Source organism: Apiospora hydei (assembly GCF_038363865.1).
Source record: "Apiospora hydei strain CBS 114990 chromosome Unknown utg000005l_segment0_segment0, whole genome shotgun sequence".
Lineage (NCBI taxonomy): Eukaryota > Fungi > Ascomycota > Sordariomycetes > Amphisphaeriales > Apiosporaceae > Apiospora > Apiospora hydei.
The window spans coordinates 1,779,936-2,051,710 of NW_027117364.1; the positions used below are offsets into that span (position 1 = coordinate 1,779,936).

General features: G+C 52.3%; 76 protein-coding genes across 76 annotated transcripts; 38 read left to right on the forward strand and 38 right to left on the reverse strand.

Moving 5' to 3' along the window:
* Window positions 1–214: 214 nt before the first annotated feature.
* Window positions 215–1,132, reverse strand: PG997_006039 (uncharacterized protein; the record flags this gene model as incomplete). The annotated part of the gene is made up of 1 exon (XM_066810354.1): window positions 215–1,132. The coding sequence occupies one exon, from the start codon at window positions 1,130–1,132 to the stop codon at window positions 215–217; it is 918 nt and encodes a 305-aa protein (XP_066669277.1).
* Window positions 1,133–2,090: 958 nt separating this feature from the next.
* PG997_006040 (uncharacterized protein) lies at window positions 2,091–5,226 on the forward strand (the record flags this gene model as incomplete). The annotated part of the gene is made up of 3 exons (XM_066810355.1): window positions 2,091–3,144; window positions 3,270–3,748; window positions 3,952–5,226. 3 exons carry the CDS (start codon window positions 2,091–2,093, stop codon window positions 5,224–5,226), a joined length of 2,808 nt encoding a protein of 935 aa, XP_066669278.1.
* A 4,188-nt stretch (window positions 5,227–9,414) lies between these two features.
* On the forward strand, window positions 9,415–11,430 carry PG997_006041 (ferric reductase transmembrane component 5; the record flags this gene model as incomplete). The annotated part of the gene is made up of 4 exons (XM_066810356.1): window positions 9,415–9,650; window positions 9,714–9,866; window positions 9,932–10,809; window positions 10,895–11,430. 4 exons carry the CDS (start codon window positions 9,415–9,417, stop codon window positions 11,428–11,430), a joined length of 1,803 nt encoding a protein of 600 aa, XP_066669279.1.
* A 1,939-nt stretch (window positions 11,431–13,369) lies between these two features.
* Window positions 13,370–16,482, reverse strand: PG997_006042 (uncharacterized protein; the record flags this gene model as incomplete). The annotated part of the gene is made up of 6 exons (XM_066810357.1): window positions 13,370–14,013; window positions 14,064–15,251; window positions 15,311–15,489; window positions 15,547–16,000; window positions 16,239–16,270; window positions 16,313–16,482. The coding sequence occupies 6 exons, from the start codon at window positions 16,480–16,482 to the stop codon at window positions 13,370–13,372; spliced, it is 2,667 nt and encodes an 888-aa protein (XP_066669280.1).
* Window positions 16,483–26,213: 9,731 nt separating this feature from the next.
* PG997_006043 (uncharacterized protein) lies at window positions 26,214–26,604 on the reverse strand (the record flags this gene model as incomplete). Its single annotated transcript, XM_066810358.1, has 2 exons — window positions 26,214–26,240; window positions 26,425–26,604. The coding sequence occupies 2 exons, from the start codon at window positions 26,602–26,604 to the stop codon at window positions 26,214–26,216; spliced, it is 207 nt and encodes a 68-aa protein (XP_066669281.1).
* A 676-nt stretch (window positions 26,605–27,280) lies between these two features.
* PG997_006044 (uncharacterized protein) lies at window positions 27,281–29,479 on the reverse strand (the record flags this gene model as incomplete). The annotated part of the gene is made up of 1 exon (XM_066810359.1): window positions 27,281–29,479. The coding sequence occupies one exon, from the start codon at window positions 29,477–29,479 to the stop codon at window positions 27,281–27,283; it is 2,199 nt and encodes a 732-aa protein (XP_066669282.1).
* Window positions 29,480–32,636: 3,157 nt separating this feature from the next.
* PG997_006045 (uncharacterized protein) lies at window positions 32,637–33,650 on the reverse strand (the record flags this gene model as incomplete). The annotated part of the gene is made up of 1 exon (XM_066810360.1): window positions 32,637–33,650. One exon carries the CDS (start codon window positions 33,648–33,650, stop codon window positions 32,637–32,639), a length of 1,014 nt encoding a protein of 337 aa, XP_066669283.1.
* Window positions 33,651–34,633: 983 nt separating this feature from the next.
* PG997_006046 (3-hydroxyacyl-CoA dehydrogenase- NAD binding domain) lies at window positions 34,634–35,569 on the forward strand (the record flags this gene model as incomplete). Its single annotated transcript, XM_066810361.1, has 1 exon — window positions 34,634–35,569. One exon carries the CDS (start codon window positions 34,634–34,636, stop codon window positions 35,567–35,569), a length of 936 nt encoding a protein of 311 aa, XP_066669284.1.
* Window positions 35,570–36,904: 1,335 nt separating this feature from the next.
* PG997_006047 (phospholipid-translocating ATPase) lies at window positions 36,905–38,048 on the reverse strand (the record flags this gene model as incomplete). Its single annotated transcript, XM_066810362.1, has 3 exons — window positions 36,905–37,311; window positions 37,356–37,530; window positions 37,581–38,048. 3 exons carry the CDS (start codon window positions 38,046–38,048, stop codon window positions 36,905–36,907), a joined length of 1,050 nt encoding a protein of 349 aa, XP_066669285.1.
* Window positions 38,049–40,278: 2,230 nt separating this feature from the next.
* PG997_006048 (lipase) lies at window positions 40,279–41,435 on the forward strand (the record flags this gene model as incomplete). Its single annotated transcript, XM_066810363.1, has 3 exons — window positions 40,279–40,507; window positions 40,569–41,313; window positions 41,375–41,435. 3 exons carry the CDS (start codon window positions 40,279–40,281, stop codon window positions 41,433–41,435), a joined length of 1,035 nt encoding a protein of 344 aa, XP_066669286.1.
* Window positions 41,436–42,136: 701 nt separating this feature from the next.
* On the reverse strand, window positions 42,137–43,570 carry PG997_006049 (uncharacterized protein; the record flags this gene model as incomplete). The annotated part of the gene is made up of 1 exon (XM_066810364.1): window positions 42,137–43,570. The coding sequence occupies one exon, from the start codon at window positions 43,568–43,570 to the stop codon at window positions 42,137–42,139; it is 1,434 nt and encodes a 477-aa protein (XP_066669287.1).
* A 738-nt stretch (window positions 43,571–44,308) lies between these two features.
* On the reverse strand, window positions 44,309–46,320 carry PG997_006050 (serine carboxypeptidase; the record flags this gene model as incomplete). The annotated part of the gene is made up of 4 exons (XM_066810365.1): window positions 44,309–45,285; window positions 45,356–45,683; window positions 45,736–46,096; window positions 46,163–46,320. The coding sequence occupies 4 exons, from the start codon at window positions 46,318–46,320 to the stop codon at window positions 44,309–44,311; spliced, it is 1,824 nt and encodes a 607-aa protein (XP_066669288.1).
* Window positions 46,321–48,377: 2,057 nt separating this feature from the next.
* PG997_006051 (uncharacterized protein) lies at window positions 48,378–48,905 on the reverse strand (the record flags this gene model as incomplete). Its single annotated transcript, XM_066810366.1, has 1 exon — window positions 48,378–48,905. One exon carries the CDS (start codon window positions 48,903–48,905, stop codon window positions 48,378–48,380), a length of 528 nt encoding a protein of 175 aa, XP_066669289.1.
* A 4,963-nt stretch (window positions 48,906–53,868) lies between these two features.
* On the reverse strand, window positions 53,869–55,722 carry PG997_006052 (Protein BOI2; the record flags this gene model as incomplete). Its single annotated transcript, XM_066810367.1, has 1 exon — window positions 53,869–55,722. One exon carries the CDS (start codon window positions 55,720–55,722, stop codon window positions 53,869–53,871), a length of 1,854 nt encoding a protein of 617 aa, XP_066669290.1.
* Window positions 55,723–55,736: 14 nt separating this feature from the next.
* On the reverse strand, window positions 55,737–56,987 carry PG997_006053 (uncharacterized protein; the record flags this gene model as incomplete). Its single annotated transcript, XM_066810368.1, has 4 exons — window positions 55,737–56,162; window positions 56,210–56,568; window positions 56,648–56,791; window positions 56,927–56,987. 4 exons carry the CDS (start codon window positions 56,985–56,987, stop codon window positions 55,737–55,739), a joined length of 990 nt encoding a protein of 329 aa, XP_066669291.1.
* A 4,019-nt stretch (window positions 56,988–61,006) lies between these two features.
* Window positions 61,007–64,807, forward strand: PG997_006054 (miz zinc finger protein; the record flags this gene model as incomplete). Its single annotated transcript, XM_066810369.1, has 4 exons — window positions 61,007–61,224; window positions 61,328–61,741; window positions 61,802–63,895; window positions 64,012–64,807. The coding sequence occupies 4 exons, from the start codon at window positions 61,007–61,009 to the stop codon at window positions 64,805–64,807; spliced, it is 3,522 nt and encodes a 1,173-aa protein (XP_066669292.1).
* A 958-nt stretch (window positions 64,808–65,765) lies between these two features.
* PG997_006055 (uncharacterized protein) lies at window positions 65,766–66,340 on the forward strand (the record flags this gene model as incomplete). Its single annotated transcript, XM_066810370.1, has 2 exons — window positions 65,766–65,866; window positions 65,914–66,340. 2 exons carry the CDS (start codon window positions 65,766–65,768, stop codon window positions 66,338–66,340), a joined length of 528 nt encoding a protein of 175 aa, XP_066669293.1.
* Window positions 66,341–67,316: 976 nt separating this feature from the next.
* On the reverse strand, window positions 67,317–68,765 carry PG997_006056 (uncharacterized protein; the record flags this gene model as incomplete). The annotated part of the gene is made up of 1 exon (XM_066810371.1): window positions 67,317–68,765. One exon carries the CDS (start codon window positions 68,763–68,765, stop codon window positions 67,317–67,319), a length of 1,449 nt encoding a protein of 482 aa, XP_066669294.1.
* A 3,611-nt stretch (window positions 68,766–72,376) lies between these two features.
* On the reverse strand, window positions 72,377–73,904 carry PG997_006057 (uncharacterized protein; the record flags this gene model as incomplete). The annotated part of the gene is made up of 4 exons (XM_066810372.1): window positions 72,377–72,526; window positions 72,564–72,895; window positions 72,948–73,529; window positions 73,595–73,904. The coding sequence occupies 4 exons, from the start codon at window positions 73,902–73,904 to the stop codon at window positions 72,377–72,379; spliced, it is 1,374 nt and encodes a 457-aa protein (XP_066669295.1).
* Window positions 73,905–75,467: 1,563 nt separating this feature from the next.
* On the forward strand, window positions 75,468–76,986 carry PG997_006058 (tryptophan dimethylallyltransferase domain-containing protein; the record flags this gene model as incomplete). Its single annotated transcript, XM_066810373.1, has 2 exons — window positions 75,468–76,723; window positions 76,830–76,986. 2 exons carry the CDS (start codon window positions 75,468–75,470, stop codon window positions 76,984–76,986), a joined length of 1,413 nt encoding a protein of 470 aa, XP_066669296.1.
* Window positions 76,987–77,222: 236 nt separating this feature from the next.
* PG997_006059 (uncharacterized protein) lies at window positions 77,223–78,512 on the reverse strand (the record flags this gene model as incomplete). Its single annotated transcript, XM_066810374.1, has 1 exon — window positions 77,223–78,512. The coding sequence occupies one exon, from the start codon at window positions 78,510–78,512 to the stop codon at window positions 77,223–77,225; it is 1,290 nt and encodes a 429-aa protein (XP_066669297.1).
* A 636-nt stretch (window positions 78,513–79,148) lies between these two features.
* On the forward strand, window positions 79,149–80,131 carry PG997_006060 (P-loop containing nucleoside triphosphate hydrolase protein; the record flags this gene model as incomplete). The annotated part of the gene is made up of 4 exons (XM_066810375.1): window positions 79,149–79,195; window positions 79,259–79,439; window positions 79,495–79,796; window positions 79,864–80,131. Coding segments are annotated over 4 exons (798 nt in total), but the record flags the coding sequence as incomplete, so codon positions are not given.
* A 712-nt stretch (window positions 80,132–80,843) lies between these two features.
* Window positions 80,844–81,859, forward strand: PG997_006061 (uncharacterized protein; the record flags this gene model as incomplete). The annotated part of the gene is made up of 3 exons (XM_066810376.1): window positions 80,844–80,941; window positions 81,000–81,218; window positions 81,292–81,859. 3 exons carry the CDS (start codon window positions 80,844–80,846, stop codon window positions 81,857–81,859), a joined length of 885 nt encoding a protein of 294 aa, XP_066669299.1.
* A 1,952-nt stretch (window positions 81,860–83,811) lies between these two features.
* On the forward strand, window positions 83,812–85,097 carry PG997_006062 (subtilase; the record flags this gene model as incomplete). The annotated part of the gene is made up of 2 exons (XM_066810377.1): window positions 83,812–83,933; window positions 83,987–85,097. 2 exons carry the CDS (start codon window positions 83,812–83,814, stop codon window positions 85,095–85,097), a joined length of 1,233 nt encoding a protein of 410 aa, XP_066669300.1.
* Window positions 85,098–85,324: 227 nt separating this feature from the next.
* On the reverse strand, window positions 85,325–85,861 carry PG997_006063 (uncharacterized protein; the record flags this gene model as incomplete). The annotated part of the gene is made up of 1 exon (XM_066810378.1): window positions 85,325–85,861. The coding sequence occupies one exon, from the start codon at window positions 85,859–85,861 to the stop codon at window positions 85,325–85,327; it is 537 nt and encodes a 178-aa protein (XP_066669301.1).
* A 921-nt stretch (window positions 85,862–86,782) lies between these two features.
* PG997_006064 (Glucan 1-3-beta-glucosidase) lies at window positions 86,783–94,828 on the forward strand (the record flags this gene model as incomplete). The annotated part of the gene is made up of 16 exons (XM_066810379.1): window positions 86,783–87,038; window positions 87,104–87,282; window positions 87,422–87,598; window positions 87,656–87,831; window positions 87,894–90,633; window positions 90,748–90,818; window positions 90,877–90,988; window positions 91,112–91,726; window positions 91,812–92,087; window positions 92,237–92,395; window positions 92,445–92,578; window positions 92,665–92,774; window positions 92,855–93,151; window positions 93,230–93,897; window positions 93,939–94,463; window positions 94,565–94,828. Coding segments are annotated over 16 exons (6,759 nt in total), but the record flags the coding sequence as incomplete, so codon positions are not given.
* An 815-nt stretch (window positions 94,829–95,643) lies between these two features.
* On the reverse strand, window positions 95,644–96,720 carry PG997_006065 (Fe-S cluster assembly protein dre2; the record flags this gene model as incomplete). The annotated part of the gene is made up of 1 exon (XM_066810380.1): window positions 95,644–96,720. The coding sequence occupies one exon, from the start codon at window positions 96,718–96,720 to the stop codon at window positions 95,644–95,646; it is 1,077 nt and encodes a 358-aa protein (XP_066669303.1).
* Window positions 96,721–99,870: 3,150 nt separating this feature from the next.
* PG997_006066 (uncharacterized protein) lies at window positions 99,871–100,340 on the forward strand (the record flags this gene model as incomplete). Its single annotated transcript, XM_066810381.1, has 2 exons — window positions 99,871–100,025; window positions 100,097–100,340. Coding segments are annotated over 2 exons (399 nt in total), but the record flags the coding sequence as incomplete, so codon positions are not given.
* A 376-nt stretch (window positions 100,341–100,716) lies between these two features.
* PG997_006067 (methionyl-tRNA formyltransferase) lies at window positions 100,717–102,391 on the reverse strand (the record flags this gene model as incomplete). Its single annotated transcript, XM_066810382.1, has 3 exons — window positions 100,717–101,715; window positions 101,839–101,909; window positions 102,049–102,391. 3 exons carry the CDS (start codon window positions 102,389–102,391, stop codon window positions 100,717–100,719), a joined length of 1,413 nt encoding a protein of 470 aa, XP_066669305.1.
* An 882-nt stretch (window positions 102,392–103,273) lies between these two features.
* On the reverse strand, window positions 103,274–104,044 carry PG997_006068 (uncharacterized protein; the record flags this gene model as incomplete). The annotated part of the gene is made up of 2 exons (XM_066810383.1): window positions 103,274–103,833; window positions 103,984–104,044. 2 exons carry the CDS (start codon window positions 104,042–104,044, stop codon window positions 103,274–103,276), a joined length of 621 nt encoding a protein of 206 aa, XP_066669306.1.
* Window positions 104,045–105,231: 1,187 nt separating this feature from the next.
* On the reverse strand, window positions 105,232–106,586 carry PG997_006069 (uncharacterized protein; the record flags this gene model as incomplete). Its single annotated transcript, XM_066810384.1, has 3 exons — window positions 105,232–105,846; window positions 105,939–106,260; window positions 106,348–106,586. 3 exons carry the CDS (start codon window positions 106,584–106,586, stop codon window positions 105,232–105,234), a joined length of 1,176 nt encoding a protein of 391 aa, XP_066669307.1.
* Window positions 106,587–108,116: 1,530 nt separating this feature from the next.
* Window positions 108,117–109,688, reverse strand: PG997_006070 (uncharacterized protein; the record flags this gene model as incomplete). The annotated part of the gene is made up of 1 exon (XM_066810385.1): window positions 108,117–109,688. One exon carries the CDS (start codon window positions 109,686–109,688, stop codon window positions 108,117–108,119), a length of 1,572 nt encoding a protein of 523 aa, XP_066669308.1.
* A 913-nt stretch (window positions 109,689–110,601) lies between these two features.
* Window positions 110,602–113,017, reverse strand: PG997_006071 (General negative regulator of transcription subunit 3; the record flags this gene model as incomplete). The annotated part of the gene is made up of 4 exons (XM_066810386.1): window positions 110,602–110,662; window positions 111,076–111,586; window positions 111,641–112,703; window positions 112,763–113,017. 4 exons carry the CDS (start codon window positions 113,015–113,017, stop codon window positions 110,602–110,604), a joined length of 1,890 nt encoding a protein of 629 aa, XP_066669309.1.
* A 2,070-nt stretch (window positions 113,018–115,087) lies between these two features.
* On the forward strand, window positions 115,088–115,894 carry PG997_006072 (uncharacterized protein; the record flags this gene model as incomplete). Its single annotated transcript, XM_066810387.1, has 5 exons — window positions 115,088–115,094; window positions 115,184–115,362; window positions 115,498–115,540; window positions 115,598–115,791; window positions 115,850–115,894. The coding sequence occupies 5 exons, from the start codon at window positions 115,088–115,090 to the stop codon at window positions 115,892–115,894; spliced, it is 468 nt and encodes a 155-aa protein (XP_066669310.1).
* A 435-nt stretch (window positions 115,895–116,329) lies between these two features.
* Window positions 116,330–117,181, reverse strand: PG997_006073 (uncharacterized protein; the record flags this gene model as incomplete). Its single annotated transcript, XM_066810388.1, has 1 exon — window positions 116,330–117,181. One exon carries the CDS (start codon window positions 117,179–117,181, stop codon window positions 116,330–116,332), a length of 852 nt encoding a protein of 283 aa, XP_066669311.1.
* A 2,049-nt stretch (window positions 117,182–119,230) lies between these two features.
* Window positions 119,231–120,161, forward strand: PG997_006074 (uncharacterized protein; the record flags this gene model as incomplete). The annotated part of the gene is made up of 4 exons (XM_066810389.1): window positions 119,231–119,391; window positions 119,416–119,572; window positions 119,614–119,885; window positions 119,957–120,161. 4 exons carry the CDS (start codon window positions 119,231–119,233, stop codon window positions 120,159–120,161), a joined length of 795 nt encoding a protein of 264 aa, XP_066669312.1.
* Window positions 120,162–120,901: 740 nt separating this feature from the next.
* On the reverse strand, window positions 120,902–122,529 carry PG997_006075 (uncharacterized protein; the record flags this gene model as incomplete). The annotated part of the gene is made up of 5 exons (XM_066810390.1): window positions 120,902–120,983; window positions 121,037–121,242; window positions 121,278–121,535; window positions 121,592–122,404; window positions 122,449–122,529. 5 exons carry the CDS (start codon window positions 122,527–122,529, stop codon window positions 120,902–120,904), a joined length of 1,440 nt encoding a protein of 479 aa, XP_066669313.1.
* A 663-nt stretch (window positions 122,530–123,192) lies between these two features.
* PG997_006076 (uncharacterized protein) lies at window positions 123,193–124,396 on the forward strand (the record flags this gene model as incomplete). The annotated part of the gene is made up of 2 exons (XM_066810391.1): window positions 123,193–123,333; window positions 123,392–124,396. 2 exons carry the CDS (start codon window positions 123,193–123,195, stop codon window positions 124,394–124,396), a joined length of 1,146 nt encoding a protein of 381 aa, XP_066669314.1.
* A 1,523-nt stretch (window positions 124,397–125,919) lies between these two features.
* PG997_006077 (MAC1 interacting protein 1) lies at window positions 125,920–126,273 on the forward strand (the record flags this gene model as incomplete). Its single annotated transcript, XM_066810392.1, has 1 exon — window positions 125,920–126,273. One exon carries the CDS (start codon window positions 125,920–125,922, stop codon window positions 126,271–126,273), a length of 354 nt encoding a protein of 117 aa, XP_066669315.1.
* A 256-nt stretch (window positions 126,274–126,529) lies between these two features.
* PG997_006078 (uncharacterized protein) lies at window positions 126,530–126,946 on the forward strand (the record flags this gene model as incomplete). The annotated part of the gene is made up of 1 exon (XM_066810393.1): window positions 126,530–126,946. The coding sequence occupies one exon, from the start codon at window positions 126,530–126,532 to the stop codon at window positions 126,944–126,946; it is 417 nt and encodes a 138-aa protein (XP_066669316.1).
* A 5,483-nt stretch (window positions 126,947–132,429) lies between these two features.
* PG997_006079 (uncharacterized protein) lies at window positions 132,430–132,915 on the forward strand (the record flags this gene model as incomplete). Its single annotated transcript, XM_066810394.1, has 2 exons — window positions 132,430–132,434; window positions 132,498–132,915. 2 exons carry the CDS (start codon window positions 132,430–132,432, stop codon window positions 132,913–132,915), a joined length of 423 nt encoding a protein of 140 aa, XP_066669317.1.
* A 2,471-nt stretch (window positions 132,916–135,386) lies between these two features.
* Window positions 135,387–137,087, forward strand: PG997_006080 (isocitrate dehydrogenase- mitochondrial precursor; the record flags this gene model as incomplete). Its single annotated transcript, XM_066810395.1, has 4 exons — window positions 135,387–135,816; window positions 136,000–136,536; window positions 136,600–136,925; window positions 136,989–137,087. 4 exons carry the CDS (start codon window positions 135,387–135,389, stop codon window positions 137,085–137,087), a joined length of 1,392 nt encoding a protein of 463 aa, XP_066669318.1.
* Window positions 137,088–138,172: 1,085 nt separating this feature from the next.
* On the forward strand, window positions 138,173–140,618 carry PG997_006081 (uncharacterized protein; the record flags this gene model as incomplete). The annotated part of the gene is made up of 5 exons (XM_066810396.1): window positions 138,173–138,432; window positions 138,527–138,542; window positions 138,724–138,991; window positions 139,045–140,041; window positions 140,363–140,618. The coding sequence occupies 5 exons, from the start codon at window positions 138,173–138,175 to the stop codon at window positions 140,616–140,618; spliced, it is 1,797 nt and encodes a 598-aa protein (XP_066669319.1).
* A 1,867-nt stretch (window positions 140,619–142,485) lies between these two features.
* On the forward strand, window positions 142,486–143,453 carry PG997_006082 (uncharacterized protein; the record flags this gene model as incomplete). The annotated part of the gene is made up of 2 exons (XM_066810397.1): window positions 142,486–142,559; window positions 142,661–143,453. 2 exons carry the CDS (start codon window positions 142,486–142,488, stop codon window positions 143,451–143,453), a joined length of 867 nt encoding a protein of 288 aa, XP_066669320.1.
* A 397-nt stretch (window positions 143,454–143,850) lies between these two features.
* PG997_006083 (uncharacterized protein) lies at window positions 143,851–144,814 on the reverse strand (the record flags this gene model as incomplete). The annotated part of the gene is made up of 5 exons (XM_066810398.1): window positions 143,851–143,907; window positions 143,966–144,084; window positions 144,199–144,309; window positions 144,401–144,418; window positions 144,493–144,814. The coding sequence occupies 5 exons, from the start codon at window positions 144,812–144,814 to the stop codon at window positions 143,851–143,853; spliced, it is 627 nt and encodes a 208-aa protein (XP_066669321.1).
* Window positions 144,815–145,642: 828 nt separating this feature from the next.
* On the reverse strand, window positions 145,643–146,703 carry PG997_006084 (uncharacterized protein; the record flags this gene model as incomplete). Its single annotated transcript, XM_066810399.1, has 4 exons — window positions 145,643–145,845; window positions 145,892–146,302; window positions 146,351–146,424; window positions 146,483–146,703. 4 exons carry the CDS (start codon window positions 146,701–146,703, stop codon window positions 145,643–145,645), a joined length of 909 nt encoding a protein of 302 aa, XP_066669322.1.
* An 831-nt stretch (window positions 146,704–147,534) lies between these two features.
* On the forward strand, window positions 147,535–148,605 carry PG997_006085 (uncharacterized protein; the record flags this gene model as incomplete). The annotated part of the gene is made up of 1 exon (XM_066810400.1): window positions 147,535–148,605. The coding sequence occupies one exon, from the start codon at window positions 147,535–147,537 to the stop codon at window positions 148,603–148,605; it is 1,071 nt and encodes a 356-aa protein (XP_066669323.1).
* Window positions 148,606–149,596: 991 nt separating this feature from the next.
* On the reverse strand, window positions 149,597–150,372 carry PG997_006086 (uncharacterized protein; the record flags this gene model as incomplete). The annotated part of the gene is made up of 2 exons (XM_066810401.1): window positions 150,327–150,372; window positions 149,597–150,049 (listed from the first exon to the last, which is right to left on the reverse strand). The coding sequence occupies exons 1-2, from the start codon at window positions 150,360–150,362 to the stop codon at window positions 149,597–149,599; spliced, it is 489 nt and encodes a 162-aa protein (XP_066669324.1). The 5' UTR covers window positions 150,363–150,372.
* Window positions 150,373–153,219: 2,847 nt separating this feature from the next.
* PG997_006087 (RmlC-like cupin) lies at window positions 153,220–153,752 on the forward strand (the record flags this gene model as incomplete). The annotated part of the gene is made up of 2 exons (XM_066810402.1): window positions 153,220–153,357; window positions 153,480–153,752. The coding sequence occupies 2 exons, from the start codon at window positions 153,220–153,222 to the stop codon at window positions 153,750–153,752; spliced, it is 411 nt and encodes a 136-aa protein (XP_066669325.1).
* A 447-nt stretch (window positions 153,753–154,199) lies between these two features.
* On the reverse strand, window positions 154,200–155,690 carry PG997_006088 (hydroxyindole O-methyltransferase; the record flags this gene model as incomplete). The annotated part of the gene is made up of 4 exons (XM_066810403.1): window positions 154,200–154,391; window positions 154,521–155,106; window positions 155,174–155,427; window positions 155,520–155,690. 4 exons carry the CDS (start codon window positions 155,688–155,690, stop codon window positions 154,200–154,202), a joined length of 1,203 nt encoding a protein of 400 aa, XP_066669326.1.
* Window positions 155,691–156,499: 809 nt separating this feature from the next.
* PG997_006089 (uncharacterized protein) lies at window positions 156,500–156,847 on the reverse strand (the record flags this gene model as incomplete). The annotated part of the gene is made up of 1 exon (XM_066810404.1): window positions 156,500–156,847. One exon carries the CDS (start codon window positions 156,845–156,847, stop codon window positions 156,500–156,502), a length of 348 nt encoding a protein of 115 aa, XP_066669327.1.
* A 223-nt stretch (window positions 156,848–157,070) lies between these two features.
* Window positions 157,071–158,224, forward strand: PG997_006090 (uncharacterized protein; the record flags this gene model as incomplete). Its single annotated transcript, XM_066810405.1, has 2 exons — window positions 157,071–157,229; window positions 157,268–158,224. 2 exons carry the CDS (start codon window positions 157,071–157,073, stop codon window positions 158,222–158,224), a joined length of 1,116 nt encoding a protein of 371 aa, XP_066669328.1.
* A 905-nt stretch (window positions 158,225–159,129) lies between these two features.
* On the forward strand, window positions 159,130–161,442 carry PG997_006091 (protein kinase; the record flags this gene model as incomplete). Its single annotated transcript, XM_066810406.1, has 3 exons — window positions 159,130–159,150; window positions 159,186–160,892; window positions 161,035–161,442. 3 exons carry the CDS (start codon window positions 159,130–159,132, stop codon window positions 161,440–161,442), a joined length of 2,136 nt encoding a protein of 711 aa, XP_066669329.1.
* A 280-nt stretch (window positions 161,443–161,722) lies between these two features.
* PG997_006092 (uncharacterized protein) lies at window positions 161,723–163,298 on the reverse strand (the record flags this gene model as incomplete). The annotated part of the gene is made up of 2 exons (XM_066810407.1): window positions 161,723–162,463; window positions 162,570–163,298. 2 exons carry the CDS (start codon window positions 163,296–163,298, stop codon window positions 161,723–161,725), a joined length of 1,470 nt encoding a protein of 489 aa, XP_066669330.1.
* Window positions 163,299–166,354: 3,056 nt separating this feature from the next.
* On the forward strand, window positions 166,355–168,354 carry PG997_006093 (general substrate transporter; the record flags this gene model as incomplete). Its single annotated transcript, XM_066810408.1, has 8 exons — window positions 166,355–166,381; window positions 166,450–166,597; window positions 166,674–167,082; window positions 167,143–167,272; window positions 167,334–167,670; window positions 167,724–167,784; window positions 167,845–167,895; window positions 167,985–168,354. The coding sequence occupies 8 exons, from the start codon at window positions 166,355–166,357 to the stop codon at window positions 168,352–168,354; spliced, it is 1,533 nt and encodes a 510-aa protein (XP_066669331.1).
* A 490-nt stretch (window positions 168,355–168,844) lies between these two features.
* Window positions 168,845–170,688, reverse strand: PG997_006094 (isocitrate lyase; the record flags this gene model as incomplete). The annotated part of the gene is made up of 4 exons (XM_066810409.1): window positions 168,845–169,201; window positions 169,282–170,163; window positions 170,242–170,397; window positions 170,455–170,688. 4 exons carry the CDS (start codon window positions 170,686–170,688, stop codon window positions 168,845–168,847), a joined length of 1,629 nt encoding a protein of 542 aa, XP_066669332.1.
* A 1,784-nt stretch (window positions 170,689–172,472) lies between these two features.
* PG997_006095 (neutral trehalase) lies at window positions 172,473–174,919 on the reverse strand (the record flags this gene model as incomplete). The annotated part of the gene is made up of 4 exons (XM_066810410.1): window positions 172,473–172,620; window positions 172,677–174,543; window positions 174,607–174,670; window positions 174,734–174,919. 4 exons carry the CDS (start codon window positions 174,917–174,919, stop codon window positions 172,473–172,475), a joined length of 2,265 nt encoding a protein of 754 aa, XP_066669333.1.
* A 6,534-nt stretch (window positions 174,920–181,453) lies between these two features.
* PG997_006096 (uncharacterized protein) lies at window positions 181,454–184,302 on the forward strand (the record flags this gene model as incomplete). Its single annotated transcript, XM_066810411.1, has 3 exons — window positions 181,454–181,897; window positions 181,953–183,870; window positions 183,944–184,302. The coding sequence occupies 3 exons, from the start codon at window positions 181,454–181,456 to the stop codon at window positions 184,300–184,302; spliced, it is 2,721 nt and encodes a 906-aa protein (XP_066669334.1).
* Window positions 184,303–202,738: 18,436 nt separating this feature from the next.
* PG997_006097 (uncharacterized protein) lies at window positions 202,739–204,776 on the forward strand (the record flags this gene model as incomplete). The annotated part of the gene is made up of 4 exons (XM_066810412.1): window positions 202,739–203,022; window positions 203,243–203,540; window positions 203,719–203,951; window positions 204,104–204,776. 4 exons carry the CDS (start codon window positions 202,739–202,741, stop codon window positions 204,774–204,776), a joined length of 1,488 nt encoding a protein of 495 aa, XP_066669335.1.
* Window positions 204,777–205,674: 898 nt separating this feature from the next.
* Window positions 205,675–206,306, reverse strand: PG997_006098 (mitochondrial 54S ribosomal protein mL58; the record flags this gene model as incomplete). The annotated part of the gene is made up of 2 exons (XM_066810413.1): window positions 205,675–206,228; window positions 206,285–206,306. The coding sequence occupies 2 exons, from the start codon at window positions 206,304–206,306 to the stop codon at window positions 205,675–205,677; spliced, it is 576 nt and encodes a 191-aa protein (XP_066669336.1).
* A 4,813-nt stretch (window positions 206,307–211,119) lies between these two features.
* Window positions 211,120–212,187, forward strand: PG997_006099 (uncharacterized protein; the record flags this gene model as incomplete). Its single annotated transcript, XM_066810414.1, has 1 exon — window positions 211,120–212,187. The coding sequence occupies one exon, from the start codon at window positions 211,120–211,122 to the stop codon at window positions 212,185–212,187; it is 1,068 nt and encodes a 355-aa protein (XP_066669337.1).
* Window positions 212,188–218,841: 6,654 nt separating this feature from the next.
* Window positions 218,842–222,870, forward strand: PG997_006100 (BUD2-GTPase-activating for Bud1p Rsr1p; the record flags this gene model as incomplete). Its single annotated transcript, XM_066810415.1, has 3 exons — window positions 218,842–219,035; window positions 219,079–220,302; window positions 220,353–222,870. 3 exons carry the CDS (start codon window positions 218,842–218,844, stop codon window positions 222,868–222,870), a joined length of 3,936 nt encoding a protein of 1,311 aa, XP_066669338.1.
* Window positions 222,871–224,002: 1,132 nt separating this feature from the next.
* On the forward strand, window positions 224,003–225,200 carry PG997_006101 (Peptidyl-prolyl cis-trans isomerase D; the record flags this gene model as incomplete). The annotated part of the gene is made up of 3 exons (XM_066810416.1): window positions 224,003–224,354; window positions 224,433–224,751; window positions 224,834–225,200. The coding sequence occupies 3 exons, from the start codon at window positions 224,003–224,005 to the stop codon at window positions 225,198–225,200; spliced, it is 1,038 nt and encodes a 345-aa protein (XP_066669339.1).
* A 1,212-nt stretch (window positions 225,201–226,412) lies between these two features.
* Window positions 226,413–228,440, reverse strand: PG997_006102 (uncharacterized protein; the record flags this gene model as incomplete). Its single annotated transcript, XM_066810417.1, has 1 exon — window positions 226,413–228,440. One exon carries the CDS (start codon window positions 228,438–228,440, stop codon window positions 226,413–226,415), a length of 2,028 nt encoding a protein of 675 aa, XP_066669340.1.
* A 1,235-nt stretch (window positions 228,441–229,675) lies between these two features.
* On the reverse strand, window positions 229,676–231,709 carry PG997_006103 (uncharacterized protein; the record flags this gene model as incomplete). Its single annotated transcript, XM_066810418.1, has 7 exons — window positions 229,676–230,076; window positions 230,147–230,407; window positions 230,466–230,672; window positions 230,742–230,826; window positions 230,879–230,952; window positions 231,028–231,337; window positions 231,674–231,709. 7 exons carry the CDS (start codon window positions 231,707–231,709, stop codon window positions 229,676–229,678), a joined length of 1,374 nt encoding a protein of 457 aa, XP_066669341.1.
* Window positions 231,710–235,141: 3,432 nt separating this feature from the next.
* PG997_006104 (uncharacterized protein) lies at window positions 235,142–236,857 on the reverse strand (the record flags this gene model as incomplete). The annotated part of the gene is made up of 1 exon (XM_066810419.1): window positions 235,142–236,857. One exon carries the CDS (start codon window positions 236,855–236,857, stop codon window positions 235,142–235,144), a length of 1,716 nt encoding a protein of 571 aa, XP_066669342.1.
* A 19-nt stretch (window positions 236,858–236,876) lies between these two features.
* Window positions 236,877–237,431, reverse strand: PG997_006105 (uncharacterized protein; the record flags this gene model as incomplete). The annotated part of the gene is made up of 1 exon (XM_066810420.1): window positions 236,877–237,431. One exon carries the CDS (start codon window positions 237,429–237,431, stop codon window positions 236,877–236,879), a length of 555 nt encoding a protein of 184 aa, XP_066669343.1.
* Window positions 237,432–239,238: 1,807 nt separating this feature from the next.
* PG997_006106 (methyltransferase-domain-containing protein) lies at window positions 239,239–240,613 on the forward strand (the record flags this gene model as incomplete). Its single annotated transcript, XM_066810421.1, has 6 exons — window positions 239,239–239,489; window positions 239,528–239,620; window positions 239,681–239,848; window positions 239,979–240,259; window positions 240,302–240,494; window positions 240,556–240,613. 6 exons carry the CDS (start codon window positions 239,239–239,241, stop codon window positions 240,611–240,613), a joined length of 1,044 nt encoding a protein of 347 aa, XP_066669344.1.
* A 1,712-nt stretch (window positions 240,614–242,325) lies between these two features.
* On the forward strand, window positions 242,326–243,219 carry PG997_006107 (riboflavin aldehyde-forming enzyme; the record flags this gene model as incomplete). Its single annotated transcript, XM_066810422.1, has 1 exon — window positions 242,326–243,219. The coding sequence occupies one exon, from the start codon at window positions 242,326–242,328 to the stop codon at window positions 243,217–243,219; it is 894 nt and encodes a 297-aa protein (XP_066669345.1).
* Window positions 243,220–247,102: 3,883 nt separating this feature from the next.
* On the forward strand, window positions 247,103–249,630 carry PG997_006108 (uncharacterized protein; the record flags this gene model as incomplete). The annotated part of the gene is made up of 2 exons (XM_066810423.1): window positions 247,103–248,866; window positions 248,989–249,630. 2 exons carry the CDS (start codon window positions 247,103–247,105, stop codon window positions 249,628–249,630), a joined length of 2,406 nt encoding a protein of 801 aa, XP_066669346.1.
* Window positions 249,631–254,401: 4,771 nt separating this feature from the next.
* On the forward strand, window positions 254,402–256,709 carry PG997_006109 (transient receptor potential (TRP) ion channel domain-containing protein; the record flags this gene model as incomplete). Its single annotated transcript, XM_066810424.1, has 3 exons — window positions 254,402–255,188; window positions 255,241–256,621; window positions 256,676–256,709. The coding sequence occupies 3 exons, from the start codon at window positions 254,402–254,404 to the stop codon at window positions 256,707–256,709; spliced, it is 2,202 nt and encodes a 733-aa protein (XP_066669347.1).
* A 1,969-nt stretch (window positions 256,710–258,678) lies between these two features.
* On the forward strand, window positions 258,679–261,304 carry PG997_006110 (uncharacterized protein; the record flags this gene model as incomplete). Its single annotated transcript, XM_066810425.1, has 3 exons — window positions 258,679–259,053; window positions 259,158–260,835; window positions 260,889–261,304. The coding sequence occupies 3 exons, from the start codon at window positions 258,679–258,681 to the stop codon at window positions 261,302–261,304; spliced, it is 2,469 nt and encodes an 822-aa protein (XP_066669348.1).
* Window positions 261,305–262,497: 1,193 nt separating this feature from the next.
* PG997_006111 (uncharacterized protein) lies at window positions 262,498–263,929 on the forward strand (the record flags this gene model as incomplete). Its single annotated transcript, XM_066810426.1, has 2 exons — window positions 262,498–262,575; window positions 262,604–263,929. 2 exons carry the CDS (start codon window positions 262,498–262,500, stop codon window positions 263,927–263,929), a joined length of 1,404 nt encoding a protein of 467 aa, XP_066669349.1.
* A 439-nt stretch (window positions 263,930–264,368) lies between these two features.
* Window positions 264,369–264,926, reverse strand: PG997_006112 (uncharacterized protein; the record flags this gene model as incomplete). Its single annotated transcript, XM_066810427.1, has 3 exons — window positions 264,369–264,539; window positions 264,621–264,736; window positions 264,815–264,926. 3 exons carry the CDS (start codon window positions 264,924–264,926, stop codon window positions 264,369–264,371), a joined length of 399 nt encoding a protein of 132 aa, XP_066669350.1.
* A 1,571-nt stretch (window positions 264,927–266,497) lies between these two features.
* PG997_006113 (Meiotically up-regulated protein) lies at window positions 266,498–267,982 on the forward strand (the record flags this gene model as incomplete). The annotated part of the gene is made up of 1 exon (XM_066810428.1): window positions 266,498–267,982. One exon carries the CDS (start codon window positions 266,498–266,500, stop codon window positions 267,980–267,982), a length of 1,485 nt encoding a protein of 494 aa, XP_066669351.1.
* Window positions 267,983–269,173: 1,191 nt separating this feature from the next.
* PG997_006114 (S-adenosyl-L-methionine-dependent methyltransferase) lies at window positions 269,174–271,225 on the reverse strand (the record flags this gene model as incomplete). Its single annotated transcript, XM_066810429.1, has 12 exons — window positions 269,174–269,650; window positions 269,746–269,853; window positions 269,950–269,971; window positions 270,032–270,130; window positions 270,188–270,229; window positions 270,328–270,412; window positions 270,464–270,501; window positions 270,653–270,681; window positions 270,746–270,850; window positions 270,924–270,952; window positions 271,004–271,041; window positions 271,104–271,225. 12 exons carry the CDS (start codon window positions 271,223–271,225, stop codon window positions 269,174–269,176), a joined length of 1,194 nt encoding a protein of 397 aa, XP_066669352.1.
* Window positions 271,226–271,775: the final 550 nt, after the last annotated feature.

The following is a 271,775-nucleotide window of genomic DNA, read 5'->3' on the forward strand; positions in this document are numbered from 1 at the left end:
ATATCGGCTCATCGAAGTCCATTCCGCCCAAGACAACGCACGCCTGCTTTTTGACCGCTTGCGAGCAACTATTCGATACCACTAGCTGTCTGTTTGAGGGCTGGCGCGAATGTCGTCCTTATAATGACGCGGACCACGGCGGGCTCCTTAATCTGCCTTTCTTCCAAGTCCAGAAAGAGGGATTTTCGCTCATGCTGATCCCAGCCATACCGCTTTAATACACGCCCTGCATTAAATCCCCTCGCCGCCCAACGGCATTCATGAAAGAAGCGTCCCGATGCGCGGGTACAAGCAACCTCAGACCGGCGTACGCAGCCCCGAAAGCCATTCCGCCCAAGTGGCCCGGGTGGCCTGCTTGCAGGCCATCTTCCATCACGCCGCTGAGCTCGTAACCGTCGTACAAGAACCAGCCGAGGCTGCACACCCACAGTGGCACGGACACGGAGGGGAGTAGTGGGCTCCGGACGAGAATACACGGCCGTAGTACCGTCACGGCCATGGCCAGTCCCTTCGTGATGGCGCTCGCCCCCTGTGCATGATGGAGCACGAGAATTTGCATAGCACCCCGCCGCTGCACCACGCCGTCCTGCCGCCGATGGCGCCAGTCGGAGAGCTGCGCCAGGGCGCCTGCTGCAGCTGATCCCAGGCACAGCACGGCGGCAACACTAAGCGGGTCGTAGAGACGCACCGCGACATCCGCAAAAACGTGGAAGGTCGCCATGTCGCTCGCCAGGTGCGAGAGACTCCGGTGGCTGACGGCGTAGGTCAAGAGCGTCCACCAGCGGCCCGCGCGCAGGTTACGGGTCCCAAGCAGGAAATTGTCTTGCATGAACTCCGTGGTGAGCCAACCTGTCAGTCGTTGGAGCGCCCTCGAGGCCCAGGGCGACGACGACGAGGACCCCTGGCGACGGCCGCCAGGACCACCACGGCCACGTACTGGCTGGTAACTGGGGTTGAACTTGGTATACAGCCAGCCTCCGTAAACAAGCGTGTTGATGCCGATAAATCCAGAGATGAAGATTCTTGAGAAACGCTCATTGGAAGTGTTTATAGAAGCCAGCGCATGACGTTGCGCAAGCCCTCTGCGGAGGATTTCTGGGGTGTTGAAATCCATGGTAGACTTGGAGAACATGAACGAGTGAGGAATGCAGGTTTGAATTCGAAAAAGCATTTTCGAACGCAACTTGTGTTCACTCACGCGAATGGTGGCGTTGCCCTGCGCCCTGTAAGGCGCCCGAGGGCTCACCTTGAATCGTGCGCGGACCAAGCAGTCACTTGCTGGGCTTCAGGCCAGTATTCTATTGAATCACACACATCGATCGAGGCGAGGACAACAATGGGCATAATGGCCGAACAAAGAAAGCAAAAGGAGGCTATAATCTAATTGTTACTTCTGGTTCTGTACTGCCGTCTAGCAAGCCGCCCCAGGAACCGAATTAGCAGATATGCCCACTTCGGATGCTATGTCGAGTACATATAGGTAGGTGAGTATATTCGAAGAATTACCAGCAGTGGCCTGCTTCCTAATACACAGCGTTTCTAACAATGCACAGCGAGAAACATCATACCCAGGGTTGGTATCTTTGCGGGCTAAGAGTATACAGTCTTGGGACGGCAAGAATGTTTTTCTCCCTATCGAGTCTGCATGCTGGCGGCATGCGATGCCCTCAAAATCTCATATGCGTTGGTTCATGCATACCTGATGAACGGGTTGCTGTATGCCATCGACTGGGTCTTCCATAGACCACGTACCTAAGAGCATGGCGACAGTAGCTCTTCGAAGATGTACTTTGAACTCCCCAAAGACACCAAAATAATCGCTCCAGTGAGACAAAGGGATTGTTTGAAAAGCCACGAATTGTGCCATTGAACAAGATACTTGAATAAAGTGACCTGAAAAAGGAAATATGTTCAACTACAACAAGACCCTTTGAGGCCCGGGCAGTCGATTCGAATACAAAAGCCATGGTCCCAACCGTTTGTTAAACCAGAGCCGAAGAGGTACATCGTCTACAGAGACATTTGCCATTGGTGACTTTCCACTCACCCACATCAGCCAGAATACTCTTACCAGTAAACAGCGAAGCAATATGGCTGGCTCGTCGAGTCAAGCAGGTGGCAGCGGTGGTGCTCCGGGCCCCAGCCCAGGGCATCCCGCAGCTTCCCACGTGGAGGCTTACGCTGAGTTGGGTGGAGCGGAGAATCCCCTCACGGCGGCAGACGGCACGAAGCTGCCTTTCAACTTCAGCAGGCCCGATCCCGGGTTCGACCCAAACGACAACTCCGCCGTCACGAACTTCTACAACTTCCAGCAGGGCAACCGGCACGTCCTGGACATGCGAGGCCAGCAGGGCCCCTCGATCGAGGAGCAGGTAGCATACCAGGCCCAAGAGCTCGCCAAGCTGCGGGGCGGCCAGGAGGTGAGCGAAAGCGAGAGGGAGTCCATGGAGCGGATCCTTCGGAGAAACGCCGGCTGGCTCGAGTCCTACAAGACCGAGGTCGCCGGGACCGAGACCGTGCCCATCGCCGCCTTCAACCGCCTGGCCTACGACTACGAGCAGACGCAGCTCGAGATGGCCCGGGACCGGGCCAACTACGAGGCGGACTGCGTGAAGGAGATCAAGCTGCTCGAGGACGAGGTGAAGCAGCTCCGCGATGGTCACGTGGCCGAAGGCCAGCAGGGCGAGTACGATCCGGATAGCAATGAGTTTCGCAACAAGGTCTACGAGCTTCGCGCGAGAGTGGCCGAACGGGACCGTGAGATTGCGAGACTCGTGCAGGAAGCCAAGAAACTTCAAGAGGAAATTGAAGTAAGCAGCGAAGAGGAGACTGACGAGGAGGAGGACGACGACAAAAAGGAGCTAGAACAGCTGAGGAAGAAAGTCGCGGACCAGGCCAAAGAGATAGATGGGCTCAAGGGAGACGTCGATGAATGTAATGAAGCGAGAGCGGCGCTCAAGAGAGCCGCCGAAAAAGCGGCAGAAACGGAAGAATCGACGGCAGATCCCGATGCGGATAAGAAAAAGGTTGCCGAGCTGGAGGGAACCGTCGAAGAACTGCAAAACACGAACGAGGTGCTCCAGCAGCAGCTCCAGCAGGCCAACGATACGAAGGAAGAGCTTGCTGCATCCCAGACTGACAATAGTGCCACCCTTGCCGAGCTGGAGGAGACTAAAAAGAGCTCGAAGCAGAGCGCGCTTCGGTGCGCCAACACGATAAAGATGTCACGGATCTCAAGCAGAAACTGACCGATTCTAAGGATGAGTTAGAAGCCGAGCGTGAAAAATGCCAGGGCGAGAAACGCAAGCTGGCACAAGAGCTCGAAGAGACCAATAAATCTTCCGAGAAGAGTCTTGCGGATCGCGACCAGCAGATCTCGCGCTTGGAGGCCAAGGTGGCTGAGCTGGAGGCTCAGCTGAAAGCCGAGCGCGAGAAGTGCCAGGGCGAGAGACGCAAGCTGGAGCAGGAACTCGCCGAGATCAACAAGTCAGACAAGGAGCGACAGAAGAAGATCGACGAGCTGCAGCGCCAACTGTCGGAGGCGCAACGCTCTCAGCAGGCCGCCACCGAGAAGGCAAACGGGCTGGAGCGCGAGACCAAGACTCTTCACGAATCCAACGAGAAATTGCACTCGGACAACCAAGCTCTGAAGAAGTCGGTCGACTCCGCAGACGAGCGTGACGTGGCAAACAAGGCCGAAATCAAGCGCTTGGAGGGGAGCTGGCTGTTGCTCAGAAGATCACCAAAGGTCACGAAGAACACATCGATGAACTGAAGAAAAGTGTGGCCGACGGCAATTTCCTTGATCAAGCAACATCAAGAAGCGGTTGAGGCCGCTAACAACCGTCAAGGCGCACAGCGACAAACGATTAGGGCCCTGCAAAATCAACTGACTGATGTTCGGCGCCTGTCCGAGGAAAGCGAGAAAAGCGTCCAGGGCCTGCAAAAAAGCCTGACCGAGACTCGGCGTTCGGTCGAGGGAAGGACGCAACGATCAACGACCTGCTGGGACAATTGGCCGCAGCTAGAGGTAGTCTCACTGAAGCGCAAGCAGAACGGGACGCGGTCAAGCAGTCGTCTGAAGACCAGGACCAAGTGGTCCATATCCTGCAAGGCCAAGTGATAGATGCTGCTGATTTGGTATCGCAGCGGGATGCGACGATCAAAGAGCTGGAAGACCAAGCGGCTAAAGCTGATGAGTCGCTCACAGGGGTGCGAGACGAATTGGCCGTGGCTCAGAGTTCGCACGCAGACAACGGTGCGACGATCACTGCCCTGGAAGCGGAAGTTCGTACTGCTGGTGCTTCGCTCAAGGAACGAGATACGACGATCACGGGGCTGCAAAGCGATTTGGCCGCGGCTCAGAGTTCGATCACTGCGCTGGAGGCAAGAGCCCGTACTGCTAATGAGTCGCTCAAGGAACGAGATGCCACGCTCGCAGGAAGCAATGAGAGGATCACTGCCCTGGAAAGCGAAGTCGCGACACGGGGAACGACGATCCAAGGGCTGGAAGGAAGACTGGCCGAGGCGGGGACTTCGCTCGAAGAAAGCAGGGCGAGGGTCGCTGCTCTGGAAGGCGAAGCAAGTAATGCTACTGCGTCGCACACGGAAGCACTCGAGGCGAACGAGGCAAGGATCCGAGACCTGCAGGCCCAACTGGCTACAGCGAACGACAACCACAGAGAGCAGTCGGACGCGACCCGCACGCTGGAGGCCGCGTTGAACGCTGTCACGGAGTCAGACAACCGAGGCCAAGACGAGATCCGTAGGCTGAACGAGGGAACCAACCGCCTCAACGAGACGGTCACGGCCCGCGACGCGCAAATCACCGACTTGACGACAAGGCTGGCCGCCGCCGAACAGCAGGCCCAATCGAGCACGACCACGGGCACTACGGACCCCTCCAATTCGGAGAAGACGGGCACTGCCGAAGCCTCCACCTCCAGGACAGGCACTACCGCAAACGGCGAGACCTCCACGACAACGACAACGACAACCACGCCTCCCGGCCGGCGCCGCCCTCCCCTCTTCCAACCCGGCACCTTCTTGGGAGGCGAAGCGACGGCCGAGGAGATGCCCCAGGGCACCCCCGCGCTGCAGGCCGAAGTCCTCCGGCTCCGAACGGAGTTCACGCGGGTGGAGCGGCAGCTCGCCGAGGAGGTGCACCAGCGCCGGCTGGAGCGCCTGCGGCGCCCCGACATAGGGGTGGGAGCGCGAGTTGTATGAGGATGTCTCTCGAAACCGACGGGACAGATCGGACCTGGAGGCGACCGTGCAGAGGCTGCAAGGAGAGCAGCCTGGACAGCGTCAAGGACCGCAGTAGGTAGGTAAGGCCCGCTCAGCAGTGGAGCGGCAACTGACTGCGCTGGCTCCGACTGACGACGAAGCCAAGGTAAGGGGTCTCTTGACCACACGGTAAGAGGTTTGGCTCCGTCCCCATTTACCTGACCGCCCCCGACCATAGGGGGCGGTACCCCCACCCCATTTTTTGAGCTGTTTCCTTGTTTTTAGTTATTTGTTTTGTTTCATTGTGTTGATGTTCATTGTCTCCTGTCCCTTTATAGAGAGATAGATTTCTAAACAACAACCGATATCCAGTCAATCAAGATGCCCCGTTCCCCATGTGACTAAGCTACGTAGCAGGACCTTTTTACACCTCCTAGTGTCGAAGTCCAAGTAATGAGCCTGGTATTGCTCATGTTGTGTCTCCTAGCAGGTAAGGAGGGTGATCCAGGCTTACCAACCTTCACCCCCTATGCCCCGAAAGACTAACAGGCCGCGTGGCACTGCAGAAACCTCCTGGTCATCCATCCCATGCCTTGTCATTAACAGGCGGTTCCTACGCAACCCACTCCCTGAAGCAGCTTCATGGAAGGGCAGGTATACATGTTCGTTGTATTTCTTATGAAAGTATGGTCTGGGGCGCTTCATCTGGGTTATGGGTGGTTTCCGTTGAATAACAACAATTCAGAGCGCGAGCTGTGCAGTCAGACTTATCTGCACTTGTCGCTCTTCACATCATGAGTTTGTTTGATGAAGTCACCAGACAGCTGTGAGATCATGCTTCGAAGTGGTATTTCTCCGCCCCGAACTCCGCCCGCTGAGATCGGAGCGGGTTTCGATCGATGGTACCGCAGATCTGTGGAGAAGAATAGGCCCGACAGACACATATACTGGGGCAGAGGATGATTTGCATCATGGGGTATGCCCACTCCGCAATATGATGATGGATGAGTGAATTTTGTCGCCCTGACAGGACTCGGTCTCGCCGACGTTCTGTCCGGTATGACACCAAGATGGCAGTGAGCTGGACGATAAACATACGAGGGGGTCACAAGGACACGACATCCCATTTTTGCCAGAGATCTCGGGGCTGATTCTTGCCCAAGATCTTCACCGCTGAATATGCTCCTGCTGTGGCTTGCAGTCGGAGTCGATTGAAGATCGCTGATTGCATCATAATCCCGATCAAGGAGAAACGTCTGAAGTCGGTCCTACTGGAAGTCAGACCATCCAAGACGTCTTCCAGACCAATGGTGCTCCCGTCTTGGGCTGCGAATACGTGATTGAGGTGGTTTTAGACCATGTCGTGGCAGGGCGCTTTAGGGGCTTGACGACTACTTGGCCGTCACGAATCGGAAGAGAGAAAGATATTGCCGGCGGCGTTGAGACTAAGGTCAGGGCGGGCCACCGACGCCGCCTTGCTACGGACCCGAGTAGCACAGAAAGGGGAAGGGAGCTGAATGTTCCTGGATATGTGCCACCACCCCGAAACGCCCGGGGCGCTATTCGATTCTCTGTTGATTGGTGGCCCTGGCGGATGACCAATGCTATACTAAGCAGGAGGCGCGGGCGGACTTCCCAAAAGGGGTCTCTGATTATCTCGATGGGATCGAGTATGCCTATATCCATAAGGCATATCTGATAAGAAGCCGCGCGCCGGTATGTGGCTGGATCCTTGCAGTGGCCTCTTCGCCGATGTCTGCATAGACGACGGCAAGGAGATTGTAAGGTGGTATGGCAGATCCCGGTTGAGGCAGGCGACGACGCATGTTGCGGCACGGTAAAAGTATAGCGTCGCATTGAAACCGATTCCTTGCTGTGCCGCCAGCCAGCCAGCCAAAGGCTCGCTTAATGCTGTTCTGGCGCATGACGAAAGAGGCACATGTATAGATGGTATCGGGGTACTTGATTGAGTAGGGAAACACGACAGTTACTGCAATTGAAGAATGTGGTGTCTTCTGGAGCGTGATGTATGTAGATCTGGAGTCGGACGGACCGACTGCGCTGGACCCAAGGCGCCGGGAGCGCTGACACGCAAAAGGAAAGCCTAGCGACGACCTAAGCCGGCACCTATCATGCGCTAAAGAGCCACTGGGGCTGGGGAGCTGGGGAGCAGAGCAATCCCCATTCCTCCACATTAAGCATCTTTTGAATCATCTCCCCAGCTTGGCGACCAAATGCAGCTGACAGCACCACACTCGAGAATACAACCGAGGACGAAAAAAGAAAGGCCCGACCGCCTGCAGGATCACGCTTTCGTCATGATCCGTTTCAACTGCCACCTACCTATCGTGTGTTTGGCTCTACGTCGTGATGTTCTGCCTTGACCTCTTCGCTTCGGGCAACTTCCTTTGGCCAGGGACGAGAGAAAGAGAGAGTCACATTCCCTCCCATCTCCGTCCCGTCCCAATGGCAATGCAGACTGCCAAGATATCGGATCAAGGCAAGCGCACGCCATAAGATACGAAAAGAAAAGAATGACAAGAAAGGTAAAAGTCCGTTCTGATTCGCCCATCAGACAGCTAGGTACCTGTTGGGCTCTCGCGGAGGCACATGGTACGTCTTCCAGCACCAAGCATGTAGCACGGCAGCCAGAAAGGAAGGTGAATATGCCATCCGTCGCACATGTTAGACCCCACTGCCCGCGTCCCGGTCTGGACTCAGAGCCACTGACTCTCTGGGAACCAAGTTCGGGCAACGAACGACCTGGAAGCAGCAGCCTTCGGCACACGCTCTCGTCTATCGACACGGCGCGTCGCACTTCGACTGTCCCGTCCCAGTCAGTATCGATAAGGTTGGTAGGAATAGCCTCAGGAGGTCGCAAGACTTGGCTGCATTGCGTTGAGCAGAGCCGAGAAGGCCACGCGCAGGCAATCTATCCTGCCTGTCACTTGACATAATGCCATGCTTCTTCAGGTTTTTCTGCGTCTCTCCCCGCAATCTCTCCATGCACAGGACCGGGCAGGGGAGGGCTGCTAATCGTGCGTCTAGACATTACCCAGGTTTTATCCAGATTGATGGCAACGCTGTCAAGGCCGTTTTGGGTCCGCCCTCCCACGTAACCGCCACGGATCAATCTTTAATGCAGGCTGCTCTTGTATCATCGACCGCAGCGTTTGGCCATCGTGTCGTACCACAGCTTGCCCTTGTCTGGGTCACAATCTACTTGAGTCGCAGTGCTCCTTTGTCAACAATGACAAAGTAACTCCGACACTGGAAACTCCGGGGAACCCCTGGCCCAACATGCACAGGCAATATATCCTCCATGGGCACCTATGTACATGCATGTGCTGTCCGCCCACCCGGCTGACCATCCCATTTCGAGAATATCGTATGGAGAACGGGAGTTGCTATCTGTCACCCTCGACCTCGTCAGCCTTGACCTGGCTTCGCCCATGTGCCGGGGGTGATCTGCGCAGGTCTCCAGACAAGTTCTGGATCCCTCCGAAGAACCGACGTGGCTGATAGCACTCTTCATGATACTGGCATACAAGCAAATGAATGCGAGAGGTACGTTCGACCTCGCATACCGACCCCATACCCAGGCTTCGATTGGAGACTGGGCAGGGGTTTGCGCTTTGTGATTTGATATGCCGACCTACGCGGCGGAAGTTCATATAGATACGCCAAGGAAGCGCCACCAGAATATAGAAGTGCGTCTCGGGAGTGAGCATCTTGTAGACCTGCCGCCGATGGCTTGCAGTGTTGACGAAAGCCGTGGCACTTTATGTAGAAGCCAACGCCCCCGGTTTCGAGCCTTCTTCTTCGGAAACCGCAGCCAAAGGGAGTGCTCAGTCGACTTACACCAACGTCATCTCGTCAGACTGAATACTAATCTGGAGGCTCGAAGCACGCCGTGAGGAATGAGTGACGGTTGGACCACGCCTTCCGTCAAATCCCAGTCAGCAACGATAAAAAGTCAGTCACGGTGAAACGTGACTTATGCTCAAATATTGCAGAACGGAGCTCGGAGTTATCCCGACCTTGGCCATCACGGGCAAGAGGCCTTGAAATACCGGACCTAGATATAAGCCAGTCGTGCCTTCCTTCTGCGAGCACTCGCTGGATCAGGCCCACCACACCTACCTTCTTTTTCCCCCTTCGACTAGACCAACCACACCAACAGCAATCATGAAGTCCCACGCGGTCACGGATTCTCTACGCTGGGGCTTGATGGCTCGATACAGCCCCGACAAAGAGGCCATGTTTGCCGAGAGACAGCACGATAACGAACAGACAACGAAATATTACGCGGCAGCACTCTCGGGGCTCATTGGCGTCTTCATCATCAGCCACTGGACACGATGGCTGATCACTAGGCACCGTCTTTCATCGTCCCTCCTATCGCCCCTTGTGGCCTTGTCAAGGTGAGAGCTTCTCTCACACACCTCATCTCCTGTTGTTCTCATGTAACTCACACAGATGACCAGGTTATCCAGGCGGGTGCTGCTTCGAAAGATTCCGGGTTTCTCATCGGTTGGCCATGCGATTCTATTAACCGTCTTTTTCACCATCAACATCATACTCTCGTTTGCTGGGTTGGATCGGAGCATGCCCACGAACTTTGCAGCCAGGTTCGGCTGGTAAGTCTCTCCTTCGTCAAAAGATATGCTTCGTCAGGCCTTGCTAACGTCAAGTCCCCTCAAAGGATGGCATCTGCAAACTTCGCCTTGGTCGTCTTCCTCGCTCTCAAGAACACGCCTCTGGCCATCCTGACATCCTACTCATATGAGAGATTGAACCCGCTCCACCAAGTTGCTGGATATTGCACCTGCGTCTACATGATCCTTCACGCAGCCATCTTCAGCGGATATTTCATCCAAAAGTCCAGATGGGAGATCCTGCATGAGGAACTCGTCACGGCAGGGATAATTCTGGGGTTTGTCATGCTCACTGCAGTCGTTGAAGCGTTCGTACTACGCCGCTTCAACTACGAGCTCTTCTATGTCGTCCATGTTGTTCTCTTCACAGTGATGCTCATCACCCTAGGACTTCACCGGCCTGAAGTCAACAAGGAGAAGATAGCAATCATCACCTGCATCGCTGCTGGTCTGTGGGGTGCTGACCGACTCATCCGCATGAGCCGGCTAATGTACAACAGCGTCAACAACGAGGCGACGATCCACCCTCTCCCCCAAGGAGGCACCCAGATCTTGCTCAAGAAACCGCTGGCTCGTTCCGTGCCTGGAACCCACTGCTTTGTCTGGTTGCCCCGCGTACGTCTGTTCGAAACCCATCCCTTTACCATCGTGGCGACCTCGCCCACCGAGTTGATCGTGAACTCGTACAATGGCTTTACCAGAAGCCTCCATAAGTACGCCAACAAGAACCCTGGCGCCACCCTCAGGGTCTCCCTCGAGGGGCCATATGGTACTTTCCCCGACCCAATACTTTTCGACAAGGTCATCTGTGTGGCCGGCGGGTCGGGAGCTACCTTCACATTCGGGATGGCTTCCAATATGCTCCAGAAAATGACCGAAAACACCAAGTCGTCGATTGAATTCATATGGGCTGTCAGGAGCAGAGGTGCGTTATCCGTAACATCTTCACAAGTTCCAAAGTAGTGTTGTATGGAAGAAGCGTGCTGACCTTGGAGTCGATCCTATCGCAGATAACCTATCCTGGTTCGCAGAACACCTGAACTCCATCCGCAGTCACGCCCATGCCCCCAGAGTGGCTCTCAAGATCCACGCCACCAGAGAGGTGTCGAGTAGTACCGATACCTCGGCCGTGGCGGTGGAGGAGCTTTCTCTCCGGAAAACCGAGACGGTAACGTCTGATGGGTCGGGCGAGAAGAACTCAGCCGAGCTGGGCTTGAACCGCAACCGCACCAACAGCAGCAGACCCCCAGCTCTCAACTCCTCGGATCCCGAAAAGGGAAGAACAAGCGAGGTCGGTAGAGTCCGTTCGGTGGTCTGCCGCACCGGCACCAACGTGTCCGTCCACGACGTCCCCGTCGAGCAGGGCCGCCCGGACATTGCCGCCCTCCTGCGAGCCGCCATCGCCTCGGTCGGCCGCGACCAGCGTGTACTCGTCGCTGCGTGCGGGCCCGACAAGCTCATGAAGGTCGTGCGCAACACCACGGCCGAGTGCATCTCGGTGGACGGACCCGCGGTCGAACTACACTGCGAGCAGTTCGGATGGTGATAGATGCTCGTGGCAAGACGATCACGAGAGTTGACTAGAGATAATCTTCAAAACATTGAGTCCATGATGATGGACAAGCCATGAGAAACAAGCATGGCAGGAAGGACCTTTCTCTTTTGGGTGGGATTTCATATGAGGATTAGAAACGGAAACAAGATATGGCATGAACCTGCCTAAGGGGCAGGACCTTGGAGGGATCGGCCAGTTGCCATTCTCTACACTTACAATTAGATGACTAGCTACTCATCCCATTACGAATGCGCAATCCCATTGCCAACCGACTATCCCCATCGTTGGTCAACCCACCTCCAACCTGCGATCGAAGACCGAGGTCCCGTAAATGCACTTGTGGGTGTTGCTTCTTCGCTGATGTGACGGACGACGGTGGCTTCACGCTCGTAGCGGTGCGTACATTCAGCAGCTGCAGGCATGTCTGGGGCAATGACAGCCACAGTTGCCCAGCTATAGGAGATTTCAATTAACACTACCCGATGAGGCGGAAGTGACAGCTCATTGATGGATGGATGGTGTTCTTTGTGCTACCCAAGCCACCGCTGCCCGACGTCCGTGTATGCATGCTTAGTACAGGCCAAAAAAGCAGGAACGCAATAAACAGGAAACACAAGGCGTCCTGTGCCTCTGCTATTTACAGGTAGGTACGTGGGCTGAGAAAAGCCACAATAATGCAAAGAGATAAAGATGCTTCCCCCTGTTTGGCTCCCTCCATCATCATCATCGTCATCCTCATCCTCCTCTTCTTCCATCCGCCCCTCCATCTCAGATACAAACCAGCAACAGACCGAGACATACTATATAGCCCTAGGCAGCCCTAGGCACGCAGGAAGAAGGGGACGCCTTCCGGTGCGCTCAGGCGTGCGAGTATCCATGCAGACGCATCCGAGCTTACTTGGTTCGACCCCACCCCGGATTCCCCCCCATTCCTCGCTTGTGCTGTGCCCGTCCGAGCGACAGGAGAAAGAGGTACTCGCATCAATAGTCAAGAATTAACCGAGTCATGTTCCAGTTTGCCGGGCCGTCCTGCCGAACGCCCCCCTTTCAGGGTACCGGGTTCCTACCTACCTTTCCCCAAGTTTTTTCTTTTTCGTTTTTGAACTCGAGTTGGAGTAAAGTACTACTACCCTAATGGGTATCATTTTGCCCCTCGAGGTAACCAAAAACAAGCTTACCCTGGACTTTCTCCAGGTTATCCCCTGTAGTGTCCCCCAACGACGCGCGAACCCAGCCAAGCGGATTCTGGGGAAAGCCGTTGCTCGTGCCATCACGGTGTCGCCCCGTGCGTGTGCGTGCTCGTTGCAGCTGCCATACAGGACTGACTCTGATAAACGTTGAGTCTAATATCCTACTCACAAGTCCACGAAGCGTCTCTCGGTCATCGCGGGGTTTGTAAATATAGGTGCGGTCGATGATTTTTTATTTTTGATATACACGTGCTTTTGACGACTCGCCGCCTGGTCCACGTTCCCCAACCCCAAGTGGCCATCAACCCGCCCTTATATGCTGCAACTCAATCAACGAAGCGCGTGATAAAACCACACTGCCTCCAGTAAAAACACGCTCGCGTCCATTCCCATGTAGTAGCCGTACCATTGTCTTGTTCGCACCTGTGCTTCCCAAACCCTGTAAGCACCCACCATCAAATATATTCGAACACTGGTGCTTCCCTTCCGCTTGTTTTCCGAAGCCCCTCCCAAAATGTAAACCCCCTAAAAGTAATGGGTGTCACATCTCCAGGCGTGGAGATGTGACACGTCGAAGAAGAAGGTCTATGATCGTAACTCCCGCAATTCGCGTAAGATAAAAACAGTGTAAAAAGGTATGTGAAGAAGAAGAATATATAAGTCGAGGCTCGAGAAGAATAAAAGAAAAAGAAGACGAAGCCGTCAACGGATCTGGCCTGGCGTGGTTGGGTGGGTTTCTTCTAGCCTTGCGTGCCCGAAAGGAAGATATCCAAATCGTTTCCCTGGCCTTGTGCATGTTCGCTTTCGGCCAGCTGCTCCAGAAGACTTAAGAACGGATCCTTCTCTTCCCCCGGTCCCGTGCCCACGCTGCCGTCATTGTGGCTCCTGGCGCCTGGGCTCGGCGCCATGTGCGATGCAGCGACCGCCGCCTTGCGCTCCTCCTCGCCGCCACTGTGCCAAGCCGCCGGCGACGGAAACGCATTCGTTGAGACGGTCCCAAACATGGGATCGTACCCGCCCACGTGTACATTTCCATCCGTGTTGGAAGAACCATGGTGGCCCGGTCCTCCGTTGCTCGGGAGGCTGGTAAAGTGGTAATGGGGCGAGTAGGACGAGTTTGCATATCCTGGAGCCTGCTGGGGGTGTGGGCCAGGTGACATGGGGAAACCTGCCGCTGCCGCCGCCGCCGCCGCCGCCTTGGCTGATGCGTCCTCGATGGAATCATGATGTGTGCGCGGCATGGCATGTCCTGGTATGGACTCTATACGGCCTGACAGGGAAACGGGACTCTGAAGAGCGCCGGGAGAAGGTTGGGGTGGGACATGTAACGACTGATGCCTGCCGCGACCCCCGGGGTAGGAAGACCCGGTGTATGCAGCGGCGCCTCACTCGTGTGTATGATTGGTCCCAGGTTCCTCGGGCCCGGTCGCTTACGGATCGAGTCGCTCGTGCTCTTCCTCTTCAAGTTCGGCCTCTCCATACCGGGCTCGACATTGCCGGCGTGATGCCGGGGCGCATAGAGATCGTGGCCCGTATACGTGTCCGTCGCGAAGTCCACCACAACATCGGACAAACTCAGGTTCGCCGTGTCGAATGTAAAGCTCTGCCCACCGGGTCCACCAATATTCGAGTACCTGTCAAAGAAGTCTCCCAGCTGGAAGACGGGTGAATAGCGCATTGGGTTATTGGCGAGGCTTTTTACCAGCTCGGCGTGTGCGTTGTAGATCCCTTGCAGTGTCTCCCGTTGGTGTTGTACACTCGCCCATGCATAACGCAGCTCGCTCAACTGCTGCATTTCCCGTGACAGGAAATCGGTCGAAGACGTGAAGGCACCCATCTCGTTCATCCCAATCTTGTTGTAGTGTGCGCCGTGGATATGTACTGTGCCCGCTGTGCATATACAGTATCCCACAAAGGAAGGCCATTCGATCGTGGCAGTCTGCTTGCCCAATTCAACCAGTTCGGCTATCGCGTTCGCGTGGAGAAAGCACATGTTGGTTGCTTCGATCTGCCACGAATGGTGTTGGCCTGTCCCAGCCAGCTCGGCTAAGTCGATTGGAATGAAGGGGCGGTAGATGAGGCAGTGGATCAGGTGATACACCAGTTTGCTGAGGACCAGGACGGTCGAGTCGGACTGGCCAAAGAGACTGTCGACACTACAGAACACATCTTCCGTACCAGATGCCCAGATGTCCAGGTCATGACGTATCTTGGATAGGTTGGATAACGAATGCCACGGAAAATGAGAATCCCCTTTGACACCGCCGGCCGCCAGATACTGGTTCGTAATGCCGAGAATGCGAGTTATGTCGATAAGCATTCCACTGCTACCCTGGCACTTCTTCCCACTGCCTTGTAAGTATTGGTGATTTGAACCCCGTTGGAAGAATTCGCCTTCGATCGGTAAGCCGTTCGGATTCAGTGACCAATAGGGTAGCCTAAGAAGGATGGACTTGTCCCCGATCATGCCCGGCCGCTTCGAGCCGCAGGCCATGAATCTGTCGAGCAGGTAACAAGTCCAGAAAAGGCGGCGCCTCGTCTCTCTTTCCACAGGTGTAATCCGAGCTGTCAAGTCCACCTCGCGATGCAATTCGAGCGCCATGGCCATTCCTACGGCGGTAGCTACAAGCCATGTTAGTGTCCAATGCAATGTCTCTGTAGCTCTCAAGACGGATAATTACTCATTAACATATAAGCCTTCTTGCCCTTGCCAGCCGCTGTAAAAGCGATAACTAGCAAGAGCAAGGCCTGCAGCGCGTCGACCGAAGGCTCATCGGCGCCGATTTCGCCCCTGGCACGCAACGCGTATTCCTCTCCCAGCCTCACAGCCGATTGATAGCCTCTCGGGTGTGGTGTATAACTATTGATGTGTCAGTACTGGCTCCTCAAACAGCTTCGTATGGCTATCATCTCTGACCGTGCTGCGACTGCGTATATCGCATGGATGAGGTATACTGGTAACTGGTTCAGCTGTAGCCTTTGTCGAACGCTCGATTCGTCAAGTATATAGAATGGTTTGGCGTGAAAGCAGGTGAAATATGTATCGAGAAGCACATCCGTTTGCACTCCGGGTGAAGGTTCACTCTCGGCCGGGGGTGAATATACGGCCGACTCTCCGGTTGCCTCTTTAGCCTGTGAGGTCTCAAGTTCCTGACGTTTCGGACTCCGTTCTGCTCCCGATGCCGATGCCGCGGACTCCGTTGATTCGGCATTCGAAACTGTTTCCGCCGCTGCTAGTGCTGATGCCTCTTCGGTTGTAGGTGAAGACCCCGAGTTCTTTTGGTCTTTAAGCTTTTGCTCCAGCCCATCTACCCTTTTCAGGAGGGCTTCTAACACATCGGTCTTGGGTCCTCTCTTCTTAGGAACAGCATCTGCAAGTTCAAGTACGATGAATCAGTCTGCGACCTCCTACCGCAATGCCAAAGGCCTTCTCCAGCGTTCCATCCATTTTACGTACCATATATGCAAGGACACTGAAAGACCTGACAAGCCTCACAGGCGGGCCGCAGCCTATTGCATTTGATCTGAGAGCATTTCAGTTAGCACGGGCGACACCAACGGAGCAATGGCTCTACAGAGGCAGAGTGTATGTAGGATGGGTATACGAACCTTTCGTTTCCGACATGATTTGCAGTTCATTACTACCCGCCGGTGATTGAAGTCAGCAAACAGACCTTCAGAACCTCTCGGTGCTTCCTGCCTTGACGGGTAAAATACCTTCTCGTGGCTCGTTGCTCATGCGGCGCGTGGGAAGTCTTTCGATGCCCACCTGAGGCCGTGACATGGCCACTGGATGGACACCAGGGAGAGGCGCTACACTCATGCTCATCTGGTCGACTTTCGGATTGTTCATGCCCCAAGGGAATAATCTATGTGCAATGTCCTCCACGAATGGGTTCTCTGGTGGCCTGATGTACGATCGAGAATGGGATTGTTGGATGGTTAAGTTTGAACTCGAGGAGCGGTTCTCTTCAGAAGTAGAACAAGTAGAGGTTGATGGTCTAGAAGCTGTGCATCGTTGATCCGGCGGCGTATACTACTAATACCACGGTCCGAGCCGGCCCACAAGTCCAGGATTGTGTAAGCGGCCAGTTGACACAGCGGGACAAGTAGGTAGGGGCTTATAAAACAAGATTCGTGGTACCGCAGAAAAAGGGAATCACGCTCGAACGAAGGATCCCCTAGGGAGATGTAGACCCAGATGAGACGATGAACGATGTTGGCCCAGGTAGCCTCTATTTGTGGTACACCAAGGTCCAAAGTAGTGGAGGTCGAAATGATTGGAACCGCGCTTTGTGGAGGTGGCTAGTAAAGGTCGAGGATCACTAGGATCGAGGCAGTAGGCCCGCTGCTCTCCTCCTATAACATGACTGTCCCGTTCGGCTTATGATGACCGGGGTAGGCAGCTTTCTAGTCTCGCGGGAGTAGGGAATGGGGTACATAAGCATTCATAATGGAGAGCAGCCCGGATGGACGCGCCCTCAGACAGACTGATGTACGGGATCGGTTGATCCTCCGAAGGTACCAAGCGCACAGTATTTGTTCTGCTGGTCTGCCCTGGTCTGGGGCAAGCTCGCACTGAAAGAAATGCAAGTGCACCAAGGCAAGGCAAGTGTGCTCTCTCTAGCAACCATGCAGGACCAGTGCTTGACCGGGGCCAACGCGAAAGGGGGCCGAATGCCGTTGAGACTCGTCAAGAGCTCTGGAGACGTCAACCAGGGTGGCATCCCTCCAAAAGCTGCGAGATGCTTGCTTCCTTGGGGGCTTGCTTGCAGGGGGGTTGTCGAGGTTATCATTAGCGCCCACCCTAAACAGGCATATCCCCATATATGCAGTACATACTGTACCGTACCTACCGTGATCCTTGCATGTACATCTCTAAATTGTCTGTGTATCGACTCCTCGTCGCTCGGGAATGAAGGACAGACCCCAACTGGGATTTGTCTACGATCATGGTTCCTCGACAGAAGCCTCCCAGCTTCCGCTCCCTCGGTTTGATCGAGAATAGTGTGTGTTTGTCTTGCGATCAGGCAAAAACCCGAGGCCTTGGAAGGGGGAGATTGCCCTAGGTGCACGTACCTCCCTTCTATTCCACCTCTTCTTCTTCCAGAAGGCGTAACGGACCAAGAGCAGATGGGATTCTAGATATCCGACGGGCTAGCAGCGCAGCATAGGATGCAGCTTGTTGGCAATCCTCACGCATAGCCGTTGGTCTTCCTCCCAATGTGAAAATGAGCATTGCAAACCAGAATTGACTTGTCTCATTCTCGAGATGACTTCTTCGTTGCATTGGCAACAAATCGCCGTCGCAGGCACCAGAAGAAAAACGAAGAAAAATCGCAGGGAAGTAAGTTGGAACCGCCACATCCCAGGCCGGCCTGAGACCGCGGAAAAAAGAACACCCCCATACACTGAAATGACTGACTTCCAGATTTCTGCGCCCAAAGCTGATATTGTGGACTGTTGGTATCCGCTTGGCCATGAACCCTGACTTGAACGCAATCAAAACGGTGCAGAGAACGTGTCAAAAGGCAAGAGCTGTCGTAATGCAAGACGATGCTCCTCGCCTTGCTAGATTCCTTCCCTCGGCATTGACTTGAAGCCAGCAGCGAGCCGGCAAAGAGTATGTATAGTCATACTATAGCCTGTTTGGAGTGCTCACTTGAACCTGGTGTCGCTGCTGAGATGTAGACTCGTTGCGTAATGCACTGAATTATTGATCAGGTCCATTTCAGGGTCCAGGTTGCTTGGGGTAGTCACAGCGTGCACACCATCTCATTTGATGATGGCGAACTGCTATTCGTGCGGCTGTGGTTGCGACTGGCGACTCCAAAGATCAGTCTTGAACGGGGATGAATCCTGGTCGACGTGGATGGGGGGAAACGAGGTAGCGCGACAGTCTAGGTTACTGCACGGCGCAATGGTAACGGAACATGCCTGCTGACTACTGGCTGACCCAGGATCTGCAATGACGGATGGGCTCTGGGCGCATATTCTGTTCGCATTCGTAGAGGAGCGTAGCCAAACTTCTACAACGACTTACACAGTAAGCGTTCGACTATGCTTGCTTAGTGTGCATGCGTGCGTGCCGTCTGCATACTCGTAGCCACATGATGGTGATGCCTGTCTCTCTCTCTGCATTGCCGCGAGAGGACCCGGCTGTGTAACACCGGATCAAGCATCGCATGCGCACTTGCACGTACCTGAGGGTGATTGTACGACTTCAACCCATGTCAATCTGCCCACGGAAGGTTCAGCAGGCAGCTGGGGTGCATCTGCTGTCAGCTATTATTAAAAGTAGGTTTGTGGTATTTTTTGGTATGATGCGCAGTGACACGAGCAAGGCGTGTTTCGTTCCTGGTTTCGACACAAGTTGCTGCCAGGGAACGATGGGAACCCGCCAGAACCTTCAGCGACGGACGAGACGTTCGACTAGAGCGCGTGAAACTGACGGGAGCCGGTGGACGCTAGAGCGAGTGAAACTGGCGGGAGCCGGTGGACGCCAGCCAATCGGTGAAGCAACCTTGGGTCAGTGTGTCAGTGCTCTTCGTGGATCATGGCCACGGGCGTTGTGGTCCACTGGAGAACATCGTGGCCACAGCACGCCCGGGCAGCTTCTACCGGATTAAACGGATTAGTTTGTGTGCCTATCGACAGCGCGCGAGTAATGACATCAGCCGGGAGTCGGTAATGAGCTGCTGGGCAGGACCTTGCAAGTTGCAACTCGGAAAATCTGCGATCAAGGTTCATCGCTGTTCATGCTATTCCAGAAATCCGAGAGTTCGTAAGAATTTCCACTTTGGACCTCGATCCCATCCTGCCTGCCCGCCTGCCCGCCGACTTTCCAAGGCTAAACTGAGCTGTTCGCATCTAGCGGCGGGTGACCTGGTTTCATCTGGACCTGACCACGGCTCGACTTGCAGCATGGCGTCCGTTTTTTGGCCCAATCGGGCAAGTTGAAGCAACTACTACCCACGACGCCGTCTCTCGCCCGCCCTGTGTAAATGTACTGCGCCTATAACATCGAGAACATGGATCCTTGTGCCGACGTCTCTTTTTCATGTTGCTTATTTTACCCGCTTCTTTTTGCCCAGCGCACACATCCCTTTTGAACGTTGGGATGGGGTTCGAATGCTCACCGTGGGCCTTATCACGAGCCGCTTTAAGGCTCGCGATGCTCCAGAATGGCGTGTGGCCGCGGAATAGATGCTGCAGTGATGTGACGCTGGCCTTGGAATTCACTCAGCCGTGAACCATGGTTCGCCCGCTCCTCAGCACGGGCGAGACATTCGGAGGACGAGGTCCAATGGCGCCTCACCGAACGGGGAAGAAGAGCCGAGGATGGCTGCGACTGTATGTGTATGATCACGATTCTACCGGAGGAGACCTTGTTGCGGGGGCTGCAGCTTCAATATTGTTTCCTTCTTCGCCTGCTTCCCATGGCCGGTCGTTTTGCACCGGACAAGAAAGAAAACGGGGGCTGCGAAGTCCAAGTCGACCTTCTGCAAATAGGTTAAATCGCATGCCGTGAAAGCGGGCCATGTCAAGATGAGAGCAGCAGGCACGTCCGGCGGTCCATGTAGTTTCTTCCTCGAAGCCATCAATTTGATGTGAGGTGTGTCTGGCATGTTTGCATGTGCCCACCTAACCTTCCAAGGTACATCCTCTTAGCGCGCGGGGTTTGCCGCGTAGGTACCTAGGTACTTGATAAGATAGAGCATTGAACCTTGCTACAGGTCTCGGTCCAAGGGTTCCTTCCATCTAGATGCCGTGATTTTACGAGTCTTGATAGATCCTCACTCTCAACATTCTATTCGGGAGGTTGGCGAATGAATGCATTGACGTAGTAATTGATGGCTATAATTGAGCATTCACTGATGCTAGCTGCTAAAACGGACAGTCTTACTGCAGGCGTGTACGTATATAATTAATTGGCTATTAATATATCGGCCCTATGCATGATATAATGCTCAAACACTCGATCGCTCAGTTCGACGCCAGCCAGATCATTTCTCTATTGGAGTTGGGCATGTTGCTGCCCTCTCTGCTTCCCCGCATGCTACTGTATCCTTTCCTACTTTACCCACGAGGTTAATATGGAAGCGAGAGACGGGTGAATGAATATACATAGCCAACTGGCCTGTAGAATAGAATTGAAAAGAAGAAGGAAGGGTAAATAATGATCGCATTCTACTAGGTGTGGTGATGCATCAGTATGCATGCATTCTTACCTGATAATAGCAATAATAATTTAGACCGTGAGAAGGCGATGATGTTGTAGATGCAGAGGGCCCATTGATCACCAAGGCGAATTAGATTACCTGCATCGGCTTTTCATCAATATCTAGGAACCGGCTTTCTACAGATCTCAGCACCCGCCGCTTGGCCCTATGTATGTATGTGCGATTCCCAACCAGCCCGCGCAGCTTAGCGGATGGGGCATGTGACGAGCTGCAATACTGGGACGGCCCTGCTCCTGCTTTCTTTTGGCTTCGCCCAAGCCCGCGACAAGTTTGGAGCCGGGCAGTCGCTTAAGCAGGCGAAAACAATTCTGTCTCAACCACCATATTATATTATAGGGTATTATACATAACGTACGTTCTATAGCCGTGCTGGATGCGGGCTCTCCTCTCGCATGCCAACTAGCCTACCAAGCACAGGACTCCACGCGGCAGTTGTCCATCGTCTGTGGCATGATCGGCAAACGTGTTTCGATTGGCTAGGTAGGATTCATCTGGTCTTTCTCGCTTCTCGCTTATGCTTATCTGTGGCTGCTGCTCGAGATGAAGGCACGACCCAAGGGGTTGCTTTCAATCTGGCGACGACTCGGCCGCCTTGCAGCTGGAGTTGAGATGGAACGGGCAGCTAGTACTAAGACCAGACAGATGCGCATACATTTGACACGCCTTGCTCCAACTACTACTACTGCTACTACTACTACGTGAAGGTAGCAGAGATGCAGCAAATGCCCAAGGCAGCACACGCCCACCCCCGGTTCCTGTGGATGTGGATTGCTGCAACGTGCTCGGTACCAGAGCAGAAGAACATTCGATGAACTTTAAGCTAGGATGTAACCAATGGCCATCGTGGCTGTGAAGTAACCGTACTAATTGAAAACTAGCAGGCCTCTTGACCGACAACCGAAAAAACCGCCAAAGCTCCCAGCTCCTACCTACCTGAATCAGTGGGATGCAGTAGGGAGATTTCAGGAGTGCAGACAGCATGGATGGTAGCTCAGCTGCTTGTGACGTGAAAGGGGGCCCGCCAAACCGTGCCCAAGCTTGTAGGGCCCCCGGTGTAAATCGTGTCAGGGCGGGCGTGCTCCTCCAACAGTACCACGGTCCATTCTCGGCTGGGTCCCGTCGGTACCAGCGTACGTACGCCATACATAGGGGAAGAGGAACAGAACAACCCTAAAGTCGCGTTTATCGCAGGATTGTGCCACTGCCGGGCTTTCTCTGGTCCCGAATCGTACAATCTTGCGATTTTACATGGACCTGCCGACTTGGGCCAGGTGCGGTACCGGCCGAGAAATAGTCTGGATGGAATGGATGGATGCTAAGGCTAAGCCACATATCTAGCAACCGAACCCAGATCTGCTCTATCTATGTATGAACGCATTGAACATGAGCATGAGCATGAGCATGAAGATGGATGCCAGCATGTTTGGCGTCAAGAAGCGAAGGCCGGGAAAGCTTGGACGTGACGGGCGAGATGGAGCTACGTCTGCCTCGTCTATCTCAGCTTCGCTCATCCCGGCGCATGATGGCGCTACTATAGCTGCCGTCTGCTATACAAAGCCCAGATGTTCGGGACTGAGACAGACATGAGGCCAGAAAAAAACGTGGAGAACGGGTATAAGAGCGGTGTTATAGTCGTTGCTGGCAGGCGGGCAGGGGACCGGCGGGGAAGCCGGCGCGGCCGTTGGCTGCCAACTGGCACCAGCGCCCACCGAGCAGGCAGGGTTGCAGGGTTGCAGGGTCGAGAGGTGTTGAGAGGGCAGGCAGACGAAGGCAGGGCCACCCCTACAGGGCCCCTACAGGGCACCCCACCCGCTGGAAAGACGGGACGGTTGCGACCGTTAGCCCCGAAAAGACCAGACGAACAGGGCACTTGGAGCTAAACGGCTAGCAGGTTCCAAGGTTCCAAGGTTCCAGGCCCCCAACCAGGTAAAGTAAAAGCTACGGTGCTCTGGCACTGGCACTTACTGGCACCGACTGGCACTACTACCACCCAACCAACGTATGTGGCAAGCAGCCCAATCGCCTTATGAAGTAGGAGACTCGGCACCCTCATACGACGTTGAACCAGCCAACACGACGACTTGGGAGAGAGACACGACGACAACGCCTCGGGCAATGACGACGACGGCAACGTCAACGACGAAAACAGCGTCAACGGCAAGCTGCCATGCCATGCCAAACCAACTACCTAGGTAGCAAGAGGGGTCTTTTCGGTAAGTACGTTTGGGGCGCAATCAGTGTCCCGAAATTTCCAGAGCACCACCAGGGCGCAACTAGCTCAACTCCCACAAGTTGGCAGGGCTAGCACACATGGAGCAATTGTCCCGCACCACGCTTCACCGGGTTTCCGCGGTCGTGACAAGGACAACGCCTGCACACAACGCCGGCTTTGGCAATGACTTACATTGCCTGGGTACTTACCCTGCAGTGGATCAATGCTACCTATCCACGTTGTCGCGAACGATGGCATTCCTTGACTGCTACTTCGAAACCAGATCGTCGCAACTCGCGCCTGTCAGTCACTGATCGGTCCAATCCTGATGGAGCAGAAACAGGCATTGTCGTCTGAACTTTTTTCAGCCCTCTTCTGGCGGCCGGGATCCTTCGCTCTTTGCAGTAGTATTCGGCTGCATGTGTGTGTGTGTGCGTCTACGAAGTCCGTGTTTTATGGGATGGCCCCGTCGTCAGCTTCCACTCGGCTCACCACCGAGCAAGGACTTTGTTGATCTGCCCCAGCATCGTGATGGCGAAATCCATATGCCCCGGTAGCGGCTATTCAGACCTCGGTTCTTGAAGAAAATTGATGAAATCGACGACAAGACCTTCCCTTTGCCCCTCTCTCCCCCCTATCTTCAGGTGATCGAAGGCGCCGAGGACCTGGCTGCATAATGGGTCAGGCCCGGAATGCTCCACAGCGTTCTGTTTCACTCGTCGTCTGTAGGATTTCTAGAGCCAGCAAACCCGGGTTGGGCCAATGGATGATGCACCTGAATCAATGCTGCGCGCGCCTATCGATTGGGGGAGCCTTTCTCACTCACGCTGGAGCTTCCTTCCACGGTGCCGTTGGGCACCAGCACCTTGCAAAGTCCCTACAAATCTCCCCAAAGGCAAGGCATGGTGTACGCCGAGCCTGCAGATGCCTGACCTGGCAAAGGCTTTTCTCTAGGCTCGGCATGATACGCACTCGTCCATCGACGGAGGTTGACCACTTTGATGGCTTACCACACCTCTGGAGCATAATGACTTCATACAGTCTACACACGCGGACAGGATGTCGGCGTTGCGGCAAGACGTTCGATAGGCACGCTTCGATGCCCCGAACAAGGGAAGTGCTGATGATCAAACGTATTGCAGGAATCCATCAGCTACCGGCTTTACACGACACGCAAGGTACTTTCCAAGGGCCCAACTGTACCCCATGTTTTTCTGCGAGGACTCTTTCTCTCTCTCTCTCCCTTTAATACGCAATACGAGTCTCCACGGTAAGCACCTTCGCCTCGTCTAGGTAAGTCCGAGTCGTGCGAGAAGCACAGGAGAGGCGTGGGCGTTGTCTGTCATGCGAGAAGTTTACATATCCGTATCTAGCAGCGCCTACATGCCTAACAACCTACATACTTGCTTACACACATGCGTACTATCGGAGGCTCTGGCTCTTCTTTTCTCCACAGATGCGCCTTTGGATCTCCTGTATGGATGTCTGTATGTAAGTTAGTCGCCCAGACCAGGTATTGTTTGTGCGCATGATGCTCGACACATACATACATATGTAAGTATGTGTGTGCCAACCCGGTCCAACCTCGGACAGACGTAACGACTATGCATGACATGGCCGCCTAAGCACAGGAAAACCTCAATACCGAAGCCTCCGTGAACTGACTTGCGTCTGGTCCACGCTCCTGCATGCATCTTGACGAGCTGGTTTCCCGAGACGTACAAGGCCGACGCCACCGGTTTCATGTCTAATCTTATTCCTCTCTTTCTGTTTACAAGCAGCTATACCAAGGGGAAGGAAGCGAGAGAGAAACAGAGAGAGAAAGAGATAAGGCGAGAGCCGGACGCGGCTGTTCGTCTGCCTCGCTGTCATGCCAACATACCCCACGGGGGAGAGCCCCGAATCATACACATACACAGGCTTCTTTCGGCTTCATTCCCTTCAGGTCTGCTTCTTTTGAAAAAAAACAATTATTTTGAAAGCATTCACGTCATCCGCATGCTGCCAACCATTTACTTTTCAAGGCTCTTGCCGCACCATTTCGGATTCAGACATACGCTGACTACCCTCCTGGGAATTCTAAATATAGGGAAAGCCGGTGCGACTTCCGTAGCCCCTTCCGTGGCATCACCCTTTCCGTCGACTATTCTCTCGGGGCCATGGAGCTCAGCGGACCGAAACCATACCTTGTGACACCCTCAAGAAAGTAGGTGGCATGCCCCCATCCAGTCTAGCGAACGCAACGTCCTGGTGCCCAATCAAACTCGCCTCCCTCAGCAGTGACTGGATGGAAGCAACAGGCAGAGGGGCAATGGCAAGCCCAAAATGACGACCTTGAACGCTTACGGAGAACTGTATCATGGTATTCGACACGAATTGGACCAAATGTGCTCTCAACATCGAGGTTTGGGAGGCACGTACGTCACAAAAAAGTTGGCTTCTTTCTTCCACTTGTCTGGAGCACCCTTGGGGAATGCGTAAGCGTTTCAATCTCGCCACTGAACATACACCACCATCCAGGAATGCTAGAATAGAAACATGTACGATCGCCATGTAGATCGGCCAAAGAAAACGGTGCCCCTCTTAACGACGACACCCACTCCGTTTGCTGAGGCGCAGCCGCGGGAATACTGGTTAGTTAGATCGCGAACCCACCACGGAGTAAACCTTCACAAGTGCACCATCGTGTATCCATACCTTGAATCTCCCGATCTCCATCCAAACGGCCATGTCAAGAGTCAAGAGCACAAGCAACCCCTAAGCCCCCCACGATAACAAACGGTCTGGGTGAGAATGTTGCCACAATGGCGAGCGAACCCGCCGCCCCTTAATCTCTATTGATTACGGTGGTTGACGTTTGTATGGGTCTACTTTTTTTCTCCGTCTTGTGGAGTCTGGCGGACATTTAGCATTCGTGAGGGCAGTGCTGTGCGAAAAGGGGGTAAAAGCAGATAGAGAGAAGGGGGTAAGGGAGAAAGGGAAAATAGGACTTGCTCGACGTCCTATGTTATCCTGCTTCTATCTATCGATGCGTAGAACGAGGATACTTGTTCAATCTTGAGAGTTTATCCGTCGTCAGATAAAGGCATTATGTACGTGTAAGGATTGGTGATAAGATATAGTAGACGGTCAAGACGCTGACTTGACAACGTCGTCCTTTTGCCCGGTTGGGGACGGGCTGGCTTAGTTGGTTAGAGCATTGGTTAGACGCCGAGATATTGTGCACCTATATCACCCCAGCAGTACTCGGCCATTGGGAATGAAGGACGCACTCGCGAGACGGTGAAAACTCAGCCAGTTGATAAGAGAGGCCATGTTGGGATAGAATGGCAGTACATACAGCTGTCAACCCCCTCGTTCCTCCCCTAGCCTCCTCAGCCTGCTGCTCCCGGATGTCCTGCAAGATGCCCGGGTACCACCGCTCGCCCACGTCGGGGTGGCTCTTGACGATGCTTCGCAGGGTCGCCGAGCCGAGCGTTTTCGAGACGCCGCCAAGGTGAATAGATGATGGCCACGTCATCATCAGAGACTCCGCCGTGGATAAATATATTGCACACACCATGATCGAACATTGATGCGACATAATCGATGAACTGTTTTACGACGGATCAAATCAGACAGGTGATATTATAGATCTATGGTATCCAACTCACCATCCTCTTACCGATACAGCATTGAGATATAGCGAAGAACATGGTATCTATCCATTTCCCAGTCGTGTAGGCTAGCCAAAAGTCACCCCCCTCCCCCTTGTGTTGATATATTCAAAGTGTCGAATCAATGCTCACGCCCCCTATTCCCACTTCATACAGCAAACTCCCAAAGCTATAACGCCGCGAACATGCTACGCCAGTCATCTTTCCCTCCAGCGCCCGGCATCAAGACTGGTGCAACTTCAGACTTGCAGCATGCTATATTGCATGGTAGAAACCGTGTCGCTCATCCGTTGCGACCAGACAGGAATATAATAATGCCCCTCCCCTTTGGGAGGCCGTGGTTTGATATACCTCAGGGCATGGCTCGCTTTTGAGGATCCGTGTGAAGACTCTCGTAAACCAAACGACCTCTGGCAATCGGGAGGACATGCTGTCAATCGCCAGGCACGGCTGTAGCGCTCTAGTATATCGATCACACTGCGGCTACTTCAAGGAAGAACCAATGCGATACGACAACCAGCGCGAGGTCGTGCGGAGAACTTAAAACATTCCCCGTCCGCTGGCTAGTCGGACGAAACTATACGGCACGTTCTGTCCTACCAGAAGCCTCAGAGTCTCGACTGTCGTAAATGCCGAAGAGTCCGCGACACCATAAGCCGCAAAGCCGCTCTGCTCTGCCACGATTCCCGGGTCCCCCTTTCGCGGTCCATCGGCCAGGTCCAGGAACACCTTATGTGTATTTGGGGGTGGTGATCCCCTGGATCCACCGAATACGCGGAGCAGCATACCTACAATGTTGCTCTTGTCGGGACTTAGAGCAGAAACTATGACGAAAGGGCTGGCCTCATCGCCTACCATACGCGCACGTTGCAGGCTCTCGAGGCTGTTGAATGGTTCGATGTCCATGCCGCGAGCAAGCGAAAATGGTGTCTTGAATCCCACAGTATAGACTTTGCCTATCTTCAGGGCTTTGAGTGCGTATATCGTAGATGCGGCATCATCGGAACTCGAGCCCAGCACCAAGGCGGTACGGCCAAAATAGGCCGAAGGGGCCAGATCCCGTGTAAGTGTACTCAGTATGCCACGCCAGCTTGCATTATCCAAGATGATAGTGGAGCTAGGGGGTAAGCCGGAATTCGCAATCTGGTGCCCAGAGAAATTCGATTCGCCACGCCGACTTGGACTCGAGGGAATAGACGCCGGTGCCGAGACAGGGGTCGAGCTGGCTCCCGAGAGTACGACAATGGTATCAATCATGCCGATAACCCGAGCAGCCTCAGTAAGTACTGGACCCGAACCATCGCGTAACCGAGCAAAGAAGGGATTATTCCGCAGTAAACTAGGATAAGGAACAGCTGGACTCAAATAGGCACCGCCAAAGGATCTCTGATCGCACCATGTTTCGATACCACCCGCTTTAGGATGTCTTTCCACAACGGAGAATGCATGAGGCAACCCCAACTCATTGAAACACTTTTCATAGAATGGCGCTTGGGGGGTGGCGACGCGTGCGGCGGGAGTACAAATGCCGTAAACACTCCTTTTCGGTAGTTGGCCAAGCAGTGAGAGCGCCGCGTTGATTTCCGATGCACTCATTTGACCCGGGGCAGCGATGATCGGAAGCAAAGGATGGGTTATGGGAGTGAACACCTTGTTGAGCGTACGCGATAGCTGCCCTGTTTCCCCCATGTTTACCATGGAAAGGGGTGGCGCATCTGGATATTCTGCTCGTATCCTGGAGCGGAAGTATTCGAGCTCAAAGTTTTCGTTGTGTTCGCTGATGAAAGCAATCATCTTGACAATGTCTGCGTATTTCCTTGATTCGAGAAATACCGATTGAGCCTGAGCCGAAGGCCACTTGAAAGTGCTCGAGAAGTCATGAAATGCGGACATGATATGACTGTTGCCCTTTTGCTCGTGAAGCTTCTGTCGGATAGATTCGGGAAGCCAGACTTCCACGTCGATATATTCCACGCCCCACTGAATCGCCCGGTACAAGTAGTCATAGTACAAGCCCGGATTTTCCATGGGAAAGCGACCGTTTTCCCTAGTACAGCGAGTTGTAAAGATGAGAGGTAACTCTGTCCTCTGCCGCAGCAGCATGACCTGCTCACCCACATAGCTCAGACTAGGCACCGCCGAGAAGCTGCCGCCATCAAGTGGCTCCTTGAGCAGGTCAACGCGTATCTCTACAGCATCAGCCCCGACCGTTAGTATGTCCAGGTTCGGAAGGGCTGCGCGCACATCTGGAAAGGTGGTCGAGATGAAATAGGTCCGAGGCTTTGCCATAAGCTCTTCATGGTGGTTGATCTGGCCGAGGACGAAAGAAGTGAAGCGTGCCAAGTCCCGACGGAAGAAAGGAGTTTCCGTGTATAGAAACTCATAGTCGCATTGTGATGACAACACTGTATCTGGCGGCATACCAAGAGCCACACAATGTGCATTGATGACGACCATTAGAGCCCTGTCGCGAGTGGCTATGTCCTCTTTGGCTTTCTCCGCAGGAATACCGACAACATATTCTACATCTGCAGACGTGACGTTCCGAAAATCCTGTGTCAATCGGGAAGGTTTTCCCAAAACGTCCGCAAATACCGAGACGATTTGCTCCTGGCCCGATCCATAAACAACGACGGGAATCCTCGCGTCGCCTTGTTGCGGTCCACTCCCGAACCTGACCCCGTTCGTCGCTGGCGATTCGGAACGATGGTCAATCTCCATTCCAGGCGTCGGTGCCATATTTGCCTCAACCATGCTCCGGGGACGATGCGTAGACGGTGACGGCGTTGCCTGTAACTGATGGACCGCGGCCATCCTGCGTACGGAGGGCGTAGGCGTTTCTGTTAGTAACACCGCAAGCTAGCCCGGAAAATCCGACCGAAATCCGCAAGCACGATTCCAGGAACAGTAAGCGTACAACCCGAAAATGAATCATCCACGGATTGTTGCCCACCGACGAGTCCTAGCTTCAAGGGGTTCGGGGCTCTATCACGTATCCCAGAAAGTATGTTTTATCGCCTCAGAGACGAACCTCGCATGACAAAAATGACTGAGTAGTCAATGCGGAGTCGCGACTTAGGCCAAACACACGGCCACGCTTGCTACGGGAGATGTTGGGGAAGAGTGCCGACACTTGTGACGTGCAGATGTCTAGTATCTAGATAAGTAAGGATCTGGGGTTCAAGGAAGATCGCCAGGTGGGAACATACCAGCGAGGGTTATTGGTGGTAATAAATTGCAGACACGACGCCGTCACCTGTCACAAAAAGGTGGGGTGTGAAATCGGGCGTGATGACCTTCAGTGGATGGTGATCTTCCTCGACGCTGAGCACCTCTTGGGTTGTCAAATTGAGGTAGTGTTGACGTGAAGTATAGCGTCGCAAGCCGTGGAGGGGACACAACAGTATCGCAGGTAATTGACCAAGCGATACTACCTATAGAAGGAGAGATAAGATAGATGGCCGGAATAATATACCTGAGAGGCCACGGCTTACCGTGTCTTGTCCCAAGGAAGCTGTGGCTATAATTCTTCCAGCTACCAAATCGCAGGATTCTCCAGGACTTGTCGGTCCCGGCGCAATCGGGTTGATCGACTGGGGATGAACCTCTCAGCCCACCTCAGTCAGGCCAGGCTGCCGGGGTCCAAGATGCTCGTCTGAGAGGGGGTGCCGGGGTAGTAAACCTTGAAACAAAGACGGTTCTCTTGTTGATCTTCGATGTTGTTTCTTGTTTCCCTTCGAGGCCGGATAGTCGGAGATATGGATCTGAGCTTACATTAGAGGTTTTCCTTCGGTTTCGAGACCAGATCTCTTGGTCGCGTACTGGATGGATAAAGTCGGGTAATACCGAGACCAGCTTAATTGCCTTGAGGCAGGCTGAATAGGCCAGGTAAGAATGGGCGAGGGCGACCTCAGCGAGCGCATATAAGCAACCGAACGGTGCCTACTGCTTTCGCCTCAACGTGTGAAGGACCCCGATGCGGTTTCTAGGCCCCCCTGCGATCGCGCGACACTTGTTAAAGCAAATCTGAAAGAGTTCGTGGAGATCCATGGATGGATGCTGGGGGATTTCTGACTAGCCCGTGGGGAACGTGGTCCACTATCAGCATGCCAAGCTCGAGTCGGGATAATTCACACCACGCTTTGAGACTTAAGGACGGGTGTCCGATATATCTACAGTACATACATACTTTATATATACATGTAGGTATGCAGAATTTTAGGGAAGAGAGTTATGGTTCCCATTTAGTAATGGCTGTGATGCGATTCAATCAATATTCTGGTGGATAGTGCCGAAAAAATCGAGCCCATCCCATAAAAGCAAGCGTGGAAATCCAAGGACGCAGATAACCCCTACCCAGGAAATGGTGGGGTTGGCAAAACCCGCTCGCTCGTATGTGCATCAAATGTATCAACCTGTCCTATCATGCCGCTTCTACAGTGCCCTGGAGTTCGCTCTTGCTTGATACATGATGTACACGTTTCCCGGCCGCCTAGGTGTCTCTTAAAGTCCCGTGCTACGTGCTGAACCATGGTCCGGCTCTGGGTTGAAATGTTTCATTTGGATGGTGCCCTTATGTCTGCGCTTGATTAGACGTTACATAACCGCAACCTGTCTGGTGGCCGGATAAATTGTTGGCAGGTTGTCAACATACGTTACCAAGGTTTCAGCTTGAGAAACACAGGTTGGAGTCACACTTCCAACGCCCCTGATAAGTCTTTTCCTCCAGTCACGATGCTTCCATACCAATGTCTCTTACCAGCTTCAAATACGCATCGATGCCTACATCCCAGCTAGGTATGTGCCCCATTAAACATTATCCCAGAATGGAGGTACGCACGACCTGTGGGCCTTTCGATTATAGAAATTTGGGGGCGCCGAGGCTTTGGAGTGAACGTGTCATGCATCAAGTGTGATTGTTCGTTTATATCGGGCAGTGCACTGCATGTACGCATCCAAACATTCGATCCCTATGGATTTCTATATTAAGAATAGAATATATTTTCCTTGTCGCTGTCCATGTATCTGCGGCATTGAATCGATAAAACGATACCAAAGTGTTGATGGGCTGTCTCTCTATATTTGTGTCTGTTGTATGTATCAAACACATCTCTTACAATAGCTTGAGGTTGCGTCCTGTGCCGCTGCTGCATCGGACATTTCCTGAGCCCAATGACAGAGGATGGTCGGGACTGAGGGGTCTCTTTTGGTCTCTCCTTCAGTGGGGTTGCCTAGTTTGCTTGCTAGCCTACATGACCTAAGTACAGTAGCGTGAGCTGTCATGGTTCCAAAACTTGGGGTCTGCCATGCCAGTGCTGATGGCCAAGATTCACCGTCCGCGCATATTTTCTCCGCCAATCAATGGCCTCGGAGTCGACCGGGTTTGACGAAGAAAGCAACGGTTCGCGATCCCGATATCCCAAATCTGTATACCTTGGCAGCCTGGATGTTCCCATCTTCTCTACAGATGAGTTTCAACATTGTCCGCGGAGAATTTCTTGGGCTCCCTGAATAATTCGATTGGTGGACAGGCTCGTCGCCCGGAACTCGCCTGCATCATTCGAGGTGCGTTTGGAACTATCGATCCATAAACTGGTATGTGTGTAGCATCCCGCAAGCAAGCGAAAGATATCTCGATTGTATCCCTACGGAAGATTGGCATTGAATATGGCGGCGGTATGGCATGAGCCAACCTAGCTTCGGCATAACAATGTCCTATTGCTAACCTCAGGTTTAGTATTGGCTTCATATAGAGCAGAACAGTATGGTCGCCGGTGCTTCATGAGGTGCCCGCGAGCTACGCGAGCTGGAATCAGTATGGTGCGGTATCGAACAGCAGTTTGGTATAGAGGTACGGAATAACTTGAGGAATGGTCCCAGCCCTTGCCTCCGACTGTCAATGGGGATGGTTCGTGTTCGGCCCGATCTCTTCAAAAACCTTCAAACCTTTCCTACCCAGGGCAGTCGCAAGGCCAACCGCAGCGGCACCAGCACCTCTCATTCTTCCATACCCAGACCCATCTTCTACGCCCCCTACGCCAATGATATCCACATGGTTGGTCGCCTCGCTTGCATCCAGCATCCTCCTAAGCGTCAACACGTTGCCCAAAGCTAGCGGATGCAAAGGTGCTCCGGCCATCCCCCCTACTCCCAATCCAGGGAGCCGAGGCTTCCCTGAAGCGCCGTCCTCGTTGGCCAATACGAGGCACGAGCCCAGAGTGTTCGTTGCCGTCAGAAAGCTGACAGGACAAGGCGAGCCTCCGGACGTAAGAGCAGATACCAACGTCTTGAACTGGTCCGCGTAGGTGTAAGGGGGCGTCTTCAGCCCGAAGGGGATGCGTGGGAGTTCAGGCGTTGTGCTGATGGCAGCTCTCAGAACGTTCAAATACCGCGAAAGAGCTTCGCCTGAGTATGCTGGCGGCGGCGCATTGGGTATGTTCGGACAACTTAGGTTGACCTCCATAGCCAATGGCATGTTCACCTGGAGGCTATGCTTCGCAATGAAGCAATAGCATTTGGCAACATCGTCAGGTGTGCCGGTTACTGAAACGATGACCAATTTGTTCGTCAGCTTGGAAATACCTCCGGATATATCACTTATGTAGGAGAGGTAAGTCTCGAGCGGGACTGGGCTGTACCCCAGTGTATTGAGGCTTGCTGTCTCGGGAATAGTAGCAGTCGACGACTCGGTCTCGCCATTGGTGGCATGCGTCACTGGGTCGAAGAATGTGTACTGGTGGGTATCAGGATCATGGCGAAACCCCTCCCCGAGTAGGGATGTCCTGGTGGTGATTGCCCCTGTGAACGAACACCGGAAAAGTGCCTCGAGGTCTTCCCGGGTTGTGGCCCACGGGCATGCGGAGTTGAGCAGCGGCGGGGATATGTCGATACGAGGCACCCTGTCTGCCATGATGACCCAGACTAAACACAAAATCCAAACAAGACGAAATCTTCAACACTGACAACTATTGTATACGGTGCAAGTATCAATTGACGTCCACATGATACGTTGCATTACCGGAGGAAATGTCGCCAACATCCCATCTGGATGGCACTCCTACTTGTCAAGATAAGATAAGCTTCCAGCCTTCGTCAGTATTCGGAAAGCTCCGCTCCGATGCCGAGTCTCGGACGCTCACAAGACAACAGCGCGGCGACAGCGTTTGAACTCCAACCAGCGTCTTGCCTGCCTAGTCCGCATCGGATCGATCATTCTCATCGCGAAGACATGCACCGAATCGTGCCCCATGGTGTCGCAGGCCTAGCCAACTGCTGCAACCGGAGCTTGCAGCTGCAGGGCTTCAAGTCAACCTTTCCGCTCTGCGTTACAAGATTCGGACTCTCGCGTTATGGCACCCTCGAAGGTGTGAGCAGGACCCGACGGTCAATTTGCGAATCCTTCCTGGCGTCGTACATCCCGCGCGTCATGCCCCGAGAACCTCGGGAAGTGCCACTTCAGCCCACATCTACGGCGGCGCCGACTACGGCGCTAGGCTAGCTAGCTCTTCAAGGGCCACGCCAGCGACCATCATGCCCCGAAGATGCTATGACAAGCTTTACTGCAGCTGCCGGCACATGGAGGCCGGCATTCGGCATTCGAGCTCATAGGAAAGGGCCGATTGCTTAAGTAGTTGCAAAATGCAGCAATGCCGAGCGGGCAGTTCTGGTTCACGCTGTCGCACTCCATAAACCATATCCACCCAACCTGTCAATGCCCCAGGATACGTGGATGTTTATGTAGGGGCGGTAAACCCCCCAGAGTGGGCCAGCGTATCATACGAGAATCTTCAAAGTATAAAATGGCCCGGGCTGATTTAATACCTCAGGAAACCCGGCAGAGTTTTTGCGTATACTGTTTGTAGTAACCGCCCTTTTTCTTTGCAAGCAGTCATCATGTCGTGGACCAACCCGCCCACCGAGAACAGAAGCATCGCCATCCTGGGCGCCGGCGTCCTCGGGCGCCGCATCGGTGCCGCCTGGGCCGCGGGCGGCTACACGGTGCACTTGCGGGACCCGGACGCGAAGCAGCTAGCGGCAGCCCACGAGTACATTCAGGAGCACGCGCGCGACTACAAGGAGGACGTGAAGAGCAGCGACCTCCGCGTGGAGCTCTTTGAGGAGCTCGAGCCCGCCGTCAAGAACGCCTTCATCGTCGCCGAGTGCGTGCCCGAACAGCTGCCCATCAAGCAGGAGACCTTCTCGGAGCTCGAGCGGCTGGCGCCCCAGGACGCCGTCCTGACGACCAACTCGTCGTCCTACAAGTCGCGCGAGATGTCGCGGCACCTGCGGCCCGAGACGCGCGCGCGCGTCCTCAACATGCACTACATGATCCCGCCGCGCAACCGCGTCGTCGAGCTCATGACGTGCGGCGACACGCACGAGGCCATCTTCCCCTGGCTCCTCGACATCCTCAAGACGCTCACCATGGTGCCCGTGCAGGCCCGCAAGGAGTCGACGGGCTTCGTCATCAACCGCATCTGGGCCGCCGTCAAGCGCGAGTCCCTCATGGTGCTGTCCGAGGGCGTCGCCACGCCCGAGGACCTCGACGCCGTCTGGCACGAGATGTTCGTCAAGAGCGAGATCCCGCCCGCCGGGGGCATGGACCTCGTCGGGCTCGACACCGTCTCCTACATCGAGCAGCACTACATCAAGGAGCGCGGACTTCAGGATCCCGGGGTCATCGACTACCTGCAGAAGTACATTGACGGGGGAAGCTCGGCAACAAGACCCCGGATAAGGGCGGTCTGTACCCACCGAAGGCACAGTAAACTCAATGGTTTCTCCAAGCAGGACAGAACGTCTCTGTTTACTAGAGGCCAGCTACATTAAGTACATATAAGATAAATATTAAGATGAAAGAGAAACTTCTCTTTGGAGACTCAATGCTCTGTCTCGATCCGCTTTGCACGTGTTGTCGTCGTGACGACTGATGCTGCTTTGTATTGCGGTTGTAGCTACCTAGGTTTGTCAGAAGACTAAAGATACGTCGGGATGGCGGCTAATCCACCAATAAAAAAACGAATTTGTTTCTCCCCAAGGTGTTTCTCTGCAGTTGACTGCGTTAAAGCAAGTTCTACTTCATCCCTTCCCAATCCCTATCGCCCGCCGAGCCCGGCACAAAGTGAATTCCCTACACCCCCTTTTCCCAACACACTCACCATCCGGGTGCGGCGTCTACCACCCACGTGTCGCCAGGAGTCTCGCCTGTGCTGAAAAAACTAACCTTGAAACATATAAAGATCGTCCACGTTTGGTGCAGGGCCCTCGGCCAAATATCAACATGTGATTGAACGATGGGGGAAACCCGTTGTGACTTGGCCTGCTTCTGGCTTCTACGCCTACCGCGCAGCGCATCCCTTGCTTCCCCACCACACGCATACAGAACCGCGCGATTAGCCTTCGATATTTGCGAGGAGTGGCAGGGTATCTGTGGTCGAGAGCCAATTGTTCCTTCCGACCCACGATGTTTGCTTCATGACTGTCGTCAGTGTTTTCTTTACTCGCTGTTCCACAGCGCGCTTACGCGTAAGGCGAATGCTTGTTGGTGAGTGCCTGTTTGGGCTCCCGAAATTGAAGAGGGAGACAGGAAGAATGATGATGGTCCGGACAAGGCGGTGTGGACTGTACGTTTTGCCCCTAAACAAGTCACGTCTAAACGAGCTATTCCAATGGTGACGACTACACGTATCCTAATGCTAAGGAGTTATGCCATTTTCAGTTATCCGGGAACTTGAGCCAACACTGAGACTTCAGATACGTAAACGCACCCTTAAAATGAGGTTATCTTGATATTCAAGATGACTCTTGAATTAGGCCAGAGTAGCTGAGCAGTAGTTCAATTTGAGTATATATGACTATCCGAAACTCCATACTTTGGTATCAATGAGCGACAGGCCGAAAGTGACCATATAGACAGCAATTCATCCCAACAAGTACAATAACCATTCCAAGGAAATCAAAATTCCCGACCAATGCCAAACCTATCTGATGAAGAGAACCAGTACCTGGGCCTGCCCCAGCTCTGGCAGCACGACGCCGGAGAGCGCCATTGCCAGGAGCTGATATCCGTCGGAGAAGTGTGAGAAGAAACAAGTGGGTATCTTTCTTGTATGTGCGCGATAATGTGAATTCCAAGCGAAGCGAGAGCTGCAATGGTTGTTGAAATCACCAAAGAGCCTCGCTGTCCACCATGTTTTGTTGCGGGGAGTTGTATTTTCGAGGAGAAGTATTATGACGAGGCGAGTAGCTCTTGCTGGACTTTATACTCTGGCGGTAGTATGTAGGGGCGTACGAAGGCTGTAGTTGAACAGGCGCAGTAGGGTACGGTCGCTCGGGCCTGCTCGCAAATCGGCGTTCCTGTATCGTAGCCGAAGGCAGTGTCGTACCGAGGAGTCGCCCGGGGAAGGAGGCAAGAGCCGCGATCACGGCCAGGAGGACCATCACACCGTCCAGCACCAGGAAGAGCACTTCGTCGCGGGCTACGGGGCTACCAAAGCCCTGCGAGATTGGGACGAGTCGATAGATCGCTCTGATTGTGAGCAACAGTACCGCAAGAGATAGACCTTCGGTGGCTTGATTAGTGGGTGAACATACTGCATTTGATGGAGTGACTTACCGATCAAGAATGTTTTGAACCTTTGGGTATTGTGCACCGTCAACTTGTTCGCATAGAGTATATCTTGTCGTTGGTGTACAGCAAGAGCGAAGCGCAAACCGAGGAGCGCAAACAAAAGGATACTCGACAAGTGTATCGCAAGCCCGGCCACGAGAAGTCGTATTCCAATATGAATCTATGACTGATCAGTTTTCGCTCTTCAGTTTTGTCCTATTTTGGACATACCGCATTCGCATCTCTCGGCACGGTGGCCATAACGGCACCGACTACCTGCAAAACAACACAGACGGCTGTGAATGCATAGAAGACTGAGTTGTGCCACTGAGGCCTCCATGCTTGGAATCCGTCTCCGTACGTTGCTACGATTGGTGGTAAGAGTCGGAATAAGGCCAGGGCTATGATGGTCGGACCCAGAATCGTCCCAACCAGGGACAAGATGAAGTCCGTCTTGGTTGAAGCATCGTCAACCGCTAGAAGTAGTCGGCCGATATACCCGAGCACTTCCAGTGCCAACCCCGTGATGATGATCGTGGCGAAGACGGAGGCCTGGTAACGAACGCCCAGCGCAAAGGCGATGGGGATCAGGATCGCGAATATGGCCAGGAGAACGACAGAGCCAGTCAGCGAGGGCTTGTGAAGAAAGGTCTCGGAGCAGCCGACGGCCGTGCTGCAGTTTCCTGTAGTCACCACCATTTTGTCTACTGTCTCTTCATGTCTTGGCTGAAGCGTGGCCAACAACAGAAAGGAGACCCTTGGGTAGGACGAAGGGAAAGTCTGCATGTGGCGCCGAGACTCGGTAGATAGATATATAAGGCTCAAGGCTGGGGAAGATGCCTATGATCCGAGATAAGGGAAAGGCAAGCAGGTCCCCATGCATGTCGCTTCCTCACAAGTGAAAGGGGATGCCGAGGGGGTGCTGTGCAAGCACCGGACCGAGTGGAGTTCATCCAAGCATGACCCGATGTCCCCAACCCTGTCTCTCCTCATCGAAGGCGAATTGTCGTTCAATGATGGAGCTCCCTGCCATGCCTGCATATGTGGTGTCACCGGTGTTGGGAGTTGCAAACCATTTTTGGCCCCCCCTGGATAGGGCAGTGGTCCACCCCTACCTTACGGCATCCTGGCAGCCTGGGCAGAAAATGGGTGTGCTCTTCGGATCACACTGCCGGAACCACCATTCGTAGGTCCATGTACCTTTCAGATGATCCCAATGCTCGTAGCAAGAGTCATTCCTCACCAGACCAGTAATAGCACACGAATATTTGGTGTTGTCCCGCCGTGGGATGGATGGGCGATCTTTTCGTCGCAACTCCAATAGCACTGAGCATAAGGACAGAGGACGAATTCCGGCAGTTTGGGTCTGCTATAGAATCCCTGGCCAGCAACAGCCAATGAGAGTCCTGGCTATAAATTAACGCGGCTATCGAAAGCGGTCGTGTGGATTCGCTTAGCGGAATCCGCTCAAGTGCAGAGAGAATCGCGACATTGTGTTGGTCTGTTGGTTCTGTTGGTAGACATGTAGAGGGGCTTGGGGGCCTTAAGCTGGACAGACACCAATCACACTCGTACCATGGCTGCAGCCGGGTGTCGCGATCAACGGTGCCCTCTGCCCGTTCCGGATGTCAACAGGGCTGGGGTCGTTGCGAATCCCACCGTGACTATGAAGCCGTCCGGCAGCGAACACGATAGGTAGAAGGCCATGATGGGTGGTCCGGCTCCACTAGGTCAAGGGTCAAGTATACGTGTTTGTATTCGAAAAAGCGGCGGGCGGTCCACGACGACAAGCGTATCTTCACGTGTGGCAATGACAGAGAGCGATGAACTAGGTTGATTCCAATGTCGACGTGGATTAGACGTCCCTCGAGCGTTGACTTGGTATTTGATGTGAGTATTGCCAGATATCGAAACTGCAGTTCATCGGTTAATTTTATCTAGCCTAGCCTGCTTAGGTGCGGCATGACTGTGCCTGTGTGTACGTACGTTGCGAGATAGATTAATTTACTCACGGCCAGGATCTCCAAATCTCTACAAAATATCGGGTAATATTGAGAGAAAGCAATGAAACAAGACGCGGGAACGCTTCTTCATCTAGATACCCTAGATGCTGTGGCATCGAATGGGGCCAAGCCAAGTCGTACGAGCTGGGCACAGATATTGATGGGCATGGACGAACCCCAACCGTGACCTTGAACCTCAATTCTGGGGCACCGGGAAAGGGAGCTCGAGCCACGAAACGACCCAAACCCCTGAGTATCATCAATCTGGCATCGGGCTCCTCTGCCTCAGGATTGGTTGCGCCCGTTGCTCACTTGCGCCTTCGTGTCTGCACCCTTATGCCCGAGAGCAAACAGTCGGTAGTAAAGTAGATAACATGGTAGGTTGTTCTGTCCATCTTTACATTTACATCCATCGTCGCATGCTGCATAAGTACGCGTGTACGGAGTACCGAGGTGAGGAACATATTAGAAACGGCGACATTTCAATGTTGTGATGATTGCTGGTTGGGGGTCGATGATGATCACCCCCACAATGATCGATGGATGGATGCTACACCTGCGGGCCGTAGGGAAGGAGCCGGGCCTAGGACCAGAACAGATGATCTAGGCCGAAAATTGGAAGGGACTCAAGGGGAGGGGAGTCTCAAGGGACAAGACAAGACGTCCGCCCTTGCGCTAGTGAGGTGACATCATCTGCCTCTTTTGTAACGGTGCGCGCCAAATCCTCCAATTGATGCCGCCATGCCAAAAACTGCATACGTCTGTCACGGTTCCCTTTTCGCACACCTCGGCCCAAACGAACACGCGGCTGGCTGTGCATTCTCTGCTTTCGGCCTGCTTGCTCTATTCCTGTTTCTGGCGGTGAGCACACCTCGCTTCCCACTAGCGAAACCAACTGCGTATATCCCGTGGTGCTAAGGGTCGCAATGACCCAGAGCGCGAGCAGATGCTTATCGGCTTGCTCTGTTAACCACATCTGCCGCCCGCTTCGAATCGCTGCTACCACGACCCGGTCTCTTCGGCCCTCTGCTGGTCAATGGTGCCCCACGCCTGCGCCGCACCGCGGTTACTCTACCTCTGATGATGGCGATCCTCGAATGAAAGAGTTAGGCAGGCGCATACAGGACGACTATGCCAATATCAGAGAAAACTATGGTGAGCCCCCAGCCCAGGATGCATGCTCATCATTGCCATTGCTGATCCAACCACGACGTAGCCACCCCAAAGCACCCCATTGTTCTGGCTCATGGACTGTTGGGCTTTGCCGAGCTAAAAGTAGCTGGGCCTTGGCTCCCGGCCGTCCAGTACTGGCGTGGCATATCGGAAGCTCTCAAGGCAAATGGCATCGAGGTCTTCGCCTCCGCTGTGCCACCTTCTGGCAGCATCGAGCGGAGGGCCGAGAAGCTAGCCCAGGGCATTGCCGAGGTGACCAAGGGCAAGAGCGTCAACATCATTGCCCACTCCATGGGTGGCTTAGACGCGCGCTACATGATCTCGAACCTACAACCCAAGGGCGTCGACGTCAAGTCGCTCGTCACCATTGCTTCCCCACACCACGGCAGTGCCTTTGCGGACTACCTGTTTGATGAAATCGGCCAGGAGCGTTTACCTAGTGTCTACAAACTCGTAGAGGGCGCAGGGTTCGAGACAGGTGCCTTCTCACAGTTGACGCAGAAGTACATGAGAGACAAGTTCAACCCAAAGACACCCGACGACCCAAGCGTGCGCTACTTCTCCTACGGCGCGATGGTGGAGCGGCTGCCATTCCTGAGCCCCTTCCGCCTATCTCATGATATTCTGGATAGGCTCGAAGGCCCAAATGATGGACTGGTCAGTGTCACCTCCAGTCAATGGGGGCAATACGAAGGCACTTTGGTCGGCGTCAGCCATTTGGATCTTATCAACTGGACGAATCGTCTCCGATGGATGATGCGCAAGCTTTGGGCAGGCAGGGATCCCAAGTGAGTTAACACGAACCCAAGGTGATTGAGCGAAATCAATTAATTGACACTACGTCTACAGCTTCAATGCCATTGCGTTCTATCTCGACATCGCAGATATGCTCGCGAAAGAAGGGCTTTGAATGGGCAGTAGTGGTTCCATCCAAAGTCGTCTAATACCTATGCATGCCGTCGTTTTTCGACAAACTGGATGGAGGAGGTGGCAATGGCGCCGCATTCGCATGGCCTGGCATCGACTATTCCCTGTCTACTCTCCCGAGGGTTACAAATTGCAGGGGGCCAAAAGTGCAACGAGCGTATTTCCGAAGCAGCTCTTAATCCAGCGGCCTGGGTAGTAGGAATTCGCCCTGCTGTGGTCTGGAACAATTGGATACTTAGCGATGCCGCTCCTTCAATAGGTAAGTTGTCAACTCCGCATACTCAAAAGGGTAATATTCGATTCGACTTCCTCTGTTCTTGTAGGAAGCGGTCTGTTGCCGAAGAAATTTTGGTCTCGATTCTACATATGGATGTATACTTGGAGATTGAAGATCGGCATCGACACCCTACCACGGTAGTACAGTGCACAGGCTTGCATTGTATCTCCTTCGAGGTTAGCAGGTGCAAATTGCTGGTGTTACCGAAGGAAACGAGGGGGAGTCGAAAGAACTGTATGCTCTACTCGCATGTACTTTATCACCCATCAAGCTGTAAAACAAATTTGAAAATAACATTCTGAATACAGCAAAGCTCGGCAGTGTTACCTGACCAAAAGCAAAGCATGTGCAAGTAGGTACATAATACAGCCCCATTGTGAATGGCAGACCCCAAAGTTCCGCGTCTCTCAGTTGGGCAGCTCAATTCTCCCTTCGCCATCGTCGCGGACGCATTTTCTCCCCATCATGAGGCCCTGGAAGACGCGGACCGCCTCCTCGTTCTGCCCGCGCACGTCGAACTGATTCGTAAACGCCGCCATCTCGGCGAAGAAGGCCTTCATCCGCACTGGGTCCTCGTGCATGCCGTCCTCGGCGTACGCGTAGACGCGGCCGAAGCGGCGCGCCAGGTCCACGACGGCTTGGGACCGCGGGCGGCGCACGGTGTCGTAGGCCTCGAACATCTTCTCGATCGCGGCCGCACCGCGGTCATGAAGGTCGGTAGTGGTGGTGATAGTGGCAGGGACGGAGGAGGTGGATGAAGAGCATGTGGTGGTGAACAAGGCATGCAGCACCGCCGCGTCCTCGAGCGCCTGCGCGGCCCCGTTACCCGCGAAGGGCAGCGAGGCGTGCGCGGCGTCGCCTAGCAGGCACACGCGGCTGCGGAAGTAGGTCGGGGCGTGGTCGTGGTCGGCCGCGGTCCAGGACGCGCTGGTGTCGGCGGCGACGAGGCGGACGATTTGCTGGGCTTCCTCGGTGTAGTCCGAGTACAGGCTCGGGTCCAGCTTCGGCTTCTCGGACTGCTGCGGGTCGTTTTCGTCTGGTGCTGCGGACGAGGTGAGGGCGCGGAGGACGTTGCCACGGACGGCGACGCCGGCGCTGAGCCGGGTGTTCTTGCTCAGCGGGATGCAGTTGATGTGGCCGCGCGGGCCCATCATGATGGGCACGTTGGTCGTCCACCTCGGGTTGATCTTCTGCCGCGCCTCTTCCGTCGAGACGAGCGTGCGATACACGACCCAGCCGTCGTGGTTCTTGGGCTCTGTAGCTGGGTGCTCGGCGCCTAGGAGATAGCGGCGCGTGACGCTGTGTATTCCGTCGGCGCCGATCAGGGCGTCCGCCTCGGCGGCCGTGCCGTCCTTGAACGACAGTTTGACCACCACGGCGCTATTGTCGGTCTCTTCTTCCGAGACCTCCACGAGCCGCTTCCCGAACTGGACCGTCCCCTCGGGCACGAGCTCCAAGAACCCCTGGACCAAATCCGCGCGCGCGATGGACTTGCGGCCCTTGGCGCGGCCCAGCTCGGCGACGGTGGTGCCGGCGTGGGGCCCCTGGGCCAGGATCACCGTCGTGGCCATCTCGGTGTCCTCCTCGGCGGCCATGGTGAGGGCCCGCTCGAAGTAGGCGCGCTGGAGCTCCGGGCCCAGCAGGGCCATGGCCTTGATGGCGTTGAGGTGCAGCGCGAGGCCCGCCCCGACGTCCTTGTACTCGGGCACCGCCTCGTAGACGGCGACGGCCAGCCGCTCGCCGCAGGACTTGGCCAGCGCCGCGGCGAGGGCGAGGCCCGCGATGCCGCCTCCCGCGATGGCCAGGCGGAACTTGGGCTGCTGCTGTTGTGTGGACGTCATCTTGCTGCTACTGTTGTTGTTGATGTTGTTGTCCGGTGGTGTTGCAGTACCGCAAGAAGTCATTATCTGTAAGAAAACCTAACACTACGATATGCGCTTCCAGCACATGATCTCGGTAGGATTTTTCTTCTTCTTTCCATCTTCTTTTCTTTTCAGTGTGGAATTCAAGGACAATGACGCAGTGGAAAACGGCAGACGGGGGACAACAGCACCGACGAGAAAAGGAGTGCACCAAGACATCGTCTTCGCCTCCCGACTCCTTCAAACTCAATACATTGCGCCTTGATACCGTGGGGGCGTCCGGGTTCCTGAGACAGACCGCATGGCTACTTCAGACCAAAGCGGTGTCCGACAAAGGCCCAAGGTTTCCCGTGGCGCGCTTCAGGTTACGAAAAGACAAACTCAAAGGAAATCCCTCCCAAGACTTCGGGTTCCATGCGCAGTCATCCACGGGCTGATGATTACTTGGCCCCTTGAAGGCTGTAATGCTGCCTTCCGTAAGTACATATATACACTCAACGCCGGGCACTCCTACAGGTGATGCTATACGAGCCTCGACAAAGATATCTGCATAACGAGCATAACGAGACGTAGAGGGCACTAATCCGTGTTACTGTCATTTTGCTTGACAGGAATGGACGACATAATGATTTGTGTTATTCCGCATTTGCGACCAATATGTATTGTGCTGCTATGCCAATCCTACAACTGCTTGGTTCAGCTTTTGACTACAAAATCCTAAATGCGGCTAGATGACCCGCCTGTTTTCGGCTTCTCGTGGGGGACATCGTCTTCTTCGTCGCTGTCATCACCAATGTCATAATGTCCCTTCTTTGCCCCCGCCTCTGTTGGTGTCTGAATATGGAGATCATCCAGCTCGCTTTCATCGAAATCGGCAGCTTCCACATCGCGATGTGATCTTTGGTTGCCGTTACTACGGAAGCTCTCTATGCCCGTACTACGAGCAAGACCGGACAGTCCCTCGTACCCTTGGGTTCGTCGGCGGCCCCGCCAGACGAAGAAGCCCCAAGCACCGGCAGCGACGATAACGATAACCAAGACGAGTTCACCGGACTTGTAGTAGGCAGTCCACTTGGCGTCTTCAACCTCCTTGTCTTTGGCGGCTTGGTCGGCCGTGTTGTTGCTTGCGCCACCGACAGTAGTGTCTGGCAATTTCGCCCCATCCAACGCGCTTTGCGAAGGAATTCCCCCGATGCTGCTAATGTTCACATCCATAAAACGGTCTAGCATGTCGCGCGAGCGACGAGCGTAGTCGAAAGGAACCATGTGTGAGGAGTTGTAGAACAAAACATATGTAAGGTTTCGCGCCTCCTGCCAGAAGCCGGCCTTTTCGCCCTCGAAAGTCCAGTCGCGTCGTGGGGCCCAGTTTCCGGGGGAGATTTCAAACCCCTTTCCTCCGTTCCATTCCATGTTGCTAATGAAAGCCTCAGTGCCAAGATGGTTGCAGATGAGATCTTCGGCCCCAGAGAATAGAAGGATTTCGATTTCCTTCAGCAAATCCGGAAAGAATGTAACTGATGGTTTCGAGTTCTTCACCCCGAACGCCGCGCCGACAGCGCCGTTGCACTCCTGCCATCCAGTGTTCAGTTTCTTATCGATATGCAGTGCAGCAGTCACGTCGTCCCTTCGGAGGTAAGGCGTGACGTTTTCCAAATCCGGAGGCCAGTTCATGCCGCAGCTTGGGTATGTGTCATCTAGGCGGACGTCGTACATGTTGACGCATCTTCCGTTCTTCTGCGTGAGGCGGAGGATGTCCTGCAAAACGCCCTCGCAATTCGGGTTGTCCACCTCTTTGCAAGTACTTCGACGACATCTCCCTCGAGCAGATACGGTAAGAATTCTCGAGCTGTTGGGAAATATCGGAGCCCTTCTTAACGAGGCCCTTTTCGTAGGCGTAAGTGAGATAAGCTTCGTACTGCTCAGGCGGCGACACCCATCCGTTTCCGATCAAGATACCCTTGAGGTTCCACGAATGCATATCGGTAGGGTTGTTGGGGCTGCCGACAATCTGGGGGCTTTTGTTTCGCTTCAGGATAGCGCGAGCAATGTAGGGGATGTGCTGACCAGCAAATGATTCTCCGGCAATATACAACTGCATTACTCCGTTAGCTATCGTTGGAAATGGGTATACCTGGGTCTCTTACATCGTCGTGTTCATATTGTGGAAATAGCTTGAACCATTTTTCTAGGAACGTGACAAATTGGTCGGCCATTTCGTCCAGCTCATGAAGGTAATTGTTGGTATCGACGAAACTGTATCCGGTGCCGACGGGATTGTCAACGAAAAGGAGGTTTGCGAATTCATGCCAGGAGCCGTTGTTGGGCACCAGAGTCTCCTTGTCCTTCGTCCTGAAGGGACCAATCTCCATCATTGCGCCATCTTCGGAGCTACAGCCAGGCCCGCCGTTTAGCCAGATGACGGTCCGTTGCCGGTCGGCGATATGCTGGTTCTCGAAATGCCAAAAGAAGAGGTTTCCGTTGTGTTCTGGGTTGACTTCGATGTGACTAGAGTCGCAAGAGTCAATATACGCGTTGCGACGGTGATGGAGGTGCCAAATGGGAAGATCTTACCCAGCATGCATCTTCACCAACGTGTCCTTGGGAGCGCCCGGCAACGAGTGGACAAAGTAATCGGCAGCCGTCTTCTCTGCGGTGGCCGTCAGGGCGCGCGATGTCAGGGCAAGCAGCCCGTAGGCGGCCAGCCGTATGGGGGAGGCAATTGAAGCCATGTCTGCTTAAGTGTCGCGTAAGAGCGACGGCGGAGTAGGGCGACTTCAATCCTCGAAAAGGGCAAAAGAGATGGCTGAACAAAGCAGTGGTTGAAAGATGGCCGCCAGATGAAAGGAAGCTGCAAGACGAAACTAAGCAACGAGCTGAAACTGGAAGGCAGGAAGGATGAAGTGGCCTTTCGAACTCGTGTCGGCCCCGATACGTCCGATGGATGGCGATGAATGGCCAAGTCCAGGGTAAGGGACGGTTGGCTCTCAAACACGGCCCCAATGCACTGTGGCTGACGAACGCGTATGGGGGAACAGGGGTCCGGTTTTAGGGGCCACCATCCGCTGTACCGGCTCGCGCTCCTTTCGATCATTGGAATATTCCAAGGTTCAATCAAACACCTGATCCAATGCTACTGCGATTATTGAGCTGCAAAAGGACTTTTTAAGTTCGCAAGAGCAATATTCGGATGCCGAAATTGAGACTGCGAATATCACCTATGAATTATACCGCGTACAGTTGAATTACATATGGCTCTCTTCATAGAAAAGGATAGGGAGAGTGAGGTAAGCGTACTGTTCACGCCGCCTGGGCAGCCTGCAGATACATGCACACTCTACCAAGGCCATCCATGGATCTCAGTGCACTGGGTAGGGAGGAGTCTGGGAGGAGCACTCTAAGTGGGACTCGAGCGGCGGGCAGTCAACCGTGAAGTCTAGGTCTATTTGCGTACATCATTCGGACTATTGATAGCTTTCAGCTGTCTTCGTCCGCTGCAGATCATTCATTGTAAGAGTGCTAGTGTTGGATAAACAGGCTGCTTGCTGCCTGTTTCAATGTCAGCAAGCATATGCCAACATGTGTATTCACATTTCTCTTCATAAAACATCTCAAATTGAGGCAGACCGTAGCCTAGCAGAAGATTGTGTGAGTCGAGAATTTTCCTGATGCAAGACATAATGTAATACAATTCAATTCTAGGAGGAAGGTACGAGGTCGGAGGACAAAGATGTCATAGTAAACCAGACCCACATCCGATTCCATTGCGCCTGCCTTTTGCTGCTTGCCTGTCTCCTGGTCTTTGATTGATGCCAGCCAACGTGGTCGGTCAAATGTCCATCTGCTTTTTCTTCTTCTTTTCTTCTGGTGCAGCCCGGGCCTTGAGCCTGAACGTTTCGGACGACGATGTTTGTAGTTCCGGGACGTTTCAAGGTGCTGTAAGCTGTTCATCAAACATCCAAACTCCACCAGGCAATGACACTTATCAACCAACATCTTCCCACGGACGGGGAAGAGAGATCCCACAGCACTTTGCGATGCAAAAAACAACAACAACATTGAATGAATGGTAGGTAGAATGCGCCACGGTTGGTCTTGATGGTGGCCTTGAACAAAAGCTGAGCACGCGAATCATGATCCTGGCCGTCAGCCGAGGCCGAATAATTGCTCTCTCAGTACAGCTCAAAGATTGGCTCTCCTGCGCAAAACCCGGTGCCACCGCGCATCCAGAGTCGCAATATTTTCGAGCAAACCGATGATGCCCAATTCCAGAAACGTACTAATTTGGAGCCACAGGCCTGCCCCCGGGAAGAGAATTCGCCTGTGTCGAAGTGCCAAGTCGGGACCGCTTGAAGGGCTAGCATGGCAGACTATTCACACATCAACTGCTGGCGGGTCAGTTGTATCAACTCCGCATCTTCACTTGAATCTCCCAAGGCCGTGGCAATCCATTGTGCTGTATCTTGTTTGTAGTTTCCTTGCAAAGGAGGTCTGCCGAGCAAGTGCCTAGTCTCACAACTGGTAATCCAGTGGCTTCGCGGCACTTCCAGGCAGGCGACACCACTTGACTTCCTAGCAGATACATCTGTCACCAACCAAGCAGAAGACAAACACAAGTTTCTGGCTTGCTTGTACGCTCCCAATTCGCCTATTGGACTTTGCGAGCCTTTGCGAGCGACAAAAAGCTGAAGGCAAACACCAAATCCTCGGACAAGGACGCCATGCAGCGACCGTATTAGACATTACCGGCATAACTCGTCATACCGCCAGCATCCATCGTCCACCCCTATCACCGAGGCGCTGATAATATTATGTTCATCATCGCATCGATTGCTCGATCCCCCTCATCCTCGGAGATCATGCCTAATTCCTGCAGGGTCGTCACAACATCACCAACCCAGTGTTGGCAGCCCCAGCTTGGATCCTCGTTGTTAACCACGACACCCTTGATTGTGTCGTGCAAAGTGGTTTCCACGGCTGAGCTGGTGGGCAAGGTCGCGACATGAATTTGGGAGCGGTAGTCAGGCCTCAATCGGGGAGCTGCCAGGTTCCACAACTCGCTTGCGCGGTATCTCCCTGCTTGGCCATCAAGTCGAAATGTGCTGTTCGTGTTGTTTTCATCATTCGCCACCACATAGAGATCTGTGACTCGTGCCGCAGGGGTGTCTTCAGGTTTTCCCTTGAAAATCAAGATCGAAAGCGTTTGTGAATGTTGTCGGGTTGACTTGGTCGCTACGTTGGCGCCATCATTCCCAGCCAGCGTTTCTTCCTTCCCTTGCTCGGCGCCAGAGTCCCTTGCTAATGCTGGGCTGCTCATTGGAGTCTAGCCGTGCAAAAGAAAGAGCCGCCTCCTGCGCGTGACCATAGGCCGGTTGTTTAGGCTTTCTGGGGCGTGGTGGTCCTGCTCAAGAGCCACAAGATGCCGCGCGCAACTTCGATGGTCCGGATGTGGGTGGGTGTACTTGTCTCAGAGGAAGTCAACTGCAGCCGCTGTGATGTTGATTTATTACGAAGATGCGCGGGTTTTCCCCCGATTCTCAGGCTCGGATTCGATGTTCTTGCGGCAGATTCGGAGGTCAAGGGGGCAAGAAAGTTGTGGTGTGCGTGGTTAGACGTGCGTGGACGACACCTTAACACACCCACTCGCACAGCTTGGCCCGGCGGCAGCGGGCTTGATATTGCTACACACTAAAGAGCCCGAAACCACCAAATGCAGCTCGCTCAAGTAATCATACCACCTATTCCTTTCCGATGCAAAACTAGGCGATCGCTTCTATAAATCAGGGGACCATGCATAAGATCGACAATCGTCTTAGCCTGCAATCGCTCCACCCCCTCGGTTCGGTTCCTTGTTCTCAGCACGGCTGTGGATTTGAGAATGATGCTACCCGCTTCTGGAAGCCCGTTAACAAGGCAGGCAGCCCAGCGAAAGAACAAGCAGGAAGGCACAGCTCCACGGTCGAGTTGGGGGAACGGCCACAGGTCGGCTGGTCTCTCCGGGAGGACCCTAGGCTGCTACATTGGTATGTAGGCTTCACACGGGTGATAGGGCGTGCCGTAGTGGAGGTTGACTTTTCTAGACGTCCGCATTTCATGCATGCATGGCCCACCCCACCGAACGGTCTAGACCCCTACATCACCTCAGATTGACGAGACAAACAACGGGCGAGAGACATCCAATCTGCCCAAATAGGATTACGGGCTCTCTTGCAATCTTCGTGTTCAACCCTTCCCCAAAGCAAGCCCACCACCGAGCCGCGGCGCGGACGTCTCGGTGCTATCGACACGTTTACTAGGACGGCTATCAGCCGGGGCTAGCTGGTTTCGAGCAGACCTGCTTTACTGTTGCAGTGCAGTGCAGTAGGCTGGAAATAGTAAGAGAAGCCTCCCCCTGTCTCCTCCCCTACTAGTACTCGAAATGTGCACCCATCCCCACGATGTGGAAACTCGGATGACTACAAGCTTATTTCATGAGTTGCAATCATGAACACCCATTGGCCATCGGACGTACGGCCATCCCTACACAGAATCTGTATTTGAAACAAAGCCCTACACGATCAACAATGCACCGTTGCTGTGGTGTGTGTGCTACAACGGGATTGCGACCATGCGGTTGATATAAGAGGTGTCAGCTCGACCTCCTGGCTGCAGCACTTAGTGCGGGCAGGCAACCACTACCACTGGGTGGAAGCAGTGCCCAAGTACAAGGCACTGTCGCTGCTGGCAGCTGGGGACCATCCTCAAGCAACCATCAGAACCCCATCGTTTGCGGCTCAAGGAACGACTGTCCTACGCCCGGCATCAAGGGCTACAATGGTGGCCTGCTAGTCTCTTCTCACCTTGGCGTCGTCCCGATTTCGCAGGCTAGAATCCCACTGGAAGAGCCAGGGCCAATCAGTGCCTGTCTGTGATTGACCAATATAGAAAATCCCGTATACATACAGTCCTGCCTTGCGGTATAGCACTGAATGTTCGGAGCAGAAGTATCTTCGAGACATATACTGGGGCGGTCGGCCCAGCTCTTGTCAGATGCATTGAAAAAGAGCGTGAGATAGATGCCCAATAGGACTCGCTCCATGCGTGATGCGAGCAAGCATCTCTGTGCCGACAGATCACCAACCCGCAGGTACACGGGTTGACTATGTATGCAGGGCTTCAAGGTAGGCTCAAAGGCATCGGGTCATACACACACATTGTTTCGCCCTTTGACTCACTCGCTCACAGGTAGTTGATTTATGATACACCAATGAGAAAACCCCGGGTGATCTCGCCAAGGCGAGAGCGGCTGAGCGGATCCGGAAGCCAACGCCACAGTATAAGCATGCGCTTCTTGGACAGCAAACAGACGACACGGGCATGTCAGCAAGCTCCCCCTGTTGAGTGAGTTGCATCCCTGATGTGTCGGTCAAGCCTCGTAAGCCGTGAAGATAAAACAACATCACCAACCTTGCAAAACTCACGGCATCCTCGGCAGATCTTCTTCCCTCTTCGTACACGCGAGATATGACTGACCGCCTCCGTGTCTCCAAGAGATATTTCTTATTGTGTCGTCCATCGGGTTCAGGCCTATCAGATTTCATGAGGCCTCTGTCGACACATCCAGCCTGCCTCCCTTCATACCTGAAGGTGCTTCGCGCCGCTCGCCCAAAGGCGCCACGGCCCCGACGATCACTTCTTGATGATCGGAGCAAGTCGTGCTGGGACATACGATTTAGGAAGCCGGCGTAAAAGGCATTTGCGTTGACAAACCATATGATACTACTTCTTACCAAGACAATGCCAACTCATCCCCGACTGCTTCAGACGCGTCTAGAACTCGGGGAGTGTTGCGACTTCGGCATGACCGCATTTTACTCCAACTCAGAAAACCCCGTAATTGCTGATCCCCGTCTCTCTCATCATGATCTGTTTATTTATTCCCAAAATACCGTAGATTCGCCGTTCAGCGTCGCGGCCTGTTGCCATTCGAACATATCCAGTAGACCAGAAGAAAGATCGCACATTCGAGATGATATCGTCTTCTTGGCCTCGGGCCGATGGCGAGATGGGAATTGCGCCTACCAGGGCCCGTACCCGATCCCTCGGCTCCTTGCTGACTCATTTAAGGGGGCTTGGGGAGGCTATAAAGCTATTATCAGCCAGTACAGGAATCCCGTCCTCCACTTTACCATAGCTGGGGCCTCGGAATGTCTACAAAGGCGGTCTTGGCTGCAGCTGAGGCATTAGTATTTCGGTGTGTTCGCATGGGTGCTGCCATCTAGTTGCGTGATTCCCAACGGTTGAGGATCCCTTCCCGAAGCCATCATCCCCGGCCCGTCTTCCTACAGTAGTCTTCAATATACAAACACATCGAACACACCGCGATTTCCAACTCGACTTCTGATGTGTACGACTCGGGCGATCAACCACCGACACCCAGCTGCGGATCTCGAGGTTCGGCTCGGGAGCCTATCAGATTCTCTCCGTCCTCGGCAGGTGCATGTCTCAATGGAGAATTAATAATCCACGAAAGTATCTTGCATATGATCACCGATCTTGCCTGGCCAGTCATATCCTCCTGAACGGCCAAGTCCCGTCCTATCTAACGGAAGAGGTTTCATGGCAAGGTGAATTCCTCCTCGCACCCGAACTTCCCTCCCTCCCGTTCGGAGCCGCACAAAGGTCCAGCAGTGTCACTCGACCCCCTTTCTTTGCTTACTAGCCCGCTATCCCGTCGACAGCTAGCCTCTCTTCTCTCCTTGTTATTTTGCTCCAATCCCCGAACAAACCGCCACCCGAGACCGAGGCCGCCCGAACGGGCTTACTCCGCTAGTCCTGTCATGCAAGGAAGGGCCACTACTGCCTGCAGAAAAAAAAGAAAGAAAGAACAAACAAGCCGCAACCAGCTAAGAGGCGGGAACGAAAGCGATCGTCTTATCTATTCACTTGTCTCAGATCTCAAGACGAAGAGGAAGAAGAAAAAGAAGGGCACCCAACTGACTACCAGCGATAACGAAACGTGTATACACCAAACCCTGAAACTTCCACGGGAGCCCCCTATGGTGACATATGAACGATGCCACTACCTGCCGCCCATGAGACATTCCCATCTGGTGACTTGGGCTCAACCCGCACTTGTGACAACTCTGCTAATGATCGCCGCCCAAGCCCAAGGGGCCCAACGAACTAGGTCAAGCCGAATACCGAGGTCGTAGTTAATGTGATGTCTACTGCCCTTGACAAGGATAATGCCACTCCAAGGGGGTGGCGCGGGCAGCAGCAGCAGCTATGGGTAGAACTATCTTCTATTATGCTATTTCAGTTTTTTCTTTTCATTTTTTGTTTTGTTTTTTGAATGCTGTATCCTGCCGGAAAATATCATTTAACGTTAAGAAACACGGGCCACGGTCTGTCGACGACCGCTCAAACACATATTAACGAGGAAGAATGGGCAACTAGGATCATTGTTCAGACTTATGTTCAGGGTTTATCTATTTGTCAACTGTAGGTAGGTCTGGGGCAGCCGCCGACACACATAGTGTGATGATGGTGCTTGCCATCGATTCGCGGTCTCTTCTCCTTGTCCAAAGTTCACCCAAGCTGGAGGGGCCCGAAAAGACACGCATGTACAACGTCCCCGCCCCCTCTTGGGACATGGAGGCACGTTCAGAAGTGATGTATGTCTCTTGTGCCTTCGTATGGCCGACTCCACCAGTTGTTGAAGAGACCAGGAACATGCACAAGTCAGCTGCTGGTCCCCTCATTTCCTCTGTCCCCCTCTCCCCTTTCATAGACCTCATGGTCGTTTCGAGTTCTCGGCGAAGCTCTTCTTGCGACTCTTCGCCAATTCATAAGACATTCCAGAAACCAGGTAACGACTCTAAGAGCAATCTTCTCAACATCTCAAGTGAGCTCTGGTTGCGATGCGATCTGCGTCGTGCGTACGCCTCGAGTACTGGTTTGTCGATTGTTGCCGCAGAATTAGAGGCCGGGGAATACTGACAAGAAGAAAAAAACACCAAAGGAAAAGGGATATTGCTGCGACTGCAGTGTGTCATGTCGATATATGAGCGTAGTATGAAAGGAAAAAAAGCACTCCATAAAGGAGCTCTCTCAGAGGCTTCCGCAAGAAGGAATGGGTACTATTGCCGAAATATGCGTGGATGCCCGCTCGTTTTGCTGTCATATGACACAAGAAGATTACGTTTATAAGAACAATCAAGAAGTTTACCAACAGTGCCCCGTCCGGGTCGCTTAGAGGAGTGCTGATAAGGTCAAGGGCCATATGCTCCGAATGACTATCAAGCGCTTTGCGGGGACGAAACTGGAAGAGACACATTTCCGCCTTTCTCCTCGAATGCAGGCTTGCGGGCGCTTGCACTTTCCATACGCTGCAGACCAAGCTTTTCTAACCCGGAGACAGCACTGTCAACTTCACCAAAGGAAATGCCAAGGCCGTTCTGCTTCTCATCGTCGCCCTCCAGAGATGCAGGGTCCTCAGCCCTTTCGTCAAGGTTCATCAGCGCGGGTGGCCGATGACGCATCTGTCGGGCTTTGGTGAGTGATATTGTCTTCTGCTGGTAGGTCGATGTCATGGGCTTTGTGTCGTCGCGATCAATAGTCGCCTTCATTAACGCAGCCATCCATAGGCGACCTTGCTTCAAGTTGGAACAGGCAAAGTAATGCACTGTTGGTTTCGTGAAGTTGACCGCTCGTGATAAACCGGCTCGAGGTGGCATTAATTTGAAGATGAACATGGCATCATCGCCCTTTTCCAATGTTTCCGATGCGAGATCACTGTCAGCCGGCGCAACAGGGGTGTTGCCAGCACCCGTGATGGTGGCGTGAAGTCCCGTCAAGCGATCAGTATCAGCAGGAAGTACACGATGGAAGGATATGTCGATAAGACCCTTCTCTTCTGTGTCGTCCTCGGAATAGAAGTAAGACAGACGCCGGCCTTTGAGGACAAAGAGTCTCGGTTTCCAGGTCGTCATGAGATTGCTGTTTTTCTTTTTCATCCAGCCGCTGTAGTCGGCACCCTTAACAGCTTCGCGTGGCGAGATCTTGAGCAGTCCTCTTTGGTAAGCGCTCGTTTCTTGTTTTGTCTTCTGCTTGGCAGCCTTGCGATTTTGATTGGCAGCGGCGGAGAGTGGGCTCTTGGCGAGGCCAGGTGACTCCAAGTCAAGGCTCGGCCCTCCGGATGGCGTGCTCGACCCGGTCGTCTTTGCGGAGTCGCGTAGAGAGCCATCGCTCGGCGACGCAAGCTTGGCCCTCTCGGTGCCAGTCACGGCGTCTGATATAGCACGCAGGCCACTAAATCCGGACATTTTGGCTGGCTTGGCAAGCCAGTCGCTGTGCAGGGCTTGCCGGTTGGCAGAAGAATTAGGTGGTGGGCTTCCCTCGACTTCTCCGTTGTTTAGCTTGGTAACGGTAGGAGCAGGGCCGTCCTTCATCGGCGGTACCGGTCGGAACGAATCAGTGGTCGCTGTTGACATCCTTCGTTGCGATTGCGACCCAGATCTGCCATAGTACATTTGAGCCGCGGTCGGCGGGTCCCTGGACGAGTCGACACTTCCGAAACGGGAATGCCGAGAAAGAGCTGTCGCGCTTCTAACGCGCTGTTCTTCCGTATAGCTTCCCTTCTGGGAATGCCCTGCAAGACTGTCGCCCCGTTTTTTGAGCGTATTGCGTTTATTGCGCCCATCCACCTCAGTCCCTGAGAAATAACCCCGGTCAAGGTCCAAACCACCCGGGGCATCTGTCACGCTGTCCGCCGAGATGTTCAAATCTTGCAGCCCAGTCGACGAGAGAGGGCGTGCCGAGGCAGCAGTTGTCGATGCCCCACCCATGGTCCAATTGCGATCGAATGAAGGCTGCTTTCTATGAGTCGATAGCTCTTTCTGGGCCAAAGAGCCGGCTGACGAGAGCTTGGCGTGACTGCCCGTCACCGTAGTCCCCGTAAGACGGTAGTCTGTAGATGAATGACGGCGCGAGTGGTGCAGGTCTCGTACAGAGGCGGCCGAAGGCCTCCTTAGATGTGATGTTTGTGTCGGACTGCCCTGCGAAAGATGTGGAGAGATCGGTGTCATGGGACTGAGGGGATCGCCCATGGGCGTAGATTGAGACAAGCGTCTGCCTTGGTCCATAGATCCCATCTTGCTCGCATTAGTTAAAGTATTGGTCCGACTGCGCATTCTGAACCCTCGCTTCCAGCGTCACTTGCATGCGATGCAGTGTTCCTCCGGGCCAACAGAATACCATTGACCTCATCTTGCAAGTTCTTAACTTTCTGCCACGTCTTCAGTCTCCGGCCTACAGAACCAAGGTCAAAGGCTTTGAGAAACAGCGACGACTGATCCATGCTGAGCAGAACCTCGCCGGTTATTTCCTGGTCGCGGAAGACTTCACAGTGCTTCTTGTCGACACCAATGGTGAACAAGTACTCGGCCACATCGTCAGCGTTCCAGGACTCGACCTGTGCTCGAGTGTGTGCATCGTCTTCCTCCTCGTCCGTTTCTTCGCCTTGTATGTAGGAAAGCCGGTCATGCAAGGGAGCACTATACTCGCTACTCGAATCGTTGGCAGCGTGGGGGCTCTGTTATTTGGTTTCCCATGCAAATCGTTCATATGCTCATCGATGACGGTGAGAGTCTCGTGTAGGACAGGACTATCCTGGCTTTGCCCGTGGCCGGCTAACCGAGCTGCTGCTGCTGCCACTCCAAGCCCCGAACTTCCTGATGCGCTCCGGCTGCTGCTTAACGGATTTGAATTAGCATGCGCGAGAGGCTTGCTTTCTGACTTTGCCGAGTTCAAGGGTAGGGTAACAGGGTCGGGTTTGGTCGTGGATCCGTGGGATGTAGCTGGGCGCACATCGCTTGCTGTGGCGGCAGCTTTGGCCGACAAACTCGTCTCCCCATTTGTGGTCGCAGGTTGGACTCCTGGAGCAGTCCTAGGTGCTGCTGCTGTAGAAGTTATACCTCTGGGTGCAGGCCGCGTATAAACTGCAACAGATGGCCAAGTTAACATATGAAACCAAGGGCTGCCATATTGGCTGCAATCGCTTTCGGGCAAAGAACGAACCTTCTGGAAAGAGCCCACTGTTGTCGTTGTTTAGATGCTTGCCCAAGAACCAGCCATCACCAAACTCATCGTCGCGCTCGATTAATTTAATGCGGTCTCCCTTAGCCAAACTCAACTCGTCAGAGCTCCTAGCCAGGAAGTCGTCTTCGTAAAGGATGGTCAGCAAAGTCATGCATACAGTCTGTGGGGGTATAATCTTGTGAGAACCCGGATTTCCCGGGCATTCAAGAATATCGGATTGGTGAAATAGCAGGAGAACGGGCTAGGGCGGCCACTTACGAATGACCACAAGAATATCGCCGACCTCAGGTTTGGTCTGGAATTCCGACCGCGACGCCATCTTTCCCTTCCTTCAAATATGGCGAGTTTCTGAGACTTCCAGGTTCGCCTTAGAGAAAAGGCGAAAAGGGGCGCAGGGCGACGATGGTGTACTAAACGGATGCGACACCCCAAAGTGGCATCCAAGTTGTAAAGGTGATTTGGGGTTTGTCGGCGGGATGCCCTTGAACACCAGATTAGGCTGGCTTGACGGAGCCCGAAGGAGCGAGTGACCCAAGGTGACGTCGAATGTGCTGTGCTTGTCCGTCGCAAAGCCGGTGCAGTTCAGCTTGCAGGGCAGATGACAAGCAATAAGAATGGTGTCGGTCGGGGATGGTCTTGGTGCTCGGCGTCTGATTCGCTCAATGTTTCATCGACGGGTTGAATGCATTGAAAAGGGCATTGGGGATCGCAGCCACAGCCGTCCGTGGGTGCCGACAGTGAGGGAGAGAGCTGTGAGGACGTGGGAGTCGTGCAGGTTTGTGTCTTGTCCAGCCAGTCGATGTCGAGCCACGTTTTTTTGGCGGTTGGGCTCGATCGAGTCTTTTCCTTTTCTCTCCTCGCGGCGCTTGCCAGGATTGGGTTTCAGTCCCCGTTGTTGTGTGTTGGGACCCGATATATGTCGCTGTGAGGAATTATGGCAATGAGAGCGGGATCCTCGATTGCGAAAAAAGGACAGCAGAGGAATCAATTGAGAGATGAGAGGTGACGGGGGGCAGAGGCGGAACTGCTTCGACCGTCAAGTGTCAATGTCACGTCACACTGGGCGCTACAAATATCCGTTTGGCCCACCAGCTGTATTCACATTGTTTGGCCCAAGGGGGGACGGGGGGGCTCTGCGACGGGTGCAACTTACGCGCAAATGTGCAGCAGTGTGAGGTTGAGGGATCTCCAGGTCAAAGGCCAGGGCAGATGGGCCTTGGTGGGATGAAGAACGGGATTGCTGACGAGAGCGACGGCCAGCCAGGCCAGGCCAGACAGACAGAGACAGACAGACACACATGCGTTGCGGGCGGCGGCAACGACAGAAAGGGCAAGCTGATGGATGCCCATGCTTAGTTACTTCTACCTACCTACTTTAGGTACTATCAATCTAATGCCGCCAACTGCTAACCTAACCAGAAAACAGCACACAAGACTGCACTTGAGTTGTCGAGAGGGGCCGGGCTGGACCTGGGCTGCTAAGGTTGGTTGCTTGTACTGGTGGGGTGATTCAGGCAGGGTACCTGGGCCCGTACGTGTGCCTGTACCTGGGCCTGTACCTATCTCTACCTGTCTCTACCTGTGCCTCTGCCCAGGAAGGCCCCGAATGCGAAGTAGCAAGCGTGCTGGCAAGTATTCAATGTAGGACAATAGCGCTCGGCTGCCCATGCTTTAATCAAATGTTTCTCTCCACTTATTACTTTCTTCGACGGACTACCCTCCCCTTATGGGGTCCTCTCCGTTTGATGGCACCCAGGCACTGTTGAGTCCGGAATCTAGAGTATGCCGCCAAGACTTCTCATTGGACGTCGCAGACTTTGATATCGGTTATTAGGTTTTCGAAAGGTAGCACTTGATATGTAGGTAGGTATAAGGCGCACACCTCGAGACCCAAAGATTCAGAACGAGGACAGGACTGCACCCGCCATTTCTCTCAGGGCAGAGAGAGGCCAGGACGGATAACGCAGGACAATGCAGCAGGCCCAGAGCCCGCAGCCCGCCATGATGGTATGGTCGAAGAAATGGCTTGGGTGCTATGTCTGTTAGTCGCAATCTAAGAGGGATTGCCGGCCTTTTGTGGCGGGGTTCATTCATAAGCTCGCCGGCAGATCAGGTACACAAGGGCTCTCTTCATCTACCAAGAAGTGTGTGTGTGTCGGATCCAACGCTGGCCATGCAAGACTGCATTTCCTACATCCTGCGTCTACCCGTTTCTACCTATTGCTCAGACACTCCAGTTACCCTATATCCGAGTGATTTGCAGGTCAGAACGCGGGCCCCCAACTATGATAATGCGAGATGTGGGTGCCCAGCAAGAATGAGGTGTCCTCTTTGAGGGACAATGACTACCAATCAGCCTGGCTTGACAAGACTTTTGCTGGTTCCATTGGCTAAAGCATGATGATCCTGGCCATGGTCTCGGTGCTGGAAAGAAAGACCATCAACTACATGCTACCAAGCAGGATGGTCAATATTTAGGGTCGGACTCGTTCTTGTCTCTAAAAAAAATAAAAAAAAAAAATGCACAGAAAAGGGAACATATGCAGCTCACGAGCAGTGCGCACTTCGCTTGGACGGCGGCCGCAGACAACACAACTCAGTGTCCCGGAGCAACCATTGCCATGACCTACCTAGGTAGGTGTGATGTCCCTCTGAGGTCTGATGTTGATATTGGCACTGCCATTGCCATGTGGTCGTATACGAGACATAACAAGATCCCCGTGTTGCTAAAATCAAACGCCCCCAGCACCTAAGGCGGCAATGCCGTCATGGAACTGTGATTCTAGCCAAAACATCAACGTCTCGGTAGGTTATGTTGTGTAACATAGTAACCCGAAGGCAAACAACATACTCATCTTGATTCTGGCCAGGCAGCCGTGAAATCCCTATCTTGCTTGCAGGCATGTCTCAGCTGTCAAGACACGGGTGTGTTTTGGGATATTGAGTGAACCAGAGATTATGTGGCTTCCATGGCGGATCCAACAACCGGCGGACATACATGATACATGCCAGCAATCCAGCGGACACCAACCATCCTTATTCACTCGCTGCTCACGTGACCCTGCCACTTGCAGTATCGCCGAAAGCTATGTGCTAAATAAGAGCAGGTTGCTATATTTACATGTGCCTGAAGCCAGGCACTACATACATGCTTATATATACATATAGCGGCACTTCTGCGACCACACGTTAGAAAGGCCCGCCGAATCGCCCAATGGACAATGTTCCCTTTTTTTCACGGAGTCAGGGCAAAAGAACGACGTCGAACTAGACGGGGTCCCATCCCCTGTCCAGATGTATGCACCTAAACAAGCCCATAAGTAGGCATGCATACCTACCTGTATGTAAATCTCATGGGTGCATCTGATAGATCCCAGATGTATCCGTACTTGGCGACCGGTCAAACAGGGACCCTGTATCCCAACTACCCGAACGCGGCTATGAGTGAAAGAGGCAAAGCGCGCATGCAAGGTGAGGAACCTGGGCGCAAAGGCCCGCCAGCCCGCCAGCCCGCCAGCCCGCCAGCCCGCCAGCCCGCCCCAGCCGAGCCACCAGCACCACACCAACCTGTTACAGGGAGGTCGCAGCAGCGCCGGAGGAGTTGGGAGATGGATAGATGTTGAGACTGCCCGCCCGAAGAGTCTGGTGAGAGAGGGCGAGAGAGCCAGAGAGTTAGGGAGCCTCAACCTAACCGGACCACAGCAGGCGCAAACAACTAAAAAGTAAACCACGCGTGCCTGCCTTCAATCCGATGTAGGAACTACCTGCTCTGTCCTATGTAAAGCTACACGCACCGTTCGGATTGGGCTGGCATGCGTCACACTCTCTCTCTGTGAAAATCCAACGTTGAATGATGCCCTTCTTCGACCATCCCACGGCGTTGAGTCACTGAAACTTGCTGGCCGCAAACCTTCGCGAAGAAAAATAAAAAGCCCTGGCCATATATGCCCATCGACACGCGAAATACCCTAAGTTGCCCTTGGGCCGCCCATGCGAATATCTTTCCCTTCTTTTCCACAACAAATACCCTAGTTACCTCGCTGGCGGCGCCGGCCACGAGACCCGCAACTTGGACGGTAACAGTACGTAAGATCGTACGCGCGACATCCCGATCGATAACCCTATCGCATGTGGCAGGCGGCGAATTGGCCACTTGACACGGTTGGAATCGGAAGACAGGCCCCGACTGCGATGAATGCGTGAATCCATGGCGCCTGCTGGGGGCAACAATCGTCTGCGCCGCGCAGGGCCTCGGGCTCTGCTCCAAATCATCACCAGCAGATTGCCGCATCGAACTCGACGGTCGAGAGGTTCTTGGGTGGCCGTAAGCCTTCATGGATGCACAACGCCGCCGCCTCTAAGCCCACACCTCGCCCTTCTCACTACCAGGCTCCAAAACCATTCACTCAACCACCGCACGCTGCCAATCCCGTCACAAAGCAAGCACCACCGACAGTACGCGACAAGCAAACTGTTTCTTCGTCATCCAAACAGTCGCCGTCGACGCAAGTTCTACCTTCACTTCCCCCGTCTGCTCCGACCCGAAGCTCCGCATCGTAAGACTACCCGCCTCATCATCCCAAGCCTCTGCGGCTTTCCATCTTCCGCCTTTTCTACCACCCCTTTGGATATAAATTAACCTAGGATGTTTCTTTCTAGGATTCCGACTGCCCCTGCCGTGCTTCCCTCTCCGGCCCCAAGTGACGAGCCCAGCCCGGCTGTGTCAGCAACGCCGTATGAAGCGCCCAGCCCTTCGAATAGCACGACTGCGAACCCTTTCCCGACCACCACCGAAGCGCGCTTCGAGGTAGTTCCTGCCGGTGCGGGAGTGGTGAACGCTATACAGCCGCCGAGTGGTAACGCACCGCCGAATGGGTCGATCCCACCGCCCAGCGGCGAAGTCAGACCTATGTCGGCCTCGACGACTTCGCCGGCACTTCCTCCAGCATCGGCAGGGAGCTCGCTCCAAACCCCGCCGACACCAAGTATAACTACGTTCAACCGTGCGACTGCCCCTTCCGAGCCAGGTCGGGATCAAGAGCAGCCAGCAAAGCGGCGTCGAATGGTTTCCGGGTGAGTATATCCACTGCCTCTTCTCCACAAGGGCCCAAGTTTGCTGACATGTGTGTACAGGTTGACTCTGCTCCAAGCCCTTAAGGCTCTTCCGGTTCTCGATGCGCAAATACGACAGAGTGGCGGAGTTGAAGCTCTGGAGCCGGGTGTTGAGAGGCCACGATACCAACTCCTGAGGGACGCGTGTGAAGATGGGGACATTTTCTTCGTCGTTCTTCATCAGATATTCTGTCTTTGGTCATCCAGCCCACGCGAAACCCACAAGCTCTACATTCAGGGCATACACGATCCTGCCCTGATCGACAGTGCATTTGGACAGATGAGCACGATTCTTAAGAGCAATTCCCTAATCCGTTCCGAACAGTTGAGCTGGCTTGTGCAGTTTCCGGGCCCTCTCGACGTATTGCGTAATGCCTTTCCAGAGTACAGCCGCGTTGTCCGAGCCGTGTTGGACTTCTTGGTCCGCCTCACGCAGTTCTGGATGGTTGTCAACAACGAACACAGGAAACTAGGATACCCGCTACTTGTTGATGAGATGCTTAGCACATTCCAACTGTATTCAACAGTTCTTCAAACTATCGTTTTCAGAGCTTCCAGGCGGACATGTGGTATCACTGACGGGCCGGTTGGCGCGCAAATGGACAAGTTGTTCAAAGAGGACCAAATTCAACACCGCCAGCCCAACGGCTCTTTCATGGTCAGGACGGACCGGGATTTCCACAAAGAGCCTATCAATCAGATTATTATTCAGAAATACCAAGCACTTGCTGCCAGAATGCAGATGTCCAATAATGCCGCATACATGCCGTACAATAACTCTCCCGACCTGCGGCAACAGGCATTCCAACAGCAGCAGCGGCTGAACAATTCGTCGCCGTTGCAGTTAGGACCTCAAACAACTCACGGGTCATTCAGCCGGCCACCAACGGTTCCCAGTTCTACGTCGGCTGGCCCATCGCCCGTAATAGCAACAGCACACCTTGGCTCACCGGGTACGCCTGGTGGCGCTGCTTCGCCCACAGAGCAACAAAACCAGCCCTCTTTCACAACGATCCCAGCACATTACCAGTTACCCTCGCAGATGGAATCCCTGCAGAGTGTACCAAGTAACGGTCAACATATTCCTGCCAATCACTCTCCCAGCATAGCTCAAGGCCACTTCAACCAACCACAGCAGCTGCCAGGCTTCCAGCAACAACCTATGCCTATGCCAATGTACCAGCAGCAAAACCTAGGGATGAGACGTTCGTCTTATAATCATGGGCAAATTTCAAACGGGAGGTCTCCCCATCTTCAAAACGTCGCCTGTTTGCCATCCCAGGCACAGAACAGCCATTTCTCTGCCATGAATGGCCAAGTCATGGCGAGCCAGGATCGTCAAAATCACTCGAATCAATCTGGCGGCCAAACATCACCAAACCTCCAAAATATCATGCAGGCTCCTGTACCCTCCCCGCAGAGGAACATGGCTATGCCGGTGCCGATGGAACCAACTACCAGGAATATGCCGAGGAATATAGCTCCCGCCGTCGCTAGCAACCCATCTGGAAACGAGGGTCAGCTACCACAATATGTTCAACAACATATGCAGCACCATTTTTCCTTGCAGCAGCAGCAGATGCATGTTCATCGGCAGATGCAAACGCAGGCCCTGCAACAGCATTTGAGACAGCAACAGCAACAAGGTGGACCACAGCCAGTTGCGGTCAACGCTGTAAGCCAGCAAGGTCCTGTCAGATCTCCGAGTGTGAGAGGTAACGCGCAACTCCAAGGAGACCCTTCTCGCGTGAATCCACGCAATCAAACGTCCCGGGACGTCCGCATTCCACCCATTCACTTACAAGACTACCCGCACGATCCTTATGACAGAAAGTCTGTGTCAAATGCATTACATCAGGCTGATATCAGAAGTCCCAAACGTATGCTGAGTGGCGCTTTCAAGTTTACAAACAACGAGAGATACTACCAGTATATCAAGAGCTTGGCGCTGGACCCCTCGGCCATCCCGCCACACAACCACTTGTATTCTTTCTTGTTCAACGTTTCCAACGAGGAGTATGCCAGAATATCCAGAGACACGGTCCGACCGGGCGATATTCCTCAGACTCTGCCAGTCAATGTGTTCTCAAATGGATCAATTCGTCTCCGGCTGCGGTGCGTCATGCAGAAAAAGACACAGTATCATTGTCGGAGGCGCAGTGGGTCAAGGAGGAAAGCGCTTGGCCAGATCAGATCTTCATGCAGCTGAACAATCGTACCCTGACCATTAGGCGCAAACAACACTACGCCCAGGATCAACCGATCGAGATTGGCGGCTACGTCAGTCCGGGCCTCAACGAGCTCAAGATCTCTGTTCCTCCGAATATTCCTCAACAGAGGGTGTGGCCATCAAACAAGAAGCCTTTCATAGCTGTCGAGGTTGTGGAAACTCTCAGCCATAGCTCTGTCCTTGCTCTGCACAATCTGAGCGTTGACTCTTCAACACCCGCCGAGCAGACTGTGGGCATCATCAGGAAGCGTCTAGGAGGGCCATCTGGCGGTACAGACGACGACGACATTGCTATAATCGCCAGTGATTTGACGATCAGGGTCGCTGACCCTTTCAGTTTGTGCATCTTCAATACACCTGTCCGAGGTGCGAACTGTGACCATCTAGAGTGCTTCGATCTCGAGACGTGGCTCAACACTCGTCCAAGCAAGAAGTCATGCGTTTGCGGTAGCAGGGAAGCAAACTGCCGGATTTGTCCTCGAGAGCCGACTTTTACCGATAAATGGAAATGCCCCATTTGCGGCGAAGATGCTCGGCCACAATCGCTTCGAATCGATGGTTTCTTATCAGATGTCAGAGCGGCATTGGCAGCGCAAGGTCGGCTCGGTACCAAGGATATTGCCGTTTCTGCCGATGGTACATGGAAGCCGGTAGTCGAATCGGAAGATGAAGACGGCGACGACGATAGTGACGTTGACACCACACCAGCTGTAGCGCGATCAGCACGATCTCGGTCGATTTCCAAGCCGATGCTACAGCGAGCGCCTGTTGAGGTCATTACGCTGGACGATGATTAGGATGGCGCGACTGCAATTCAAACGAGGGCATGCCATTTCAACATTCTGCTAGAAAGCTGCGATCGAACCTTTACGAGCAGCAGTACGCTCGACAACGAGCGCTTAATTATTTGAAGCCCTTTTTCCATCGCGAGAGAGCAAGCAAGGCGTTATGGGTTTTTGGGAAACGAAGGTCCTACACTGCAACATTTGCCGCAGGACTGGCGGAGTTGGGATCGGCACGATGACAGCAAAGCATTCAAGTGAGCGAGAAAAAGGCTGGCCTGGTTTTGCATTGCAATGATTTACTACTTCAGCTGGGTGTAGATTATGCGGCGGCATGTGGCAATGCGCCACATGCTCAACGTTTCAGATTAGCCACACGAAGCTGCGCAGGGAGACATACCGTCCCCGAACGAAGATAATGATAAGCTATTTTACTAGACGACTAGACGATGCGAGGGTAGTTGAATGAAATGTGAAGTCACTTGAAGGGGCGTAGGAGGGTCCCAGACTACCTTCCGTAGCGAACTAACAAACACCAAGCAGCACTAGATGAAACGGCATAACGACCTGTGTGCCTCGAATCTCCTCGAAGTCCTCTACCCCATTCCCATCGCGGCTGTAGGATTCGCCATTGCCGCGGAACAGTAAGCCTGACCAGATGGGTACGGGCGCGGACAAGTGCACGGGGCGTAAGCATCGTCTCGGGCCACCCGAATGTGCAGAGAGGCTAGTCGTGTTATTTTGGGAACGGCTATGCTTGCTAGTTCAGGACTTGGTCAAACAGTCAGGTGATATATACATATACCTATGGCAGTCCGCTGTTCTGGGCAGAAGTGGAAGAGACGACTCTCGGTTTCGGCTCATAGATAATATAAGACATATTTGCTTCAGTTTTCAACAGCAAACGACAGCAAGAACACACACACACACACACACACACAAGGCGTATACACAAAGCGAACCACTCAAAGCCATGTCCGACCTCACGCCAGGATCCATGGCCAATTTCTCCTGCACCATCGGCCACTGGGCCGAGGCGGCGGTGCCCCACGGCATCACAGTCGGCGAGATCGCGTACTGGCCGGCGCGGAACGCCCAAGGCAACGCGATCAGGCCCCAAGACACGATGGAGTGGAAGGCGCTGGCCCCGTGCTGCGAGAACCCCGGAACGTCACCAAGCAGCCGGACGACTGCGTGCTCTGGTGCGAGCTCCCGCGCGACCGGTTCCCGCCCAACCCGAAGTACGACCCGCCCCGCGAGGGCAAGTACATCGATCGCTTCAATGAGTGCATCAAGGCGAATATGCCGGACGACGGGAATGGGCTCGCTACTGGGGTTCGGTACCCGAATAATGCGAATAAGACGGATGGGGACAGCAAGCCGTCGTTGTCGTCGTCGTCGTCATCGAGTGGTCCGTCGCCCACTGCTGGGAGTCCTAATGCGGGTGAGACTGGGAAGAGCGCGGCGGTGCCTGTGCTGAGGATGCCGAGCGTGCTCAGTCTGGGCTTGCTTACGGTGATGGCTGGGGTGTACACAATTTTGTCTTGAAGTGGGTGGTGGTGGACACGAAGGGAGTGAGTTAGGGGGCAACTGGCTCGGAGAGATGATTGACGATGAATACAAGCACATAGCGACGGTGTTGATTTAGTGATATCATGGTTCTCAAGGGCTTACGAGGGTCAAACATCATTAGTGGCATGGAATTGAGTGGTACAATACCACAGCTTTCCATCCCGGCTCCTTTTCAATCTTCAGTTCCACTGGGTGTAACTCAAGGCATTGCGTTTGAGAGCATTCGACACATCATCAGAATAGCCTATCTGACCGAGCGGCATCAAATTGAACATCATGTCGACCGAGTTGAGGCTCCGGAGCACTGACTGGGAACTGAGTGGACGATGCCATCGCCATCAACTAATCATGAACGTAGATCAGGTAGAGTTATCATAAAGAGTTGTTAGCGAAACCCGGGCCAATTGGGATCAGTCGCCCAATATTCGACATATCCCCGTGTGGAGCACCCTTCCTCCTGAAAGCTCCTTGGGGAGAGAGGCGAGCTTCGGACAGGAGTCATACTCCGTCCAACATCGTGAGCTGGCTATGTGCTTAGTCTCCCATATCAGCCACTCGACAAACAAATGACCAGACATCGGCAATCTTAGCATCCAAACTTAGAGCAGGGGCATAGATTTGGGGTCACTCAAGGAGGTCAGGTTCACTGGTGCAAGAGGAAAGCCATGAAGTGTGAGCCCAGAAGGATATGTTCAATATAAAGTTAAAAGTATGTACAAGATTGCGGCTCTTTATATGAGATCGACCAATCATCTCTGGCTTGTTTTATGTACAGTGCATCATCAATAAACAACTCATGATTCCTCCCTTCGGATAACCAGGGTAGGTCCAGCCGTTCCAATCATCTCATCTCCGTATTCCCATTCTCATCGATCGTATCACGATTTTATCCCAATCCGATGTCCCCTAGTCGTTACTGGTAGGCAGGCAAAAGTCCCCGAGGTGGAGAAATTTACTGGTAGGGGTTGGTGCCGAGGCACTGAGCGTACTCGGAGGCGCAGACGCTCATGTTGGCGTCGGGGACGCCCTGGCAGGCGCTCTTCTCGGTCTCGCAGGTGGACTTGCACTTGGCGGCGTCGGCGGAGCACAGGCTCATGTTGGCGTCGGGGGCGGTGCGGCACTTGTCCTCGGAGGCCTTGCAGTTGCCCTGGTGGACGGCAGAGCCGGAAGAGGACTGGGGCTTGTCGGCGCGCTTGGCGTAGGGGTTGGTGCCGAGGCACTGGGCGTACTCGGACGAGCACACGCTCATGTTGGCGTCGGGGACGCCCTGGCAGGCGCTCTTCTCGGTCTCGCAGGTGGACTTGCACTTGGCAGCATCAGCAGAGCAGAGCGACATGTTGGCGTCGGGAGCGGTGCGGCACTTGTCCTCGGCGTCCTTGCAGTTGCCCTGGTGGACAGCGGAGCCGGAGGAGGACTGGGGCTTGTCGGCGCGCTTGGAGCCGGGGGCGGGGAAGTAGACGGCGTCACCGGTCTCCGAGTGAGGCTCCTCGCCGCGCTTGGAGTCGGGGGCGGGGAAGTAGACGGCATCGCCGGTCTCCCAGTGGGGCTCCTCGCCGCGCTTGGCGTAGGGGTTGTAGCCCAGGCACTTGGCGTTCTCGGCCGAGCACTGAGCCATGTTGGCATCGGGAGCAGTGCGGCAGGCATCGTCCTTGGCCTTGCAGTCCTCAGCGCGCTTGGCGTAAGGGTTGTAGCCGAGGCAGTCGGCGTTCTCAGCAGAGCACTGAGCCATGTTGGCGCCAGGGGCGGTGCGGCAAGCGCTGTCCTTGGCCTTGCAGTCCTCGGCGCGGCGGGTGTAAGGGTTGTAGCCCAGGCACTTGGCGTTCTCAGAAGAGCAGAAGCTCATGTTGGCATCGGGAGCGGTGCGGCACTTGTCGTCCTTGGCCTTGCAGTCCTCCTCGTTGCCGCGCTTGGTGTAAGGGTTGTATCCGAGGCAGTCGGCGTGCTCAGCGGAGCACTGGGCCATGTTGGCGCCGGGGGCGGTGCGGCAGGCGTCATCCTTGGCCTTGCAGTCCTCCTCGGCGCGCTTCTGGTAGGGGTTGTAGCCGAGGCAGTCGGCCTTCTCGGCGGAGCACTGAGCCATGTTGGCGCCGGGGGCAGAGCGGCACTTGTCGTCCTTGAGCTGGCAGCTCTTCTCATCACGCTTCATGAAGGGGTTGGTGCCCAGGCACTTGGCGTAGTCGGAGGCGCAGAGGCTCATGTTGGCATCGCCAGTGACGCGGCAGGAGTCGTAGGCCTCGGTGCAGGCGCTCTTGCAGGCAGCCTGGTTGGCATTGCACAGGCTCATGTTGGCATCAGGGGCGGTGCGGCAGGCATCATCCTTGTTCTTGCAGTCGGAGGTCGAGGGAGCGGCAACAGCGCAGTAGCTGAGGATGGCAACGGCGATGGCCTGAGTGAACTGCATCTTGGCGGTGGGGGAGGGGGTGGAAAAGAAGGGTGGTGGTCGTTAAAGAAGGAGTGGGGATTAGAGATTATTAGTCTGGTTGGTGGTCGAGTGAGTGAGTGAGTGAGTGAGTGAGTGTGTTGAGTTGAGTGATTGATGATGAGGATGATGATGGTGAGGAGAGAGGATTTGTTGTCATTTGGAGGAACGATTGCAACTTCTTTATACGCCGCATCTCGAATCCGTCTCGCCGGTTGCCATCTCCATTGCAGCAGCATCTTCAACGTCTTTCTTGGGTCATGGATCGTCATGGCTGCCGGCACTACTGCCCTGAGTGCGGAGCCGCCCTCGTATTTGGCGGCGGGACGACGGTAAGTGCTGAGCGCCCCTGGTTTTTCCCTTTTTCTCAGCGTCCGTCCCCATAACAACGTGCCCACCACGACCCGCCCCAATCAAAGCGTCACGGCAATGCGCTGGCAGTGCTGCATGCATTCGAAGAAGCTTGGTGGTGATGCTGCCACGAGTCGAGCAGAGTCGCGCAGAGTCGTGCAGAGTCGAGTAGCGCCGACAAGGCTACACCGGTCTTTCACTGCACCGCACCAACTCCTTCACCTCCACACTGTAAGACCGACCCTCCTCAGCCTCGAGAGCCTCGAAAGCCCCTCCCTGAGCCCTGAGCACCCTGGGCACCGACGCAGGCTGATCGAGTCGTTGACTCGTAGTGACAACGGGCGGACTGTCGAAATGATAGTTGGTGCGAAGAACTAAAATTAGAAGCGTCGCATCCACAATATCACGATCTAGGGTGGCGCTACTTCGGCTATGACGTGGTATTCGCGATGGGCACTCTGCCAAGTTGGAAGTCAACACTGATCAGTTAAACATCTTGGCTGCCAAACTCGATAACAGGTTTTCGGACAGGACCATAGAGTGTCTCGAGAGTGTGCAGCACTGACTGACTGCGCCGCATGTACGACTTGGAGAGCCGCCACACCCGAACTTGACGCGCCTGGCTTCTTGCTTGCTATCATGCGAATGATGGGTTAGCTGGACCCTCTGATGTGAACTATCGCCCCCACAAAGGGGAACAAAGAAAAGCCTGTTGTCTGGACCCTTGTCGGTCAGGACTCAGGAGCTTTTGCTGCCCGTGTCCTGTGCCCCCTGGATTGGACTACAGCCTTCCGTACCACAATCAGATGGGCGAAAAAACCACACGAGCGATTAAGATGATTCCTCGCAAGGGTCTAGTCGCAAATGCATTGCACGACCGCAAAATAGTTAAGATCTACATCGGCAAAGTAAGAAAGGCGTCAAGCTAACGAGCCCTACGTGCGACGCAGAGCCGAAGCAACGTCCCTACCGTTGCGTTGCACGCAACAAGGTCACAACGGGCAGCCTGTCGGGTCGTTGACATCATCTTGAGCTGAATACGAGGCGCTGAAACAAGCGGTTCTACGAGACTACGACAGTATATCCGACATCCCCGGACCCGCCGTAGAGAAGGGGGTTGCTTGTGGTCTTCTTCTTCTTCCTTCGAGAACAGAGTGCTGAACAGAGGGCCCCCTTCGGAGCCCCTACGAAATCCGACTATCCGGGCTTATCGGCAGTAGCAGTACTCGATGACCCGGATCGAAGCCATGCGAGATCCGCCGCCAACCCGCATTTCGAGCAGGTGGGACTCTATGCACCACGATGGGACCGACCCCTCCCATCCACTCCCTCCCCCTTGTCGACGGGGCGCATATAGCGTTGCAGGAGAACTGCCAAAAAGCCAATGCCAAGCTGCCAAAGTCTGGGTCCGACATGGGACGGCACAAGGCTTAAAGGCCGAATTCCACACTTGCACCAAAACCGGTCGAGTCCCCTTTGTGCTGCATATGTATCAAATCCCTAGCACGGCCTTATTGCTGGCTATATGTGCTTTACGTACAATGGACGTACGGCCAAGTCCCAGCGTGCCGCTTCACCCTGTGTGAAAACAGAATGGCATGCTGCTCATGATGATGGTATTGGGAGGTTTGTTGACTTCAGCGTGGAGAAGGTTACTATCTGTCTGTAATTGTTTGCTTATTCCGAATAGCCTCATCTGCGATGGGGCGTACACTGATTTGCGTACCAGCTACCGGATCGTTGGGTGGGATTCCAGATGCTAGACTTGCAAATGCCGGAAGGGCTGACTAAATACGAGATGCTCCTATGTAAAGTGGCTGTAATGTGGAACATCCCCGTCCTCTCCTTCATCACACCGGGCGCATCTTTCAAGCAAGGTGCACGTGCTGTATATTGGCCAGTCAGGCTTCTCGTCTGAGGAAGACATGGTTCATTGCTACCACAAGTGTCTGATGTTTCGTGAGGCCCATGCCAAAACCAATCGTTGACCTTGAACCCGGTGTTACGGCTGACTTACAGCATGTTGTCTTCGAGCTTGGACGAGCAGGAGACCTCAGCAGAAAGAAAGGGGCTGGCTGCATTGGGTTTTGCTCAATACGTGTTCAGTGCCATTGTGATCTGCATCGAAAGAAAAGAAAAGGCATTCGGGATGCCCGCTTTCTTCGTATATGCACCGATAAAAGACGAATTGCATCTGGAAAACTGGGCACGCCGTTGTTGGCCAGGGGGAAATGGGCCAGCGGTACTAGCCGGGTGTGATATTTTTATCTTTTTGGAGCTTGGACTGGCGATCTCTCAATAGTGATATTGAATTTGTACAAGGTGGGCGACCTCCGGCTTCGCAGGGCAGGGCAATGGCTGACGGGTGAAGTATACAACTCGAGTACTGTTTGCATTGGGATTCATTAATGAGCGTGGATTGTTGTTTTCGAGGAAGGCGAATTGAACCCTTCCCATTTATTTGTCTTGTCCCAAAAGGCTACACCATTGTATACGAAGAGATCACTCACCAAGAATACAGCGGTGTAGATGGGCTTTGAAGACTGACTATTGAGAATGTCCAACCTCCACAGCCGCTGGTCTGGCCATACTCTCTCCAATGGGTGTGGCAAAACCTTTTACCGGACCCCCGGGTGGTTGATGAGAAGCCAAGAGAGATCAGCAAGCATAATAACACTGGGGGTATCCTCATCGAACTGTGGCACACTAATAGCATAGGCTCAAGCATCTCGGCCTTTTCTATAATCATGGTGGCGTACAGCGTTGTCAATCTTGAAGAAGGAAAAGCGCGTCAAGTTCTAATATACTTCTAATAAAAATAAAGCTTGAGACATGGCCTGGTAAGAAGAAAGTGCTACTTATATAGCCCGATTGCCAAGACAATGTATAGACACAAATAAGAGAACCCCCATCTTTTTCTAACGACTTGAACAACAAAAACTGACTGGGGAAATCAGCTGGCTTACAATCCGATAATACGAGAACTGCCCTGACCCCTATACGAATCCTCTGAATTTATTTTCTGGGCTTCGGGGCCAGAGAAACCTTCAACTCTTCTTTCTTCCAGCTGGTATAAGCTTTTTTGCCTCTTCAGCCACCCACCGCTGGCTGGATGCAGTTCCATGTCAAAGTTCCATATGACCCGAGACAAAATTGTTTTGATTTCGGCCATTGCGAGGCTAGTGAGTCCATGTTAGCAAGGCGGTAAACCACCTACACACAATTCTCTCGAGAGCAGCAACTTACTTCTTGCCAATGCAGTTTCTCGGGCCATACGAGAAAGGCTGGCAGGCGGCCTTGTCGTCCTTCTCGAAGCGCGGATCCCCGAGCCACCTGTCAGGGATAAAAGACTCGGGATCGACAAAGTTCTGACTCGAGCGATCGGCGGCGAGCTGGTGCACCCCCACCGTGTAGCCGCCAGGGACGAACTGGCCGCAGACGACCCCTGCCCCCGGGGGGCACGACACGAGGGAACACGGCAGGGCCTGGGGGACACAACCTCAGCGACTCCTGCACCACCGCGTTCAAGTACGGAAGCTCGGCAGTGCTCTGGATCGTGATCTCGTCTTCGGTCTTGAACCGGCTCTTGATTTCTGCAGTGAGCCGCGCCAGAGTCTCGGGGTTCTCTAGGAGCAGGTAGGTCGCACCCGTCAGCGCCGTGGCTGTGGTCTCGCTGCCGGCTACGATGAGCACCTGGGTGCAGACGTAGGTTTCCTCCATCGACATGGCCTTCTCGCCCTCCGCATTCAGGATGTACGATACTATACGCACCCGGTTAGCTTTTGCAAATTAAAAGCCCAAACAACAAAATACAAAACTGATCATCTCCTGGGAGCAGGGCAAACCTACGAAAGTCGGGACGATCCGTATTCAGCTGCAGCCGTCGATTAACACGCTCCACCGTGAACATGAACTGGTCCATCCTGTTCTTGACCAATTTCTTCGGAACAAACAACCAAGCCAGCAGGCGAGGGAAGGGCCAAGAAAACCGTCTCGCGGCGCGCATGAAGACGCCGTCCTGGAAGAGATCAAACACGGCGTCGAGCCACCAGTGCCAGACGGCGTCCCGGAGGCAGTGGAACGGCTCGCCGAAGGCCAGGTCGCCTATGATGTCGAACGTGGTGAAGCTGTACCACGACACCATGTCCACGTCGGCGGCGGCGTCCGGGTCCGACGCCAGCCCGTGCAGCTTCTGGATGAGCAGGTCGATGTAGCCCCGGATGACGCGCTCCTGGGACCGCAGCGCCTTTTCCGAGAAGGCCGGGTTCTGCAGCCGGCGCATGAGGCGGTGGCCGGCCTCGTCGGCGTCGACGATGCTGAGGATGCCGGACGGGGCTTTGTTCCACCACTGGGGGTCCTTTTCGAAATTGCCTGTGCCATCTCGAGTTGGGAAGCCTAGAGAACGCATCGCTTTAGCAAGGCTTTGTAGTGCGCCCTCCCTCCCCCGTACCCTCGCTTACCATAGATTGCTGGCCACGCCCGACTGTCGGTATACGATAGCTCATCAGGAGCTATGCGGACGACAGGCCCGTACTTCTCGTGCCAATCCTTCACTTTCCAGATACTGACGCCCTTGATGTCGTAGTAGGCGTGATACAACCTTGTCGCTCGAGCCAGAAAGGGGCCGGGATAAGATGCCAAGGGGTGGAAGTATACATTGTATACGGCCTTTCCGACAGCCCAGAGCAGAACGGCAAACGGCACAGCCAGGCCTAGCAGAAGTGATTTTGGCATGCGTACTTGCCCAAAGGTCTGACGAAGCTCGTCCATCGTCAACGATAACATGACAACGTCTTGATAATGGAGGGAGCAATAGAACCGTTTGGAGCCCGTCAGCTCGGCTGGGACGGCAAAGCGTTTCCCTGACGTGAAGTATGGCCGCAGCTCGGTTCAATCAGTGATAAGTACAGAACTCGTATCGAGGCTCTCTCCAAGGCCCCAAGAGCTCTAGTCGGAGTAAAGGGAAAGACCGAGGGATTGGTCTGAGAATTCATAAATAAAAATTAGTTCACTATCCACTGTTTATTATTTTTGCAGTAAACACAACCAACCTATCCACATAGCTGGTGTGCGGGCATATAAAACCGACCTGCCTCTTTTCGACAAGCTCGCGATATAGCCAATATATCAAGAAGGTGACTAACAATCGAGATTCGGCTTTTCCAGTAGTGACTGCCAGCAACGACAGACTGGTGTTATGAGATTGGTATACGCTGTTCGCGTATCGAACCTATCAAAAGCGGATACCGGGTAATGCCGAGCCCTTGGTATGCTGGAAGGATTTCTTGGTCTCACGAGAGCGACGTTGAGTCAGGGTGTAGCAGCCAATGGAGACGAGGCGATCGCGTCTGTCACGATAGCAACAACTAATTCCGTGAATCGGAGTGAATAACAAAGAAAACGAACAAAGGATCAGTCCAGGCCCTGTCGAGGCAGGCGAGAGGGCCTGTTAAGTACCCCTGCTGAGATTGTCGACTGACTCGCTGGTGGTCTGGGGGACCCTTGCGCAAGACAGGCGGCCATCCCGCCTCGAAACAAACTGACGGAACCTTCCTGGCTTGCGACAAGGCAAGGGACCCGAGTACACCGATAAGGACTCGGCATGGGGATATAGACAAGGTCTTGTGTGTGTTATTAATATACAAGCACATGATTGGACCCTGAACAATATGCACTGCGTTGTCGGAGACTTTCTTGCTTACCTGCCTGTACGTTGCGTATATGCATGTATAGCAGCTAGCCTTTAGAGGGAAGATATTCGAGAGATGGATAATGAAGTTGTCGCCGTGTCTGATCCGGCACCATGACAACCTCGTCCACTCCGTAGGAGATACGGGCGATACCACGGGGACTTTTGCCTGGAGAATCCACCAACTCCCAAGAAGGAAGGGGCTCCGAACAGGATCCTCCACATCGATAGTACATGTCAGCGGCGGAGCCACCGGGTGTGAATAGTCCCAGATGGCCGGTAATTCGTACGATACGTAAGATGAACATATATCTATCTGTTTCAGAGCGTTACATTTCAAGTATCTGTCTGCCCCCCCTGCCTGGATGTGTGGCAACGCAACAGGTGGATTCTGGGGAGGGTGTGATGGGATGTGATATGAAGCAAGTCGATTCGACCGGCCTTGACCTCCAGGAGGGCATAAGAGGCTCTTCCGGCGTCATCGAGGACTGCTCCGTCGGACACCCATAGCCTGCACTTTTCTTGCTTGTTTCCATTTAGACCTAGACATTCCCCCCAGGACCACTCTACGCCTTTGAATCTCCTGTTCATCGTAATCTCTCCAATTTCCAAATCCAACTACCCACTTACCCAGGTGATGAAAGATGGCCGCAGGAGCCCAGACCGTTCTTCATACAACAACAACTCCTAGGAGGGGGTCAGAAGCTGCTTTCGACCTTTCATGTCCCACTCCTCCCTGGAAGGAAGAAGATGCCTCAACACTCCAGACACCAGTTGCCAATGAGCCTTGGTCACTACTCAACCACGTCCTCCAGTTTCGCTCGACCGATGCCCAGTTCTGGTGGGAAAGGACGGGCCACGTGTTCGCCCGACTCCTGCAAAGAGCCGGCTACACGCCCGCGGAGCAGTACCGCGAGCTGCTCTTCTACGCCCTCTTCGTCGCACCCGAGTTGGGTCTGGCGCCCGACGAGAACGGCAACGTCCGCGGCTGGCGGAGTCCCGGCACGCCCGACTCGACGCCCATCGACTTCAGCTGGGAGTGGGGCGCCGGGGACCACGCCACCGTCCGCTACTCCTTCGAGCCCATCGGCGCCCACGCCGGCACGCCCCTGGACCCCCTGAACCGGACCGCCACGAACCGCTGGATCGCCAAGCTGCGGGAGCAGAACATGGTGCCCGGCCTGGACCTCGAGTGGTACGACCACTTCACCGGCCAGATCCTGCCGCACGAGGACATGGACCGCACCAAGACGGCCGACGTCTTCGTCGAGGAGACGACGCCCAAGGCCGGCACCGTCGTGGCGCTGGACCTCGAGAAGACGGGCCCCGTCATGAAGATGTACATCTACCCGGGCCTCAAGGCGGAGGAGCTCGGCATCACGAACCTGCAGCTGGTGCAGCAGTCGATCCGGCGCCTGCCGCAGTACGCGTCGCTGCGCGTCGAGCCCCTGCTGGCGTACCTCGACGAGGGCACGGCCCGGTACGGGTTCGAGACGGGCATCCTGGGCATCGACTGCCTGCGGCCCGCGGCGGGCGCGCGCATCAAGATCTACGTGCGCGCGCCGCACACGACCGTCGACTACATGCTGGACGCGCTCACGCTGGGCGGCCGGCTGCCGCTGCGCGAGAGCGACGAGGCCGTCGCCGACCTCCGCGACTTCTGGAACGCCTTCCTCGCCGACGCGCCCGCGGTCCTGCCGCCCGACGCGCCGGGCCGCGCCTCCCCGGGCTTCTACTACACCGTCGGCTGCGGCCAGGAGGTCTCGCCCAAGGTGTACATCTCGCCGGGCTACTTCTGCAAGAGCGATGCCGATGTGCTCGACCGGCTACGCAAGTTCTTCAGCACGCGCCGCTCCGACAGCATGATGGACAACTACGAGAAGGCGATGCAAGATATCTTGTAAGTAACGAGCATTCCGAGTTGTCCCGTTTCAATTTCTGCGATCGATACGTCGAAGTGTTCAGGCTGACATATCCTCTCTTTTTTTTTCTCTCGCGAAATGTAGTGACGCGCAGACGCTTGCAGGTCGCTGTGGGAGCCAGTACTACGTTGGCTGCGCTCTTCACAAGAACAAGTTGCGGGTGGTGACCTATCTGAGCCCGCAGACGTTTGACTGCGAGCGAGATCTGATCACCGCTCGGCGAGGCATGATGGAGTTCTAGATTTTGTTTTAGACTTGTACATATTGACGACGGGGAATGGTACCATGCATTTGGGGGTCATTGATCATTTACGCCGATTCTGATGAGCATTGAACGAATCTACTAGCCTAAAGTGTCGTTTTAAATGAAAGTTGAAGAAAGCATCTTGTTTGAGTGACGCGCATATATGTTCCTCTCGTGACTAGTCCGCTACCGACAGAAAACTCAATACATAAGTACTCATATGTACCCCTATTCTACCCCCTCTCCACACGAGCCCGAGCAATGGCTTCCTCCAACAAATGACACGCCTTCCCCGCCCCACCCTGCGCCCGCAGCTCGTCCCGCATCCGCACCGCGTTCGCCTTGTACGTCGCGTCCTCCAGGACCGCCCGCACGGCGGCCCGCATGCTCTCGACGCCGGGCCGCTCCGTGCCCAGGTCGACGCCGGCGCCCACGTGCCGCACGCGCGCCGCCGTGTCCTTCTTGTCCTCCGACGTCCCCGCGCACACCAGCGGCACTCCCGCCGCCAGCGCCTGCGTCACGCTGCCGTACCCGCCGTTGGTCACCAGGGCGCTGCAGAGCGGCAGCAGCTGGTCATAGGGCACCCAGGGCGCGATGCGCACGTTCGTAGTAGCCTGCGCCTGCAGGCTGCTGCCGAGCTGGGCGCGGATCGCGGTCTCATGCGGAGAGGGCACGACGAGAAGCAGGGAGGGGTCGTCTTGCAGCGCCTCGATGGCGGGGATCAGGAGGGAGGTCGGGTCCATGGCGAAGGTGCCCTGCGTGATGCCTATGATGCATCGGCCGGAGGACGCGGCGGCCAGGACGTCGTCCCACCATTCTGGGAGATCAGGGGCTTGCGTTTGTTGGCTCACCAGCGGCCCAACGTAGTGCGTTTGGGGCATGGGCTGGTGGTATTCAAGCGATGGACATGAAGCTTGGATGTGCAGCTGCGCACTGTACTGCACCACGTCTAGCTCGGTGAGCGGCATCAGCCCCAGAACTTCTCGCTGCGGGTTGATCACCGGCAACGTCCACTTGTGCTGGCTCATCAAGGTCCCCAGAGCCGAAGTCGGGGCGTGCTCTCCAGCACCGGGCAAGTAAAGCGGCACGACGCCGAGCGTCGCGAAGAACGGGACCTCGCCCAGCTCGTACAGCGCCGCGGCCCCCTGCGGGAGCGCATCGTTGAGCAGGCAGTCCGGCGAGTACGACTGCAAGACGCGGCGCAGATCCGCCACCTGCGCGACCAGGCGGCCTCCTCCGAAGAGCACCTCGACGCACCCCTCCAGCGTGGTGGGCTCCGTGGTCTTGAGGAACGTGTCGGCTTTGGCGACCTCGTCGGTGGCCTCGAACCGAGCCCCTGAGGCCTCGACGCGGGCTTGCTGGTCCGGGCTCGCTAGCCACACGACCTCGTGGCCCCGTTGGACGAGGGCCTGCGCCACGGCTTGCATGGGCAGCACATGACCCGTGGCGTAGAATGTGTGCAAGAGGAATTTCCACCTGGGCTTATCCCCTGTCGACATGGCATTATCAGATTGGGTGGACATGGTTTCTCTATGCTTCCTCTGTATTTGGAGCGTGGGCATATCTTCTGTAAACCCCCCCTTTAAGCATCACATCTATATGGCTGCGATAACATCATCCGAGAGCCGCTTGCACAGCGTTCATCCCATCTCGGCGTGACCGTCTCTTGCTACGGGCATTGCCGATAAACGAGGGCAGTCGCAACGGTCTGGACCTGCCTGACCTATTCTTTACCGCCATCATAACCCAGGTCTCCCAGGACAGATAAAGAGCATCCACGAGACACCAAACATGAGTCAAGACAATGTGTCAATCACTGGATACATGTACAGTAGGGTGATTTAAGGTTCTTTCCGGAATGTGATCCACTAATAATACCCTGCATATGCCGGAGCGAGTCCTCTAGCAGGAATCCAGGGGTGCGTTTGCCGGGTCTGGGGTCGAGTCAGGGGTCAAGGGTCAGGGGTCGGCGGTCGTTGAGGGGCATTTGGCCTGTCCAACAGATTGTTACATAATGTCAATATTCAACACGGTATAGTGTCGTCGGTTGCACCTCCTCAAAAGGAAGAGGCTGCTTGCTATGTGGAAGACCAGCCATTGAACATTGTTGAGCATCGGTTGTGAAAATGTCTCGTACTGCACTGAACAAACTGCCAGAACCCTCACCGCTGCGCCCTATGCGGGTTGTGGGACTGGGTGCAAGCCGGTGAGTGATGATGCACCCTCTCGCAACATGCACAAAGACACACCGGGCTGACTGATGTTGAAGAACCGGAACACTTGGTGTGTTTCTCGCGTTGAAGATTCTGGGCTACCGGCCGTTTCATATTTCCGAGTTGCTTCCCCATGGCGTCCGCCAGATGCAGGCGCTCGAGGAGGCGATGGTGGCGAGTTCCACGGACAGTCCTTTCACGAGGGCTGAACTTGACAAGCTCTTCGGAGACTACGATGTAAGTTGGACCAAAAAGACACGCCTGGGACGAGATAGCTGACCGCTCTGAAAAGTGTTTGATCGAAAGTCCGTGCTACCTGGGCACAAGTGGCATCCAGACATACGTCGATGACCCGAACGTCAAGTTCATCCTCACACAACGGAGCCCCGAATCCTTCGCCAAGTCGCTGACCGGTTCGCTTGGCTGCTACTACGCAAAGCTCCACGAGTGGCCCCTGACCGCGGCACGGGTCTGTGACGGCTTCGTATGGGAGCTGGAGAGGATGTTCCACCTGATGACCTTCCGGTGGTCCCATGGGCTGCACCCGTCCGAGCCCGGATTCCGAAGAGCTTTGGAACAAAGTTACATCGAGTAGTAAGTGGCCAATTACCGAGCCAATCACTCCCGTTGTCTTCTATGATTGCTAACATATCAAATCCAGCATGAAAACTGTGCAATCACTTGTCCCGCGGGAGCGTGTCCTCGTACTGGATCTGGATGAGGGGTTTGGCTGGGACGAGATATGTGATTTTCTAGACTGTGAGGTCCCGGAAGAGTCGTATCCGCGGTCGAACTCAATGGCCGAGTTCCATGTGGCTGCCGAGATGGTATTGGCCCCAGCAGTCAAAAAGACCATGTTGATCCTAGCTACCTCAGCCGCTGCGGTTGTGGGAATTGGTGCGTGGTATCTCCAAAGAATGCATAGATAGTGTACAAGTACAGCCGCATAATATATATTTCATCATAACCTTCATAATTTGCGTAAATAATTGTTACTACCCACGAGATACTGATCGAAATCCTTGTCAGGGTATACGAAACAGTGAGAATCGTCCAAAAAATGGATTGCTCTGATAAAGACTTCAGAACATTGATTTTCTGTCTCAATCGACGAGAAAAGGACTTGGACGATTCGTACCAGGCGACCCCTGATACTTCGGGAGTCGGTCTGTTATCTCTGGCGGCTCTCACAATGCATGACTCGGACGAGGTGACAACGAAAACGAAGACAGGGGTAGATAGCCCCCTGTCCTTGTGGAGTGCATATTGACCCCAGACTCCGGTCATGGAGTGCATCTAGAACCCCGTATGACCCACGATTATAAACTCAAAGCCATGGCAATACCAGCGATCCTCCGGTAATCGCATCTGTTATCCCTTGTAATTGAGTTTCCATTGATAATCGAATCAATGCTAGAGGACATGAGCTAGTAGAAAGAAAGCAGGCGAGAATACGATCTACATCTCAGTGATCCAAGCTAACTCTAATACGGGACCTTGGGGTAAGCACCGTTCCCTATAGTGCCATTGTGTTGATCATACCACCTACAAGTCAAAGTCAACACATAGCAGATGTGAAAAGGCTGGCTGTTAGTCCTTTTCATACACGATACGGTCCAGACGCCAACGCCAAATCCGAGAATGGCGGTACCACAGCAGACTCGAAGGGAGGCGGTGCACACCAAGATCGACTATTTTGACGATCCCGGTGTGCCCTTGGTCCCCATGGTGATTGGAGGGTATGTGGTGGCCCCTCTCCTGAAACTCATGTCCTCAGAATATTGATCTTACCAATAGCCCGGAGAAACCCAAGCGTCAGCCAAAGATCGCAGCGCCAGTGACTATCAGAAATGTCCGAGGGCGGGAGGGCGACTTCACCCTCGACAAACAAGGGTTTCAGTATGTCAAGCACAAGTCCAAATTCACGAGCTTCGACGACGCCGAGCTGGTCAAGCGGGAGCACTATCCGGAATTGGAAGTGATGCTGCGAGAAGCTCTGGAAAACACGAAGGGACTGTGAGCCATTTCCCCCTTTCTTTTCCTTTACTTGAGGTTTGAGACACTGCTAACTATAGAGGTAATGAAAAAGGCCCAAGCCATCCAGCATCCACATGATGACACATATCCAGCGCTACAGCCCCGTGGAGGGCGAGGCACCCAAAGGCCCCGCCGGACCTCTCTACGGCGTGCACGTGGACCAGTCCTTCTCGGCGGCCGAGGGCGTGGCGCAGCGCTGGCTCGGGGACCGGGCCGAGGAGCTGCTGCAGAAGCCGCGGTACATGATCATCAACATCTGGCGGCCGGTGCAGACCATCACGCGAGACCCGCTGGCCGTGTGCGACGCGCAGTCGGTGCCGGACTCGGACCTCGTCTTCGTGCCCGTCCAGTTCCCCGACCACAAGACCGAGGCCGTCGAGGTCCGGCCGCCCTCTAGCGCCGACACGCAGCACCGCTGGTACTTCATGGACGGGCAGACGCCCGAGGACGTCCTGCTGTTCAAGCAGGTCGACTCGTGCACGGCGCCCGGCGTGCCGCGCCGCACGCCGCACTGCGCATTCAAGGACACGGGGCTTGCGGAGGGCGAGGGGGAGCCGAGACAGAGTATAGAGATTCGGGCGTTTGTCTTCTTTGACCAAGTGTCTTCCGACGAGGCTTAGATTCTAATAGTACTCTTCAATCTAATTAAGATTTCAAACTACAAGAAGTGGATTGTGAAGATACTTGTGTTGTGGTCCTTCGGAGGCATCAAGGAGGCCCAATGTGTTGTCGTTGTAGGATGAAATGTCCTGGAAAAAGTCAAGGGGGCAATGCAAAAGAAAAAAAAAAAAAAAAGAGTGATTCCGTCAGAAATAGTTCTATTCCATATGTGAAGAGTACAGTGTGTCAGAGTGGTGGCGCAAAGGGGTGCAAAAGTCAAAAGGAAAAAGGGGGCCATAAAGAAACAAAAAAAGAAAAGTGACCGCAGAGGGAATCGAACCCTCTTGCCTTTAAGCATATAACCAAAAATACTACCACTAGGCTACACCAGCCCGGTCAAGGGAGACTTAAGTTAAATTGGGTTATGAACTATGGGAGACAAAAGAAAAAAAATGCTTTGCTCCCGAGTGAGCAAGTTAATATTCAGAGTTTGGTGATGCCTTGGAACGTGGTTGTGTCAGCGAAGTGGCCTGCAAACCCGTGTTGTGACAAGCCAATATGGAAATTTTGTATCGTGAATGCAAGATGAGTTTGAATGGATTTTAGGCTGTTGAGGTGGAGTGCATAGAAATCTTGGAAATGTCAAGGCGAACATTGATCCGAGTAGGCTTCAACATCCGAAGGAAGACCAAGTCTAGAGGAGAAGCCTCCGTGGCGAATATATTATTAAGGGCCACGGGGTGACGATATTATTGTTCGAGGAGCGTGGAAATTTCGTATGCAAATTAGCAGGTAATTCGGTGTTGCCCCTTTTCGGCCTGACTTGTGTAGTTCCGTTTCAGTTTCTTTTTTCTTTTAATTTTTGGTTACTTTTGTTTAGATAACAGGACTCTTTTTATATAGAATCTATGGTAGTCAGTTCTCTGTTATCTCACTGGTGGACTCAGGTATGGCAGTTGAAGTTTGCGAAGGGGTTAAATAAACCCTCCCTGGAAAGTGAAACCAATATCGCGGGCCACTAGGTCTTGAATGTAAGATGGGCTGCTGGCAACGAGCTCTAGAAAGCGGTTTCCTTGGGGGACTACTATGCACGATGATCTACCAAACCAAAGGCCGTGATTGGATAGTATTTAGGCCGTTTCTCGCGTATAGGGTTCAGCTTTGTACACTACCAGTTCAACAATGTTGATTCCCAAAGTGGTTATACTGCCAGAATGACTTGGATCTGCCTCAATGTAGCAAGTCTCCTGATATTGGATATAGAGAACCACTGCTCTTTTCTGGATGCACGAGTCCGGGACCAGCTGACGTGAGACTGTTCAAGATCCTACATACCTACCTACTCAACCGATGTACTCCTATTCCTTTATTGCTGTGCCCGACAGTCGAGTCAACAGCATTGCATTGATGCAGTCAGGTGGCACAGTCAAACGTGCGAATCCGAGCGTAGGGATTTTCTGCTCACCTGTTCTTGCAGGCGCTCCTTCGTCGGACGATAGTTACTCGTCGAGTAATTGCCGCTCTAGCCGACCTGGGGGCCGGCCAAACCCTTGCCAGACGTGGTTGGGTGCTGCCATCTGGTTACGCAATTTCAAAACCCCGTCGCTCGATACTTGCCATTGCTGTGTGACGGCGTAACATGGTTCCGTGAGCAGCCCCGTAGCACTACCTCCGTCAACGACGACCACCGGTGGCTTCGGAACTTCTGCGATGTCTGCAGAGTACGTGACGATTCAATGACCATCCCGGTTGCAGAATCTACAAGAGAAGAGATGCGGGGTCTGTTGTTGAAACCAGGTTGGCATTGGGGGCCTAAACAACATGCGCCCAGTTGCTGACCGTCACGCCACGCGTGAGTCACGCCTCCAAAAATACATAATGAGAAAAACTACTCTGTTTGGTGTTCCTACCTCTTAGCCTATCAAACCCCATTGAACGGTAACAATCAATTGTTCAACTGGATGCCAATACGATGTCTTCCATCACAGCCGCAAGCCATTTACACTCTTTGCCTGTCGATATCCTGGTAGCGCTTCTTTCTGCATCTGGCTCTTTGGCTGATCTCCATGCGTTTATCCGGGCTTCACCTTTGCTGTATGGAGTGTTCCTGAAATCAAAACCGCCATCCTGCTAGAAATATGTTCCAGACATGAGGGTCCTGTTATTCGGGATTACGCTGCCTTGTCCCTGACGCCGCCGCTTAATTGGTACACGGAATCTTACTGCGACGAGGCGCTCGAAGCAGTCCAACGGTACCAGGACCTTCTGCCCGGCAGAAAGGCGACCGTGGGCATCACCGAGGACCAGGTCATAGGCATCATCCAGTTTCAGCGCACAGTCCAGTTCTTCGTGGACTTCTATGCCGCGACCCGGCTCCCTGTCCTCGAAGCCCTCGGGGGACAACAACCGGCCGCCATCGCAGCGCCCTTGAGCCACGACGAGCGCCAGCGCGTCTCGCAGGCCTTGGTCCGCTACCAGGTGTTCGCGCGCATCCACCCTGAACCAGACCGCCGCCACTGCGCCGACGTGTCGATACACAGCCGCTTCTTCGGCCTCTTCGCCAGCTGGGAGATGGAGCAGGTCTCGACGGCCCACGCCTTCGTCTTCTCCGTCCAACGCGCCTATGCCGCGTGCACGCCGCGGCCCGAGCGGAGACTATTGACCCACAAAGCCGTGCCCGTGTACGAGGGCGAGGGCGAGTATTTCTACAACGTCCTCGACATGGGCCTGCTCCGGCGCAAGATCCTGTCGGCCGCCGCCATCGACGCGGAATTGATGCAGAAGATGCGGACGTACTTGCAAGGCGAAGCGGACAAGCCGGGGAAGACTCGGTGTTTGTTCACTGTCCTCACCGCAGGCGAGCACTTTCCCAATACGAAGCGCCTCGAGCCGCTGGGGGACGACGCGCCCCATAGCTTCCTGGTTCGCCAGGAGAAGCAGGAAGAGGCCATCAAGGTCAGGGACGCGCTGTACCTGCGCGAAGACGCGATGGCGCCCCTCGTCGCTGGCACTTCGGCCGGTGAGCCGCCCTTTGGCTGGGTCGATGCTCTGCAAGGCCTCGATTGCCGCCGCTGGGGCGAGGACCTTCCGCGGTGCGCGCCCGACGCAGCAACTTTAAGGAGGCGAATGGATGTCATGGAAAAGGTTGCTCGGTGGCGATGGCTAGGCTTCGTTTTCTGGGATGAGGGGCGCCTTGATCTTGTCAAGGCAAGCGAGGGGCAGTTCAATACGGGCTGGGTGGCAGAAGTGTGGGATTGAGCAAGTGCAGCTGGTAATTTTACCATGAGGCTCGGAGTCCAGTTTCACAATACGTTTGCGATTCAATAATGACTCAAATTCAGATCGATCTACGGAAGCCAACATTGTGCCTAAGCTAATACTGACGTTACGACAGTGGAGGCCCGGCATCTTTGAACATGCCCTCCCTACGGTAAGCAAACGCACCGGGAAGTGCTCTCGATGGTCGCTCCCGTCGTATCCCCCTATCAAGGGCTGTGCACCAACTTGATGACAATGCCCTGGTTCGTGAACCCCCCGTCGACGAACTCGGCCGACTCGTAGAGCGGGTCGGTCGCGTTGACCGCGACGCCCATCTGCCCGCCCGCGGTGCCACAACCGAGCAGGGCCTCGTCGGCGCTGCCCTCGGCGGCGCCGTCGATGGTGTTGGCGATGTCGCGGAAGGTGACGGCGGCGCTGTCGTCGCCGACCAGCTTCGCCAGCGCCCAGGTGCCGCCCTTGGTGGTGACCTGCCACTCGCCGCAGTTGTCGGCGTCGGCGACGGGCATCTTGAAGAAGGGCGACTGCCCCTGCTTGACGGCCTGATCCTGGTAGCTGCGCAGGTACCGCGCGATGAAGTCGACCTCCTTCAAGTTCAGGTTCTGCGGCGTGCCGCCGTCGGCCTCGTCGTAGCAGATGCGCTCCGCGGGCTCGGGGAAGAAGCACGTCATGGGGCGCATGACGCCGGCGACGGCTGTGCCGCTGAGGAGGGACAGGGTGGCGAGAATGGCTTGGGAGGTATGCATTTTGGAGAGGCGTTGAGAGAGGGCGGGATGCTGATGTATAACAGAGATGAGGGACCAAGTAGTGATGTGATGTACGTTTCGCTGGAGGCTTGCTTGTGTGTGAATGTCCTGATGAGCTCTTCCATATCTTCCCTTCTCAACACGGCCGATGCATCATCCCTTTTATCTTCGCACCCGCTGTGGGACATACACTGTTCAACATGCCACGCCTCTCATTGCGTTGCCCGTTGCTGCATGCGACTTCAGTGGTCGCATTCTCAGTCCACCGCCGTTGTAACCAAAGGTTGACTCCTGTCTAGGCCATCTCGGTGGATTATTTGCTAAGAACATACAACCAACTGCCCAGCTGCTCGACTGGGATGTAGATCCTGTGTCAGCTGACATCTTCCCGATGCAGCAGGACAGCCGATTTCTGGCCGCCAAGGCGCACCGGCCAGAAGCTCAGCGGAACCCTTTTGCCTTGTCTGTCAAACATCGCCGCTGCAGAGAACATGGATTCGATTTCTGCCTAAAATATCAACCCACGATCTTTTATAGAACCACAGTCTCGGCCACCAAGTTTCGCCGAAATATTGCTTCGTGCATGCCAACCTAGAACCAACTGCAAAATTTTATATTATTCTCTTCTTGGCAGTGAGATGACTTCCCCCGAACGTATGTGTGAAGCATCACGCGTGCAAGCTGTGCCGCTCATCTTTGACAAACGATGGCGTTGGGTCATGCCATGGTGCAAATTCACTCTATGAGCGAGCCGTCGCTTCCGAGTCCGAACGGAGCATCTCCAGTATTCAGTCTCGCCGGGCTCGCGAGTTGGAAACAGCTGAACCCGAGTCTGTAGAGACTCTTGGCGGCAACGGAGTGTCTTATAGTCTTCTGATAGACGCGTTATAAAAATCGCAATTTTACTGAAACTCTATCAAGGGCCATTTATTCGCATCTATATTGCTGCGTGAGCTATACTATTTTGCGAATATGAGAGCTATATTGCAGCAGCCATTATGGCTCGCAGCTCTGCTTCCAACCTTGGCTGGTTGTGTCGATTCAACACAATGGGCAAAGATCCAAGCGGCATCAGATATCGAGTCGTTTCCACGAGTATTCCAGAAACCGCCCCCAGAAAGTCCCTCTTACATGGTGGACAACACGGGGAATAAAAGGGGCGTTGCACCTATAAATGGTACCACAGATCAAAAAGATTATACCCACCCCCCTATTTTCATCATACGTAGGCTAACCGCTTAGGCGAATACAATGGTCCTGTATGGCAGCAGTCTGGGAGCTTTGAGAAGTACATGGAGAAGTTGAAGGGGAGGAAGTCGGCTGGGATTATGCCAAACTCCTCTTCGTCAGTCTCTAACGCGACGCTGCAAGCTCGTCAGGGCGGAGGGTTCTGGTTGACTCAACTCGGGCCACTGGGAAAGGTTTGTAGCTGTTTACTCTATACTGTTTATTTTATGTTGTTTATTTTATAGTGTTTATTTTATGTTGTTCATTTCATACTCTTCACTCGATGGTGTTCAATTCTAGCCATTCTTTAAAGCTGATCACGTCATTTCTTAGGCACCTCATGCTGGCGATGGTTATGTGTTCTACCGGGATGTTGTCGCCGACTACGGCGCCGACAACACCGGCGCGACCAATACGGAAGAGGCTATCAACGCCGCCATAATCGACGGGGACCGCTGTGGTGAGGAGTGTGGTAACACCTTCGTCAAAGGAGCCCTCATCTACTTCCCGGTAAGCTCGACGACTTTATCGTGGTCGTACTGTTCGCATAGTCTAACCCATCAATAGCCTGGAACCTATAAGATCTGCACCCCTATTATTCAGTACTACTACACCCAGTTTGTCGGCGACCCAAACGACCGTCCAATTATCAAGGGCTGTGATGAGTTCACGGGCATTGCTTTGATGGATGTAGATCCATACGTTCCCAATATGGCCCAGCCCGATGGGAGAGGGGTCAACTGGTAAGTGACGCTCGGCTCCAAGTTGGTCAACTCCGTAAGATACTGATCATTGGTTGAACAAGGTACATCAATCAAAACCAGTTCTTCCGTCAGATCCGAAACTTCGTCTTCGACCTGACGGAGATGCCATCGGCCACGGATGAGCACGACCAGAAACTAGTTCCCACGGGCATCCACTGGCAAGTGTCCCAAGCCTGTACTCTACAGAACCTCCTTTTCCGGATGCCCACCGCTTCTACAGACGGCGGCGATGTTACGCATGTGGGCATCTTTACCGAAAACGGATCCGGTGGTTTCGTCTCGGACCTCGAGTTTGAGGGCGGCGCCATCGGATGGCGTGTCGGCTCCCAGCAGTATACCGCCACCAGTCTCAAGTTCAGCAACTGCATTACGGCGGTGCAGATGGTGTGGGACTGGGGGTTCAACTGGCACAAGATCCAGGTGGACGGCGGCAGCATCGCCTTCAACATCAGCGGGCGGGGAGGTATTGATGGCCAGGGCATCGGGTCCATCTCCCTCATTGATTCTACCATCAGCGGTGTTCCCATCGGCATCTTGACCAGCGGGAATGAGACGTCGGCCCCGAACATTGTCATCGATAACACCGTGTTCAGCGGCGTGGGGTCTGCCGTCCAGACCGACAGCGGAGAGGTTCTCCTGAGCGGCAGTCCGACGGTGGACCTCTGGGCTCATGGTCGACGCTACGAAGGCGGCGATGGCAAGTATGAAACGGGCCCAGTGCAGGGTGCTCCCTCGAAGCCAAGTGTCATGACAGATGGGGACGGAAAGCTCTTCACCCGGATCCGGCCACAATATGAGAACCTCCCCGCGTCCAGCTTCCTGATTGCTACCGAGCATGGCTGTGTCAACGATGCCAGTGGCGACAACACGGCTGCTATCAACTCGTTCCTCCAGCAAGCCGCCTCTTCCGGCCTGGTGGCTTACTTCCCGGCCGGCATCTACACCATCCAAGGCACCGTCACCATCCCGAACGGCTCCAAGGTGCAGGGTACCAGTTGGTCTCAAATCCAGGCCACCGGCAGCTACTTCCAAGACATGGAGAATCCCAAGGTAGCTGTGCGTGTAGGCGAAGAGGGAGACGTCGGCACCATGGAAATCGTCGATATGATGTTTACCGTCAAGGGCAGCACGGCCGGCGTTATCATGATGGAGTGGAACATCCACGAGTCGTCTCAGGGGTCAGCTGCCCTATGGGACTCGCACATCCGAGTCGGTGGAGGTATTGGAACCGACCTGGACGTGGCCAACTGCCCCAAGCTCGGATACAACGAGGCATGCATCTGCGCCACCATGCTCCTCCATATAACCAAGAAGGCATCGGGCTACTTCGAGAACATGTGGACCTGGGTGGCCGACCACGACAACGACATGAGTCTGTACTGGGAGGTCGACTCTTCGGCTTCCCAGATCAGTCTCTACGCAGCCCGAGGCATACTGATCGAGTCCGAGGGGCCAACCTGGATCTACGGGTCCGGCTCGGAGCATGTCATCTTCTACCAGTATCAGACGTACAAGGCCAAGAATGTCTATCTTGGTCACATTCAGACAGAATCGCCTTACTTCCAACCCGAACCGGTGTCACCAACGCCCTTCAACTCTTCCCTTGGCTTGTTTCCTGGAGACCCCGACTGGGCTGATTGTACTACCGACTCGTGTAGGGAGGCCTGGGGCCTCCGCGTCCTGGACTCTGAGAGTGTCTTCTTGCACAGTGTCGGACTGTACTCCTGGTTCTCCAACTATGATCAACAGTGCCTGGGCCCAGAGGACTGTCAGCAACAGGTCATGGAAGTCAAGGGATCCAAGGACGTGGCTCTTTTCAATATCTTCTCCAAGGCAGTCGAGGAGATTGCAACAGGGGAGGGGAACTTCATCAACCAGACAGACGACAACCAACGGGGATATACGACCGAAGTGAGCGTGTGGCTCCCGATCGACGGCGAGCCTGACAGTGACGGTGGCGATGTAGTCTTCATCGGTACCGAGGTCTATACTGGCCACACTGCCCAGTGTCCGTCGGCCCCCTGTGTTTTCGTCATTGCGCCAACGCCCCTGAGCGAGCCCACTACCATCACGGTAGAGCCCTACACCACATCACTCGAGGTTGGCGTCAGCTCGGGCGATTCGTTCGTGGTAACCACCACTACCATCACCATTACGGTGGCGCCCATCACGACGGACCGCATCCCGGTGTCCAACGTGGACGTTACCCGAAGCGCGACGAGCGGCAGCACCTTCAACATTGAGCCCAGCGTCATCCTCCCGCCACAAACCGTTGTCGTCACCGACCAGGATGGTCAAACATTGACTAGAACCCTTACGCTACCACCGTGGCCGGCCATCAATGACTGGCCGCCGGACGGTACAAGCGGCGGTCCGACTACCGGGCCAACCACTGGGCCGACTACGGGACCTCCAGGGGGGACGACGACCTCCGGGGGCCCACCCATTTCCGTTCCCGCATCAACCTACACGAAGCCGCCTCACTACCTCTTGTGTCCTCCCAGCACCTTCTACATCCCCGAACAAGACGCCGTCATCACGCTCCAAGACTGCAGCGGCCCGACCACGCTCGACTGGGGCTGTCCCGCGACTAAGACGGTCACCATTGATGCCGACACGACGGTCGACTTCGAGCTGGGATGCACGCGCTGGACCGGCACCACCACCGAGGCGCTGCCGACGTATACGAGTTGGCCGGAAGGGGAGCTTGAATGGGTCGAGGAGGATGGTGAAGATGACGACGACGATACTACTACCACATGTAAACTGTGGTTCTTCTGGGTAAGCGATCTCTGCATTTCCCCCTTTCAATGCCGCTGTAACCACATTGCCGCCGACTCTATCGACATATCATTCAGTGGGTGGAGGAGGATCCCAGCGCTGACTACGTCACAGATTTGCATCAACTGGGGCGATGTGAAGATTGGAGGCTGGCGATGGAAATACCCCAGGGGAATCCTTCCTCCGTAAGTGCCGCTTGTCGGTTCCCCATGCCGTCAGTATCGTGAAGCTAATAAGGTATAGGGGTCCTCCTCCAAACATCAAGGTCCCAGGCGGGTTTTTGATCAAAGGGAAACTACCTGGTCCTTGGCCCCGTGTAACGTGCGTATACTATTCTCTTTTTCCTATCTACGGGGTAAATCGAGTCATAGTTTCTTCGATATTTTTATTTGGTGCCCGAAACATCAAATCTGTTTTATCGTGATTTTTGCGAACCTGAAATTCGTTTTATAGTATATTTCCTTCGTACTGACTACAGTTACTCTCTAGGATTGGCTCCAATGGTGAAGTTACATACCCCAAGGAGCAGCCAACCGACTGCGAAACGCAGACAGCCGAGCTCTGCAGCACTACGACAAGCTTTGGCGTGACCGTCTCCGACGGAACGTCCAAGACCACGGCCACGGCCACACCCGAGAGATGCACCACCATTGTGGGATGCAACGTCGAGGACGACGAGGGCGCCACGACCACATCGAATGTCGATGCATGCACGATCGATTTGGCGCCACGAACGGCTGCCGCCACCGCCCCCGTCACCACGGCCACGGAGGGCCCCGACCGCCGGGACGAGAAGATCCAGCGCAGGGCTCCTCCGGCCAACGGCCTGGACCATGCCATCCTCTATCCCGCTAACCCCCGTCGGGTGGACGGCATCGTCGCGTTCCTCCAGCGATTCGGCTACGCGACTAGAGCGAGGCAGATCACGGCCGCCGGTTTCACCGCCTTCTTCTTCATCACCAACATGCAGGAATGCCATATCGAGCAAATTACGCGTGAGCGCCACGCGGACGGGACCAGGTTGGTGAACGACGCATATGGACAGTACAGGTGGAACGTGGACCGCTACGACGGACGCGACAACTCAAATCCTGTGAGCCCCTTATTCCCTTTGGGACTTGGCCCTCCTACATCTCGTCGCGGCTTATCTATTAGCTGACAGAACTGACTATCTATAGCAACGGCGGGCTATTACAAATCTCGGTGGCACTGTTATGAGGAATGTCACCATCGATGAAACGCCACGGCCGCGGAAACCCGCGAAGCTCGGTCGACGAGACCCGATTGATGTCCAGCTGGACGACTACTACGCGCTCTCTCAGATTTCCGTGCCTCCTGGAGAACTTTGGGACGATTATGCCGGGGGTGGTGAGTTCCTTTACGGCGCAGATGACTCGTTCGGCACTGGACAGACGATTTATTTCATCGAAGATGGGATTGAGGACGGACACTCGGTGAGTCTATGGCCTAATCCCAGCAGTATGGACAAGGCTCCTTGGGTTACACCGTTTACGCCAGTGGCTCCATCTGTAATAGACAGAACGACCATTACAATAAGGTAAACATTCTCCTAGGCGTTTATGCTGATAATATTGGGTGACAGGAATTCGCTCCACAGATCGCCGTGGGCATGGACGATAAGCGTTTTAATCGGCCGCCGCCTGATACGTTTGCTCCATTCGATTACGGATCGGCAGCTCACAGAGGCAGACCCCTGATACCGCACGGCACCAACGTTGTGAGCTTGGCCTTTGGCGCACAGGTAAGTTGTTGCCCTAGTACGGCCGCATACCCGGGCTTCGAGCGGACAGCTAATATTCCCTCCCCCTGAAACGCAGCTCGGTCTTGCGAAAAAGGCCAATATCATCGTCGTGGGCAACGAGAACGCCGATCCCCCAGACAAGAACAACCTGATTCTAGAAAGATACCTACAGAGTTTGGTTAGGTAAAGTCATACCAGATGATATAACGTGTAGGAAAGCAACCACTGACGCTACAACTCCTTATAAGAGTCCTAGAAGACGTGGATAGGAAGGGCGCCGCCGGAAGAGGAAAGTCTATCATCAACATGTCTTTTGGTTGGGTAAATGATATCAACTCCCACGCCAAGTTCATGAGGGAAGCTCACTGGGCTATGCTCTGTAAGTCTGTCTGGTCGAACCAAAATACCCACTGGTGGTCTTTAACCTGTCGAGAAACTGGCTGACACTCCCTTGCCCAGACAAAATCCTCAAGGAGCTCGATAGCCGGGGCGTGGTTATAGTCTGTGCCGCGCATAACTTCTACCAGATCGCCGGCATAAGAGACAGACTGGATGGCTGGCCGAGCAGGTTCGGAGATCCGGATCCCGAAAACACTGAGAGAATCGACAACCTCATCGTCGTGGGCGGCATCGAAGCGTGGGGCCGTGTTTCGCCCGCCAGCCCCTACGCAAGCTGGCTGATCATGGCGCCGGGATGGCAGACGTATGCCGCCGAAGTGAATGGTGGAATCGCGCAGGCCAACGGAAACTCACTTGGTAAGTGCGGACCTAACATAAAGCTTGAAAGAAACCGTCGTGCGTTGGTCGAAAACAACTGACTGGTATTGCTTCCAGCGGCTCCCATGGTCTCCGCGCTCGTCGCGTACTGGCGTGGACTCCCAAACAAAAAGGGTAATTGGGCAAGCGAGCTAGAAGATCCTGCGAACGTCAAGAAACTCTTGGCGTTTATGCAAAGGCCTTTGCGAGCCAACATGAGAAAGGTCGGAATCGGCGCCGGACTAGGGGACTTTCCGCCCAAACAAAAGGTGCCATTTATCTGGACAGGCCAATACAATCAACAGGATTGCCTTGTGAACCCGGACGAAAATAAAGCGTGCCCAACAGGGAGTCTTTCGAACCTGCAGCCGGGCGGGGCTTGTCCACTGAAGAAGCGCCAGGACGGTGGTGATGATGGCGGCTCATGTGGGTTACCTGGTGGAGGCGGCGGCGGCGGTGACGACACGATAGGGGACCCCATCACGTACCGACCGGGATCCCCATCGCCCACCTGCACGTCCGGCTGCGGGACGCTCTGCCGAGGGTACTACTGCGTACCCACCCCCACGGGGTTCCCGCCAGACTACTACGACCCCAAGGACCCGAACCACCAGGCGACGACAGGCCGGACAGATGTGCCGACGTCCAGGCCAACGGCCACTACGACCGGCCGGACCGACATGCCGACCCTCACGTCTGGATCGCCCTACACCGGGAGCGAGTGTAAGACGTACACCCGCTCGACCGTATGCAACGGCTCGGGGGCCGGTCCGCCTGTGTGACCCAGGACCTCTGCGTGCCCACGCCGCCCTGCAACCCGACCTGGTCGGCCACGGGCACGCCCGTCTGCACCGGCGAGTTCTCCATCTGCCTGAGCACGAGCATCGGCACCAGGTGCCCCGAGGTGACGGCCGCCGGCCTCGCGCCCACCGTCGCCTTGCCGAACGGGTTCGCGCCGGCGACGCCCACCCCGACCGCTGGTTTCGTCACCGTGCGATCCCCGTTGCCAGTCCCGGAGCCTGAGCCGGCGCCGGACGCGGGGCCAGAGAGCCCGCTGTCACCGCCGTCGTCGCCGCCGCCAGCCTCACAACAAACAGCAGCAGCAGCAGCAGCAGCATCTGAGCTGGGTTCTAGTTGGGCCGCGATGCCGGCCATGAGGCAGGAGCTCCAGAGGAGCAGCATCAACCACAATAGCACCAGCCTGCTCTTCCCTCGACAAGAGAATTGTGGTGGAGTGGCCAATGGCCGATGCGAATACATCCGCTTCTGCGCCCCGGGCGCATGCGCCAAGATCGACAGAGTCCCTTGCCTTGTAAGAAATACCTTGGCTTAACCCTATTCTCCTTTCTCCCCCTATTGTCCTGTTCGTACGATTGTTGAAACATACACTAACGTTTTGCTCCCTATTACCAGAAAGCCCACATCTACGCCAAAACCGGCGCCCTTACCGGGACCGAGGTGACGGCCACCGTAGAGGAGGACGGCGTCGAAGTCTGCCGCGCCGAGATCAAGTGCAAGCTGTGGGACAAGGACTGCAGCGGCGTCGACGACTACGCCTGCGGCGGGGACAACGGGATGGGCTGGTCGTGGAACTACATACTGTACACCAGCGCCAAGTACGGCGCGAACTACCCGCTGTACCTCGACCGGACCGAAAGCGACAAGGTTATCTTCTGTTGTAAGTCTTTTCCGTGTATCCAAACACAGACATCCTATTTCTGGCAATTAGTCTGGCTAACGATCGTTTTCTCTCTTCCAGTTCAAAGGGGACGGCCCGCGGCTTGCCTTGAGAACACATTCGATTCTAAGGATGGACCGTGTCCGTAGCGTAAGGTCCAGATGAAGCAGTAGAGTGATATTCTATTTCGATTCTTTCTTGGCAAACTTGCCCGTCCTGAAATCACGTTTCGATTCTTTCTTGGCAAAACTGGCCCGTTTTGAAATTACATCTTCTCATATTCTTGTTAGTAGAAACGAATATAGACACCGTTATGTCCACATTGAACGTCCGCAATAAATTTGCATGGTCGCAGTATAACATGATGGGGTGTGGTGATGGAAGCACTAAACATCGGCATTCAGCCAACGCTCTAAATATGCCCAATGTCTCACGCTCGCCTGTATTGTCACGTTGTTCGGCATCCGTCAGGCGGATGGACATATACATGAGGGTCCTCATGGCGGGCATCAGTTGGTCAGTGATGGGAGTCCCCAACTCCTGGTCCTCAAGCTGAAAGAGGTCAGCCCCAATTGACGATGGTGACCTGTGGGAAAAAAGAGGGAAGGTGATTTTCCAAGGTGCGAGGGTTCTGCAATTGAATCTTTTGAGACCCATGTTCGATATTGTATTGTTGTGGATATCAATGTACACTGCAGTTTATACTGGACTGCGTGCACAGCAATGATAGGGCCGGAAAGCTGAGCCTCTATCCAAATCTATGACCGTGACCTGTTTTAGTACCTAACGCCTATCGATGCCTTGATCCCTCCTATCATAGCTGAACATCGTTGTTCAACAGTCGAACTTCCTCTCCCGGCTTAAAGGCTGGCATGCCGATATACGGACACCCGTCGCACCTGAAGGCATCGCCGAGGGAGCAGTTGCCACAAGAGCCGACCTTGCCCTTGACGGTGAAATCCACCTCGGTCAGGTCATCTGCTCCGAGCTTCAAGGACTGGAGCTTGGAGTCGGCTTCCGCTCGCTTCTTATCATCCTCTTGGGCCAGCCTCTCTGCAAGACCGCAGGTGCAGTCCTTGCACGCCCGGCGCCGCTTTCCCACCTTGGGTACGCACTCCGTAGCTACACTGATGTCAGTAGGTTCACGCGGTTCCTGTACGACGATGTACTCACGAATTTCAAGAGGCTTCTGGAGGTCCTCTTCTGTCAACAATGTATCCTCGTCAATCAAGTCGCCATCATCCTCCGGGAAGTCGAAATCGTCACTGAGGTCGACGAAACCCACGCCGGCTGGCTTCGCTGCAGGCGGCTTCATGTCCAGCGTTTCATTGGCACCCCTGGCTTGATGTATTGTGACACTCTCAACGGCAGGACCAGCTGAGCTCCTCTTCTTGTTCTTTCCAAACCCGAGCTTCAGCGGTACCGCCGCCTCGGCGTCATCCGCCTTCAAGAAGCCATTGTCGGTCGCAACGAGGCCAGCGAGGACGGCTTCGCGCGAATCCGGACCTTTGCTGTCGGGACCAAAAGAGCCGTCTTGTGCCTGGACCTTGCCTCCCACCTTCAACGCCGGTACGATCTTGCTGAAGACGTCGCGGTTGAGGAGAAGCGAAGACTCGATCCGAAAGCCATCGGCGTCTGTCAAGACCAGGATCAGGTCGTAGGTGTCATCCGGGAGGGAAACAAGGCCTGCGGAGAGGCGGTCAAGCATCTGCAGGTCGGTGGTAGATCGCTCGTGGGCAGCGAGGACATCTCGTAGCTTCTCTTCGTGGCTCGCGATCGATGGCGGGGCGAGCAGCAGAGTGCGGGCGGGGGAGGCTTCTCCTCCTTGCGCCGCCGCCGAGGGGGTGACGAAATCGTCGGTGTTGTCGATCGTGACCGCCGCGGGCGACATGTCGGCGTATGGTACAGTGGTGCGCGAGGGCGTCGTCGTAATCGGTTGAGGGAATTTACCGCGGGTTGTTTCGTTTTTTGTCCTCGTGATCTCTTGAAGATCTAGATAATTCGGCAGGGGTGGGGCCAGAAATGGGCGGTTGATGAGGTGAGTGAGGGGTGGTTTATGCGAGGCTCTTAAGTTGTCGTACGAGCGACAAACAAGTTGGAAATCAGTTGACTGCAAAATGGGGATGGATTCAATGCGCAAAACGGCATGCACGAGTAAGGCAGCGGATGGATGGTTTCTGAGTTTGCTGGTAATATGGCATCAGGCGGCTTACAAATGCCCGTTCAATGATTATGGGCAGTATTTCAGAAGCGGAGATGCTGGATTAGTCACTCGTCTTTCGGGCGGCGATGCGAACAAATTTTCGATAAGGTCGCAAAGCATCTCCGGGGTGCCCTCCACTGCCGTTATCAGATCCGATAGCGGCGGCCGTGGGGTGGCAGGCTGGGTGACGTCGGGCCTCCACGCTGAAGTATGGGAACCGTCGATTATTAGGCGGGTTGGTCCTCCCCTCTAGCGACAACGCTGTAGATCACCGCAATCAATAGTGTACATGCCCTTGCCAGCTCATCTGCCCCGTCAGTATCGATCATATGTAGAAGAAACACCAGTCAAGAAGAAGTCGGAAGAAGTGGTCACAGCCTTAGGTAGTTGGTCACATGGCACGGCACAGTGACTCGATTTCCATGCCTTTGCATGCTTTGCCCAGAGTCCAGACCTCTCTCGAGAGTGGAGACCATTTTGCCTGGACAGTCGGACAGTGGCTGCACCCCTGACTTCAGCACGCCGCGGAGCAAGGCATCTGTCAGCCGCGGCGAGGAACAAGGTCCAGCTGAAAAAGGCCGGGGATGGACCCTTTTCTTCGCGTAGCTGGTAGTAGTAGGTATGTAGAATCGTACGAAACCGGATTGGAATGTCTGGCTGGCTCTTCACTTCAAAGAGACTACTAGAGATTTCCAGATTTGTTACCAGATCAAGAGGACCGACGAATCAAGCTGAGTGCAACGAGTCATTCCCTTGATCGAATACAGGTTGCGGGCCAGATTGACGACAAACTGGAGAAACAAGTCGTCAACGGGAAGCAACTGTGTCTGCCAATAGGTCTGCAGGCCGGAACATCAATTGGAAAGGCAGGGAAAAAGGGGAGTAGCGTCCCAGGCTCCCAGCAGGAGAAGTGGGTTCTTCCCCGCATCAAGGGTGCAGGCCCCTAATTCTAAAGAGGTTAGGGGGCCGCTCGCGGAGGCGGATGGAGACCTGTGACATAAACGTGCAGCCGGCCGCAATTGATTGTCAGACTGTATTGACGTTCAATTTGTTTTGCTTTTTCTTCTCTTCGCCCACCAACGTTCTTGCCATTCGTGCTTTATGACTGCACGGCTGGGAAGAATCGTACCATACAGCAAAAACAAACAATAATTGGCGCATTTGCTACTTACCTCACGACCAGGACTGCAAGGGACCCATTGGCTACATGTAGGTTAGCATTGCATTCAAGGAGGTCGATCAGGTAGGTAGGTTACAGGTAGGTATGATGGAAACAGGCCCGCAGCGTATCAGCAATTGATGTAAGACCACCACTACCTACCTACATGTATGCAAATCGCGAATACCACGTCTATGCTGCAGCATGTATGTTGTGTAGAGGCAGAGGCAGAGGCAGAGACAGCAATGTGCGTGCGTGCGTGATCATCAGTAACAACTAGATCCCTCCCTGTGCGCTCCGTTTACGTAGCAGGCGCTTCAAGGTTAGAAGGTTTACGTACGAGCTTCTAGGTGCTTGCCCGCTTTCTGCTGCCATGGCAAGACAAACTTACAACATGGCATTCCGGTTGGCAGTTGTACCGCTACCGCCGCGTACATTACTCACTGGCAGCCCGCTAGCAGGCTGGGGTAATGGGGTTTTCCGGAGTGGTCATTACGGAGGCGGCGCCGTTAAATGTCGCGGCTACTTTAGCAGTCGTCGCACGCAATCTCTAGGTAAGGAGCAATAGAGCCATCATCTGATGATCGCGTGGGGAGTTGCCTGAGGTCACGCGACCAGGACCCCGATGCTTGGCCTGCTGCTGCTCCATCCAATTGAGCCATCGCAAACCACCACCACCCATTGGGTTTTGTAGCTGGGCCGTACCTGTTCTTCCAGAGCCATCCATGTTCCGACAGAGGAGAGTCACATCTTCACTAAGTCAAATCACCTCAACTTGTTGGGGGGGCACTGAGCATCTGACTGCCGGCAGCGGGATCTCTCGTCCAGTCTTCCAATGCGATTGACTTCCTCTTCTAGTGAATAAAAAGAGCAGCTTCCTTCAACCCAATTGCAGCACGCTTTACTTTCCTTCCCATCCTCCATCTCCCCCAACACCAAACAAGCATCTTCAGTAAGAACATAAAAAGGGAGACACTACCTGTGCCCTGTAATCCCAATTGACCCAATTGATTGATTATAATACTACCCACTGGAAGTAATTATCATCTCAATCCCAACTTGACCCCTCAACTCCCAGCTACCCAAGCTTCAAGGGAAACGGCATCCGGCACCCCCGCCTCCAGCTCCAGCTCCAACTTCATCCGCTCCATCCCCGTCAACAACCCCAAACAAAGCAACCACCTACCACTACTCTATCTTCTCCCATCTTCAACCACCCTCCAACTTCCAACCCGTCTTACATCCATCACCAGCTTTCATCCAACCCAATCTTCAAACCGTCATCAGGTCTTCAGGATTGCAATCTTCATCGAAACAACCTAACACACCATCACCACTACTTCACTCCAATCTTCACCAGTAAGTACTCTTTGGCTGTATTACTGTCTTCTCGACTGGCCCCAAACCCCGCATGATTGCCCTCTGACGTGACCTTTGGCTCGTCTGACCACCTGCCTCTCCCTATCACTATGAATCCCTCCTTGGTATATCCCATCTAGCAGCTAGGCGGACTTCGATGTCTACATCTTGTAGATGGGCCTACTATTATCTGCAAACACTACGTCGCCATGGCGGCAATGGGATCACAACGGAATCATCTGCCTGACACCATTCATGCTACCTACCCTCTTAGAGTAAACAAGTACACTGGTTGCTGACGGGCCATCACCCTCGTAGTGACTCGATCTCACAAGTACAACGAGAAGGACCACGCCGGCCTGGCCGAGGGTACAGTTCTCCCCCAGGACAACCTTCCCAAGTTCTTCGCCAAGAACGGCTTCGACGGTGTTGACCCCAAGAAGACCAAGAAGAATGGCGGCGGCCGTGGCAACTGGTAAGTTCTCCTTCATACCCTGTTCTCATCTCAACGCCGCCATCCGGGATTGGAAGCTCACCATCTCCCAGGGGTGGTCTCGGTACCGAGGTAGTCGACGAGGAGTTCGCCTTCACCAACGCTCGTCGCCGCTCCAACAGCAGCGGCTACTCGAACCACCTCCACGACTTCAAGACGAAGTTTGAGGTCAATGAGCCCGAGCCCGTCTTCGAGGAGAGCATCCATGGCCCTGAGCATGAGGATGACGACACCCTCACCAAGACCGAGAGCTCCTCGAGCGCCGGCAGCTCTGTGGACGAGAAGGACCACAAGTAAAATGTAGTATTTCTCAAGCTCCCCAGAAGGGACACACATATGCCCCACGCCCACACATTTGAAACAACATAAGCACCCGACATCTTTGCTGGAAGTTGGCACATTAGGATTGACAATGGCGTCTGAGATGGCATCATTACGAGACATGAACAGTCTCCTTGCGTTAGGGATTGATGATTAAAGAGATGTCTACAAGGGTAGCAGGGGGGCATCAATGAATGTAACACTAGCCACAATTCGTGGAGTCATTGGCTCCTCAAATGAGATATGACCAATTGACCTTGTACTAAAATATTTTCCCAAGTGTCCTCACACCAGTGACCGTATTGAATCGTACAGCTGAGATGGGATATTGATAGTCTTTGCTTTAATAGAGCTACCCGCTTTTCGGCAAACCAGAGAATCTCTCAAAGTGCTCCAAAACCTGCCTCGCAGGCTTTGCAGCCTGGCCGTCGACCTTCAAACTGGGAACCCTTAGGCAGCGGAACTGACGCTTCCGTACAGGCTTACTGCCAGGCCCATCGAAGAGATAAATGCTGTCGTCACCCTCCTCGAGGATATACCAAAGTAAGCTGGCACTGGACCAATGCCCGTTGTCGGGTTGGGTTTCTGAAGCAAAGATAATGGAGCCCTCAAATGATATCCCTGAGCTGCTTGGCACGTCACTAGGGAGATGAGCGGGCAGTTTTCTAAGGACAATATCGTCGTCAGCTTTGTCGATTATGATGCGCTTGATAGCACCACTTTTCTGGTCCATGACCAGGAACCAGAGCGGTCCTATCACTCGCTGGGCGAGCGCGATAGAGTCGACGGGCCCTACTTGTCGCAGGCGCTCAGGGAAAGGGAGCAGGTCGCCGGCCGACTCGAGCGGATACTTATCGGCCTGTTCTTGATCGAAGAAGGTGAAATTCTCGTGGAGAGCCCGGTCCTTGGGTTCGATCTTGGGGGCATGGAATATGGTAGCAGCCTGGTCCTGGTCCTGATCCTGGCTCTTCGCGACGCCGCTCTGCTCCTCGAGCGGAGGGACGTGGACGCCGTCCCGCAGACCCTGGACCAGCATCTGGGCCCCGACGGGCGTGACGAGCTCGAGGAGCTGCGGGACCGTGCACCGCGGCGGGATCCGGATCAGGTCGTCGTCCCACGACTGCACGAGCACGAGGCCCTTGTCGAACTCGTGCGGGCTGAGGGTCTGCAGCGACACGCCCGTTGCGTCCATCCGGCGCAGCAGGGCATGGTGCAGCGGGGCCGGGCCGCGCAGGTTCGGCAGCAAGGACGGGTGCACGTTCAGGCCGCCGTACTTGGCGGCTTGGAGGAGGCGATTGGGTACGAGTTTGCCGAACGAGACGGCTATGATCAGGTTGATCGCTGGGGGCATCTAGGAGGGAGGAATCAGTCTTCTGATCTACAGACACAGCCGCCAAGACAGCGGGGTCGGAGAGGTAAGTGCCATGGACGATGAGCGAAATCAGGTTGGCGGTATGTAGCGGTGGTGACTCACTTCCCAGTTGGTGAAGGTATCTCGCTCATGGATGGGAAGCCCAAGCGTCTCGGCTACAGATCTAATTGGTGCTGGCGACAGTGTTAGCTTATATGGCCTCCATGTGCACCATGACCATATCACATTCGGCGAGGGGCGGTCATATAGGAGCAAGAGTGAAAAGCAGCTAGCGGTTCGCACGAAAGACAGAGAAGAGATGACATTACTCACGATGCTGCATCAACTTCAATCCTCGACCGACCCGCTTCCCCGGCCGAACCACGACATCAATAGACTCGATCAGGCCGGGGTTCCGCTCCTTTTCCTCGTGCAGGGCTCTCAGCGAGGCGCTGCTGAACTCGTCGGAGCCGCAGAACAGGATGCGTAGGGCATCGGACTGCTTCTTCTGCTGCTGGAGAGTCCGGCTGGTAGTAGAAAATCCTCTCTGGGAATAGCAACAGTGCCACCACAACTGGCGTGAAGTTGTCGCTATCCACGGTGACTGCCTAGCTTTGGCGGCGGTGCATGACAGCACGCCGCTCATCGCGACCACGGGACGGCGCATCATCGTCATCCTCCGTTTCGGCTGGCCCGCCTTGGTGGATGGCTGTAGTATTGGTACTTGTTATACCATTGGTTCTTTTCTTGCGATGCCTGCACTGTCCGTGTTGCCAAGTATAGCGACCAAACTCGTACAATGGGATTGAATTGGCTTCAATGTGGATCCAAGCTTGAACGCGCTTGGGGGAGCTGCTGCTGGCTTTACTTAGGCACCGCACTCTTCGGAAATCCTGCCCCGGTGTTTCGGGTAACAAGCAGAAATCAGGCCCGATCTCCTCAGTCCTGTCGCAGTCAATGAATAGGACCGGTTGTCGTTGCGTTTTCGTATTCGTTCTTCGTACTCGGCGCCGAAGCGGATGAACAGTTTTTCACCATGACGTTTTGTCCCGGCAGCATGGGTCTTCGAAACTGGCTTAATGCAATATGCATTTAACGGGTTCTCCATAAAATATGCCTCTTTTCCTCAGGGGTTCGTTGCAGTAGGTCAGCAATTGGGGTTCATTGCTCTTGATATTCAAGCAACACCCAAATCCTCAGCAAACAGACCATTTCAGATGGCATAATCCAACATTGGTTTTACGACATGGGTGACAGTGTGTCCATAGAATAGAGGCTGATAGTATATTTTTACCCAATGCCTGAAAAGAGTCAGTGGACACAGTGGTAGCATATACGCTTGTGCCACTGGTTAACAACTTCCCAGGGAACGTTGTTTTTGTTCTCAACTTCGGTTTGAAACCAAACCAATCTTCATTATAAACGAAAGTATTCAACATGACTTGCAATGAGTGTCCGATCCTTCCTTTCAAATCAGTTGTGTGGTGGTAAAAATCATGATCGGAAGCAATCCCGCGAAGCAAGGCTCCATGGCCTTATGATTGATTACCACTTTGAATCAAACAGCGAAGCTCCTAGGACACTGCGCCGTGCTCCCAGGAGCTCTCTTGAGTCCGTAATTGAAGTCGTCCAAGGCGACACCATAGCCAGTGAGGGATGAAGTCCCGCCGATAAGCTGCGCGAGGCTGTCGGGATGGAACGTGACTTGGAGGAGGATCGTCGAAAGCTGCTGGGGTTTCTCGATCTTGCGGGTGACAAATGCGCCGAACTTCAGCACGTTCAGGTCGATCTTCTGCGTCTTATGGTACCTAAACGTGTCGATTGGCGGCTTGGCGGGGCCGTCCTCGTCCAAGATGTCCACGGTGCAGTCGACCAGGTAGGCGACAAGGGCGTTATCGGTCCGGGCGATGCAGGCTACCGAGTACTGCTCCATCTGGAGCTCGGAGAAGCCGCCGGCCGTGTCGGCCTGGATGCGTGGCGCCAACGTCAGGCTGTTGCCGTTGCTCATGAAGACCCACTTGTTGGGATGGAGGTTGATGTTGTCCACGATGGCGGTGCTTTGGAAAACAACAAATGTCTCGGGCCAGTCCAGTCCAGTCCACGATAGTGTACCGGTAGCTTGTTGTCAGTCGTCACTTCGGCGGTGAATCCCATGGCTTTGAGAGCCGGGTCTTGGAACTGTGGAATGTGCGAGATTAGACACTTGCTCCGAGCGAGTAAAGCAATGGGGGAGTCGTACGTCCGTCGTGACATTGCAATCCACCGGACCATTGGTGGCAGAGGCGATAGCCGAGAAGGCTAGGACGGCAATGAATGGCAGAATTGGCATTCTGAGTTCGCCGGTTTAGTTCGTAGGCCTGTTTTGGGGGACTGCTCTCTGTTCGCGCCAGGGAATGTGAGTTGAAATGGAGGTCTGGGTGATTTGACTTGCTTTCTTGATTGGATTACACCGAGTCGGGTCCCAGAGCCATTATATAAGTAAGACTATGTGCCTTTGACCTACATCTGCAGATGTAGCAATCTGGTTACTGCGGCTTTCTGTAAAGCCTCGTTGATCCGTCACGGCCGTAGGATGCGCCATCGTCACACCGGACTGGGTACTGAATATACAGCGCAATCCATTTTCCGATGCCATCAGCTCGATCAGATACTCGGCCTCGATCGTGAGCACGATGCTTTCAGAGCTCCAAAAGCCACCAATCACAGCTGAAACCTAGTGCCACCAAGTCACCTGTGATAATTGGACACATCACTTCTGATGTAAAACATACTGCGAGGGGGCTTTCTAGGGGCAGTACGGCTTCGGTGGCCTACAGAGTCTCGGCCGACGCCCCGATGGCTCGCGTTCAGCAGCTCCGATGTGGCAATCGGCGGGTCCGAGAAGGCACTCGTACAACGACAACCACCACACCTTTATACCTAGGATAGCAGCGACTTGTGTCCCATGTCAACTGCTCCGTAAGCACGTAGATCAATCATCTCTCTGAGGCCAGCCTTTGGCATGTGTTGGAAGCGAAGATTGTCCCAGGGTTATTATTACAGACAGTTGTGCCACAATCATGCCCGAGCCTCTCGTAGTCAAGACAGTATCTTGTAAGAATAAAGAACGCTCACTGATAGTAACTGTGGCCATAGATGGTGGCAGCCGTGGCCGCGCCGCCACTGGGGAGAATCACAGTGTCACGATTCAGCCCCTGAGTCAGCCCCGCAGCCAAACCCAACCCACCTATGGCGGATGCTGGAGGATTCCTCTTTCTGTGCAGGGGGTGGACTATTCACTGTATTAGTTTACTTGTTTTCACGTGAGCATAATTTCTTTGATTTGAGAATTCCAGCAAGCTAGCCAACCTGTTACGCGCCATAATTGGTTTCAAAACAACTGGCCGCGTTCATCTTGGGTAAACTGCTTCCAAATCTCAGGTGAAGTGTACGCATCACGCAGAGTCCCGGATACTGGTTTAATTATCATATAATACACCCTCTTCTCGAACTCTAGCACATCCAAACATATCAACATCATGTCGTCGGCTTCTTCGCCACCATCAGGTACATGGGCGTAAACAACCTCTTTCTCCCGCCCTCGACCAACGCATCCGCCGCCTTGCCCAAGCTCTCGGCCGTCCTCCTCGTGCCCGCGGGCACGATCCAGGCCGCCTCGAGTATGCTGAGGAAGCTGTGCGAAACGACGCGGCCCCATTTGTTCATGCGCAGCACCGTGAGGAGGTCCCCGAGCGTCTGCGCGTGCCGCAGGTCGCTCCCGAGAGGCCAGTACCACGGAGACGCCGCTGCTTTCGATCCTGCTTCTTTGTTGTCGTTGTCCGCGTCGTCCGCCGCGGCCAGGTCTTCGTGGAGCTCGAGCTCGAAGCCCGCGGCCTGGATGGCCGCCAGCCCCTCGGCGACCTTGAACATCTGCGGGATGCCGTCTCCCTGCTCGATGTCGAGCCGGATCCGCCGGTGTGCTAGGTCCTCGTTGTCGTACGCGTCCGTCATGAGCCACTCGTAGACCCCGAAGGTGCCGCCCGGTTTGAGGACGCGGAATATCTCGCTGTATACCCCTTCCAGAGACGGGGCGTGGCACGTGGCCTCGATGGCGTAGACGGCGTCGAAGGAGTTGTCGGGGAATGGGATATGCTAAAAAGTCAGATGACAGAACTCGCTCGTCAGTACCCTTTCTCGTGTTTCAAACAGTTCACTTATGTACGAAAAGACTGGCATCAGCTTACCATGAAGTCACCTTGCACAAAGTCGAGCTTGTGCGAGAGTCCCTCTTTCGCAGCATAGCTTCTCGCCCGCTGGACCTGGTAGTCGTTCAGGTTCAGGCCCGTGACGTGGCAGCCGGCGAACTTGACGATCTCGCGGGCCGGTCCGCCCACGCCGCACCCGACGTCGAGGACGCGCATGTTGCTCTTCAGGCCGATGCTGTGGGCCAGGTAGTGTTCGTGCCGTGCCATGGCTTTCGAGAAGGCCTCGCCGTACGCGAAACGGCAGAAGTGGAACGATTCGCACCATCCGTATTCGTACAGATCGGTGGCCAGGTTGTAGTATCTGCTCGTTGTGGTTGATGAAAGTCAGTATTTGTCTAATTTTAGGGGCGGTCTTTGTGGGCGTGCAATGGTAGTGAAGAAAACTTACTGCCGGCTGATCATAGCGTAATCGGCCGTCCTGGCTTGCCGGATGTCTTCTGTCTCGTCCTCGGCCTTCTTGTCGTCCCAATGTTGAAAGTACTGCTCTACAGCGACGTTCTGGGCCGCACTATTCTTGTTCATCATGGCCCGGAGGCCACCTTGAGTTTTGTTCGAGTTTCGATGCAGGGCGTTGTCGAAAGCCGACATCTTGGCCATGTCAGCCGTGATCAGTTTACTCTTGGGCATGATGTGCAGAAGGTGGTTGGTTCGATATGGAGTGATTGTTCGATGTAAATTGTAACTTGCGAGATGGGTACACTAGAAATTGCCACTTTGACATATATACTATGTGAGTGTTTATATATACATACCTGTGTTATTTAATTGGCTTTCCAGCGTCAAGATACGTATCTGTGTTGTATAGCGTGAACCTATTCCTTAGTCGTGATTGGCTGGATTGTACTATACGATCCGAATACGAACACGCCTATCAATACGGTTGACCAATCACGCAAATTATCCCGCGGAATATCTCGTTAATTTCGCCAATGAACTAAGAGTATGACCCCCGTCCTTATTATATAACGTATTCGTAACCATCTTCGGATCCGTATTCGCCACGTCCTAATAAGTATACACGATCGCCAAAACGGTTCACCCCTAGCCATTAGCGACAGAGGTATCTATTCATTTTGACGGTTCGGAGTTTTAACGGGTGACTTTACGCCGATTTATCGACGCTTGGCTATGTCTGCTATGGCATTAGCTACGCATATCAGAGCTCAGGGCTGTCTGCGATGCCGTAATTTTGATATGTGCACCCAGTAGGGTGCAGCTTGGCTTGGTCTCTTTTCCTCTGAGAACCCAGCTCGTCCGCCCTCTAAGTTGATGGATGTATCCATTGTCCTACATCAATGCCCATCTTCTATCAATAATAATAGGGTGCTGAAGTAGGGGTTTAGTTACTGCCGGGGTATTGCTCTGCGCCTTGTTCACATTCAAGAATGGCGAGGATTAGCACCAGCAGCTGGCTTAGACTCAGTCCTGACAACATGATCTAGGACGGCCTTTTTCGTCCTCGAAATCGGACCACTCATTAGCATCTCTACGTCAACTTTCCGCTCTCCGCTTCGAAAAGAGCTACCGCCGTTTCAGCCAACAGATCTAGCTTTTCCTTGACCAACTTGTACAGAATCATTACCGGGACGCATCCAGCAGTCACTAGTTGGGATTGTTATGTGCTGCTTGCTACCGCGTTTGGCGGCAGTCGTTACCTCTCCAATACCTCATGTAGGCGGACACGTATAAAAGGCACAGGAGTTCTCAAGGTCTCATATGTAAAGCGGCAAGTCGGATGGCGGTGCCAGGACTCGGAGTGCTCGTTGCGATAGTCTCCTCGGTCAATCTACATCCCTTTCTCGCAAGCTGGCTTCGGCATACCAGCATCGCAACGGAATAGGGGTAGCTCGTATATGTTTTTGTCCACCCTTCCCCGTCCCCACAGTGAAATAGGGATAGCTCGTAAATCTGGTGTCAATTGTGGAAGGACATTGTCCATAGCTCACAGGAAGAAACAGTTATTCGCTACTAGTTGGCTATAAATAAGTATCGTCTGAATTGGGTAGTCCGGCCTTGGGCCACGTGAACGGTCAGTGTTTGGGTTAATTCTATTGGTACTAATATATACGGCTATTCCAACACTACATGCCAAACTCCATCCTGGGTATAATCGCCACATCAACGTTCTGCACTCCAATCTTGCCATACCATCTTTCATTAATGCAAACCCGACTTTTCTGACGGCATGCTACTCGGGTCATTCTCTGCCGTAACGCCACTGTACGCCGGCCGCTCGGCCGGACCTGAGAGGTTTTGTGCCATAGCTTCATCGTAACTCGGGGGCGCATCATCGTAACCTGGTGCATTATTTGAACCCAATTGAGGCGGGTAGAGCGCATCGTGAGGAGGCGGTTGCTGCTGCTGCGAGGATGTAGCTACCGACTGACGAGGCGGTAGCGACGGCGGCTGCGGCGTTGTCTGCTGAGGTCTGTAGGATGAGGTGTCGAGGAGCTGTGCCGGGGGTGAGATACCCGAGAAGACTTCCACCTTCGATAGCTTCAGGGGCAGGTAGAGCATCTGCGGGTAAAAGACAACACCCTTTCCTTTGGGATTGGGTAGACCCCAGCTGAGGCCAATCTTGACTTCGAGCTCGTATCGTCGTTGGAGGTTGCAAGCCGTGAAAGACGGCGCGATCGTGTTGGGCAAGGCCAGGTTCGCCCATAAGCCATCCGGAATGACGAACTCGGAGCCGACAGGATCTTGCGGTTTGCCGATGGGGATCTGCATGTTGGACTCCGAACACACGACCCAGCGAGTCACCTCGGTGTTTTGCAGGTGGTGCGCCCGCACACCGGTGAACCCTATGAGCGCGACCTCCAACGAAATCACATAGACTTGGGCCGTGGACGGTTCGAGCTTCTTGGCAATCAACCGCAGAGGGACGGGCTGGTTGCAAGTGAGAATGCTCGGAAACGGTAGGCGCGCAGACATTTCTATTGTGGGAGGCGTTTCCTGTGCCTCGTCCGTGTTCTCTGCTGAGTGCTTGTTGGATCCAAAGAAGGAGCGTTTCTGCTTGTACGGCGCCGGCGATCGCGGTTTGAAGCTGAAGGGGCGGCGCGCGAATGCCTCCTGGGTGGTCCTGGGGGGCCGCGGCGGCTCAATGGGGAGAAACTTGAAGCCAGTCTGGTACCGCCAGTTCTCTTTGAAGAAGCCAGGGCGCTGAATGGTAACTTTTATATAGTAGCGTATCTCAGCCTCGCGGGGGAAGCCGGTCAACGAAGGGGGCAGGGTAGATTTGACGTGTTGGAGCATCATCTGCTTGGTTCCATCCATGGTCCGATAGCCACCAAAGCCAAGCAGGCTCTGGTTTGTTGAGCCGCCTCCCACACCGTTCAATCTTGCCAAAGCCTGGGGATCTCCGCATATATTATTCAAGGGCAGCTTCAACTTGAAGGGGAATTCATGTTGCCCAGGATGTAGCACGCCAGGCATCGCCCCCACAACGGAAGAAGCCATGGCTCTCTCGTCGGGATATATCTGCTGCACCAGGTAGAGCAGCTTGTGGTTCTCCGTAACGACATCTCCGTATCCGGGGCCTGGCGTAGAGGCACGCCGGCGATCGTAGTCGAACTCGGGCGCTGAAAGGGCAGTCCTCGATTCCCCCTCTAGCTTGATCACAATGTTGCCCACATTTTCTGGCCTGTTGAGGCCCAAGAGGACCCGACCCGCAACAAAGTCGAGGTTCGTGAAGAAGTCGGGCGCATTGTCGAGCGCTATTCGTATCGACATCGTGGGCAGTGCCGTTATTGGTATTGCTGTGAATTGGTAATGTTGGAGGATCTCAGAGGATCTCAAGAGGTGCGAAAGGTGGGCAGCTCGGTTGGATGTTGATCGGGTAAGACGGCTGGCTCTAGAATGGCCTGACCCTAGCAAGAATCGAATCTGTCCTACACGTCGCAAACGTGGAAACGTAGGAAGAAATCAAGGCTCGGCCATACTGAGAGGGGTTCTGCAGAACATGGAGCTACTCAACGAACACTTGAAGGAACAGGGAAGTGCCGGCGCATTGTATCGCAAAAGTCTTGGGTGAAGCTGCCCAGCGTTGAAGGGAAGCTTCGGGTCGCTAAGCCTCCATACCCCACGTAATCCAGCACGACGCTCTGCCCAGCTGGGCTATGTATGTCATCATACCTTATCCTTATCGCCCACTTAACTGACTGCTTATCGCGCTTGCGCTTGCTAATTGCATACATCCATTTATTCACCTCTCCATCAATGTCTTCCTACTTTTGCACCTTCTCACTATCATGGTTAGTGGACGAGACAGTCACAGCTCACTCATTGGCTTGGTCAAGTAAGAACCAGAACGATTGCAGAGGGGAACGAACCCTGGAGGCTCATTGTCGAATTGTGTCGTGACACACGTATGCTAGCAGTATAACATTGATGACCAGACCCTACGCCGACCAATCCATTTGGCAGACCAGCCCCTGATCAGACTCCTCCGTTGTAAATTGCAAACCACCTTAGAAATCGAAACGAGAAATTCTCTGTAAGAACACCGGCACATGAGCCTCACTATGTGCACATAGCTGGCCTAACTCATTGCCACGTCCACTGAGCTTAGCCTAGCGAGAAGACGATAAGATTGCATTTCCGTTGCCTTGAACTGCTTCAATTCTAAATCCCAGGCGTTGTCCCCTCAGACTTCGTCCTCCAGATATCGGTAGGCAAATTTAAAGTCGGCCTTTCGACGGTTCATCCTGTAAAATTTGTTAGCAATGCGTTCGACTCCATTTATACATTGCCGACTACTCTTCGCATGTACCAGCCTACGCCAACCATCGCCAATGGCAGGCAGTAGTCGCCGGTCCTCGCCAATAGCGAGATCAGTCGCCGTCTTCGCTGACCTTGACCAGAGAGAGAGAGCGAGAAAGAAAACAAGCAATATTAAAAACCACCAAAAAACGACACATGGGGTATTAACTCCCGAAATCAACGAAAGGGCGCAACGACTCTAGGGTAAAACTGCGGAACAAGAAACGGATCGGGGATGCAACAACAAGGATACAACAACTATCGGGTACATCGAAACTCCCCTCTCTCTCTAGTGCACCAGCACTATGCCTCACCAAACGCAGCAAAATCAAGGGCTTGTGAGAAGTGTGCTACTAACCATGTGGACTCGTAATCGAAGAAGCGGTAAGTGCCTTGCTCGAACTCCTCCGTTATCGACTTTGGCTCTTCATGTCGTTGGAACCACGTTTGGTACTGCTTGTGGAATCGCCAGCTCTGGTCTTTCAGCGCCTTGGCAGCGAGGTACTGTTGATATGTTCCTTGCTTGTAGTAGAAGACGTAAAACAGCGTATCGGGGTCAATCCGAGAATACAGTCGCGGGTCATCGAAGATAGCCAGAGGCTCCTGGGGATATTGGGACAGCGAAGAATGTCGATGCTCAGGTCGATACTTCCGAGGAGCATCAGCATCCGCAAGATCCGGGGTATTCGTCTGAGAAGCATGCATCATTCTAAGATGTGCTTGCGATGACACCGGAAGCTCGCGCTTCCTGGTGACATTGAATGAGTCGAGAAGATCTGACAGAGACGCAGGCAGATGATAGATGGACTCCTCCTCGTCGTCCTGGTCGTTGGGCTTGACGCCGTTGGAGGCGCCATTCGTTTGCGGAGCTGTTCAAATAATCAGTATGCCTTTGTAACAAAGTGGGTAGGGAAGCCACCAACCTTTGGATAGCGAAGCAGGCGGTACTGGGGACTTGCCCGCAGCCTTGGCGGCCGCCTTCTCCTTCTTAGCCACAGCTGCAACAGCCGGTATCGGCTCGGAAATCCTGGAGTCGGTTATGCTGGAAGGCGCAGATGGCCTCGATTCTGAAGTAGCGGGCTGTATCGATGCGATGCTCGGTGAACTTGTAGCACTCGTCCGTACACCGGGTAGTGGCGAGACGCCTGTTGAAGGCACGACCGGTTGTGAGCCAGGAGGCGGAGGCAAAGGAGCAATGCCGAGGTTGTTCTTGTCCGCTGCCGCCGCCGCCGCCGAAGCATACTTCAAACCCTCGCCAGCAGGCCGTGTCGGCAAAGACGCCGGCTTCATGCCCACGGTCGTGCTGCTACCGTTAGTGACGGTTGACAGGGGGTTATGCAGCGTTGCCAGCGTTGGTAACGGGGATTTGAGTTGTGCGGATGGCCGTCGGCCGGCCGCAACAACGGCATCCACGGCTGTCCGCGCCGGCTTTCCTGGTAAGCTACTCGGCCGCGGCTCGCTTTCGGGAGCCTCGTCTTGTATTGACTGGGTATCTTGGGAAGATACACGGTCGTTGTCGGGATTGATGCCAAAGATATCCTCATCTTCTTGCAACTGCAATTCGTCGTAGAGCTCCTCATCCTCGACGAAGTCGTCATTCATGCCATCCGATACGTAATATCGTATGCTCTCTTCCAGGTCTGTCACCTGCTCCGACTCGACACCACCGTTTTCCAACGAGCGCCGAATCAGCTCCATCTTGGCTTGATGCCATTTGTGTCGCTCGATGATATGCTCGATTGATGCTATCCGGTCTGCTTTCACTGTGTTGACCTTGCCCTTCTTCATGGTGGCGTGTATCGACTCGCTCTCGGCTTCCAAGGCCTCGATTTGCTGTTCCAGCTCGTCCACCATACCTGCCAAGAACTCGCTCGATTCGACCTTGGCCTGCTCTTTGGGATCGAGTTTCGCTTGAGCCGACAGACCCTCTTTAGAGTACGCTTTGGTCTTCATGGCCTTTTCTACGGCCTTGAACCTCTCCATTTGCTGGACGATGATATTTTAGCCATATTCAACTGCACGTTCAGGTAGCATTAGACACCAACCGTTTCTATCAGCTTGCGGTGCTCCAACAGCGGAGCCTTGTCCTTGATGTCATTGCTGGCCGCCCAAGTCTTTATCTGGTCTCGCAAGCGCTGGAGCTTCTTGATCTCACGCTTCAAGTTGTCCTCTAGCTTCTCCTTCTGGGCGGGATTATTCGACTGTTCTATTTTCTCATAAATCGCCTCGAATTCAGCTACGCCCTCGGCCACCTTCTTGAAGCATTTGTCGACTTCTTGCTGCAACTTTCGTGCGGCCATTTTGACAAAAGCCCCTGTGGCGGAGGATGATGGAACGGGGTAAAGATGGTGGGAGTAATGATTCTGGGAAGAAGGCTGTGCCCTGGGATTAGATGTATGATTGCGATGAATCGATCGATGAGCTCGGGATGCGTCGGTCGATCGAACGGGGTTCGATGCTTTCACAAAGTGAATGCGGTGCGACTATGGCCAAGGCTGAGGGGCTGTTCGGCTGAGGCGAAAAATACGAGGTGAGTTGGCCAGCCAGGTGCCTGATGTGATGCTGCTGGAGTTTCGAGTTGGTTGGAAAGGCGACCGATCCAATCGCAACGAGGTAGCCGGCAAGACAAGCAAAACCAGTTGCCGCTGGAGGGGTGGGAGGTTGGATTGAATGCGAAGCTGCGACGGTTGACGTTCGTCGCTCGGTTTTGGTTGAACCGAGAAAAAGAAGAGGCAGTGGTGCGAACGAGAAGATGGCAATTCGTCCGTTTGCTCTTCGGCAGGCGCAAGTGGTGTGTCGAGTGAGTGCAGGTGAGGCTGGGGGGTTGCGGAAAAGGTCAAGTACCAACTTGCCAACCAAAGCTCTCCAATCAGCTGGAGGGTCGGTTTGGGTCAGTCCAAGCAAATCCGTTGCGTGATAAAAAGCCGGAAGATGGATCAATGTGAAATCACCATGCGACTGTGTGACCAGCTTGCTGCTGAAGCGTGCTCGCAATTGCAATTTTTAGAACGTTGATACGTACAACGTGGATGCTGTAGGCATTTGACGTTCTGTCAGAGGTAGGTTAGAGTGAGGTGGAATTAGAAGGCCGGGCCACTTATTCTGCCTAGCAGCGAGTAAGGATGGGCCAGCCGCCGCCTACACACAACTTACCTCATAGGCTGGAACAATGAGCATCAATCGATAGCGCAGCCCAGCACAAGCACAAGCACAGCACTTGTCAGCCGTACAGCCAGTATTCGATGTACTTGGTGGCAGGGGGGAGAGTGGCACAAAAGTGGCAGTGGGCTGGAAGCAACCTTGCCCCCAAACGCAAATTAGGTACTGTATCAATGATGCCAATCCTCCAATTCACCTGTTACTTACGGTGCACGACCGGGGAGGCATCGCCCCCAATCGATAGGCTATCAAGCAATCAAGCAGTTAACTGCACACTCTATTAAACAACCTATCAGTCGAAATTTTTTGCGGCTCAGTTGATCACACACCAGGCACTCTAAACACCCTAGGTATCCCATGGGCATGGATCAAGTTGAAGTTTGAATACGCCGGCCCCAGCTATGAACTCCTGCTAACCTATGCCACTTTCGCTAAGAAAGCGTCTATTGGACACCCTGTTCGTTAGAATATTGAATCCCTTATTACTTATCTTGAAACCTGCTTGCGGCCGAGACGATTCTGATAATAGCGCAAAGGAGCAGCATTGATCTTGATCGGCATCTCACTCCGGGCTATGGCCTCTTCTTGCTCGTTGTTCCATTTGTGCAGTAATCTAGAATGTGAAGTGCGTGTGTCCTATGGAAATAGTGATTGGCATCTGCCAGCCTCCAGCCTGCCACCGGCCCTTCACAAGGTTGACACACAATAGATAGGTTGCAAATGCGCGCCTTACCTGTGCAATACATGTAAGGTAAGAGGTTACGTTAGGTATTGTTAGTGTAGGCAATCAATCAAATGGGGTCGTCCAAATTGGATTACCAGCATCACATGACACCCTGTTTGATCGCATGACTCTACTGCAGGACGAATAGATCTTGTTTACAGAAAAAGCGTCTAGCATGCGATTGGACAAAGGCCCCTGCTCACGACCTACCCTTTCCGGGACCAAAACGTGGACTTTTCCAATTGCGCATCTGCAGCTCTCTTCCCACCCGTCGTGACCTAGCAGCCAGCCCCTCCCCCCACGTCCCTCTCTCTACCTGCCGACGACCGGACAGGTTTGCGGTTAGCCGTCTTCCAGCGCCGTAGCAGCTGTCGTTTGATGTGGCACATACCTAGGTTACACACACACACACATACATCTCGTGAAGCTCCACTATATACACCTAGGTATATTTGCAGTGCGGAGAGGAACATAAGCGAAGGCAAAGATGAAAGGTATGTTAGATCAAACGCAAAACAAAACAAAAAATATGTGGGTAAAGGCTAGCATGGATATTAATTGCGTGTTTGTCCCTCCAATGCAGCCATCCTGCAGCGCGTGCTGTCCGCATCGGTGACGGTCGATAAGGAGGTGGTATCCTCCATCGGCAAGGGCGTCTTGGTGTTCGCTGCCGTCGCGCCGGGAGATACGGAGAAGGAGGCAGACTCGCTCGCCGCCAAGGTGCTGAAGATGAAGCTGTGGGATGATGAAGCCGGTGGGAGAGTAAGTGCGGCATAACTCCTTGTTCCCCCTTTTGGGGCGGAGGGGCCTTGCTGCTCCTCCCCCTTTTCCCGGTGATCCCCTCGACCCAATAACTTGCCCTCAGTTCCAGCGTTGACCCCGTTTACTCCTATATAGTGGAAAAAGAGCGTACAGGATATCGAAGGTGAAGTACTATGTGGTAGGTGCTTATTTGCTCACCGAGTCTCGTACCGAATACTCATTGACGCTCGTGTAGTATCCCAATTCACGCTTCTAGCCTCAACGAAAAAGGGCAACAAGCCAGATTTTCATGGCGCCATGGGAGGTGACGAGGCGAGAATGCTGTACGACTACTTTTTCAACAAGGTGCAGCAAGGATACAAACCAGAGAGGGTGAAGAACGGCATCTTCCAAGCCATGATGGAAGTTGCCCTGGTGAATGATGGGCCAGTAAGGCGATTCCAAATACAGCCATTTGCGCGGTGCAGTTGCTTACTATGTGTTACAGGTCACACTCGAGTTGAATGCTGGGCAAAAAGCTTCAGCAGGGTGATTGCATCAAACTTGTCCAAGAGTTCAATCGTGGCTAAGAAGCCTTTCATGCTTGGTAGATCGAGGGATACCCTGCTTACGCTGAGATTATATCCTTCAAGGCGGCCACTTCAGTTCAAAAGTATAGACATTCCATTATGCATATAAACTAAAGCAATGTTCATGGAAAGAGGGTATCGACAATCTAGACAACCAAACATAGACCAACTTGCAGAGTTTGCTTTGCTGGCCTCCAAATAACTCCTAAATCAGAATCATAACCTTCAAACTCCAGTCACCCCTTACGGCTCCTAATTGTGACGGTATCGGGGTATAAATCGCCATCCAAAAATGTAATTCTCCACCAATGCCCACCTGTGACCTGAAAGTCGGATCGAATCCGATAGTTAGGCTGAGACGTAAACGCTCAGTATCTGCCCGCAGTCCCGTTGTCCGCTCAGCGAGATGGCTGGGGCACTTTTCGAGCTCGTCTCTTGGCCACAACAACAGGGTCCCACGTGCCCGAGAAAATGTCCTCGCATTCATCTTCGTCCTCTGAGTCGAAAACGATTGGTTCGGCATCCGGCGCAGGCTTGGCTTGCCGGGTCGTCGTGGTCTCGAACTCTGGGACACCCGAGACGACGGCGTCTTCCCAGTGCCTGCAGTCCACCGTCCGGTGGGTTTCTAGTATGTATTTCCCGACTTTGTATTTCTGGGACTCTTCCTTGGCATCAACGTATTTCCATCCCACCTTAGCATGGCATATATTGCACGTCACGTCGGCCACAATGTGCGAGCCTGTAACCAGTAGGCGTGACTCGGGCTTGCCAACTCTGATATTTACGAGACTTCCCGAGCCTGGTCCCCCCTTCCCATCGTTCTCGGGAGGCGAGACGAGGTATGCCCTCCCATAGCGTCCGGTGAAGCCCTTGCTGACGATCTGCGAGGCGAAGGCCAGGTCTGTAGAGCACGTTGAGCACCGAATAGTGTCGGGATGAACTTTCAGGAGTCTGGGGCTCTCAGGCTGCTGCTCCTCTATACTTTCGACGTAGTCGCCTGAGGAAGAAGCAAAGGAGAGCCGCGACGGAGCGTATGTCGAGGAATCCGAGGAGCTTTCGACCGAGCTCGAGAGTGTAGAGTCTGTGGGCGAGCTGGATAGGGGCGGCACGGAGTTCTCGGATGGTGGAGAAGAGGGGCTTGGGCTTGCCGGCGAGACTTGTCGTCGTTTGAAGGGGAGGCTAAAGCTCGGGAGCAGATATAATGGGTATCGCGGCGGTGGACCGCCGGGCCAGGCCGTACCGTTGGTCATGTTGGGTTAGCAAGTTGCTTGTCAGGTCGGTTGACGGCCAGTCAGGCCTGCAGGCTGCTATTCCCAAACTTATACTGCACCTTACTCAGGAACACGAAGGTTGGCAGGTTGTGTGCTATGGTCAAAGCGATACGAGACGAGGGAGGCGGTACTCAATCTAAAGAGTGCCGTAAATGTTCCCCACGTTACAGAGAGAGGAGAAGAAACAATTCTGGTGAGACCATCTGTAGCTTTCCCGACTTGCACAGTACCTCGGGCAGGAGAAAGAACGGGAAGTAGAAACAAGCTTCGACTGATCAATAGAGGAGCGAGCCCAGCATGAATACATACCTGCTCTCCAGGTGATTAGACAACAACGACCTCAAGCTAGGAGGAATATGGTCCCCGTGGCTCGTCGCATCATCCAGTCAGTCACCAGGTCAGGTCTGGAAGACCCCTCCTGCCTCCGCTTATCGTTGCTACCCAAAAGAAAGTCAACTTTATTAATCACTATGGTCTCTGCAGTCTGCACGCCGTGGCCTAGCTCGCATGCCGGCAACGACCAGAAGGCCGCCGTCACCCGAGACCCTTGTCTTTCATGCCTTATCGATACCCGATTCAGCTTAAAGGGAAGTGGAACCGCTCCTCCGCTTGTGAATGCGGGGCGACGCCGTCTTTGTTTCCTCCCCCCTACCAGAACCCTACTTCGGGGCGAGACCAAACAGCAGATGTGGAACGAAGTGGGCAATAGGAGGCTCTGGAGAGGTGATGGTGTCTATCATGCATGGCAGCATCGTATGTACAACACACAGACTCTGACGAGGCCTCTACATATGTATATAACAGTCCATAGCAACAGCCAGGATGGCATCATGCACACCATCACTATGATGGAACCAAAGAGAGGGCCCCTGAATTAACTGGGCTCCTGGCTCGTTTTTTCTACGCCAAGGGCTTTTTGGTGACTACTGCTGTTCCAGCAACCGGCGGGTTCGGGAAGCAGTGGAACAGACATCAATATCAGATACGTAGTAGATGTAACCTCAGAGGTAGGTCAGGAGACGAGACCCAAGAGGGTACTGAAGCAATCAATCAACTCGTCCAGGACGATCGCGCGCGCGCAAGCAGGAGTGCGGTGTAAGCCGAAGCAGCGAAGCAGATGACTCGAATGATGGATGGGATGGGTGCCGGAAACCGGTGTGCCCCAGAATTGCGTTACTTGCCAGACTCCAGCACCGAACTCTTACCGGCCATGATAGTCATTGACAGCCCTTGCCAGCCTGTGTTCTCCGACAATTGGTGAGTCAACATCGAGCCACTTGGAGTGGTAAGAGAACCGCTTATTAGGGTATTTGCATTCGTCTCGAACACCTACAATTTCTTGTCTTTGGGTTTCTGTCGTGTAATATGACTTGAAAGAATTGTCAAGCGAAGACAAAGCGAAACGTGTATGAGTTGATGGAAATGATTGACTGACTGGCTGTAAGGTTGGTGGCTCTAACAAGCTGTTGCCACGCTACGGGCTGGGCTAGAGAGAAGCAGGCTTGGCGTCCAGTGTGCGTTCAGTGTGCGTTCAGTGGGCGTCCAGCCGTTTCCAGAATTTAGCGGGCGCATTGATCGCCATGGTCGCCATGGTCGCCTTGGCCGCCCAATCAGATCCACTCACCCCCAATCTGCATTGAACCTTCAGCTATTTCTGCTCCCTCTGCTCCCTCCCCCAAATTCCCAATTCCTGCTTTTGCTTTTCCCTTTGACCGCTGTCACACCAAACCAACCCAGCACCACGCTGAATCTTTTCCCTCCAAAGTCAGAATCCCAAGACACGAAAAACCACATATCAACTCATCCATCCCCGAGTCCAGAAAACAACCTTCCCTCACCTCTGCGATCTGCATCCACAAAGCCAATTGTCACTCAGCAACCCCAACCTCGCCTCCATCTTGCGCCCGAGTCAAACAACTTCAACCCGCCCAGCCACTGTTCGCCGACTGTCTGTCCCCAGACACCAACCTCCCACCACCTCTTCCGAAACCTTTTTCCCAAGAAGAACCCTGGAGTCAATCGAGAACAATGGCGCCAATGAAAAATAACAGTAGTAATAATTTAAGTAGTAACTATGGCGAGGCCGTCGCGCGCCAGGCCAATGTCCTCGCCAGTTGCTATGTCGTGGACCCTTCGGCGTCGCTGAAGGGCATGCACTACTGCACTACCGTGGCTGCAGGGGCCGAGTGGTATTCCTGAGGTTCCTATCTCAGGCCTACCATCCCCTCCGACAAGTCCCCCCTCGCGGCCATCACCTCGAACAACGAGCTCGCTCTGAAGCCCAAGGCCAAGAAACGCTCGGCCAGTTCGACCCGCCGCAACACCGCCACCAGCCGCCGAGGGGGGCAACACTCCAGATCAGGGAAGAATGTGAGAGATTCTTTTGCGAGACCATGAAAACCGTGTTCCAGGTTGAGGGGAACATGGCCGGTAATGGCTCCGTCCTGACGGGTGTTCAAACACCACCTACACCACCTGACGAGTACTTCACCCCACCGTCTTCCTATTCTTCCAGCGTCGGCAGCCACACAATCGAAGGCGCCGCAGGGCTCTGTGGATGGATGGAGTTCTGGGACTACGTTGGAGGTGCTAGCTTCCGCGCTTTCATTGCCGACGACGGCGAAGAGCGATCTCTCTTTGCCTTCTTTGACTCGGGACTTATTGGTCGCGACTTGAAACAAGCGTACGTTTCACCCCCTTTCCCTACCTGCCCGCTTACCATACCGTATTCGCCTGCTAACTTGGCCCATGTAGTCTTATCGGCTTGATCGAGCTCGCCGATCCCTTGGAGTGCTCCCGTGTCGTCATTTGCATGGAACGATCGATACCCGAGGACGACGCCAAAGCACTGATGAGAAGTCTTCAGTGGGTTGGCTTCGAACTCACAACACTGGACCACTGGTCCGGAGACGTGGACACCACCAGCAACAAGTGGTTGTTCATGGGCATGGAAGTCTAAAGAACTTCCGCATTTGTCAATTCATTAGGAGTCGCAGTCTTTTCTCCATAACCATTTCCCTCGTCCCATCGCTCGATACCGTCTTTTCCGATCGCATCGCCTGCCTGGGGTTCTGGGGAGGTTTGCAGGTCTTCTGGGAGCATTGTGTTTGTCATTTTTCCCGGTCTCTTTTTAGTGCCATGATTTTATGCATTGGTGACGCTGCATTTTGGAGTTTTTGTGTCCGGAAATTCGCGTCTTGGGGTTGTCTTGGCCAAATTTTGTTGTACGTACTCATGTCGGTCAGATTGTCGGTTGCGAAGCCTGGTCTGTACACTACCTGTCGTCGTCCATTTGGTTATCAGGGGGATTATCATCCGGGTATTCTTGTAATGAGTGAATTGTGTCAATGTTTTATATAAGAGATGGTTTCCACGAGAGGGTAAAAGCTTTCAATATAGGAATTTGCATTTTTCATGTGTTGGCATCCTATGAGCTGTGCCATGATGTATGTCAGACATGAACAATCGCTTAGTTGCAAGCATTGGATGTGGCGATATGTTCGTGTATCCTGACTACACTTATTTGTCCTGAGATTGGTATTTCAAGGTAACCTTGGAAGAATTTCTTTTGGTTATGTGTCATGTAGACCATCCTCCTCTCTATAAGCCCAATAACCCCCATTCTTCCCGTCCTTTTCCGTTCCGTAGATTGCTACTCCGCTCCTTCACCGTCGCCGCCATTTGTCTGTACTGCTACTTCTATAACTCACCTTCGAACTGCCTGACCTCAAGCCCCTTTTCGGCCAGGTAATCCTTGACCTGCTGCACCGTGTACTCGCCCCTGTGGAACATGCCCGCGCCCAGCGCAGCATCGGTGGGGGTCTTCTGGAAGACCTCCTCGAAATGGCCGGGTTGCCGGCGCCGCTCGAGGCGATGACGGGGATGCGGATGGAGCTCTTGACCTGGTTGATGAGCTCGAGGTCGAATCCGCTGTTGGTGCCGTCGCGGTCGATGCAGTTAAGCAGGATCTCGCCGGCGCCCATGGCCTCGACGGCCTGGACCAGCTCGACCACGTCCATGTCGCGGGTCTCACGGCCTCCCTTGATGGTGCAGGCGTACCAGCAGTACTCCTCACCCTTGGGGCCGGGAACGCGGTGCGGATCGTCGCGTGTCTCGTGGCGTCTTGCTTGGGCACGAAGACGCGCTTGGGGTCGATGGAGACGACTACCGCCTGGTTGCCGTATGCCCGGCTGATCTGCTCGATGGCCGTGTTGCCAAATAGCTTCCTGCCCAGGCTGTAGTACTCTTCGGCCGCCAGCACGGCGTCACTGCCAATGCTAACTTTGTCTGCGCCGCTCTTAAAGTACATGGTGGCGATCTCGAGAGCCGATACCTTGGTGCCGTCCGTATCGACCGTGTCGCGGATACCTCCGCCGATGGTCAGGGTACAAAGACGGTTTCTGCCGTGCGACGCAGGATTTCCAGCATGGGTAAATCGGCAATCGGGCAATCGCGGAAGGAAGTAATGTTCAAGAAAGTGACTTCGTCCGCGCCCTGCTCGTAGTATTTCTTGGCCATCTCGACGGGTTTGCCAAGATTCCGCACGCCGCGGTCGTCGCCCTTTTCGCGCACATCGTATTGGTCGCCTTTGGTTACGACCAGGTCACCCAGGTCATTCGTCCGCACATCAAGGCAAGCTATCACACGGCGCGTCAATCCGCCCGTCGGCGCAGGGCCGGAGAGCTGCTGGCCCAGCGACTTTACTCCTTCGCCTGTAAGGAAGGACTTGATGACCCTCAGACCCGCCACGCCGCTCTTCTCGGGATGGAACTGCGTTGCCAAAATGTTGTCCTTGGCCACTGCGCCAACGAAGGTCTCATTTCCATATGTTCCAGTGGCTACTGTCCACCCTTGCGCCTCGAGCTCTCCAGCCTTGTAAGGGTACATGTAGCTGTGTACGTAGTAGTACTTACTGCCCGGCTGCAGGTCGTGCAAGCTTTTGGAGCCTGAGTTCGCGCTGTTCCAGCCGATGTGTGGCACACTCTTGTCTTTGTCGTCGAATCGTTCCAAGTTTCCCTTTATGAGCCCCAGGCCCGAGACGCCCGGGTCCTCGACGGAGCCTTCAAACAGAGCTTGTATTCCGACGCAAATGGCCATAAAGGGCTTGCCGGAGGCAATGTGAGCGTTAATGGCAGGTAGGTAGCCGGCCGAGGCGAGCTGCGACATGCAGTGGCCGAAATGGCCGACGCCGGGCAAGATCAGCTTGTCGGCATTGGCGACTTCTTCGGGGAGCGAATCCAGGAAACGGTGTAGCCGCACTTTTCGATCGCGTTCGCAAGGGAGCGAATGTTGCCCGCTACGTAGTCGAGCAGGTAAACTGTCGGCATAGCGGCCGTTAGGTGTGTTTTATCTTCCTATGTGAGGGACGCAGGTACAAGAGCGAATTCGTATACGAGGGCAGGTAACGGATGTGTTGATGACGGCGCGATTTGGATATATGCTACTAGCGATCTGGTAAGAAGGTCCACGGGAAAGCGGTTTTATAGGTAAGTCTGTGAAGCGTCGGGATCGACGTAGATTCCGGAATGAGTCAACGGGCAGATAGGTGGGATAGGTGAAAACAGTAGCTCACCCTCTCTCTCTCTTCAGCTGATGGATGGAGGGGTAGCAAGCGCTGAATTGTCGAATTGACCTTGACTTGAGCAACTGCCCCGCCATCCAGCAGCAAGTACAAGTACACCTGCAAGTACAGGTACAAGTACATGCACGCGCAAGTGCATTTTTGATGGAACCTTCTTCCATCAATGGACCAATGCACAAACACCAACCCAACCTGCCCAAGGATGGATGCCAACCAGGTCCGTCCTGAACAACCATTTGCTACAGAACTCTTTGATTGAATCTTTACTTTACTTCAGCACCTGAGATTCGGCTACAGTTCCAATCCTATACCAATCTGCACTCATGACTACTACTCAGAGTCCCGTTCGCTGATTATTCAATGCAACCCATGTTCAAGCCCTCAACGTACTCGACTATCCGCCGTCCCGATGGATAACTCCTACCAGCCAGCAGCTTTCAACGCCGCTAGGCCAGATCCAAAGCTCACTAACACTCCTGCTGCGCTGCCACTTGCCCAAGATGAAGAAGATTCGGAATGGGAATATGAATATTCCACGACAGAAACAGAGGTGTGTTCCCAAAGCCCCCGTACTCTTGGTCGTCGTTCAGAATACTTACATCTGCTAGACATACTACGTGACCCTGGACCTTTCCAAGACTGATTTCATCAGCAAACAACAAAAGACTGTTATGAACGGTCGCGGTGGTCTGAAGGAAAAGTCTCACGATGAAATGTTGGCAATCAGATTCAGCGAGGACCGTGCTAAGTTCAGCAGAGATCCCACCGTAGATGACGATGAAGAGAATGCCCCCGAAGGCGGGGATGGGGAGTTTGCCGATGAAGGCGACGACCCAGATGCTACCGAAGAAGTCCAGATTCTCGAGCTGCATTCTGCCAATCCCGTCATATCCTACCGAGGCCGGATATACGAGGGACAATGGTCAGAGAACGTTGGTTCCGAAATGATACTCACCCAACACAATGACGACGAGCCGCTGCCCGCTGTCAGGCAGCTGGATGGCGATATTGACCTCCTCGCCGTCTCTTCGGCCAGGATCATGACCTCGGAGAAGGTGCTGAAACCTATCAATGAGAAGACCATGCGTCGGCAGCGTAAGATAATGTTTGACGAAGACGACTACGAGATAAGTGACAGCGAGAACAACCAAGAGCTTCTGGTGCCTAGACCTGAACCGGGGGCTTCGCGGGCTCGTGTCGAGCAGGGCGATTTCTTGGCCAAGTTCATTGAACTGAAGAAGAGGAAGGGGGAGACGGACGAGGTGACTGTTGTTGCTAAGACCAAGGAAAATATCAGTCGAAGGAAGTCGACCAAGAAGCCGTCTCGCGGGAAACGTACGAGGAGAAACCAATTAATCGGAGGCCTTCAGCCTCAAGGGCATGCGGAAGTCGGTGGGCGAGTTGGCTCTAACTCTAGAACCATCAGCTCGGATGAAAATGGATCTAGATCAATTCCAGCTCCTCGGCGGGAGTTGTACGATACCACCACGATGAGCATAAATCAAGACAATTACGGGCGAGGAGGTAGCGATGATGACTCAGATGAAGGTAACGATCAATACCAAGCATCGGGTGATTATCCGGATCACGATATGGACGATGATGAGAACTAGCTGGGCAAGCCAACAGGGCTACACATACACTAACATACCATTCGAGACATTTAATGCAGACTGTCTACTTGCATAAAAGTACAGTTTCCTACAGGGTCCGAGGAAAAGTCGGTAATGTTGCGTGGTAACGAACCTCGACATCGGATCACACCCCACGCCTTGAATCATCTATCCGCATCGTTATGAGGCTCAACTATGCCCAGATAACCAAAAAGATGGTTTACACAACCACTGGGGTCTCGAGCTTCCATCTTTCTAGGAGATATATTGCTTTTGTGCCATATCTCGGAGTACGGAACCTGGAAAGAATCACTTGATTCGAACAAGTCTTTCTGTTTTACCGAGGCACAGATCATCGGCTTGACTAAGTTATCCGACCATCACCAGCAAGGGGCATAGCTGAAGTATCTTTTATTGAACAGCAAGAAGCTGGGGGGGGGACTGGAGACTACATGAGAGAGGTTAGGTTCGATTCCTGACAGCGCTATTGGTATCTCTCTCATGTTCTGGGGGCGGGGGTAGGGAAGTCGTATCTGCAGATTCCAAGATGGTGTTGTACTGCTATTCGTGCGCAGGACAGCAAAACCAGTGTATTCAGGGGGCTTGGTCACGCCTGAAAGTCTATTACCATGACACACCGTCTCATGCTTCTCTCAAGCTTTCGTGAGGAGGCGTCGGTTGGCCAGTCAGAGGTGCCTCTCGTACTGCGGGCGAGCAAACCTTCCCACAACGAATGACTCGAAGCCGCTTGCTAATTGTGGCTTCCATTCCGCATTGCCGGCAGTGCGTGTGCCGCCACGACTAGTGATAAAGTATCTTCAGATAACTCCATCAATGGGATCCCAACTCCGATCATCTCGTTATTCAGGCACAACTTCCAAATCGGGATCTAGATCCCAGTCCCTTGCTTTTACGTCTACTAAAAGGCTGGCCGACCAACCCTACCGAGGCATCTCCATCATCACTTAGCATGCGGGGGATTGATTGACAATTTCCTTTCTCTGGAACGCTGCTGGGGTCTGTTGGGTATGATATGTTGTTGATATGGTTACTGCCAGCGCTGCTTTTCCGGATGGGCCCAAAAATAACACCTGGGCGAGTCTATTAATGTGTGAGAACAAGACGATAGTTGCCTCCTTCTTCTCATGTTCTTTTAGCCGGGCGGTGACCCGGCAACGATGGTTTGTCTTCGACTCTTCGCGGCTCCAAGCAGGACATTGGGTCGAGTCCGTGGCTAGGTAGCTTGCGCGTTCGTTCGTCCCAAGTATCAGCCAAGGGTGGCTAGACGCGCCCGCCCAATTACGTATCATTGTTGACGGGAGGGTGCTTTCGTTGAGGTAATATAAGGCCTTATTATCCCACCTTTGCTTTTCTTGATGATCTAATGCAATGTTGTTGCAAGATGAGCCCAAGCATATTTCCGGCTTCCCTAGCAGCAGCACCACCACAGGCGACGCATCGTCTGTCGTGACTACATAATTCCCTACACTCGCTTTATCAGCTCATTCAATCTGCAAGTAAGGATGAGGCATCATCTGGCGGCCATATGGTGTGCTGCTACTGTCTTGGAGCTTCTCCTCGTCGTCGGTGCTCTCGCGGACAAGGGTGGTGATGGTGGCAACGGTTATGCGTATGCTTACGCATATGGCGACAATAGCGGCGGCAACGCGTGCTTGATGGTAGCCGTCAAGAGGGTCCCGAAATGTGCCCAAAAATGCTTCATGAAAGGGGCGCCGAGTATAGGCTGCGAAGGCATCGACTTCGCCTGCCAGTGCTCGCAGCAGGCGTCCATGATGGCGGCCATTGAGGGCTGTGTGAAGGATGGCTGCCCTTCGGAAAAGTACCAGGAAGTGATCGATGGTGGCCAGGCTGGTTAGTAGTAGCCCCTTTCTTGATTCCTTCCTCCCTCCCAGAACCTTGTGCGAGAGAAAAGAGACAGAGAGGGGAATGAGCTTTTGCTGACGATGAGAATTAGTGTGTGATTGTGTAAGTAATTGCAAGAGCTCCTCGGCTCCTGGGGCCGCCAGTGCCTCCGGGTTCGCTAGCGGTGCAGCCAGTGGCATGGGAGGCGGTAGTGCTTCGGCATCGGCTTCCGCTGCCGCCAGCGGTGGTGGTGGTGGATATGGAACCAACATGCCCCCTCCAACTACAAAGGGAACATACACCGCGAAGCCGACCCTGTCACCTGCTGCTTCGGCCACTGCATCAGCTTCTGCTTCCGCCTCCGCTTCCGCCTCGGCCGGAGGTAGCGGTGGTGGCGAAGGCGGTGGCGGGGTTGGAACAGGGACGTACGTAACGGTATCGGCGACTGCCGGATCGGGCGGCGTGACGGTTTCGGTGACTGCGAGCGCTGGCGGTACCGGCGCAGGCGCAGGCGGCGGCGGCGGCGGCGGCGGCGGCTACGGCGGTGGCACTTACAAGACCTCTTCACCGGCCGTGGCATATACTAGCGCAACGGCGCCTCCTTCCGTCGTGACGGCTGGCGCGACTAGTCCCCAAGCCCCCATCGGCCTGGTGGCTGGTGTTGCCGTGGCTATGGCTCTGCTATGAACGGGGGGTGGCATATTCCCACGTGTTGGATCTCGAAACACTTTTGCACTGCGGGTGCATCATAACGAGGGAGCTTCGAAGAATGGCTTGTGCGAAGCTTTTACTATGAGCATACCGCCTACTCATATTGCTGGCTACGCTGGGCCGAACCACACCGTGCCATCACTCCGCCTCATCTCGTGCTAGGATTACGTTTCTAGCTATGGTCATGGTATGGATGGAGAGAGTGAATTTGGAACTGTGCTATGGCGACTGCAGTGGTAGAAACAAGGAGAGGCGATAAGGGGCGGTAATCTGAAGAAGAGTTTGGGGAAACTTGGAAGTGAAGCGAGCACGGGGCTGATGAGCATCTACAAGACGCTACAGCAAACGGAGTTGTCTAACTGTCTTACTTTGGCATAAACTGCGCAGGCGCCCAATCTGATCCCGCTTTCCGACGGGAAATAATGCTGGTTGGCATTCCTCTGGTTAGGGGTGCCATCCGTCTTTTGTCTAGTAACAATTTTCTTTTAGCATGCATGATAAAGTATGGATCATTCCAAAAAAGATGTATACGAAGACAGGATCTGTATGCCGCCCAGGTGATGAGTAGCACAGAAGCCCAATGTTTCCACGGATTCGACGACCTGCTGTTTGCGTTCATGCTCCTCTGTTTCGGTGAAACCCCGATCCAGAAGGGGATCACGCCAGGTAGAGTGAACCATTGATTGTACTCAAGCAGTACCTGTTGATTGCGTCCCTTCATCAAGAAGCCCGGATCCTGATTCCGTTGGGCTCCTGTAGTCAGGGGCTGGAGGTGCCACACCCAAGTGGAGGTTTGGCGAGGAAAGGCAAGGCGGATCAATCAATCCCTGAAGGGTTGGTGAGGATCAAGTGCCTCATCTGAAGCTCAGTGGTGCTTGATGACGGGATGCTTGTCGATTTTAATCGTGACACTATGCCAGTACGTTCCAAGGAGGTGCCACTATGGTACGTCTGGAGTAGTTGGCATTCCCTCTGGCCCGTTACTTTCACCCCATTGTGTCGTGGTATGCGGACCAAACAAGAACGAAAGGTCGTTCTTCTCATCGCTAACGGTTGATTGGCATTCAACCCTTGCGTGAACCTGTGATCGTCTTCTTTTTCACCAAGGCGTTTGCCCTTGTCCAGTCCTGCACACACACCGAATGGTGCTTCCTCGAGCTCACCTAGGAGTGTTTGCAGGAGCATGTGTACAAGGCAAGCATTTCGATCAGATGGACGAGGCGACAAATTTTGGGCATCTCAAAACCAGGGGATTAGATTTCCAATGCTTCAGAAGGAGCACCCTCATCGAATAGTTCAAACAAGGCGCCTGGTGCGGAAATTTTAGCGTACGACAGCTCTCTGGGAAGGTAGACATTCCTGCTGACTCGCTTATTCGCTTTGATCCAAATAGTTTCAATCCGATTGGTATGGTGATGGCTCGCTCCTTGTAAGTTGCACGCCGAGAGCCGTTCGCCCTGTCTTACAGTTAGGCCACAAAACCTCTTCTTTTCATGCGGCGGCAGCCAGTGAGAGAATCTAGAAGGAAGAGTACACACCCATACCATATTCGAGCCCCACTAGTGAAATTAGGACGAACACGGTTTGAAATGTACGTCGCATTTTGTAGGACAGGGTAGAATTCCACACCCTCACGAGTATGCGAGGAAATCGCTTACTGCAGTAGCTTCCTGGCCAGAGAGACCCCCGTCGTAAAAATGGATTGTACTGTCGTACCCGGGCAGCCAGGGCGAACTCTTTACATCCCGGCGAATCGCAGTGATTGTGAGAGGCTCTAGCAGGCTGGTCCATCTCGGCCGAGTCTGTTCTGGGCCACCGGAGCGGTAGCTTTTCTTCGGAAGATGGTGTGGCATGGCGCAGCATCGGCTGCACCTAGCTTTGGTCACGGTCTCTCAGCCACAGAGTCACACATTGTCGTTGCAATAGGGCACCTGGGTGAAGTAAGTATTGCTGGACCGATCCATAGAGCCTGAACAAGTGCACTTACCCATGCCGAGTGATGCTTCGTTCGTTGACCACATCGACTTCGATTCAGCTGTCTGACATTTCGAATTGAGCTGTGCTTGGTTAGAAGTAACGTCGAGGGGAGATATGAGATTCGAATCGGTTGAAGTTGCTGCTGGGTGCGAACAAAAGGCCGAGACGAGAACTGCTGGGCATATAGTGTGTAAGTTATTGTGCGGGGTTTGATACGTCGTCTTACATGTAGCCAATAAAGTCATTGCATCGCCTGCTCCCCCAGACTAGAATATTAGCAATAGTTTCGGTGGCAAGGCTTCCTGTTGTGGCCCATGGTGAGGCCATTTTGGCATTCTTAGATTGATTGGGCAATACAATGTCGTATATAAGTAGAACATCGGTGTGTACAACGATATGATATATGGTGACGGCGTGAGGGGAAATACAAGCGGTCCATCCACCATCCATTGGTCTATCGCTTACGACCCTTTGCTTTAAGAAACGTGGCACCACCACTTACACATACTGAAAAACAACGCTGCGGTGACATGATTGGTACCTGCATTGCTGCCCAACTTGTGTACCGCTTGGGAGAGACAATTTTACTATAAATTGTATAAAGTAAACGAACTCCAGGAATGATTTGCCCGAGATATTTGCTGCAACTAGGTGTCCATTGAAATCGCGTTTCTCTTACCGAGGATTACACGCAGTTGGGTGGCGCCTGGAAGCTGTTCTATGCAGATCAGGAATTCTTGTTGAGCAATCTCCAAAGCTCGGTGTGGTCAGTGACTTTGCCCCCAAACGTCTGCCATACCACGTCGGCGTCAATCCCGAGGCTGCAGGATCGAGTAAGCATCGGTGGCACAAGACAGCAAAGGAGGAGCTCTCGGTGTCCCAATGGGTGGTCACCCTTGTCCGCAAACGTCTTTTGCGTAATAGCTTGCTGATGATGTTTACACTGCAGCAGCTCTACTCAAGCGACAAGTATCAAATCGAGCTTCCGAAAAGGGAGACGCCAAAGACTTAGACGCGTCGGCGAAGCTCTACTGCAGTGCAAGTCAAGCCCGTGTCTCAGAATTCGCCTCACTTGCTTGTTGTCATCAGCGCTCACCGTACGCATTGTGGGCGCTGAGTGCAATGGCGAGTCAGGAGCGAGGAAAGGGATACACGAAAGAGAGGTTAGGGTGGTGGGACTGACAGCCAGTCCCACGCATTCAACACCTCTTATCAACATACCCTGCCTGGGTTGGGCATGCAGAGGCACCAAATGGAATAGTTGAGCCAGTGATGCGCTGGCAAGGCAGTCTGTGAAGGCAACCTGAAGGGCAAACAATGGACATGGGCATTGCAAAGCTCGAGCGATCCGGTCGCCGCCCACTCCCGGACACAAATGAAATCGAGATAGAAGACCGACGAGGGTGTAAGTGACAAGTACATGCAAACGACCTGCATCATCTCCGATGGGGGAGGAAACGACGAAACCGGGGGACCTTCCGCGGATGCAATGCAAGTTGAGGGTAAGGAAAACAAGACAGGGCACACGCACGGGAAGATGCACTCATCCTTGCATTTTCCATTTAGATGCCCTGATAGCTTCCTTCCATGCTTCTCCACGTTTGGGGAAGGGAAGGGTGGTAAGACTCAAGAGGCCACTCGAGGCTGTGCCTTTAAGGTTGGGATTAGGCAACCACCTACCCCCCTGCCACGGCCTGACTTCGTTGATTGGCCCAAACTGCGCAACCCAGAAGACGTCCAATATTCCGCATTTGCGATCCATGTCACAAAAGTTCCCTTCACCAAAAATAAAGGCGACGAGGAGCCCCATAATGACACAGGACATGGAAGGGGGTATTCATTCGGCGTGCAGATCACCCATGTTCCCTACGGACCCGATGGCCTTGTGCTCGACACGATTGACGACGGCAATGTATGTATGCAGGTTGACAGGTAGCTCTGACTACACAAATGGGCACACACCGGTATGGGGTGGGACATCAGCCCCCCCTTTCCACCAACACTTTTTGACGACGCACGACGCACGCCGCAAGCCCCAGATTCTGGAAAGATAGAAGCCCTACGCTTCTTGGGAAGTGGGGGTTGCTTACTAGGCAGACCGTGGCAGCGTGAGAAGCGCCTTAGGCATATTGGTCGGCAAGCCATCATATGTGTTCAGCACGACATAGCCCCGTTGCCTAGCTTCCCGATAGGCCAACGTCGACACACCGAACCCAAGCCATGCTACCGACATGCCGGAATAGCGGTACGAGACAGAATATGCCCATGTTACGTATCAGAGAGGAGTTCTAGGGCTTTGGTCTATTACTTTCTTTTCTGCTTCATGGACCGCGTCCTCCCGCGATTGGACGGCAAGCCACCCTTGGCTTCCCCATCCCGCTTTCAACTGCATCTGACAGCCGTACCGAGTTCTCAGTGATCCCCATGTACCTTCTTCTACCCAGAACTGGCCAGTATGAGACCTATAACATGTTTCCGGGCGAGCCTGCCTCCATCAGTTCGGTTACGTGCATGTCAACCTGGCATCAGAGTCATTTGGATGCGGTGATATAGCATAGAGCGCCATCATACAACACCATGATTGCCTCGTTCTGTGCAAGCCTCACCAAGTGAAAAGTGCACTTCCTCTATTGGCCTCAAGAGCTCAAGCTAGAGAAGATACATTTTGTTACACCCAGATACATATACCCCTATGTTCGTCCCTTGAACCTCGTCTTATCTTTTCATCAAACAATCTTCCATATCATCCCACAACACAAACACTCTCCACCGCACGCCTGTGGTTCATAGTATCCTTGAGGCACATATCCGCCAAGTTGAAGGATATCAAATGCTCCCCACCCGTTCACCCAAGTTTGTCCCGAATATTGAATGGTTCACCCGACGTAGCCCCAGGGCCCGACTGTTATATCAGCCAGATCGAGCCTCGCCTTTAGCTTTTGTCTGTGTGCGTTAACCGAACTGCTTCTTCCTCTCGCCGGGCCAAAAACAGAACCGGTAGAAACGTGACGACAGCTTCATCGTCCTGTTACAGCCGGGACACCAGAGACAGCAACATGGACAACAACGACTTCTACTACCATCACCAACCATCACCTTACAACTACCATCCAGGTCAACAATCAGGTGATGCGGCAAGCTATTCACCTACCGCCGCCCCGCCGCCTCTTATGCGCCGTGGCGATTCTAACAAATCATACCACTCTACATCCTCTTCTGGCAGTAACCAGTATCCTGAAGTACATGCGAATCCTTTGCCAGAGAAAATTTCATACCACGACATCAATGCGGGATATAACGGATATAGCCATTCCTATCCGCCAGGAGAACTTAAGAGTGAGGATGATGGGTGGTATGGCCAGGCGGCCTTTGTGCCTGATGATAGCTCGTTATACTATGACTTCACACCGCCCGAGCCTGTCCAGCAGAACTATATTGCTTCTCCCACAACCTCATTGCCTCCAACGAGTCCTCCGAAGGACATGATGTATGTGCTCTACTAGTGACATCCGAACTGGTGCATATGCTGACTGGCTCTTGAACAAAACAGCCCTCGGATAGAGCCTGCATCGGCAGGCCAGCCCGAAGGACACACCTGCCTCTATCCCGGGTGTGAATCGAAGCCCTTCAAACGTAAGGCCGACCTGGACCGGCACTGGGAGCATGTTCACCTACCGCCCCACCAGAAGGTCAGCTACTACTGCGACTACTCGAAGTGCTCGAGGCACACGGAGCCCTTCCACCGGATGGACCACTGTCGGGATCACTTGCGCGAGTACCACAAGGAGGACCTGGTCCGCAAGAACGGCAAAGAGGACGATGAGTGGTACCAGAACCGAAAAGTCTCGACCAAATGGTTCCGATGCACCAAGTGCCTCCACCGCAACCAGATCAAAGAGTCGGGCTGGACCTGTCCAAACTGCAGTACCTCTTGTGACAAGAAACGGCAGAAGCTGCGTGCTCGTTGAGGAGTTTCAGAACAACCTGATGCAGTCTCTGGAATCCAAACTGGTATGGGTGATCTACTTCGCCTGCAAAGCTGACAATGGTTCCTTTTTAGTGGATTTTACCCCTTTTCGACCACACCAATTTACCAACCCACATGCCCATAGCCCCCGTTCACAAGTTTGGCTTTGCAGGACGGAAGACGAGCCATTTCCGTCATCCTGTCAGTGTCTGACTACTGTTTTGATGCCATGAAGTTACGATTGATTTACCTGTATGACATTGATGTTTGCAAAATGACCGCATTTCCTCAGGCGTTGGATGGATAAAGTCTGTTTTGATCTTCTCCAATAACAAACCACTCCCCAAAAACCCCCACGAAACCAACTAGTCACCTTCGCTGACCAGGCTGAGCGTCGTTACTTCCCTATTTTTCTTTCCTTTTCCCTTTCTTCCTTCCAGATTGTGTTACTACCGGGACGGAGTTCTTGGGGAGTCAGCAAAGTGCGTTGTGATTCGATGATTTCCAGGTTTTGGGCGTCCCGGCGCAGAAGGGTGGTGTGGCGCAGTGCTTTGGGCTTGCATGTGTAGAAAGCAGGCTTGGGGAGGGGAAGAGGGGAAGAGGAGGCTGCTACGTTAGAGCTGCATGGCGCATGGCGCATGGCGCGCGGTTCAGCCTAGGCGCACCAGACGGCCTCACCTGCGCCGCCGGCATGCATTGCGACGATGAGGAAGACGTGGGAGGAGGGGAGGCTTGTTCATGATTCACGCGAAAGACTCTTTGCGGGATGATCACTCATCAAATCGTTTCGACCTCATTGGGTGGCATTGCGTCATGAGATTCCTGGAGATGAAGGCTGAGGAGAGGGGAGGGGAGGCAGGCAAGCATGCATGCAGGCAGTATGCAGTATGCAGCTGTGAGGCCAAGCAGGACTCATACAGCCCAGCCGAGGTGTTGCTTGCTTCAAGTGCAGACACCCAGGCTGACTGGTTTCAACGTTTACTAACCTAGATGATAGAGAGAGATAGATACCCTTCATCACGATTCTCTCAGCTTAGAACACTGAGGATATTAAACCATCAGCCAATACCAACAAAGTTAAAGATTACCTACATGTACTTACGTATCTAATACCACAGTCCATTACTTCATGCCTACCTACTTACCTAGGTACGTGCTTATACCAGAGCATCGTCTTGCACGACCTGGAGCTGTCGGTTCCGGAGTAGGTGGGAGCGACGGAAGATGCACCTACCCTTCCTTGTGCTAGTGCTGCTTATTGCCTGCATCAAATGTATTGTACCTACGAAACTGCGGAATGTGGCTAGCTTTCCTTTCTTGAGCCGCTGAGATCGACAGAGACGCAGCTCCTCATTAAGGTTGTTCAATTGTTTCTAGTCAAGAAGCAAACACGGCACTGACGTGCATTTGACAGGCACTGGCCAAAGTTTAATCACGGAACGTAATACCTCACGCCCATCATCAATTGCCATCGAAGATATCAAATGACCTACCTAATCCACTGAGAAACATCCCAAAGTTGATACTGTATGGTCAATGCTGTCGTGTCTGACTGCCGTTCGCCCGATGGCCCCTTTGCCTCGTCGGTAGGCCACTGACGACGATCTTTCTGCTTCATTAGGCAAGTCGCAATACTAATAGGCCCTCTGGCCCTATTGCGACAGGCCCATCAAACATCTCCGCGAATCGGCAAAATGTGGGGGATTCAAGCCCTCGCTACAGGGACTGCGATGATACCGCGCCCCTCTTTTTAGCCCAGCAGACTTTTGCCTGTGAAGCAATGGCAGAGCATCACACGATCGCTGGCGCGAAACTCGTTCCGGTCCTGACTCCGACGGTGCCTGCCGTCAGTCAGTCAGACCTCGATTGATTTGAAGATTTGAAGGTGGTGGGTTGCGTTGACGGACAAGCATTGCATATACATCGATCGCATCACTGCACCTTGCGTCGCATTTCTCTCCCCTCGCTCCTCAGCATCATTGCGGAATATCATTAATACCACCCATTCCTAAGCGACCTCGAAAGTTACATATACATAAGCAGGTAAGTGAGACGTGAGCAATTGGCCTGCTGCATATTCCGTAAAGTCACCTTATCAACATCCCACCTGCACTGCACGAGCTGTTCGCAAAGCAAAGCATTTTTGTGTCACCACCAGCTTCAATTGCTGCGGAATCTGAATCGCACTGCGCCAGCGTCCCCAGTCATGCTCATATAGCTGTCTCCAATATAGATAGCACCCTTCGTCGGCTTTTCATTTTCCACCGCCAGCCCGACGCTTTCGGTCGCCTCGTTCTCCTCCGGGTCCCTCGGTCAACTCCCGAGCACAGAACCACCCGCATATAGACCCACACGAGCTCTCGACTTCACATCCTCGGTTCAGTGTAGTGTCAGCAGGTCAGAGCTGGAAACCGCGCGCGACTATAAATTCGTTCTTGCCATAGTTGCGCGACGTACCCCGAAACCGCCACCATGAGTGCCTTCTACGCCGGCGCTGTTCGATCTATCCGCCCTGCCGCCTTCTCCAGAACCGCAAGGCCAGCACTGTTCAAGACAACGCTGAACTCGGCATCGCGACCTGCTGCTGCTATCCCTGTCGCCTTCTTCCACTACACCCGAAACAACATGGCGGCCCAGAAGATCAAGGTCAAGAACCCCGTCGTGGAGCTCGACGGCGATGAGATGACCCGCGTCATCTGGCAAGACATCAAGGACAAGTTCATCCACCCGTATCTGGACATCGACCTGAAGTACTACGATCTGGGACTGCCCTACCGTGACGAGACCAACGACCAGGTCACTCTGGACGCTGCTGAAGCCATCAAGAAGTACTCTGTCGGAGTCAAGTGCGCCACTATCACTCCCGACGAGGCGCGCGTGGAGGAGTTCAAATTGAAGCAGAGTAAGGAGCCCTATGCATGCACCCTCGAACTCTCTGCATCACCCCGCACTTGCAGTCTGTGCAGACACAATGCGGTCGCAGTGCATTCGCATGCATTTTCCCTGTTGCGCAGGCTACCGATTTGCATAATAACCCAATCTCTACTTCTATTGCAACTACAGACTTGATACTAATTTCTTGCAGTGTGGCTTTCGCCCAATGGAACCATCAGAAACGCCCTAGGTGGTACCGTCTTCCGCGAGCCTATCGTCATCCCGAGCATCCCCCGCTTAGTTCCCAGCTGGAAGAAGCCCATCATTATCGGACGACATGCGTTCGGCGACCAGTACCGGGCTAAGGACCGGGTCATCCCCGGCCCTGGCAAGCTCTCCATGGTCTACACCCCTGAGGGAGGCGAGCCCCAGGAGATTGAGGTCTTCCAGTTCAAGGACGGCGGCGGCGTCGCACAGACGCAGTACAACACAGACGAGAGCATCCGCGGGTTCGCCCACGCCAGCTTCAGGTTGGCGCTCGACAAGAGCTTGCCCCTGTACATGAGCACCAAGAACACCATCCTCAAGAAGTACGATGGTCGGTTCAAGGACATCTTCCAGGAGATCTACGCTGCCCAGTACCAAAAGGAGTTTGAGGCCAAGAGCATCTGGTACGAGCACCGTCTGATCGATGACATGGTTGCTCAGATGATCAAGAGCTCTGGTGGCTACATCATGGCGCTCAAGAGTAAGTCCTTATAAACTTTGCGCCAGTGACGCTCTTGGGATATAGCTAACGGGTTTATCATAGACTACGACGGTGATGTGCAGTCCGATATCGTCGCTCAGGGTTTCGGCTCGCTGGGTCTCATGACCTCTGTGCTTATTACCCCTGACGGCAAGACATTCGAGTCGGAGGCCGCCCACGGCACGGTGACTCGCCACTTCCGCGAGCACCAGAAGGGCCGCGAGACTTCGACCAACCCTATCGCTTCCATCTTCGCATGGACCCGGGGACTGATCCAGCGTGGCAAGCTCGATGACTCTCCTGAGCTCGTGGCCTTTGCCGAAAGCCTGGAGCAGGCTTGCATTGACACGGTTGACCAGGACAAGATTATGACCAAGGATTTGGCTTTGGTAAGCCTTTCCTCCTACTATGAAGAGATCTTGCGAGTAGTTGCTAATAATTTGGTATCATAGGCTATGGGCAAGACGGCCCGCGAGGATTATGTTACCACCACCGAGTACCTCAATGCCGTCGAGAAGAGAATGAAGAACCTGCTCAAGGAGAAGCTGTAAAGGGTTGGGCGTTAGATGCATTGTTTGTATCGGAGCGGAGCCTGGTGACTGCAAGAGCTATGGGCATGGCGATACGGCTGGAGAATCCCGAAAGCTAGTGGTGATACGGCCCGGCCTCACTTCCGTCGAAATGCTCAAGGGTGTGGCGGATTCAAGCTTCCTTGCATTAGGTAGGGCCGAGGAGTTTGCTTCCCAAAACAGCATTTGCTTGCGTTTCCCTAGATCCCGGACAGTGGCTAGACCTCTACACTAGAGGTTTGCACATAAAGGCCACACCACATCCAGGTATATACATATTGCTTAGAGAAGCATTGTGACAGCATATTTATCTGTCCAAAACAACTGTTGCTCCGTTCCACTTAGTTTCCGTGAAAGATGTGGCACAGCCGGAGGAAGGTGGGGGGATTCACACTCGTCCAGATCCGTCGTGTAGGGTCCACTTACGGGGGTCAGGCAGGTAGGCTCCAGGCACTTTTTGGTGACCGGGCTGAAGGGGTGCGGTACCTAATGCAGGTGCAACACCACCAACATCTTTTACGGAAACGAGCCTCTGAGAGTGCCTTACTGCCCTCGATTCTTGGCTGAATGTTTGATTGAATGTTTAATGTGTGCCTCGGCGCTTGATGAGCCCACAATGAGGGCACATACGGGCATGACCGACTCCTCACATCGCACCGTTGGTTACATCGCACCTGCGATATGCACCTCGATTTCCCTATCGACCTCGGTATGGAATGGACCGGAAAACCTTCCACTTGCGATCCCTACTGTTATATATATCCTCTGGCTTGCGTGTGGAAAAACAATCGGCCGCGCTGCTGATCTGGGTCAGATGAATCGGTCGACATGGCATGCAGCCCTGCGACGGGTTATTAGTACCAGCCGATGTATGTCAGATTATAGGTAGATCCGCTGCACTCAATCCCGATTGATCCAGCGATCTGGCCATCATCACTATCTTCATCATCATCATCATAATCATCATCCATCTTTTCTCTCGTGATCGCTACCTTTGGTTGTCGCCCATCGCCCAATGCAAATGCCCATCCTCCTTCTTGACAGGCCCTCTATTCCTTCTTCACGCAATGAGAGTAAGCCACGGGACCCTTACTGTTCGGAAGGCGCCTCCACGTCCCAGGGACGATCCCAACAACAACAACAAGCAGAAGCTGAAGAAAGCCAGCTATCCTGCCATGGCCATGTCGCATGCTCAGCAGCAGCCGTGGGCCCGACCCTTTGACTGGAGTCAGCACCAAGGCATCATTACCCAGCTTTACATAGATGAAGACCTCCCTCTGAAACAGGTCGAAGAGATTATGCGGGATGAGTTCGGATTTCACGCCACGTAAGCCCCGTCAATCAGCTTCAGTCTTACTTTCCTCTCTTCCGTGAAAGTGTCGCCGTCATCGTCACAGAGTATGCTTGCTGACTTTGCGCAGTCCGAAAATGTACAAGGTGAGTCTCAAAGCAATCACCCGTGCCCTTTTCTTTTTCCTCTATGTTATTCGAATCCACTCTGGATATATTCGACACAATCAGGGGAACCATGTGTTCTCGTCTTCGGGCGTATAGTGGTGCATTACTACTGACGGCCTCATTATATCTCTACACTCTCATCGCTAATCCAATGTTATAGGACCACTTCCGGAAATGGGGCCTACGGAAGAATCTCAGCTCCCAATATGTTACGGATTTCTTGACCCGTACCCGTCAACAAAACTTACTGTCAACGGGACATTACTCAAAGGGTGGCGTGGTTGATCGCAACCTGGGCAGGCGTATGAGCAGATATATTCGGTCCGGGTCCAGATCTCCCAATTCTCAACCGACTCATTTCATATATGGCATTGTCAGCCCACAGCGGTTCGAGTCGCCTGGTGGCCTAAAGCATGCCGAACGGGCTAGTATGTCATCGCCTTAGTGATTCCTCTTTCCGCTGCTGACTCTCATAACTTAGTGCAAATGATCGGGTATTATATCGCGGCCATGGACTCCATGTCCATTGGAAACCCTATATCGGGCGCTTTAGGGTCGGCCTATAACATCGCCGCAGGGAAGACTTACCACTGGATCACACTCATTGGAATAGCCCGAAGTTTCCTATACGAGGGACGGCTTGGGCTGGGCTTCGCAGTACTCAACCAGTGCTTCGAAATGTTCAGAGACATGCTTGATCCCAACCCCTGGCTCATCCTCGCCGCCTTCTACGGCGCGTACGATCTTGCCAGGCTTGACACTCAACTGGCAACTATGTTCATGAAGTATATCGATCAACTCACCGCCGTTTCGCCTTACACGTTCCATGATCTGTTTGCTACTTTGCGAGAGTCCGGCTCGGACGGGGTCCGTGATCAGTTCGAGACGGTCATTCTGAGGTATTTTATGGATACCATGGCCGGCAGCTTCCACGACAAAAAGATGGTGCTCGACATCATGCGCAGCTTCTCCCACGGTTTCAAAATGGCATTTCCTAACAAAGCCATGCCTACTATTGAGGTACCGCGCGTCATGGTACAGAAGGCCTTTGATAGTTTGAAGGGCAAACCAGACACGCTTCTAATCCCGCCGGTGCCTCTGAACGATCAACCCAGCAGTGGGCTGGAAGCAATGGTCAGCTTCCCGAAGTCCCCCATGGAGGACTTTGTCCAGGGGTGGACCAACACTCGTCCGCCATCGAACAGTCCTAGCCCCTCCGCCAGCGCCCTGTCGGTTGGGACGACGACAGTAAGCGATATGGACGGCAGTGAAGGACAACGCAAAGACATAGCGGAGAGCCAACCGGTGTTTGATCCTTCGCTGGTCGACATCATTTTGAACAAAGTGGTCGAGGAGACGTCGGTGGAGATACATTCGGGCAACCTCAGCGTCACGGCTCGGTTGATGGACTTAAGGGCCTGCTCTGACAATCCAACCAGGGAGTACAGCGATATCAAGGAGCTCAGACCCGCATACGAGTACCTGAAAAATTTCTACTTGGAGAATTCCGAAATCTACCTTCCACATTAATTGAGGATAACTCGCCCGCCCCTTGAGCGAGATGCGGGTTACCTCCTACCAAATTCGGATGTTGACAGCATGCATACATCTGAGCGATGGGGCAGGGGAAGATACTTGCTATATTTACCCGCTTGCTGGGATGCGAGCAGACCACTTACAATGCGTTCTTAGACGCAATTTACTGGCCTGCGTATACTCTCGCGTAGGCATTGCCTGTTCCGGGGGAGACTTATGCGATATTCTGGGATGATAGTACGCATATACTTCTTAATGCGAAGAATAGCGAAGACTAGATGCGATGAAGGCGACATCCCGATAGGAGACGATTTCTTGTCACATCCCACCGGTATCGGGAAAGGATATGGTTCAAGGGAAGGGGTACAAACAACGTCCCCCCAAGCTCTGAGAGCTGGGGCAGCCAACCGTCTTGGAGTCGAAGGTGCACCCGGTGTTGAAGTCGCAGCTACGCCCCAAGACCGCGTCGCCGACGCCTCAGTTCTGGAGGCGGAAGGGCCCGTTGACCTTGCATCATGACTTCACTGTAGCTCTTGGGCTTGGGCATCTGGATAAGGCATAGAGACGGTTGGGCTCATGTCGGCATAGGAGCAGAGGATGGTAGCATGGGGTCATATACTTCTTCTTTTTCTTTCATGGCTTGACGAGAAAGGGTATGGGAAGTGAGGCAGTAACCGCTTGTCGTGAAGCAGACTGCCTTGCAAGGCGACCAGGCTGGTTGAGCTGTCCGAACTGGCCTGGATACCTTGGTAGACTGTGGTGGGAGTCATGGGAAGCTGTGACGACGAGGAGAATCGCGCCGGAGGTCACGGAGAACTAGATTTCTGTTGTTGGAAGTGCTCAATCGTCAGTCCTTTACGAATCAAAGAATTAATCATCGGGGTCGCTAATTATGGAGATAGTCATGAGCTGCAAGGAGAGGGGGCCAAGAACGGCGATGATGAATCTATTCAGGTCTCGAGGGAGAATCAGGCTTCCTTCTGATCATCACAACCTGTTGCTGGTCCTCCTACGTTTGGTGATGGAAAGCTACTTATCCGCTACTCAGCAGAGCCACGTGCCATGGGTGCTGCATCCTTTGATTTGGCTCAAAGATGCAGCCACTATACTAGCGAAGAGTGGTCTAATCAAGTGACCGGATGCGAGCAAACATTAGGTATATTCAAAGTTCTCGTGAAGTCGTCATCGAGCCTGGTCATCGCAACCGAGAGACGTTTCCAGTCTTGCCCCTATTCTGAATACCGGTGACCAGAGAGGCTCATCCGTCACCATCGAAAACAATATAAAAATATAGCAAGAAGACTGTCTATAGGTTGACAGAGTACTTTCGGCATTTGGGGAGATACGTCCTGAGAATGCGAACATGGTTTTATGCGCTTATGTTTTGGACATAGTAAACAATACGAAACATCATGTTCCCAAAGTTGAATACATTTGAGGCTGCTTCATGGATTCATTCATTCCTAGGGTCGCTGCCTGCTGACTAACCTCGACCCTCTCGGTGACCGTTGTGGGATGAGGCCGCGCATATATTTTAGTAGGTACTTATATGGGGCTTGAGATCGGCGCAGATATGCGCTAACGGGATGCCCACGTCCTTCCTACCAGCTTAATCAAGATTCGGGTGTGTAAGTGTTCAATTACATGGTGCCGTCTACCCGAACTTGCGGCATCTTCGCTTTTCCTCACGCGCCTATCGGCCTCCCGGCCTGTCTACAGGCCTTGGCAGATTTGCTGTAACGGGAGCGTCCGCACGCTCATTCTGGGTGGCTGTGTCCCTTGGAAAATCTGCGCGATGCGTCATCGTCCCCAGGGCCAGCCGCCGACCTTTTTGCCAATCAGCGGCCGGGCAGTAAGGCATGCTGGCCACTCGCCTCGTGCGTGACTGAGGCGGCGCTACTACTTGCTCACTGCCTGCACTATCTGCACTACGACCGTCCTGCCACAATTGTCAAGCTGACCTGACAGGAATCAACGGATCTCTCGCTTTTGCGCCGCAGCTCCTGACAACCACCACGACGACAACATCGCATCGAGTATCCGTGAATCCCGGGGCATATTTCATAGCCCTGTTAGCGCGTACCTGATCTTTTTACGTTTATCCCTACTTGACATCTCCTCGATCTGTTAGATCCCGTCCCGTGCCAAGTTGGTTGGCATCTAGGGCGCTCCAAGAGCCAACTTTAAGATTGCTTCGTCCCGGCTTGTTCATTGTCCAAGAACCCCAGAACCCCACCTTTCAACAAGCCTAGGTTCAATAGTACTCTCTCTGTCTACCCAGGCCTTGGTCAGCCGCCATTCGGGTTCTGATACTTCACCACTTGCGCTTCATCGTTAATCTAGACCTCTCATATTCTCACTGGTCGGCTACCAAGTTACGGACAAGATGACCCAGGTGGATGAGACCGAAGAAGAGAAGGCTCACCGCGAGCGCAAGCGCGACAAGTTTGGCGCATTCCTGTAAGTCCATTGCAGACAGCCGACCCCACCGTCCGAACATCCAAACAGACCAGGCGACAACCAGTTCTTTGGGCTAACATGAGAAAATGCAGGAAAGCAAGCTACGACAAAGCTGAAGAGGGCACCGTCAAGGGCTTCCTCAAGGGCAAGCTCGCGCTGGAAAAGGGCCTGGGCCTGGGCCACAAGCCCAACGCCGTGCCGCCCATGGACGCCGTCGCCCACGGCCCGCACCGCAAGGTCGAGATCGGCTGGCACCCGGTCGCCGGCCTCGCGGGCAAGTGGTTCGCCGAGCAGACGGGGCTGGGCAAGATGATCACCGAGAAGATCCGGGCGTACCCGGACCCGACGCAGCACTGGGCCGTGCTCGTCGGCGACTACGCCCACCAGCTCTGGATGGACGAGCACCTCGACGTCATCTACACCAACGAGTACGTCGACCCGGCCCACCGCGAGGACGGCACCTGGCACACCTTCGAGGTCGGCGAGACGCGCTTCAACGACGAGGCCCTGCGCCAGGCCGCCGAGATGGTCATCCACAACATGCGCGAGCGCCGGCCCGCCTACAATCTCATCAGCAACAACTGCCAGAACTTCGCCGTCAACCTGCTCGACGTCATCCACGTCGGCGCCCACCGCGAGTTCGGCACCACCTTTGCCATCTACCAGCGCGCCACGGGCAAGGGCAGGATCATGGACCTCTTCGCCCAGGAGGACGCCGACGACGTCCAGTCCGGGACCGAGGGACAGCCACCCGGCGAGGCCCACGCCCAGGCCGTCAATCATGCGCAGAAGGTCATGGACGACAACACGCAGCAGCTGGACACGCAGTCCACGTCGGAACGTGGTCCTTCTGAAAAAGGCCACGCCAGAAAACGTTCCTGGTGGCGCCCCTAATTGGCGGGGGAAGGAGAGGGGGGTGTTCATCTCACGAGCGAGCAAGCACGTGTTTCCCACTGGATTTGGGGGCCGCAGCGGGCCAGTAGAAAGGATTTAATACGGCTGGAATGGGGGACAGGGTGGTTGGACTCGGCAGGTGTTCAAGGTTTGTCGTTCACATGATGGGATTAAGCGAGGGAGTTTTTGAAATGATACCCATCGATGGCTTGGGTTCGGAGGAAATGAGAAATTGCATGGTACGGTGGACTGCATATCTGCGGCTGGCAGATTATATATCATCATCTAGATTCGTATTCTTTAATCGAAGCTACTTTAGTTTCTGTGTCGGCCATCCTACCGAAACATTGATTCATGATGTGTGTTTTTATTCACTACTTGCAAACTGAGTGTATACCTAGAACAAGTCATCGATGCTCTTATCCGCATCCTTCTTGATCAAGTCGACCATGCCCTAGAACGCCAGAGTGTTAGTGACGTCACTTATTAAGGAGAGAGTAGTCCAGACTCACCTCAGGCATTATCGGCTTTCCGTCTTTACCCTTGACATAGCGGAACGGCATCTCGGTGCTCTCCTTCTCGCCGAACTTGAGCTCGGGGTGGTCGAGGTAGGGAATCATGTCCAAGGTGTCTGAAATCCCTGTGTTAGTCATCGTGGAAACGAGCGGTAAAGCAAAGGGGGAAGATATGGGCTCGACTACAAGTAAGAAACAACAAGGCGTAGGGGTGTGGTAAGATTACGTACACTGCTCTTCGACTACCATCCGCGTCACTCGGACCGCGGTATCGGTGGTCATCTGGACGGGTCCCAAGCGACGGCCTGTGAAGCCTTTCTTGCGGAGTTCCGAGGTACGATCTGAAGGTAAGAAGGTTATCGTGTCAGTGGAAATCACCCCTTGGATGCCATACCAATCATCGATGAGAAGAAACATAGAACCAAATCATACCGCGTGGTGGGTCATCTCCTGTATCATGGATTAGCATCTGTGTTCCAATACCGGCATTCCATCCACTTGGAGGGGGTTCAAGCAAAACGTACCCAAGATACCCCCAAACAGGAACACATCGAAATCCCGCTTATCGTCCGGGTTCAAGTCCTCGTCGGCGGCCGGGTCCAGCAGGCAAACCCGCTCCTTGCCCTTGCCCTCGGGGTACAAGTCCTCGACGCCGCGGGTCTCGGCGCGGAAGGCCGACTCCTGCTTCAGCTCCTCGGGGACCTGGAACCCCTCGGGCAGCGACGAGAGCATGAAGACGCCGTCGCAGCCGGCCGTCTCGCGCGCAATGGCGCGGTACTCCAGGGCCGACCAGGGGCCGAGCTCCGGGTCGAGGTGCTCGACGATGTAGGTCTTGTGCTCGGGCATTTTTGTGTGGAGGGGGGTTGTGTGTTTCCTTCTTTTTGATTTCTTCTTGGCAGAGAGAGCAAAAACAGGACAGGCGAGAGTAGAAGATACTCGAAACCTTCAATGCCAAACAGAAAGTGGTCTGGTATGTTCAAGCCAAAGGCGCAACTGTTGTAAGAGGTGAGTTCAATATGGGGGGTATTTGACTATAAGAAAAAGCTCGGGCGGGTGGGGATGACGTTTTCATGTACCTAGACTGATACCTGCTTTATGCAGTATGCCCACAAGAGGCCTATACGCTCGCCGGAGTATTAATATAAGAACCCAACGGACTTGGACTGCAACATCGCCTCGCTCGCCTTGGCGAGTTATCTAGTGCTTTTTGTACCACTACATCCGGTCCTCAGCTGTAATTCGTTGATTGGCATCGAGTGTCCTTGATGTCTTGGGTAGCCGAAACAAAAAATTACAAGGTGCCGCTTGACTCTTTTGGAGCTATGGTGCAAAGCTGAAGCGTCCCGTTGATCTTGATGGCCGGCCACGACTGCTGGCGGATGCCAGTTTCTCGAGTGGTTTCGACGTCATGAAGCCGTTCCAGCGCAGTGATTGTTTGTGTTCAATTTGTGAGACCATATCTAGGGTCGTGGGCAACCGAAAAGCCATCTATTTTCCTATATTACAACGTCTCTCCCATTAAAGTGACGCGAGCGCGAAACCAGCCCATTCCGCACCGCACCCCGTGTGCCATGAGATAATCATACATCCTTGTTTCCTCCCGGAGCGCCATAACGTGCCGTTTCGTATCGCATGCGTCGATACCAGTAGCGATCAGTCCGTTACCTTTCCCAACTATGGGATCGACTTACGAACCCTAGGCGTACTCGACCCCAGATCTCTACTCTTACGTTTCTTGGTGGGTCGACTTGCGCCTCCCTTAGGGCGGTAGCCTGCGTCGTCCTCCCTCTTCCGTTTGCCTCTCACGCTGCCCATGGACGGGGCATCATACCCTGCCTCTTCCTCCCAGTCCATGCTCTCCGCAGGATCCCTTACGACTGGCGGTGGATTGGCGCTTGTTGCCGCTCTTGGCAGTGCTCTTACGCCTGCTGCCCCCGTCGACCTTCTCGCTGTGGTCGTGGTCTCTCTCCCTCTCCTTGGCCTTATCTTTGTCCTTTTCCTTCTCCAAGTCCTGCAAGAACGTCTTAGGTGCGTGCCGCCTGAGCCAGTTGTAGACACTCGTGGGGTTGCGCAGAGCGAAGTTGGCCGCTGCGCCGCTGTGACTCGGGATGCTAGAGGCAGGAGGGGGGATCGTCGGCTTGGCCTTGAGACCGATGCGTGCATCGAGTTCAGCGACGTAGTTGTCAATATCGTCGGCTTTGAGGAACGAGGTCGGGTAGAGCTCCGGGTCTTTGGGCTCAATGTCTTCCAGAACCTCGGGGTAGTGCTCTACTGTGGTGGCGAATGAGTTGTGGGGACCTCTTCGATCAACCGCCTCAGGGACTTGGTGGGTTTCTGGGCTGCGACCTCTTCATCTTCGGTTTCGTCGTCCTCGTCTTCCACGTTCAAGTCTATGCGGCGCTCTGGAGGGGATTTGAGGCGATTCGTTGATGCTGATCAGCATGTCCATCAGACGGCTGTAAGGGGGCAATCAGTAAGGCATTCAAAAGTGGCGACGGGATTGGCGATGCTCACTCATTCTCAATAGCCAGACGCTTGGCAGTCTGTAGAGCCTTCTGCTCACACTGATGCAACTCCTCGCTCTGCTGCATGCGCTGATCGAATTGCAGGCGCATCTTTCTGTACTTCTTCTTCCACGACTTGTAGGATGGCTTCGCGTCGGCTCTGTCATCATCATCAAGGCTGCGATCGCGATCCCGAAAGCCAGGCTCGGCTTTGATGCTGGTGTCGTCCATGTCGAAGGGCGACGGGACGTGAAGTACGCGGTGTTCGCGATGGGGGGCAGTAGGTAGAGGTGGTCGCGGGAAGGAAATAATGGAATTGGGAGTTGGCGTTGGTGTCAGGATTGTCCACTGCACTTGTTTGGGGTGCGACAGAAGTAAGCAAGGTTGGCTGGCTGGCTGGCCAAGAGAAAGCTGAAGGCTGCAATTGTGACGATAAACCGAAGCGAAATGGATAAGCACTGTCTGCACTGTAGATAGCTGATGCAAAGAAAGGAAATTTCAAGACAATTTTATGTTTTTTTCTTCATCACGTTAATAAAAACGATGATTAAAATCAATCATTTGATGGGTGTTTGAGCCTTTTCGCTCCCGGATGCAGCGCGGCTTTGACTGAGAATGAGTCCATCATTTCAATCAATGTTCCATCCTGCTAAAAAGGCCATGACACGGGGCGCATGCCTTCCTGGGAGCTCCAGCAAAAGTCCCGTCCCAGCTACTGACTGACTGCTCCCAGTTTGGGGGAGAGCGTTTTTGGAGCGTGTCGCGTTTCTTGCTTCTAAAACGGGCGGAGGGCGCCGTTCAGCCGACGCCGACGCTAGAGCTCTCCAAAAACCAGGAAAGAACGTCCTTTACTAAGGAACTCGTGGTACTTGTTATGAAGTACCCTGAAATCCCATCAACCCCAATCAACCCCACCATCAACAGCTACTGGCAGACTGGGTCAATTGATCTAGCCATCCCACCTTCTGCCACCTCCCAGTGAATCTATCTCAGTCCAGTCCAACCGACCGAGAACAACAAAACCCAAACGAAAATCGTCACATGCTCCGCAGCGCCTTCAAAATGGCCGAACAAGTATCCAAGCGTCTCAAGACCTCCGGCTCGTCGGGCCTGACCATCGGCACCCACAACGGCCACTTCCACGCCGACGAGGCCCTGGCCGTCTACATGCTGCGCCAGCTGCCCGCCTACCGCGACGCCGGCCTCGTGCGCACCCGCGACCCGGCCCTGCTGGAGACGTGCCACACCGTCGTCGACGTCGGCGGCGAGTACGACGCCGCCAAGAACCGCTACGACCACCACCAGCGCACCTTTGCCACCACCTTCCCCGGCCGCCCCACCAAGCTGAGCAGCGCCGGGCTCGTCTACCTGCACTTCGGCCGCCAGCTGGTCGCCCAGCAGCTCCAGAACAAGCACGCCGACGACAGCGAGGAGGTCACCCTGCTGTGGAACAAGCTCTACGAGTCCTTCATCGAGGCCCTCGACGCCCACGACAACGGCATCTCCGCCTACGACCCGGCCGGCATCGCCGCCGCCGGGCTCGAGAAGCGCTTCTCCACCGGCGCCTTCACCCTCGGCGCCATGGTCGGCCGCCTGAACCCCAACTGGAACGACCCGGTGCCCTCGGACCCGGCCGAGGCCCAGGTCGCCGAGGACGCCCGCTTCGTCGAGGCCAGCGAGCGCATCGGCACCGAGTTCTCGCGCGACCTCGAGTTCTACACCAAGGCCTGGCTGCCCGCCCGCGAGATCGTGCGCGCCGCCTACAACAAGCGCCTCGAGTACGACCCCGAGGGCCGCGTCATGGTCCTCGAGGGCCAGAGCGTGCCCTGGAAGGACCACCTCTACACCCTCGAGGACGCCGAGGGCAACGTCGACAAGAAGGTCCTCTACGTCCTGTATGCCGAGAAGCCGGTGCCCGACGCCAAGTGGAGAATCCAGTGCGTGCCCGAGACCAAGGACTCGTTCCAGAGCAGAAAGCCTCTGCCCGAGCCCTGGAGGGGTGCCAGAGACGAGGCTCTGGACGCCATCACCGAGATTCCCGGCGGTGTCTTTGTCCACGCTGCTGGCTTCATTGGAGGTAACAAGACCTTCGATGGTGCCAAGGCTATGGCTATCAAGGCCCTGACCATGTGATGCTGGACATCAGCAGGGACCTTCTCCTAGAGATCAGGAGAGAAGTTTGGGATATGGCATTTCATGAAAGAAAATGGCGATTGCACGTTAAGTCATGATTCACGGCATAGACAAAAAATAAAAGACATGAATAGAAACGATGGTAGCCAATATTGGGCTGCGAACCATCGTCACATGATCAACTACGTTCCCATGACAATAGGGTTGGCTATATCCTTGCAAAAGTTCGAGACGTGAAAAGTGCGACTGAAATATTGTGTGGTTTATCAATGGCATTTGTAGCACTAGTAACATGTACGACGAACGCAAAAGTAGTAGAACTCGATAGCTGTCTGGCTGGTGCGCAACGGTATATCGAAACAGGAAGATGACCGCACTCAGCGTCGGCAGCGGCGGGCAACGAAGACGGAACACCGTAATTCTCGTGCCATGATATCAGAGCAAAGGAAACCAAAAACGAAGCATTCAACCCGGAAAACGCCATGAAACTTGTTCTCTCGTAGCCTTCGTGAAACGGAACATACAACAGTTTCCCCCGCCTCACCGCCAAAGTCTCCTTATGACGGATCCTCAGTGACCCTTTTGGGAGAGAAAAAAACCCCTCCTTTGCGGGATCACTGTACACCATTCCTACCAGAATAGCAATTCAACTCCAGAAGTGAGCGTTTGTGGCCCAGGGGCCATATTGGGGGGCGTGATATGAGAATATCTTTCCGTGGGATAGATAGATAAATGTCCCCCATAGTTGCGGCATAGACTACCCATTTCTCTTTCTCTCACTCTCGAAAGTACACGGACTTTTTTGAGCGCTATTGTTTTAAATTTGCCGAGATCTTATAGGTGCCTGTCTTCAAACGCCGCGCGTGAAGACCCGACGTTCTAGGGGGAGGTACCGCCTTTTCTCGGCGCGTTTTCTTTATTTCTGTGTCTTGGGTCTCTTCTCTTCTTCTAGACGAGGAGAGGCCAAATTCGTGCCTGTCCCTATATCTCTCTATTTCCGAATGGGGATACCCTGGGGCTCGGCACCGTCTTCTGTAGCGGGGGCAGCCGCGGCAGCGTTCTCCTTCTCCTCGGCGTCGTCGGCGCTCGTCTCGCGGTTCAGGAAACTGCTCTCCTTGATGGGGGAGGAGCTGTTGCCGGGGTGACCCGTAATGCCGCCAGCGCCACCCATACCGCCGGGCGAGGTGCCCGAGATGCTGCCGTGGTGCTGGGCGTGGCCGGGGTTGGTGCCGTTGGGGGAGCTGAGGTGGGGGACGTTCTCGGGGGTGGGGTGCTGGGTGCCCACGGAGCCCGTGTCGACGCTGTCGCCCTTGCCGGCCTTGGACATGGCGTAGTCGCCCGAGTCGAAGTACTTGCGGTCCTTGAGGTGCTTGGCGAAGTGGTCCGACTTGGAGGGCAGCTTGCCGTAGAGGCGGAAGAGGCGCTGCTCGTCGGGCGAGAGCGACTGCGGTAGGGCGTGCAACACCATGTCAGTTACGGGATTCTCTCTTTCTTTCTCTCGGATGCGACGCAAATAGAGAATGAATGGGGATTTTCGAGGAAGTAGCCTTTTATGCGAGCAGTAGAATACAAATGCTACTGGTTTGCTGGCTCCAAACTCCCTTTGTTCTGCTGTGCTGCCATGCTGGGCGTTGGGCGCGGGTTGAGATGGGTAGCGGGCGGGTGAGGTGGGGTGGGCTGATAGCAGGCAGCGGGTGAAACGAGGAATTGGGCGAGCTTACCTTGATGTCAATCTTGTTCTTCTGGTGGGGGTTCATGTTGGCGGGTACGGGAGTCGCAGCAAGAGAGCGTCGTGGGAAGGCGGGAATAATTGTTTGGTGTTGTTGGTGTGCCCAGTTTGGTAACAAGTTTACTGGTAGGATGGGCTTTGGCTGGGTTGCGTAGGTTTGGGTTCGTCGTTTGAAGGTGCTGGGCTCTCCGAACGGTGGTTGGAGGGTGGGAGCGGGGGATAAAATAATCCCAAGAGACGGCGGGACAGTGGGACAGCTTGTGCTGGGCCGCTACAGTCCAGCTCAGTCTTGTACGGTACGCCTGCCCTTTTGCGCACTTAGCCTAGCGTAGTGCGTTGCGTTGCGTTGCGTTTCGCAGGGCTGTCTGGGTGTCTGGCAGCGGGATTGATCGCTGGATGGAATGCTCGCAGTGGTCAAGTGCAAGGTGCTGAGGTGGGTGGTGGGATGCGATGGTGGATTACCCGTGGATTTTGGATCTCGCGGGCCCAATCAAGGCGGGCTGGGCTCTACGGCCTACAGTAGGCTAACTGCCAGGTAAATACTGTAAGTGGCAGCCGAAGAGAGGAGAGGAGAGGGATTGGTGGTGGAGGAGGAGGATTGAATGGGAACAAATGGTATGCCTTTTTCTTTGACCCGGACAGGCGAAATTCACTCGACTCTTGTTGTTGTTGCTATTGCCTTCATCTGAAAGTCAAGAGGCCCAGCCAGATAAAGGCTAAAAAGTAAGATGCCATGAGATTGGGGAAGCTTGAGAGAGATGGTGGCTTTCTGCTGTGAATCTTATTAATGCTACCTACCTACATTCTATCAACCTGAACCTACTTCTATCCTACAGTCGGGTAGCACGCACGCACGCCTGAACGAGGCAGTGCATGGCATTGAATTGAGGGAAGGCCCATTGATTTTTTTATGTAGGTCTCAATTCTTGGAAACTTCCAGGGTTCGACTGGGAACCCATCGAGCCATCTGGCATGCTTTCCATGCAAGCAGCAGAGCTGGAAAACTAAAGCATTGTGATTCATGCGTCTGATCTGGTGGAGAGGCTGGAGAGGACCCCTAAGGATCAAGAGCTGGCCGGCTCGTCGTTGTCACGTTGCTGCTGCTGAAGGAACCTCGGATGTCTCATGGACAAAGCACGCACTCCGGTAGATTTGGGAGGATTCCCAGTCAGAGATTACATCGCTCGAAGGATTGTTGCACACAGCAACAGTAACAGCAACAGCACAGCACAGCACAGCACGCCCATTCAATCCCCATGCAGTTCGTCCACACGGCATGCTCCTGCTGTGAAACCTAGCATGTCATCACCGTTGGCAGCATCGAGAATCTCGATAGCTACCTGACTAGCTGCCTCCTCTAAACCACTCACTACCTACCTGAAGATCACCAGAGCTATTCCGACCCGACTGGTGACTTGGCAGGGTTAATTAAGAAAAGAATCAAGCAAGCAGCAAAAAGTGACCTACTGGCTGACCCTGTCGATCCCAGGATCCTAGCTCACTTCTCCTGCCCCCTTTGAACCGCGCTGGGAACCTCACAAGACTGCTTTCTGATTTGCTTCTCAGAATCCCATCCAGCAAAGCAAATTGATAGACCCAAAAATGCTCACAATCGGCACATCGACAAGGGTTGTGACGTAGGGCTACGCAATACCACCCAATTCATGTCCTTATGAACCTTGCCTCTTTCACAGCTCACAGATGTCTTGGCGTCGCTGAGTCTAGATCATCGGGGGCTTGCTCCTTGTCTGGGGGGGATTTGGGGGCTTCCCACTACCGGCTCCTCCCCGACCGGCATGCCCGCCCTGCACCCATCCAGTACCTACCGGTGGGTGAGACTCCAACGACAAATGCAACTGATCACTTGCGTACATGTACAGGAGGTGCACGCCCGTACAAGTAGATTTGCACGCAAGTAGATTGATGAGAGTATGGCATGGCAACCGTGAAGAAGAATAAAAAATAGAGTTCACTAGACTGACGCATCCGGTGCGTACAGGAGGTTGGCCCAGCATCTCCATTGGCAGCAACCGGTCGGACTCCAACTCCTGGCTGTCAACCTACCACTCTATCTCCCGTCAGAGATATATAATAATCCCCATGCCTGCAGATATAGTAAAGGTGTGCTGTTGCCCGCCCAGTACGATATCGTCTGACTATGCGATACCACTACTGAAGCCAATGCAAGGAGGGCAGCACGGCATATGCAGCTACTTAGTGCCCCCGACGGCTTCTCAGTGGCTGAACTGCGCGGTCGACATTTCTCGATCATGCGACCCCTCGGTAGCTCGAGATATGGCGCCAGAGGCACGCATTCGGCCGACGCATCAGCTCTGTACTAGATAAAGCACGAAGCCAATCTGGGCTGGGTAAGAAGCTATCAATGTGTGCTGTGTTGTTGGGCGAGTACTTGCAATGCCATATTTCGATACACATTTCAATACTTACTTATTACGTCTTCCTGAACGTTAGTGTCTCGCTCGTTGTTAACAGGAGTGCTGATAAGTGATAGTTTGGGGCGATATGGTGGTAGTCTTTCTGGCAGCACCGTCCAGCAATGGCAAGTACGGAGTACGCCTGTATGCAAGTACATGTTGCGGGGGCAGAACCAATCCTCTTCGCATACAACAGAAGCAAAACTGCGGCTTCTCATCCGTTTGGGTAGACGGAGGGACAAGCGAGTCCCCGCGATCCCTCACGGGTATGTACGTGCCCGTTACATTGACAAACGTGAAAGTCTGGCATTATTTAATGTACACATAGCTAGGTAGCTGGCAAGCAAATCAATTGAAGCTTCTACATAGTAGAGTAATCGCTGTAATAAATTTGACGCACTATACATCTACTGCATCAAGCGACTTGATACATATAGAGAAGCGGTTGCCATGTCGCCGCAGCCGCAGCCGACGCAGCCCGTCCGCCTGGCCCGGGCCGCCGACCTCCAGACGTCCGGTGGCCAGACGGCTGGCATGCTTCGCCAGAACGCCATATCGGATCTCTGCGACGGAATCTGCGCTCTGCGTGTGAGTTCGCGGCTCCCTTTCTCCCTCTTTCTCAGGTGTTTAAAACATGTACTCATATGTGAACCCCTTCGATCTTGGTGATGATGATCGACCTTTGTTGATGGTCCTGTCTTCCCGCACAGATGATAGCCGAGCCCCACGGCTCGTCCCCGGTGCACCACCACGGCGCCCAAGACACGATTGTCGTTGCGCTCTCGGGCCACGGCTCCGTCGTCTATGAGGAGGGCCACAAGCGCGTCGATCTGCAGCCGGGGGACTTCTGCCTGATCCCCGCGTGGGCTGAGCACCAGGAGGTAAACGATGGCGATGAGGATGCAGTATGGGGCATCTTTCGAAGCGGTCGCACTCCAGAGGTTGTGAACCTTACAGGATGGGGCGGTAGTGTGGCTACATAACGATGGCAAATTGAGCTTATGATCCCAGACTGGTCCTGTTGGTTGGTCAACAGTCTCACACACAGGATCATGATTGTACAAGCACACTAAGCCCCTCTGACAAATAAAGAAGTTATCCTACCACACATGGCAAAACCTATCGTGCAGAGGCTGGGAATCGAACCCCGGGTAAGTCACTGATGCAGGAGAACACACAGAGAGGCGAACTAGACCACATCCCCGATATTCATGGCTCAGCTTGAGTTTATGAGCGTTTAACTTACTCGAGAAGCTCATTCAAGCAACATGACATTATTTCTCAAGTATATATTGGGATATATGGTATTTCACTCAAGTTACTGGTCACATCTATATTAATGTGATCATAGACGAGCGGAGCAATAAAAATATACTGTAGCATGGAGACGGCAGCTCCAGCTCCTATACGCCGGTGCTTGTGTTCCAGTCTCACTCTGGCAGGATAACCTCGATGAGACCCTCATTGCCGTCGCCTTTGCTATAGATACCTGTGACCTTCAAGCCACAGCTTTCAATGAGACCACGCCATTCATGTTCGGTGCGCTCGCGCGACGATACCTGAGCCATCATGAAGATGTCCATCGACACATGCTGCCATGCGGCCTTCTCATCCGATATAACCTAGTAACGAAGCAGGTCAGTATCTGGGTCCCAGATTTTTTTCTTTCTTTTCTCACCATGTTGAACGAGTACAGAAGCAGTGGAGAAGGGTACAGTTGTGAAGTATATAGAAAGCAGGTAGATACATACACAGTCGCTTATGAGGATCCTGCTGTATCCCGGCTCCATGGCGTCCTTTAGGTGGGCCAGGATCTTGCGGCACTGCGCGTCCGGCCAGTCGTGCAGGACGGTGCGCATGAAGTAGGCGCGGGCGCCCCGGACGGGCTGCGGGGTGAAGAAGTCGTGAGCTTGCAACTCAATACGGCCGTCGGCGCCGACGCCCTTCTCGGTCGCGGCGCCGACGACCTCGGGGAGCTCTTGCAGGACGAGCCGTCCCGTATACTGCGGGACGTTGGCCCGGAAGTCCTGCAGGATCTGGCCCATGCTGCCGCCGACGTCGACGAAGGCCGAGGCATCGTCGTTGGGCTTCAGGCCCTCGACGAGACGCGCCTGCACCGGGTACATGTCCGTCCAGCTCGGGCGGTGCTGCCGGAGCGAGTGGATGTAGAGGTGGAAGGCCTCGAACAGGTCCGGGCGCTTGACCAGCCAGCTGAAAGCCGGTTTGTTGTCGTTTGCGTATTGAAACGGCCCGTCTAGGGCGTTCTCAGGGTTCTGGAAGTTGGTATTCTTGAGATACTCCGGCAACTTGGCGATTGATTCCATGTTGATATCGAAGCTTTGTTGGACTTTTAGCCAAAACAACGTAACCAAGATAGGTGGGGTGGCAGTGCTTATACACATACTTGAATGTGATTCCAGCAGCATATTCCTTGTTCGCTAGCAACTTGGTGAAGCTATTGGGCGCGTATAAGCCAGGGCCTTGTTCGGCCAACATGCCCATAGAAACAAGAGCACGGCTGATACGCTTCATCAAAGTAGGCGATGCTCCCGTTACAGCAGCCAGGTCCTCGCTAGACTTGGGATGGCCGCCGTTCTCGACGGCAGTCTCGAAGATCTTGAGATCAACGGCAATACGGGCAGCTGCCGTCCTGGTTGGCTGTACACGATGGCCATGTTACGTCAGTCTATCTATTGTCTATTATTGTGTTCTGAAAAAGGCGACGACAGTGATCTCTCACCAGCGCCCACATGCCACAGGAGAGACTCCATCGGCGTTTCGGCTACAAGGACGAGCGCTCGCGCACTTGCAACTAGCCTCTCGCGTGCGGAAGAGTCATTCTCCATGAACCTCTTGCCGTCTTCTGCCACTTGCTTCAGGGCTTGAGCGACGTTCTCCACGCCAGGCGTTTCGGAAGTCATGATAAAAGAATCAGGTGCAGGGGCCCAATGACGGCAGAAACTAGAATATGTATGCCACTGATAGTGAAGAGAATGACCAATGGGGAATCTCAAATTCGGCCTTTCTCTCCTTAAGGAAGCAGAATCAAACAAGTCGATGGAGGCTGTGTGTGCTAGAGACAACGAGGGAGGGACAGCAAGGGAGGGCCAATTGACGTTGGTCCTGGATGGGGATACTGTAAGTGTCTGTCAACCCGACGTGTCAGTTCCCTTCCCGATTTGTCTCTGCCTGTTGATTGTTGGCTGCAGGCTTGATCCGACTGTACGGTATCTGCAACGGCTCTCGATCTTATTGGTTCAGTTCGTCTCCATTTGTTATGTTGGTGCTGTGCCGCAACCCGCCTTCGGTGACGACACCGCTGGCCCAAAGGAAGGCGCCCTTGAACCTGACTCTTCAACTATTGTGTCCAGTTGTCCTCCAGCGAGGGGTATGCCTCTCGTGAAAGAAACTAGATTGTGCTCTGACAACTTCCCTCGTTTATGCCAGCTCACCGTGATCCAGACTCCCAGATGAAATACCATATATCAGATCTCAAAGTCTGTATATTCAAAATATATACATAGTTTTTAATGTAAGTAGATATGTCATGAGTAAGGGTTCGAAGCTCGTGAATGGTCCCACCAAAAATGAGTATCTCGTGCGCTTTGTACCCCTTTCCAGTAGCCAACCAGAGCGGTTTCGGCAAGGTTCACCTTCAAGACTTGTGAGGAGTAGGATCACAACACCGGACGTTTGAGAGAGTAATTATGTCTATTTCTTCCTCATTATTTCATCCCTTCTTTTTCTTCTTCGTTGCTGCGGCACTAGCCATCTGAGCCCGAGATCTCGTGACGATGCGACTACCCTGGACCCTCGTCAAAGCATCCTTCTCCAGGGAGCCCCATCTAAGGATGGGCTTGCGATACGTCCGGGTTGGAAGCTGCGAGGGAAGAGGTGCATCGGACTCCTGGGAAAAGCCCTGAACTGGGATGGCTACAACCTGCGCCCTAGATAGTGACTGGGGCAGTTCCTCTTGGATGGCATCGTCCTCCAGTGCTCTTCCCAATGAGATAGCCCTGGAAGGCTGGAATAAGCCATTGAATACGAGTAGGCTGTTTTCGGTGGTCGAGTAAATCATCAAAGAGGGCGCCTTGGGTACTTGGAGTGACCCGAACTTGCAGATTCAAAGACAAATCCCTGCAAACAAAGAACACCGACTTTCGCAAAGAGAAAACATAGAGCCCACAACGATTGGGTGCCTGGGATACCAGTATACCGCCTGTAATGGCACATTGTCAGACGCTCCAACTACCATTGGTAGACAATCAAGGTGAAGAGAGTCAGGACCAGTCCGTTGCAGCATGGCTGCACTCCCGAGGGTAAACGGGCCAAAGCTGATACCCTTCGGCAAAAGCGCGGGGGAGAGATGCGACATAGGATTCATCAAGCAGCTCGGAGAGGGTTCCTCGGGATATGTATGGAAAGTGAGAATAGACGGGGATGTGTATGCCCTGAAAATGGTGAGCCAGCCCGTTTTTCCCCATACCATCGGGTCAAGCGTGCTGACGTCGCTCAGTTCAAGTGCCCTGGCTATGACCCAGATCACTATGAGGAGCTTTTGGATTTCCTTAAGCAGTGCAGAGACCTGAAGGAAGCATGCGGTTACACTGAGGCTGATATCAATGAAGAAAAAAGTCAGTTCTCGAGAGAAAGTCGGGCGTACGGAAGGTTGAAGGAGTGCAACAGAGAAGACTTGTCTGTCAAGTGCTACGGGTATATTCAGCTCGATGGTACCAACGAAAAAGAGTTAGCTGAGAAGGGTGTATACGATTGGAGTCGTTGGGATGGCCCCAAGGAGCCAGTCATGGCAATCGTGAAGGAGTACATTGAGGTCCCGGATAAGACGCAGGATGAGGTGCAGGACGGAGTGCAGGAAGAACCCCTCATACATTGCAGATCATGGCTCTCTGAGAATGATGACGAGGAGGAAGACGAAGAGGAAGATGAGAGGCGCCTGAAAGAGTATCGGTTTCAAATGCACAAACGTTCCTGGCAAAACAAGGAGCATCTCTTCCAAGAAAAGGACATTCCCCAGATGATGGAAGACTTACACTCGCTGCACAAGCTCGGTATTTGGGTCGGTGACATCAAACCGGAAAACTACCTCCACGGCAAGATCATCGATTTCTCATCGTCCCTGACCATGCCTGCCTTCTCCATGGATCCTCGCATCGACGGGCCTTCGTCCAGCACCGGCGGCACCTTCGACCGGGCAGAACTCAACCACGTCATTCGGGAATACTACAAGTACTGTCTCCCGGAGAAAGAGAACAAGTACGAAATGGTTATAAAGCCCCGGTACCAGACTAGATTTCCGAAAAGGACGCCAGTATTCCACAGCCGTGACAGACCCTGCTTACTACGGCCTCTATTCCGATGGTACACCACGGCCAGTAAGGAAAGGCAAGGCTGGCAAGAGCAGCGCTTCGAAGGACGGGGCACAGTTGGGCTCTAATACGAAGCGAAGTAGGGAAATAGGAAAATATAAGGAAACGGGAACCGAAAGGGATGTGCGTAGCGAGAAGGATGGCATAATGGAAGAAGAGAAGGGAAAGGGGCGGAAAATGCGAAAGGCCGAAAAGAGGTATCCTAATAGCAAGATAGCATCGTTATAAAGTGAAGCATAAAACCATAGGGGAATGAATTCTGGAATTTGTATATAAGTAGTATATTGTGTTATACGGTCAGTACACGTGCAACATCAACAAGTGGACAGTGATGCAATGCAAGGGCGATGGGATATACGAGATACCCCTATTTGTCCCTCTGAAGCCCTGAACGTCAAATAGGGGTAGCTTGCATATTGCTTTCGCTGCCCTTCTTCATTTCACTCACAACAACTTTGGAACACTGGTAAATACTGACAAAACCGTTCCCCGAAAACGGGGGCTGGCCACATGGCCTTAGAAGCACAAAATCCCATGAGATCGCATAAGACAGAAAAAACGGTATTAAGTGGTATCCATCTCACATGTCATTTCTTGCTGTACTGAAATCTTCAAGGATGAAGAGTGTATTAGTTCATAGGGATATTTGATGTCACCCTGGAAGTGCCATGTACCATGCTGTACGGTTGACTTTCGTACAAAGAGGGCTAACTCGATCATACTCTTAATGAATCGGCAACAGGGCTTTGTGTCAGAGAGGTATCAATGAGAAAGCCTACTTAAAAGCAGGCTCTTTGGCGTTTCCCTTTGGCGATATTGCTGCTTAAAGAGCTTTCTCGGCGAGATGAATAGATAATAAGCCCGCCACAGAACAGGAGGGTCCAGGGCTTACGAGTGTTTTGCTATCTCTTCTCACATACATACATAAAGACGATTAGACGTGAAACGAGGAAAGATTGGAAACCGAAGAACCATGGACCAGCCGAGCACACCCGTGTCCCTTGACGGAACCGAGACCCAGCTATCCAGCCCCTTTGCGACGGAGCCCTGACCGACGGGAGGGGCAACCCCTATCCGCCGGCGAAGAGGAAGGGCCACCATGTGTACAAGCCGATCAAGGAGATCGAGGCCGAAGAGGTCGAGGCGTACCGGGAGGGCGGGTTCCACCCGGTGCAGCTGGGGGACCGCTTAAACCACGACTTCGAGGTGGTGGCGAAGCTGGGCCACGGCGGGTTCGGGACGGTGTGGCTGTGCCAGGAAGGGCCCGAGGTCGAAGGCCAGACCGCGTGGAAGGCGGTCAAGATCATCGCGGCGAGCGAGTCGTACGCGGACAACCCGGAGCTCCAGACGATCGAGGAGCTGCAGTCGCAGGGCGTGACGCGGGCGCAGTGGGAGGCGGCGGGCGTCATGCTGCCGTCGCGGCATTTCTGGCTCCAGGGCCCCAACGGCACGCACCTCTGCCTCGTCTTCCCCGTCATGGGGCCCAACCTGCGGTCCCAGCTCGAGGCCAGCGGCGAGACCGTCAAGGGCGTCCTGGCGCAGGCGGGCCGCTCGCTGCAGTTCCTCCACGCCCACGGCATCTGCCACGGCGACTTCCGGAGCGACAACATCCTCCTGCACGTCAACGACGTCGAGAAGCTCAGCAAGAAAGAGATGCTGACGCTGCTGGAGGAGCCGCGGACCGAGCCCGTCACGCTGGCCGACGGGGGCGAACCGCCGGAGGAGGGCGGCCGCGCGCCCGCGTACCTCGTCGAGCGCAGCGACATCGGCATCCTCGGCCCCAAGACCCAGACCGCCACCATCGACTTCGGCATCTCGTACCGCGCGGGCGACCCGCCCGAGTTCGTGGGTATCCCGGCGCAGTGGGCGGCGCCCGAGGCCTTCTTCCGCACGGGCAACACGGGCGAGGCCAGCGACGTGTGGTCGTTCATCTGCATGATCCAGGAGATCCGCGGCCGGGGCGAGTTTTTCAGCAACATCACGCGGCCGCACTACGTGCTGGACCTCGAGGCTCTGCTGGGGCCCCTGCCCGACTCCTACCGCCTGGCCTGGAAGCTGGAGCTGCAGAGGGATGGGGTGTTCGAGGACTCAGACGAGGAGGTGGAGGTTGCAGAGGACGGGACAGTGACAAGGGTCACGAAGCCCGTATCCGCGACCGTCGAGGACTTGGAAGACATCAGACAAGACGTGATGGAGAGGAGCGGGTACGCGGACTATCTGCAGGCGATGATCGGGGCCGACCGCGGGAGCATACAGTACCAGCGAGACGTCGACTACGTCCCGACGCCGACGTATGTGCCGTGGAGAGTACCAGAGGAGGAAGTGTTCCAGCTTGCCGACCTGTGCCGAAAAGTGCTCAGGTATGACCCTGATGAGCGCATCAGCATGGAAGAAGTGATGCAGCACGAGTGGTTCAAGGGCGGATTTGAAGAAGTAGAACAAAAGTCGGAGGCGTCTCCTACTCTGGCCATCCAAGATGGGACGAAGGGTAAGACGGGTAATGTCCCCGAGGTAGAGAAGAAAGGGGTGACTGCGGTTGAGACCGGCGACCGCAAGGCTACTACAGAAGACGAGGTAAGGTCCAAATCCCGTGTGAAGCCATCACGCATCCCGATCGCCACTAAAGACCTGATAGCCATCAACAAGAAAGCCGCCATCCTCGCCGCCCAGCAATGGTACCGCGACTTTGGCGAGAGACGAAAACGACGCTACCGCCCGCAAATCCCCGCCGTCCCGGTCCTCCAACGCGTCAAGTAGAGAGAAGGAGGAAACCTCTGTTCCCCAAGGCAGTGGCTCGAAGCCCGACTCCCCCTCCAAGACTACCACGCCGATTTCGACCCCCTCAACCACCCCTGGCAGCATTCCAACCCAACATCAGCATCATCCCTCTGCAGGCGAGCAAATCTTCGACACCTGCGTCTACTTCCTGAGCATCCTCTTCCTCATCAGCGCTGCCATGTTCATCGTCGTCCTTCTCTTACCCATCCCCCTGCCACCAACAATCACAATACCATCGCCGTCCAGTGGTGTTGGCCATCCACTGCGCTTCCCCAACATCGTCGCCATCCGCCAGGCTTGGTGTGGTGTCCACGGCTGCAGAGGAAGCGGGATTCGCATAGCAGGAGCCGCGGCAGGCCCCATCCCCTGGTTCCGAACGAGGGGCGTCTCGCCGCACTCCGTCTTTTACGAAGGTATTATCACCCTGCCCAGAAACAATATGAACGAATCAGACAAGGGCGTGGAAAAGAAGAGGTTCAAGGGTTTGCTTGTTATCCCGGGAATATAGATATCAATACGGCCGACTGTCGCAAGGTAAGTTGGGCTCACTGGCGTTTGGTCAGCAGGGTGCTAAAGGGGGCAATTGTACAAGACATGTACTTACTTATAAACGAATATATACATATCTCACCGGCGAATAAGAGCAAATGCACTGCGAAAGACGCAAAGACAAACCCCAGATGGCCAAGGACGGTAGAATCTCAAATGTAATCCTTTAAAAAGCTGCAGTGGTATTTCCTATCTAAAATTTATAAAATCTCCCATTTACGCCAGTCCATGTAGGTTCTTTAAGAATGCCAACTGCCCTTCTTCCCCTCGCTAAGACTGTGTATGATCTTGCACCTCCACAAGAGACACATCTTCTCGCGGCCCAGGTTCTTGTGCTTGGGGCCCGTCGGGCCCGTCACATAGTGGTATTGACCGAATAAACGGTATTGCCGGGTATCATCTAGTCCATACAGCTTGTCACCCCAAGGTCCTTCGTAATGAAACCAGTTCGTCGGCTCATCGGGGTTCTCCTTGGTAGGTTCGAGTCCCAGGGTATCATCTTCCTCTCCTTCTTTTGTATAATCGTACCAGTAAGATCTAATGTTCCGTGCGGGATCCCACAGCGGCCCACGGTCCGTCTGGTCTTTGAGAAGGTTAAACGGCAACACGTAGGGATGGTCGCCGGGCGTGGCATACATGGCGTGACTGCCAACCGCGCTATAGATGACGGGCCGCTGGACCTGTGAGGTCTCGTTCTGTCGCTTTTCTACGGCGTGCCAAGCGTATGCTTGACCACCTTCGTGCTCGCTAAAGAAGACTCCTCGTGGCATGCCATGTTCGAAACGGATCATGCAGTGCTCCCAGTCGCCAACGTGATTGCCAAAGCGCATCCCCAAAACAGTTTGTCCCAGGTTGTAGGCATAGAAGAAGAACCAGAAGGCGTCCACTATGCCGGAGCCCTTGTCCACCAGGACTAATGTGGCTGGTGCTTTGGAGTGCCCAGACTCATCGGGCTTCCACTGGGGGTATCGGGAATTGAGCTAGAATCCCTGCGTGACCAACGAGGAGCCCCCGCCCACGCTGGCCAAACAGGCCTTGGCGTTTGCGAGGATCAGATATCCTACGGAGGGGATGTTTGCGATCGACTTCGTACCAAGTTGTACTCTCGCCAGGCCCCACATTGCTCTCATCGTGATCCGACGCAGGGATTGTGTCATCCCCATCGTCGCCTTCGTCCTCTGGGAACGGCGAAGGTATGTTTGCGTGGCTATGGAGCCACTCCGGTCGCGACTCTACGTCATCGTTGCTCTTCAAATAGACGAAACCTGGCTCGGCATCAAGCCCATGCATGGAGTTCAGGGTAACGGTCCGCGACATGTTGGCATGCGTATCATTGACATATGGGGACATGTGCCGGACGTGCTCGGCGATGTCAGAAGGCCAGAAGTTCTCGCCAGAGTAGAGGTGAACGAGCGGCGCAAACTTGAGTACATAGTCGGGTATCTCCTTCAAGTTGCCCTTGGGCCGCGCTGCTGGCGGGTGGGTCGAGAGGGTATTTTGCAGTTTCGGGTCGTAGTCGTAGTCATGCAATGACCGCAGTTCTATATTCCTCAATTCGCCCTCGTCTGGGTCGTCATCGGTGGTGTTTCTCAAAGCCGCAGGATCCGATCGAATGTGGAGCACACCGCACAGGCTCAGCCAGCGGCAGGCCTGTCGGTCAAGCCAGTAAGGGGAGGTGTTGATCCATAGCTTATTCTGTTCGGTCTGCTCTTTGCTCGGCTTGACGGGGTTGAGGGCGTGCGGTAGGTATGTGACGACGGCAATCAGAGCGGCGAAGGCGACGAATGCGATCGTCACACGTCGAAGGGTGAACATCGGTGGGGCAAGGCGTTTACCAGCAGCTCCGGAGAAGCCGCATCAGATAATGAAGAGTTGGCGTGGATGATAAAACGTAGAAATGGCAGTTACCAATGTATTCGATCCGGCGAACGAGTGTAAAGAGAGAGTTTCCAAAGCACGGCTCGGTTGCGATCCAAAGAAAGGTCGGGTTGGGTACGGCCTGGCGTGCAAAGCAAAGCCAACAACTATGACTGGCTTGGCAGTGTCATCCAGGACAAAAAACCAAACAAGACACTGGGTATGACTGCCAGTAATATATGTATTTCAAGGTATGGAGGGGTCTAAAGGAAAGAAACTCCGTCGAGGAGCAGAGGTCGCTGGGTGTCGCGCCAATAAGGTAGGGTGAAAGAAACGGTTCCGATTCGGAGGGGGTGTAGAGAAAAGAAACGCCAGGGATAGAATGTTGAGGCTGTATATAGGGTAAGCGGGAGGAAGATGGGATGGTTTGGCTGGCATGTACACCTCACAGTTAATTGCAACCTTAGCCGGCCGGTGGGGGCTTGGCTGGGCTGGCGCTGGGCTGGCTGGGCTGGCTCTGGGCTTCCGGAACCTTTTTGGGGGGCTGTTTGGGGCGTCAGGTGGATTAATAGGGGAGACAGTGGCTCAGGTGCCAGCGAAGATCAGGGCCTTGCATGCTTAGCAGTGACTTCATCGCTGCGGGGGTTTGCCCTGCTTTGGCTGGCCCCGATGCGCCGCGGGCAAGTACCTCTCTATCGTGCATCGCTCTCAGGCCTGCGAGTCAACGTTCTAGCCTCCCTTGACCTGCATGGGCAAGATGGGGCTTGGCAGGCAACGGGCCCAATTTCCATCCAACCACTGATGCCGATTTCCGTAGTGCATGTGGTTCCTCCGTTGGATGGCATTTCACGATCTGCGCAAAGCCACCACCGGGGTCCAGAAATAGACAGCCAGCACGGTTTTCCAACAGCTTAACGTAGTAAGCCGAACGATCTGGATTCAATCATGATGTAGATAGACTCTTTTTAACGTGGACGACCCGGAAAGTAACATGGCACAGGTTAGGCTTGGCTTTCGCACATATATACCTATGGAGTATAGATTAGTGCACCCGAGTCACGTAAGCTTGTGCCACTGATAACTTACTGTAAAAGGTGAGTCGTTGACAGATGCGCTTCGCTCCAAATGCATGCCGAGTGCTTGACCGCTCACCTCACCCAACTTCATCATACCATATTGCGACTGTGCCCCTCATGCATGGTACAGCCAAAATGACCAAACCAACTGTCGATGGTGGTTACAATAGTTTTGTGCTTACTGTCGTCATCATTCGATACTTTTGTTGAATGCAGCACAGAATATAAACTGGCCGAGTTGGCTGCATAGGATAGGACACCGCTATACTCAATCGTCCCAGAGTGACGAGACAGTCAGGCATTGTACCCCATGTTCCCGTTGACGTTGGGGCGAATCGCGAGATTGCCGCAAATCCCCATACGTGCGCCATTAGTGTTGCGAATGGTTTTCGGCAATTAGGTGCCTATGTAGAGGCATATTGGTAGTCGTGCTGTGTGTGCGTTGTCTAGGAATGTTACGACTTTGTCTCTTCTGATAGCTCCACTGGAACAGCACCCGCACTCGGAATAGTACTGACAGGCGCCATCATCGCACCGCACTGTCGGCTCCTGTCAACGTTGCGCTCGACATATGCTGTCGTGGGCGCACAGTTCCACGTTGTGTTCTTGAGCGGCGGGCATGACACTCGTCGTGGTCCGTGACCTGTGAAGCCGCGAACAGTCGCAACCCATCACAGAAAACGAACTACATGTTGTACAAAATAGTTGTGGCAGGGCGGGGAAAACACAAGTCAGATATGACTAGTTCAATCCCGAGTAGTTCCATCGATTGTGCCAATGTAGGAACGTGTCTGGTTCTCGCTCGCAAGGATAATGCCAATGACGTATGCATGAGTCGCATGTCGATTTCCCAGGTCGCTTTTAGTTCCTTGTGAGGCAGATGCACATCTACACATTTACACAGACAAACTTTGTCCATGCCAGAAGGCAGAAGCCATTGCCACCCATAAAGTGAATAAGTATACGGTCTGAGGCTGCAGAAACTCTGTCAGCTTGTAGTGACTCCTCCTTAGTGGGGATATCTCATCTCTTTGCGTCGCCTGTCGAGATACTCAATGACGATGAGTGCTATGCATGGTGTTAATAAACGATCAATTGCATAATCCATCACCAGGTCAATTCTAGGTGAACTTTGAGAGTTGCGGTTGCAACCTGGGGTGGCTACTTGGTAGCTGGTCTCGTGCGGCACATACGGGCCATTGTTTCCTGAGTAGGAAATACAGCCGACTCAGTAGGAAATTGGGCGTTAGATAGTAGGGTCTTATACGAGTAAGGAAGACGTAGTTGGGTAGGATGTAGGTATGCATCCTTCAGGCTGGGCAAGTAAGCTGTGAACAACTGACATGCAGCTGGATGTGGCAGAATATATCGACAAGGCGAAGGAGGTATAGGTATGCGTAGGAAGTCAATCGATGGATATGAACGGTCACTTGTTCAGACCAGAATCGCGTGAGGAGGAATGCCCTTTTCAATGGAACCCGAAGGGAGCTGCCTGTCTTCTCCAAAATGCCAATGGCACCTTGGGGTAAATACTGGGGGCGGATCCCAGGATCCCAGGCCCTCCCCCGCAAATAAACCACTTCCCCAGACAAAAGCTGGATTCAGGTAGCTGGAGCCGGCGACATGCCCTGACGGCATTGGTGCGCCTATACACATCCCGGTCCTTAACCACCCCAGACCACGCGATTTCCACAAATCCCCAGGCCGCGGGACCTAATATTCCAGCACCCCGTCACATGTTCACTCAGCCCGTTACCCGGGGAATGGGGAGACCATGGGGGACTTTCCGCTTCGGGGTCGCGGTACCGGGGGAGCGACAGTCTCCTTAAATAGCTACCAGGAGAAGCTCTCGGTGTGACTTCGCCCTGCCGAGTCTTGTTCTTCCTGTCTCAGTTACCTCGAAAACCGCGCTGCTACTTGTAGGTGAGGACTGTCAAGATGCCTCTTTCGCCTCATACTTATCAGGTAAGCAATACGGTCACCGACTTTTGAGTTCGTATGGGCACTGTATGCTAATAGTGGTGGTGTGACAGTTCCTCGTCGGCGTGTTCGCGTCGGTGGGCTCTATCCTCTATGGATACGATCTCGGAGTCATTGCCGGTGTTGTTGGCAGCCAGGTATATAAGGATCAGTTTTCACCTGGCATGCCAGATGGTGACCCAGTAAGAAATGGTGCTGTTGGTAAGTGAGCGTGGAACGAACCCATCCCCCAAAAGACTAGCAGGAGAGCATTTGCTGATCTTATGCTACCTCAAAGTTTCTCTCTTCACTGGCGGCGCCGTCTTCGGGGCCTTCTTTGCTGGCCCCTCTGGCGACTGGTTCGGTCGACGATGGACCATCTTCATCGGTTCGATAATATTCATTCTCGGTGGAGGTCTCCAGACAGGTGCCCGGTCCTACGATTACCTCTACGCTGGACGAGCCATGGCCGGTCTCGGAGTCGGCTTCCTGACCATGATCATCCCCGTGTACCAGGGAGAGATCTGCCATCCGTCGATCCGAGGCCGCGTAACGGGTCTGCAGCAGTTCATGTTGGGCATCGGTGCCTTGGTTGCCACATGGCTAACCTGGGGCACCAACGTGAATCTGAATGACGAGCGGCAGTGGCGAATTCCACTCGGTATACAGATCATACCTGCGATTATCTTGGCTGCGCTTATCTTCATGTGAGAAGACTATACCCAGTCCCTCTTTTTGAAGTAAGCTCTTACTGAACCAGCTCACAGTTTCCCCGAGTCTCCGCGATGGCTTATCGACCACCACCAGGCAGAGCTGGGCTTACACACCCTGGCCAGGCTTCATGCCAATGGAGATACCAACGATGCGTGGGTGCAAGCAGAATATGCCCAGATCCAGGTAGGTTATATATACCCCCAACAGTATACATGCAGTCTGGCGGCTAACCTTGACCCAAAAGGAAACCATCGTCTTTGAGCATGAGCACGAAGCCAAGAGTTACACGGAGCTCTTCACCAAAAAGTCCGCCTTCCGCCGGCTTTTCCTCGCCGTTGCGCTGCAGGCATCAGTACAGATGACCGGTGTTTCGGCCATCCAGTACTTCTCCGTCAATATCTTCAAGCAGATTGGCATCTCCCAGGAGAACGCGCTTAAGTACCAGGCCATCAACTCGATTCTGGCTCTGATTGCGCAGATGGCCTGCCTGTTTACGATTGATAAGTTTGGCCGAAGATGGACACTCATCACGGGCAATCTCGTGAACTGTATCATGTTCATGATTGCGACCATCTTGCTTGGTTGGTATCCACATCGAATATGACGAAAGAAATTGTCGCTAACTTATGAACAGCTATGTTCCCTCCAGATGCCGAAGGAGGCAATGGAAGCGCCGGTTGGGGCTTCATCATTGTGTAAGCCCTCGAAATCCTTACGCGGACTCATTCAGGAATTCGCTGCTGACCTTGACTTAGAACGTGGCTATACAATATCTCATTCTCCTATGCATGCGGTCCCCTCAGCTGGTAAGTGCAGCGTCAACTCTCTACAACCAACACCCCCTTTTCTGAAAGAAAGTAAGCTAACACATCTCGCCCCCTTCCCACCAAAACAGGATCATCCCCGCCGAGATCTTCGACACGCACACGCGCTCCAAGGGCGTCTCGATCGCGACCATGGTCTCGTTCGCCTTCAACACCATGATCGGGCAGGTGACGGACATTGCGATCCAGAACGTGGGCGGCTGGCGCTACTTCATCGTCTTCACCGTCTGCAATTTCACCAACGCCCTCTTCTTCTGGCTCGTCCTGCCCGAGACCAAGCAGATCCCCCTCGAGGAGATGAACTACCTCTTCACCCACGCGCCCTGGATCGTCGTCGGCGCCGACAAGTCCAAGTACCGCGCCGGCCTCGGCCAGGACCTCGAGCGCCGCGCCGCCGAGGTCCGGGAGAAGGGCGTCCACGAGGAGGAGTATCACGAGTAATCCGGCGGGTAAAGGAGGTTGTTTCATAAGCGGGAAAGAGAGCGGGCAGGCGCACACACGCCGGACGATTTTGTATATATATTCTCATCTATATCACATTAGGTGTTGACAGTTCGTACGACGTAGCACACCCGATCCGTTTGATGATACTTGGTGGTGCACTTGCAACCCTTGGATCAGGCTCCCAATAACACGTCTTGAGCTCCTCGAAATAAAATGCCGGCACATATGTACACTCTGTCTCTTGGACTATTCAGAAGCCTCCAGAGTCGATATTCTTCGGATATTCGACAAACAACTCTATTCTGTCACGGTTCTCACGAATCTAAGGCCATAAATTTTGGGGTAAGATTTCATTCATGCTATAAGCAAACATCCCAAACAGTCTCTGCATCATAGCCTTCCGGCCGAGCACACTGTTATAGTAACAAACACCCCCGTTTCATTTCAATCATGTCCAATACAACCCATCCCTTCTATTCGAATCGTCTCAATGGAACTGGTCCTCCGTCACGCCCTTGCCCATCGCGCTCGTGCTCGAGATGCCGCCCGTGACCATCTTGAGCAGCTCGTCCGAGTAGGTGGCGCCGCTCCACTTCTGGTGTTTGACGACGTCGACGCCGTCGTCCATCTCGGGCTCCTGGACGCGCTCGCCGTACGCGCGCATCCCCTGCTCCGCGTACGCCTTCGCGAACTGGTGGCTGATGAGCGCCGTCGTGTGCAGGCCCGCCAGCGTGATGAACTGCCAGCAGTAGCCCAGCGTCGCCAGCCGCTTGATGTACGTCTCCTGCTCGTCCCGCGGCATCGCCGTCTTCCAGTTGAAGGAGGGGAGAGGTTGTAGGCCAGCCTGCAAACACATGACGTTAGTTTCGTGGTGGAAGGATATAAAAGGGGCAGAAGAAAGACTTACTTTTGCTCGGGCCAAACGGCATGCACGCCCGCCGCAAACTCCTCGGCCTGCTTGAAGTCGGGCAGCTTGCTCTCCATCCAGATGGCGTCAGCGTAGGGTGCATAGGCGACGGCACGGTTGATGGCGCAGTCGCAGCCACCCTTGAGGCGGTAGTACCCCTCTCGAGTGCGGGGCGCGTCCCAATCGAAATGGATATCGTCGCCGCCGGTGATGGCGCGGGCGATGGCGCGGGCCTCGGCGTTGCTCTTGCCCTTGGCCTCGGACAGGTAGCGGTCCACGAGGCCCTTCTTGTCGGCGTGGCCCCCGGCGTTGATGGCGTCGACGACGGCCTCGTCGAAGCGCTTGAGCCCGGCATCCTTCAGCCAGGAGTCCTCAATGGCTTGCAGCTGCTCGCCGTTCTTGCCGGCGCGCTCCGCGGCCACCATGAGGTCGTTCAGCGGCTGTAGGTTGGGGTTGGTCGTGCCCATGATGAAGGAATGGTCGCGCGGGTCGATGGTGGTCGTGATCAGCGTCGCCGCCTCGGCGTCGGTCCGGGCTACGGCCAGCAGATCGGTGCCCATGATGTCGGCCTGGGCCCGGATGGCGACCAACCGGTTGATGTGCTCGCTAATGGGTACCAGCACCTTGCCCGCCATGTGCCCGCACTTCTTGGTGCCCGGGGCCTGGTCTTCGATGTGGATGCCCGCGGCGCCGGACTCGATGAAGAGCTTGGTCAGCTTCATGACGGCCGTCAGGCCACCGTGGCCCGTGTCGGCATCGGCGACGATGGGGCGGAGGTAGTCGATATTTGCCAAGTTGGCACGGGCGGACTTGGGGGTGCTGACGCGTTCGTTCCGCTGTTTTCGGTCGTGGAACATCTGGGCCGTGAACAAGTGCTTCACCTTGTTTGGCACCGTGGTCTTTGGGGGGTGCATGTGTTAGCCTTTTGTGGCTGTATATATGTAGGTATGCTCTAGTAGTATATGGACTGCACTCACATAGGGGTAATCAGCCAGGTCTGGGCCGGGCTCGTCGGTCGAAGATGCGGTTGAGGAGGATTGCCAGCCAGAGACGTAGACAGTATCCAGATACTTGGCCATCTGTGTGAGCATGGTGGGTTCTAAGCAGCCGTAGGTATAGCTGGCATCGCGGTTCTGGTCTTTTGTCAGTACGGACTAGAGCATGGCATATCGTAGCTCAGGAGTACTCACTTGGAATCGGCCCTCCAAGATCTTCCAGAGCTTCTTGGACTGGACATTGCTCGGGTACTCGACCTTCAAGTGGCCCCTTTTCGAGACGATCTGCTCGGCTGTGAAGGGCCTCTTGGTGTATCTCCATCTTGAGTCTGACCACCACTTCTGAACTTCCTCAACCTCCTTCGCGAACAACTCGTCTTCGATGTTGGGGTCAACCGCATTGTTGATCATGTTGTTAGATGTCGCCATGATGGGCAAGTGTGTGCGTCTTTAGGTATCCAATTGAGGGAAATAGGTTGCTGGAAAGAGGCTCTTGTTGCTCTCCTGGCCTGACTAGTGATCCAGTGGTATAGTATATATACTCTGAGGTGGATATACGAGCTATGATAAGCTATTGGGGGCGGGAGGAGAGAGGAGGGAGATCTAGGGTAGAGAGAGGCAAACGGGGTATGAAGAGGAAAGGAAGGCAAGTAAAGTCTATCAGACAGAGCATGAGAAGCAGCAGTTATCAATCCTGAGGACGGGAAGAGTTTCACTTTGTATGCAACGATATGACTCCCTTGGCTGTCACGGCATGGCGCATGCTCGGTCAAGATCCGAGTGAGTCTCGGGAAGGGTCGGTCGAGCGGCTACATGGCCCAAAGGCAGTGCGTTGCAGCAAGGCCGGAGTGGCATGCAGATGACTTGCCAGGTAATGGCCATAGCTGGGAAGGGAAAAGGTACCTGCGGGTACTCTCGATATTCTTTCCCCAGGCCTCGGCGTCTGTCACCAAGCCTTGGCTGGATGCCGGGACTTTGGCTGGCCTAGAGCGTGGACGGGTTCGGCCCAAAGGGGTGTTAGTCAGGCTCGAGAGTTGCCGCCATTGGCCGGAAAGCCGAGCGCAAACTTCCAGGGCCAAGCCAAGTTGAACCAACCGCTAAAAGCCCCATCGCCCGCTAAATGCCTAGCCCAGGTGGGCAATTCATCAACCAACAACCGCCCCGCAGTAGCAGTTGACAGTGGGCAATGGGCATGACGCAGTTGTGGACTGATGGCATTGAACTGTTTCCATTGTTCAATGTTCTGTTCAAATACTGTCGTGCTGGAAATATCCATATGTAAATACAAGCACACAATATTCAATTTCAACTGTTTACATGCACCAGGACGTGGCAAGACACACTCAATTAGCTTGTACGTTGAATCAAACCATTCAACGCGCCGGAAACCTGTCCATGCGAGCTGCTAGGTCTCGTGGACCCCCAAAAAATCATCCTGACATGTGAAGGTTTAGTCGGCCGCCCAATTCCTAGGTACTGACTTGGTGGTCAAATATCGCTACATGGCTGTACTTGTAGCTCCAATATGCGATTCAGTCGACATGTCAGCGGGTTTGGTTTCAGACAGCAAGCAGAGCCTCGGCTTTGGACACAATGCTGGAGAGGCAAAGAGGGCATGCCGGATGACTTGTGCAGGGAACGGATCGGCTGCTTGTCACATGCGCCTGCCTGGCTTACGTCTGCCCAGAAACAACATACATGTACATAGCATAGGGATACACTACTATATTGTGGCTCTAGCTCTCCATCAAAGAGCAACAACTTTGGAGCACTCGCCCGAGTCGGGATGCAAAACTTCATACAAGGCCTATTCGTCTACATTTACTTACTCTTTCTTGCACATATGTCTTGCGAGAGGGCAAAAAGTATGTAAGGAACGACTCCCTTGGTATGAAACTCGATCAAAGCTTACCTACCTACCTACACTATTTGTGCAAACGGCAGTACTTTCCATTGCATATCCTCCAGCAAGTCCTTTCGGACGAGGCACCACCACGGGTTTTCGGGATTATTGCACGCGTACCACAGAAAAGGATAAGTTGTTGTTGTTGTTGTTGTCATTCGTTCATGGGATATGTTCTCTGGCCTTTGGCGTGAGCTTTGACAAGGCTGACGTCTACAGTTACGAGAGAGACGCCCTCAGTCGGAGGCTATATATGTTTGGTCATGTGTGTCCTGTAATGTTGTTTACTGTTTTGCCGCTACCAGTTTTTCTATACCAGGTCCGACAAAATCTTCTCCTCCTTGAGCTGTTGCGCCTTCTCGTAGGAATCCCAAGGAGTCAAGGTACCAAGTGCTCGCTTCATTTCGGTATTGACGAATCCGAGGCCATAGACGTAGCTGGCGTTGACCCATCCAAATCTGTCGAGAGCTAGTCAGTAACACTAATTGGGCAAAATGACAAGGGGAATACATACCCTTCCTTAGCAACGCCCTTGAAGTCCGATCCTTGGTTGCCGTACTCGGCATCAACCCTGTGGGGGTCAACCGGGCGGGTCACGTCGTATTTCTCCACCACCACGCCGTTGAAGTCGAAGAAAGCCTTGGTGACCATGAATAGCCATCGGTATGCCAGTCGCTGGGCAAGGTCTTGGTAGCCGTACCGGTAGAGGCCAGTCCACGCCAGCATCTGCTGCGGCGCCCAGCCATAGGGGTAATCCCACTGTCGGTTTGGCCTTTCCAAACTGACAGCGCCTCGAGACTCTTCTGTACCCGAAAGAAGGCCACCATATGCCTCAAACATGGGTACAGCGTTCTTCACAACCTTTGCAGCCCTGTCGGGGTCGGGCACACCCGCCCAGAGGGGCCAGAATGTCGTGCATGTCTCGTACGTGCACTGTTCCTGCTTGTGCGTGTCGTAATCGAAGTACATGCCCTTCTCATCGTTCCACAGGTACTTGTGGATGGCAGCACGGCGTCTCTTCCATCTACGATCCCAGATTGCCGATGTCTCGATTTGGCCAGGCTTCATTGGCCCGTCGCACCACTCGGCTGGGATTTCAAGCTTATCCCCGAAGACTTGGCGGATGATGCGAGCGATATCCATCTCATACTTGTAGATCAATGAGTTCAAGTCAACCGTAGCAAGGTCTGCGCACACGCGCTCCAGACGGTAAGATGTATCGTGGCCAGACTCGCGAACCGCCCGATCATGAAGGAAGTAATCGTCAAGCTCTGGCTCCGAGACTTCCTGATGGTTATAGGCTCGGACAAACTCCTTGAACGACATGCCGTGCTTCTTGGCATAGGGCTCCAGAATGTGGACGAAATGAGAAGCCTCGGTTTCCGGGGGAACACCACGTCCCTCAGGACGATATCGGGACAGGCCGGTTTTGGGGTCCAATCGCGGCTCCGACATCCAAACGCAGTAGTACTCCTTGATTGCAGCCAAGAAGGAAGTGCGGAGGAACTCCGTGGCACCGGGTTCGTGCTTGATCTTCTCATACACTCGAAGAGTCATGTCGGTTAGGAAAGGAGGCTGAGAGCGGCAAAGATAATACGACCGAGTAGCGTTGAGGATCTTGCCATAATGCCGAATACAAAAGCAAAAGTTTTGCACCATGGACTTAGCTAGGTGCACCTTGTCGTTGACCAGCAAACCCAGAGACTCCATGTAACTGTCCCAACCGTACAGCTCGTTGAAACGGCCACCGGGGACAACGAAGGGGAGACCGCGCAAGGTCTTTTCTCCAGTCTTGGGGTCAACATAATCTTCCATGGCTACAGCGAGCAGACCAGGCTTGTCGTTCATGTGCACCACCATCTCAGGGGTGATCTTCGCGGGGAGCTCGACGACATCCAACCGCATCTCGGGGCGGTCACGTGCCACCTTTTGGTAGAACTCCAGTTGCGCGGGGGCTCCGGGTGGGACGTAGATTCGAGGGCGAGGGTCGTCTGTCCAGTCTTTGGGATCCTTGGCAGCGATTTCAACAGTGGATGCATCGATTCGGCGAGTCAAGCGCTCCCAGAACTGGTCCTTGATAAGGCGCGAAAGTCGGTTCACAGGGTTCTCGTTCAGCCTTCCAATGTCGAGAATGACCTGTTTACGTCCGAACTCCTTGGCCATATATAGCTCTTGCAAAAGGTTCGAAAGCATGTAGGTGCCCCGAATATCAAAACGGTTGTGTCCTCCCGAAGCTGCTGTTCGCAGCGAAATGACTTTAGGGCCAGAGTCTTCGATTGTGATTTGCATGTTATTGTCGGTATCCTCCTGGGCCTGTAAACTCTCGAGGGTATGGTCGACGTCGACTAGGAATTGACGCTGGTGCGGCCTGCTGGACTCATCTGAAGATTACAAGTCAGTAAGAACGGCTGTTTTGCTGGGGATCGGGAATGGAAATCTCGTACCGTGGCTGCCTCGTCGGTGAGGCTCTACCAAACCTAGGCGTTCCATCTGCTGCTCCAAGCCATTCTGGTTGCCAGTCAGCCACAGTGCCTCCACATCACAGGCATATCGTCGCGGAGTTTGACTTACTTGAGAGTATGTGCGAGCTCTTGCGTGGTGTCGGCCGGAATCGCGAGCTTCCGCGGAATAGTAGGTTTTGGCATCTTCGTAAACGGAAGCTTCGTCAATAGAGCTGAAGCTGCCGTCCTGGCGGCGCTGTCGAACAACGGGTGCCGCCGGGAGGGGCATCAACAAATCGTCTTTCGTAGGTGCCATTGGGAGCGGTTGGGCGCGGGAGCGAGAGGAATCAAGAAACGGCGGTCGAGCGCGTAAAGTGGCAGAGTGGTGCTATTGCGAGCTTCGGACGTGGATCGGAGCTCTTTATGATGTGGGGGACAAAGTGATGGCAGGGCAGAGACCAGCTCCCATGTGAGTCGCAGCAGCGAAGCGGTTGGATGAAATGATACGACTGGATTTGAAACACAATGTCCGCGCTGTAGCCAATGCAGAAATGCGGTCTAAGATCGGAATCTCGCCGGGGGTGTGATGCAGAAAGCGAGACAGCAGTACTTTTAGTAGTGATGAGGGAGTCGAGGGTCGAGGGTCGAGGGTCGAGGGTCAAGTGTCGGAACAAAGAAAGCTGACCGCCACCCCACGTACGTTGGAAGGAGGGGCACTTGGGTCAGGCCGGATGTGAGAATCTTGAGACAAGACACCTGCAACGTAAGATAAGAAGGAGCTAGGTCTGCAGCTGGCTGCTGTATACTCGGGGTAACCCAAAAAGGTATGTTTACGAAGACGGGATTCCCGAGTGCGATCGGTCTCGGGGGCAAACTAAGTAGAATTCACGACAGATTGCTGGTTTGGGGTATGGAGGGGTTGGCGAGTGATGGGTTTGCAAACACGCCGAAGAGTTTTTGAAGTATTCTTTGCTTGCCCACGATCGATGGCAGGCGGATGATATCATCGCGGTACTTGGCTGAGTAGCAAATTCGCTATCACTACCACGCCTACGACTACGGCACCTCCACTAAATGACGCTAGCAGTGGATTCTGGATTCTGGATTCTGCATGTTTGCTCGATTTGCTCGAGGTAGGCAAATCGGAAATCTCTCACCGTGCCTGGTCACATTTCAGGGTCTTTACCTGCTCTTTGCTGCTTGGAGTCCTGCGGCGTTCCTTGCTGATCGGAGGACCATGGAAACATGGGCAGGGGGGAGGGCGGCTGAGCGGGCAGCAGCCTGGCTGTTTGGAAAACCGCCCATTGGGACTCTACATTCACAAGTAGGTACCGTTGCCCGACTGCTGTCATAGTGATGCGCCCGCGTCCTACTATTAACTTTGCAGCTCGAAACAGCCGTCACGAGCCCCCTGAATCCCGTTGATTGCAAGCGTTCTTTTCTCGTCTGCCGGGACTGAGTTTTGGTGTCGGATTGCTAATAAAATTTCCAATCCGTGTCACATTGAAACCCTGACAGGTTGAAGCTACGCCTGCGCAATGACAAGGTGTGACCCCACCAAAACGGCTTGGTGGCCTGGTCGCACCAATGGGCATCACCATGTTGTACATGAGCACACCCTCAGGTCCCGGGGGTCGCTATCTAGTGGCCGACAATTATCGTGCGGCTTAAATCAGGCACATGCTACCCAAGATCGCTTCACTCTCGGGCTGTGATCTCGTACCTACATTGCATGCCCGCCTAGCTGCCTGCCTCGTGCGACGTGACAGCCAGAGGTCAGCGGGTCACCACGAAATCGCCCGCACACGGCAGGGCCTATCTCGGGGCTTGCGGCGGCAACTCGATCTTGCTGGCAGTCCTACGGGCTACGAGTCCCCGTGGACCCCGGTCTGCACACAACGTCCGACGTATGCTTACTTGGCTACCTACACACGCGGTCAACTGTTCAGTGGTCTAGACTGCAACTGTAGTCTAGGCTGCAGTTGCAGTCTAGGCTTGGGGCGGCAGGGTGGGAGTGTTCGAGGTGTCTTTTCAGCTTTTGGTCTGCTGAAGACCTGACATGATGATATACGCAGGAGTCTAGATCAAGAATCTGGTCTGATGGGCAATTCTTAGCAAGACATTATAGGGGCCGTTTCCACCCATTCTCTCTTTGCAAGAAGACGATTATACCCGTACTGTGTTGAGTAGTTCTGGCAATCTCAAAGGTCGTAAGGTATATCGAAGACGTTTCCCTTTTCTGTGAATGGATGGTGTTCTTGGCTTGCTCTATCATCGGAGGTTAGGCACTGGCCTCACTAGACGCTGTCTACCTCCTGATGTTGATAGCTACTTACGCATCTACTCATGTGCGAGCATGCATGCATCGTGGGTATATATAGGCAGGCAGGGCGATAAGCTCGATGAGTGCGGCAAGATGAATACAACGACGAGGGAAACAGTGCTACATGATGATACCTCTCAGGTTCTTGATCTGATTGCCGGTGTGCAGTGGCTTGTAGGAACAGCATGCTATTAGCCGCCCGCCTGGCATAATATAGATGGTAATTCTCCAGAGAAGGGACTCCATACTGCCATAGCAACGAGAGAACTCCTCGGAGCGGGCGAAATCTGGAAGGGCAATGCGGATGGCTGGCAGTTCCGGTTGCGGCTCCGGCATCCCATGGAGAGTCGAACGAGATGATGCTGTTTCCTCTCACGAAAGAGCTTCCCGTCCCCGTGCCTGTCAAGTGCAAGGGTGCGACCCCCTATCTCAGGATTCGCTCCCGGCTTTGCCCTTGTATAAGCGAATCCTGCTCTTAGCCCATCTGATTCCTCCTGCTCCTTCTTTTTGTCAAGGTAGGCGATAATAAGCGCATCAGGCATGCTGGGAAGTCGGGGGATACGTAAAGCGATGCATGGAGGCTGGGCGGCAAATGGGTTGCCTTCGGATCATATGTACAGCAGCTCTTCAACTCCTGGTCTGGCAACTTGGCCAGCTTCGCGTCCACAATATCTCTGGGGATAAGGACTTTGGGCTTAATATAACCCTCCACGTAGTCCTCGGGCCGCGATCCATTTCGATGTAGCTATCGACCAAAGCCTCGATAGCGAATATATTGGGAAGGCGTAAAGGAACCTCCTAAGGACCGGGCACGAATAGTTCTAAAACTGGAAGATATTAACTTTGAATTCGTATGAAGAAGAATAGAATAGGGCTAGAAGAAATACAGATTAGCAGGAAATTGAATAGAATAGCACTTGACTATTCATACGAGCAACATTGCAGATTCCGGAATACCAGCATATATGAATAGTTACTCGGACATCACAACAAGACAGTGGCTTTTCTTATGAGATAATTCAAACAACAAGAGCAAGGCATCTGGTATACATTCCGTCCAGCACATGGGTCATGTTTGCCCAAGCTCCGGCCCCCTCGCACCACTCCAGCAAGAGGGCACAAAAAGGTAAGCGAGCCACTCCCCCATCAGGGGAGGAGAAAGAACAAAAAAGGAAGCAGCCGAAGCTGCCTATTCCGACCCAGACGGGATTCGAACCCGCAATCTTCAGTGTAGAAGTTAACGGTAAACCGAAAACTGACGCGATACCATTTCGCCACCAGGCCGTATAATTAGGTGTCCTAATTGATGGAAATAGAGGTCTTTATTTGAGTATATGTTCAGAGAATTCAGTGGGAATTCCACTCTCGCTGAGTGCACCCTTTGATTGGCTGGTAAAGACGGCTAGTGTCCGCTAGCGCCCACCCGCGTTCACGTGCTTGACCTTAAAAAGACAGGCCAATTGGTGCTCTAAGCGGCTTTCCTTGTCCTTGGGCTACGCGACTTGGGACTACCGAAGGGCATTGTGACTGCTGACTGTTCTACCGGAAGCATGCAGCTGTGATACAACGATTTGTGCTACGAAGAGAAAGAACTTCCCCTAGGTGAAGACGAAAGTGGTGAGGCACCCATGTCCTGACTCAAACGGCCGGTCAAGCCGATTCAAGCTCCTTGCAGTATCCTCTGTACAAATTGATGACGTTCCGCCTGACTCGGAACGGAAATCCGCTGTGCCCCCCGCACCCATTCCCTGCTACGAGATCTCTCTGGTAAGCTAACAGCGCACCGCAGAGAATTTCTGAGTGCGTCCCGCGTAGGTAGGCTCGTAGGCAGTAGGCTGGAGAACCAGACTGGAGCCAAGCATTCCAGATGCTGTCGTACGGCTCTGTCGGGTAGCAGCCTACAGATGCCGACCAACCAGCCCATGCCATGCGGAGTGTCCCAGCACAGTGGCGCTCTGAAAGTCGTGCCATGGCGCTCTACCTGCAGCAATAGATACACAATATGCAATGCACCCTGCAATAGTTCTCTTCCAAACCATAATCACATTCCCATACACTCATACATGCATGGACGATAAGAAAAGAAAAAGAGAGAGAGAGAAACAGATATTGATGCTTATATCATCGAAGAGAACCCAAGCAAGTCCCTTCCAGCTCTCCAGATTGATGTCAGAATAGAATGACTTGGAAGAGGGCAGGACTACCGGGGCAGCTCCCGCGATTTTGGGCGTCCCTAGAGACTAGGTAATAAGAGCCGGTACTAAGCTGGAAATTTTCACAGGAAATCTCTGAATTTGGGACTGGATGCAAGGGAGGGCCTTATTAGTTGGCGTGCGTACGGGCGGGCGTGCGTACGGGCGGGCGGGCGGCGCTCTGGTCGGCGCTGGTCCCTCTCATTGCGGATAACAGGCAAAGAGACGCCTCCATCGCGCAGCTGAGTGGGCGAACAGGTACAATTATCATTGGGATGCGCCTCGGCAGTTTCGAAAGCGCCAGCTAGGACAGCCCACAGCTGTCACGGTCGGCGCCTCTCTAATTTTGCTAAACTCGCGATCCGGCCGCTCGGCGCTCCCAGCAGTCTGAGCGGAGTCGGGGCTGATGGAGATAGACTTCGATACCACGTAAAATCGTCTGGACTTTGATCGCCCGATCCTGCCTGTTCATCCCAGCAGTGGAAAACACCCCGAACTCTTTTGCCAGTAGCCTGCCGCGCTAGCCAGGGATCCAGGAACCGCCGCCAGGCCAGCTAACCTAACAAACCTGAAATCCTACAAACCACAAACCTACTTACAGAGATATAGAGCTATACACTCTGCAATGACTGCACCGTGATGGTGAGACTCAGAGCCGGCACCTCAGGCAGCAGCAGTGTACGCTTGATCACAGGCAAGAGGAGAGGGGCTTATCTTGCTCCCTGCAGAAGGGCTAGACCCCAAGGACGAAAATCAAGAAACAGGAACAGGAAGGCAAAAGAAACCTCGTATTCGTCGGCTGACAGATGCGCTGGCAGAAGAAACCTGCTGCCAATTCTCAGGTGAGCAGAGCAGACAAGCAACGCTTTGTTCGATCCGCCACCAAAAGGATAGATCGCGTCGAAAAGCAAAAATCGAGTACCAGTCGGGGTCGTCTCGAGTTTTCGGCAGCAGCTGGTTTCAGGCCGTGCTTGCAAATGGCAATTTACATCCATATCGTCTCTTTCCGAAGCGGCTGCTGCTGCTGCTAACAAGAAAAGCCGGCGTCTTTCCTTTTTTCCTCTTAGCGACCACCTCGCGGGCGGCCGCTATCGACATCCCGCTATTTTTAGTCCCTCGTGGGCCGAAGTCTCAGGGGACTGGACAATGGGATTCTCTTATCAATTATTATTGGGCTTGTCCACCCTCCTCCTCTACCTAGACCGGATTGGACCGGCGCCTCTGTTGTGTACGACCTGGCATGCACTCGACGTCGTATTCCCGCCGTGGTGATGTATGCCCCTCCCTAGGTAGGTAGGCAGGTAGGTAGGCAGGTCGGTATGGACCGAGTCCAGATCCACCAAAACTTCTTCGCTTAGCCGATGGCACCGTCTGCTCTCTCGGTGCAGGACGGCCTGCCAGACTTTTTCCTGTCGATCCCTTTCAACGAGCTCAAACTTGCACCGGGGGTCCTCTCCTACAGCCGGACGCAGTTGCAAGTGTGAAGAGAGACGTCCTGAGCTGAAGCAAGATTCCAACCGAATCGGGTGAAGATACTCGAGCCTGCCTGTAGTAGTGGTAGTTGTTGCACCACCTTTTCAGGTATGCCAATATATGCCATATCGCCCCCTGTCCTAAACTCGATGGACGTGCCAGGGGTCCCGGCGAATACCCATGTAGCGCATCTGCAGGGCTGCCTCGTAATTTACACAATGGTTGGTGGTTGGCTCGGCCGATTACCACGTACAGCCCAGTCGCCCGTCCACCACAGCCAAAGAAAGTCGTCGAGGGCAAAGATAGATGCAACCGCTTCAGAAGACCAGCTGGGGACCACTCGGTCTGCTCGCTCGCTCACTCATGCCTCCCTGGAACCGGAACATGGTACATACCTACATGCCTACATACATCTGCATGTCAGATCAGGTGGGTTCGCCCAGGAATGCCAACCCGTCCACGAAAAGTCATCGGTTCGTGGTGATTAGGCCTTTTCGTCGTGGCCGGGCTTTTGTGACTTATCGCAGCGAGTGTCTAGAAAACGACCGATCCCCAACTATCTCCCATGGCTACCCACCCACACTGGCACCAGTAGACTATACTGCGGCTGGATCTGAACCGGAGTCATGGCGCTCTAGACAAACGCGCTACGATTAGAGGCGAGCATATCCCATCACCACTGTGCTTCCCGTCCCTGCTCCTGGGAGCTAGCCCGCGGTGTGCCTGTCCTAGGTTATTTCCTCTCTTATCCCTCCCACCCGGCACCTGGCTTTTCACCTTCCCGTTTTCTCCTCCCACTTGGGAAACCATCCTCGACGAGTAGGAGGACTGTCACTCGCTTCGCTTCACTACTCTCGTCAAGATGGGCATCAAGTCGTACTTTGCCCCCGGGCAAAGCAAGGACGATGAGAAGAAGGGCCATGCCAAGAAGCCATCGGGCACAGTCGATCTCAAAACGTTACCACCGGCGGCCAAGCATGGAGCAGCGCCCGCCCCGATGTCTGGCCTCACCACGCCCAAGAGCCCGTATGGCTCTCGCCCCGGGTCCGTCTACTCGTCCCACCGCGCGTCCTACTTCCCGCAGGGTGACTTTCGAAACCAGCCCGATAGTCTGGCAGACGTCAAGGCCGATGTCATGTGCAGTTGGCTGTATCAGTCCCAGCTGGAGAGGCAGTATGCCACCGGCATGCTCCCGGGAGAAGGTGTTGTCCTGAAGAAGGGCAAGAACAACTTCGCCTGCTGCCCGCCCCAGCTGCGCGATATGCCAAACGGTCTATTGCAGTCGGCCATGGAGCTGAATGTTCGAGTAAGTTGAAGCATCCACACAAGTCTCAAGAACGACTTATTCATACGACACGCAGTGCGCCATGACTGTGAACACCAGAGTCATCGGTGTCATCCTAAACTCGCGGAGAGCGACGTACGATTATATCCCCATTTCAGATAACCTCCAATTACAAGTGCTCCCCTCCATGCGCGATCTTCCCAGGTGTCAGAAGCACCACTTTGCCGCCTTCATCCAGGATCTCCAGATCCTTGTGGTCTGGGACGATGAGCCGAAGAAGGTCTTGGCCCGTGCCGATCATCTCGAGCGCCAGCTGATGAAGATGATCTGGGGCACCGGAGAAGAGGAGGATGTCGAACCCGAAGAAAAGGATGAGAAGAACGGTGTCGAGATCGGCGTCTCCGCAGTCGATCTCGAAGCCGCCCTCGTCGATGAACAAAGAAGGATCAAGCTCATGAACCCGTTCATGGTGGCCTGTACCTTGGCCCTCTGCTTGTCGTGTGTCGGTATCGGTTACCGGGCCCTCGCCCTGGAAATCTCCACCGACAACAACTATATCCGCCTCCTCGTCCTCATCTACGTTCCTATTTCGATCTTCATCTCCTTCTTCTTCTTCGGCGCCATCGTCGGCGGCTTGTTCCAGATGTTTGGGCCCATCTCGCAGGTCGACAAGAACTCCCTGAACTACTCCGGCAAGGCTCCCAACCGCCTGGACCGCAACTTCCACAACATCCCGCACATCACCATCCAGATGCCCGTCTACAAGGAGGGCCTAAATGCCGTCATCAAGCCCACTGTGCAGTCTGTCAAGCAGGCCATCTCCACCTTCGAAATGCAGGGCGGTTCTGCCAACATCTTCATCAACGACGACGGTATGCAGCTCATCTCCGAGGAAGACGCGATAGCTCGAAGGGAATTCTACGAGGAAAACAACATCGGCTGGGTCTCCCGACCGAAGCACAACCCGAAGCCCGAGGACGGCGCCAAGCCGTTCCTGCGTCGCGGAAAGTTCAAGAAGGCCTCCAACATGAACTACGCCATGATGGTCAGCAACCGCGTGGAAGATAGGCTGGTGCAGGTCCCTCGCGGCTCGAACTGGACGCAGGAGGACGAAAGCACCGCCTACGAGACGTGCCTTGCCGAGGTCTTGGCCGAGGACGACAACCGCACCTGGGCCGAGGGCAACATCCGCATCGGCGACTACATTCTGATCATCGACTCCGACACCCGTGTCCCCGCCGACTGCCTGCTCGACGCCGTGAGCGAGATGGAACAGTCGCCCGAGGTGGCCATCCTGCAGTATACGTCCGGTGTCATGCGCGTCACCTCGTCCTTCTTTGAAGGCGGCGTGACCTGGTTCACCAACCTGATTTACTCGGCCATTACCTTTGTCGTGGCGAACGGTGACGCCTGCCCCTTTGTCGGCCACAACGCCATTCTCCGCTGGTCCGCTATCCAGGACGCCGCCTCGTACTTCGACGAGGACGGCTACGAGAAGTTCTGGTCCGAGTCGCACGTGTCCGAGGATTTCGACATGTCGCTGCGTCTCCAGGTGGCCGGGTATATCATGCGTTTCGGGGCCTACACGGGCGACGGGTTCGAAGAAGGTGTCTCCCTGACCGTCTACGACGAGCTGGCCCGATGGGAGAAGTACGCCTATGGTTGCAACGAGTTGGTCTTCAATCCTTTCAAGTACTGGATCACCCGCGGGCCCATCACCCCTCTGTTCCGGAAGTTTATGGGATCCAACATCCATTTCCCCAAGAAGCTTACTATCTGCGCTTACATCGGTACCTACTATGCCATTGGAGCCGCTTGGATCATGACCCTGGTGAACTACTTCCTGACAGGCTGGTTCTTTGGCCTGTACGACAAGTGGTACCTCGATTCCTTCGCTATTTACATTTCGCTAGTTGTCGTCTTCTCGCTCTTTGGAAACGTTTCCCTGGCCGTCCTACGCTACCGTCTCAACCAACAAGGTCTCATTTCAGCCTGTAAGTATATTTCATGTTCTTCTGCCTTTTGACTATTCCGCGACACTGCACTGACACGCTTTCTCCCCCGCAGTGTTTGAAAACTTCAAGTGGCTTCCTCTCATGACCATCTTCTTGGGCGGCATCTCGCTGCACGTCTCGCAGGCGCTGCTCTCGCATTTCTTCTCCATCGACATGACGTGGGGCGCGACGGCGAAGGAAGTCGAGGAGGTCAACTTTGTCGAGGAGATCCCGCGGCTGCTCAAGCGGTTCAAGGGCACCTTCGTCTTCTGCATCCTGCTAACGGCGCTCATCATCTGCGCGTACCACGTCTTCCCCTACAACTGGCAGATCAAGACGTTCGCCTCCATCTTCCCCGTGGCCAACCTCATCATCTGCCACTTCCTGCTGCCCGTCGCCCTGAACCCTGCGCTCATGGTGTTCAACTGGTAGAAAAGAAAGAGAGAAGAAAATGAAAGGAAGGAAAAGGAGGACGAGAGGTGTGTGGGTGTGGTTGATGAGGCAGAGAGTCGAGAGACAGAGCAAGGAGCTCTCTCACTCATTGTTACATCATCTGATAATGAAGTACATAAAGTATCATAATGTTTAACTCGGTTGCATGGTGTTTACGGATAGAATGGGACATACATAGATGTGAGATTATTTGCTGGGCAGTTGGGGTGTACATGTTCTGTTGTCAAGGGATGGAAATGGACAGACGGCTGCATAGACTCAGCGAGCTATGTGGTAGTGTTGTTTCCTTGTCAATCCTTTTCCCGTCTCTTCTACCTGTTCTGCGCAGTTCCTCATTCATTTGACGCTTTGAATACTATTCGTTCAACAGACAAGAACAGAAAAGTAAAACACTACCTGTCGATGCGTCATGTGTCAGTGCCTACTACGTGCGATGGGTAAGTTTTAACACTCCGTACTGTTCCCTTGATCAGTGCACGATTGAGGCTAACCGTAATGATATAAGTGCGTATATAACACTCGTCGAGAATTGTACCCGAATTGGGTATAATTATATCGTGAACGCTAATTTTCCACACGTTACGGAGTGTAAAAACTTTAGCTTAGTATTAAGTATAGTAGGTAGTATTATTTAATAAAAGCACTAGGAAGTATAATTATATTACGTTATATTTAATCTTAATAATATATATTCTCTTTTAAAAGATTATTAATTTTAAAGATTAAACTTATTTTTAATATATTAACTTTTAATAAAAATAAACCTTTTAATATTATATTAAGCTTTCGATATAATTATATAACGTGGTTTATTATTAAGTCGATTATATTACTTCGTTAATTATTAGCTTAATTAACACTTTTTATTAAACTTTAACACGTTTTATTTTTATAATTATAATGCTTAATTTTTTATTAATAAATAAGCTCGAATTAGTAATTTAAGCGACGCGAGACCTTATAAAACTTATTAGTTAAAAGGTTATTACGAAGGCTTTCGGCGTCTTATAATCGACGATTAGCGACCGATTAAACGGCCGAATCTTACGACGCGAAATTCGATATTTATAGCGAAAATTAACGTTAATTAAAAAAAGGTACTTCGAAATTATATTATTAACTTAAATATTCGAAGAATGTTTTTTAATATTATTAACGTAGAAAATATAGCTAATCTCTTTACCGCGCCGCGCGACGGTGAGCGCGTTAATAAACACTAGGTTAAGCGCTTTAATAATTATAACCCGGACTTTAAAACCCGAATAAATCGTCGATACGATTATTAAAAAGCTTTTTACGAAAATGCGAAAGTTATTTCCGCTTAGTTTATATTAATTATAAATATAAAAGTTAAATATAATATCGTTAATAAAGATATATATAATTTTAATAAAACCGGCTTTATAATAAGTATAATCGGGTTAATCTTCGTCGTAATACGCGCTAATCGGCGTGGGAAAGCGAAATCGGTTTAGCTTAATAATTAAGAATAAACAACGGCTATTAAATGCATTAATTTATAAAGCTAATATATTCCGCCGTTTTTAATCGTTTAAAATTAATATTACCTCGCGAACTAATCTCGCGAAACCGATTTACCGGGCGATTAAGTAATTAAGTAGATTTCTAATAGTTAAATTAATAACGAAATAAGCTTAAACTAGATTAAGTATTTCGATAAATATATTAAATCGTAAACGAAAGGTCGTTACCGCCTTTTAATTCTCGACGGCTACGAGAGCTATATTTCGGCCGAATTCGAAGCATACTATTAAAATAATGATATTATTACTATTAGTATAACGTGGTTTATTATTAAGTCGGATATATTATTAAATCGAACATTTTTATTACCGATTTATTTAATTAAACTTTAACGCGTAATAACTTTATAATTATAATATTTTATTTATTTTAAAAAAAGCGGATAACCTTAGTAATTTAAACGTTACGAAACGGTTTAACCCGAATTAATTAAAGAGTTACGGCGAAACATTACGTCGTTTTATTATTTACCCTTAACGACCGATTTTACGGCCGAATTATACGACGCGAAATCCGATATTTAAAATATAAATTAAATACGATTAAAAAAAAGGTGCTTCGTAAATATATAATTAATTTAAATACCCGAGGGATGCCTTTAAAGATGGCTGGTGTAGAAAATATAGCTAATCTCTTTATCGCGTCGCGCGGCGGCGATCGCGTCGGTAAGCACTGGGCTAAGCGCTTTATCGACCGTAACCCGGACCTTAAGATTAAAATAAACCGTCGGTACGATTATTAAAGGGTTTTTTATAAAAATCCGAAGGTTATTTCCGGCTAGTTTAGCTTAATTATTAATATTAAGGCTAAATACGGCATCGTCGACGAGGATATGTAGAATTTCGACGAGACCGGTTTTATAATAAATATAATTAAATTAATACTTATTATAATACGCGTTAATTAACGTAAGAAAGCGAAATCGGTTTAGCTTAATAATCGAGAATAGTCGACGGCTATTAAATATATTAATTCGTAAAGCTAATGTATTCCGCCTTTTTTAATTATTTAAAATTAATATTACCTCGCGAACTAATCGCGTAAGAGTAGTTTATCGGGCGATTAAATAATTAAACCGATTTTTAATAAATAAACCGATAACGAGACAGGTTTAAACTAAATTAAGCACTTCGATAAATATACTAGATTATAAATAAAAGGTCGCTACCGCCTCCTAATTCTCGACGGCCACGAGAGCTATATTTCGGCCGAATTCGAGGTATATTACCAAGATAATAATATTATTACTATTAGTATACCTCTTTATTTATCGCACTTACTTTAACCTTTCGATATAACACTTTATTCGCCCTTAAAACGTGCTTATTCGAAGGAAATCGAGCTATTTATTAAGGCCTTAATAAATTATATTACGAAACTTAAGTTTTTTATCGCGTTTAAGGCCGTATATTTTACTATTTTTACGGAAGCTAATATTAAATCTAGATTCAACGTATCCGGCTTAATACCTTACTATTTAAACGAAGTAATAAATAAACTAAATATGTAACTTTAGACGCTTATACCGAAGTAGTCGCGACCCGGGACTTTAAACACGTATAACCCTTAAACGCCGTTTAACTCGTAATAAACGACTAAGTATTTTATTTATATTAAAAAAAAATATTTACTTATTAAAGAAATTCTTTAACGCTAATTTTAAATACGGTAAACTAAATAGCGAAAAATATAACCCGAATAGCCCACAAAGTGACTATATTAAAAGATTAGGTCCGCACCCTTTAAAATGCTAATTTAATCCTTTCGAAACGCCGGAAAACTAAAAAATCACGAGTCTAGCTTAAAAGAGCCCTTACTATTAAAGAATCTCAAGCGCTATAGGACGAAAAGGCAAAGGGGAAGCGTTTATCGACCGGCGAAGGCGAAAATGGTAGCTCGTCGAAACGACGCGCGACGGGCGGTAAACGCTGTGGCAACTACGGCGAAACCGGTTACAATACGCGAACGTGTAAAAAGGATATAAAATTAAATAACGAATCGAATAGCGAATAATTTTAATTAATTTAAAGCGTTATAATTAAATAAATTTATATAAAAATATCGAGATATAAAAAAAGTGTCCGACTTAATAATATATCCGACTTAATAGTAAACTACGTTACCTCTTTATTTATTACACTTATTTTAACTTCTCGATATAATACTTTATTCGTTTTTAAAGCGTGTTTATTTAAAAGAAATCGAATTATTTATTAAAGTCTTTATAAATTATATTATTAAGCTCGAGTTTTTTATCGCTTTTAAAGCCGCGTATTTTACTGTTTTTACGAAAATTAATATTAAATTTAAATTTAATATATTTAATTTAATACCTTATAACCTTAATAAGGTAATTAATAAGTTAAATATACGTTTTTAAACACTTACACTTAGCTTATCGCGTCCGGGGACGGTTAGTATTTACGACCTTTAAACGCCGTTTAACTTTTAATAAATAATTAACGTAGTTTACTAGTAAGCGGGATATATTATATACCGGGACACTTTTTTTACTTTTCGATATTTTTATATAAATTTATTTAATTATAACGCGTTTTATTAATTAAATTTACTCGCTATCCGATTCGTTACTCGATTTTATATCCTTTTTATATATTCGCGCATTATAGCCTGTTTCGCCGCAGATCCCACAGCGCCTGCCGCCCGTCGCGCGCCTTTTCGATAAACCACTATTTTCGCCTTTATTAATCGCTGGCCGCTTCCTTTTTTACTTTTTCGTTTTGTAGCCTTCGAGATTCTTTAATCGTAAGGGTTTTTTAAGCTGGACTCGCGACTTTTTAGCTTTCCGGCGCTTCGAAAGGGCTAAATTAGCCTTTTATAATATGCGTATTTAATCTTTTATAAGGGTTATTTTATACACGACTGTATATATACCCTTCGTTATTTAGTTCACCGCTTTTAAAATTAACGTTAAAAAGCTTCTTTAATAGGTAAACACCCTTTTTTTAATAAAAAAAAGTACTTAATTATTTATTAAGGGTTAAACGGCGTTTAAAGGTCGTAAATACTAGCCGTTCCCGGACGCGACGAGCTAAGTATAAGTGTTTAAAGACGTACATTTAGTTTATTAATTACCTCGTTAAAATTATAAGGTACTAAATTAAATATATTAAATCTAAATTTAATATTAACTTCTGTAAAAATAGTAAAATACGCGGCCTTAAACGCGATAAAAAACTCGAGCTTCGTAATATAATTAATCGAGGTTTTAATAAATAGCTCGATTTTTTTCGAATACGCGCGCTTTAAAGGCGAATAAAGTGCTATATCTAATAATTAAAATAAATAAAAAAGTAAGGAGGTATATTAAGCGTAATAATGCCGTTATTTTTATAATATACCTCGAATTCGGCCGAAATATAGCTCTCGTGGCCGTCGAGGATTAAAAAGCGATATAAACCCTTTGTTCGCGACTTAATATATTTATCGAAGTATTTAATTTAATCTAGGCCTGTTTTATTATTTATTTAATTATTCGAAGTCGGTTTAATTATTTAATTACCCGGTAAATTATATTCGGTAACTTAGTTCGCTAAGTAATATTAGCTTTAAACGATTAAAAACGGCGGGATATACTAGCTTTACGAATTAATATATTTAATCGCCGTCGACTATTCCCGATTATTAAACTGGACCGATTTCGCCTTCCTACGCCGATCGGCGCGTATTATAACGAGGGTTAACCCGATTATATTTATTATAAAGCCGGTCTTATTAAAATTATATATATTTTTATTAACGATGCCGTATTTAGCCTTAATATTCGCGACTAGCTTAAATTAACCGAAAATAACGTTCGAATCCTCGTAAAAGGCCCTTTAATAATCGTATCGACGATTTATTTTAATTTTAAAGTTTAGGTTACGGTTAATAAATCGCTTAACCCAGTACTTGCCGACGCGTTCGCCGCCGCGCGACGCGGTGAAGAAATTAGCTATATCTTTCACACTAGCTATATTAAAAAGCATCCCTCGGGTATTTAAATTAATTATATAATTACGAAGCACCTCTTTTTTAATCGGATTTAATTTTCGTTAAAAGTATCCGATTTCGCGTTATAAAAATCGGCCGTAAAGTCGGTAATTTAAAGAAGTTCGTAAAATATTAAAGGCTTTCGTAGCAGCTCTTTAACTAATATATTTTACAGGGTTTCGCGTCGTTTAAATCGTTAAATCGATCCGTTTTTCTAGTAAAGGATTAAATATTATAATTATAAAATTAAAACGTATTAAAGTTTAAAAAGTATAATCGGTCGAAAAAGTGTCCCGGTATATAATATATCCCGCTTATTAATAAACCACGTTAAGTACTTTTTTTTATTAAAAAAAAGTGTTTACTTATTAAGGAAACTTTTTAACGCTAATTTTAAAAACGATAAACTAAATAACGAAAAGTATAACGTAATTTATTATTACGCGACGTATATTACTTAACGACGCACTTAAATTTAATTTTAATATAATTAAACTTTAACGCGTAATATTTTTATAATTATAATGCTTAATTAATCCTAAAAAAATCGGATAGTTTTAATAATTTAAGCGATACGAAACGAAGCGAATAAAATAAGCTAAAAAGCAGTAATAAAAGCTTATAATATACCCGAATTAACTTTACATTATCGAATTTACGGCCGAATTTTAAAACGCGAAATCCGATCGAAACGACGTAAATTAAATTTAATTAAAAAAAGGTATTTCGTAAATATATAATTAATTTAAATATTTAAAAGATAACTCCCGATTTCGCTAGTGTAAAAAATATGGCCAATCTCTGTACCGCGTCGCGCGGCGGCGACCGCGTCGGTAAACACTGGGTTAAGCGCTTTATCGACCGTAACCCGGATTTAAAAATTAAAATAAATCGTCGGTACGATTATTAAAGGGTTTTTTATAAAGATTTTAAAGTTATTTCCGACTAGTTTACGTTAATCGCGAATATAAAGGCGAAATACGGGATCGTTAACGAAAATATTTAAAATTTTAACGAGACCGGCTTTATAATAAGTATAATTAGGTTAATACTCGTCGTAATACGCGCCGAGCGGTATAAAAAAAGCGAAATCGGTTTAGCTTAATAATCGGGAATAAATAACGGCGATTAAATATATTAATTCGTAAAACTAGTATATTCCGCCGTTTTTAATCGTTTAAAACTAATATTACCTTACGAACTAATCTCGCGAAACCGATTTACCGGGCGACTAAGTAATTAAGCCGACTTTTAATAGTTAAACTAATAACGAAATAGGCTTAAACTAAATTAAACACTTCGATAAATATATTAAAGCGTAAACGAAAAGTTCCTACCGCCTCTTAATTATTAATAACCACGAGAGCTATATTTCGGCCGAATTCGAAATATATTATTAAGATAATAACATTATTATTATTAATATAACGTGGTTTACTATTAAATAGCTCGTATTATTAAATAGTTCACTTTTATTACTTCTCGATATTTTTATAAAAGTTATTTTAACCACGATATTTTAAATTAATTAAAACTACTCGCTATTCGAATCGCTACTTAATTCTATATCCTTTTTATATGTTCGCGCATTATAACCTATTTAGCCGTAAATGCCACAGCGCTTACCGCCCGTCGCGCGCCGTTTTAATAAACTATTATTTTCGCCTTCGTCGGTCGCTGAACGCTTCCTTTTTACCTTTTTATCCTGTAGTTTTCGAAATTCTTTAATCGTAAAAGCTCCTCTAAGCTGGATTCGCGACTTTTTAGCTTTTCGGCGTTTTGAAAAGGCTAAATTAGCCTTTTTTAAAGTACGTATCCGATTATATATAAGGGTTATTTTATAGACTATTTTAATTATACTTTTCGTTATTTAGTTTACCGTATTTAAAATCGGCGTCGGAGAGCTTTTTTAATAAATAAATACCCTCTTTTTAATATAAATAAAATGCTTAGTTATTTATTAAAAGTTAAACAACGTTTAAAGGTCGTAAATATTAGCCGTCCCCGAACGGGATAAGTTAAATATAAACGTTTAAAGACGTATATTTAGTTTATTAATTATTTCGTCCGGGTTATAAGGTATTAAGCCGGATACGTTAAATTTAAATTTAATATTAATTTTTATAAAAATAGCGAAATATATAGCTTTAAACGCGATAAAAAACTCGAGCTTCGTAATGTAATTTATTAAGGCCTTAATAAATAGTTCGATTTCCTTCGAATAAGCACGCTTTAAAGGCGAATAAAGTGTTATATCGAAAAGTTAAAGCAGGTGCGATAAGTAAAAAGGTATACTAATAATAATAATGTCATTATTTTAATAGTATGCCTCGAATTCGGCCGAAATATAATTCTCGTGGCCGTCGAGAATTAAAAAGCGGTAGCGACCTTTCGTTTACGATTTAATATATTTATCGAAGTGTTTAATTTAGTTTAAGCTTATTTTATTATCGGTTTATTTATTAGAAATTAGTTTAATTACTTAATCGCCCGGTAAATTATTTTCACGCGATTAATTCACGAGGTAATATTAATTTTAAATAATTAAAAAAGGCGGAATATATTAGTTTTACGAATTAATATATTTAATCGCCGTCGATTATTCCTAATTATTAAACTAAACCGATTTCGCCTTTTTACGTTAATCGGCGCGTATTACGACGAGGGTTAACTCGATTATATTTATTATAAAACTAGTCTCGTCGAAATTCTATATATTTTCGTTTAAAATACCGTATTTAGCCTTTATATTCGCGATTAGCTTAAATTAACCGGAAATAATGTTCGGATTTTCGTAAAGGGCCCTTTAATAATCGTATTAACGATTTATTCTAGTCTTAAGGTTTAAGTTACGGTTAATAAATCGCCTAACCCAGTGCTTGCCGACGCGTTCGCCGCCGCGCGACGCGGTAAAAAGATTGGCTATATTTTTACACTAGCGATCTTAGGAGATATCCCGCGGGTATTTAAATTAATTATATACTTATAAAGCATTTTTTTTTATTCGTATTTAATTTATGCCGTAAGTGTTAAATATCGCGTCGTAAGGTTCGGCTATAAATTTAATAACGTAAAATAGTTTTAAAAACGTTATATACTTTTATAGTATTTCTTTCACTTAATAAATTTAAAAGCTTTCGTATCGCTTAAATAGTTAAACCGATCCGGTCTTTTTAAATTAAATTAAGCATTATAGTTATAAAATTATTACGCGTTAAAGTTTAATAAAGGTTAAGAAGTAATAAAGGTAAACCACTTAATAATACGAACCACTTAATAATAAACCACGTTACCTCTTTATTTATCGCACTTATTTTAACCTTTTAATATAATACTTTATTCGCCCTTAAAACGTGTTTATTCGAAGAAAATCGAGCTATTTATTAAGGCTTTAATAAACTATATTACGAAGCTTAAGTTTTTTATCGCGTTTAAAGCCGTATATTTTACTATTTTTACGGAAGCTAATATTAAATTTAAATTTAGCGCATCCAGCTTAATACCTCACTATTCGAACGAAGTAATAAATAAACTAAATATATAACTTCGAACGTTTACATCGAAACAATCGCGACCCGGGATTTTAAACACGTATAACCTTTAAACGCCGTTTAACTCGTAATAAACGACTAAATATTTTATTTATATTAAAAAAAAGTAACGTAGTTTACTATTAAATCGAATATATTATTAAATCGGACACTTTTTTTATATCTCGATATTTTTATATAAATTTATTTAATTATAACGTTTTAAATTAATTAAAATTACTTGCTATTCGATTCGTTATTTAATTTTATATTTTTTTTATACGTTCGCGTATTATGACCGGTTTCGCCGTAGTTGCTACAGCGCCTACCGCCCGTCGCGCGTTGTTTCGACGAGCTATTATTTTCGCTTTCGCCGGTCGGTAAACGTTTTTTTTTGCTTTCTCGTTCTGTAGCGTTTAAAATTCTTTAATGGTAAGGGCTTTTTTAAGCTAAACTCGTAATTTTTTAGTTTTCCGGCGTTTTAAAAGGGTTAAATTAATATTTTAAAAAGTGCGAACTTAATTTTTTAATATAGTTACTTTATAAACTATTCGAGTTATACTTTTTATTATTTAGTTTACCGTATTTAAAATTAGCGTTAAAAAACTTTTTTAATAAGTAAATACCCTTTTTTAATATAAATAAAGTGTTTAGTCGTTTATTACGAGTTAAACGGCGTTTAAAAGTTATACGTACTTAGAGTCCCGGGTCGCGACTGCTCCGGTATAGGCGTTCGAAATTATATATTTAGTTTATTTATTATTTCGTTCGAATAGTGAGGTACTAAGCCGGATACGTTAAATTTAAATTTAATATTAGTTTTTATAAAAATAGTAAAATATGCGGCCTTAAACGCGATAAAGAACTTAAGCTTCGTAATATAATTTATTAAGGCCTTAATAAATAGCTCGATTTCCTTTAAATAAACACGTTTTAAGGGCGAATAAAATATTATATCGAGAGGTCAAAGCAGGTGCAATAAATAAAGAGGTATATTAATAATAATAATATTATTATCTTGGTAGTATACTTCGAATTCGGCCGAAATATAGCTTTTGTGGCCGTCGAGAATTAAGAGGCGGTAACGACTTTTTATTTACGATCTAATATATTTATTAAAGTGCTTAATTTAGTTTAAACCTATCTCGTTATCGGTTTATTTATTAAAAATCGGTTTAATTATTTAATCGCTTAGTAAACTATTTTCGCGCGATTAGTTCGCGAGGTAATATTAGTTTTAAATAATTAAAAAAAGCGGAATATATTAGCTTTATAAATTAATATATTTAATAGTCGTCGACTATTCTCGATTATTAAATTAAACCGATTTCGCTTTCCTACGTCGATTAGCGCGTATTATAACGAATATTAATCCGATTATACTTATTATAAAGCCGGTCTCGTTAAAATTCTATATATCCTTATTAACGATACCGTATTTAGCCTTAATATTAATAATTAAGCTAAACTAGCCGGAAATAACCTTCGAATTTTTATAAAAAGCCTTTTAATAGTCGTACCGACGGTTTATTTTAGTCTTAAAGTCCGGGTTACGGTTAATAAAGCGCCTAGCCTAGTGCTTACCGACGCGGTCGCCGCCGCGCGACGCGATAAAGAGATTAGCCATATTTTATATATTAGCTATTTTTAGAGGTATTCTTTAAGTATTTAAATTAATTATATGTTTACGAAGTATTTTTTTTTAATCGTATTTAATTTATATTTTAAATATCGGATTTCGCGTTATACGATTTAATCGTAAAGTCGGTCGCTAAGAGTGAATAATAAAACGACGTAGTGTTTCGTTATAGCTCTTTAATTAATTCGGGTTAAACCGTTTTATAACGCTTAAATTACTAAAGTTATCCGCTTTTTTTAAAATAAATAAAATATTATAGTTATAAAGTTATTACGCGTTAAAGTTTAATTAAATAAGTCGGTAATAAAAGTGTTCGACTTAATAATATATTCGACTTAATAGTAAACCACGTTATTTAGTTTATAATATTTAAAATTAACGTCGGGGAGCTTTTTTAATAAATAGAGACTTTATTTTTAATAAAACTAAAGTATTTAATTATTTATTAAAAGTTAAATAACGTTTAAAGGTTATAAATATTAACCGTCCCCGAACGCGACGAGTTAAATATAAACGTTTAAAGACGTATATTAACTTATTAATTACCTCGTCCGGGTTATAAGGTATTAAATTAAATACGTTAAATTTAAATTTATTATTATTTTTTATAAAAATAATAAAATACGCAGCTTTAAAGGCGATAAAGAACTTTAGCTTTATAATATAATTTATCGACGCCTTAATAAATAGCTCGATTTCCTTCGAATACGCGCGTTTTAACGGCGAATAAAGTGCTATATTTAATAATTAAAACAGGTAAAAAAGATAAAGAGGTATATTAAACGTAATAATATCGTTATCTTTATAATATACCTTAAACTGCGCCGAAATATAGCTTTTATAGCCGTTAAGGATTAAAGGCGATAGCGACCTTTCGTTCGCGACTTAGTATATTTATCGAAGTGTTTAATTTAATTTAAGCTTATCTCGTTATTAGTTTAACCGTTAAAAGTCGGTTTAATTATTTAATCGCCCGGTAAATCGTATTCGCGAGCTTAATTCGTAAAGTGATATTAGTTTTAAACGATTAAAAACGGCGGGATATATTAGCTTTAAAAATTAATACATTTAATAGCCGTCGACTATTCTCGATTACTAAGCTAAACCGACTTCGTGTTCTCACGCCGATCGGCGCGTATTATAACGAGTATTAACTCGATTATATTTATTATAAAACCGGTCTTATTAAAATTAAAAGTATTTTCGTTAAAGATATTATATTTCGCCTTAATATTCGCGATTAATTTAAACTAGCCGGAAATAACACTTAAATCTTTATAAAAAACCCTTTAATAATCGTATTAACGATTTATTCGAGTTTTAAAATTTAAGTTCCGATCGATAAAACGCCTAACCTAGTGTTTACTAACGCGGTCACCGCCGCGCGACGCGATAAAAAAATTAGCCATATCTCTCACAATATTAAAATTAAAAGGCATCCCTCGGGTATTTAAATTAATTATATAATTACGAAGTACCTTTTTTTATTAAATTTAATTTATATCGTAAATATCGGATTTCGCGTCGTGAGGTTCGGCCGTTAATTCGGTAATTTAAAATAGCTTAAAGGACGTCGTATATTTTCGTAGTAATTCGTTCGCTTAAAGGATTTATCGGATTTCGCGTCGCTTAAATTATTAAAACGATTTTATCTTTTTTAAATTAAATCGGTATTATAGTTATAAAAATATTACGTGTTAAAGTTTAAGTATATTAAAAACTAAAAAAAGTAGCCCGCTTAATAATATAGCCCGCTTAATAATAAACCACGTTATATATAATCGTGTATAAAATAACTTTTATAAAAAATTAAATAACGTGGTTTATTACTACGCGACGTATATTACTTAGCGACGTATTTTTTCTATTTTTCGACCTTTTTATATTAATTAATTTAATTATAACGTTTAAAATTAATTAAAACTACTCGCTATTTAATTCTTCGCTTAATTTTATATCTTTTTCGCATGTTCGCGTATTATAACCTGTCTCGCCGTAAATATTACAGCGCCTTTCACCGGTCGCCCTTCGTTTTAACGAACCCTTATTTTTATTTTTATCGGGCGTTAAACGTTTCTTTTTTGTTTTTTCGTTTTATAGCTGCTGAGATTCCTTAATAGTAAGGGTTTTTTTAAGTTAAACTCGCGATTTTTTAACTTTTCGGCGTTTAAAAAGTATTAAATTAGCCTTTTTTAATATATATATCTTATCGCGTATAAAAATTATTTTATAAACTATTTTAATTATACTTTTCGTTATTTAATTTACCGTATTTAAAATCGGCGTCGGAAAGTTTCTTTAATAAGTAAATACCCCTTTTTTTAATATAAATAAAGTACTTAATTATTTATTAAAGGTTAAACGGCGTTTAAAGGTCGTAAATATTAACCGTCCCCGGACGAGATAAGTTAAATATAAACGTCCGGAGACGTATATTTAACTTATTAATTACTTTATCGAAATTATAAGGGATTAAACTAAAAACGTTAAATCCGGATTTAATGTTATTTCCCGTAAAAATAGCGAAATACGCGGCTTTAAAGGCGATAAAAAATTTAAGCTTTATAATATAATTTATTAAAGCTTTAATAAACAGCTCGATTTCCTTTAAATAAACACGCTTTAAAGCTAAATAAAGTGCTATATCGAGTGGTTAAAGTAGGTAAAGTAAATAAAGAGGTATACTAAGTGTAATAATATTATTATTTTAATAATATACTTTAAATTCGGCCGAAATATAGCTTTCGTAATTATCGATAATTAAGAGGCGGTGGGAACTTTTCGTTTACGCTTTAATATATTTATCGAAGTGCTTAATTTAATTTAAGCTTATCTTATTATTAGTTTAACCATTAAAAGTCGACTTAATCATTTAATCGCCCGATAAATCGGTTTCGCGAAACTAGTTCACAAGGTAATATTAACCTTAAACGATTAAAAACGGCGGAATATATTAGCTTTATAAATTAATATATTTAATTACCGTTGTTTATTCCCGATTATTAAGCTAAACCGATTTCGCTTTTCTACGCCGCTTAGCGCGTATTACGACGAGTATTAACCCGATTATACTTATTATAAAGCCGGTCTCGTCGAAATTCTAGATATTTTCGTTAACGATCTTATATTTCGCTTTTATATTCGCGACTAGCGTAAATTAACCGGAAATAATTTTAAAATTTTCGTAAAAAGCTTTTTAATAATCGTATCGACGATTTATTTTAATTTTTAAGTCCGGGTTACGGTCGATAAAGCGCCTAACCTAGTGCTTACCGACGCGGTCGCCGCCGCGCGACGCGGTAAAGAGATTAGCTATATTTTTTACACCAGCGAGATCGGGAGCCATCCTTTAAATATTTAAATTAATTATATATTTACAAAGTACCTCTTTTTTAATTAGATTTAGTTTACGTCGTTTCGATCGAATTTTACGTTTTAAAGTTCGGCCGTAAATTTAATAACGTAAAGTTAATTCGGGTATATTATAAACTTTTACTACTACTCTTTAGCTTATTTTATTTGCTTCGTTTCGTGTCGTTTAAATTATTAAAACTATCCGATCTTTTTAGGATTAATTAAGCATTATAGTTATAAAGATATTACGCGTTAAAGTTTAATTATATTAGAATTAAATTTAAGTGCGTCGCTAAGTAATATACGTCGCGTAGTAGTAAACCACGTTATCGGTATTTTTTAATATTTTTTAAATTAAAGTTAAAGGGTTAAGTTTTACTATACGCTAAATTACGGCGGTAATTTTTATTTCGTTTTTATCGGTAAAATAAGTATTATTAAAGATATTTACGTATTATAATATTAGCGTAAATATATTACTATAACTATTTTAATTAATAGCTTTTTAAAAAAGTGCTGTTTATCGGGTTTAAAATAGAAACTTTTTTAATTTATTTTTTCGTCGTCTTTTAACGATAGTATCGACTCTTTTAATAATACTAGACCGGTGTGGCCGGGGCTTCTCTTCGCCCGGCGGCCTGCTTTACCGCGTCTAGGGCCTCCCGGAGGCCTATTTGAGTCGGGATTAGACGGTCCTGGTAACCTTGGTGGCCCCGACCTCGAACTCTGCCGAGAAGGTTTTTTCGTAGAACTGTCTCGGGTCTCTCTGTTGCCGCCGGGCCCGGCTCCGGCGGCCTCGTTAATGGCTATGATGTTACCCTTTTTTACGCTGGGAAAGATTCCTACTAATCGTGTTCTTATTGTTTTAAGGTATTCGTTTTGAGACCCTCGGAACGTTATGGCGAGTGCTTTATAACCTCTATTGCGGGCTTTTTTCCCCTCTCTTTAAAACGGGATAACTTGCCTTTCGTAGCCTTTACTACGGTGTCTCTCTTATTAACTTTTTCGTACCACTATTAATAAACTTAAAACGCATTTACTTATATAGTAAACTTAGCGGCCCTTTAGTTAAATACTTCGTTACGCTCTTATAACGCTTATAATTATTACCGGGCCTTAACTCTCGTTATCTTTACTTTCTCCTATTTTTAAAAGAGTTAATTATAAATATTTTAACCTTTCTTTTATTATTAAAATAGAAAAACGTAAAGGATATTCTTATTAAACTTAAATAATTATTCCACTATTTATAATAAGTCGAATATAACGCTTACTATAAACGTTACCGAGTTAAACTTAATACTACTATAAAACCTAAGGCTACCGTTAACGCTTAAATGTTTATCTTTAAATATAATAAAAATAATTAAAGTATATAAAAAGGGGAGTATTAATTAATAATCACTACGAGTAATAATATAATCTAAGAAATATTACTATATTATAATAAGGTTTTAAGTTTTTAATATTTAAGTAATTATAATTATTTTATTACTTATTTCTCTAAATATATTTCTAAATGAATCTCTATACTAATATAATAAGGGCGTATCGCGCTACGGACACCCCTAAAAACAACGGACCTACGGACTTCACCGTTTCGATCCTATTAATCCTTACACTCCATGGTGCCTGCGCACCAGCTCCTTCGGTGTATCCTTAGGTAATCTATACGAATGCTAACACATCCCCCGGGTATTTAAATCGATTATATATTTAAAAAGTACCTTTTTTTTAATTAAATCAAATTTACGATATATATATCGGATATCGCGTCGAGGTTAAAAACCGTGGATTCGGTAACGTAAAATCGTTTTAAAGATATTATAAAACCTTGTAATAGCTCGTTAATTAATTTTATTCGGACCGTTACGCGTTACTTAAATTATTAAAAGATTCGATCTTTTTAATATTAAATAGGCATTATAATTAAAAAGTTATCACGTAACGTGGTTTATTATTAAATTAAATATATTATTAAATCGGATATTTTTTTTATATCTCGATACTTTTATATAAATTTATTTAATTATAACGCTTTAAATTAATTAAAATTACTCGCTATCCGATTCGCTACTTAATTTTATATCCTTTTTACACGTTCGCGCATTGTGACCGGTTTCGCCGCAGTTGCCACAGCGCCTACCGCCCGTCGCGCGTCGTTTCGACGAGCTACCATTTTCGCCTTCGCCGGTCGGTGAACGCTTTTTTTTGCCTTTTCGTTCTGTAGCGGTTGAGATTTTTTAATAGTAAGGGCTTTTTTAAGCTGAACTCGTAATTTTTTAGCTTTCCGGCGCTTCGAAAGGGCTAAATTAGCATTTTAAAAAGTGCGGACCTAATTTTTTAATATAGTTACCTTGTAAGCTATTCGGGTTATACCCTTCGTTATTTAGTTTACCGTATTTAAAATTAATGTTAAAATTTTTTTTTAATAAGTAAATACCCTTTTTTTAATATAAATAGAGTGCCTAGTCGTTTATTACGAATTAAACGGCGTTTAAGGGTTATACGTATTTAAAGTCCCGGGTCGCGACTGCTTCGGTATAAGCGTTCGAAGTTATATATTTAGTTTATTTATTATTTCGTTCGAATAATAAGGTATTAAGCCGGATACGTTAATTTTAAATTTAATATTAGCTTTTATAAAAACAGTAAAATATGCGGCCTTAAACGCGATAAAGAATTTAAGCTTCGTAATATAATTTATCGAGGCCTTAATAAATAGCTCGATTTCCTTCGAATAAGCACGTTTTAAAGGCGAATAAAGTGCTATATCGAGAGGTTAAAGCAGGTGCGATAAATAAGGAGGCATATTAATAATAATAATGTTATTATTTTAGTAGTATACTTCGAATTTAGCCGAAATATAGCTCTCGTGGCCGTTAAGAATTAAAAAGCGGTAACGACCCTTTATTTACGATCTAGTATATTTATTAAAGTGTTTAATCTAGTTTAGATTTATTTCGTTATCGGTTTATATATTAAAAATCGGTTTAATTACTTAATTACCCGGTAAGCCACTTTCGCGCGACTAGTTCGCGAAGTAATATTAGCCTTAAACGATTAAAAAGAAACAAAATGCACTAGCTTTACGAATTAATATATTTAATAGCCGTCGACTATTCCCGATTACTAGGCTAAATCGATTTCGCCTTTTTACGCCGATTAGCGCGTATTACGACGAGTATTAACTTAATTATATTTATTATAAAGCCGATCTCGTTAAAATTTTATATGTCCTCGTTAACGATGCCGTATTTAGCCTTAATATTAATAATTAAGTTAAACCAGCCGGAAATAACCTTCGGATTTTTATAAAAAGCTTTTTAATAATCGTACTAACGGTTTATTTTAATCTTAAGGTCCGGGTTACGGTTAATAAAGCGCCTAGCTTAGTACTTACCGACGCGGTCGCCGCCGCGCGACGCGATAAAGAGATTAGCTATATTTTCCATATTAGCTATTTTTAAAGGCATCCCTCGGATATTTAAATTAATTATATACTTACGAAACACCTTTTTTTTAATCGTATTTAATTTATATTTTAAATATCGAATTTCGCGTTATATAATTCGGCCGTAAAGTCGGTCGCTAAGGGTGAATAATAAAATAACGTAATGTTTCGTCGTAGGTCTTTAATTAATTTAAGTTAAACCGTTTCGTAACGCTTAAATTATTAAGGTTATTCGCTCTTCTTAAAATAAATAAAGCATTATAATTATAAAGTTATTACGCGTTAAAGTTTAATTAGGTAGGTTAATAATAAAAGTGTTCGACTTAATAATATATTTAACTTAATAGTAAACCACGTTATTAAAGTTTAAAAAAAATTTAAAATAAACGTGCGCTATTAAGTAATATACGTTATTAAATAATAAACTACGTTAATTAACTTACGTTTATTTACACGTTAAGTATAGTTTTATTAATAAAATATAATATACTTATAAGGATTAAAAATTAACAATCTTTTAAGGGGTAGGGTGTAAAAAGTTAAAAGAAAGGCGTTTCCTTTGTTCCCCCACATCGCTGCAGGGAATAAGCAGCGGAAGATCAGCACCGATCAGCTAGTGCTACCGACTTTACGCTACTTACGTACCTGCAAGGAGGGGCAAACCGTCGACAGCCTCGAAAACCAGCAATAATCCCGTCTCGCGTCTACTGCTTGCTCCGTAGTGTAACTTTGCCATATGCCACCTGCAGGGCCGAGTGTATCTGGATAGCCTCGCTTGGATGTGGTGGTAACCTAACAAATAAATCGCTGTCTTTGCTTGCCTCTTGGCCCGTTTCGTTGTTCCCTGATCATTGTCCGTCCGGTTCCTGTCTGCATGCGTAACGCCCTCACCCCGCCACCATGGCTATCTTCGTGGACCTCGACGAAGAGGACGAGCCGACGAGCCCCGAGAACCACCTGAACCACAACGGCTTCCACGAACTTCCTCCTGCTGCAACGACGGGGCCGAAGCAACGAGTTCGCGCCCAGGACGGCGACAATGCCAATGTCAATGACAATCCCATCGAGAGCTCCCTCCCCACTACTACCTCTACATCTACATCATCCCAGCAGCCCCCGCCGACGATGCCGACGCCGACGATCCCTTTCAGGAACGGAATGACGGAGGCTCTCGGATGCTATCCGTAGGCTCATTCCCTCCTCCTCCTCTCATCATGCTGTTGCGAGCAATGCGCCTCGGGGGCGTACGTTCTATTACACACAAGTCCCAGCTCTTCCTCTTCCTCGCCCAGAGGGAAAGAAAGAAGATGAAAGGGCAGGAAGAAGAAGAGACGAAAGAAACGCATCTTTTAGTTGAGCCTTTTATAGAAAGCTAACAGCTGGGAACTTTCTCCTTCTTTGCAGTATCGCCATGGCCGTGGCATCCTTGCTGGACCTCAACGCGCTGGACAACCTCTCGCGGACCTGCCGCGGCGTGCGGCAGGGCCTGCTGCAGTACCGCAGCTCCCTGGTCACGCACACGCTCCACTGCGTCAACGAGGACGTCGTGGTCGACCCCGAGGACACGTTCCGCTACCGCGCCCGCGCCGGCAACTGGTTCTACATGCAGGAGATGGGCGGCGACCGGTACAACGGCAAGAGCGGGAGCTGCGCGCGCGACATGGTGGCCGAGTGCCGGAGGTGCGCCAAGGTGGTCTGTCGGGTAAGATTTCTTGGTCTCGTTTGGTGCTTCTATTTTCCTCTCTCTTTCTCTCTCACCTTTGCCCCATGCATCGTTCAGAGAGTATTCCTGCTAGGGGGAAGAATAGGAATGGGGCAAAAGGGGGTGAGTTGCTTCGTTTCTGTCACCGTACACTTACACAAGAAAACGAAACTTGTAGAACTGCGCAATCAAGCCGCCAGCCCCGATTGTGCTACGGGATCGACACCGACGCTTGTGCATCCCCTGCACCAAAGCACCGCTCGGCACTCTCGCAAAGCCGCCGTTACTGCCCGAGACGCCCCTAGATGCGGATCTCATGAAGAATGCGATCTGCACATGTCAGACAGAAGGCGTCTGGCTATGCCACCCATGTGGACGAAGTATCCGCGGTACGGATCATGATTATCAGTCGTATGTGAAACACCCCTTTTTTCACCCGGTACCTCCTTTCCCTATCTTTATGAGTACATCAACGCTACCCTAGATCAAAGAAAGGAAAGCGGCCTTGTGGTGGTGCATTCACGCCGCAACTTGCCACGGTAAAAATACTGACTCGTGTGCAGCATCTGGCGTTGGCGCAATCAATACGGCGAGGTCCTAGGCGGCCTCGGGACCGGGATCGGCGACGGAGACCGCGGGGTCATCTGCGGCCGCGACTGGGAGTGTGTCGCCTCGAAAGAGCGCGAGCAGGAGACGGACTGCGACGCCGAGGACGCGCGCGAGCGGTCCCACTGCAACACGCCCCTGCCATGGATAGCCACCGTCACAGCCTCCTCCACCACCGTATCCTCTCTGCCCTCGTCATCCTCGACAGCGGCCGCTCACCGTCCCCCATCGTCCGCCTCCACGTCAAGTGGTTCGGGCGGCGGCAGTGGCGGTAGTGGCGAGGGTGCAGGGCAGCAGCAGCAGCAGCAGCAAGCACAGTACTCCTCCTCGCCCCTGGGCCCCGGGTACGTGCGCCACGAGATCGAGGGCATCGGCGGCGTGGTCAAGACGAAGCGCCTCACCATGGTCAAGGTCGGCGCCTGCGTCCCGGAGTGGGAGGACGAGAAGAACCGCGGCGAGATCCTCGGCCGCGAGGTCAAGGGCATCGCGCGGAGCTGGTGCGGCTGGTGCTGGCGCGTCATCCCCGGCAAGCAGGACATGGAGAGAGCGGCGGCGGCGGCGGCTCGGCACGGCAGCAGTTCCAGCGGTGCGGCGGCGGCGCCAATCTCGGGTGAGTTGCCCGTCCGCTAGGGGGAATTGGTAGGGGTTTATACGTTTTTCAGGTGTTACAACCATAGCTCTACTTGAGCCGCATATAGCTAGAAAGTGAAGAAGAACCATAGGGGAGTGTAACTCTACGGCAAGACATGACATGATGGGTACGGTAGGAAATCGTCTGTGCAGTGGACCAACTGCTAATACTGTTCTGGTGAATACCTCAGTTCTCGGAGAGCAGGGAGGGGGAAAATACGGACGAAAAACCTTGGGGGTTTAGCGAGTAAGCCGGCTATGTTGTCTTTGCCATTGGAAGATATGGACGGACAGCACCCATATCGTTAGGATGTAATAGGATATACGACGCATACCGGCTGCATGATACCTAGGTCTAATGAAGTTCGCTCGGGGAATCAGTTTCCGATGATCCCAAAATAAGGCCGTCATACGAGTTGCTGATTATTTGTTTATACAATGTTTCTCTGTTCTGATGTACAAAATTGTAATGGCTGGTAGTAGAACGGAGGTTCGGTTCAATCAAGTTGCCCCTTCCTCCGTCTCTCTATCGCATGGTGCTACCTTCAATGCCATGGATTTGGCTGCGCCAGATGCTCAATGGGTCAGTGGACGGTGGCCCGCGTACCCTTTCCATGTATGGTTTGTGCGGGCCTCCTCATACCCCCACTACCTGTTTCCGCTGATATACAAAGTCGACTCCCTTCTCGTACAGCTTGCTGCTGTTCTCATTCATCAAGTCACTCATAACCGTCTCGATAACTCCCCGTTCTCGTGGGCCGGAACCTGCGTTGTGCCGTTCCTTAAGCACACAGCTGCCTATAAGCCCGCCCTCTCGGGACACCATGGTTAAGCCATTCGGGTAGAGTGGCTTTCAGCCCGTCGTGTGGCTACCGTTACTCGGACTATGACTGCTGTCCTACAGTTCACCCCGCAGCAGCAAAGTGCGTCTCTTCTTGCGGTCCTCGCGGGCCTGTGAACGGATAGGTCCCCAGCGGGCCTTGATGGCCTCTTTCCGCTCCCGCTCCCTCGCCTGGTGCTCAGCGCTGGCCTTGCAGCAGATCATGACGAACAGTTTCGAGCACTCGAACTTTTCGGCCAGCCGCACCACGCTCCACTTCGTGGGGTCGGCCGCCCGCAATGCCCGCATCTCGGCCACCTGCTCCCGGGTCACATTGAACTTGGGCACCGGTACCTGATGGTTCTCCCCCAACGCCGGGATCTCTCGTTCTGTTGGTGTTGTCGAGTTTGTAGGAGCGGCAGTGGGCGCGAGGCCGGTGGAGCCACGCAGCAGGCTCGAGAGCTGGGCTTGCCGCCGCGGGTCGGAGGGCGGCAGGAACTTGAAGGGCGTGTGGTATACGCTCGGTGCGGCGCTCGGGGGTTGTAGGTGATGTGGTCGGCTTCCGCGCCAGAGACGAGGAAAGATGGGTGCGGCGGGAGCTTCAGGGCCTTCTTGGTGCGGCGGGTGGAGGACTGGAGACGCGTTTGGCCGGTACGGCTGCAGCTGTTGAAGAGCGTCGTCAATTGACGCAGAACTGGTCGTGCTTCCATATTTGTGTGTATTGTTGCCTCTTTCAGGTGAAATCGGGTCAGAGGTGGAAGAAAGAGGCGCGCCGGCAAGGACGCTCGTCGAAAAAGATAAGTGGAGGAAGATAGCAGAAGCACCGAACAAAAATAGTGCGGGCAACGAAAGGAATTGATGGGTCGGGGGGAGGTGAGGCGTGTCGAAATGATGACTCGGTCGATCTTGATCCTACAGCCGTCTGTCTCTAACTTGCTTGTTGCCTCCCTAGAGCTTCCACGCAATCTCTACATGCAGGGCATTGGCTGGCGATAGCTTCAATCATTCGAGGTGTCTTCGGGGTGGAATTGAAATTTCCACGGAGCTTTGACGGCCCGGCCAGCTGGTCGGATCCATCAACAGGCTTGATGGGATTGATGGGATTGATGGGGGTCATGGCACGTGCTCACCAACAAGCGTCCCTCTGCCAGCTCCTGCCAAATGGAGTTGCGTGCATCGTTTTCATTGGTTGTTGCTACTGCCAGAACTGCCACTCACATATACCTAAGAGACGCTATCATCAAAGTTGTAATGCTTTCCTGCATGCAGAGCGAACTGCTACTCGTCCGGTACTCTCGGCCATTGACCGACTATGGCCATGCTATCTGCACCCGTGGACCAAGGCCACAAAGGTACGAATATGCTTCGAGGCAGGGTGCTTGCCACTCCTCGGCCCTCCATGGCACAGGACTTGGCTCATACATGGCGTTGGGAAGTGGCCATTATGGGTGTATAATGTTCCATCTTCCATACTACCAACGAAGAGGAGGCACTGTACAAAGTCATTAGCCGATGCCATATCCAACGATCAACATGTAAGGTATGAAAGGCATATGGCCAGTCCGCATGTCACAAAGTGTTGGCAAATGTCAATGTAATATAATATATGCCTACCTATCTAGAGCCAGACACACAGCTATGTTATCTATAGACATACTTTGCTGATACATAATTCGCTTCGTCCTTGCACTCCCATCTGAAGCTACTAGCAGGCTAGCCCGGATGCACCAGCACAATAACGATCGAGGGAATAATATGCCCAAGCTGGTGATGCCACAGGTCCGAACATACGAAATAGCCTTTTGACCTTGAAGACACCAATAGAACTCGACAAGGTGCGATGTTTTGACGCTCATATTCACTTCACATGTTGTGTCTATAGGTATGTGTAATCAAGATCAGCAGCTGATAAGACTCTCACCAGACATGTAGCATATCCCTAGCCGGTCTCAATGGCGTATTTTGGCACGTGCATGGTAGTCTCTAGGAATGTAGAGCTGCAGCAATGAAGAGGGAAAAAGTACGATGTAGTAGGAGGCAACAGTCCGAGGTAATGGTGGATTTCTTTGAAGGTGTGCATTATGATACTCTTGTTGTCTGCTCACACTGATCGAGGTTAGAGATCAGAGCCAGACGTCCGAATAATATCAAACCTACAGAGAGCATAGTATAATACCTACTTGAGGTTTATTGGGTGTTATAAATTTGCGGCGAGACGCCTTGGCGGGTCTTCGATAACAATGCACAAAACCCAACGTTTCACAGCATGTACTTGCTGCCATTCGGTAAGACTACAATCCAGTGTGGATTTTTTTTAAACCCCTACGTGTTACAAATCCCGTCTTTGAACGACGTTTCTCGATGTTGCATTCATGGTCAGTCGAGATTTACGACCATATGTGGCAGGACTCATGGCCAACCTGAATCGTATGCTCAAGTACGCCGAGCCCGGGATCACACGAAGAGGAGAAGGGGGAAACGCGATTTGGCAGCTTTACGTAGATTCTTGCTTCCACCACGAGGTCAAGAAGAGATTTGACAAGCTATGACTCACAGCTGGAAGCGCCCACGATGCCCCCCCTGTGATCGCATGTTTAGACTACCTGTACGATTGGGCATAGGCATGTTCAGCAGCAAAAGATGGTCCTCAGGTGTCGTTAGTGTTCTGAAAATAACCCGCGCCCCACTAAGCCATCTCAGGTTACCGACTGCATTGTTCGAAGGGTTGGTTGGGCTTCTGGTCGAGACACTCTGGAAAAAAACGAACCCCAAACCCCTCTTTCCAGAGATCTTCCAGCGCCCATGCTCTGTGACGTAACCCCTGGCCCAATCTTCATGTGCGGAATGCCGCTCGCCTGAACCGATCCGGACATGTACTTTGCGCGGGTGTTGTAGGCAGCTGGGTTAGGTACATGTAGGTTATGTAGGTGGCAATAAGTAGCGTAGCTCAATTTACAACATAGGTAGGTCAAGGTACAGGGTGATGTGGTGCGTGCAACTTGATAGTGGCCAGGTATGCTCGAGTTGCTGGTAATGGCGTTGTCAGTCAGCAGATGCATCGACGTGGGATGGCTCTATTTCGGGGTCTTCATTAGGTTTTCGCAAATGAATGTAAGGTGAGCAGGCAGCCGGATTGCCCAGCAGACAGGTCATGTACCTGAAGAAGTAATAAACCTGAGACCCAACTGTCAGTGCTCTCCCCCTTTTCTCGATCAATGCCTCGCGAGTGAAGCATGTAGATGACGACGGGCGCTATCTGGATGTGATCAATGCCTGATGGGCCAACCTCTTTTAGAGTTTCAGTGGATGTTGGCATCGATCCTGCTTTTGTTTGTTGCTGCGGGCCCCGTCGTTGATCTTCAGGGTATCCCGCTCCGCCTTTGCCTGGGCAGCACGGTCATACTGCAGATGCTACCTACATTATCTGGCTTGAGGGACGGGGCGAGGCAAGTCACTGGTGATCCAGCCAGCAGGGGGCGGCTGTGCAGGCGGAATACCTAGATAGCCATGCATTCAGTCGCAGGAACAAGCAGTTCTGCAGGCAGTTGGCCAAGCTTTTCTTCCTGGCTTACGTCGAGGTTGGCCGGGAGGATGGCGGATGGGTCACAGATCGTTCCACTTACATCAGCCATGTTCCCCATGAGATGCCCTGCCCTAGGGTTACAGTACAACCGCAAAAACGCCTGACAGCTCCCTGGGCTGTGTGCGTGCTGCTACGTCCCGTCTGGGCAACATTGACAACGGGCTTGTTGGCATTGCATTGACTTATGCTACTCAATGCGAGAAAGATTGGTGGGTGGCGGCGGTCATTAGCGAGAAGAAGAAGAAGTATTGTCCACTCCTGGGCTGAGGGCAGAGACCCTCTTTCCAATGCCCAACCGTCTTCCTTGCTTGTCTCCGGGGGCTGACCAACAATCGTAATAAAGAAAATAGCCTTGGAAGGATGCGCAATCCAGCTTGGAAACGGCCACTCCCTCTTATTTCTGGCTGGCTGAAAGAGGTATTGACAGGCGGGGGGCCCTGATTAAGTACTAACCCTTGGACAATCCATACCTAGTACACTCAATCGCGAAACACCCTGTTCAGCCAGGCTGGCGTCAATCAATCAAATGTATCGAGAGGCCTTCTGCTCTGTTTCGGAGGGTTTGCGCATACGTCAGGCAAGCCGTATGTACAGTATGTAGGCCAAACCCTTCAAGTATATAGCACCTGGCGATCCCAAGATCTGCCGGCCATTTAGAAGTATTAGCCCATATATCGACTTCCAATTGTCTAACCAAGACCCCTACTTGTCTTCCTTTGCAATTACGCTCTGTGGCGTTTACCTGGTCGGCACTTTGACGAACCGAAACCAACTCCTGCTACATACCTATCAAGAAGGAAACTGTAGAAGTCTTACAGGCCAAACAAACCCCCCGTTATTTGGATTCACATTCGTCGCCCCCACCAAGACTAAGAACAACAACAAAATATTGTGTTGCGTTGCGTCGTGTTGAGACAGTCGCAAGCCCGGAACACCGACAAGAAACAACGCAGGTGACGAGACGCTGCCCTCCCCCTACCGTGGTTACCAGGTTACCAAGGGCAACTTGACAGTGCATTGTCGTGATCTCTGCTTTTGCTTGGGTGCTGGTTGTTTTTTTGCTGGGCAGATTGATCCCAACCAGTCAGTCCGTCAGCATTGATCTGTGCACTGTACCTGCGCCTTCTTGGCCAAGAAGGAACCAACGGACTCGACGAATGTGGCTTGGAAGGATTGCCTGCATTATTGCGTCTTCATCTCGCATTGCAGAGCATTAAATCATCAAATCAACAACTGCGGTGCTTTTTGGGTCAGCTCGCCTGCTGCTGCTTAGCTCTTGGGCTCTGGGCTCTGGGCTCCGGGAGAAAGAGAAGCGGTTACAAAGCTTTGCACCCATTCTCCAATCGCAAGTTGGCACTCATCTGGGTTGGTGGTTAGCAGTTCCAGTAAGTGAAGTCCCGACTCCCTCCAAGATTACCCTTTCGCTTTTGAAACGCAGACCACCCCGACAAATTGTCTCATTGTCATCCTACTCCTGCCCGCCCAACTCGAGCTCGGCTGCCCTCGTGATTGATCCCGTTCTTTATCCTGTCGCCTTCTCGTCCTTAATCTCGCGTCCGGGGCTTGTGCCAGAAACAGGCCTCGTGGTCCGCCCGCACTGCCCAGCATTTGCTTACTCGTGTGCCGATACGCTTGTCTACGCTTGTCTGCGCTCGTCTTCCCTGCTCTCTTCCTGCTGCTCCCGCTCTAGGCGTTTCTTCCTGCTTCCCCCACAATTGGCCGTTTCCCTGATAGTGGGACGACCGTCACCCTCCCTCCGCCTTGTTTTCTGCTGCAACACCCCACTGATTGATGTCGTCTGTCGCCTACGCCGTCCCTTTATCATCTCGAGCTTACTAACTGTAGCTCCGCGCTATAGTTCCTACTGCTGTCCCTAACCTCCCCATATCCGGAAACTGTCACGATTACGAATACAATCCAACTCAAAACTACAATCCATCATGAGTCTTGCTCCGGCACCCGAAATACAGAAGGGCCCCATCGCGGGTTCCATGCCCCCTCCAGCCCTCAATGATAAGGGCACCGAACGCGACTCCAAGAAGAAGCGAAGTTTGTTTGGTTTCGGCAAGAAGAAGGCGGACGACAAGGCAACGTCAGGTACCACCAAGACGACTTCGCGACCAGAGGCAAGCTTGCCGAGTCCCCCGCCCGGTGGGGATCTGTCTCATCTCTCTTCTGCTCGGTCGGCGACAACGTCCCCAATTCCAATGGATGTATCACACCGAGCTCCCTCCTCCCCTGGCCGGGGGATATCCTCGTCTCCCCGGATGGCCTCGCCTGCGACATCTCAGATCTTCGAGCGAGACGTCCAAGAAAGCTCCGTGGCCATGCCCAACTCACCAGCCATTCCGTCGCACATTCAAGTGGAGAACCACATCCCCCCAGCGCTTGATGCCACTTCGGAAGCTATTACGGACGACCACCTCAACCCCGACAGTGTCGAGATCGTCACGCACACCTCGCACCAGCCCGCTGCTGTCACCGTGACAGGGACAAGCCCCTACGAGACGCAGAGCACTCAGAGCACTTCTTGGGTCGACGAATTACAGTCGTTGGCGGAGAAGGACGAAGCAGCCTCCAATTATGGGTCCCTGGACTCTACCGACATCCGCCGTCTGAGTTTCATCTCTTTCGCAGATGTTGTTCAAGCAGAGCAAGGAAACAACAACATAGCTGCTAGTAGCCGAGAGTCTATGCGAATTCCTGGCCTGACTTCTCTTTCGTCGGCCGCGATCAACCGCTCCCCGTCCCCTATCAGGTCGCCCATCTCTTCTCATGCTGAGACGTCACCGCCTACCAGTAAGTCTGGGTCGATCAAGGGGCTGGACATGTCACCCAGCAGAAAGCCTGTGGGCAGCCCTTCGTCTGGTCACCACACCCTCAGTGCCGCCACTAGTAACGATCTGAACATCGAGACTATGTCGCAGGCTCTGAGGCGTACCGGTAGCACGGACTTGAGCACTGCTCGCAGTCCCCCCATCAGTCCCATCGACGGCCCGTCCCGTTAGATCCGGGCACGTTCTTACGGGAGTCCTTCACTGAGCCCTGGATCATGGAGAGGAAGTGCCACAGGGTCTCGCAGCGAAGTCGTTTAAACCTGAAACTCGGTCTGTGGCTCTTTCGATGTCGCAAACCATGGCTTGCTCACACTTGGAGGGGTCCTTTTTGGGAGAGTTTTGCATCATGGATATTTTCCATTTCGATAGCGGGAGAGGCGAGTGCAGTTTTGAAGGGCGAGGTATTTGACGGCCCATTGACCTTATGATGAATACCTTTGGGCGGCTGCAATCTGTCGATCTTAAGATTCTGAAAGATATTCTTTCAGTAAAGCAGGCTTGCCACGGGGACGTTCTGGCGTTTTTGATTGGTACACACGGTTACATGAGGTGATGAGGTGAGAGAAGAGAGACGACCTAGAATGGTCTGGTTGGCTTCATTTTTTATTCGGATATATTCCCCATTGAGCGTTCAACTGAGAGAAAGCGACATTAGGATTTTTGGTCAGGGGAACGAACAGGTATTCCCAAAGCTCATTAGGGTGGTTTGTGGGCACATAGGCAATAGGCATAGTGTAACTGAACTCGGAAGGAGAAGTTGTATATGCATTTCATTTATCTTTGCCCCTGAGGTTTCCACGTGACCATGATATGTGACGAGTCTGCACCCAGAAGTAATCGGGTTGGAACTTAAACTATGTTATGTTTGGTCAGTAGCTCTGACTTACTGAGCGATCCCTGATATCGAACTTTGTCTGCGATCGTCCCCAGAGCATCTACATCGATGTAAATTCTCCCTCTACCCAATCGTTGTTGGCAAACATGCCTCTTTGTGCCCAGCTCATTGAGTGAGGGCTTGGCTTCGGTGAGTATGGTCGCGTCACCCTTTTCAAAGGTTGACCCGTCAACAGACCATGACATGGTGATTTGCCTCACTTATAGTGATTTACTCTTGCGTATAGGGGTCCAATTCTCGGATAAGGTCAGTCTGTTGAATTTCACGAGGCATTGTCCTCCTGTCTTGTCAACCCGGTGAGAAGGGAGAAAGCTTGTCGTGAGGTCTTACCTGTTCACACTTTTCGATTCTTGATACTCGTAGATTGTTACGGATTTTTCCAACTACATGAGCCGAAAGCCAAGAAACGGTGCACTCTCGACATGAAAATTCAACTCGTTCGGTGTCCGGATACTCTAACCAGGCTGCCATTTGGTATGGGCATGGGAAAGTAACGATGTCAATAACTACGCGGGCTAGATTGACTGACCGTGGTCCAATTCAGGGCATTTGTCGTCCAGATAGCTGTAGTGTGGTATAACCATTGGCAGACCGAGGCTGGGACAGGCCCAAACAACAGAAAATAGGCCCAGCTGCTGTTCAGGCTCTCCCTTTATTAGTATGCTGTCCGAGAGCAGGAGTGTCAGTAGTCTCGCGGTCGAATGGCATCCGATTTACACCCCCCATAATATCACATATGCCTGGATGTGAGGGTTCAGAGTGGCAAATCCTGAACCAAATCATTTGGCGGGGGCTAGCTACAGTATGGCACAGTGGCATATAGTAGCACGACGTTATCTAACAGCTCCCACTGATGTCGAGAACACGAAACGTATCGCAGTGAGTAGCTTGTGTGTTACCGAACGATACGTGAGAGCACCAAACACATGCCTACACATCATAGGAGCTCATTGAGATACCCGACAACCATTATACCCCTTAAAGTCAGTACCATCCCTAGAACCATCTATGTTTCCTCGAAGGTAATAACTGTGATTACAATCCAAATATGTCAACAGAGTCATACATGAGGTAAGCAAGATCTAATATACTATTAACTTGCGAGGTTCTGATAAACATCGCCAGACGGCTGCCGAAACGATTACTAAGAATTCCACTGGTTGGTCATCCGTTTCCTCATCATACCAGCCAGGAGTACCGAAGATAAGCCCCCCTGTTGCAGCTGATTCGCGGATGCATGAAACTCACATGACAGACAGCCAGGCTGTCAGGCACGGAAATACACATGGCGAAGCCTCTCATCTCGGCTAGATTAATGGGATCCGGTCACTTGCGGGAGGTAGTTGCAGGACGCAGGAGGATGGGCCCAGGTCACAAAGTGATTAATAACATTTGTGAGACAGACTAGTGGACCTGTTGTTCAGGCATGTATGTACTCACCGCACTCCTTTTCCATGGTGAAGTTGTGGCCACAGACTCTTCCTACCACTGTTCTCGAGCCAGGTGAGTAAGTACTCAGTTAAGTCGGAACCAATCATGTAAGCTGGACTTGATACCGAGACCTGCGTAAAGCTCTTATCCTGTGCCTATGACGGTGTGCCTGGCGCGTGCAAGCCAGAACGTTGCCGCACCGAGAAATGCAGGGCAAGGAAGGCAGTGTATTTTCTCTAATTGTGTGCGTATATATGTGTGTGTGTTTGTATGTGTGTGACAGAATCGGGACAGAACTGCCGGCGGAGAAAGAGAGGGTTCATGGTCCTTGGGTCAGACCCCTTACATACATCCACACGGAGAAAGCATATGAGGCCATATATTTCGGGGGATCGACGTTGGCGTATAGTAAGCGATTCCCAAATTCCTGGCACCTCTGGCAATCACGCCCGCATTGCTGCAGGGGACACAGACAACCGGCATGCCGAATTGGTGGTCAGCCTTGAGCCAGCCATGCAGGCAAGGGCAGAGGAGTTGGGTCACGTTATGCCCATGCATGGGATATTCGACCAGGGGGCTTTATGATTTGGGCGTTTGGCCGAGCCAGCAGAGAATGTTTGCTTCGGGTAATTCTTTTCTCATCCGCATGATTGGGGCAGTGCCAAGGAAATTGATTACATATGTGTCTTTTTCTTCTTCTCCCTCTTCTTTCCTTTCTTGGGCATGGGATGGGTTGCTGCACCTAAGCAGGCAGGCAGGTCATCCATTCATTCATGGATCAGGGGGAAAACCGACGACGATACGGCTAGGGTCCGGTCTTGCAGGCCCCCTCGTCAACTCGTTCGTGCTTGCGACAAGGGCATTTTTCCATTTCAGGGGTGCACTTGGCCGATCGAGTCGTCGAGTGTGATTGCTGGATGCCTGGCAGCCTGGGGAAGGGAAAGAAGGGTTCCGAGTGGTAAAAGAAGAATGATATATGACAGCGCTGAGAGGCTTCTGACAATTTGAACGCCCGTCCCATTTCGGTCCCATTTCGATAACTTGGTTACCTACAGTATATACCTACATACATGTACAGACCATACATACAGCATTGATGCCTAGGTACCTCAATGCAGTGGCAATCTCATTCATCGATCCATTCATAGCCCACCATTGCCTATTTCCTCGGTGGTGAAGCGCTGCTCCCGCCATATCATGCCGTGATGTACAAACCAGGCAGCATTCAGTGCCGCTGGCATAACTTTTTCCCCATTGGATATAATGCTTGACTTCGCCATCAAGGGGACATATAATCATCGCAGGTAGTAGTGAAAAACAAATCGTGTCAGGTCACAACGGCAATGGTGGAGCAAACCGTCCTTCCATGGGGTTGTGGCTGGGTTAAGCTGGTATGTTAGAGCTGAAATCCTGTAGGAGGAAGTATCCATATCGTTAGTCATTTGAGTGAGTAAGGAGGGACCTATAAGTACATGATAAAAAAGAGACAGACATCCTTGGCAACAAGCAGCGTTCTCGGTGAAGGCGTCTCTCATCTCCGCCGACCCCGTGTATAGCCAGCCTATCCCAGGACCGTGGCCGGTTTTGTTTTGGATTCATCAGAAGTTCATCTCACTCCTAGGGGATGCACGGAGCAAGAGACGATCCAAGATGGCAGAACGACATTTTGTTGGTGTCAGTGTTTCTTTCCATCACGACGGTGGATGGCAGGACAGACAGGATGGTGGTGGTGGGACACCCTGGTCCATGGTCCATGGTGGCCATGGACCTCGGAGAATTGAACTGTCAGTCATCAATTTGGAGGTGGGACTGACCCGACACGGGGGGACCAGGGGGACCAGGCCAGGGGGACAAGGTTGTGTCCGCTGGCCCAATCCCGGGCAGGGAAACAGGCCCACGGGGATCACGTTTACTGTAGCATCACACGTGTTAAGTGGTTGATTACAAAATCAACAGTGGACGGTGGGGTGGTGGGTGGTGGGTGGTGGGTGGTGGATGGCACATAAGGCGTGGCTTGGCACGGCCCTGGCATCGCATCATGTAAGGCTAGGACAAGAGGGAGAAGGGAAACATACTAAAGGAAAGAAAGGAAGACAGAAAGAAAGAAGTTAGGTAGATAGATATATGTAGATAGCCATGTACATACGCCATCTGGCTGTGCTATGGTACTTTTCACAAAGCCAATAGTCGATCCTCCTGTCAAGCCTTTCTAAGAAGAATGGCCAGAACCGTAAGGCTAATATTAATCAAAGAGCAAGGAAGTGCTCGCGCCCCGATCGTCCTTCTCAAGCCCTTCGAGAAGGAAAAGGACAAGCCAACGGGCGTTGCGTGGCGAGCGAACGGGGTCACATTCCAGGCTCGGCCGTCGTCCACACACGTTGAGCTTATTGGTCGCCGGGGTTCTAATTTCGTATTGCTAGGTACAGGTAATGGACGGATTGGGAAAAGAGAGTCCGAACGATGTTACAAGCTGGCCTTCGATCTCATTCCTGCTCCATCCGCGCGTGCACGGCATCCAGACAGGAGGGTCTCTGACTGACTCGGACGCACAGCGCAGCGTGCCAAGGTAATAAATACTTACACAATGTAGTTGTTAGGTAGTCACGGACGGAAACCGGTATGAGCGATGGTGACCGAAGGATGACAAAGATGACACCCGGGCAAGGCGAGACGGGAGCAGCGCAGATATTGATGCAATTACCACGAGCAAACACTGAGTAATTGTCCAGTTGATGCATTCGGGAAAATCATACCATGGGCATGGGTACATCATGTTGAGCATATATTCGAATAGTGGTTTTGAACGAGCTGACATCGAAACCTTCGCTGGCCCGCTTGTTCTTGATACCAGGGCCCAGGGGCAGCATCACAGAGCATAAGAATGAAACATGGATTCCTAGGAGGTAGGTTTTATTCGCACCAAACATGGGAGTCCAGTTTCGGGCTCCGGGTTTTGCTCGCACCTGCATCCTCCAAGCTACGTCGGTAAGGATTGGTTATGATCTCATGTGCATGTGGCATGTTCAGTTGCCTTGCAGAGGGCAGACAGTTGATTCAGTCTTGAGCGCTGAGGTCTAGGTATCGTTAGGGACGCCGTGCCCATGTTGAGGGATCGAGGCGAGGTACCTTCCTCTGTGCCTCTTGGAGGCATGTAACTGTAACATACCCTAATTATGCCCATGTCTGTTGTTTGATTGATCCTGATCCGCCGGCGAGCTGACATCCTGAAAAAGAACAAGCCCGTTCCAGTCGAGTCGGGCATTGCAACCTGGCTCCAGCAGCAGCAGCAAATATCCGAGGATCTAGGTATTTGAACATTGTTGATTGTGCTGCTTTACTTTTCTTTCTTTCTTTCGTAGTCCAAGTGCATTGCATATCACAGCAACAAAGAAATCGCTGGACCAACCATCCATCTCCACCTTCAGCAGTATCCGCCAAGGCGAATCATGGCCTAACCTACCCAAGCCAGCTCTTGAACGCGCGAAACGAACTCGCTCGCAGCAGCACCCACACTACTGTCTCGTCCATTGGAGGATCCAGTCAGTCAAGCCCAGGCTCTCGTCCAGACAGGGCATCAATCTCCTTCGACTGTCCCTGCGCTCGTCCCTGGTCGACCTGCATCAGCAATACATATATCTGCATCTACGCACGTATGGTCGGGTAGTAGTAGTGGAAGGAGGGAATACCAGGTTGCAGCAGCACTCCAGCAACACCTGCCTGCCTACATTTACATTACACACGATACAGCTCTCTCGCCCAACAAACAAATAGGATCGAACGACGGGGACCAAAAGTACCCAAGGTGCCCCCCGCGCGCGACGAGACAAGCACCTCCTATATTAATCTCTTGCTCTAACCTAGCCCAGCAACCAATCCGGTCCCCCGACAAGGCAGGCATACCCTTCGCTCTCCCATCCGCCATCTTGCACGCTTGTCGTACGTCCACTTTTGAGTACCGGCGCTGCCGTTTGATTATTCTCCCCATGCCGGAATAGCGGACTGGGATGGCCAATGACCAGTAGCAATATACCGTACTGCCGAAGATGTGATAATTGCATCCAATATACCCCCAGATGCTGATTTTTCTTCTGGAACACGTCTCGATTCCTTCTTATCCCAGAAAGCCCTGCGCGGCGGATCGAGGGAAACGGCCCCAGAAAAACGCAAGCAAGTCATCATTGACCGACAGAAAAACATCGCTGCGTCCCAATCCCGCCGGATCTCTAGAATGATAAACACTCGATGGGACCGGCTGCTGCTAGAGAAGAATACCGCCCTCGAGAGATTTGCCTACGACTTATGACCCGGCGCCGACGCATGCAGCACCCGAAACGAATCGCATCGCCGATCTTACTCCCCCAAAAACAACATCGCTAATAGAAGCTGAACGATCACTTCGTGCATATACGCTCTCTCCTAGCACAACCACACCGAAAACCTGTCTACATGCAATTGCGAGCACGACATAAGCATCTACTATCTCCTGGCCCTTTGGTCCCATGCAAGTTTGCGAGCGCGTCCAATGCACACCATCCACCTCGATTGCTGGTGTACACTTTCAGGCCGACAACGGAATTATGAGAAGCCTCCTTCCCCCGGGAATGGACGGACAAACACACAACGGCGGCGACGCGGTTGTTGCCGACAGCAGCAGCGGCAGCGGGCAGCAGCAGCAGCAGCAGCAGCAGCAACAGTAACCAAGATGGTAGCAGACCGCCTTTCCCAGCGGCAGACAGGTCGCAAGCGTCACCCGGCTCGGCGCGCGCCAGTAACGACACAGGAAGGGAACGCGAACGGGAAAGAAGTAGCACCATGCACGGCTCCAGTTTCATACCCACTGTTCACTCGCAGAATACCATCCGAACCGTTACACCAGAGCCCGCAGAGGAAAATGGCCATGCTGTGAACCTCGACACTGCGGCAGCTCAGGCATCACAGGGTTCCCGGGGTTGCGGCACCACGTCCCCTCAAACTTCTCCCCGGTCTATACCTGGCGGAGAGACAAGACGCCAGGGCATCGTATTTAACGATGCCTTTGGCGATTCCTACGACGACTCGGAAGCGAGCCCTCCCACGCAGTCGAAATCCGCGGTCCGGCCCCGCACACATACCATGGATGGGTCGCTCGCGGTACGCCAGCAGTCGAACACCACGTCGTCAGGCAACCGACACCGTGTGGGTTCCTTCTCGTCCACGGGGTCTATGCAGCTTGCCGACCCTGAAGGTCGCCCAGCGGCGGCAATGGAGTCGGTGGGATATCCGTCCATCGCGCCAATACGATCGCCAGCAGACCTCAAAATTTCGATTTCCGGCAAAGACAAGAGATCGGTAAACAAGCGCTTAATAAAACGTGCATCGTCGCGCCCTACTTCACCTCTGATTTCGCCGCCGCCTTCCGTGGACTCTTTACCACTTCCAATACCCACAGATGATGCAAATAAGGTTTTATTGCTAATGAAGACATTGTGTGGTCGGATGAAAGGCCAAGTGGAATATCAGAGCGAGCCTAGCGGTCCGTGGCACGCTGGCGTCTGTTATATAGATGAGGAGCGCGGCAGTTTATTATTCGATCCAGGCCAGAATGGGCCCTTTCATATTCCCATTGTTGGCGATCTCCGTGGCTGCCGAGTTCTTCCTGTCGAGGCGCCTGATGGAACTGGCAAATGCCTCGAGTTGTCGAGCCAGAAGATGGGCATTGAGCTGTTACTCAAGCCTGCGGTGCCGGCCGAAGTGGATTTCTGGCTAGCTGCGCTGCTTTGCTGGCAACAATTGCGGCCGAGTGGCGTGCGCTTCCCGAATGGCCGGGGCACCAGCTCGCCATCAGCTACTACCGGACGGCCAGAGATGCGCCGCCGAGGTTCATCTACGCCCGGCTCCGGATCCTCGAAAGATGCCGCCATCATCAAGGTTGGCAAGGTCATGTTATGGGACAAGGAGTCGCTACTTCGCCACGAGCGATCGTAAAGCGACCTTCAACCCGAGACTTGCGAGGATCTGCCACTGCTTGGAGGCGGGTGTCCTGCATACTCCAAGACAACGGCGAATTCAAGCTGATGACAGAAAACGATGTGTCTGTCTTATCCATAATCGAATTGTCGCAGCTATCTCGCTGCGCTGTGCAACAGCTCGACAAATCAGTTCTCGATGAAGATTACTGCATAGCGATATTCCCCATCTACTCTGCCACATCCAAACAACTATCGATATTCAGGCCGGTGTATATAGCATTGGACACAAGGGTCCTCTTCGAGGTCTGGTTCGTATTACTTCGAGCATTCGCGGTGCCAGATCTGTATGGATTGGAGGCGGATTCTCAGGGGGCGGTCGACATCACCGACTTCGAGAATGAGTTTGATGGTCAAATGTTCAGGCTTGAGAAAACGATACAAGTGAGGGTCACCGAAGCCAAGCTCAAAAAAGCCGTTTTACCGCCAGAATTATCTGAGCGGCAAGCGCGGCAAGATCGCGATGCCCTTGTTGGCAACTACCTGGCAGAGGTCATACTGGACGGCGAGGTTCGGGCGCGGACGACTACGCAGCCGGACACGAAGAACCCGTTCTGGAGAGAAGCCGTTCAGTTCACAGAGCTTTCCTCGGCGTTGCCATACCTCTCAGTGGTCTTGAAACGGGTCGATGGTAATCTCGAGAGTTTCAGTCACCAGCTCCAGGCGTCGTTAGGGCTCCCAAAGACGGGCAATCTTACCGAGGTTATGTGCGGAGCTGTTGATATCTCTCTGGACAAGCTAGATCGCGGGAAGGACCATGAGCAGTGGCTGCCCATACAAGACGAGAGGAACGAATCGATTGGGACCATGTTTGTCAAGGTCAATCACGACGAGCTGGTAGTTTTGATGGCCAAAGATTACAAGCCATTGTCGGCTCTGCTCCACAAGTTCAGTGTCGGTTTGACTGGCCAGATTGCTGCGGCAATGCCTCAACAACTACGCCGACTGGCCGAGATTTTCCTTAACATCTTCCAGGTTTCCAACAGCTCCGTCGAATGGCTTCTAGCTCTTGTAGAGGAAGAGATCGACGGCGTCAGTGGTCAGAACAGCATGAAGAAGATGCGCTTCAGCCGCCGCATGAAGTCGAACGAGTCGACAGGCTCCTCAAGCGACCGAGAAGCTCTCGTTCGGGACATGGGCAAGACCCTTGCTGGCGAAGCCAATCTCCTTTTCCGGGGAAATTCGCTTCTGACTCAAGCCTTGGAATTTCACATGCGCCGGCTTGGCAAGGAATATCTCGAGGACGTACTGAGTGACAAGATATTCGAGATCAACGAGATCAACCCTGACTGCGAAGTAGATCCGAGTAGGATACAACATGGCGATGACCTCGACCAGCACTGGGCGCAGCTAGTGCAGATCACTACCGAAGTATGGGAGTGCATCGCGGAATCGGCCAATAGGCTGCCCGCCGAACTACGGCAAATCCTGAAATACGTCCGGGCCGTGGCCGAAGATCGCTATGGGGACTTTTTGCGGACTGTCACTTATACCAGCGTGTCGGGCTTCCTTTTTCTGCGCTTCATCTGCCCAGCCATTCTCAACCCCAAGCTCTTTGGGCTTCTCCGAGATAATCCGAGGCATCGAGCCCAACGAACGCTGACCCTCGTAGCCAAGGGGTTACAGGCACTAGGTAACCTCTCTACGTTTGGTCGAAAGGAGGGCTGGATGGAGCCGATGAACAAGTTCCTCAACACGCAACGCCAGCCATTCAAGGAGTTCATTGACCAGGTCTGCTCTATACCTACGGAACGAGCCGCCACGGCCTCGCTCCCCGCCACCTACATGGCCCCGGTTACAATCCTCGGGCGTCTCTCTCCGATTGCGAGAGAAGGGTTCCCTGCTCTGCCTTACCTGATTGACCACCCTCGAAACTTCTCTGCGCTGGTCAAGCTATGGCTGGAGTCGCATCACCCTACCGACCCGGAAAGCAACACGTTCGAGGGGGAACTGTCCGAATTCCATGAGCTCTGTGTCATGCTCCAGAAGCGGTCCGATGAGTGTTTGAGCAAAATCGAGGCGCTCCGGGCGGCCGAAGACCAGTCCATCATGACGGACGATTTCGCCGAGAGCCTGGAGAAGTCTTCTTTCATGGAGTCGGCCAGTCTCTCTCAGATCCACTCGCCGGCCTGGGTTGACAATGATCCGTATCGGGCGCCTGGGTCATCGGGCAGTGAGCAGGAAGGCTCGAGCGAGCGGTCTCTCTTCCGGGAGCTCAAGTTTGGCAGCGGCCGACACGGGCCGGAGAGCTCGTCGTCGCGCCAAGCGTCGGACAACTCGGAGGTGAGCCTGTCGCATCACCTGAGCGGGACACTCCGACGGAACGGGAAGCTTCCTCGAAACCTGTTTGGGCTGATCGGCAGCAAGAAGTCGTCGAAAAATGATCATACACCGACTTCGAGCCCCAACGCCATCCGGGAGAGGCACCGCGAGGACAAGGAAAAGGACAAGGACAAGGGGTTTCTGCGCGGCATCTCGGAGGGCTGGCAAAAGGAGAGCGGCGGGGATCACTCGAGACATTAGCACTGTCACGAGGCAGCGGGCCACCACCGCCATCGCCACCGCATAGGGCGGGTGGGTGACAGGAACGTTCTCCGGAAAGGGAAAGGTCAAGCGCCACAGCAGTGCATTTCGGGCAGCGACGGAGTTACGGAGGTGATGGCCAGGCCATCATCATCAGCGTAGAAGCCGGAGCATAAGACGAGGTGGGATTATGTTGTTATTACGGATATATCTGACGATGAAGAAGTAATGCAGCCATGCGGAGCTACATACGACCTATGCCTACCTACTACTGTACATGGGCCACTTTTTGGCGTACGAAGAAGCGACGAAAGGATGGGAGTTGGCGATGTTATGATACCGCCACTGCAACTATTGGTTGGATATGAGTGTGTGAGAGCGTTAGAGCATCATCCAAGTGTTGGAAATACAATACCCTTGCTATGTTTATACTGCCATTTTATGTTTATTTTTCTACCTAATCTTTGGTCTTTGAAGTTTTCCTGAAACGTACCGCATGCAGTACTACTAACCTACCTACCTAGGTGTGTAAGTTAGGCCCTCTAGAATGGATGCTGAGAGGCCTGTAGATATCAGCCTCGCAAGTGGGGTGGGGGGTTATTTAGGTATTTAGGTGCAGTGGGGTTGATGTATGTAAGTACTTACTTGCTGGTCAGTAGTTACCCCTCGCTTCCTCCCAATTCCTTGGATTCCTGGGATTCCTGGGAAGGCGGGGTCCCCTAGAAGCTTCTATGCCGCTTCAGCAGCTGCTAGAATTCGAATTCGCATGTGCACGCAAAATGGGCGGCGCCTGTTAAAAGTCGGGCCTCGCCAGCCTGGTCCAGCCAGCATTTGCTTCAATGTTCGATTGGATTGAAAGCCGATCTAAGGATTGATTGATTGATTTGCCTGGATTGTACTCTTCTTGAAAAAGCAATTGGCCAGCCCGCACATTCTCAACCCGGCCCTGGAATTCCTCTCCTTCTACCAGACGTCCTGCTTCGCTTCTAGATAGATACCCCGGCAGCACTTGCCTACCTCTTCACACACATCCGTCGACTTGATTTGACCCTTCTTCCTCCACCCGACCCAACCACTCACCAACAAGAAACTCACACTCGCTCGCTGCCAACACACGGTACCCTTGAGCAACATGGCCGACGAGCAGGTAAAGCGCAGCAAGGTCTTCTTCGACATCACCATCGGCAAGAAGGCCGCCGGCCGCGTCACCTTCGAGCTCTACGATGACATCGTCCCCAAGACCACCGAGAACTTCCGCGCCCTCTGCACCGGCGAGAAGGGCCTGGGCAAGAGCGGCAAGCCCCTCCACTACAAGGGCAGCATCTTCCACCGCGTCATCAAGCAGTTCATGATTCAGGGTGGCGACTTCACCGAGGGCAATGGCACCGGCGGCGAGAGCATCTACGGCGAGAAGTTTGACGACGAGAACTTTGAGAAGAAGCACGACCGCCCCTTCCTCCTGAGCATGGCCAATGCCGGTCCTGGTAAGTCCATTTCTTCTCGAAAATCATAAGTCAGTCATAGGCAGAGGAAGGCGGGCTAACCTTGTGCGAAAACCGCAGGCACCAATGGCTCCCAGTTCTTCGTTACCACCGTCGCTACGCCCCACCTCGACAACAAGCACGTCGTCTTCGGCGAGGTCCGCAGCGGCAAGTCCGTCATTCGCCAAGTCGAGAACCTGCGAACAGAGGGCGGCGACAAGCCCACCCAGGACGCCATCATCGCCGACTGTGGTGAGCTCACCGGCGCTGCTGCTGAGGCCGTGGGCGCGGATTCTAAGACCGCCGATGCCCTGGGTGATGCTTACGAGGACTTCCCCGAGGACATGGACGAGAAGCTGGACGCCGTCAAGATCCTCGAGATCGCCGCCAACTGCAAGGAGTACGGCAACAAGGGCTTCAAGGCCGGCGACGCCTCCCTGGCCCTGGACAAGTACCAGAAGGGTCTGCGCTACCTCAACGAGGAGCCCGACCTGGACGATGCCCCCCGCCGACACCAAGCCCAAGATGGACGCGCTGCGCTTCACCCTCAACAGCAACTCGGCCATGATGAACATCAAGCTGGAGTCCTGGGCGGATGCCGAGCACGCCGCCTCGGCCGCGCTGGCGGTCCCGGGTATCAGCGACGCCGAGAAGGCCAAGGCGCTGTACCGCCGCGGTGTGGCTCTGATCAAGATGAAGGACGAGGACTCGGCCATCCAGTCCCTCGAGGCAGCCAAGAAGCTGGTACCCGGTGATTCCGCCATCAACAAGGAGCTCGACGCAGTTAAGAAGGCGGCCGCAGACCGGTTGAAGAAGGAGAAGGCGGCTTACAAGAAGTTCTTCGCTTGAGCGGGAGGGCTTCGGGGCGAGATATCAAATCATGTGGTCGCCATGCCGCCCCCACACGGTCATACATGAGAATTGATCGCATACGGGACTTGATCAAGATATCTAACGGCGTAGACATGTCTGTCCTCTAGCGACAATAGCAAAGACACTCGAGTCTATCTCACATACCATTGATGATAGATGATAAATGACGAGAAAAGGAATATGAATGAAATGAAACCATGATACTCCATAGTCCATGTTCTTACTATGTGAAGTTTCTTGTGGCTTTCGAGCTTGATACGCATCCTCAAGTGAGATGCAATGCGGCAACCAAGCCTCGGCATCAAGTAATCGTCCCTCAGCGCCCATGTCATCATTTTCAGCCGATCGTTCTATAGTACGAGCCTACCTTCTTTGCACTTCTTCCTCATGCCCCTGCACGCAGCAGAGAATGCACAATGAAAAAGTATGTGGGTATGTGTATTTACGCATCAAATACGTACGTACAGTTTAGGCCATCAAAAATTGCACCACCCGCGTCCCCCCGAAACGAGGGAACGCGGCGCTCGCCCAACCCACGCTGTGCCATGTGGTTTTGGAAGCCAGCGGGACCTACACGGAATACCCTCTTGAGCGGGGTAGGTCCTTGGATTTAGTAAGTATGGGGGAAGAGAAGGAGAAGAGAAGCAGGAGACGGAAGGACGACCGTAGGGTACTTATAGGGGTGGTATCTCGGATCTGCTTTTTGGGGAGGATAAAGGAAATAAAGGGATGTATCATGTGACTTTGTGGGAGTAAAGGGGTGAGGGGCTTCAAGGAGTAGATGCCTGGTTCTTTGTTCCGTTGGTAGGAATGTTCTTTCATCATCTTATGGCACCACTGATCGAGTATGAAGACGGCAGCAGCAGCAAAGCAGAACTCCCCCGAAACATGACAGAGAAATGACTGGTTATAGGAAGTTGCCCCCGAAGATGATGGGCCTTTCTTCCGAGTACAGCATGTAGGCTTTTTTTATAGTCTATTGTAGTATATAATACAAGTCACAGAAAGCTCCACGGCAGAAAAGCCCTGTCTGTATAGCGAGTAGGTAGTCTATCCAGTTTTTGGTACAGTTTTTGAGTCCCAGGGAGTGAACCCATCGAGCCGTTTGTACAATGCTATATACACATGAACCCGGCATATATAAATACACAACACATCCGTTTCGCTTTTCCTTTTCTCATTGTCCCATCATATATCATTCATTACCCGAGGAGGAGGAGGAGGAGGAGGGGCGGGCAAACGTAAGACCTTGTCCTGATAAACCCGCGGCCTCATGGGTATGTCCACCACGAAGCTGTTCCTAATACTCGGCGTCATAATCTCGCCCGCCTTCAGCGCGGCGTGTATTTTGCGGTCCATCTCGTAGGCTTCCAGCAGCTTCGACGCTAGATCTACAGACGGCTCGTAGACCGAGGTTTGGGCAGTATAGAGCCTAGCAATCCTGTAGCTGCTCAGTTGGTCGCCGTGCCTCCGCCGCAGGATCCGAATCTCGTCCTGGCCGAATATGACATCTTCCCATGTCTTCAGGAGTACTCGCCGACCAGACAGGTCGCGATCCTCACTCAACAACAGGTCGAGTTTGCTTCTCATACTCGTGCTGGTCTGTTTCGCAAAGGATGCATACCGCAAAACCACACGGAGCTGGTTGGGGCCACGGTTCTTCCATGCGATTTGGAAGAGGAGATTGAACGTGGCTTCGTCTGGATGCACCGTAGGCCATCGCTCTTGCATTGACCGGATCGTGGCCACATGGGCGTGAACGTTCCGGCCATGTGTAATCATGGTATTCAGCGAAACAGCATCAGGTCTGACTCGGCTTGAAGCCGCGGCGTAGTCTAGTAGATCGTTGCAAAGATCCAGCCGGCTATTTCTTCCAAGCACTTCAAGCAGACGGTTGAGCGTGGTTGTCGTCAGCCATTCCGGGCCGTGGAGTTGATCCTGATCTAGTACGAATTGTCCCACGTCCGACAGCTTTCGGAAACATGACTGGAGCTTGAATGGGGCCATGTGGCTACCAACTTGGACAAGTGTTGACTGGATACGGGCAAGGCCCTTTCTTTCCATTTTGCCAACGATCGTCTGCTTTGCCTGGACATCCTGGACGAGATGCAGCAATTCTAGCCATGTCTTGCTGTCAGGGTGGTATCCTTTCCGCAACATGAGCTTCACCGTCGAACTGAACCCGTCAAGGTCCCCCGCCATCGCACAGCCCTGGAGGAACAGGTTGAAAGTTTGCGTGTCCATTGGGACCTTGCGGACCTCGGCTTGGTCGAAAATGGTACGAGCTTCGGGACGTAAAGAGAGACCCCCTTTTTGTAGGAATGCGAGGGCGAGGTGTAGAGAATTGGTAGATATGAGCGACTGTGTTGCTTCTGATTGGAAAAGTTCCACTAGGATCGAGGCCACCGTTTCCTTGTGTTTAGAGGCATGTCGCCCTTGTCCGTAGATTGCGCCAACCAGGTGACGGGGCACCACACCATGTACCAACGCAGATATGTAAGCCTCAAGGTTTCTTGCTGTCCACTGAGCGGGACGCTTGATATCCTTGACATGGTGGCTAAGCGTGTAGTAGTGAGACACTGGAAGAACCCGCCCCTCGGAAGCAGTCCCCTTCTGTACTGTGAGTGAATTGGCATCCAGGGCGACGTCTGTTTCGCCTAACAGCCTGATCGATGGAGGCTCGGTATTTTTCTGAGCCCAGAGATCCATGAGGATTTCCTTGGAATCGGGATCCATCACCCTCACGGCCGTCAGGCTGCCTATGGCCTTGAGAATGTCCGACAGGGCCTTCCGCACAGGGTGCTCGGCGCCCGAAAGGGACAACGTCACCGTCTCCGTCATGTGGTCGATATGCTCGGTTCGAACGATGCACCCCGACCTCCTCTGCGTAACAGTCGAGGTCGCCACGGCCGCGGTCGATCCCGTGAGCATCTCCAAGACGTTTTGCACAACCGCCTTCCCCACCACCACCTTGAAGTCATAGAGCCTGCCGAACTGCGGCGTGTACTTGATCAGCAGATTCAGGATGCTCTGCCAGTCCGTCTCCGGCTGCTCCTTGGCCGCCCGCCAAAAGTCAAAGAGTTCCTGGCGATCAGCGCTGACGCGATGCTTCCTGGCGCTCCGCTCCGTCTCATGCTTGCTGGGATACCGAACTTCCGGGCTGACAAGGGCCTGGTTGCTAGGCGGCGAGCCTGTTTTCTCCCTAAAGATGGCCATTCTTTTGATGACCCGGTGAAGTTTTGCCCGTCGGTAGGCAGAGGGTGAAGGCCCAACTATGGTGCGCTCCGGGGCCGAGGCATCTGCGGTCTGGTCTGGCGTTGACGGTGCGTCGGCCGCATTGGCTGGTCGAGTGGCATGGACATGGCGAACAAGGCTGGCATTGGATGTATTGGAGGGATATAATCGAGTGCTACCGGTATGAAGCGGCATCGCAAGGCGTGGATGGGCCTCCCTGGGTTTCAAGTAGAGCCCTTGGGCACGCAGCGTGCATACGGGAGCTCTCCATACTGATTTGACTCCCAGGGACATGAGCTATAAATGGAGCATTATCCACGACAGGCAGATAGAGCCCGGGTGTAGGGCAGAGAGGAAAAGGTTACTCGAATTGAGTCGATTCGATAGCTGGAACCCCGTCGCAACAAGTGTACAATGAATGCATGTAGATGTAGAATTTTAGCGACATCTTATCGGCAAGCGGGTCATCCTTATCAGCCCTGGGCCTGGGCCTGGGAGGGAGGCCGAACCGGGGAGAATGGAACCGCAGCTTTTACTCCGTACATATTAACCTTAGTAGGTAGGTTACACTGGTTACAGGTATTCAGCAACACAAATCTATTCCAAGGGTGCAGTGGCAGTGAGAGCATCTCGGCCGGAATGCTCCAAACTCGCATTAATACATCGCTGTCAGATATGGGTGTCGTAGGAAAACGCCTCAGAATCCACTAAAATCGTGATCCCGTCCCCGACGAAGACAACACAGCCGTCTTCGCCCGAGAGCCTGGGCGGAATCCAAGGTTCATCACTCTCGCTGCCTTGGCTTTTAGCAGGCTTCCCGACCCATGGTGTGGTTCCGAGGAAACTGCGGCCCTTGCCAGCTTTACGCTATTGGATGTCTTCGGCCGCATAACAATGGCAATAGTGGTATCATCTCGCCCTATGTCTCGCTTATCGCCCATGCACCCCTGAATGAGATAGGAGAGGGCAGTACTGTCTGCCAACCGCCAGCCCCTCCTTTCCACACTGCCGCCTCTAGGCGACATCTCCAGGTGTTGCTGACCAGAACAAGCTTCACCGTTCGATTCCCCTGCTAATCCACACGGTCTATCCTCCCACCCAGAACATTGCGCGGAAAATGTCATGCAATGAGTTTCGGTTTACCAAAGGCATCTCCAATCCTACTAGTATCAGGTATACCATCTTCAGACGTGTTAGATATATCCCAAGTGCAGTACTCAATCCTTGGTCGTGGCGCTCGTCTCGGGCTTCGCCTCCTCTTCCTTCTTCACGGCCTTCGTCTCGGTCGCCGGGGTATCTTTCGTAGCAGGCTCCGTCTTGGTCTCGGTAGACTCGCCCGACTTCTTCTCGCTCGAGGGGGGTTGGCCGTCGCTGCCGTCTTCGCCCTCTCCAGGGTTCGACTTGGACACTTGGCTGGCGAGGTCCTTGTCTTCGTCGACGCTGTCGAACATCTCGGCGTCGTCTGAGTCTGTCAAGACCTCAGTGCCATCGCCAAGAAAGATTATACGACCCTTGTACCCACCAATACCGAAGTTTCTGGACTTCTGACCCGTCTCAACATCATAACCGCTGTCGCTATCATCGAAATTGTGGTGAACACCAGGTCCTCGGAATTCGGCTGAATCAGCACGTATTAGTGGTTTGTCCAGTAGCCTTTTCGGCGCATGGGGTCGCTCAAGATGGCATACCGTATTCAGGCGGCGCACAGGGGCCATCGCCCTTGGCTACGCGACCGCTGACCTCCTCGTACCAAGTATCCTTGTTCTTTCCGCGTAAGAAGCCGATGACCATCATGGTCATGTTGTCGCAGCCGACTCCGCCGGTCTCGGAATTTGATGCGAGGCAGTTGTCCATCATGTTTTCGCAGATCTTCTCCAGGTCTTGTTTCGCCGCAACACCTCTTCGAACAAATTCGACAACAGCTTGGGAAGACTGGCAGTCCCAAATACCTGTTGCTAATGTCAGTCATGGTGTCCGACCGTTCGTCAAGGAGGAAGGTATGGATACCATCACAGGCAATGACCAAAAACTCATCATCGTCGCTAAGATCGTGGACAACTACATCAGGATAGGCAGTGACGATCTGTTGCTCAGGGGCAAGCTCGGCGCTCTTCTTGAACTCAAAGTCTCCGATAGCACGGGACAGAGCGAGGTTACCGTTGACGCGGCCGAAATCGACGAACCCACCGGCGGCAGTAATACGAGCCTTCTCGCCTGTTCGAACGAGTCAAGTGTCAGTAGATTGAAGTCGGAGCCACCAGTGTCGCGGAATGTAGCACAAACCTTCATTTTGCGGCTTGTGGTCGAAGGACAGTGGCTTGGCCCGACCCTTGACTCCCAGAACACTCCGAGAATCGCCGGCATTTGCCTGGCAGGGAGTCAGTACATCAACAGTTCGACCTTGGCATGGAACAACCCACAATGTAGATCTTGTCGTCAGTGATCAGACCGACACAAGCAGTGCAGCCAGAAACCTCCTCCTCGTACTTAGGATCTGCACGGGGTCATCTTGGTCAGCGTCTCCGTCCTGCCCATACATTTCCATCGCATGGTGTGTTGTAGTGCATACCGCTGAGAATGGCGCGGTCGGTCGCAAGGAAGCAGTCCTTAAGAGCCTGCTCGTAGTTGCCGGCCTTAAACGTGTCCTGCTTCAGGAGGATGTCGTACATGTGTTGTCCGGCGAATTGCGCGACCTTGTCTCCGCCGTGCCCGTCAAAGACGCCGAAGAACGATAATTGGGACGAGTGTTGTTTCGCCTCCTCGGAGTCGGACTTGATCAGGTTGAGCACGCTGCAATGGGCATCTTCCATACTAATGCGCCATCCTTGCATCGCCGAGACACCGTAGAGCATGCGGGCATCTTCGCCTTTTTGTGACTCCTAGAATATTACATCATTTGTCAGCGGTCCGTGTCCTCTGTGCGAGCAAGATCCAGCCACCCCTCATTAGGGAGTATGGGAGAAAGAAAAAGGCCATCTGGCTACGGGTCGGGATGCCCATTTCCCATGGCAGGTATGCGATGTGATCCGAGCATGGGCGCGCCATTGCCAGAGCCTTTGCCAGGGAGGATGAGGACAAAGATGCACAAAGTGTGGAGTACGAAAGCAGGAGATTGCGCGGCAAGGAGCAGCGTCGGCCACGGCGCAGGAGGGCAGAGGAGGCCCAGGGGCGGAGGCGAGGGGATTCATGACACATGTCGAAGGCATGAGGCTTACCTTGTCGACGATGGGTTCAGAGAGTGTTTGACCCATGTTGAAAGGACTTTCTACCGCAGCGGTAGGCTACGGGCGTGAGGTTTTGGCGGGGATGATGGTTGTAGTGGGATGGAGGAATCGCCGACGAGAAATGTGGTAGCTGGCAACAGAGGTGACAGAGGTGATGTCAAAATAGGGAAAGAAGGTTGCAGCTGGGGGGAGAGAAAGCCCGTCGTCGGAAGAAGGATTGAATTTTTTCACACTACCAAAGTGTGATATGCTTGGTGTTGTTTTGGGCCAGAGGACTAAGGTTAAGGTGACTTATTAACCACAGTGATGCAGACAGTGAGCAAAGGTGGTGCGTTGCGGTGCAGGTGCGCAATTGGCAAAAATCCAATGGGATTTGGCTCTGGTATCGATGTATTTCCTGGCTGGCTGGCTGGCTGGCCGCAAAGAGGGACCGGAGGCACAGGAGGGACAAGAGGGACAATCAATCACCACCGCTGCTCACAACCAAGGCGGGGTACCGACTGCCACTACCACTACCACCACCTCCCTCCCTCGTCCAGAACCCGCCATCTGTGCTCGCTCGCTCCCTCCCTCTCACTCTTCCCGGCCTGTTTCTGTCTAATGCTCGCCTGCTCGTCTCTTTGCTTCTGCTGTAGGCAGTAGGGAGGGTCGGTGCAAGGTGTGCTGTGACCCGTGCATCTGCCTACAAAGGTATGGTGCATCTCACCCCCCAACATGGATGCGTCCAGGAGGTATGTAGGTGCGACATCTATGTACTTGCTTGCATGCAGGCCATAACGGGCTCGTAACATAAAACATCAAACTGCACTTCACTTGGACTTATGCTTCCTCGCACCCCCGTACCGTACCAGCTACGATCTGAATGGGTCAAACTGGTCGGGATGCATTCGATTTGTATAATTGATACCTAATATCAATGTATTGAGGGACGGATAAGAGATATGTGTACACAACGGGTGGGTAATGAGCCTGCTGCTATCTCAGAGATTGCCGAGGTAGGTACTCCGTTAAGTACATACTTACATACCTACATAGCATCTTCCAGTCTGGTCCTTTTAGGTCTGCACGGGTACCTAACCGGGACCTCCATGCCCACTGCACCGCTTGTTGGTTGGATGGATGCATGCCTCAAGTCAAGCTCTATAGAATTCCTCATCTCACGCAGGCAGGCATCTCTTGTTGGAAAGAAGAGCCCAAAGATCAGAGCAAGCAGGCTTCACTTGCTTACGGCCCGGAGTTCAAGCTGAATGAAGCGAGAACCCGAAAAAAAGAAAGAAATCCAGAAGCATGGGTATGCTATGCCCTATGTATGTATGACAAACACGCCGTCCGCCGGATTCAGAGGCAGTCATTCCTGTATTCCATCTGGTTGACATGGAGATCCTCGACCAATCAGACCGTCGTCTGGGGGCTTGGGTCATGTGTCAGGTAAAGACGTGATGAGCAGCCTACCTAGTGAGGAGTGGTCTAGATTCCCTGGATTCCCTATCTCCATGAGTCTACAGTACATGCGGGCAACGCTCTCTCGCTCTCTGTGTTCCCACTAGGTTGATCGGGCTTCATCTTCACTCTGCTCTATACTGACTTGTATAGTAGTCCCTATCCTCTCTAGCCTCTGCTGTTGCTTGCTGCTACTGCGCCCGGAGACGAGACCGACCACGAACGAAAGTGGATCGATCGTGGGTGCGGTGGGCTCATGGTTGGGTGGTGGGCGCATCGGAGTCCTATGAGATGTTCGTGGTTACCATCACCCAGTCACCACTTTGTTTGAAAAATTTCTTTCCCATCAAAGCGCGCGACTGGGGCGCCCTTTCTTCCTATTTGTATTAATGGCATGCATACAGCAGTCCCTCCCCCTGAAATACTTATTCATTCATAACTGGAAACCTGCAGCTTTGTATGGCGGGCAGCAATCCGGTATCACCAAGCCGGCGGTTGGTCGCGTGTCTTTTCTCAGATTTTTGGGAGGTTCCTAACCAATGGCTTTCGTTGGCCACAGGCCCTGCCGGCCTTGGCCCTTGTTGCTGCTGAAATGACAAGCAACCTTACCTAGCTTGACAAGCGAAGATCTGGACTCTTCAGAGCGAGTGGCGGCGGCGGCATCCTCTGGCCCGTGTCCGTCGAGCTTGGTCCCGTTGTTCGTCTCCCCCTCGTTTACCTTACTCATGCTGTAAGGGTCGCTAGCGGTGACATCATCTTCCACCCTGTCAGTCCCTTGGAAGTTGGGCGTCTTATCATACGGTAATTGCGTAGGTGACTGACTACCTACATTGAGTAGCAAAGCCAGGTTCTTTTTTGCTTTTTGGTTCGCTCTCGAGTCCTTTGTAATTACTTCCAGCAAGGCATCATCCATCACCAGGCTCCGACGTATCCCGTCAGCTAGGAATTTTTTACTTTTTTTTCTGGTCCCCATGCCACAGAAACGTTGGGGGTCCAGCCGAATAGGCTAAGAGGCCAGATGCAGCTTGACAATCCCATCAGGCCAGACAATGCCATACATACTGGCCGAGAGATGACATCGTCACGGCACCCACTCACACTTGCCCTTCTAAAATTCAGTCAAATCGACTTTGAAGGCATCATCACATTGCCACGCCTCCACTATCCAAGGGCTTAGCTCTCGGTACCATTTGCGGTGCTAGGATGTAATGTTCCCAAGGTCTTCCTGAAAGATGCGTGGGTGCAGGCATTCTGGAAGCCAAACCCACACCGGAAACCATATGTTTGACTGGCTGCTCGGCCATTTTTCTATGTGATTGCGATTATCAATCCTCAGCTAGGTTTGGAGAACACCGTCTAGTCGAAAAGGACAGCCAGGGGTTGGTAGTCTATCGAGTCAGCTATAGCCTTGACACAGGCGATGAGGCCTATAGATCCTCTTCCTGGCGACAGCGCTGCCCTTGGTATAAAGGTAGGTGTACTTTCCGCAAATAATCGACAGGCCTGCCTATTCGTCGAATCAGGCATCACATCCAGTAGAATAAGCATCATGTCTAGTACTTGAATACACATTATCCCACGGCATTAACTGTCCCCTAATCCGTGCAGGACGACATGGTATGGTCGCCATCAATGGATACAGATTGAACCCCAACTACACAGGCGGTACAGCCAATGTCTACCATGCGGTACGCCGGAGTTCAGCCATGCTAAAGAATGTGAGATTATGGAAGATAACCGAAAACTCCGATAATAATAAGTTGTTGTCTACGCCAAGCCCGATCCTTCCGTTGAATGCTGATGATGTAGCGCTGACCACGAATTTTACAAAAGAGGAAAACAGCAAAGCCCCTTTACGGCGCTGGTCCGGAACTATAAAGCAGCTCTCAGCCACGCCAAACCCCAAAGACCGCAAGATAATACATTACGAGCAACTGGCCACCCTTGGTTCCGCCCGGTAGAAGACAGACAGGGAGATAGCGACATATATAAAGAAAAGCAAAAAGAAGGCCCTGTCCCTCAAATCAAGGCCGGAAAGCTTCCATGAGTAGAACCTCCCACAGACGAGGAATACTCATCCGGCCTCATGTCTTCCCAGCCATCATCCGTGTCGTTCGTAAGTTCGCTGGCGAGTGTCTTGCTAGACCGTTTCGACATGTCGCTCCGGCCCCTTGCCGTTGCCCAAGGAGCACCGGCTCCTCCACGGGATGCTCCGTTCGGTCTCTCGGCCAGGGGCCGCCGGGTCGGCGTCTCGGGTAGAGGTCGCTGGGGAGGGGCTGCAGTTGGTCGAGGCCACCCTATCGGCGATGGCGTTATTGGTTTTGTTGTATGCCATGCCTGGGCGGTGGGGTGGTCATACTTTTGCTGCTGCTTGCGTGTCCGTCCGACATGGAGCTTTTGGTCTCCGTGGGGGACGTGTCGCCTCGTTCGCGCTGTGCTGTCCAAGGAGCCTATTGATATAGACTCAGTTGCGGTGCCAGACCCCTGGGTCGCAGGCGACACGCTAGGGTATAGTGATAATCCGGGGGCTGCCCTGGGCAAACCCATCCCTTCCGCCCCACTGTTCACCTTTGGCCGGAGCCATTGATCAGGAGACATCAAATTCCTAGAGTTCCGATTACTCCAATTCAAATCACCCTGGGCCTGGCCAGTGGTATTACCAAACGCGCTTCTACGCTTCGCTGGGGGCTCCAGGTCCTTGTGCGCAATACCTAACGAGTCCCGCGTGATCCCGTCCCAGAATGTATCACTATCACGCGACATGGCCGTGAATGTCTGCAGCGCCGGGGGTGGCTTCTGGAGATCGCTGTTGGTAGAGGAGGCAGACTGTGTAATTGGCGTCAGGGTCCTAGGGGAGTTGACAGTAGAACCGCCTCCGAACAGCGGACTTGACTCATCCACACGCCTACTGATCTGCCGTACTTCGCCCGGCCTGCTTGATATGTGGACGATGGTCGGCTTGGAGATAGCGTTGGCGTTTACGGGTCTTTCCGCAGCGATGCCGGTCGTCAGAGGGCTTGAACGGGCCGTCTGGGAGCTGGACGTGGTTTGGTTACTCTTGCGTTTGTACTCCTCCAGCAGTCTAGATGCGGTGCCTTGCTTCCAAGCTCGAGAGACGCGTCTGCCTATACCACGGGTGCTCAACGTGGAGTCGCGGTTCCTGGAAAGAGCGACGCCTATGTTCTCCCTTACGAGCTCAACACTTGAGCCACAGTCGCTCCCAGCTCGGTATGCAATCTCAGGAGTAGTCTGGATACTGAAAGGCTCATGTATCATCGGCATATCCAAGTACGCAGTGCCGGATCGCTCATTGTTGACTCCGCCATGATTTAATCCAAAATCTCTACGACTGATGTCTTTTTCATCCTCGTCTATGCTGGTATCTGATAGAAGACTGTCACCGGACCGGACAACAGCCGGTATTCGTAAGGGTAGAGGGACTGCCGGGTCTGGAATGCGCCGCTGATCCAATCTCGACATATGTGAGCCGTCGGATGGCCTCAAAGCGACAAGGTGTTGTGTCACTGGGTGATCATCCAAGCTATCTTGCGAACTGCCTGTGAATGATGTTGCTGACGAGTCCGAGTTCGGTGTTATGGCACTATGGCTGGCGTGTTTCCTCTTCCGCCTTCTCCTTGACGATCCAATGTTGAACATGGTATGCCACAGGCCATTTCCGGGGCCACCGGTGTCATGACGCACGAATGAGCCGGGAATGGGTGCAGACACTTCCATGTCTCTTCCTTCGTCGGCTTTATGATTCCTGCGCCGGAGGCATATGAACACTACAATTGCTGCAATCAACAGGACCAGAAGCAAAGAGAGGAGTATGGCCAATAGAGGGGGGTTTCGCTGTGGAATCTGCCGTATGTGCCTCTGTTGTTGCCGTGGCTGTGGGAGCTGGCATGCCCGTGTTTGTTGACACGATATCACTGGGATCGATATGTATCTTAATCGTGCGCGTCTCCTTCTGCTTGGTGCTCTTGGATGTCGCAGTGACAGTAACTGCGTTGTCCAATGCATCCTGCACACTTGGGGTAGTTCCGGAAATAACGAGACTTGATGATTCCAGTTTCAACCAGGAGTCAGCAGGCTCGTTGCTCAACTCCAGGTCTACATCTGACGGATCCCATAGGAATGTCTTCACGTCCACCGAAACGCTGGTGCCAGCGGTGACGTTGAGATCAGTGAAGTTTTGGCGAAACAAGTCCGTGAGAATATTTATTGCCAAAGTAATGTTGACGGTGTCCGAAAATGTATCTTGCAGCGACACGGTGATGTTCGAGGCAGTTGCTGTCTGCCCAGGCATGCCACTCAACCCCCAAGTCTCGTTATTGAACGCAAGCCAACTGGGAAGGCTGGATGCTGTTATCGACCTCACTTCCTCGGGCCTTATCGGTCTGTTGTCGAGCCTCACGGCATTTATTAAGCCTGTATATTCGAATTGTTGCCCCCTGGTTGCGTTTAGCACAATCAACGGAGATGTCGATATGAGCTCATGGGTCCCAACAACCAACGAAAACTTCAACGGGGGCTGAGGCAAATCCGAATACATCGGAAGCTACCAACTGTACATCGAATGTCTGCGGAGGCTGAATCAATGATTCGAACGGAGGAGTTACACCTGTGAAAGATAGGGTTTGAGGGTTGAAGCTGATCCATGACGGCAAGGGTGCATTGTCCCCGGACACTGCATAGTAGTTCAACTTCGAAGCCCCGTCTGCCTGGAACGTGTTCCGGTCAAAGGTAAAGGCGAATGGATTTGACGGATGTAATAGGAGTGACGATGGAAGCGAAAAGGGACCGAATCTTTGCGCCTGGGTGGCAAGCGGAATCTTCACTTTCGGGGATGGATTTCTTGACACCACCAACGTCGCGTTCGTCGTCGTCGTGCCCGACTTGTCCCTTGCTTGCAGTTTGATAGGGACCCCAACTACCTCGCCAGGTGGGACGTCTTCTTCTTTTGGTTCACTGAACAGGCGTCTGCTGCTGCTGTCGATCGAGAGCCAACCAGGGGCATTCACCAAACTGTATGACATCGGGTAGGGAGAATAGAACGTCGAGGCAGAGAATGTGAACGAGAACGGCTCCGAAATGCGAGCCACCGGGGGTAATTGTGAATTGATGGGGAAATAATCTTGAGGGGAAGATTCAGCCCAGCAGACGAACAGGTAGATCGTCGCTACTAGAGTCCGCCGCGATTTCATGATGCACAGAGCATACCACCGCCAACTATACAGCGCTCGATGCGCAAACGAATGTTATAAGGTGACGAGACAAACACACATCATCCATACAATAGTAGGGGAGAGCTCAAGCAAGTTGTCTACGAGAGAAGCCATCATGTAAAGGGCGACCTTGGTGGCAATGCCACATACAATACCAAACGCGTAGAGCGACAGCTTCGCGTCGATCGTCACGGCGTCGTCGTGGAATTCGACATGTCTCGCCGCGCAGCTACTAGACGGTCAAATTCCTCTGCCGGGCCCAGCACGTGGTTACCGCAAAGGGTTGCCTCCAAAGACCGATACTTACATTGGTTTGGTATGTGGCCGTCGAGGGGTTAAGATAAGATGAAGAATCAGGACCCCCCATCCCTCCAATATTGTATCGAACTGGGAGATTGGGATGGAGGTAGGGAAACGTGGGTTCCTCGAAACAAAATGCACATATACTGTCTCTTCAGTTTCCTCTGTTTTTTTCTTTCTTTTTTCTTTTTTCTTTCTTTTTTTTCTTTTTTTTTTTTTAAAAAAAAGCTACCCGAAGCCCGGAATATGTGTCGATCGGGTTTCTTGCGAAGCTGGATGGATTCTCGCAGATTAAGGACGGTCTGCTGTGTGCATTTTGTTTCGAGGGCGCAGGGGAAAATGGAGGCTGAGGTCATATCCACGATCGCCGACAAACGGGCCGGCAGACTAGCACTAACAGACCCTGCCAGTCGAATAACCTCTTGCACCTCAGGGAACCCGCCTTTGAGTCAAAGGGCCCAAAGGGCAAGGGAGGAAGGAGGAGATAAGAGTATTGACCCAGAGGAACTTTGCTGAAACATCGCCCTCAAAAAAGTGACTATGTGTCCTGCCTTTCCCTTCCCTTCCTCCCTTCTTCATATAACCACCATGGAGTCGAAAACGTCGCGGTCACCGTCCCCCGAGTTTTCACCACTTGCCATCGGCACTGACTTGGCACCACCACGGGAACTCAAAGCAGCGGCCACGACCGATCTCGATTTCTCGGGCCTCCTCGCCGATGCCATCCAGCTGCACGAAGACCTGAAGTCAGGCAATGGAGGGCAGGCATGGCCAGCTGGTATGGTCCTGGCAAAGCACATGCTCCGTTACCACCGAAACGATTTACAAAATTCTAGAATGTGGGTTCCGACTTGCGCATGATGACTTGTTACCCTAGGTATCCTCTTGTGTGTTTGTTACCAGGAAACCAGTGGGGCGTACGGGCTTCAGGCTTCAGGCTTCCGGCTTCCAGCACGAGGGGAGGGGAGAAGTGAGTGAGGAGTATGGATCTGCAGAAGCCGATTGCTGATACTTCACGCCATGACGACAGTCTAGAACTCGGTGCCGGTGGAGGCCTGGTTGGACTTGGTGTAGCCAGTGGATGCGACATCACGCAACCTGTGTATGTTACCGACCAGGTTAATATGCTGCCCCTCATGGAGAAGAACGTGGCATTGAACAAGCTTGGCTCTAAGGTCCAGCCCGCTGTATTGAACTGGTAAGTGGAATCCTGCCGACGACGACCACGCCTCAACTTGGACTCGTGCCACCAGTATACCTACATGGAATCTCGTTCTACATCTGCCATCTCTAATTGCAGAAAATCTGACCGCATGTTGGTGTCACAGGGGAGAGCCGCTCGGGTCAGACGTGATCAACTTCAAGCCAGATGTCATTCTAGCCGCCGACTGCGTCTATTTCGAACCTGCATTCCCCTTGCTTCTCGCGACCCTGTCTGACCTCTTGGCATTGTGTCCGTCTGCAACCATCTACTTCTGTTTTAAGAAGAGGAGACGGGCCGACATGCAGTTTCTCAAGAAGGCCCAGAAGGCTTTCCAGACTGTTGAGCTTGTCGATCAAGACCGTGAAGTCTTCTCCCGCGAGAACATCTTTCTGTACAGTTTTAGAAGTAAGACTCGGGAGAGTCAGAGTGCTTCTTGAACGTGAATAGAACGCGACGTCCCAGACCAATCTCAATGGAAGGGTTATGATTCCAGTGACGTCCAGTGGCCCTCTCTTCCAAGACTGATGCTCAAGAATGCTGGCCTAGGCTACACCGACTTCCCTGGCTCTTTCAGCTTGGCCGTCAGACAGCCTCGAGTTCTCCTCAAATTCTCTCCGATTCTCGAAGTAGTCTGCAGTCGGTCAAATGCGCCCCCATCCCCATCCCCCTCATATGTGCTTTATTGCCCCATTTTTGAGAAGGCAATTGCGTGTTCCAACCGAGATCCGTGTCCCCCGACCGTGGTTCGATCTTTTTTGAGATTTTTTTATCTCTCATAGTATGTAGTAGTGCTAACTACATACACATGCATATGTCATGGACCAACTGTTGGTCTCGACAGGGCGATATGCCGTCAATCTACCGATTTGCGACATGGGCAGTGAGGGCCCTAAAGCGGGGGTGTTTCCTTGCAGTCGGGTTGTCTCCCGCTTTTTCGCGCACCACTGACTTCGGTTTTCATCATGTAACTTCTGTATTTTCTCCGATCCTCGTCTCGCAGGCTGCGGTGTGTGGTTAACTGTTACCCCCCTCGGAGCAACCGCTGACTGCATCGCCGAGTCGTGCCAGGCTCAGCATTATTATCGCCGCACCGCTGGGCTTACGCTTAGATATTCCTAATTATGGGCCATCCATCACCGGCTGCTAGTCGACCGATCTCTGTCTCGGAGATCAATCCCTCAAGGACCACCCGTCTGTTGCTTTTGCGTGCCTGCCTACTTCCGTGGCAGGCTGTACACATGCGAGGGGCTAACAGGCTCGAAAGCTAATAAAGGCAATGGCAATTGTTGGCTCGTACGTATGGAGCCAGTCGTGTCAGTCAAGCCTGGCCGGTGGAGCTGAAGTTTGCAAGAGTTTTCTTCGGGCTGGTCGTGAAGGCGACACGAGCGGAGAGCGGGCAAGCAGGATGCGCTGATGGAGGCCTACTAATGCAAGCCACGGGTGTGTTGGGTGGTAGCCCGGAGTAGTACGACGCACGATATAGCACAGCACTCGACGAGCATCAGCTTAGCCTGTGAGCCCACCATTCCCGGTTGCGCAACGGGGATTGGAGAGATCGCCAGGAACGGATGCGCTCTGCCCTTGTGTCGAGCTAATCCAGTTTAATTCAAGGGGGCACACAGGGCAGAGTCAGCTCGCCCATTGGCTTCTTGGATCATGGCGGCCCCCCTGCAGGCTGCAAGGTACCAACCTTGGAGAGTCGGGCGGATGCACCCCCGGTTTCTGTTTGTCCACGACGCCAGCAGGCCGCCAGCCTGTGATGATGTGCCACCACCAACTCACTAACTGACTGCCTTGCTCGCTCCCTCTCTACGACTAGTCTTTTTCTTCAAGGCTTTTGCAGACTTTACCCACACCAGCCGCAGCCCCAAAGTGCGCCTTTTGTTTTAGACCCAAATCCACCCAATAGGGTCGGCCCATCGGACAGGAAACGAGATGCTCTAGGCCGATGCCCTCTACTCAGTTAGGCCCGAATTGTTTGGACCAGACCCTAGCAACGTTCTCTCCCCCTGCCTTCCGCCGGGACTCCCTCGCCTGTCTTTGTCCCGCTCCCCATGGCGCCCCTGCTGGCCCAGCCCAGAGGGAGGCAGATAAAGAGAGCCAACTTCCTTTCACCTCGACCATGATCAGTTCCCCTTTGTGATCACCAACCACACAAGCACAACATTCCTTTCATGAGCAGCGCTCACTGTATACACTCATTTCAGGCCTCTACACAAGACACCTGCTCACCACACTCATTCTCTTCGGAGGAACTGGACTAGGTCACGAACCTCCACAGCACTTTGCGACACGATACCCTCTTACGATCAACTTGCACTCTTCCGTTGCAAGCGAGCGTCAGCCGTTGACAAAGCAAGCCACTCCTTGAGTTAGAACACTACTTGGAATTACTTCCCAATACCCCTATCAGGCTGGGTCCTTGATCATCTCGACTTGCTTTGATATTTGCATCAACACCCTTCTACAAGATGAAGTCTACCACTTTTGCTACCGCCTTGTTGGCCTCTGTCGCCATTGCGCAGCCCCACGGCCATGCCCGCCGTCACAACCACGAGAAGCGCGACCTGGTCGTCGAATGGACCACCGAGTGGGTGACTGAGACCGTCTGGGCTGATGACGCTGCGACTTCGACAGCCGCGCCCACCACCACTGCCGCTCCTGCCGCCAAGCCCACCACCAGCAAGGCCCCGGATGCTCAGTTTTTCGAGCCTCCTCAGCCCAGCCCTTCTTCAGCTCCTGAAGTGAAGCCCACCGTGCAAGCTGTCAAGCCAGTTGAGCCATCTCCGGAGCCAGTCCCGGCACCTGTCACTACCAGCCCGCCTGCTCCGATCGTTGTTCCTACGACTCTCATTCCGGCCCCTAAGCCCTCCACTGTTGCACCCCCGCCTCCTCCCCCTCCTGCTCCTACTACCGTGGTCGCACCTCCCCCGCCAGCAGAGACCACTGCTCAGGCCGCGCCGGCGCCGGCTCCCTCTGCTCCCTCATCTGGTGGAGGCTCCAGCAGCGCTCAGAAGTTCACTGGTGACATCACCTACTACCAGCCCGGTATGGGATCTTGCGGCTACGACGACAGCACCCCCAAGGGCAACGTCGTCGCTGTCTCGAAGGACTGGTTCATGAAGGTCGGAAATGGCAAGACTAGCTACGGTGTGGATCAGCCTGCCAACATCCTTTGCGACAAGACCATCACCATCAGCGCCAAGGGCAAGACCACCCAGGCCACCATCCGTGACTCCTGCCCTGGCTGCGCGCCGGGCTCGATCGATGTTACCGAGGGTGCCTTCAAGGATCTCTTCGGCAGCCTCGATGTCGGCCGATCCGAGGTCACTTGGTGGCTCAACGAGGCCGTTGCCGGCGCTTAAGCGACTGGTCACGAGAAGCCACAAAATCTGCTTCTTCTTCTTGGGATATTTTACTTCCAGGGCACTTGAACGCACCGCTTTGCGGCCTTGAAGGAAGACCATATCTCTCAAGTTTCTTGAACAAGGCGTTTACGGGGAAATCCCAGGGGGGACACTAGATGACATTTCTCATCTCGCGGGACAATGGAAAATGTAAATTCAAATTCTTGTATATATCTTACCACAGCCGTTACGATCCAACTGGCTCTTCACACACAAATACAGACGTTTCGTCTCATCTTGCCTCACCCACGAGCTGCCAAACCATGGCTGGACTCCAGTGTCCGTGTTGTTCATCTCTTCTTTTGGTGTCAAACCTAATCGTCGACTTTAATTGGCCCGATCATGTCCCCCACTCTTTCACCGGGGTCTTCTTCACCTGGGAAGTCAGAATGCCTAACATTTACGAGTTTGCCCGTGCGAGATTACAGGGTGCCTTCGAGAAGGCGCGGCATTACCAACTTATTTATTTTAGTCTATCGTCATCACCTAGGGAAATTTCCAATTGGGATCCTCACTGGCGCAATACGAGCCAACAAGAGCTTCTTTCCAATCCTCAGCCGCCCCAAGAATCGGACCAAGCTTGGTTGATATCCACCACCGCAGCACAGTCGGATCCTCCGAATCCGCGGTTGCGTTAGAGCTCAACGACCACACGATCGGTCTTCCCATCAACGTTGTTTCTGAAAATGACGCGACGTCGAACCGGGTTTTCTTTCTTTCCTTCTTTCCTTCTCTCTTCCTTCGCAATCTGCGCCAAAGCTGGGGTCGTGAAGCAAACGGGGCGGAGGAGCTTGGGTCATTACACTGCTCCACACAATCTATATCGGCTGCCTTATTATCGTAGAGAAGAACGGAGTAGGCAAGTGAACAAACGTTGAAACTGCAAAAGTAATGAAACGATGAGACGCTATAGATCTGGCTGTCAACATTCGGTAATAAAGCGTTACGACGTAACGCTGGACTACTGATAGTTGTTGGTATTATGTGATACGACTCGCCCGCTTCTTAGAGCGAGCCTACGTTTCGATTGATCAACGGCTCCGTTCAGCACGACTCAGTGCCTAGGCCGGAGTTTCTAGAGCGACTGGGGAGAGTCAGGAACAAGAGCCCGGGTTCGTTGCTATTTACCTGATGGACTGGAACCCGTCCGGAGTAGCGCTGGTCCCAGACAGCGCCACTGATCGGGCTGGACTGGACTGGTGGAAGTCCCCGAATCAGATTATCTGCTGCTGACTGGATACTTAATCTGCCGTGTTACTTTTTCGTTGGTTTTGTGGCGGAGAACGGTAGAACTTTTTGGCCCAATGTTAGACTGGATTATACCGGCGGGCGACATTGAGACAAGCCGTCTGTCTACCTAGGTAAGTATTTTGGAAAGTTTCAAATGGGCGTGCACCTATCTCGAGATCACAGGAAGCGAAAACGCACGGGTGGTGTGCAGCTGCGGCAGTATTGAGGCGGGCGCTGAAGAAGAAGCTAAGCTGCTCCAAGCTATCACGACTTTGGAAGAAGCTTTCATCCATCTGACGCCCGTGGGTGCCGGTTTCGCTTCGATGGGTTGCTATGGCTTCGATCATAGCTTAGAGGGCTTGCATTAAACACCGCTCTTCTTCTCCCTCACTTTATATGGCTTGAAAGCGATGACAAGGTGAACGATGTGGTATCTTGGATACTGATACATAAGTGCTTCTTTTCATCTTCCACCTCTTGTTGCTGGTCATATGCCAACCGAAGGTCTTGATACGGCAGTAAGCTACGAGTATGTGTAGCTCATAGCTTTCTTCGTGTCCTAAAAAAACCACGTGAGATTCACAGGCGAAGTGCTTACCACATATATTCCTTGGGCATTGGCACTGGATCAATCCCATTCGGAACAGGATTGGCGATGCGATGGACATGAGACATCTGCCAAAATCCGAGTTGATTCGTCTCTGCTGCCGAAGTGTTCCTTGCTCGCATGTCACCTTTCCTACCGGATAACACCCTTCAAAATGGCCCGGTGTGGCTTTGGCCCCAGGATGCTGTTCCGGTTAATATATGCAGGGCGACGGAACCTACCCCTTTGGCCGGGTCCTGACTCGGGGGAGCGTCTTCAGAACCCCATCTCACGGTTTCGGATCACGGAAACCGCCGGCCCGTAGATTACGTCTCAAATATTCTTGCACAGGGACTCACGATATACTCGACTGGGACTTGCGATCAGCCATCTCCTTCACTAAGAAGACACCGGATGAACATATCACATCAACAAACCGGCAAGGAAAAGCAATAGCGTTGAGAACTTTTATTTTCCTGCCTTTTGTTTTTCATCCTCGATGGTGAAACCTGCAGACTGGCCCGTGGTCGGAATGGAGTTGTTGCTCTGCCAGGTTCAAATGACTGAGCAGCCTTGGATCGGAACCCGTTGGCGACTGGACGATGACCAAGCCGAGTGCATCGCAGCTCCCGCTTTCCTTGCCGGATGTTTCGATACACGAGACAAATGGCCAGTATGCCGCCCCCTTGAACATCCGGGATCACTCTTGTAGCCTGTGGGTATGGGGCAATTCACATCGGTCCATTACAGCTGCGGGCACATGCTTGTTGCCGTTGGGCTTTTGGCAGGTATTTGCTTAGCCCTGTCACCAACGTGCCAAGTAACCCACCCCGAAATGTCTTCAGTACCAATAGCATACCTATGCGCCACAAGATTTCCGCTGTAGAGATGCGCAGTGATCGATTCGCCTCCTCCCGTCGACTCACCTCCGATCTAGCTCCCCTTCCACGCACCCCGATGTTAACACGTACATGATAATAATAATAAAAATCTGCAGTTGGCTGTTCTGTGCAGTTGGCTGTTCTGTGCAGTTGGCTGTTCTGTGCAGTTGGCTGTTCTGTGCAGTTGGCTGTTCTGTACACACACACAGAGTAAGTGCTCAATAGAGAAATAAGAGAAGGCCGCTTGCCAAAAGCGACTTCATGAGTGTTTGCGGCTGCTATTTTAAAACGAGGCCGCCCCCCTTCCCGAAAATAAAGTTTGGGAAGCTGATTGGACGGGACCCCGCCATGTCAGAATTTGGCGACTTCCCTTTGGGCCAAATCGCGGGAGCACGAGGCCTCCCCTTCTCCCCCCCCTGCTTCACCAGCCTCCCAGAAGAGGTCTAGTCCTGTCCCTTGCCGCCAGAGCTATTGACGATGCTGAGCTGGCTGGGCTGGCGTGCCGACGGACAGACGAGCGTGGGCACTCGGAGCCGACCTTGACCACCCAACTGGGCAAGTCGTGCTGATCAAACCGCCTGCTGGCTTCCACCCGTCTCTTCCGTTTGGGGGCTGAGGTGCCTCAGGCGACCCGACCAACTTTTGGCGTTTCGGGGCTGAACCCAAGCCAAGGGTTGTCTTCTCCATCTCATGTCCATGGCCCAGTAACCTTGTTTTCGCTCCTGCAGGCAAGCTTTGTCCTCGGCGCCATCAAACTTGCCCTGCCATCCCTACCCTACCTTCTCCGTAGCTGGGAAATCTTCATCGTATACCTTATCTTACAAGACCCGGAAGGTTTGGACCAGCACTGCAGAAAGCGCAGGCTGTTTCTGTCTTGTGACTAAGCCCTCATCGTCAACCTATGCCTTACTTTGCGAACCATTTCCTGCCGAGAAGCCCCTGTGTCTGTTTGTTTGGCCATCAGCCACTAAGTCCTCTTCTTTCGCCTGGACTGGCCGTGTAATCTTCATATCTATCCACATATGAACAATACCTACACCCAGGCGTCCGTTCGTTACACTACGATCGCTCATTCCATCAGCAGCGTTCCAACCATTTGACATCTGGTCTTTGATGGCATCTCACTATCGGCGCAATAGGAACCATGGCGCAGCAGAACGACCCCTGGCACTCAGCGTCGACCACGGCCCGGTCTCGTCACAGTTTATCACACAAGGTCTCGGATATATCGGAGAGCCCTTACGATGAACATTCGTCTTCGCGCATCAAGGGGCGAGAGTCTCTGGTTTCTATACAGTCGCAATATGAGTCGTCAACGCTGGGCATTCCCTCGTACTCTGCTGGTCTATGGTCGACTCCCCTTAGGAGCCCAGCAGGATATCAGCCAGTGGACACAGCTGGTGAAATCCCATCCCGGCATGCCCGAGGTAAAAGCTTTCGCGCAAGGACTCGGGATGCCCTCAATGAAGATGAGGGCTATGATATGTCCTTACTGAAAGCTGCAGCCCCCTTTGCCGCATCTGAAAGTCAACCGGCAGGCAGTGAGGGAGAAGACTACGGGTCCCTCTATGATGTGACATCTTTTTCAGGGCCCATGGGCGCCCAAGACGAAGAGTTTCAAAAGTTGTTACAAAAGCAAGAGGCTAGTGGTCAGTTGACGGGAGGCATAGGGGCTGGCGATGCCCCTAAAACGCAAATCAAAAGCGACATCTTGCTAGCAACCAGCCCTACGGTGAAGCGAACCTTCTCGCGCTCCCTCACGCTGAGGCGGAAACCAACGACCAGGAAAGAGACCATCAAAGGTCTGGGGCAAAGTGAAGCCAACAAAACTGGGGCCGTCATAGAAGTTATCATCGAAGAGCCAGCCGACGAGCAGTCCGGCGTGGACTTGAGTAATATGGTCGGCCCAACTCATTCAGGTGTCGATCCCAACCATATGCGCGAAACCACTTTTCCTAAATCCAACAGAAACACAGAAATATTTTATCCACAGCCTAATTGGAGACCCTTCTCGATGCGGTGGCCATACCTGCTGGCTCTGATCCTACTGTCCCTCCTTCTCGCCGTCGGGGTACAGTTGATTTATCTATCATCGACTCGGGAGCCTCTGTTGAAATTTACTACACCTGAAGATATCGACCCTTTTCATTACTTCGTCTTGAGGTTTGTGCCGACACTGGTAACAGTCACATATGGTGTGCTATGGCAGATCACGGATGCAGAAGTCCAGCGACTGGAAGCGTTCTATCAAATGTCCAAGGAAGGCGGGGCGCTTGCTGCCGAATCGATCAATGTCGACTACATCACCATTTTCGGGTTTTCACGGCCTTTCCGCGCCTTACAACGCAAACATTATGCCGTGGCAGTCTCATCCATCGCAACGATGCTGGCCGTCTCCCTTGTTCCTACACTAGGGGCTGCATCAATCATAATGCTCCCGGACAGAACCGCTCGCCTAGCCAACCCTCAAGTGGGAAAAACTATCGTCATGAGTGCCGTGTTCTCCCGACTCCTTACCAGTACATTTGTGATTATAGCAGTTCTGGGCTGCATCTTATTCTACCAACTACACAGTAGGAGGTCTGGGCTCCTAGCTGACGTGAAAGGTATTGCCGGGTTAGCCTCTATGGCAGTGGTCAGTCACATTATGATGGATTTCAAGGATATGGATGTCGCCAACCCCAAGGACATCCATCATAAACTCAAGAATCACCGTTACGTTCTCCGCAACTCCTCGCTGGCGCCGGACGACTCGTCTCCAAAGACAACCAAGGGCAATGAGAAGCACAAAGAATTCGACGTATCCGAGAATCCTCATCCGCTCATGCTTCGGGCGGCGGGAGGTGTGCCGTTTATCATTGGCATACTGTTCTTCTTGGCTTTTGTTCCAATCGTCTTGTTTACCAATGTAAATGAGCTAACGGACAAAGCCCCTGGGTGGTTACCGCTCTTGCAGTCTGTATCAAACTGGCATGGGGATCCCTCGAGACTGACATTCGGATGATGGAGCCTTATTACATACTTTCCAAGAGGCATGCTCCAGCGAAGACTCTAGCACTTGATTACACTGCCATGCCATTCGCCTGGGTGGCGTTATGCGCACTTTTCAACAGACACTGGATGGTCTTCCTGGTTGGCTTTGGTACCGTTCTTGCCGAGACTCTTACGATATTCGTAACTAGTCTAGCAACCGTGTCCGGCAGGGACTTTATCGACCAGACCAGAAAGAACCATGACGATGTTGGTTCGGGGAACTCACGTCGCGTGGGAAACGCCATCAATTCTGGCCAGGAAACGGTCGTGTCGTTCACCGTTTCTCTGACCCTCACGTGCTTCATTCTCCTCTACATGTTCGTTGTGGCCACCGTTGTATTTGTGCGCAGGCGCCACCCGTTCCTACCACGCCAGCCCAACACCATCTCAAGCGTGCTGGCCTTTATGCACCAGAGTAAGATGCTGTACGATTTTGTAGGCACGGCCAAGTTCACCAACGCCGAGATGGTGCGGAAGCTCGAGAGCCTCGGCAAGACGTACGGCCTGGGCTGGTTCGAGGGTCGCGATGGGCAGACGCACTGCGGCGTCGACGAGGAGGAGCTGACGGGCAGCTATAAGCACGGTATCGATTATTCCAGGGGTAACAAGCCTTGGGATCGGGAGTGGCAGCTTTTCTAGCATAGCGAAACGTACTTGCTTGCAAATAGATAGACGGATGTATCAACAGGATAGAAGAGGCTGGTGGTGGATTAAAAAAAAAAAAAAAAAAAAAAAAAAAAAAACCAGATAATAGCAAGAAACGATAGTAATGTATAATATATATTACGAATGTATATGAAGGAAATACTATATGTACCCCGGGACCTTTACATAGCTGTTGTACACAATTACTGGCTCCGGGGAGGAGACGGTCTAATATATACCAAGTACTTACTGTATGCAATGCTCGAAGAGCTCGCGGATTCTAAATGAGCCGTACTTATCTACGTAGTTCTAAAAGCGGCTGCATGCAAGTACCTGGTTCATGGAGCATCGTATCATCACCAATGTCGCTACCTACCCCCGCGTCTTTCGTTCACGTCCGCTGATATTTGACGAGGGTTCTCGAAGGGTCACCTTTTGAGAGGGTAGAAGATGCAACGTGGTGATAGGCCGCACTTGTCACAGGGGGGAGGGGGAGCATGTGTCGCTGCCTGGCGCCTAAAGGAACAATTAAACGACGACCAACAGTTTCTCCTGCATTCTGCCCCGCGTCCTTTGTTCAATTGCTCACTGCCATTTGACGAGAATTCCCATTCCAAAATGGGGTGATGTGGTGTGTGGATGTCACTTTACTGTAGGGCACAATACGTACCTGCATTAGGTCTTACTGTCGTTGGGCGTATTTCGAGATTGATTGATTGTAAGGAACCAAATCCTGTGATAGGCTCTGGGAGCGTCCAGTGGAAATCACTGGCAGGTTAGACCTCAAGTACTCGTTGTAAGGGTCCAATCTGATGTGTTCCCCTCCCGGCCGCTGCGCCGGGCAATCATACCCAGTACCAGTGCTTCGGTACGAGAGAGAGAGAGACCAAACGTGGTTCTTCAGATCCAGTAAGCCCTATTAATATGAGATATGAGATGCCGTTGTCGCCGACGATGGTTTGGCGGCTATAGAAATGCGGTAGGATGGAGGAGACCGTATTGGCTCTATTGGAAGTAAGATTACATAATCACCAGACATGGGCTCCGGACCAGTGCAACATCGCAGACGGTACTTATTTATAGCCGCCAGAGCCGTTCTCGTGCTCAGAAACAGCAGAAAGGGCAGAAGCCAATCAAATTGCCAGACGTGTCAAGCCGGGTTGAAGAAGTCATAGGATGATATAATATATTAGAGTATTCGTTTCTTGACCAAGGAAAACCATATAATTAGAAATAGCCAAGAGGGCTGTGAACAGATATTTGTAGGGGTCGCTGACTCGGGTAGGAGCCAGGCCGAAGTCTGAAGTCTGAACTCTGGACTGCCGACCAAGAGACGGGAATAACGTTGCAACTAGCCTTCAGCTGATACACGGGAGAAAGTGGGTAGAACGAAGCCGAGGCCGTGGCTTTCTGGAGATCTACGAATCTGTCAGAGGCACGCAGGTAATCTGTGAGTCTTCGTAGCAAAACACATCTGTGTCGACGAAACGGAAAATCACTTCCAGACCGCGCAGACCCAAGTGTTGAAGAAAGAAGTGGGCAGGTGTTTCGCGGAACCCGGCAACAATTTCGACACGACCGCTACGGAGGTACAGTGCTACTCAATTCTCGTGGAGCCCCCCCTTCCCCGCCAGATTAGGTAGCGCGATGCAGTCTCCAGCGAGCTTACGAGGCCTGAAGAAATGGTCCCTTGGTCCCTTGGCAAATGGTCAACAATGATATGGACTGAACCTACAAGTGCATCTGTAGCTGCACTTGCCGATGGCGAAGTCCAATAGGAAACGGGGCAGGCGATGGTTGGACGAGCGGCCAAGAAAACGTCAATAGAACGCCGTTCGGGATGATGCTGAGATGGATGCCGGCCAAGGGAGAGCTCTGTAGTCTGTACGATAGTTCCAAGCCCTGCCAAGCATGACCCAGCGCGCGCCGAGCCTCAACCTTGGACTAGAGTTCCTGGCTTGCAGGCTGGCGGCAAAACAAGAGCTGCCAGCCAGGCTTGTGATTAGCTCTGCGCACTATACCGTACATAAGTCGAACTATTGGCGTCAACGGGCGTCGGGGGCTGTGGTGCCAGCGGTGGCCGAGTCCTTGCGTGCTTGCCGATGCTGGTGCTCGGCTACGCGGCTGGGTCAGAGATGGGCGAGGTGAAGAAGATCTCGGAACGGTTGATTGAGGTCAATCACATCACGAGAGATGAGATGAGATTCGTCAGCTGCGATATTAGGGATTTGCAGTGTTTTGACACACGCCCAACTTCCCAAAGAATCAAGGAGACAGACGATTTGCTAGATTTCATTCCGGCGGCCGAATCGCTCGCTGGCCAATCTGCCAATTTCCCTGGAATGGGTCAAACTTGACTGGAGCAGGCGCAATTCAGGGCGACCGGAGGGGTGGCAGTGCAACACCCATCCGGTCTTACGAACCAAATGCTTTTACTTTTAGAGGGATTGAAAGATGGAAAAAAGAAGAGATGGTGTGGGATGGGCGGTTGGCGAAAAGCCCCGGCCACGGGCTAAACACCCCAGTGATCTGCTTGCTAGCTTGGTACGGCGGCCAAAACACGCATTGTCGCAGGGGTCAAGGTCGAAGTATTGCGAAACGTTGCCATGCTATGCGAGAGGCGAATGCAGACTTGTGCAGCATCACCAACAGCACATACACACACACTTTCTTGCTGGTGCTGCACCGCTGCCGGGCATACCGGGTCTCACGAAGTCTCATCACGGCGACTGACTGAAGTTGATTGCAGACAACGTTGCCCACCGAACCTCAACCTGAACCTGTTTTTCGGGATGGCGACTGGAATGGCCAGCAGCCCGATTGACGGACGCGAAAATTCGATCGTCGGCCAGCTACAGTGCACTAAGCCCCGAAAGAGAGGTTCTGCAGAACATCAGATGGGCCCTTGATTCGTAACGCGAGCATATTCCCCCTTATGTCACCCCAGCCTTACATGTTTGTCCCAGAAGTTAAGATGGTGATGCACATTGGTGTTTGCGGATGCCGTCATCGCGGGTTACACGTTTTTTTATAGTTGTTTCCTAGATGGATGAATCTTTATGATCTGCATGCACATACCTGAATAGCAGCAGCGTTGTACGTGTATTGTGTGTATTCGCCCTGGTGCCATGGAAGCAAAAGCAGACCAGCCAGCAGACCGCTGCCTCTTCGCCGGGCAAGGTTTAATTTGGCCAAAAGTCAAAACATTGAAAGAAGAAGCAGAAGAAGAAGAAGAAGAAGAAGAAGAGAAAAAAAAAAGCTTGCCTTGCTACTCCTCTCTACCCTCATGATGAATGTAAAGGAAGCGATCTCTGCGTGGACCGCTGCCACCCGCACTCATGAATGCTGTCAGAACATTGAATCCTGTCAGTACCAACCAGCTGGCGTTGGGTCTCAGTCAATGAATCAATCAATCGCCAATTGTATGTAGTCGATAGGTACGTCTAGAATGCATCCATTGCGGCACTCGAAAGCCAAGCTTCTAGTTCAGGAGGGGGGACGCGCGCGACTTGATGCGATCTTTTCGGAAAATGCATCAGGCCTCGCTTGTACATTCAAGTTGACCCTTCAGCCCTTGGCGTCTTTGAGTGATGGCTTGGTAGCAAAAGTGACTTGAGCAGCGGGTGGTGCCAGCACCCAAATTTGGGCGCAATCCAGGTACCCCATGTTGGCAGCATGACAGGCTCAATTCAGGGGATGCGGCCAGTGGTTGCTCGAGGTACATGGGCCGCGCCATGGTGGGAGTGCGTAATTTGGTCAACCTCACACTGCATTCCCACTCTTCTCACGTCCCCGGGCGTCCCGTTTTGATTTGTGCCACTGTCTCGTCCACTGACAGCGCGTCCAGCACGCCCCCTGACCACCCCCGTATTCTCGTGGTGCATACCCACCTGCATGTCTGGGCTTGGCAATTATCTTGTACCGGTCCTTGCCCAAACGAGTGCTAGCCCAGACTGGCCATCCCAGCGCATCCCGGTTTCCAGCCAAGCCAAACCCTCCTGCTTTCTGTGATTGAGGTCCCCCTTCCCATTCCCGACCGTCTCCTGTTCCGTCAACACCACGCTGCCATCCCCAAGACGACCAGTCCAGTCTCTTTTTTCTTTCCTCTTCCTCCCTTTCCCCCACTATTCCCCCATTCCTCAACCCTCATCTTCCCCCCCTCAAAGACTCCAAATCGCCCATTTCCGTGAAACGGGTTGATATCAACTTCGCTCGAGTCTAGAGCAGATCCTCTTCTGCTCGCCTTCGTTTTTCATTTTTAATAGGCCCTCAGGCCCCCTTTTAGTAACCCTTTTGGTGACGTTGCCACCATTGCGCTCATTTAGAGTTGATAGGAAGGGTCGCGGACTCGGACTGGACGACCGGACGATCGATCATCAAATCAACGAAAACACATTAACACACACACATCCAAAAATCCCGAACGACGACGGATAATATCTACCCATTCAGTCGCCAACCACTCTCGCTACCTACACCTACTTCAGAAATTCTTCTGCTGTTTATTTGAATATCCGGGCCGTCCACGCTTCTGTATCGGATCGGACCCTCTCATACCACACCTCGGATTGACAGGCAAATTCCACATCTTTGGCCGCCGCCCGAACCATCTGCTTCTCAATAAAGGACGAAGAGAAACATAGAAGCACGCGGTGGACGTGTTTCGGGCTTTGTATACCGCTGACAAAGGCCTTCTCTCTACACTACCGGATATTTTACATCCTCTAATCAACCCACCACCACTTTTTACACGACATCACTCAACATGAGGTTCTCTTCCTTGCGGCCGCTGGCCCTTCTAACAGCACTGGCGTCGGTGCTTCCTGGTACCGCCTCTGCTGAGCCGATGCTTACATCCAACTCTCTCAACTCATGCCAGGAGGACTCGAGTTTCACGGCCAGTCTTTTCCACGTCGTTTTCACGCCGAACAACAACTCCGCCTCGGTCAATATTGTTGCGACATCATCAGTAGAAGGTCATGTGGTATTCGACTTCGCCATTTCCGCTTACGGTTACGAAATCATGCGCAAAACCATCAACCCTTGCGACACCAAACTTGCTGGTCTCTGCCCCATGACTGCCGGAAAGATCCCCTTGAAATTCAATATTCCTGTTGACGCGGCCGCCATCAAGCAAGTTCCCAGTATCGCCTACAACTTCCCCGATTTGGATGCCACGGTTCGCGTGTTCTTGAACATGACGGATGGAAAGACGGATAGGGGTCCAAGTGTTGCTTGCGTAGAGGCCGACGTTTCCAACGGTAAGACGGTCGATTTGGTTGGAGTCAAATGGATTCTGGCTGTTGTTGCTGGATTGGCTCTCGTCTCGTCGGCTGTCATCAATGGTCTGGGCCACTCGAACGCTGCCGCTCACATCGCATCTGGTGCATTGTCGCTCTTCGGATTCTTCCAGGCTCAAGCCATGCTCGGACTTACTGCCGTTCATTTACCTCCCGTGGTTCAGGCATGGACTCAAGACTTCCAATGGTCAATGGGCATTATCAAGGCTGGATTTATGCAGGACATCTTCACATGGTACCAACGTGCTACTGGTGGAACCCCCTTCCACCATCTTCGATTCATTGACCACCGTATCTGTTCAAGTCGAAAAGCGTGGTCTGCCTGAGACCGCCATGAACGTCTTCCGTCGTACGGCTTCCATGATGCCCAAGGCTACCGCACTCATGAGGCGCGCCAACATTCAGACCGGATCCGGCAGTTACATCGTCTATGGAATTCAGCGTGTGGCTTTCAAGGCCGGTATCGAGACGACGAACCTGTTCATGACTGGGCTGACCTTCTTCTGCCTCTTCGTTCTCATCACCGCTTTGTCCGTGGCTGCGTTCAAGGGCTGGTGCGAGATGGCCGCGAAGCAGAAGTGGATCAAGCACGACACGTTTTTGGAGTTCCGCAACGGCTGGCTTACGGTCTTGAAGGGCATCTTGTTCCGTCTTACGCTCATTGGCTACCCCCAGATGAGCATTCTCTGCCTCTGGGAGTTTACGCAGGTTGACTCGCCCGCCGAAGTCGTCCTGGCCGTGTTCTTCTTTTTCGGCATGACCGCTACTCTGGGCTGGGCTGCTTCCAAGGTGATCCGTATCGCTCGCCGCTCTGTCGCCATGCACCGCAACCCTGCTTACATCTTGTTCTCGGATCCCCAGGCCTTGAACAAGTGGGGTTTCCTGTACATTCAGTTCCGGGCCTCTGCTTACTACTTCATCATTCCTGTTGTGGGCTACACTCTGGTCAAGAGCATGTTCATCGCCTTTGCCCAGGGCAGTGGAACTGCTCAGGCCGTTGGTTTCCTCCTTATTGAGGCCATTGCCCTGATCGGAGCCAGTGTCCTGCGACCATGGATGGACAAGAGCACCAACTCTTTCAACATCGCCATTTGCGTCATTAACTTCATCAACGCTATTTTCCTTCTGATTTTCTCGGATGTTTTCAACCAGCCACCCCTGGTCAACGGTGTCATCGGCCTCATTCTATTCTTCTTTAACGCCATTTTCGCTCTTGTTCTCCTTCTGGTTGTTATTGCCACGACTATCATCGTCTTTGTCCGCAACAACCCCGATACCCGTTACCAATTCATGGCCGACGACCGAGCCTCGTTCATGAAGTCGCAAAGCCAGCTCACCGGAACCACCGAGTTGGAAGCCCTTGGTGCGACTGCTCGAGGCGACAAGGCCGGCTTCAAGCCCGGTCTTGATTTGGATGACGACAACGAGTCTATTACCTCCGATTCCATGCGCCGCAGAACCGACTCGTCCATGCTGGGCGCTCGACCCATGTCGAACTCGACTCCCTTGGGAGGCAACGGCCACCACCAGGGCCCTCCGAGGTCACCTGTGGATCCCTCCGTTCCGCTGTTCCCAGCAGCCCCCAACAATGGTGACTCTCGAGCGCCGAGTCCGTACAACGGAGGACAGTTCCGACAGCAAAACAACGCTAGCCCAGCCGGGCCCCGATCGCAGCAGACAGCTAGGTGAGTTAACTACTCGAGATTGTGATGATGTTCTATTGCTGACTATTACTGTAGCCCGTGGCAACGAGGTGCCGGTTACGAACACTAGGCGACGCGTGCGACGCTTGATGAACCACTATACCACGTCTGATTTGGACATATAGTCCTCCTTGTTCATATTCGCAAACAATTATGACAAATGGTGTCGGAGTTAACTGCTTTAAATGCATCTACATGGAACGGATGATTCAGCGTGAAATTTGGCAGAGGGCCACAAAACCTCCCTCAATTGGATAGCTGCGAAAAGTAAACGAGGACATTGAAGGACGCGGGCTTGCTATCATGGTATTACACCGATAGGAATAGTTTGGGGATGGACCCTCCTATAGCAACCGCGCCGCGTGCCAACGTTTCTCAGTGAGCTTTTAGGAGACAACTACAGCCGCCTGGAACCCCCGAAACAGGATGCCAGAGAGGGGCGGCCCCCTCAGTATGCTGTACCAACTATGAAAACGCATCAATTTTTGTACATAGTCCCAGCAGCTACAAACAATGGGAGCTGGAGCAAATTTCTCTGGGTACAACTGGAGAGGGCGTTGGGCAAACGGATGAACTGTATTATCTATCCAAGGCGTCTTGTCCTCATTGGCAAAAACGCAACAGCTAATTGATTTTTATTGTTATTGATCATCTGTGCTGGCATAGAACCATAATAACTTTCAAGATCAAAGTGCCCAAGGCAATCCTAAGCAGTATCTTGTCGCGTGGCAAAAAGCCTAGCGCACGCGTCTATTGTTGGGTTACTATGGGCTGGGCCTACCTGATGGGGTTTCCGTGGTATTTCAGGTTGTTTGGTCTTGGGATCGGGATTCCCGATACTATGGACAACAGATTGGCGGCGACTGGTGGAGGCATTAGGGATAAAGGGCACATGTATGCATGCATTTACTATAATCGTACTTTATGATCCCATTCGAGTATTGTGGAATCGTTACAGTGCCATAGTCTTTTCAAAGGCGCTTATAGTGAAGGCATTCCCAGACTGGCTTAGGTTTGCACCTAACTTGACATGACTTCTGATTTGGCCGGGCTAAGGCGGTCTGGCTGCAGCAATATGGGAAGCGTTGGGCTATGCAACGGGGAGGCTATGGTATGTACGTAGGTATGGTATGTATGGCAGACATGGGCTTGCGAGAATGGCATGGGCTGATCGCGATCCCTTCAGCCCCAAGTTTGATGCCTCATTCAAGCGCCGATCCCCAAGTGCCCCCCACTAGACCTTAAGTAGGCTAGAGTAGGTGGGCAGAAGAAGACTTCCGGGGCTTCTGGTCAAGCCTGCTAAGGATACTACTGCACGAACAACACCAAGAGAAAAGGCCGTTGATTGCACCTGCAGTATGGGAGATGGGCTGTCCGCAACTGCCCGCGTTCCAATCAATCAAACAAATTGACGGGTGCTTGCGTATTAGTAGAATCATAGGTACATGTAGTCAATAAGTATGGGTCCAGACCTGGCTGGCGGTGGTCGCTTATCAGGATTGTGTCATATCATCGCTTGCCTGCGCGTGCCCAACTCACACTGAACATGAACTTCAGCTTTGAACCTCCCTCCTCCTGCATATGCCTTGGGCCTTTTTCTCGGCCCAGACGCAACCTCGTTTTTGTGACCTGTTATACATATATAAGGGGGCGTGCCGTGACTTTGCTTCCCCACGCAGCTCATTTGGTCCTCGTTTGCCTTGTCAATTGGTCGAATACTGATCAACGTCCTGTTACATTGGGTGTTGATCTCCATACAGTCGCGCCGCCGCGTTCAAAGGTCGTGGGGTCGGGCTTTGGGGATCGCGATCCAATACTTTTGCAACGCCTGAGCCTCTGGTGTGGTGCGGCTCTGTCCCCACGATTGCACGATTTCTGACCACCTCTTAAAGACTTCTTCTTCTTCTTCTTATTCAGAACTGGCTCCGGGACCCCATTTTCTATCTTGACCTACAACTCAAGAAAGCACAAGATCTTCGCAATTCAATTTCTTGTTGTTGTTTTTTTGCTTCTTGTCGTAAGCTACTGCCCCGCCACAGATGGGCACGCCAGCCTCGCCCCCACCGGCCTCCGTCGTGCCGGCGCAGCTGGGCTTTCTCGCCATCTTCAACCCGAGCCTGGGCACGACCGACGACACCCTCGATGACCAGATTGTCTACTATGCCTCCGTAGACGCCCAAAACGCAGCTCCTCCCGCCGTCCCGCGGAGGCGCAACCGAGCGGCCCGCAACGGCAGGCCCACCGAGGCCCTGTCGCACGAGGAGCGCAATGAGCGGCTCCGCCAGATCGGGCTCGCCCAGGGCATGGTCGAGTTCAGTCGTGGCTTCGCCGGCGGCAAGAGCCTCGACTCGATCGAGACGGAGAAGTCGCGGGTCGTGCTGCACGAGCTGGAGCCCGGCTGGTGGATTCTTGCTGTGAGTTCAATTCTGCCTAAACCCGTCTCGCCCTTCTGCAAGTACCTAGCTGGCAGAAAGTCTCGAGAGAAATATGGTATACTGACAGTTGGATTTCAATATAGTCCATCGACCTGACGAAACTACCCCTTCCTCCGCGGCTCGGTAACGCTAGTCAAGACTCGTCCGAGAATGTCGAGTATTCCTCCCGAGAGGTCAAACCAGCTGCGCTTCTGATGCAAGATCTGCTCCGCGCTCATTCTATATTCTTACTGCATCATGCGGCGTCATTGAGCGCGCTGTTCGTGCGGACTAGGAGACCCAAATTCGTCGCCATGCTGAGTCGGTACTGGGATATCTATCTCTCTACCTGGAACGTGATGCTCCATGGCAACCCAGCATGCGCCGTATACGGAGGCATCAAGATTGCAGCCTCTGGCGAGCTTGGGGTGGGTGTAGGCGAGGAGGAGAGGGGCAGTGGAGAGCGGGAAGTCCTGGAAGGATTCGTTGGAAGAATGGACGGACTCCTAGACCTAGTTGTGTCAAAATTTGGAGACTCGGAGCCCGAGACCACAACTGAGAACAACAAGGACGCCAGGCCGGAAGGTTCTGAGCCCCTGAAGTGGCTTGGCTTGGGGGAAGAGCCTGGCGCTGAAGACGGTGCTATATTCCTAGGCACTGGGGCCTTGTCCAAAAACTCATTACGAGATATCGTTTACTGGATGGAAGACATCTACACATGGGGTGAGGGCGCCTATGGCGTCAAGCAAAGCCCATCATCGACCCGGACCAGAACCAAGCGAACTCGACCTAGGGCCAGCACAATTGATAAGGACGACACTGTGCCGCAATCGGCCGCAACTACTAGTCCTGAAAATCCACAGCAAGTGAAATCCCGGGACTCTCCCGCGCAGCAGGCTTCAACTCCTCACAGCTCTGAAGGCTCTGATGCCAAGGGAATGGACAAGTTCGTTAGCTATCTGAAGATGGGATATGGCACACATTGGTCCCTAGGCACCGGCAATAAGAGCTCCACCGAGCCTTCGGAGGCCCCGTCGGCAAACGGCAGCGCAGCTAAGGAGAGCGAGCCACGGCCAGAGGTGCCCAGGCGCAACTCCAAACCTATCGATGACACTGCAGGCCACTACCTGATTGGCCTACAAGGTGCCGTTGACGATGTCGACAGTGATTCTCCAGAGTCGGACGGCTCTGAAGGTGAAACCCGTACTCTCCTTCGGACTTTGACGGTAGAAGTCGAGAGTGAAATGTGGAACAAACCTGAGGACGAGATGATGCATGATTTAGGGAGCGGCGACAACGAATTGAGATTGACCAAGTCTGGTCGTAGAGACTCGAGAGACCGGGAATCCCACTTCGATAGCCAGGACCGCAACAAGGCAAAGAAGGTCCGTGTCGTGGTCTACGTCAGTAAACCATTCATCTACACGTTCCTCTTTGAGAACCGGACCGACTCTTTGGCCTACGAGAGCCTATATAGATCGCTTCATCACCAGCTGGCCCCGTTACGAAAGCCCCTTGCGGTATCGACCTCGTACCGACCCGGAAAACCCGAGGCAGGAAACAGCATTCCAAGTCACATATTTGACCTCGTCTGGGATTCGCAAGCGCTGACCATCCACTCCACCATACCCTGTATCCCAGATCCTGCCTCGATAGTTCGTTACCAAAACGGCGAGCAGAAGCAGCCTTTCTGGTCGCGAGTGGAGGCTGTCAACACGCATATGCAGATTCTGAACACGTACGCGGCAACACGGCACGATCACAAGGAACTTGAGCGTACTTGTAAGACCAACCGCGGCTGGTGGGTTGTATGGACACGCATCGAGTCTAAGAAGGGGGTTCTATGACCATGGACGCAATCGCCGAGGATCACGAACCACCCCGTTTTCTATCCGATGGGACTCAAGGCCCCACGGGTACAGACCAGGCCCAGGATTCAGGGGACAGTGTAGCAGTGGAGAGTGAGCATCAATCTCAAATGGATTCAGATTTGGAAACTGCCAGGTCCATGTCAGTGCATCAGCATCAACAAGACCAGCAAGAACGGAGGGAGAAGCACAGGAAACACGATTCCCAGAGCAGCAAGGAGATTTTGCTGATCCGACGGGCTGGCGAGCATGGCACGAATAGGAGCCGAAGCGGCTCGCTTGGCGATGCAAGTGCATGGACAGAAGGCGCGAGTCGGCTAGCCCAGGGCATCGGAGTCGACACGCGGAAATACGTCGATGAGCTCCTTAGCCTGGGGCAATAGCGATTTTCTCTTTTCAGTCCACACAACCAAGCACTATACCTAAGGGCTGACTTTTATTTTTTCGACCTGATTTTAGGGGGAGTTGGCTGGGCGTCCGAGTGAGCATGTCTCTAGATATGGGGGTGGGGGGTTTGGTTTTTGTTTCTTCGGCGCAACTTGGCGCTCAACAAAAGAAGCCCGGCGTGCATACCTAGGTATCAGAACACGCTTGTGTTGTTATGACTCTTCATCGGCGTACATAATGGGAATTTCGAGAGTCTACTAGGTTCTATTAAGGGGTGTAATGGTTCAGGGGAGGGGAAAGGTGCATGAAGTACGATGATGAAAAATCGACACCATGACTTAAGGAGAATATTACCCAACCCAAATGACTACATGGCAGGTGCCTATTGAATCGTTGTCAAAGTGGCATTATATTTTATTCTCCGGCAGGTTTGGTATTGGCGTGCTACCAAGCCTTCGGCCAAGCGCCCATGCCCAACCCCCTCCTTCCTGTTAAGCCGAAGTGGTCTGATAGTCATCAACTTAGCTGTTGCGTTTTGGGTGTTGCATAGGGGGAGCGTCCGGAGCGTCTGTGCTTTACTGGACTGCCTAAATTGGCAGGCGTGAGAGAAGGAGGAGTTTTTGGGAGGGCGTCTGGGCCTAGGTTGCTTAGTAGGCTGCTAGGGTAACCGCTGCTAAACTCGCCCTTGACTGCAGCATTTTCCATCCACTCTTGCTCGCCCAGCGCTGGTGTCCGTATCTCAACGTCGCCCACTCCAAATGAGAAAGTACCGGACATACATACATACATGCACTTTATGATTTACCGACCCTACCTACCTGTAACACCTTAGCCCGCTTTCCAGACCCGGCTTCTCATTGGCCCGCCCTCGCCCGCCTGTCTAATCGGGCAACCGTAGCGCTGTATTTGTACCCTTATTCCGGGCGTGCTTAAGTTGCAACCCCTCCATTGAGCTTCTGAAATGCCCCGCATCCTGCTCACACGACTATCGTCGACCCGATGCACGTGGAATCATAAGCTGGCATCCACCCGTCTTTGTTTTTCTTCGTCTCCAATCTGTACATCTACCTCTAGGCGCCCCGTCTCTACAGTTGCAAGAAAACCGACACGCTCCCCTGCCTTGACCACCAACACCACCACCCGACGCAGCTACCTGACAGACGAGCTCCGCTCCCACCAAGCCCGCAACATGGCGCCCCAACTGGACGGCTACTTCTCCAAGGTCGATGAGCTCTCGTCCCACTTCATCGACAGACTCTCCAAGGCCGTTGCCATCCCCTCCATCAGCTCCCGAGGCTGCCCGCCGTCCCGATGTCGTCCGCATGGGCCAGTGGCTGGAGACCGAGCTCAAGGCCCTCGGCGCCGAGGTAGAGATGCGCCCCCTGGGCAAGCAGCCCGACCACCCCGAGCTCGACCTCCCGCCCGTCGTCCTGGCCCGCTACGGCCGCGACAAGAGCAAGCGCACCATCCTCGTCTACGGCCACTACGACGTCCAGCCCGCCGAGAAGACCGACGGCTGGGCCACCGAGCCCTTCACCCTCACCGTCGGCGAGGACGGCCGCATGTTCGGCCGCGGCAGCACCGACGACAAGGGCCCCGTCCTGGGCTGGCTCAACGCCATCGAGGCCCACCAGGAGGCCGGCGTCGACTTCCCCGTCAACCTGCTCATGTGCTTCGAGGGCATGGAGGAGTACGGTTCCGAGGGTCTGGAGGAGCTGATCGAGAAGGAGGGCAAGGGCTACTTTGCCGACGCCGACGCCGTCTGCATCTCCGATAACTACTGGCTCGGCACCGAGAAGCCGTGCCTGACCTACGGCCTGCGTGGATGCAACTACTACAGTGTCGAAATCTCGGGCCCCGGAGCCGACCTGCACTCCGGTGTCTTTGGTGGCACTGCCCAGGAGCCCATGACCGACTTGGTGCGCGTGCTGGGAAGCCTGGTGGACACCCACGGCAAGATCCAGATCCCCGGCATCATGGAGCAGGTGGCACCCGTGACGGCCGAGGAGGAGAACCTCTACGACAACATCAGCTTCACCATGGACAACCTCCACGAGTCGCTGGGATCCAAGACGACCATTTTCGAGGACAAGAAGCCCACGCTCATGGCCCGCTGGCGATACCCTTCGCTCTCGGTCCACGGTGTCGAGGGCGCCTTCTCCGCCCCCGGAGCCAAGACGGTCATCCCCGCCAAGGTGATCGGCAAGTTCTCGATCCGCACGGTGCCCGACATGGACATCGACCAGACCAACGAGTGCGTGTACAAGTACGTGCGCGAGACGTTCGCCAAGCTCGGCTCCAAGAACACGCTCAACGTCTACGCCCAGCACACGGGCAAGTGGTGGGTCGCGAGCCCGAACCACTGGAACTTCCGCGCCGCCGGCAAGGCCGTCGAGCGCGTTTGGGGTGTCCAGCCCGACTTCACCCGCGAGGGCGGCAGCATCCCCGTCACGCTCACCTTTGAGCAGGCCACGGGCAAGAACGTCCTGCTGTTGCCCATGGGCAGCTCCACCGACGGTGCGCACTCGATCAACGAGAAGCTGGATAAGAAGAACTACATCGAGGGCATCAAGCTCCTGGGCGCTTACCTGCACTATGTCGCTGAAGAGAAGCAAGTCTAAATCATGCTATAAGAAAATGCTTATTTAGGCAATAGCTCGTCACCAAGGATCGAGCCGTCTAGGTGGACACTGGTGACAAACAGTTGCCGAATACCAATCGTTGGACATAACTCTTGCTTCAGTACAAGCTTGGGTCACCGCAAGAGACATGAAAACAGGCTATTCACACGTATCACTGAGCATTTTGATGAGACGCCATTGCAATGAACTGTTGAACAACTCGTGAATTTCAATTCCGAATTTAACCCTGAATTATGCCATTACACCGTCCCAAACGTATAATATCGTCTCATGTCGTATCATAGTGGTAAGCTCCGCAGAGCCCTCTCATGCTGCCCACACTCCTAGAGTGGGAACAGATGAAAAATGATTAAAAAGTATTGAGCACAACATAGGCTCGTTCCGTTATCCGTCCAGATCCAGATCCAACTTTTGATTTTTACTTACTGCCGCCGAACCAGCTCGAGATGCCGCTCTTGGCCTCGGCAGTCTTGTTCTCGACCTTGCGGTCAAACTCGTCAACCTTCTTGAGGGCGTCTTGCTTCAGGTCCTTGCCGTAGGCCTCGGCGTCAGCCTTGACCTTTTGGAGGTCTGCTTGCGTCTTGCCAGCCTGTGAAGGTGATTCCACGGTTAGTCCTGATATTTCGGGCGTGGCAAAGAAGACTATGTATAGAGTGGAAGAAGAACTTACAAAGTTGTCCACCTTGGCTCCGGCTTGGGCGCCGAACTTCTCGGCATCCTTCTGGGCTTGCGAGCTGCGGCCGGGCATGTGGCTCTTGGCTTCGGAGCTCAACTTGTGGGCATCGGCTGTGTGTAGGGAGAGGTTCAAGTCAGCCATTTGGTTCCGGGGGCAGTTGTCGCAATACATTGGCAAATGCTACTCACCCTCTGCTTGCTTCTGGGCGACCTTGGGGTCGCCGCCTGCGCTGTAGAGGTAGTATCCGACACCACCGGCGGCACCGAGGCCGAGGACGAGGGGCATGCGTGAGCGAGACATGTTGTAAGTTGGTTTGGTTGTGTGTGAGAGTGTGTGTAAGGTCGTAGAGGGTTTTATTGTGAGGATCTTGAATGGAGGAGTCGAGGGATGAAGCTCGAAAGTGAGAGGGAGAGGGGGTTGTAGTTGGATTTAAGTTGATTGGAGAGGAGAGAAGGCGAATGAAGTCACACGAGGAGCGGGAGGGACGAAATATGGGAGGCGGGGAGGGTTCCAATGGCTCTGTTACGGGTTACCCAGCAGGAGAGAGAGAGGAGCGATCAATGTGTGATGGCATGATTACTACCACATGCATGCTTTGCAGTACATACTGTACATCCGTTACCTTGTTCCTTTCGCCTACTAATGCCTTGTCTGCATGTATCTATTTTCACGTACTGCCTACCTCCTACATGTAGGTATGTACTTTGTCACGGACGGGAGATCAGCTAGGTTAATGTTCCAGTAAGTCACCAATGCAGCGATGTATCAGATCGATCCTAACCGCTTGGGATCCCCGGACGGACCTTATGTCCGCTTACAAGTCTGGCTGGGTAAGGCAACGGCCGCGGCCAATGGAGAACAACTCGAGGCTTCTGCCGATGTGACTGGCCAGAGCAGCCGAGAACCAAACGTGTCTTGGTGGGCTGATGGATCACGTTGTTGAAACATGACATCTGCTTTCCTCTTTCTGCCAGACTGGATGCGACGGACACTTTTTTTGCTTGGATGACGTATGGACGCTGAAGCTTGCCGAGCTGCTGCTGCTGGTCGCTGTTGCGGGGAAAGGTCCAGTACCTTCAGCACTAACTACATGTAGCCGGGAGCTGGGACCCAACATTTGAAGTGGGTTCTGTTGGCTATTTCCCGTCCCATTTTCCTTCCATTCCAGCCCGATCTAATTACCTGGAGCCTGCTGCATCTCAACAATGGATGGTTCGTCACAGCCAAGAAGGGCCCGTGCAATTACATCATCATCAAGGTCGTTCATCACCTACCCTGAACGGGGAGCCGAATAAAGATGGCATATCGTAACATCCGAGTCCCCTTCTGCCATCAGCAGAAACCTGTTGCTTCCTGAACCGCAGACAGCATACAGCTACATACTTCCGGTATGTCCAAACTGTCTAACTACCAAGGTACTGTACTTTGCTTCCGAGGTAGGATGTGTTTCGTTTCATCCCCCTAGCTGTCTGTTAGTCACCTCCCACTCGTCATCGTCATAGCTCCGTCGTAGCAAGTTCCGCTACCTACTTACTAGGCGACTAGGTAGAGCGTAGCTTCCAGCCTCACAGGCTAGTTCTGCTGCACCTGCCGCAAAAAAGGCCACTTTCCGTTTTCCATCTCACGTTGATCCTCATCCCCTGTCGATGATTTACCCTGACAAGGTGGGACGCATGCTGAAACTAATTATCATTACTTGAAATCCATTTTCTATCCTACCCCAGCAAAGGGAGAGAAGCCAGAGAAAGAAAAGGAAAACTTACCTACTCTGCTGGTGATCAGCTGTCATGGTCTAGTCCGTGAGCGACGACATCCTCCCTTTTTTCCTCGCCAGTTTACCAGTATGCTTTGCATGTCGGGGTCCCCACACAATGAAACCCAAAGTGCGCACATCACGGCGCGTATCTCCTCTCAAGGATAGCGATATCGACCATGAGATTCTCCTCGTAGACCAGTCCGGCTCCGCCCAGCCAGCCGGAGATGATTCTCCTCGACCCGGAGCAAGCCCCGGTGCAGAGAATAGTGCTTCCAATGATGTCGCCAACACCTCAGGCGATGATCGGCCCTTGACCTCCTCCGAAAGCCGAATACCACTACGCGATGCTGCTGCCCCCATCTCTGACCACGACGGCGGCGGCGCCTCAAGTCAGCCGAATGGAGGTCTCAACGGTCCAAACAACGAGAACAAGAACGCCCCTCCCGAAGTTCGAGAACCTCCGACGACCGAAGAAGCTGGCCCATCGCGGGGAGCAACAGAGCAGGCCGCCGCGGCGCCGGCATCGCCAGAAAATGGACAACCCAAGAAAAACAAACAGAAACAGTCGCGTCATAAATCGCCTGAAACGGCTATTGACATACTATACGAAAACGAAAGAGGCGGCTTTCTCTGCGGTATACCCCTGTTCGCCTCGGCTGCGCTGGGTAATCTCGACCCGCCGCCGTGGACCAATGCCAACCATAAGCCGAGCCCGACAAGCATCAAGACTGCGCAACCACCGGACCCGAGCTGGGAGTGGGCTTGGCCAGAGTGGAGGGTGAACCAGGACGATGCCGTCGATACCGATCATGACGGCTGGGAATACTCGTTCATGTTCTCCAAGAAGTTCTCGTGGCACGGTCCAAAGTGGTATAACTCGTTCGTGCGAAGACGAGCCTGGATCCGGCGGCGCATCAAGAAGGGGGTCGGTTATCAAGCCAACGACCCCCATCTGCTCAATCCGGAATACTTTACCGTTGAGCCTGCCGCTGCTAAGCATGTGCCCCTGCGCGACGGAGCGTCCAGCATACTAGACACCGCCTCGCGCACCAGCGCGTGCGTGCTCCATGAAGAAGACGCTGTGTCGGAGAAGAAGGATGTGGAAAGTGCGGACATGTTGATGGCGCTCTTGAGAGTGTCGCGCATTGACCGGGAGAAGCTGGACGCCGTCCAGAGCTACCTCGAGCACGCAGCGGACGACTGGTTGGATCTGCAGCTCCACATGCACGAGATTATGTCCATTTTCGTGTTCCAGGCCTCGCGGCGACTCCTTCTGACGAGACTTATGGGTATACATGACGACGTGGCCAACAAGCTCGAGGAGCAGAAGAGAGCGGGCAAGAACACGGCGGAGGACCAAGATGAAAACACGGACAACCAACCGGACTCGAACCTCGAAGTCAAAATGAAGAACCTGGCTGCTGCAGTCACGCACGCGGACGAGGAAGTGCGCCGGCTCGAGTACTGGAGCGACGTCAAGGGCATGGCTGAGAGCGGCGAATCGGGCGGCGCCGTGGCCGGTGACCGCGGCTGGCAAGGAGGCTGGGAAGGCGTGGATCAGAGTGGTGCTATAGGTGCCAACAGGGAACAGCTCCCTTGATCGAGCCCTGCGCTTGTTAGGCTTGCGAGCCACTACTATTTAATAGGGGTCCCCTCCCCCTTTCTCCCCTTCTTTTACTAACACATATCATCCGTATAACTTGGCGGACGCATAAACAGCATCGGAGACGGGTGCCGACTTCTTCTACTTGGCCGGCAACGGAGCGCATACTCATACCAAGGTGTTCAGGGGTAATATGCGTATTGCTTTAAATTGGTTTTTTTTCCCTTCTTTTTTTTCTGGGATACCCTTTTCGTCTTGGCATGATTAATAGAAGACGAGAGCAGGATCGAGGGGAAGTAGAAACATACCAACGCATGACCTCATAGGACCAAGAGCTGGAGGAGCCAAATTGATGATGTTAGATAATACACGTAATGAGAATCGTCCACATAGTCAACTACTCAAGATATACCACGCCTACCAAACCAATCGTGAGCTTAACGGATTTGATTGAAGAGGCATATCGTGTGTGTTAAGTAACTGGCAAATCTGCCATGAAAGCTGTCGGTAAGAGCATTCCAGAGTTTTGTCAAGAAATATCTCATCAGGAGTGTAAGCATATTGCCAACAAACAGGGGGCACTGTGGGTGCCATTAAAGCCAGTACGCTCGCTACGGAGAAACCGGTGGTGTCAACTTCTGTGTGACGCTCTCGATCAGTGTCCACGCTAGAAATAGGAATGAGCAATACACACATAGGCTTAAACGGAATAGAAAGGTTGTAAGGAGTCTGATAAACAAAAACGTATATAGCTCGAGCTGCGTATCCAAAAGAGGCTGCCCTCCCCCAATACAAGAAGGTAGGTGCCAGGCAAACACTTGTGTTCGTAGCCAGGGTGTGGCCTCCTTTTCACGGGATATACCGCAACTACGCACGCCGCCAGTGTAGTAAAAATGCACCTCTACACAACATAGAGCATCTACATCCAATTTCGAAACCGCCTATAGCACGCCGCATACAGCAAACACAGGTCATATATCGGTTACAATCATTCTTCTTGTCTATATACAGACAGTACCAAAAAGGTCACTTGAATGGATATCATCAACAAAACGCCCCTTGCTTCCCTGAAGAAGCAGGAAATCTCGCCCAAACTCCAGTTCCGAGGTATACGAACTTTTTTGCTTCTTTTCCCGAATCCATAACGCCACGAGATGCCCAAAGTAGATCGTGATACGAAAATAACGATCACGAGAAGTGAATGTTCTCCGAGTTGAAGGCATAAAGCAGCTTCAGGAAATCCGTCTCGTCGAGCTTTCCGGAGCGCTGGTCCGCCAGCTTGGTGTCGTCTTCGAGGACCTTGCGGATCTTCTCGCGGACGAGCAGCGCGACCCGGGTCTTGCGTCGCTTGCTCTGGGTCTTGGGTACCGGGGCGTTGTTGTTGCCGAAGAAGGAGGGTGTAGTGTCATTGTCGGCATCGTCAACATCCATAATACCACCCCAGCCTTCCTCCTCGTCGAGCGGCTCGTCGCCCGCGCTGGGCTCCACGTTTTCCTGCAGATCCATATCCATGACCTCGTCGTCTTCGCCCTCCTCAATGGGGCTGTCGTCGACTGCCACATTGTTTAACGAACACCAAATCCGATAGTTGCGCTCAACCATGCTGAGGACCTCTTTGGTATACCACGATGCGCGGAGAGTTTTGTTACGGCGGTTAAAGCATATCTATCTTCGGTTAGCTTGGCTTCCAATGTCCATGATGAAGCTCTAATGTGTCCCCCCCAAAAAAAGAACAAAAAAGCTGAAGGTTCGCAACATACCCTTAGCATGCCATCCCACTCCTCGAAGCTGACGTTAGGTCGGTCGGATCCGACCTTAGGTTCAATTCGGACGACTGCCGACTCTACCAGGGGCGGCGGTGAGAAGTTCTGTAGGGTTTACGTGTGAGTTTTCATAGTTCAGGGGGAATATACAGAAAAGGGGCAAGATCATATTCAATGGATCTTAAGGAGTTGTCTGCTTACCTTTTTTCCGACCTTCAGGATACTGTATTATTCAAATAAGTGCCACATTCACAATAGCCTCAATGCGAGTAAAGGAACTTACTGTGTGATCTTTGCCCAGAACTGGCTGTTCACTGAAAGCCGACAGTAAAGCGAATCGCCGGGCTTGGCTGTGAGACGAAGCGCAAACTCTCTCTGAAACCTATTCAGACATTAGCAACGTCCCAGGGCATTTTCGTTATTTCGAAGGCTTGCTCACATCAGAACACAACATCTTGGCGGCTTGGGCATTTGCAGGATCCTGTGTGGCCAAAGTTAGTCGGAGACGAAACAACATTCGTGCAAACATGCAGCTTCATTAACCACCCCCGGAAATCCCGATCAGGTAACAGCACTTACTTGAAGACCAGAGGACTCGAGATCTGATATGGCGTGTTGCTGACCAGCACGTCGAACTCAGGTAATGTCTCCATCTTGATGACGTCTAGGAATCTGGTTAGCATCAGCTGTCGAACCCGTGTAAAGGTGGCATTACCTCCTAGCAGAACCTCTAGTTTTCGTTGCTCCGGCTTTCTAATACCAAGTCAGTACCTTGTCTATCAGCAATGCTCCAGGTATTCTGCGCATATCTCGGGGGCATCATCCACGATGTTTGCAATAACCGTGCAACAATTGCCCCTGAGACATACTCAGCACCGATGGTTAGGCTTTCAGGGCTGCTTACCCCTGAACACGCTTCGTGACTTCGGCAGCCTATAGTCAAGATATTAGCCCTCCTCTCGGCTCCCAGCCCGGCAAGTGATTTGATTTGATTTACCATTCGAGGGTCGATTTCCACGGCAATTAACTTCTTGGCTTTCTCCAAGATGCGGATGGAAATGTTTCCTGTTCCCGGGCCGACTTCGAGCACTGTATCGGTTTCCTGAATTGGGGTATGAGCATGCGTGTTTCTTCGTTGAGGTGTAGGTGTAGGTTGTCGGCAGGGTTCTACCTACTTTGATGAAGGCCTTTTGCACAATAGCATCTGCCAATAATAATTAGCCAAGGTCTTGCTATGTTCATAGTTTATTCTTACCTGCAATACCCGGGTTTTTTAGAATATGCTGACCATAGCTGGAAGGCGAGACATTAGCGACGGCGCAACAAGCAAACGATGCCGGCAGTGGCGCGCCTACCTGGAGGTGTTGAATTTGAAGATGTTGTTCGGGGCCTGCTGCTTCTTCCCGTTTCCGGCGGGGCGGTCGTAGGGGCTGGCCGGGGCGCCATTGCGGCCCTTGGTTGTCTTTGCCTTGCCCATGTTGGAGAAAGTGTGAGTGAGGGATTGCGCAAGGAGCAGGCGACGAGAAGGTGCACGACGATGAGGGGCGGTGGGATGGCACTCAAAATATTTTGGGATGTTTCTGGTTATCGGCGCCTTATCTTAGCAGTGATTTTAGCTGGGTGCAGGCCTTACCCTGTCGTTCTGGAAGTCAGATTGGCGGGGCATGGGCTGTCCAATTAGGCCAATTAGGTGCTCAAGGCAAGCTCAGCGAAGCTTTGGCATTGAAGTCAGAGGTACCTGAAGGCCCTGGACGCCCTGAGGCCCTGGAGGCAGCGCAGGTGGCTCCGCCCTTTCTTTTTCCAGGCTCCCGATGCAGATGTACTTGCTGTAGCTCGCAAGCAGATCGGCTTCAAAGATCGCAACATTGCGCCAGCCCACACACGCGCCATCCCGTACACACAATACTTGCGAATACCCCGTCGCGGCAAAATTCAATCCCTCTGTCAGCACTGTGCCAATTCCAGGCCGATAGCGACTGCAACAAGCTGCACCAAGCTTGATCGATATACCGCCGTTCCAACACCAC